General features: G+C 40.4%; 4 protein-coding genes across 4 annotated transcripts; all 4 read left to right on the plus strand.

Moving 5' to 3' along the window:
- Positions 1 to 24,454: 24,454 nt before the first annotated feature.
- NOTCH2 (notch receptor 2) lies at positions 24,455 to 178,875 on the plus strand. Its single transcript, XM_015249422.2, has 34 exons — positions 24,455 to 24,800; positions 70,744 to 70,825; positions 97,003 to 97,262; positions 100,659 to 100,994; positions 110,531 to 110,653; positions 127,793 to 128,026; positions 129,360 to 129,515; positions 130,009 to 130,197; positions 131,152 to 131,265; positions 132,028 to 132,141; positions 133,896 to 134,129; positions 137,824 to 137,934; positions 143,981 to 144,173; positions 145,475 to 145,620; positions 146,651 to 146,764; positions 150,121 to 150,240; positions 150,657 to 150,809; positions 155,547 to 155,775; positions 156,559 to 156,760; positions 158,186 to 158,339; positions 158,729 to 158,913; positions 160,530 to 160,662; positions 161,143 to 161,379; positions 163,647 to 163,759; positions 164,684 to 165,189; positions 166,514 to 166,861; positions 167,726 to 167,868; positions 168,067 to 168,277; positions 168,992 to 169,088; positions 170,529 to 170,697; positions 171,315 to 171,616; positions 172,434 to 172,581; positions 173,248 to 173,345; positions 174,266 to 178,875. The coding sequence occupies exons 1-34, from the start codon at positions 24,728 to 24,730 to the stop codon at positions 175,652 to 175,654; spliced, it is 7,416 nt and encodes a 2,471-aa protein (XP_015104908.2). The 5' UTR covers positions 24,455 to 24,727; the 3' UTR covers positions 175,655 to 178,875.
- An 11,605-nt stretch (positions 178,876 to 190,480) lies between these two features.
- Positions 190,481 to 193,058, plus strand: ADAM30 (ADAM metallopeptidase domain 30). Its single transcript, XM_031680504.2, has one exon. The coding sequence runs from the start codon at positions 190,671 to 190,673 to the stop codon at positions 192,822 to 192,824; it is 2,154 nt and encodes a 717-aa protein (XP_031536364.2). The 5' UTR covers positions 190,481 to 190,670; the 3' UTR covers positions 192,825 to 193,058.
- Positions 193,059 to 209,081: 16,023 nt separating this feature from the next.
- Positions 209,082 to 211,661, plus strand: LOC140698234 (disintegrin and metalloproteinase domain-containing protein 30-like). Its single transcript, XM_072967892.1, has one exon. The coding sequence runs from the start codon at positions 209,274 to 209,276 to the stop codon at positions 211,425 to 211,427; it is 2,154 nt and encodes a 717-aa protein (XP_072823993.1). The 5' UTR covers positions 209,082 to 209,273; the 3' UTR covers positions 211,428 to 211,661.
- Positions 211,662 to 231,653: 19,992 nt separating this feature from the next.
- Positions 231,654 to 245,512, plus strand: REG4 (regenerating family member 4). The gene is made up of 6 exons (XM_072968841.1): positions 231,654 to 231,720; positions 233,028 to 233,032; positions 236,577 to 236,669; positions 239,178 to 239,315; positions 241,124 to 241,229; positions 244,947 to 245,512. The coding sequence occupies exons 1-6, from the start codon at positions 231,654 to 231,656 to the stop codon at positions 245,012 to 245,014; spliced, it is 477 nt and encodes a 158-aa protein (XP_072824942.1). The 3' UTR covers positions 245,015 to 245,512.
- The last annotated feature ends 18,480 nt before the right edge of the window (positions 245,513 to 263,992 follow it).

The raw sequence follows: 263,992 nt of genomic DNA on the forward strand, positions 1-263,992 counted from the left end.
TGTTAACTTTGTCTCTAAAAGCAACAAGCTTTGTTTTTAAAATCATCTTTCTCTGCCCTCTTTTCCAAGAGGTAGTTGTTTGGCTAGTAACCTTTTAAGAAACAAAATAAACGTAGAGTTTTGTGAGGATAAATGGTGGAAGGCCATTCTTACATGAGCTGGGCCAGCATTCCAGACCCTGGTTTTTGTTGTTTATTTTTATTGAAGTATAGTTGATTCACAATATCATATTAGTTTCAGGTGTGCAATATAGTGATTCATTTTTTTATAGATTAATAGTTATTATAAAATATTGGCTGTATTCCCTGTGCTGTAAAATGTAGCCTTGTAGCTTATTTGTTTTATTTTACACATAGTAATTTATAGTTCTTAATCCCCTATCCTTATCTTGCCCCATCCCTGCTTTCCTTCTCCTGGTTGGGAAACACTAGTTTTTCTCTATGACCAGAACCTTGAAACCTTGAAAGCTTTTTAACAGGTTTCAATTGCTAGCATGTGAAGGCAACCTGCATACTAATGAAAAAGATCATAAAGTTGTTTATTTATATGCATTAACGCCTTTCTATATAACAAAAGGTACCTTTCACTTTTGTTATCTGCTGTTTTTCTTGTCAGTATACAATTCCCTCTCATTTCTCCCAGGTTTGATAACTGATGCTATTTTAGCATTTCAGTAAATCTCATCACACTATTTTCTCTAGGTTCTGCTAGGACTATGATGGGGACGAGAAACTCATCTGGAGTGACAACATTTCTCTTTCCCACTGTTATTTCTTTTCTTTTTTACATTTTTTAAATTGAGTTATAGTCATTTTACAATGTTATGTCAATTTCCAGTGTAGAGCACAATTTTTCAGTTATACATGAACATACATATATTCATTGGCACTTTTTTTTTTTTTGCTGTGAGCTACCATAAGTCCCACTGCTACTTCTTATATAGGATATTTTAAAAACTATTTTAAAAAATCTCACTTTGGCGATAAGGAAAGGAACAGCAAGTACAGCCTGTATGTAGGGAGTTTTCCTAGAGAACATTATTTTGACTTTCTTCATGAGATAAAACAGAAGCTAAAGCCATACTCTGTTTAAGTTTCAGACAGTGCATTTTTGTTCAAAATATGCTGTGCATTTTAGAACTTCCTACTGTATCTTGACGACCCAGCCAGGAGACTTTTTTGGTTCCTCAAGATTATGAATCTTATACCCCCAAATGTATTTCATACGCAGTTCAACAAATGAAAATTAGATGCTCTAAATGGGTTTAGGGATAAATAAGCCAATGGAAATAAGCTTCTTGTTAAATGACAGGCTCGGGAGATGGACCAGTCAGGGACAGTCCTGCTTCTTCCCACGTACAGTAAGGCTGAGGGGTAGAGTGCTGTAAGAGAGGGTTCTTAGAGAACAAGTGAACAGGGTGGATTTGAGTTTCTAAGAACAAACCAAACAACTGAAAACAGGGTCCACGCTCAGCTAGGTCAAAGCCCAAGGGGTTACTAGCGTCACAGGCTACACTTGCCCACCTGGAGCATGAGAGTGGCTGTGAGAGAATAAGGGAAGGGTGGTGTCACCACTATTTTCTCTTTGTGTCCCCCAAACTAATAAACAAGGCTCCTTTCCTCATCTAAAGGCTTGCTATACAGGAAGCTCAGTTCAGCTGAAGCATCTTCAAATTACTGTGACTGGTTTATAAGCCACCTGTAAAATTATGCCCTGGCACAAATTTATCAGCTGTTTTACAGGAAAAAGAAACCCAAGGACATTGCCTATTATGAGGATGTGGTCAAAGTGAGAATTTTCTTTTGTTTTATGAATAGATAATATATTAAGATATTAGATAACTTATCTATTTGAGCTCAGTACTAGACAGTGAATTATTTCTTAGGGAAAGGCTAATAAGACAATAAACTTTAAAATTTGAGAACAAAATCTCTAATCAATTATTTAAATAACTGTATTCCAATATCAGTGGAGAAAGACCATAGCAGAGAAGTACACTAGGGAAGCTTGTTTTAAAGAAAGAGAAAGAAAGAAAGAAAGAAAGAAAGAAAGAAAGAAAGAAAGAAAGAAAGAAAGAAAGAAAGGAAGGAAGGAAGGAAGGAAGGAAGGAAGGAAGGAAGGAAGGAAGGAAGGAAGGAAGAGGGAAAGAAAGAGGGAAAGAAAGAAAAATCTCCAGGTAAAATATAGTAAAATCATATTGTCAGCAAAAAAAGAGAGCCGAAGAGAATTGAAAGCTATAATTTCATCAAGAGCAAGATCAAATAGTATGAAGGCTTAGAAAAGCCTTTGGTTTTTGTTTCTTTGTTTATTTGTTTTGTCAATAGAAATTGGCTTTGTTGCTAGAGATCATGAATTTTAAATTCTGGTAATCAGGCCAGTATTATACTGATGCAGCAGCCATGTCAGAGCACATTCTACTAAGTCAAGGATATTAAAAAATTATGGAAGGAACAAGGGGAACCTGATAGAGTTCTGAGTATTCTGCTGAGCTAATAAATAGAGAACAAACTAATTTAAGATGGATAAAACTGTTGAGTCTCTTTCAAGTTTCTAATGTTTTCAAAATATATTTGTCTTATCACTCAAAGGCTTAGAGCAACAATAATATAAGTTCTGTTTATTTTCCTTAAACAAAGAATGAACATTTGAGGAGACAATTCTGTACCTCTTCAGCAGGAAGAACCCATCATTTTACCGTGTGAATAATTTAACCAGAATCACTGCTCACTATTCAGAGAATGGTTTATATAACCTTTGGGTCAACATGTGCTTCATGGTGCACTAAGCTCTTGACACTCACCTCTATAAACTGGAGACAGATTTGTTGTTTGTTTTATCAAATATTGACTGCAAACTTTAAAAAAAGGAACCTCCCTTATAGAATTACAGAATGTTAGAGCAAAATAGAACCGAAAGATGATCTTGAATAAGCCACCATTTTATACATGAAGAAACTGAAGCAGAGAGCGACTTGCTGGAGTTTCACTAAGCTGGGGAACAGCTGGCTCAGATCTTGGTTCCCCTGACCCTTAGGCCCACACCCCAGCACCAACATCATGCAGTCTCTTTCTTACAGCTCGGTGAATGGGTGTGTTAGGCACTGGGAAGACAGAAGTGAAAGAGACATGGTACTTGACATCAAGGAACTCAAAATCTAATAAGGAAAATAGATATATTGACAGCTTCCCCCAAACCCCCCCCAAAAGCTTTATGTTATACTTTATATACTACTGCTAGAATTATCTCTCTAAAGATACAAGTTGGAACATTAGATCTGGTCCTGCTTAAAACCCTGCAGTGGTTCCTCATTGTCTTTAAGGTAAATCCTCCTCCTTGTCCTCTGACCCCTTGTCCCACTGCCTCTCTACTGACGCCCCAGATTAGCAGTAGAGGACCAGTTGCTTTGCCCTAAACCTGACATGCTGTTTCATCCTGCCGGGACTTTGCTTATGTTCTCCTCTGCCTGGGGTGCCCTCTTCTCATCATCCATCATTATCTCCTTTATAACATGCTTCCTTAGGTTTATCTCCTCCAATCTCCAGTTTCACAGATAGAATTGGCCACTCCCTCCTTTGTGTATTGTCCACTGTGTCCTGCCCGTACTTCTGTAGCACTTGTAGTACTTTGTAATGTTGATTTTTAAAACCTTGATGGCAGGATCGTCTTCTTTTACCTTTAGAATATAATTCAGCACCTTGCTCATAAAAATTCCGTCAAATGAACTGCCCTTACAAGGTGCTATGGCAACATAATGGAAGGAGCAGTGACCAGTGCCTGGAGAAGATGCCCCAGAGGACAAAGCATATGTACCAAGTTTTAGATGATCAGTAACCCATCAAGGTAGAGGGCAGGGGTTGGTTCATCCCTGGCAGCAAAAATAGAATGCAAAAAGCTGCAGAGGTCTGAGAAATGGCTGATTTTTTGTTGTTGTTAAACTAGAAGGGTCTACAAAAGTCAGTCAGGGCTTGTGTGTGACAATCCTGGTAATCCATTAAAAGAAAAGAATTTTGATTATATTATAATGAGCTAGAGAAAGAAAGCTGTGAAGGTCAGTATTCAAAAGTATGAACGAATGAATGGATTTGCCTGTCAAGAGAAAGGGCAATGCAGCAACTGAGTGGAGGCTGCTCTAGAGATGGGTGGGACTGGTAGCTCTGAGTTCTGGTATGACAGTGCTGATCTGAGGGTTCAGAGAACTGAGAATGGTCCTGGTGAGAAGAGATGGGAGCCTGAAGCGAGGCAGTAGAGAAAAAGAGAATAATTAGAGAAACACAGCAATGGGGGCATGATGAGTGGTGACTGACTGAAGAGGAGGAATGAGGAAAAGGGAGGAGTCATGAATGATTCCAAGCATATGTCTTGAATGTTTAAGTGGATCCCAGTGTCCTGAAATGGAATGCAGGAAGAAGAGGCTTTTGAGAAGTAACAGTTAAGTTGAGTTTGTGATGCATGTAAGATACTTCCATGAAGAGGTTGAGAAAGCAGTTGGAATTATGTGTCTCATATTCAGGAAAGAGTTTAGGTCATGAGTATATCTAGCTGATAACTGAGTCCATAGGAGCAGATGAGAGCATCTGGAGACTGAGAACATCATGGGAGAGAGAGGAAAGAATGTCTAGGGCGAGGCTCTTGGGAGAGGAGGAGAGAGCGGACAATGAGACAACAAAGTCTAAGTTGGAGGAAACAAAGAACTAGGAACAAATCCAGTGAGAGTCATGGAGGCCATAGAAAAAGAGAGTTTATTCATAGAAGAGAAAGAATCAATTGTGTCAAAAGCAAAGAAAGGAAAATTATGATGAGGATTGAAAACAGGTCTGGAAGGACTGTAATATAAGGCTGCAAATGTACTCACTGGGGGCTGGAGGAAGTCCAGCATAAGCCAGCCCCAGCACCGAGCTAATGAATCAGAGACAAAAGGCTCCTTCTACTTCCTAGTCCAGTCCATAAGCCAGGATTGACTTAAACTACAATGTATGCTAAGCAGCTTCAACTATTTAGGGGTAGTGAATTTGAGGTGGTTGGAAACTATCTCTGGCAAAGGCTTGATGAAGAATTGAGGGACTCACATATTAACTCTTCGTTTATGTAAGGTGGGATTGGGTTAAGGAGGTAGCTGACTAAAGAAGTAAGCAACAACAACAAAACTCCCACCAAATCATGAAAAGGAGGGAGAAATTAAGAAGCATTTACTCTTTAAAAAGGTGGCACGCCAAACAGGAGTCCCAGAGCTCTTCATTCCGCTGCTTCCACGTGGTCTAGGGTCTATTTATAGGAAACTATAAGGAAGCGTGGCCACTACAGGCTTCAGTGGGCCAGCAAAAATGCAATCACTGTATAATTTGTTTCAAACTCCTCAAAGCTGTTTCAGTATGGGACTTCGTTAAGTGTGAGGACTCAGCGCGTGTTCTATGGACAGTGCTGAAACTGAAAGTACAGAAATGGAGAGGAAGCACTCAGAAACATTCAGAGCAAGTCAAGAACGCTGTGACGTACAAGCAGGTCATCCGTGGACTCGTGTTGGTGAGCAGGGTACGGAGGAGTCTAGGTGGATTCACACAATGAGTCACAGAGGGCATGGTCTGTGCACTAGTCATGTGCAGGAAGACCAGGTAGCCAACCACAATACTTTGGAAAAAATTTTTTAACTAAAAGAAACCCCACAAACAAACAAACAAACAAAACCCCTCACAGAGATTTTGAGAAGCACAGCTTCAAATCACAACCCATTTACAAGTTAAGATTTCAAATAGCTCATTTGGGACAAGCTAGTTGATAGAGAGCTTGAGCACACACCAAAAATTTTAGCTGTAAAGTGAGAGGAAACTGGATGTCAGTGTAGATGTGAATTGGTAATGGAAATGTCCAAAATTACCTTCTAAAGAGACCTTCTAGATTAAATGTATGCTAACTTATTTTTAAAGTTGTTTTGTTCATTACAATATCCCCAGGGTCTCTAATGGTATCTGGCACATGGTAGGCACTAAAACAAGTATGTGTTAAATATTGAATTAGCTGTTCTAACTACAATGTTGGGAGTAGACTGAGGAAGGGAAAGGCTAGCATTAGAAAAGTGGTCAGAAGAACCTAAAGACAGCCTAAACGTAGGGCGATGGGACTAATTAGCCTAATGGACACAGAAGTAAAGAAAACATGAATCTAAGAACTGTTGGGAGGAACCTCCAGTGTTTCCCGTATCAGTGGGTAGCATGGCCAGCCACTAAGGTCCAGTTCAGAAATCTGGAGTCAGTCTTGACTCTTCCATTTGTTTTTGCCCCCAGTATTCTGTCAGTCTCTGCGTCCTAACTGTCTCTTTATTCTGACTTCTCCTCTTACGCACACTGCTGTAGTTCCAGCTGCGACGCCTCTCCCCAGGACTTTTGCAATAGTCTCCCTGCCCAGGCTCTTCCCCATTTAATCTTCCTTTCAGACAGAAAATCTGTATTTTCACTTTTTTGTTTAAAATCATTAAATCCCCCTGATTTACTTTCCAAGCTTAAACTACACCCGGGCTCCATGGTTGGACAGGCCTTACAAGGCCTTCTACCATCTGGCACTTACTTGCCTCACACGCCAGCCTTTTCTCCTGCTCCTTACCTGGTGATCCCTGAACCTCAGAGACACTACACTGCTTGTAAGCCCTGCCTCAGGGTGTGCCATGCTAGCCTGTGCTTCTGTGCCTTTGCCGACGCTCTTCTTTATGTCTGGAAGGCTCTTCACCCCCACATCCTGCCTCCTGCTCCATCTGTATCAGTTTTCTTTTGCTGTTGTAATAAATTACCACCAGCTTAGTGACTTCAAAATGACACAAGTTTATTATATTGCTTTTTTGGAAATCAAAAGTCTGTAGTGAGTCTTCTGGGGCTAAAACCAAGGTTTTATGCAGAGCTGCATATCTTCTGGAGGCTCTAGGAGAACATCTGTTCTTTGTCTTTTCCAGCATCTAGAGGCTGCCCGTGCTTTTGGCTGATGGCCACACCATTGCAACCTCTGTTTCCATTGTCCCATCTCCTTCTCTGGCTCTGACACTCCCGTTTCCCTTTTATAGAAGGACCCTTGTCAGGGAGGGCATGGTCTGTGCGCTAGTCATGTGCAGGAGGACCTGGATAACTGGTCCCACCTGGATAATCTATACGCTTTCCATCTTCCCTGAATTTAATCACACTTTCAGAGTTCCCACTGCTGTGATACTTAACATACTCAAAGGTTTAGGACATGGACATCTTTGGGGAGCCATTATTCTTCCTACCATACCATCCAACTCCAGTTGCTCAGCTCACATGTCACTTTTTCTCTGAAGCATTCTCTGCTAATCTTTTACTCAGAGTCAATTACTTTCTATTTTGTGTCATGTACATGCTACCATCACTGCAATAGATAAGCTTGCATTGCACGTGTTAATTTTTTAAACATGTCTATTTCTCTACTAGGATCTCCCGAGGGGACAGTTTATCTTTGTATTGTCAGCACCTAGCACCATGAATGACATAGTAAGTGTGAGCTAAATTGTTTTTTTAAAAATGAATGTGCCAGGCATCGTGATGACCCATTTGTATATTACCTAGAAACACAGACTTAAATGGTGACTGAAGTGTGTCCTGGACTCTCCAGGGTCATCTCCTATCACTCCCCCCAACCCTGCCCATATTCACACCTACTTCCCCTCAGTCACATGGACTTTGTACCCCTTCTTGATCATGCCATAACTTTCCCATCCTCACCTTTCTATCTGTAATGCTCTTCCTACAGCTTTTCTATTTTATGAATCCCTATTCATTTTTCAAGGCACAAATCAAAATTTTCCCTTCTGTGATGCCTTTCACGGTCTCTTTAAGACAGAATTCATCACTTCCTCATTCGGGTTGCTAAGATATTTTGTATACATCTGTATTATGTATCTCACGTTGTGTTTTGCTTGGTTATACACCTATCTGTTTCCTGACAAGAGTGTGCAGGGACCATATCTTGTTTATACCGGTGCTAGGTATATAGCAAGTGCTCAATGATATTTACTATATTAAGTTGAACATATGAACAGATCAGCATGGAGGAGATGAGCATGGAGGGTAATGGGAAGAAACCGAAGATAAAGGATTCCTTTCAGAAAAGGTAAAGAGGAAGGAGGAGACTGAGAAGACGAGTGTTCAGAGGAATTAAGAGTGTGATGAAGACCCCTATTAGAGTGACTGACTTCTAATTAAAGAGGAGAGTGAGCAGCAGTACCAAGTGCCACTGAGAAACTGGCCTGGGAAATCAGTGAGAAAGGCTGTTGCGTTTAACCTTTAAGAGATCCTAATGGCCTTAGGAAGCATAGCTTTGGGAGTGCTCAGTCAGGGCCCTGGGTCCATTCCTGTTTTTAGGTCAGGAGAGGAAGGATCTCCAGAAGATAACTGACTTGAGGAAAAGGAAATCCAGAATTCTTATCTGATCTACCTGTTCGAATGCCTGAGGACATGAACACCACAGCGAAGCTCCAAGTCAGGTTGGAAGGCTTGGTTCTTTCATCTGATACAGAGGCTTCAAAGTACTGGGAGATGTGGTTCTCAGGCAGTGCAGGGACCAACTTGACGTGTTCCTCTGTAACAACCAGAGATTTTCATCAGTGGGGCACAGTCAGCCTGATAGTCCAGGCTCCTTAGGATCAAAGGCAAAATGTATGATCTGGCTTCAGAACTGAGAACAATTTCTCTGCCATGGAGCTTTTCTGGATATTGGGGTTTCTCTATATGGGGCACTTTCTGACCCAGTGGACCAGTATCCTCTATGCCTCTGCCTGCCTTGAACCTTGCTCTTCTGTCTTCCACCAAAACTGCCTTCAGCTGCATTCTCCAACTTATGTCCTACTTGGCTAACCTTTATGGCCAGGTGCCTGTCTTGACCCATACTAGGTCTGATTTAGACAAACTCCTATGCCTGTCACCTGCCTGGATTTTTCCCCCATTGATTTCATCTGTGATCTGACTCTGTTATCTCCTACATCAGTCTACTCTGGCCTGATAAGTCATGCAATCTCAGTGGAGTCCAAATGGTTCCTGGGGGATAAAAACCAACTTAATTTCTAAATGTACCTAGTACAGATATAAAACAGAACTTAAACTGATGTAACAGTTATCTGTGATATTAAAATACTGTGGGGGGAGCTATTAGAAATGTCTAAAGAGGCTCCTTAGGCGGGTAATAACGGGGCAGGGGGAAAGGTTGAGAAATACTGTGATGGGTGATGAAGCTGAAATTCAAGCTCTGAGAGGAGTACAAGAAGACTGGGTGGTGGGGAAGTGGAGGTAGCCATGGCTGGGTCCTTGAGTGAGAAGTAGGATATAGAGAAGATTCCAATCTAGCAAACACATTTTGAGCATTTAGTATTACATGCCACGAGCTGTGTGAAACACTTTCACATTTGTTAGCAAAAAGCCTCCCTTTATATTACCCTCAACATACTTGTGGGAACAGCAGCAACACTTTCCATTGAGACAGTAGCCCACCTCCCTCCTTTCTGCTTCAGCAGCTCCTATGCTAATTAAACATCTGGAGGTAACTCCTCACTTACATCTTGCAACATAAGAACATGAAAACAAAAACATAAACAAAAACACAGCCCAGCTTGTGTTTGTAGAAACTCCTTTCACAGCAGCCTTTCAATGGGTTGGGCAATTTAAAAGATGCAGTTGTAATCATGACTAACTCATTAAGATGCTTGAGGGAAACCTGAACATCGTTAACCTACTTCTGAAAAGAGAGGCAAGGAAAATACAGGAGTGGAAATAATCCAAGGAAAACAATGTCAAGGCTTTGAACAATAGACAGACTCTGGAACCTCCTGAGCTGGGCTCAAGGAGGCTCGGACAAGAAAACAGAATGTTGCTTAAAGAAAGCCCAGCAATTCTTGGTGTCTGCTGGCTCTTCTAGAGTATGACCTTTGTTTGTTTGTTTGTTTGTTTTAACTTTTAAAGTGCTCGTCTTTGTTCTCTCACGGCATTCATTAAGAATTTACCACTGAGTCTTTGCCTTTTATCCCAGTCAGATTATCTCTGCTGTGTATTCGTCTCATGTACTTGACTCCTGAGCTCTCCTCTCCTGCTTTCCTGCTTTTGTTGTGAGGGCTGAAGCAGGGATGATGGTGGTGGTGGAAGGCTGAAGGGGGAAGATGAATGAGCCACAGTGTCCGCTGAGAACCCATAGCCAACTCTTGGCAGCCTGTCCAGGGTAAATCTTGTCTTCAGCTTCTTGTTGACTTTATCACCCACTCCGTGTGCTTAACTCTCTGATGGATGTTATCCTCAGTTCTGTTTATTCACAATGCCAAATGCACCAGTTGAACAGGGAAATATTCAGGAAAACATACCCCTTAAGTGTCAAGCTGACCAGAAAAGAAGAAACATCGTTGTTTCACTGAATTAGGCATTGTTGTAGAAATAAACATTTATATTTTGTCAGGCTACTGGTGCTTGTAGTCACAGTCTTATTCCTCCATCCTGGCCATATTTGCATTTCGGAGGATGGAGAAGATGAGAAGGGAAGATTTTTAAAGCACTGCTTTTAGTGGGGTGAATGAACCACAGAAAAATGATGACTTTAGGGGATAGGTAAGCACCTCTGCTTGGGTGCATCCGACTGAGAGGGCCATTGACTGCAGGAGAGTGAGACAAAGGACACTGGTGAATAATTAGACAGCTTTTCCCATTATGGGTCATTTTTACATTGTAGCCTCAATATATTTTTTAAGTTTTGTAAGTTCTTGGAACGTCAAATATATCCATTCAAACACTTCTTTCAATACAGTGGATATTTGCAGGCTAACTTGGAAATCAGGACACCTTGAATTTAACCCCTGCTGTGACATTGGCTGACTCTGTAACTTTCAGCCTTTTGGTTCTCCACGATGGTATGAATAATGGAAAACACACACAAGCTTTGGAATTATTACAACATGCCTTCAATTTCTACCCCTACCACTTATTAGCCTGTTGACTCTGGATAAGTTTAACTTCTTTGAGCCTCAGTATCTTTATTCATTAAATGGAGATAAAGATACTCTGCCTTGCAGGAATGTTGTGAGGATATAATGAAATCCTCTAGTACTTAGGAGTCTCTAAGTAAATGGCTGCTCTCATAGGAATATCTGCACAGAGATGGAAAAAGGCTAGGGGGCAAAAGGCATGGGTGTTCTGAGCTCATTAGGTGCTAGATGGTTTCTTAGCCTTATGGTAGGTATCATTAGGGAGTGAGGAGAATGCAGCCTGGCCCCATAGAAATCCAGGCCTGTTTTATTTCTGCAGGATCTGATCACCCCACAATCAGAATTTGCAGGAGTAAGGCAGGGGGTAAGAGGGAGAGGGAGGGGGAGAGAGAGAGAAAGGGAGAGAGAGAGAAACATGAGGGCATCTGTACTCCACAAACGCAGAGAATCACCAGCATCCCTTCAGCAGTGGGATGGGAATGAAAGGCACATGGCTCCCTGCAGGTGCTGTGCTCACCAAGACAAACAACCAGAGTGTTTTCTGCTCAGTCTCCACAGATGTTGTTCCTTAGTCTGGATAAGCCCCCTGGAGAGTATTTAGCTGAAAGCAAGAAAGGCAGCTGAGTAACTGCCTAGTCTATGGAGCTGACAAACCAGTGTGTCATCAAAGAAAGAGAGCGTTATGGGAAATAAAAGCCTGTGGGTCCACCTCTCGCCAGGGAGTCAGGTGGCTGTGAGGTGGCACCTTTGACTCTTGCTCGTTAACAAAGTCTCTCTTTATGTCCTCCTCCTCCTGTTTGTCTGCCTGTGCACTGCTGGATTCCACTGAGTAGGCGGTGAGTGTCCATCCAAATCACTGGGTACATCTATGATGTACCCAACATTTATTCACCCAACCCAACGCACGTACATTGAATGTCTTCTATGAGAATAACAGTAATAATAAGACAGACTCAGACTATGCACTCAAGTAGGTCCTGATATACTAGTCATATGTTCAACTAATTGTTAGTGTATATATATTATATCTCTATCTCTATATCTATCTATATATAATATGCAGAAACCAACTGTAGAGGGGCTCAGGAAAAGGTGCCACAAAGCTGAGGAAGGCTTCACAGAGGAGATGACCTTTGAGCTAGGATTCCAAGGGCAAGGGGAAGATGGGGTTGAGAAGAGGAGGGAGTAAGGGCATATCAGGCAAAGGAAAGTGCAGACGCAGAGCTGAGAGAGCTGAGGAGTCCCTGGGCCCAGAACGTGTCCAGGAACTGGTTGGTAGGTTGATGTGCCTGGAAGACAGGCTGTGCCAGATGAGGTAGTAGCAGGAGAGGAGGTAAATGTGGCCAAAACATGAGGGATTTTCTGTACCAGCCTGTGGAGTTTGGGCTCTAACCACAGGGAATGGGGGAGCCACTGGTGGGTTTTAAGAACAGAGCAATAGGATTTTACTTGTGTTTTGGAAAGTCCTGTGGGCTTCCGTGCAGTGGATGGACTGAAAGAGTGTGAGACTGGAAGCTGGGAGACCAGTTTAGAAATCAACTGTGTCAAGCGCTGCAAAATGGTGAAGGAGAATGAGGACTGAGAAGGAGTCTATTGGATTTGGCAGTTGAAGGTCTTTAGTAACATCTAAAAGTCACTTTGCTAGAACAATTCAAGCAGAAGCCAGGTTATGAAGCCAATGGTTCTCAAAGTGTGGTCACCAGACCAACAACATCAGTATCACTTGGGAACTTGCTAGAAGTGCAAATTGCCCAGCCTCACCCAGACTCTCACCCCAAAACGCTGGGACTGGAGTCCAGAAATTTGTTTTCATATGTGCTCCAGGTGATTCTGAACACACTAAAGCTTGAGAACCAGTGACCTAAACAATTTTTTCTCCCTCTCTTCTCTAAACAGTCCTTACTAGGAACCCAACTCTTCCAATAACTGAGATGTCCAGTATTCCCTAAATAATTGTTAAACTTATGGTTTCTCAGCCTTCTGCATAAGTTATTTCCCTCTGTCAGTCACATGCTCTCCCTGATACAATATACATACATGTATAGTCTCTACCTGGCCGCATTGAATTCATTGTGCAAGGCCTAACTCAAGTGTCACCTCCCTAGGAGTCTTTCCAGTTTTCCTCGGGCAGCCTTTCTATGGATAATTCTGCACATATTTCTATTATAAGTCTTGCTTTATTGCCCTGTGCTCTTTTGGTTTACTCTCTGTCTCCCTCATTAGATGGAAGCTTCTCAGAAGTAGGGACTGCCTTGTCCATCTGTTTCCTCACTGTGTTCACATAGTAGATGCTCGATAACTGCAGGGAGGGAAAGCTGTAGTGGGTTGGAGAAGCAAGAACAAAAGGGACAAACTACTCTTCTAAGAGGTTTGGGAGTGAAAAGAAAGAGATGTGTCTGAGCCTACAATAGAAAGTACTTGTGCAAGTGTGAGTTAAAGCCGGAGGAAAATTGTTGGTTGAGGGGATTAAGACAGCAGAGAGGGAGAGATGAATGAGAGTGATGCAGATGGATAATGAATGGTAACAGGGTCTTGGAAAAGGGAGAAGCGGGTGAAACCAATGGCCAATGCAGAAGGATTAGCATTGGAATGAAGGAAAGACTTTTCTCTGAGATGCAAGGAAAGAAAGTAAAGGTGGATGCATAAGAGATGAGTTGTGAGGTTGAAAGGAGAGAGGCTGGGAGATTTTAGATGGCCTGCCGGTATAGAAATGGGGAGGGCTAGGGAAGGCTACAGGGGAGGTGATATTTGAGCTAGGCGATGTCTTTAGTGAAGTGGGAAGTAAGGCCTTTGGCTGGGAAGGAAACAGGGAACAGAAAGAGCCTAGAGGAGAGCGGTAAAAGCTTACAGAAGCCATGGAGGTGTGGTGCAGGGGCTGGGGGTGTACTGAGGTCAGAGAGCAGCAGCAGGGGATTCTTCTGGGCTGATCCATTTCAGCTGCTGGAGGGCCCACCCCTTCACCCCACCAGCTTTGGCAACGGAAGCTGTATGGGTGGATTCTCTGCAGAGGCTGTTCCAGCAGTAAGATGGACAACTCTGGCTACAGATCCAACACAAACGTAGAAAGCATTCTAGCTCTATAAGTCATCAATGCTGGAATATAATGCAGATATTAACAATGTTACATATGACAATGATTTAGCAAAATAGGAAAAGACATAAATTAGCTGAGAAAGCAGGATAAAAATTACATTATGTCTTGACTATAACTATTTGAAATGTACACAGGGAGGAACAACTGAATACAGTACACCAAAGTGCTATCAGTGGTGGTATTATAAGTAATTTTCCTTTAATTTTAAAATATGTATCATTTATAATTTAAACAAAGATATGGCAATAAATGGAATTAGTTCTTTCTTTACTGGCTTTATCTTCAATACATTGAAGGCAGTATTTAAAAATAAAAAGTTGTAGTGTGAAAGTAACCTGCAGAATTGTCTGACCTTCTCTCATCTAGGGGGGCTAGAAGCAGGGGAATGAAGCCCTTGAGTTGCCCCAGGTTTGGAGGCTAAGCAAGAGACTGGGTGTCATCCAGTAGGGGAGCATGAAGGAGGTGTGTGATCAAGCCCTGTCTCACAATAAGCTTGGGAGACCCGGCTTACAATAAATGATAAGAGGACGACCTGTTCAGTGCCCAAGTGGGTGGTCTGAACAATGGATGGGCCGGGATCTCCAAGGCAGAGACCTGTGGGCAGGCATGCACACCATGCACAGGTCAACTGTGTGCCACTGGAGTGGTCAGAAAGACCTGGGCTGTGCCACTGCTTAGCAGCTCTGTGATCTTGGACAACTTCTCAGGCTTCACGTTCTCTGTCCAAGAAATGGGATTAATAATAACCTACTCGTAAGCTGGCTGGAGCATTATAAACAATAAAGCAGGTAACGTGCTTAATACAATGCCTAACAGCACAGTAAATCTCCATAAATGTTTACTGCCATTATCACTATTAATGTGATTGTTATTACTATTATCCACAAATATTTATGACGGAGGGAGCTGATTTCGAGTAGGGGCACTCTGAATTACTCGCAGGGAGTTCAGAAGGTGTCCTGAGTGCAGTTCTCTCTCACCTCTAGAACAATGTCGTGGGTTCACCCCAGGCCTTCCGGAGGGAAGAGGGAGCTGTGCAAGGAGGAACTCCACAGTGGTTCTTCTTTTGCTAATTTTCGTGCTAGTTCCCCACTTTTGAACAGGTGCATATTACTCCAGAGCACCCTTTCACCTTCCTCTCCCATTCTTCCGTTCTGCTTTTCTTCTCTTCAGCTCTTCTTACTTCCCTTTTCCTCTCAAAACCCCAAGCGGTGGATAAGCAAGGAACTAGACTATGTTTTGCATGTTCCAAGTTTGCCTCTTTGAAGACAACTTGAAGATTGTCTCCTAATGCCAGCACTTGGAGTTTACCTAAGTCAGTCTGCAGTCTGTGTTCACCCTATCCACTCCTTCACTTACAAATACATCTATACCTCCAACCATTGTCTTCAGTAAATAGCCTTAAATTATAGCCATCAGTAGATAGGCAAGCATTCCAGACCATAAGAGTTCAATTAAGGAAGGCTCTTTTGAAGTAACTATATCTTGCAAAAGAAATCAATACAGGTGTGAACTGTCCACAGGGCTCTTGCCAGCAATGAGGTGTACTTTCCTGGACTCAGATGTAGATCTTACTGTGGGAAACATTCTCATGTTGCTAGCATCTGTTCTTTTCTTGCTTAGATTTTCAGTAAGTGTCATAAGAGGGACGGAGTCAATGGTTTGAAAGAAAAATGATTAGGCCAGTGGTCTGAGCAAGAGAACAGAGTAGTCATACTACACTTTTTTTTTTAACAGAAATTAGAATAATTAAAAACAAGTTGGTATCCGGATCAAGTACAACCATCACTCACCTGCTGAATTCCAAGTTCACATTCCATTCCACACTGGCGAATAATAATGATGTACTTTCAGCTTTGTTGGAAACCCTACCGGTATATTTACAAGGACATTATCTTCAGCAACAGATACCTACTCTGAGCCCAGCAATTACCACCTCTGTCTCTGCACACATTAGCACACACACACACACCACTGATTTGTACTTTCCTATAAAATTACTCTTTCCCTTTTTAATTAGAATGTTTTCAGAAGTAAACCCTGTCGTTAAGACCATGTACGCTTCCATCATAAATACCTGTTGCCAGCCATTAATTATCTCCTGATGAATTACTTTAGAAGTTTTTTTTTTAATGCTTACTTTTAAAAGTTGGGATTTCTTTTCCTTGTTTTTGATGCCCCCATCCTTATACTTCATTAACTATTCTGAATTCCACCTAAGTGGACTTACATGTGATCTGCACTCAGATAGTATCAAGATTTTTTCCAAACTTTAAGGTGGAAACTTTCTGTTGCCTGGACCTCACTGCTCAAGAATTTCTTGGCTAACTTGTGAGGGAAGAATATAAGAATGTTGGGTAGGAACAATTGAGTAGTTTCTGAGAACAAACACCTTAACATTTCACAAATATCCAGAGTTGCATAACCACTTTAGTGACCGAAACACTGCGACTCATCCAATAATATTGTGGGTTGTTAATTACACACTTGTGGATTTATGCTGTTCTTGGATTGGGGTGATGTCCTGGTTCTTACAGGTCATTTCTTTTTTACATCATTATATATAAAAAGTATATACCCAGTTAGGAATGGAAGTGTAATACCTCCCAACCTAAAATACTTAAAAGAAAAATTTAAGTCAGGCAGTACTAACGTGAGCATTCCTATGCTAATTTTCCTGCTTATCTCATGCATTGCAGAGAACTTTGAATTCCTAGTTAAGTTTTATAGGAGCCATTGTCATATAGTACATGTACATGAGGAAGATTTAATTATACAAGGAGAATCTTAAATTCTCCTCTGCTTGACATCAATTAAATTGAGATAATCACATTCCTAAAAGGGCAAAAATATATCGAGAAGCTCACATTACGATTTCTTATATTACTCATCTGGGTCTACACTCAGTTAAAGGGTCTGACTGGCTCCTGATTCTCAGCACTAGTTTGACTCTTGAGATTAATGCCTGCCTTCTGGAACTTGTCCCCTGTTTGGCTGAACTTGTGGACCTCTCTGATGTGAGTCTTTATTGGACACTTACTCCATGCAAGACATAGAACCAACTGCTGTGGGATTACAAATATGAGTAAGAAATGGTTCTTGTGTTCACACTGTATACAGTCTAGTTGTATAGGCCACCTCAGGTCATTTATACGTTGCTGGCTGGAGACAGGATGAAATGAAATTGGCCTTAGAATTAATCACAGTGCCCTCTACTTTCCCAGAGGCCTGTGCTTTATCACTGTTGTCGTTATGTTGTTTGTATGCTGGCCTCCCTCACTGCCCTGTGATCTCTAGAGAACAGGGGCCGGGTCTGATTGCTGTCTGTACTGCCGCAGAGTCAAGGACGTGCTTTGCTGAGGGTAGGCTCTCAAAAGATGCTTTTAAATAAAAGCACACATTCGCATTCGCTTGCTTAGGTTTCCTAGTTACAGTGGGTCAGCTTGCTCTGTATCAAAATGGAAGTGATAAGAAGCTGTGCCCAGACCTCTGCCCAGAGGTCCCCACACGAAATATCACTTTGGATGGGCTTCACAGTGTTGCAGGAAGGGACAGTGGGATGAAACTGAGTAAGAAATCAGAAACAGTGGGGTTTTGTCTCAGCTCTGTCACCAATTACTTGCTTAACCCTAGGCAAGACACTTATCCTCTATCTCAGTTTCTTCATCTGTGAAATGGGGATAATAATGACTGGCTTGGCTATTTCCCACGATTGCTTTGAGGATTAAATGAGATAATATACTTAAAAGTGTTTTGGAAAACCTACAGCACTGCACAAATGCAAGGCATTATTTTGCAAAGAAGTCTTCCCTTTAATTCCTGCTTCCACAAGCACTTCATTACACACCCCTGGGTTCCTGGGTTATGTGGTGAGATGTGTGGAGTAGCTTGATTTGCCAAGCTATGAAATAGCCTAACATATCACCCTATACTTGAATCTCTTCTTCAACATATATAGTGTTTAGCTGATTTAGCATTGGATTTTCCAAAAGACCTAGACTTTGCATTAATCTTGCACCTCTCTCTCAATTCGTATAGCTATATATACTCCTCAGTCAATATTTATTTCAAACATATATTTTTGAGCAGTATGTGTGATAACTACTGTGCTACGAACTGGGGCAAAATAGACAAATAACATAGGATTCTCATTGAGAATTTTTTTCAGCTTATTGGATCTGAAAGAACAGACACAATAACAAATAAGTGCCTAATTCTGCATTTGTTTTGAAAGGCGATTTTACACGTGCGTTATAATTAGTAAAGACTAATGTATATTTTTAGTTTTGACAAAACCCAAACTAATTGTGACTCTTATTCATGTTTATCTACTGCGAATTGTCCATAGATTTTAATTTAGTTTTGGAGACTGAGATTTTTTTTCCCAATGAACGTCTGTGGGATTTCATTTTTCTTTGTATCAGTCAAGCTATGGAAGTTTAAGGAATAGCAATAGCCATGTTGAGTTGTAGGATCACCTGAATGCTTTCCTGCCAATTTCTCCTATACAGTAGGATTTGCTTTCAGTCGAGCACTGTCCTTATGGAAGACCAGTCCCCAATCTAGTTGAGTAATTAAACTGTTGAGTACATTTGGTTGACATCACCAGGTAGATCCTGGTATTTTACGTCCTCAGATGCTACTCAAGTTTTGAGACACCACCACAAGACCCCTGGCTTCTCATAGGGATCAGGGAAACAGTCACCTAAGCGCACACAGTGGAATTTAGGCTTAGCTTTGAGGACAGACCTCAATAGTGGAAAGCATTTTTCAGAGCAATTCCATCCTGCTAGTCAGTCAGGTTCCTCCTAGCTCTCCTTAAAGCAGTCAACAGCTGTGGCTGCTACTCTTGAACACAGTTTCCCCACTTCTAGCTACATGGATCTTTTGCCTGCTTGTCTATTCCATCAAACCTCCTTTTCCTGCGTGTCCTCTATCCGGGAATAGCTCATCATGCTTCAAGATACTGAGGTCATTGCTGATTCTTGGTCTACCTTTCCTCTCACACCTAAGCAGTTCCCAGTTTTAGGAGCAAATGCCCATCTTTTCTGCATTCCCACAGCCCCTGCCTAAGGGACAATTTTGGGGGGACAATCTCTAGTCTCTATTGTTCACCCGCCTCTATACTCACTTCCTCTGCCTGAGACAGCTTAGACCTCTAACCAGGAGAACTCTCCTCTTCTTTACCTCATTAATCATCTGGTCCTCCAATTCTTAGTCCAGCTGTTGACACACAGTCCCTCAACTGTGAACCCACAACATTCTACTTGTTACACTGGATAAAACTGTTGGTTACTTGTCTCTCTGTATCTCTCAGCTCTTAATACAGGATTTGGCATCTAACATAGACGCCAAAATCCTCACCAAAATTTTAGCAAATAGAATCCAACAACACATAAAAAAGATTATACATCATGACCAAGTGGGGTTCATCCTAGGGACACAAGGCTGGTTCAACATACGCAAATCAATCAATGTAATACATCACATCAACAAGAGAAAGGACAAAAACCACATGATCATCTCAATTGATGCAGAAAAAGCATTTGATAAAATTCAACATCCATTTATGATAAAAACTCTCGCCAAAGTGGGTATAGAGGGAACATATCTCAACATAATAAAAGCTATATATGACAAACCTACAGCCAGCATAGTTCTCAACGGTGAAAAACTCAAAAGCTTCCCACTAAAATCTGGGACAAGACAAGGATGCCCACTATCACCACTCCTATTCAACATAGTCCTGGAAGTCCTAGCCACAGCAGTCAGGCAAGAGAAAGAAATAAAAGGGATCCAAATTGGAAAAGAAGAGGTAAAAGTGTCATTATATGCTGATGACATGTTACTATATATAGAAAACCCTAAAAGGTCCACACAAAAGCTACTAGAGCTGATTGAAGAATTCAGCAAGGTAGCAGGTTACAAAATTAATGTTCAAAAATCAGTTGCATTTCTTTACACTAACGATAAATCAACAGAAAAAGAAAGTAAAGAAACAATCCCCTTTAAAATAGCACCCAAAGTAATAAAATATCTGGGAATAAATCTAACCAAGGAGGTGAAAGAATTATACACAGAAAACTATAAACCATTGATGAAGGAAATTAAAGAAGACTTTAAAAAATGGAAAGAGATTCCATGCTCTTGGATTGGAAGAATCAATATTGTTAAAATGGTCACACTGCCCTAGGCAATCTACAGATTTAATGCAATCCCTATCCAATTACCCAGGACATATTTCACAGAACTAGAACAAATCATAATAAAATTTATATGGAACCATCAAAGACCTAGAATTGCTAAAGCATTACTGAAGAGAAAGAAAGAGGCTGGAGGAATAACTCTCCCAGACTTCAGACAATACTATAGAGCTACAGTCATCAAGACAGCATGGTATTGGTACCAAAACAGACATATGGACCAATGGAACAGAATAGAGAGCCCAGAAATGAACCCACAAACCTTTGGTCAACTCATCTTCGACAAAGGAGGCAAGAATATACAATGGAATAAAGAGTCTCTTCAGCAAATGGTGTTGGGAAAACTGGACAGCAGCATGTAAAACAATGAAGGTAGAACACACCCTTACACCATATACAAAAATCAACTCAAAATGGATTAAAGACTTAAACATAAGACAAGATACAATAAACCTCCTAGAGGAAAACATAGGCAAAACATTATCTGACATACATTTCAAAAATTTTCTCCTAGAAGAAATAAAAGCAAGAATAAACAAATGGGACCTAATGAAACTTACAAGCTTATGCACAGCAAAGGAAACCAGAAATAAAACAAGAAGAAAACCTACGGAATGGGAGAAAATTTTTGCAAGTGAAACCGACAAAGGCTTGATCTCCAAAATATATAAGTAGCTCATACGACTCAATAAGAAAAAAATAAACAACCCAATCCAAAAATGGGCAGAAGACCTAAACAAGCAATTCTCCAAGGAAGACATACAAATGATCAAAAAGCACATGAAAAAATGCTCAATATCACTAATTATCAGAGAAATGCAAATCAAAACTACAATGAGGTATCACCTTACACCAGTCAGAATGGCCATCATTCAAAAATCCAAAAATGACAAATGCTGGAGAGGCTGTGGAGAAAGGGGAACCCTCCTACACTGCTGGTGGGAATGCAGTTTGGTGCAGCCACTATGGAAAACAGTGTGGAGATTCCTCAAAAGACTAGGAATAGACTTACCATATGACCCAGGAATCCCACTCCTGGGCTTGTATCCAGAAGGAAATCTACTTCAGGATGACACCTGCACCCCAATGTTCATAGCAGCACTATTTACAATAGCCAAAACATGGAAACAGCCTAAATGTCCATCAATAGGTGACTGGATAAAGAAGAAGTGGTATATTTATACAATGGAATACTACTCAGCCATAAAAACCGACAACATAATGCCATTTGCAGCAACATGGATGCTCCTGGAGAATGTCATTCTAAGTGAAGTAAGCCAGAAAGAGAAAGAAAAATACCCTATGAGATCGCTCATATGTGGAATCTAAAGACTCATGGACAGAGAATACAGACTTGTGGTTACCAGGTGGGTAGAGGGTGGGAAGGGATAGACTGGGATTTCAAAACTGTAGAATAGATAAACAAGATTACACTGTATAGCACAAGGAAATATACACAAAATGTTATGATAAATCACAGAGAAAAAAATGTGACAATGAGTGTGTATATGTCCATGAATGACTGAAAAATTGTGCTGAACACTGGAATTTGACACAACATTGTAAAATGATTATAAATCAATAAAAAATGTTAAAAAAATACAGGATCTGGTATGTGGTAAATATTCACCAAAATGCCACTTAATGGGTTGAACTTACTTGCTCTCATCTCCCAGTCTTCACTGATTCCAGTTTCTTCCCTTGATTTTCAGTTCCCTTTTTGTACCCAATTTATATCCATAGCTTCCTTCAAAACATGTCTTTTCAAACACCTCTTCAGTCATAGCCTTTCCCTACTTTCATTCATAACATTTACTCTGTATTCCTCTAGGAATGTATGCAATAAGTTCAACATAGTAACAAAACCAACAAAAGTTATATGTGACCATAATAAATGCTTTCCTAGAAATAGTCACCTTGAGAAAATTGCACACCTATTTTAATAATGTTGTCATAGACTCAGTTGTTTCAGGAGCTGCTCTTTGGGGATGACTAACTTTACATTCTTCTGGATATTTTTTCATGGTGACAAATCTAATCTTTGTAGGTGATTTAAAAATTTTGTATACGGTCAAGTCACTATGAACTAACTATATTTAGTGAGTAAGAAGAATGATCAAGCTGGTTACTCCATAGGTCAACAACTAAAAAGTAATGTTATCATCTTTCTCTGAACATATTTGCACAAGGGAAATTCCAAAACTATTTTGACTGATTATGTTATTTTCGAAAAGAGTTTCCAGCACCCTAAGGTGACCACTTTCAATAGTAGTACATGCTTATCTATTATAAAGTGCTTATTAAAATTCAGCTTGGAACGTCATAGGCCTATGATCATACTGACTTGCACTTGTTTAATGTTGTTTTATTTATATTCTAGTAACATCTCTTAGGTGATAGAGATTGGGAATGAGTAAGGTTATGGTCCTTGCCCATAGAGACCTCCTAATCTGATTGAGAAGCTAGAAATACAAACAGTCCTGTTTGAAAAATAGGTAACAGTGTAAGATAAAGAAGCAGTACAGCGGAGGGACTGTGAGGGGTAGAAATTCATTACAATGTCGACAGAGCCTTCTTAGGACTGAAGGATGAATGGTTAGAAGTTCACCAAGAGGAGGAGGGAAGGGGACTACAAGAATCATTCCCCCAAAAAAAGAAGAAAAAAAAAGTCATTCCAAACCAAGGGAGCAGAAGGTACAGAGACTGAAACAAGAAGATATGTTCAGGGGAATCTCAAGTCATTCAACATTGCTCTTGTGTAAAGTTCACAGTGGGGGCAGAGAAGATGAGATGTGGAGCCCAATGAAGTGAAGGCCATTTTTAGAAGTTTGGACTCTATCAGGCTCTGTGGGTAGGATTTCCCTTCCCAACAGGATCATAAACTCCCACATCCAATTAGTCACACAGGTTTGCCCCCCTGCCCCCATTCTTTTCTTCAAGATTGTCTGAGATCCATTCTTTCCTTTCCATTCTGACATTTACCTCATTACTTCAGGCCTTCATCACCCCATGCCTGGACTGTTTCACAGACTCCTGACTGGTCCTTGGACTCTAGTTCACCTTTTGCTCCTGACAATCAATTTTTCACGGGATTATCGGAGCAACTTTCCTTTCCATCAAGTCTCACTCTTGTTCAAAAACTTTCAATGGTTTTTTTTTTAATGATCTGAGATATAACTGTACCCCTCATCCCCTCCCTGCTTGTCGTTCAAGGTCCTGCATAATCTGGTCCCAAACTCCTTTCCCTCCTTGACTCCCGTCATTGCTAATAGTGCCAGACCTCATCTACAGTTTCCCTTATCTTATTTGCTTTTATGATGTCTCTCCCCTGGAATGCCATGCTCACACAAACTTTTTGTTTATTTCAGCTCTTTTCTTATAAATAGCAAGCCCACTTGTACCCATTCCTGATCACATCCCCGACTCTCCCGCCCTAGAAGTAACCATTATTCTGGTTATATTCTTTTACTATATACTGTGTGATATGCATCCATTACTAACCTTTCAAGATTCTACTCTGATCCCAGCTCCTGCCTGAAAGCCTTCTCTGAATCCCGCAGCCCGCAGCAACAAAGTCTCGGTTCTCAAAACTAGCTTGTGCATCATGTGTCTTTAGCATCACTTCAGTGTGCTGGGCACGCTGCTACGCGAAGTAAGGCGCTTAAGAAACATTTGCTAGATTGATTGACTGACTGACTGACTGACTGACTGACTGACTGACTGACTGACTGAAGGGTTTTGCACAACCCAGCTGATGGCTCTGTTCATTTTAAACGGACTTTGGAGCCTTGGCCCCATTACCTTCTTTGACAGCACTGGTCCTTCTCTAAGGGACTCGTCTGGCTAGCCCGGGGGTGTGTGGGTGTGTGGGTGTATGGGGGCGATACCTATCTCACTGGATGAGGTCCATCTGTCCCTTCAAGTTCAGGATCTTGGCGGCCCTAGCGTTTGAAGTTCAGAGTCTTAACACCCACCCCCTGGGGCAGAGGCCAGGCCCAGCGAGGCTCCAGCGTCGATTGAGTTAAGGCGCGTCGGGACCCGAAGCGGGTTGGAGAGGCAGGAGGGGGTGTCTAAGGGCTCGTAGTAGATCCCTCCGCGCGCAGCTCGGGCCGGCGCTTCTTCCTGCGGGAAACCCCTGGGTGCCGAAGGCGGCGGGGCCTGGCCTCGGCGACAGCGGGGCGGGGTTTGCGGTGGGAGGAGGCGGCCGAGGCGGAAGGACACACGAGGCTGCTTCGCCTGCACACCCGAGAAAGTTTCAGCCAAACTTCGGGCGGCGGCTGAGGCGGCGGCCCAGGATTGGCAGACTTGGGGTGCAGGGAGTGGAGGCACTGAAGCCTGAGCTTCGGGGCGTAGCGCGAGGCTGTGAGCGGCAGAAGCAGGAGGAGAAAAGGAGAAAGTGGGGGCTCCTCTGTCGGGACCCCCTCCCCATGTGGATCTGCCCAGGCGGCGGCGGCGGCGGAGGAGGCGACCGAGAAGATGCCCGCCCTGCGCTCTGCTCCGCTGTGGGCGCTGTTGGCGCTCTGGCTCTGCCGCGCGGCCCCCGCGCGTGGTGAGTATCCGGCGGAGGGGTGCTGTCTCCTGCGCCCCGGTCCGCGCCCCTCCGGCCCGGCCCGGCCAGCCGGCCACCTGGAGCGACAGTTCCCACCCTTCTGTCCTCCACTCTGCGAGAAGGCCGGGCTCGGCCGCCGGCGCGGGGCAAGGCCACTTGGTTCCCAAAGTTTGGACATCATTGGACCCCCTCCCTAGGCGCGCCCCCTCCGCCGCGCTCCCCACCGCCTATTGCGCCCCAGGGCCGGTGGCCCCACACACGCCTCCTCGGCCGGAGGGAGGCCGGGCAGCAAGTCTCAGAAACTCCCTTTCTGGGGCACTTGAGTTCGGGGAGTTGGGCAGTTTTTGCCCGCTTGGTTCCGCGTTTTCTGGGGTCGAGGGAGAACCAAGGGCGGGCTGCCGGAGAGGAACCGTGGCCGGCCGCAAAGCGCAGATGGGCTGAGCGAAGGAATGCCAGATTCTGGCGTGGAGGGAGCGGGGGCAGGGCCTCCAAGCCCAACGACTTGCACCTTCACGGCCAGACTGAGCTTTGCTAGAGGGAGGCCCACAAGTCTGAGTGGGTGGGTTTGGTTTGGATGGGACTGGGTTTTGCTGCGCGCCCAAGTTCTGACACTCTGAATCCACGGTCCCTTTGAATCCGATGTAAAGTTTTCAGTCTTTGAAAGGTGGAGGCAGGAGCAGTAGGAAAACTGGTGTGGCTGCATGCTGAGCCACATGATTTAAAAATCTCAACTGCTGTTATTCTTTCTGAGGCGCGGAGCTCGGGCACTGTTTCAGAGTCTGTGTCCAGCCCCAGGAATGTGGTGTGACGATCATCAACTCCTCCAACCTGGCAGCAGCTTTTGCTGTTCTTTTGGCACAGATGGGGGTGGGGCATGGGCGGGTGAGGAAAAGTGGATACGTTAATTCAAAGTGGTGCCTTAGAAAGCTTCTTTATGGTTGGATATTTGCAACAGGGTTGGATCCAGGAAAGGAAATCAGATCATACCCATCCCACCCACACCCTTAGATTCCAAATTTCTTCAGACTGTTTAGTGGAAAGAGCTTGGGCTTTGGAGCCCCTGCTCTTTAATCCTGGGTTCAAATCCAGCTCTGTTGTATGAACTAACCAATAAAATGGGAATGAAATTACCCAGCTAATAGGATTAATTAAGAGAATGTATATTAAATCCATGGCAGTCAAAAGGTATTCAGAAAGTTCTTTCAGGGCAGAGCTGTGTTTTATTTTTTTCTGAACTATCTGCTTCCAGTGGGATGGGGTCCTGTGCATGTTTGTTGAACTGAAAAGGGTCTCTTCTTTTTCTAGCCTGATATGAAGGAAGATTTTACCTTTCCCAAACAAAACAAACTAGTACATTAGTTATGTCTCTTGGCAAAGAGAACTTCAGGAAGATGATGAGCTTCAGAAAGATTTGCTCTTTGTTCATTGTTAACCGGCAGTCGACATGCCAGTCACAGATGCTTAAAAGAGATCAGGTTATTTATCACAGTGCTGGGTTGTTCAGCACCAACCAGATCCTTCTTGGAAAGTTCACGTTCCTTGGGTCCCTAACAGTTTCAGAAGTGGATCAGGATGCTGTGTGGTGGTGACCCAAAACTGTTGTTTTAGAAACATTTAACAAAACACATATTTCATAGTATTTTTGCCTTTACTTTTTCTTCGAGTGAAAGCTTTAGTGTAAGTGTAAACTTAGGATAGAGAGGAGTATAAACAATGAGCTAGTTTGAGGGTTATAATCCTTGGTCTGTCATTAGCTTGTTTTAGTAAATAATTTAATCTTCATGATCTGTAGGCTTCTCACCTATGAAGCAGAACCAAAGGAATCACTTACTTCAGATAATTGGAGAGAATAATGATAAATGTTTGCATGGTGATTGGCAAAATTTAGTGTTCAATGATGAGACAAATGTCAGACACAGAATTGCTCTGACGCACAGAGCTCCTCTCATTCTGGGACCTGTACTTCTGCACTGATGGGATATTGCCATTACTAGCTAGCTTTTAGGTAGACAAGCCCAAGTACTACTAGCTAGCTTTTAGGTAGACAAGCCCAAGTACTACTAGCTAGCTTTTAGGTGGACAGGTGTTACAGTGTTAGCTCAAAGGACAAGATTTAGATACTCTGATTTTTAGACAGGTGTTCCTCAGTCGCTAAACTGTAACGAAATAGATTACAAAACCTGTTTCTTGGTACAAACCTTAAATCTTTTTAGTCTAGCAGTGAAAGTTCTTGAATCTTCTCAATCTAGTGTCATTGTGTTTTGCCAAGGTACCAATTATAACATGCCCTTCCAAACTTTTGAGTGTTCCTGTATTTGGCTAGTGGCCAATTGTTAATTTAAACATCACTTGGTTCCTAAGGCAAGGAACCATCAACACATCTGTCTGATTGTCTAAGCAGCCATCCAGGACCACCCCTTACTCCTTGTTTTCTTTTGCTTTGCGATGGGAAGTGACTCCCTGGTTTTGCTGCGGATTAGATGATTTCTCAGTTGAAGTCTTCTCTAGCCTTTAAAAAAATTATGGAATAATTGTTTTTTCTTTCAGATGGAGATAAAATTTACTCTAAAACTGTTTTCCTCTTCTTCTTGTCCTTTATCTACTATTATTATTTCTTTTTTGGGAGGGAGGATGAAGGAGAGTGATTATTTTAGTCTCACTTTTCTTTTTCCTGATGTTTTCATTTTAAAAAATATTTACCCACATCTCCTTGGTGTCTGTCTGTGCCATTCTCATTCTGCTGCCTCTTCTATAGCTTCTTATGGTGTAGAGGAATGACTTTTGGTTCATCTGAACTATAGTTGCTGACTTCAGGATCTTTAGAAAATGTTTAAATTCAGTGGGATATGCTTGGATGCTTCAGACCAGCCTTACAATACATTTTTAAAATATCACACCCGCAGAAATTCTATTTTGCCCACAAAATTTGCATTGATCTAGTTCCCATTCTCTGATGCCATTCCTAGTGGTCTTCCTCTTTATCGTGTCCACTGTGATAGAACAAAGCTCCACATCTTGGCTGCATCAAAATCAGTTGGGGTGATTCTTGGACTCAACACCCAGGGATTCTGGTACAGTAGGTCTGAGAATCTATATTTTTTAAGATTTACAGGCTATTCTGATACAGTAACTTGGTTGGAACCCAATGATATTTCATTATTCTGCCTTCAGATTTGTATATGGGGGGGTCTTTCCTTTTTAATTTTAATCATTTCCAGAATGAACCCAAACTTAATCAGCCATTTCAGTATTTAACCCTTCTGACTCCCAAAGACTTTTAAAATTGCTAACAAATATAGAAGCTGTATAGTGCTATTTCTTCTTGTTCATCTGGGCACAGTGGGTCCACACTGTCTTTTTAGAAGGACTTCATATAGTTGCATGATATTATTATAAACTACCCCTCCCCCTACATTTTCTTCTCTTTTGTCTCCTTTTTTCAAGCTTCATTCGTATATATCATTTTTGGACTCTTTGTCTATTTGTCTTTAATGATTTTAGAGTGAAAAATTCTAAGCTATGATTTGAATGAGAATATGATCAGAAATTTTACGTTATCCTTATACTGTGTACACACTCCTTATTTAAGTGCTTCCTTTTTTTGACATTTCTATCTGGATGCCACATTCATTTTCCTTCCATCCTTTTGTGATTCTCCTTCTCTTCTCTTCTTCCCTTTCTCTGCAAATGACTTGAAACCAAAAGGTTTCCTTTTCTTCTACTTTTCTCTCTTTATCAGTCTATCATATGTATTATATTTTAGAAGGATTACTGGACTAGGGGCCAGAAGACCAGAATTCTCCTCCAGGTCAGTTATTAATTAGTCTTGTGATCTTGTGGGAGCAGCACTGCTTTGGTCTTCTGTTTGCTCAGGCACTTTGTTGTCCATAGTCACTGAGCCAATTACAGAGTCGCGACTCGAATCTCTGTCTTCTGGTCCTCAGCCCAGTGCCTCGTCCACTCTCGGCACCACTTCCATCTCTTGTTCAAATGAGATTATGTACACAGAAACACTCAAAACATCCTCAAGTGCTTATTGTTAATGTGTGCTTCTTGAGGAAAAGAATTGTGTTTTTTCTTTTGTGTTTATTCTGATGTCCCCACCCCTACCCTTGTACCTAACATGGTGCCTTGGCATCTAATAGGCATTCAATAAATGTTTAATCAAACATTTACTTTTAGTCACTTTCTAATTCTGAACTACTACGATACTTCAAGACAGTTTTTTAAAATAATATTTGCGAGAGTTATTACTTACCTTACTTACATTTGGGGGAAAAACCAAATTTTTCCCTTCCCCAGATGTTTTATTTAAAGTTGCCGCTTTGAATTTCCCTCTCTCTCGCTGTGTGTGTGTGGTTTCTTCTCTCTCTCTCTCTCTTTTTGTGATCACTTCTGCAATTCATAAAGGTCACTTTGACTTTGGAATTTAACCTCAAAGGCGCTGGCATCCACCCCCTGCCTCTTACTTGAGTTGCTTCTGCTGCTTCCTGTATCACTGTTATTACTGCAGCAGCAATTTCTATCATTTTGTTCTGAGTTGCCATATGTTATTATAACTTGGACATTTTGGGAACTCTTGGAGTAGTATTTTTTAAATTAGAATTAACTAAACTTGTATTTGTTTAGATGATTTTTTTTGAGATTTTTCTCATCATGAGCTGAATATTGCACACTTGTGCTAGACTAAGGATGAGTATTTTTTTTCCCCACCAAGACAGTTCCCTTGGAAACAGCTACCACCCACAAAAACTCCAAAAGTGAGACGTGATAGATACATTTTGGGGAGAACCATGGGGTGTGAGCGATCTTTGAAATGAAAGTTGCTTCTTGAGGGCAGGGACCGTGTCACACACATCCCTTCTCTGGCCTGTGCCAAACATGCAGAGTCGGCTGGGCAGTGTGACTCGTGCTCTGTCCTCCTCAGCTTTGGTACGTTTTGAAAGAGAGGTGACAGTGAGTCAGAGGTGTGTCTTATGCTCGCTTCTCCTTTGAAGAGAAAAGATCAGTTGGAGGCTGACCCCATCTACAGACTTCTACCTCTTTTTATGAATTGATGTGTAGCTGAAATTTTCCTCTTTGTTGGCTTGCGTGTTTGCAGGAACTTTAAAATTCGTCTAGTCCTTCATTTGGTCCCATGCTGATTCTGATCCTCATACAACATCCTACTTAGGAGGTAACGTGCCTTTTTTTGTCCCGGAACACCTCTTGTGATGGACAGCTCCCTGCCTCCAGAGGCAGTGAGTCCAGCTTTGGACAGCTGTATTTCTTAGAAAGATCTTACATTTAGCTGTAATCTGCCTCCGTATGATTTGCACCTATTGACATCTTCTCAGGAATCTGTCTCAAAGATTCCTGATCCTTTTGTGGGTGACAGGGATCCAGAGGTACCCTTTACTGAACTGACACCCACCTCTCCATAAAAGGAGTCAAACCCTGTGAGGAGCATGAAGATGATCCCGTCTGGGGTGATTGCTTGGGTTAATCACCTTAACACTGTGTTTTATACCTCCCTGCCCAGATGGGCTCTGGTAGGAGGGGATCATCTGTCCAGCAGTGTTTCTCTAACCTCTCATAATAAGAATGCCTGGGGTCTTCTCCTGGAGATCCTGTTTCAGTGAGTCTGGAATGGTATCTGGGAATTTGTATACTTTAGAAAGAGCCAGGTAATTTTTACACTAGGATAGTTTTGGGATCACTGCAGAGTGAATCTCGGGGAAGCCAAGGGCTTTTTGTTTTGTTTTGTTTGTTTATTCTCTGATAGTGGTAGAGATGGGTTGCTTTGATTGGGTCTGATGATCATTTTTTTCCTCCTTGAAAGTGCCAACTTCATGCTGAATGCCTAGCTTACTGGGGAGAAAAAAGCTACTTTGGTACCCCCATAAGGTCAGTAAAGTTGTTTTGTCTTAAGCTTTTTTTTTTTTTTTGGCATTCTATCCAAAGTGGGACTGCTGTATATGTGTGTCATGTATGCCTTTGGTGGAAGCCTCCTTATCCTTCCATCAGGATATTACCTGAGATGCCAGAATACATAGAAGTTCCACAGTCTTTTTAAAGTCCCTTATGGAATTCTGTCCTCAGCCCTTGTGAATGATGCTGTCTTTGAGGTTGTCTGTTTTGTTAACCCATGAACACATATCTGGTGTTAGGGGTTTCCCTCAGATATATTAGTGCAAAAAAGATAAAGGTCACTCATTTCAGGGAGTCCTGCTTTTGGGGTGTCTGGGCTGCTGCAGAGAATGAAACAAGTAAGAGAATAAAGGAGGAATCAAGGCCCTCTTGAGCAGAACTGAGCAGTCTGCAAGAAGGGGCCCAGGAGTGCTCCTCTGACTAAGACACTTGATCTTGCCGTTCCTCATAGGAAGAAGGAAGTGGCTTCGGATCTGAAAGGATATGCTCATGGCCTCTGGGTGGGACGTACTGCAGTGCTCACTGGCCGTGGCAGGATGCTTGCAGTAGGTCTGTTCTTTCTCTCCTTCTCTCCTTTTTGAGGGGAATACCAGCTATGTGGCAGGAAATACATTGTGATCTTAAAAAGAACAGTAAAATCAAGAAGAGTGGATGATAAAAGTCATAGCTAGCAGTGAGCAAAGCAAAGCAATTATTGCATTAATTTATTTATATATGTAAATATGTAAATTTCTCTACAGTACTCTAGTAGGAGCCCTAGGTGTTGGCTCTAACGTTTACTATCTTTGTAGCTCTGCTGTCTTAGGTGTGTTAGGGAGGACCATGGTTTGTTGTCATCCATCATTTGTGTGTTTCCTTTCCCTTAGCATCATGTGGTAGAGAGTACAGGGTATTCCGTTCTTCTAGCTGTGTGAAAATCATTGACCGAGTGGAAGATAGGGTCTTGCCCCCAAGGAGCTGACATCATCGGGGAGACAGGACAGATGAGCGCATACAGTTAGGGATATGAAGTACAGTTAGTCAGTCACTTATCTGCACTCTCTGAGCGCAGTTTCCTGCAGTCAGGGTGACTAAGAGCTGTAGGGTCTGGGGGCGTAAACTCTGGGACCACCAGGGAATAGCGTCCCCCAGTTCACCCCTGCTGGGCTTATCTGCTGCTCTCCTTTTTCTCTGTTGGAATTCAGAAGTATCAAAACATGACTTGGGGAAAAGACAAAGACCCCTTTGTTTGGTAGGGGTGTAAATATAAAACTGGCACATGTTGTGGTGTCTATTATGTCTGTCTGTTAGTGGGTTTGTGGCAAGAGGGAGGTCTGTGTTCTCAGCCCTGGATGCCAAGCCTGATCTAGGACAAGTTAAGGTGGAAGTATCTCCTTTGGAAGATCTAGTCCTCAGTGGCAGGAGCTGAGGGAACGTCTTGTCACAGCCAGGCAATGACCGAGGTACAGTATGGACACACCCAGGGTTGCTGCCTCAGGTGGCATTGATTAATCATACTAACATCTCCCTCACCCTCTTGTGCTTGCCTTGGCAAAACCCTGTTCTACCAGCTCTTCAGAGTTTGGGCTTTACTAGATAATTGAACAGACTCTTGGGGAGTGGGGTCATTTTGCTGACTCTTTTCACTCTTGAACTTCAGGCCAGTAACCATGGTCAAGCTCTGGTGCCTTGGGTCTCCTGGCCAGGCAGTAAAGGGCCTGTGTCTCTCTTCCCATTGGACTGAAGCAGGAAGCAGGGAGCGGGGGGAGTAGCTCAGTGGTAGAGCATGTGCTTAGTATGCATGAGGTCCTGGGCTCAATCCTCAGTACCTCCATTAAAAAAAGAGAAAGAAAAGAAAAAACACCAAACAAGTGTTCATTGGACAGAAGCACCTTCCCCAGAGGCCTGCCTAGGGCAGCTTCTGGTCTTCAGGTCAGTTCCTTCTGCAGGATATTGGCAGTGACTCTGGTTCTTTGAATGCATCAGCTGAACATCATGCCAAGACGGATTCATCATCTTAAAAAGGCAGGTTGGATCTCTGGGCGTTGCAGAACCTGTTTCTGGGTTAAGAGTAGCTCTCCCACCCTCATATGTATTTTTTCATATGAGGAAAGAGTGTGTGTATTTTGTAAGGTAAGGAAAACATGATGATAATATTTTGATTGGAGTCAGATATTGTCTCCCTAATAATATGTTGTCTTTTAACAAATAGCATCCCTTTAAAATACAGTTTTGCTTGCTGACTAAAGTGCTGTACAAGAAGCTGTGGTTACATTCTAAGGTATACTACCTTGTTCAGAGGCAGGTGCATTTTTTAATTGTTGTTTGCTTCTTTTTCATCTCTTTTTACTCTCATCTCTCTTTTGGGAGGAGATTCTGGGAGGCTTTTAAGCCTCAAAGATTGAATAGCCTATTTTAGCTAGTCCCTAACAGGGCAGGGTTGCTATGTTGGCATGCTTATCCAACATTCAGATAATTGAGTACTATTAACTTGCTAATGTGTCCTGTTGAGTTTCTGAATATGAATAGTCAGAAAACTAGACAGTGCTAATTTATAACTTCTCTAAATGGTGACTGTGGTAAGCTGCAGAGAAACTTCTGTTTATTCTCTGCTTCTACATGCTTTTGTTTCTCCAGAAAGTGTTGAGACTCATTCAAGTTTAAGGACTTGTATATTTTGATTATTACTTTTTACTATGTTTTCTTCCCTGAAAACATGCCTTTATTTATTTGTTAGATCTTCTTTATTTGGAAACTTTAAGGACATTTACTTTATTACAGCATTTAAAGTACTTTCTAATCTTTATGAAGCTTATTAGAGAAAAAAAAGTCTGTAAATCATGCAAGCTTTGGGTATTATGTTACTATAAGCTGAAAGTAATAATATGTCATGGCTCCTGTGACATAAACTTTCTAAGAGATTTAAGGAAAATGGTTATAACTGAAAACAAACATTGCAACATTTTAAGGTAGGTTTACATAGCAACAAAATTATTCCTCATGTTTACATGTAATTAACTCACATTTATACTTTGTTGATTCTCTCTGACACCTTTACAAGATTTTGGGTGGGGGTTATTTAAAAAGTAATTACATTTAAAAATAGCTGAAGACCTTTAAAAGTCTAGAAAAGTGTAAGGAAAATCCACAGTTATATTTTGGTGTTTATTGTTTGGTCTTTTTATCTACTCTTAGTTTTAAAAATTGTAGGTTCATAATGTATGTATAATTTTCTGTTCTGCCTTTCTGTAGTGATTGCAAATATTTTTCGTATTTTCAAGCATTTTTCATAAATTGAATTTTAATGGTTATATAATATTCTTATTAATAGGTTTACTGTGTTTTGACCATTCTCCTTTGCTTTAGTTGCATATTTGGTTGGCTTCATCTTTTTTTATATATATAAATGATACTGATCTTCTTTATACAAAAATTTCCCTCTTTAGGATTTTTCCAGTAAGGTAGATTTCCAGAAGAGAAGTTACTATGACAAAGACAGTGATTTTTATGCTGGAGATTGTGTGGAGAAAAGGGAACCCCCCTACACTGTTGTTGGGAATGAAGTTTGGTGCAGCCATTGTGGAAAACAGTATGGAGATTCTTCAAAAGACTAAAAATAGACTTACCGTATGACCCAGCAATCCCACTCCTGGGCATATATCCAGAGGGAAGGGAACCTTAATTCGAAAAGACACCTGCACCCCAGTGTTCATAGCAGCACTACTTACGATAGCCAAGACACGGAAACAGCCTAAATGTCCATTGACAGATAACTGGATAAAGAAGTTGTGGTATAATTATACAATGGAATACTACTCAGCCATAAAAATGATAAAATAGTGCCATTTGAAGCAACATGGTTGGCCATGGAGAATGTCATTCTAGGTGGAGGAAGCCAGAAAAAGAAAGAAAAATACCATATGTTATCACTCATATGTGGAATCTAAAAAAAAAAAAAGACAAATGAACTTACATATAAAACAGAAATAGACATACAGATTTGTGGTTGCCAGGGAGGAGTGGGGTGGGAAGGAATAAACTGGGAGTTTGATATTTGCAGATACTGACTGGTATATATAAAATAGATGACCAAGTTTATACTGTATAGCACAGGGAAATATATTCAATATCTTGTAGTAGCTTACAGTGAAAAAGAATATGAAAATGAATATATGTATAATCATGTATGACTGAAACATTGTGCTGGACACCAGAAATTGACACAACATTGTAAACTGACTATACCTCAATTAAAAAAAAAAAGACAGTGATTTTTAAACATTGGGAAATAGGATTTCTTAAAACAGAAAAACATAAGAGAAAATTAAAATCTTCAATTATTCCACTACCTCCAGTCAAAGCTCACACTTAATATTTTGGTACATTTCAGACAGTTCTTTTCCTGTGTCTCTTACTGTAATTAGGATTTTTTGGGGGGGTGGCAGGTAATTAAGTTTATTTATTTATTTTTCGGAGAAGGTACTGGGGATTGAACCTAGGACCTTGTACATGCTAAACATGTGCTCTACCACTTGAGCTATATTTTCCCCCAGTATTTTAACATATTACAGTTTTATCACCTCCTTCTGCATCACTGAAAATATTGTGAACATTTTCCCACATAAAAATATTTTTTAAGAATGTGGTTTTTAAGGCTGCATACTGTTCTACCTGAAGATTCTGTCATACTTTATTTAAGCTGAAATCTAGTCTTAGTTTTCAGTTTTCATAATTATAAATAATGCTATGATGAACATTCTTATATGTAAATCTTGGTAGGAATATTCATTTTTTTTAACATAAACTCCAAGAAGTCAAATTATTGTATCAAAGAGTATGGACCTTTGTGTGGCTTTTGATACATACTGCTAAATTCCCTTCCATGTAGTTTGACCGAGTTAGACCTCTGTCAGCAGAATATGAGACTGTCAGTGTTTCCAACCATTGTCAATGTTAGTTTTTGTTTTTGCAACTCCTTACCAGTTTGATAAGTGGTAAATGCTACCTCATCTTAATTTGCCTCTCGATTACAGTGACATTGAATGTTTTTCATATGGTCGGTGGCCCATTGTATAGCCTTTTTATTCATTTATTTTGGTAAATTTTGTCTTTTATTCATCAAAGTGTTTCATTTTTGATTACTGATTTAAATATTTCTTTAGATATTTATTAATTATTAGCTCTTTGTCTTAAATGTGTTACAACATGTATGGACAGGTTAAACTGTATAAGATCAAATTGCTACCAATATTGATGTCAAAAATTATTTATTTGATAGTTTTTTAAAAAATCTTTTGATTTCTAATGAGCTTGTTCAGAGTTCTATGTATTTGTTAACTGGTATTTTCTGTAATTACTTTCAAATTCTATTTTGATTGTGTCGTAAATTGACAAGAAAATGTGTGTTTACTTTAATACCTTATAAAATGATACTGGAAAAAAAACAGTATATTATGGAACTAGGTATGTAATTTTGGGTGGCTAGAGTGTAATCTGCTTCTGACCTGTCTTCTTAGATATCCAAGATTTTGGAAGTGTGTAACATTCCTGAAAGACAGAACTAATATGCAGTACTAAATCTGACATTTTGACCTAATTGATAATTGTACAGTGGTCTGGCCAGTCAGTTTGATCAACCAGCAGGATGACTAAGATTCCCTCTGCTCTCCCGTCACCAAATTGATTAGTTGTGCGACAGAACTGACTGAATCAACCTGTTGTTTTGGCACCCCATGGACACCACCTGTTTCTCATATTTCTCCCTCCAGCCTCCCACTGCCCAAGTGCAGTGCTGTGTGCACAGTGGGTAGGAGATCAATGTTGTTGCTGAAGAATGTTGCAATAAAGAAGAGTAGATTGCTTTTTTTCCAAGCTTGTATGTTCTTAAGGTACCCTGCTGTTTTTGACATTAAGAGCTCCAGCTGAACTGCTTTATGCGACAGCCCTGCAGGTCTTAAGTGTTTGATTCAGAATCATTTCAGGCAATATGAATGCTTGCTTAAGTATCATTGGAATTTACTGGGCTGGTTGTTTGCCAGCTATTACCATATTTAGCATGAGGAGACCTGGTGAACTAGGACATTTCTGACCAACCAAAGAAGGAAACCTCTCTGAAGGACTGCAGTTTTTTTTTTTTTTAAGTGTGGTTAAGAGAATGCCAGTTGGAGTGTTACTCTGCCCCATCCACAAAATCAACTTATGGATAGAAAAAGAGTTTTGATAATGAAACTCCTTCTCACTCTGAAGTCTAATACTGTTTCTTGGAGAAAATTGGAGAATTCTTACCCCTAGACTGTGCACTGAGAGGCTTAATCAGCAGGTGAAGGTGCTGATTAAAAACATAGGTTGATGGGTGTTTATTCTCATCTTTTTTCTTGAAGACTTACTACTTTTCTGCTTTGTCATGGTCTGAATTTATTTTGGCCCAGTTCTTTTCTCCATCCTACTTTTGGAATTATCAGCCTTCCCTCTATGGCTCAAAATTTCTCTGCCTCAGCTTTTCCATTTCAAAGATGAAGGTAGTATTTGAAAGGACCACTCAATACAATTAACATAAAACAACCCTAACATTTACATAGCAATGCAAAGTTTACAGAACACTCTTACACAATCGCCTCCTTTAATCTTCACAAAACTTTGGTGGAAACTGAGCCTCAGAGGGGTTAGTTGGCGTGTATACCATTGTTTAGCCCTAGATAATAAGTGACAGAGCTGGAACTTATACTTGTGGTTTGACTTCAAACCTCAGCTTTTTTTTTTTTTAAAGATTTGTTGAATTCTTACTATGTATCAGTCATTCTAGGGGCTTTACATATATTTCCTTGTTTAATTCACATGGCCGTCCTTTGGGTAGACAGTAATTAGCTGTATTACAGATAAAGAAATAGGAGCTGAGACTCATAGCTTTGGGTGTTGGGGTGAGTCCTGTGGTTAGTGAGGGATGGAGCCAGGATTCAGGCCTCCAGCTCCAAGGCCTCTGTAGTCAGCCTTGGCACTTTACGTACATTCATACAATTACCCCCCATGACAACCCTACGAGATGGAGAGTAGGTAAATGGGGAAAAACTGACCTGCAGCATGCTCAGGATAATGCAGTTAGTAAGTGGCAAAGTTGAGATTTAAAGCTAGGTCTCTTTGTCCCTGTACCCCTTATTCATTCCAGTACACTGAGGATGCATGTTTTTATCTTATGTATGTTTTTAAGACTGTGAGTTCTTTGGATATAGGAGCCAGCTGTTAGGAATCATTTGTGTCTTCTGAATAAATAAGAAATGGATTGATTTTAGTTGACTAACGACCCTGGCCTTCTCTCAGTTGATTTCTGTGACCAGGACAAGCACAATGAATTTGGGTTGAGAGGAGGGGAGTTCTCATGAAGGATGAGTCTTTAAGCCAGAATGGGCCACAGTTATGTGCTCTTCAGAGCAATGGTCCAACTCCTGAGGGCTCTTCGTGGGGAGATTTCAGTCTGTGTTTCGAGAAACTTTTCTTTGAAAGAGAGTTGTCAGCTTATAGGGAGAGGGAGGGTGGATACCGATAAGTCTGTCTCTTAACTCACTAGCTCTGTGTCCTGTCCTTGGACAAGTTTCTTAAGCACTCTATGCCTCAATTTCATTATTTATAAAATGAAGATAATAGCAGCATGTAATTGTGAGGGTTGTTATGAGGATTAAATAAGTTACTAAGTGTTACATTCACAGTACAGTGCCTGGTCCATAGTAAGAGTGCAGTAAATAGTAGATATTGCTGGTGGTGTTATTTATTTTTCAGTATAGACTGCTTTTTGTTGCTTTCACTTTTCTTTAATCCAAAGTGGTTGAGTGATTCAGATCCTTGGTGTGAAATAGGAGCTTCACTTTTGCAGCACGTAGATTGTTCACTGGTTTCCCATGAACCTGTAAATACTTAAGGGTATTATATTTGAGACTGTTCCCTTAACGGGGAGTAACTCCAAGTTGGAGAATTTGTCCATTATACAAATTGTATTGATCAGTGTTAAATCATACCCCCCTTATTTATTAACCAGACATTTGTGGTTGGATTATGTCTAGTATAGAAACTATGATTTTTCTGAGGTGCAGCTTTGAGGACAATGTCAGGTCCAACACTCTTGTTCCCCAGTTTCCTATGATATGGTAAACATCATCATGTGCCATCCAGTGTCACCATGCATTTGATGTTTTAACTGACCTTACAGCACTTAAAATCTCTTTGAAATAATAAAAATATTTCACAGTCTGTTATTACACCCTCCTGGGCTCCTGGAGATTTTGGGATCTCGAGCTGGGAACCATCCATCGAATCCATCCTGGTTTTACAGATGAGGAAAGCAAAGCCCAAAGAAGTGAAATGATTGGCCAAAGGGCCCAGAGCTGGGTCAAAACGAGGGCCAGAATCCAAGCTCTTGTCTTCTAATCAAGTGATCTTTCCTCGACACTCTTTACTCAAATGATATATGGGTATGTGGACCCTCTGTTTTCTGAGATCTGAAAAGGGAACAGTGAAAGAATGGGAAGGGTGGGGGAGGGGAGGAGTCTGGCTATACTGAAAATGTCAGTGACAGCAGAGAAAATATTTGCCTGTGAGCCTCTGCTTGTCCCTTTGGACTTCTTTGTAGTGGTTAAGACAACCCAGCAGGGTTGGTGTTATTAGTGATTCAGAATTGGATTAGCCAGGACTGGTGGAGTTACTTTCTCAGAAAAGGGTTTCATATTTTAACATTTGTTTCCCATGACAGTTTGCTTATTCTCAAGTTTTGGCAGCCTTGAGCAAATGGTTGTCAGGTTTTTTTGTTTTGTTTGTTTTATGACAAAACTTCAAATTTTATTTTGCCGATTTAGTAAACTCTGTTCTACCTACCACTCCCTTTTGCTCTCTCTCTAATTATTTCCAAGACTTTGTTTTTCAGTTGTGGGAGTACGATGAAAGGTTTTCTTTTATAGTCTGAGATATTTATAATTATGTGTAAGCACACTGTTTACTGAAAATGTAAGTGGTGCATATGTTAATTCAAATACCCTTAAAACACTTAAAATATCTTCCAATAATTTAAAAAATCTTTGCCCCAAAGCAGCTGCAGCCACTTAACAGTAGAAGAGAGGATGTCTATACTAAGGGTAGCAGGACTTGAATGTAATTAATATAGGTAAGTGTGAATGTCACTTTGGAGGAACTGCGAAATTTGCATGAAAGCTGACCAAGTCATACCTTTTTATTAACAGAGTGAACAAAACAGACAAAAATCTCTGTCCTCACGAAACTTATAAGAAGTGGCAATAGCTTCCATATTACTGAGGGTTTATCATGTGACAGATGCTTTGGGAAAAAAGTGCTTTACCTGTTTGTTTTAGTCCTGACAGTAGATGTTATGATTCCTGTTTACTGAAAGGTTAAGACATGGTCATCGAGGTCACCCAGTCAGTCAGCGGTATAGACCTGGAGCTGGAACCCCTCTTGCCTGACTCCTAAACTCACATGCTCACCCACTATAGGTAATGCCGTTGTCCATTTGGTGAAATCCTGTAGTCTACCAAATAATGTAAGTTTGGATTTAATATTATTTTGTGTGTTAAATTGACTTAAGTTTTACTCTTCTTAACAGCTTAAGTCTGAATGAACATTTTCATAATGTGGAAATTATTAAAATGCCAGAATTCCATCTTGAGGAATTGCAATTCTTTCTAAATCTTTTTGAAAATGGAAAGAATGGATTTATGTTTGCTATAATCCAAGGAAAGTTGTTTAGCGTTTCTTTCCCTATTACTTCTTAATCTTAAAAGGAAATTCTTTAGTAGATTAAGACTAGGAATGAATGTGTAGCTTTTTTTAAAAAATTAAAAAAATTTGGAAGATTGAAAATGGTAACCCAGAATCATATTTGTGTGAGCCTTTTAAATTATAGACAGACTTTTCTTAACTGTGCACTTGTATTCTTATTGTATCTTTCTGAAAGGGATATAAAAGACCATGTAAAATGATTGGAATGCCTTAGCGCATGAACAGTGGACATAGCCAATTACTAAAACTGCCAGGACTAACCTGTCTTGGCCTGGGAGCTTTGAAATGTGTGCAGCCTTTCTACATGTAGAGTTACAGAAAAAGCACGAGGAAAACCTTGGTTTTTCTTCTTTGCTGTGAACTTTTCCCTTATTATCTCCTTTGTCACTGAAAATTGATGGTCATCTGTACTAATAGATGAGAGATGTATGTTTGACACCAGCAGATAACCCCAGATGATCCCTTCTGTTTTAAAATACAGTTCTAAACACACATGCTTAGACATGTGAGTCCTTTCAGACACACTAGACTTTATCCAGTTTACTCAGGTTTACTTGTGTTTAGTTGCCAGTTAAATGAAGGTGAAGGAGAGGATGCCCAGGGATATGAAGGATAATGAGAGATAAATGACAGTAAAGGCTGATTGTTTATGGCTTTTAGATACCCGTCCAGCTACATTTTGATGTTTACTTTAGCGTAGCTGGTGAGTTTTGGAACTAGCTAGACCTGGCTCTGATCCCTAGCTAAGAGTATTGGGCGAGCCACTTAACTTCTCTAAGTTTCAGTTCCCTGATTTATATAACAGGAATAATAGTAATACCTAATTTGAGGATTGTTTGTAAACATTGGAAACAGCATGTTTAATTGCATGGTTCTGGGCACAGAATAGGCGCTCAAGTGCCGGGGGCCTCAAAGTTTAAACTTCATTAGCCTCATGGCAGTTCCTCCTTTGGAAGATACAGTCTTGGAATGCTTGTCTCTGGACTTTCTTTTTTTTTTTTTATTTTTCTGAATATCTTTCATCTCAGATACATTCTTTTTTTTTTTAACATTTTTTATTGATTTATAATCATTTTACAATGTTGTGTCAAATGCCAGTGTTCAGCACAATTTTTCAGTCATTCACGGACATATACACACTCATTGTCACATTTTTTTCTCTGTGATTTATCATAACATTTTGTGTATATTTCCTTGTGCTATACAGTGTAGTCTTGTTTATCTATTCTACTATTTTGAAATCCCAGTCTATCCCTTCCCACCCTCTACCCACCTGGTAACCACAAGTCTGTATTCTCTGTCCATAAGTCTTTAGATTCCACATATGAGCGATCTCATAGGGTATTTTTCTTTCTCTTTCTGGCTTACTTCACTTAGAATGACATTCTCCAGGAGCATCCATGTTGCTGCAAATGGCGTTATGTTGTTGGTTTTTATGGCTGAATAGTATTCCATTGTATAAATATACCACTTCTTCTTTATCCAGTCATCTGTTGATGGACATTTAGGCTGTTTCCATGTTTTGGCTATTGTAAATAGTGCTGCTATGAACATTGGGGTGCAGGTGTCATCCTGAAGTAGGGTTCCTTCTGGATATAAGCCCAGGAGTGGGATTCCTGGGTCATATGGTAAGTCTATTCCTAGTCTTTTGAGGAATCTCCACACTGTTTTCCATAGTGGCTGTAGACTTTCTTGTTTCAATTTATTTTAATGATTCCCTTTAGATTCTGCTTCATTGCCAAGGCAAGATTATCGATCACCTGAAGAACAGACTAAAGCACTGTTGTCTGGTAACTTAAAGTTGCAGGATTAATTGTGTGTGAATTAAAAAGCCTTTTAACCCTTTCTTCTGTGCAGTTCGCAGCATCTTGCACCTCTCACCTCAGAAGCAATTGGTTCATATAAAAAAAATATTTCGTATTTCAGATCAAAGCTGGAGAACTCTTTGAGTAAGGAGGATCTACTCGGTTGGCTTATTTGTTTCTACCTTTTGCCCCTGAGCCTTCATGGAAATCAGGTTTGAAATGTTAGAAGCAGTTGGCTTTCAGCATTGGGAGAGCTTATCTAATCAGGCATGTGAAGTGGCCTATGTCAGATTTCTGTGCCACAGAAGGCCGAGGGAGGTTGAGGAGATTATCGCTCCTGCTTGTAATTCCTGAGCATTGTTGAGACACTAGGAGAGCAGTGGGGAAATATATAAAAAAAAAAATTGTTGAGGTTTGTTACACCCGCCCAACATACATATATATACCTCCCATCCCCATTTAGGCTGGTGTGTGTGATCTAATTTGAATGATGTAATAGTTTATCATTTTGGGGCTAGATTGTGAGAATTTTCTGTTTCACAGAATTTTGGATCAGGAATTGTACATAAAATAATATTAAATAGTGCTTTCTAGTTATAATCACTTTTATAAACATGATCTTATTTGAACCACAAAGACATCTGCTAAAGAGGCTATGTTAGTTTTACAGATGAGAAAAATAAGTCTCGAATAGCTTAAGGGAATTCCTCTAGGTCACATGGTAAGTATATGGCAAAGCCATGATTAGTACCCAGGTCTAATTTCTAGGGCAGTTCTTGTTTCATTATATCACATTGCTTGCTCCATAATGTCCCTAAATCTGAGTTCTGTTCCCCATCATATGAAAGGATCCTCTTCCTGTCTGTTTGATTAGTTGTGTCAGAACATGACAGCAATGAAGCAGAACTTGAGGATTCTTTCCCCAAATGGGTCAGTTAGCTTTTTAAAAAGCTATTCTGTGTCTGCAGTAACCAGTTGTCCCTGCTGCCTAGACAAGATGTTGATCCAAAGTACAGTAGGCCGGAGAGTGTGGCTGACTCAGCTGAACCATCACTGCCTCCATACTTCCTGCCAGTGGGTCCATAACGTCATATTCATTTACACGCATTTTATGTGCTCCGAGGTTTATTTCTTAGTATTTTTTTCTCAGCTGGTTTTAATGTCTCAAGTCTTAGTTCTTCTTGAGTGGCCTGAAGTGACTCTGCTGTTCATTAAAATTTCCCTAAGTTCTCTTAAGAGCGGATGGCACGGGCTCGTCTTTAATGTGATTTTATTTCACAGCTCTTGGCATTTCTCTCCTTGATCATTATAACCTTAAATTTTAACAGAGTATAAATTGTGTATACAGATAAGTGTGTCAGTATTGCACTGTCACTTATGTAAGTGCGCTTTAGCATTTCTTCTTTCCTTTTAGTCAAAATGAGGAAATAGAAAATGTTTTGTTATGGTAGTTTTACGCATACACCCACAAGGAAATGCATAGCTAGCTTCTGTGGGAACTGTAACTGATACATTTTAGGGAAGAAAATGCATGATGGCTAAAATTTTAACTCTGCCAAATGGTCATGGGGAAAGGAAGAAAGACGATGAAACACATATTGCACTTCAGTTTAGCTTACTAATTCTAAGGCTAAAACGTTATATGAGTCTGTGCCTTGTTTACATCTGTTTGTATGTGAAAGGATGCTTGCCTTTCCACAAGAGTGCATTTCACAAGTTGTGCTTTTCGTTCAAGGGAGTCATCTCAACAAATGTTCTTTCAGGTGTACAGTGTAGGAAGGCTTACGGTAAACAGAGGCCAACTAGTTGAAGGTTTGACACCTCAGTATCAACAGACTGCCAAATGGACCGTTTTGTCTCCAGCAATCCAGCTGGACATTTGGCCGTGCCCTGTGGTCGGCTGAGAGCTTCCTCGATAAAGGCCACTGTCATCTAGTCATTTTAGGGTGGGGCACCTCTCTCACTGGGGAGAATTTGGCAGCTGTTTATCGTGAGAGCTGGGATTCCCCCTTCTCCAGCATCCCGAGGGCATCCCGAGGCAAGCTTTGATAGCAGGATTGTTATTGTTCCTGAGGCACATAGATTATCCAAAATGATATCATTTGTTGAAAGAAAATTAGGAATTGATTTTATTTTTTATTCATGACAGGTTGAAATGAATGGACTTGTTATATTCAGTACAGTGAAGAAATATTTCTGGTTTTGGTAAAGTTATACATTTCAAATGTGATAATTTGGATTTTTAAATTAAACAAACCTCCCTACTTCAAGTGTGTGTATGTGTGTGTGTGTGTGTGTGTATTTGTTGGGAGTTGGAGGGATAAGCCTTGGAACTGTTTTTTTGTTTTTTAAAATTTTTATGACAGTACCTATTCTCAGTTTGCACCAGAGAATACTATCTAGAATGTTGTTCAGGTCTGGTGAAAAGATTTAGGGAAGTTGTAACTACTTTAATAACCATCTGTGGAGTGACAGGGACCGACACACCCAATTACACAAGACCTGAGTCTGAGAACTGTTGCTGTGCAGTCATCCCATCAGCATCTGCTCGTCATTATCAGCAACACTAATGGCTCAACTATTTCTCTGGGGCCACATGAAAAGACAGTGTACCCATGGCTAAGGGCAAGGCAGACCTGACAAAAACATAGTCCTCCCTAACTCCTTGTTCTCAAACTACCCTTTTGTGAGGTTTTGAAATAATTCACTTTGTTTCCTGTTTGTCATTAATTTTCCTTCTTAAATACCATGTCTTTCCAGCTCAAATTTTTTTGCCAGAACCAGGAAGGGCAAAGTACAATGGGTCATGTTTCTAATCTGTGTGTCATAGCTCTTCATGTCTGTGGCTTCATACTGCTTTTTGTGTATTTGAGTATTCAGTATGTTTTCTAGTTTACATTTTTGTTAACACCTGCTGTCAAATCACTTACAAGCATTTTCTAAAATAAATCATTCTGATCACTGTGAGTTGGAGGTGAGGAATCAGTTCACAGGTGGAAATCTGCATGTGGAGAAGGTAACATCTGACAGATTGCAAAGCCCTTTCATATGCGTTATGTCTTGTGTAAGACCATGTGTTCATTTGTGGAGACTGGGGCAGAGACCCTGTGAGACCAAATACAAAGTCACACTGTGGGACCAAGGACAGCTGGAGAGCCAAAGCCAGGTCTTTCTGTCTGTTCCTTGGTTTATGACTGGATCAGTATTATATTGGCAGAAATAGGTACCCTTTTGCCTTTGGAAGGTATGTTAGCAGTTCTTTCCAGAATGGAAAGAAAGTAGTTATATTTTTCCGCTTTTTGATAAAAATCATTGTGTTTAACTTTTTTTTTATTTTGTTTTGTTTCTAACTGCAGGGCTTCGGGTGCCTTTTGGAAAATTAAGTTTTTTCCATGACTTTCTGAACAAACAGACTCAATCTAGATTTAGCAACAGATTACAAACTTTAATTTTGGAGTTTTAGTATTTGATTGCTTTCTTTCTGGAGCATATATATCTGTGCACAAAACTGTTGGTTAGTAAGATCTCGTTAATTTTGCGAGTGGTCAAGTGCAAGATGAGTATTGGTAGAGCAGTGCTGTGTAACTGCAGTGCCAGGGTTGCTTTATGCAGACTGACTATGAGACCCAGCTCATCTTTTGCGAACTGATACAGAGTTTCAGGAAGCACCCTGAGCTGTAGTCCAGAAGTTCTGATATGGGGCAGTATAAGCCCAGGGAATGTGCTTAAGTAGGAGACCATTAGGAAATAGGTTTTGCATTTCTCCTAAGAGTGAGGCCTTGTGCTTCTTTGTCTAGGTTCCTATTGGTGAGCTGAGGAGAAGCACTTACTGGGAACTTCCTTGGATGTTATAGTTGACTTTTCTATAGAGTCTTCGTTGAACTAGCTGAGTAACTAGTTCCTAGGACAAAGGAACTTTGCAGGAGTTCCTTTGGTGGTACCTATAGCTCCCTGGGATTGCTGTCATCGCTGTTTGGAATAGTGATTGTCCAGCTTGAAAGTGCATCAAGTTTTGGAGGGTTTGTTAGAACGCAGATTGCTGGGCCCACCTCCCAAGTTTCTGATTCTGTAGGCTTGGCATGGGACCTGATAATTCACAGTTCTGACAAGCTCCCCGGGCGATGCTGCTGCTGTTTTGGGAACTACAGTTTAAGACCACTGGCTTAGAGCAACCTCATGTGTTTGAGTTTTGGGGCAGAGGGAGCTATGCAGACTTCGTTGGGATCTTTTCACAGCTCCCTCAGTGTGTAGAGGTGAGCTTCAACAAACAGGTGAGTGTTTTAGTTGTTAGGGGAGACTGTGAGGAAAGCACACAAAAATGCCTCCATTTGTGAAACTTCAGTGAACATAGGCCAGGATTAACTTGGTATCAGTCCTGCTGGTTATCAGTGCTTGCAGGTGAGCCTGTTTCTTTTCCTAGCTTCCTTCCACTTATTTTACTTTCTTTTGGACTCTTTGAATTTGGTACTAATGAAATTGATATTATTAATCATCACTATAACTGTTTATTGAGTGCTTGTTCTGTGTTAGACACTGTACAGCTAAGTGCTTTACACTCACTATCCCATTTAATCTTTAGAACAACCCTGGTGTTTTCATCTCAGTCTAAAAGATGAATTTTAAAAAGGTTGGTAACTTACCCAAGATTATGCAGCTAGTTAATGATAGAGCTAGGTCTGTTTTACTGCAAGGCCACACTGCTTACCACCATGCTTTTTAAACTACAGATTGTGACCACTGGTGGGTCATGAGACCAGTTTGGTAGGTCTCCAACAGCACTTTTTTGGGGGAAAAAATGAAATAGCATGGAAAAATCACAAGGTAGGATAAGCATTGTTTCTTGAAATTTTACTTTTGGCTGTACACATACACACACACACACACATATGAATATTGAGTTATGATTTAACATGTGTTTTTTACTGTAGGTCACAGTAAAAATGTTTGTAAGCTACTGTCTTGCTGGCTGTGGGACCATAAGTCATCTAATTTTTTTTTTAACAGATGAGAAAATTTAGATTATAGAAAAGTAATTTTCAAGAGCACCAAAAATAGTAGCAGTACAAAGACAAGATATCTGACTTTCCAGCCCTTGGTCCACTGCTTTATCCCTCACAACATTCTGCTTCCTTAAAAGTGCACTGTATTGCCTGAGAATTGAGTCTTATCTTTCCACGTGATGGGAAATATGCCATGGAACCTTTATAGATGTAGACAAAACTTGAAAAGGGAAGTTGAATTTTAGCCTGCTCTCGGTAGGTGAAAATTCTGCCATGGAGCTCCCAAAGTCTGCAGATAAAGATGTAACATTTCTCCTGTGGGTTCTGGTGTACTTGATGGAGTGAGGATAATAATATTAACTAACAGTGCGAGGCTGTAGGTGCATTTCATATATTAACTCATTTAAGTACTAATTATTTTGACAGCTGGTCATGGCTAGGACATGACCTCGGCTGTTTGAGTGAGACTGGGCATCCTACCAGCATGAGTTAACACTTCTCTATGCTGTCCCCAGTTCCTTATTTTGTTCCTGCCGAGTTCAGAGCTGTTTTCCTCATAGTCTGGCTTACCTGGGCATGATCTCAGGTTAATTTTCTTGTTTCGGACCCATCTACCTTCATTAGATGGGTAATTCAGGTTCCTGTTACTTTTCCCTTTAAATTAGTGCATTGTTGATTTGCATCAGGGGCAGGACTGTGAGTTGTCAGCACGAACAGGTGATGGTATACGTTGGTCCCCCATGCAGAATGCTGCCCCAACACTGAACATGAAAGGGCTTACTACAGTCTGTCCAGGAGTAGCGGGAGACACTTGGAAATAACTTGGGAACGCATAGAAACCCTTCCAGCAAGTGCCCTTTAGCATCATGCAAACAATCCATGGAAGCTAAGGGAATGCAAGGTCAAGGCCTCCTCTGGGAGGCAGGGAGGGGTAGAGATTAGTGGGGAAGGGAGGCTAACGTCTTACAGTTAGAAGAATGACATGGGGAAGCAAGTAAGGATAGGGTGAAAACCTTCACTTGTGAATCATAAAATTCGAGTGAGAAGGAACCTAAAAGGCCTGGAAGAGTGAGGTGATTGACCTTCGGTCAGGTGGCTTGTTGAGAGAGCCAGGCATGGGACCATCCTGACATGTTCACCTGAGTTGTCTTCTAAAACATCAGATTATGGAAAAAAATTACTCACACTCACTCTAGAGTGAATGAAATAGAGACCCCAGGAACATGTACCAGATTTATTCAGTTTCTTTGCTTTTTCCCCCAAATGCTGTGACCCCACCCCCACCCCCCACCCAGGGCTGTATGTCCTAGTTTATGAAATATCGGGGTAAGGCAGGAACCTCCAAACTTTAAAAAGGTATGCCCCAAGAAAAACTTTTTTTTTTTAGCATGGACTTTCTCCTCCAAGTACATAAATATTTATAAATTATATACCTGTACAACTCTTAAACCATACAGGCATATGTTAACTCTGAGTGAAGTTGAATTATATGTTTTTTTATTTACTTTTATTTTTATTTTTTTGAATTATATGTTTTTTTAGATTGTAAATAGGTAGACGTTCTAAAAGTTCTTCTGGCACCCCAGTGGATGGTCTTGCACCCCTCTACCTCTGGTAAATACACATCTGATTTTGCAGACCATTGACCCAGAGTGAAAATGGAAGAATCTAATGTGAAAGCTATTGTTTCTTTCATTAGATAAATTAGGTTTTTACTCCTAATGTTTTGAATGTCCCTCTACAAAATAGTTTTTGAGTTGAAGTTTTTAATTAAGAAGCTGCCTTCTGAGAGTGGAAGAGATAAGGATGGAGGATGTATGTGAATGAGGTTGAATTTCTCCTTAAGGAATAGTGCTGTTTGTGATCTAAGGAGAATCAACAACTTTCTCTTTTATGGTCTGTGTTGGTGTAAAACCCTTGTTTGATGTCTTTAAGCCTTTTCTCCCCACCACTTCATAATCCATTGTGATTCCTAATCCTGAATCAGCCTTAACTAGAGAGCAAATTAGAAATGACAGAGCAGTAGGATGGAGAATATACCACACTTTCCTATGGAATGCTGTTGAATGCTACTGGTAACATGCAAGGGTTATTGATTAGTTTTAGGCCTTCTGCACTATTGCCCAGAGTTGAGCAAGACTTGTAATCAGAAGTAAAGAAAATAAATTAGGGCATTTCATTTCAGAGTTTGGAAGGCCAGGACTATGAGGATTAGCTAAGGCAAAGATACACTGAGTAAATGCAGTGAAAATTAATTTTGGTAATAAGAAGTTCCATTCTTGTAATCAAATAAAAAGGAATACCCTGGTCATCGTTTGTGGAGGGACTCTGGAGAGCAAATTAGAGAAGGGGTAAAACTCACTGGCTACACAGCAGAGCCAGACAAACTTAGGGACATGTATTCTATATACGTAGGTATTTCCCAATATTTTTTTCAGTTGTGAGGATGCAAATCATTTCAATATTAGAGCAGCTCAGTTCATTACTGTTACTGGAAAAACGAGTTAAACCAAGTACATGTCCTACTGAGGGTGAGTCAACAGTGTCATTTTAACATAAGGAGGGACAGTATATTAAGTGAGTTATTCCAAGTCCTGTGGTTTTCCTCCAGCTGAGCAAAGAGCTGTTGTTTCAGAAGTGGGGCTTAGATGCAAAAAAGAACTTGCCCATTTCCTTTCTTTCTCAATTACAGCCGCTTAGTTTTCTTTTTGGCCTAAGCCTTTTCAAATATTCATTTTCTCTTTAGATTTCTGTCATTAGATTTCCTGAACTTTGATGGAATACTTATTTATAGAGATTATATTATTTTTTTAAAGACCTATTGTAGTTTAAAACTTTTTTTTGAATTTATCCACCAATTAATAGACCAAGGTTGGTGTATGGTGTCAGATAGCCTTTAGAAAATGTCCTAAGGGCAACAGAAAAGTGATCTATTTTGACATGTCATTATTTTCTACAGTTCTTTGGTGGTGTGGACTTGAAGTAAGGTGGTATTTTATGGAACAGTATGCCAAACTGTGGTGATGAAATTTATCCTTTTGACTTTGAAAGACAGGAGTCTGCTATTCTCAGCCTTGTGGAAAAACAGTGCTCTGAGCTGTCTGAGGTTTACTCAAGTGGGATCCAATATCGTTAAGGGTATGTGTCTGAATAGTTTATTTCTTGGTTTGGGAAGGTGAGTTTTTGTCTTTTTTTTACCCTCAGTGATTTCCTTTAATTAGGGAGAAGCCGACCAGATGAGGAAAGTATTCTATCTCTTACGGCATTCTTGGTTTACCACATTTGTTATTACCCGCCTTCTCTGAGTAGCTGGCCACACTTTTCCTGTTTAGTGGTTCGGTTTTCATTAACTTAACTACAGATGTGTTCTTTACAGGGATTTATTACTGATCAGTTGAATTATGGGTAGCTTGATCAAATGTTGATAGGTTGCCTACTTTTAACAGGGTCATCATTTGTAAGAGTAAATCTTGTCAAGATATAAGGTGTCATCATTTATATGATCTGATTCCATAATTTCCTTTTGCTTCTGTGATGATACTCTGTTATTGAGAAGAAATGGTATCTAGTTACAGTTTTACGAAGAAAGAACTCTGTACAGTTTCACCCATTCTTTGATCTCATAGAGCAGTTTGTTCTTGCCTTTTTCCTAAGAGATAGTCCATAGCAGTGTATTGAATCCTAGAGTTGGCAAAATTTCAAAAGTGAGGTTCTTTTGTTGTGGAGGTAAGAGAGATACTAATGAATGGATGTCAGTCCTTGTTAGGGCATGTGCATGAACAGTGGTTCTGAAATGCAGCATTGGTGGCCCCTCTTGTTCTGGGAACACAGTCTTGCTTTTGTTTTTGACAAGTGTGTGGTCATTAGCTGATCTTTGGCATAAATGTTTTTTATGTACGGAACTGGTATGTGAGTGCTTATATACATGGGAATGTTATGGTCACAAATGTATGTTATGGAGGTTTGTAGGTTTTGGTGGATATCAGGTTGTTCTGACTGCATCTCAGTGGGTGTAGTGACTGAAAGGATGCTGGACTTGTAGGTAAAATAATTGTGTTTTAGTCCTGGTTTGGCCGTCTTGACTTGCATGAGTTTGGGCAAGTTTCCTTATTTCTTTGACTTGTTTCCTCTTCTGTAAAATGTTACTAATACCAGTTTGCATGCCTTACAGGATTGTTGTAGAGATCAAATGAAATCATTTGTATGAAAATGTTTTATGAAGTGTGAAGGTACTTTTATTATAGCATTATTTTTCGCCAGTTGATCTGGGTATGCTCAGCCTTCTCTGGGCTGAGAAATTCAAGGTGTGAGCTGACTTTCGAATTTGTTTGGCCACCATGTTCACATTGGCCTTAAAATGCTTGTAGGTTTGGGTGAGAAAATAGGTAGGAATAAGCTGAAAATTCCTGCCCTTTAGAAGCTAGGATGTTAATCCTAAGTACTTTTTGCCAAGTCAACACCACCTCCATCTTGTAGGTAGAATAGGTGCTTCCTACTCTCATTTTACTGGAAGGACACTGACCAGACAACTAAATTAGGGTATGACTAGCCAGTTTCAGAAATTCATATCATTAGAGTTACCTTTGGGGGGTAAGTTATTGCATCTTTGGAAGGTTGCTGATTTGGGGTTATTTTCTGTGGCGGTGGAAGCTCACTGTGCTTACATTTATAAACTTGTTTTACTTAACAATTCTAAGGCCAGATTACATTGAGAGGGAGGGTGCTTGATTCCCTTGATGTTTTTCATATAAAACTTAGAGTATTTGAGACTTTCTGTGGTAACTTACATTTAGGCTCATAGCCAAAGTGATTACAATGCCTTGGTTTTAATATTGTTGATGAGGTAATGTGTGCTTTGGTTGGGAGGAGGAGAGATGTTATTTAATCACCAGCAAACACTAATACACTAATAACCACATTCACTAAATCCATTGTCCCTTTGCTTGAACTGAGGGTTACTTGCTTTAATACATGGTTTTCCAAAGGACTTAATCCTGTTGATGTGATGAGGTGATGGTGGGAAGGACATTCCCACTGGGCCTGGAGTGGCATAACTGGTAAAACTTCCTTTGTAAATCCCTCTTGTTCTACAGGAGTGTCACTCCCATGTCCCCAAAGTGGAATGAATTTTTATTGAGGAGAGTATTTTAAGAGCGATAAACAAAAGGGATTAAAATATCTCCCCTGTCAGGTCATTGTAGCCTTGGAAAGCTAGAATAAGCTATCATTTTGCAGATTTTATTTTTGTCTTTTGTGGGAAATTAAGGACTTGTTTATGTTCTTTTTGAGGGAGATAGAAAACGACTGGCCTGCTCCTTCAACAGTTTGGCTTGGCAAACATTTTCCAGACATTTTCTGGGTGTCTGGCATCATAGCTGGGTTGACGCTAGGTAGGGCAGACATGGTGTAGGTGTTGCCCAGTCCAGAATCTGTCTTTTGCTGAAACTCCCTTGGGGCTGTCAGGCAGGAGGAGTGGCAACAAAGCAGATGAAATGAGTAGTAGGCCAGGGCATCTACCTTAAAAAAAAAGTCTTCTAGGAATTTATGACTCATTTATATGAGAGTGGGGAAACACTGGGCTCCAGAAAGTCAACACCCCTTACTGGATTTACTCCCCAAATTATGATTTAATATATTGGAGTTTAGGTCATTTCTTTTGCTTTTTCTGAGAACTTTGGGCTGAACCTGAAACAAGGGAAGTCTTTTGGCCTCTCTAGAACCTCTCTAGAACCAAGAAAACCTTTGTCAAAGGCAATGTAACTTTGCCAAATCAGGTGTTTGCCATATCAGGTGTTTGCCAAATCAGGTGTTGCTGCACATAGAGAAACCTAGATTTCCTTCCTTTGAGTGAAGACACAAACATGGGAAGTTTAAGTTTCCTTATGATCACTTATTGATGTACAGGTATACCTTGGGGATATTGCTGGTTCAATTCCACACCACCAGAATAAAGTGAATATTGCAATAAAATGAGTTACATGAATTTTTTGGTGTCCCAGGGCATATAAAAGTTTGTACACTATATTGTAGTCTATTAAGTGTGTAATAGCATTATGTCTAAAAAATGTATATACCTTAATTTAAAAATACTTTGTTGCTGAAAAATACTGACCATCGTCTGAGCCTTCATCGAATTATAATCTTTTTGTTAGTGGGGGGTCTTGCCTGGATGTTGGTGGTTGCCCACTGATCAGCGTGGTGGTTGCTGAAGGCTGGGGTGGTTGTGGCAATTTCTCAGAATAAGATAATAACGAAGTTTGCTGCATCAGTTGATTCTCCCCTTCAAGAATGATTTCTCTGTAGCATGCAATGCTGTTTGATAGCATTCTACCCACAGTAGAGCTTTTTTCAAAATTGGAGTCATCTTAAACTGTGCCCCTGCCTTATCAATTAAGTTTATATAATATCCTAAATCCTATGTTGTCATTTCTAGTCTTCACAGCATCTTCACCAGAAGTAGATTCTATCTCAAGAAACCACTTTCTTTGCTCATCCATAGAAAGCATCTCCTTATCTGTTAAAGTTTTATCATGAGATTGAGCAATTCAGTCACATCTTCAGACACCACTTCTAATTAAAGTCTTCTTGCTATTTGCACCACATCTGCAGTTACTTTGTCCATTGAGGTCTTTTTTAAAATTGAAATACAGTTGAGGGTAAAGTATTATGTTACTTTAAGGTATACTACATAGAGATTTGACATTTGCATACATTATGAAATGATCACCTCTGTCCCATACAAAGTTATTACAGTATTATTGATCATATTCCTTATGTATCTTTGTGGCTTATTTATTTTATAACTGGAGATTTGTAATTTGTACCTCTTAATCCCCTTCACCTATTTTGCTCCACCCCACTCTTTCCCCTCTGGCAACCACACATTTGTTCTCTGTATCTATGAGTCCATTTTCATTTTGCTTTCTTTGTTTTGTGCTTTAGATTCCACATATAAGTGAGATCATACAGTATTTGTCTTTCTCTGTCTGACTAATTTCACTTAGCATAATACTCTCTAGATTCATCCATGTTGTAGCAAATGGCAAGATTTCTTTTTTCTGTAATGGCTGAATAGTATTCTGTTATATATTTGTATATATCACAGCTTCTTTATCTGTTCATCTATCAGTGGACATTTAGGTTGCTTCTATATGTTGGCTCTTGTAAATAATGCTGCAGTGAACATTGGTGTGGAGGTATCTTTTTGAATTTGTTTTTGTCTTCTTTGGGTAAATACTCAGAAGTGGAATTACTGCATCATATAGCAGTTCTATTTTTAGTTTTTGAGGAGCCACCATGACTATTTTCCATAGGGGCTGCACCAATTTATAATCCCATCAACAGTGCATGAGGGTTCCCTTTTCTACACATGCTCACCAATGCTTGTTATTTGTTGTCTTTTTGATGATTGCAATTCTGACAGGTGTGAGCTGATAATCTTGTGGTGGTTTTGGTTTGCATTTCCCTAATAATTAGTGATGTTTAGCATCTTTACATGTGTCTGTTGGACAATGTGTGTCTTCTTTGGACTGTGTCTATTCAGGTTCTCTGCCCATTTTTTGATAGGGTTGGTAATTTTTTTGATGTTGATTTGTAAGAGTTCTTTGTATATTTTGGATATTAACCCCATAACGATTTATCATTTGCAATATCTTCTCTTATTCAGTTTGCTGCTTTTTTTGTTTTGTTGTTAGTTTCCTTTGTTGTACAAAAGCTCTTTAGTTTGATGTAGTCCCATTTGTTTATTTTTGCTTTTATTTCTCTTTCCTGAAGAGACAAATCCAAAAAAAATATTGCTAAGTTTGGTGTCAAAGATTTATACTGCCTTCTAGAAATTTTATGGTTTCAGGTCTTAAATTTAAGTCTTTAATCCATTTAAAATTTATTTTTATATGGTATAAGAAAGTAGTCTAGTTTGATTCTTTTGCATGCAGCTATTTAGTTTCCCCAGTACAATTTATTGAAGAGGCTGTCTTTCCCCTATTGTATATTCTTGCCTCCTATGTTGTAGATTAGTTGATCATATAAACCTGAGTTTACTTCTGGGCTCTCTATTCTGTTCTGTTGATCTGTGTGTGTGTGTGTGTGTGTGTGGGTGGGTGCGTGAGCGCGCGTGCCTGTGTCATACTGTTTTGACTACTATAGCTTTGTAGTACAATTTCAGTCTGGGAGCATGATACCTTCAGCCTTGTTCTTCTTTCCCAAGATTGCTTTGGCTATTGAGGGTCTTTTTGTGGTTCCATCCAAATTTTAGGATTATTTGTTCTATTTCTGTGAAAAATGTCACTGGTATTTTGATAGGGATTGTGTTGAATCTGTAGATTGCTTTCTGTTAGGACAGTTAAACAATATTGATTCTTCAATCCATGAGCATGGTATATCTTTTCATTTGTTTGTTTCACCTTCAGTTCCTTTCATCAGTATTTTATAGTTTTCTCAGTACAAGTTGTTTACCTCTTAGATTTATTCCTAGGTGTTTTATTCTTTTTGATACAATTGTAAATGGAATTATTTTCTTAATTTCTCTTTTTGTTTATTTTTAGTATACAGAAATACAGTAGTTCTCTGAGTATTAATTTTGCATCTTGCACTTTGCTGAATTAATTTCTTAGTTCTAATAGTTCTTTTTTGATAGAATCTTTAGATTTTCTGTATATAGTATTATGTCATCTGCAAACAGTGACAGTTTTACTTTTTCCTTTCCAATTTGAATTTATTTCTTTTTCTTGTCTGATTGCTGTGGCTAGTACTGCCAGTGCTACACTTGAATAAAAGTAGCATGAATAGGCATCCTTGTCTTGTTCCTAATCTTAGAGGGAATGCTTTCAGCTTTTCACTGTGAAGTATGATGTAAGCTGTGGATTTGTCATATATGGCCTTTACTATGTGGAGGTATGTTCCTTCTATACTCACTTTATTGAGTTTTTTTTTTAAATCAAAATTGATGTTGAGTTTTGTCAAAAGCCTTTTCTGCATCTATTGAGATGATCATATGATTTTTATTCTTCAATTTTGTTTGTTGGGAGTTTTTAAATTACTGACTCCATTTAAATACTGCTAATCAGCCTGTTCATATTTTCTATTTCTTCTTGATTCAATCTTGGGAAATTGTACATTTCTAGAATTTATCCATTTTTTTCTAGGTTGTCCATTTTATTGACAAATAATTGTGTGTAGGAATCTCACCTTTTGTATTCGTGTGATATTTGTCGTAACTTCTCCTGCTTCATTTCTGATTTTATTGATTTGAGTACTCTTTCTCTTTTTCTTGATGAGTGTGGCTAAAGTTTTATCAATTTTGTTTATAATTTCAAAGAACCAGCTCTTAGTGTCATTGATCTTTTCTGTTGTTTTTTAGTCTCTATTTCATTTATTTCCACTGATCTTTATTATTTCTTTCCTTCTACTAACTTTGGGTTTTGTTTGTTCTTCTTTTTCTAGTTCCCTTAAGTGTAAGGTTAGATTATTTGAGATTTTTCTTGGTTTCTGAGGTAGTTTTGTATTGCTATAAAATTCCCTTTTAGAACTGCTTTGGCTGCATCCTGTAGATTTTAGTCATTATGTTTCCATTTTTATTTGTCTCTAGGTGTTTTTTTATTTTTCTCTTTTATTTCTTCAGTGACCAATTGGTTGTGTAGTAGCATGCTGCTACCATGTGTTTGTGGGGGATTTGCAGGGTTTTTTTTTTCCTTATAGTTGATTTCTAGTGGTTTAAAAGATGCTTGATATGATTTCAGTCTTCTTAAATGTATTGAGCCTTGTTTTGTGATCTAACATGTGATCTGTCCTGGAGAATGTTCCAGGTGTACTTAAAAAGAATATGTATATTGCTGTTTCTGGATGAAATATTCTGTATATATCTATTCATTCTATATGATCTAATATGTCATTTAAGTCCAGTGTTTCCTTATTGATTTTCTGTTTGGATGATCTGTGTATCGATGTAAGTGGGATGTTAAAAGTCCCCTACTATTATTGTGTTACTGTCAATTTCTCCCTTTATGTCTGTTAATATTTGCTTTATGTATTTAGATGCTCCTATGCTGGATGCACATAGATTTACAATTGTTACATCTTCTTGTTGAATTGATCCCTTTATTACCATGTAATGTTCTTCTTTGTCTCTTGTTACAGTCTTTGTTTTAGAGTCTATTTTGTCTGATAGAAGTATTGCTACCCCAGCTTTCTTTTCATTAACATTTGCATGGAATATCTTTTTTCATTCTCTCATTTTCAGTCTCTGTGTGTGTTTAGATCTGAAGTGAATCTCTTATAGGCAGCATATATATGGATCTTGTTTTTGTATTCATTTAGCCACTCTGTGTCTTTTGGTTGGAGCATTTAGTCTATTTACATTTAAAGTAATTATTGATAGGTATGTACTTATTGCCATTTTGTTCATCATTTTCTATTTTTTTCTATTTCTTTTTTGTTCCTTTATTCTTCTTTTGCTGTCTTCCCTTGGGATTCAATGGCTATCTTTTGTGTTGTGTTTAGATTCCTCTCTCTTTTGTTTGTGTTTCTATTATAGCTCTTTGGTTTGTGGTTACCCTGAGGTTCAACAACAATATATCTGTATATTTCACTACTGTTGTCTTTTAATCTTCCTACTAGTTTTGTAAATGGTTGATCTACTGCCTTTGCCAGTGAAATTTTTCATTCATAATTTTCATATTTCTAGTTGTGACCTTTTCTTTTCTGCTTAGACAAGTCCCTGTAACATTTCTTGTAAAGCCAGTTTAGTGGTACTGAACTCTTTTGGCTTTTACTAGTCTGTAAAACTCTATCTCACCTTCAAATCTGAATGATAACCTTTTTGGGTAGCATATTCTTTGTTGTAGGTTTTTTTCCTTTTATCATTTTGAATATATTGTACCACTCCCTTCTGGCCTGCAAAATTTATGCTGAAAAGTCAGCTGATAATCTTATGGGGGATTTCCTTGTACTTAACTAGTCGCTTTTTTCTTCCTGCTTTTAAGAGTCTGTCTTTATGTTTGCCATGTTAATTATAATGTGTCTTGGTGTGGAGTTCTTTGGGTTCATTTTGTTTGGGACAGAGGTGCTTCCTGGACTTGGATGTCTGTTTCCATCCCCAGGTTAGGGAATTTTCCAGCTATTAATCTTCAAATAGTTCTCTGCCTCCTTTTCTCTCTCTTCTCTCTCTGGGACCCCTATAATGTGAATATCAGTATGCTTGATGTTGTCCCAAAAATCTCTTAAACTATTCGCATTTTTAAAAATTGTTTTTTCTTTTTCTTTCAGTGATTTCTGCTACTTTGTCCTCCAGATTGCTGATCTGTTTCTCTTTATCATCTAATCCACTATTGATTCCTTTTGGTATATTTTTATTTCAGTTATTATATTCTTTAACTCTGTTTAGTTCTTTTTTTATATTTTATAACTCTTCTTGAAGTTCTCATTGTGTTCATCCGTTCTTCTCGTGAGTTCAGTGAGCATAATTATGATAATTACCTTGAGCTCTTTATTGGGTCGTTTGCTTATCTCCACTTTGTTTAACTCTTTTTCTGAGGTTTTGTCTTGATCCATCATTTGGAACATATGGAGACATAGCCTCTGTCTCCTCATTTTTCCCAATTCTCTGTGTTTATTTCTATGTGTTAGGTAGGTTGGTTACATTTCTCAAACTTGGAGAAGTGACCTTATGTAGGATGTTTGCCATGGGGCCCACCAGCACACTACCCTCTAGTCTCCAGAGCTGTATATTCTCGGGCCCTACTGTTGTGGCAGGGATAACTCCTATGGGCATGCTGGTAGGTGGGGCTAGCCCTTGGCCTGGTTTGCTGAGAGGCCATGCCTCCTCAGTGGCTGTGGTCCAGTTGGAGGGTGGAATATGCTTCCCATGCAATTGACTGCATGTCCTAGGGGGCTGTGATGCTAGTACCTCCACTGAAGTCTTGAATCTCTCAAAGTCATCAAAGAAGGTTCACATCAATTTATTCCAAATTCCTGTTAATTTTCATATTTTGACCTCATACTATAGGTCACAAATATTCTTAATAGCATCTAGAATGGTGAATCCTTCCAGGAGCTTTTCAATTTCCTTGCCCAGATCCATCAGAGGAATCTCTATCTATAACAGCTATAACCTTACAAAATGATTTCTTAAATAAGAATTGAAAGTCAAAATTACTTCTTGATTCGTGGGCTGCAGAATGTATGCTGTGTCAATAGACACAAAAACATTAATCTCATAGTACAACTCCATCTGAGCTCTTGGGTGACCAGGTACATTGTCAATGAGCAGTAATATTTTGAAAGCACTCTTTTTTTCCTGAGCAGTAGGTCTCAACAGTGGGCTTAAAATATTCCATAAGCCATGTTGTAAACAAATGTGCTCTTATCTAGGCTTTGATTTTCCATTTAGAATGCAGGCAGAGTAGATTTAGCATAATTCTTAAGGGTCCTAGGATTTTTGGAATAGCAAATGAGCATTGGCTTCAACCTAAAGTTACTGGCTGCACTAGCCCCTAACAAGAGAGTCAGCCTGTTTTTTTTAAGCTTTGAAGCCGGCATTGACTTCTCTCTAGCTATGGAAGTCTTAGATGGCATCTTCTTCCAATGTAAGGTTGTTTCATCTACACTGAAAATCTGTTGCTTAGTGTAGCCACCCTCATTAATGCTCTTAGCTTGATCTTCTGGATAACTTGCAGCTCCATCATCAGCACCTGCTGCTTCATCTTGCACTTTTATGTTAAGAAGATGACTTCTTTCCTTATACCTTGTAAACTAACCTCTGCTAGCTTCAAACTTTTCTTCTGCAGCTTCCTCACCTCTCTCAAACTTCATAGAACTGAATGGAGTTAGGGTCTTGTAATGGATTAGGCTTTGGCTTAAGGAAATGTTGTGGCTGATTTGATCGTATATTCAGGTCACTAAAACATTCTCCATATTAGCAATAAGGCTGTTCTACTTTCTTATCATTTGTATGTTCACCATAGAAGTACTTTAAATTTCCTTCAAGAACTTTTCATTTTTCATTCTTTGCATTCATACCTTGGCTGACTGGCACAGGAGGCCCAGCTTTCAGCCTATCTCAGCTTTTGACATGCCTTCCTCACTAAACTTAATCATTTCTTGCTTTTGATATAAAGTGAAAGATGTATGACTCTTCCTTTCACTTGAACACTTAGAGGCCATTGTAGGGTTATTAACTGGCCTAATTTCAATATTGTTGTGTCTCAGAGAACAAAGAAGCCTGAGGAGAGGGAGAGAGACAGGAGAATGGCTGGTTGGTGGTGCAATCAGAACCACACATTTATCTATTAAGTTTACTGCGTTACATGGGCACAGTTCATGGTGCTCTAAGACAATAAAAATATTAACATCAGTGATTACTGATCACAGATCATCATAACAAATATAATAATGAAAAATCTGAAATATTGCAGAGATCACCAAAATGTGATGCAGAGACATGACGTGAGCAATAGCTGTTGGAAAAATGGCACGATAGACTTGCTTGATGCAGGGTTGCCACAGACTTTCAATTTATAAAAATGCTATAAAGTGCAGTAAAGCAAAATACAATAAAATGAGCTATGCCTGTATACAAAAATTTTTTCTGTGTTTACTGCCTTTTTTTGGCCCATCCAGAGGTGATTGGATAAACAAGAATGGACACGAGCATTTGCAAGCCAGATTGTGACTATCAGTATGCTGGGCTGTTTTTGTTAAAAAGACTGTTGTGACTCCACAGAAAGCTAAATCTTGGAGATAAATTCTTGCTTACAGACACAGTAAAGAAAGAATGTGAGTACGTTAAAGTTTTATGGAGTTGGAGGACTGGGGTTTTTCAGAGGAATTGATTGAACATTAAAATTATCAGCTCTTCATCAAGTATCTTTAAGCATGCATTATTTTTTTTTTCCTTTCTGGCCATGTGGCCCAAGTTTTGTTTGTGTGAGTTGGCGTATATTTGTGTTTGACGTAACAAATTAAAAGAAGGGAGCAATTGAAAACAAAACTAAATAAAAATGGAACTTTGGGATTGTGTTTCATGTTTTCTTTTCCCCTTGACATTTAATAAAGATTTGTTAGTTTCCTCCTGTTACCTTCCTCTGTTCCAAGGTTGTTGCCCCAAGCATATTCTCTGGAAATGGGAACGATACTACGCATTTACCACCTCCAGATTTAGATACTTTGCTCACAGTGCTGGTTTCTGTGCTTATCTGGAATACTCTGCGTATGAGCCTAAGGTTTTTGACCTTTTGAGCTTTTGGGTTTAGACAGTTGTCAGGGATGTATGAAGGAATTTTGAGTTGAATAGGGTTTATTTTTGGCAGAAGCTATAGAACCTCTGTGACCCAGATCATAAAGGAAAAATAACCCAAATGTTAGGAACTTAGCTTCTGCATACCTTGGCTCCAGAACAGGTGGTGGGAGTTTATGTAAGATTCAGACCTCTTATCATCCATTAGCACAATACATTGATAATGATGTTCCAGTGACTCGGTTCTTGGGAATAACCTTTATTGCTTCCAACCAAGAGTTTCTTAAAAAGGCTGTGGGGAAGAATGCCCGTGGGGAAATCTGAAACTGTTCTCTGGGTTTTCCCCATTTGGTTTTGGGAAGTCTCCATTATTTTATATAATAACATATAATAATTTAGGTTTTTCTATTTTCATTTTAAACATAATTTTGTCTCTTACTCTTTCTTTTTAGAGGCTACCTCTAAATTAACAAACAATAGAAATTGTCTACTCCATTTGAAAGGCATTCTGAACAATTTAAGCTAAAAGAACACTTTGTTTGGTTTGAGTGGGTAGCAAGAAGATTATATATATTTATAAAATTCTTTTCCAGCAAGGGTACTTAAAAGCAAGCATTTAAAATTAAGGGCTTTTTGAAAAATGAAGCTGTACTTAACAAAATGGTCTTTAAAAAACTTAGAAAGGGAGTATTTACTAACAGCACAGGAAATTGGTGACAGGCAGAATTTGTCTCTGATAATAGAGCAGATATAGAGCATAGAACAGAACAGATAATAGAAGATATAAGCTAACATAATGGAATAGCACATCAGATTGGCCTTTTTTTTTAACCACTAAGCAATGCACAAATATATAGTCCTTTGTGAAGAGAATAATTTAATTTACAGATATAACTTCTTGCCCTCTGTTGGGTTTTATTTATACCGAGGTCCTGAAGCTTTTAGACATGCAAACCTTGTAACTATTTTGGTCAATGTCCTTTCACAAAGGGTTAGATACTTTTAGTGAAAAAATACATTGGAACTACTTTGAACCATATTGGTGCTTATCATTTTATGGATGTGTGTAGGTGAACCTACCCATGGGGAGAATGGTACTGTAGAATAAAAACGTATTATCTTAGCTTAGCATTCACTTGGAATTTTTATTACTATGTTTTCTGCATTTGCCGTTTAGATGTAAATTATTTCGCTTCAGTTCAAGCCATTTAAATCAATTCTTACTGTAATACACATGGTTTAAGATTCACGGGAGAGGGTGTACCTTCATTCATGCAAATTTTAGGACAGGAACTTCCAAAAATGTTTTAGTTTTGTGAAGATTAAAAGGTTTGGTTCCACTTTCTCAACTTTTCATTACTGTTAAAGGCCAGGAAATTTGCACCATTTTTTCTTTCTCATTTTTCTTTTCTACTCCTTACACAAAATTAAATCAGAATTATTAGGTGCAGTCACATTTGACTGTCCCAATGCCTATTAAAATTGGAGCCTTAGAACATTTTAAACACATAAACTGATTGTTGAATTTGTTTAATAGGTTTTGTCTTTGTTACAAATACTTATTAGTTCATTGAATATCTTAAGAGTATTGTGTATACCCGGTACTGTTTGTTCTAGGTCTCAGTTATACAGAGATGAGCCAATCATGGTCACTGCCTTCAGGAAATTTGCACAGAGACAGAGGAGAGATTGGTGGGTCTGCACTTGTAATGCAGGAGGTATGGGGAGTACAGAGGAGGGAAATCTAAATCAGATTGGAAGATCTCTGAGGGCTGCTTAAGGTGATGCTTTATCTGTGATTTGAAACATAAGTAAGAATTAGCAAGATGGAGACGGAAAATAGAGAGGAGAATTATTTTCCAGGTGGATGAATGTACATTTATGTAGAGATGATTATTAACAAATTGGTTACATCTGATTTATAAGTGTCTGTGCATTTTTTATATCTTGCATTTCATGTGGAAGAGTAAGTCCACTTTCATTCCCCCAAACTGAGAAATTATAATTTGACTCATAAATAAATTAAAAATTTTCTGCAGTCTTTAAAAATACAGCAAAATAAAAAGTAAAAAAACACAGTGCATAGTATATGTCAATATAACACAGTAAGTGTTAATGAATTTTGTTTTTTGCAATAAATCTAATATTATAAATAGGGCATAATTGGAATTTTTAAATCAGAGATTGTTCTAGATTCATCAACTCACTGGGATGAATATTTTTATTAAAACAAAAATTCCATTAGTAATGTAAACAATATCCTTATGTTATTTATAAATTCAGTTTTTTGTTGGTTTTATTTTCTTAAATCAAGGCCATTTTTAAAAAGTAGTAATATTTTGCTATGAACACTATAGCTCAAGGCTTAATCTCTGTGGGTCTGGTATCAGCATCTCTTAAGTAGGAAACACATTTTCTGTTATGTGTTTCCTTGGAAATCCTCGGAATGCTATCAGGAAAATATAATTATTATCTTCCATGTTGCATTTATGTGCCTTTTGATCAAGGCGAATTTCAAGGAGGAAGACAGATGTTTCTCCACTTTGTTTTTATTTAAATGTAGTACTTGGGATTTGAAGCTTCTGCACTTCTTCTGTTTGTTTGTTTTTTTTTTCATGGCTTGATCCCAAAACATGGAATAACAAAATTTGGTGAAAGCTTTGTTCTTGAAATTGCAGGGTGCTACAAGACTTATTGCAAATCCCCAATGTCTCCCTGTCTGCCCTCAGTTCTCCTATTTTTGGTAATAATGCAAGCAGTCATTTTTAGAAAACTTTGCTTTGTTCATTTTACTGAGCCTCTTCCAGACACCAAGTGCCTGAAGCAACAGCAGCCAGCTGCAGCCAGGTCCTAGGGGCGTAAACTCAGACTTCATCTTTCTCAAGTGCTGCTGCTTGAAATTTGCATAAACGTTGAAAAGAAAATTAAAAGGGCCCTCTGTACCTCCTTTTCACATATTTTAGGAACCTCAGACATTCAAGGCATTAAAGTGTCTTTTGAGTCATCAGTGGATATAAAAGCACAAACAGATAACATACCACAGACAGAGGGAGCAGGGTATGAAAAAATCATGTGAGATAGACAACAGAGGCTTATTTGAAGAGGCTACAAAGCAACAAGTAATGCCAGTTTAAACTGATTACATGTTAATGCAACAAGTGAAGCACATTTGAAGGCCAGATTATACCCGCTGGATTGCAGACTTAATTACTCATGTTAGAGATTCCTAAAACGAAGGGAGGCTTTTAACCCAGTTATATTTCTATTGTTTATAGTATTTATATACAAACAAGGCTGATAAACTTTGAATAAATACTAGAACCTTGTCTGGACTGAGTTACACTAAGAGCTAAACAACAAAGGTTCATGCTGATTTTCTTGAAGGTTCTTCCGGGAGTAATTCTGTGATTGATATTGAGAGGGTCCGCTAAAGGTATATAATAAAGGTAATTTTTCTTTTGTTCCTATATATCTTAGAGGCATCAGAGTAGGTCATACTCCTTCTGTCCCTACTCCTAACTTCCCTAGATTGTGTGGACCATAGGATAGGAATTGTTTTATTCTTATTTGATTTTCATGCAATACCTAGTAGAGAGAGGGCCATGCTCACAGTAGTTATTCAACAAATATTAAAAGCACTATATTAAAACTGAATGAAATAATATTCAATATCTTGTAATAACCTTTAATGAAAAAGAATATGGAAACGAATATATGTATATATACGCAAGTGTAAGGGCTTAGACTGTACATCAGAAACTGACACATTGTAACTGATTATACTTCAATTAAAAAAAATGAAACATCTGAATGACATTTTTGCTCATGCATAGTGTTATTTCTGCCTTTAGTGAATCAGTTCTTATACCTGCAGTGCTATACCTTATTTTCTTTCTCAGCGGTGACACTGGATTCTTTTTTTTTAGTATAGTAGTTCAGTATATCTTTTATTAAGCGTTTATTGATGGCAACTGGGAAGAATTTATTGCATTTATTGATATTACATCCTAGATTGCCTAGGGCTCTTCTATTTTTCCAGATTTTTCAGTTTGTTGAAACTAAAACCAAGTTCATCTACAAGAATCATTTATCATGCAATCACTTACCAAGAATTTAAGTACCTACTATGCGAGCAAGCCTTTTTTGGGCTCTTATTATGTGTCAGGCATTGTTCTCGGCTCTTTCAATGTATTAATTCAGTTAATTCTTACCAGGGCTCTGAGAGATTATTTCATACATGAAGAAACGAAAGCACAAAGAGGATACAGAGATAAATAGTAAATGTTGGAGCTAGAATTGCAACCGAGATCCTGATTTCAGCATCTATGCTTTCAGTCACTGAACTATATTGCCTCAAATATGCAGAAAAGAAGAAATGTTTTCTATCCTCTAGGAACTTAAAAGTACAAAAGCCGAGAAAGTCAGAAGACAGTATAGAATTAAATGCTAATGTGTGTTATGAGTATTACAAGAGTAGGGGGTTGGCCTGTGAGGACAGAACTGTCCAGGGGAAGGTTTGTGGGCCAGGCAGGAGGTGAGCTGGGCCTTGGAGGAAGGAGTGGAGTTCAGATAGTAAAGGGGAAGTAGCAACCAGAGGAAGCTGAGATACTAGTGGAGGCAAGCAACTGAGTTCATGGTGAGCTGTTCAAGCCAGAGACTGCTTTCTAAGTGGTGGGAGGTAACGCTGGGCACATAATATAGCCTTGGGATCTTGAACGCATGATGTAGACTGTGATCGTGAAGGCAAGTGTAAGGGCTTAGACTGAAAGAAGTAAGAAATGACTTGTCCCTAGAAGAAAAAGTGCCAAGCTTGGCACTGTATCTACCGAAAGAACTACATCGACCTCTCAGCTGATTCTTCTGAAGTCAAACTGAGAATAAGTTCTGAGAACTGAGTAAGAACTGAAAGCCATTGTAGATTAGCAAGTGGTGGAGTGACACGTTGCAAGGGGTGCTTCTGGGAGATTAGATGCTATTAGAATAAAATCCTTACTATTTTAGGGGAGCTGAGAAAATGGATGGCTTCAGCCTAGTCTTAAAAGGGGTGACATATAAGAAAGGAAAAAAGCCTTCACTCACTGGAACGTTCAAGAGTCTTGACTTTTTTTTCAAACACAAGTCTGATTGTGGCGTTTTCCTTGCTCAGAGCAGCCCAGTAGTTTGCCCTCATCCTTAGAGGAGCAGCTGTAGTCTAACCCCTGCCTGCCTTCCTTGCCTGTCTCCTATTACCTCCTCCTTGTCTGATAATCTCTAGCCATACAATCCTGGAATGCCAGTCTCAGTCCATCTCCAGGCCTTAACACTTGCTGTTTCCTCTGCCTGGGACACTCTTTCCTCGTGTCATCATGATTCTTGTTCATTTAAATCTTAGCTCAAAGGAAACTGCCCCAGAGGGGCCTTTCTTAGTCACCCTATCTAAAGTAGGTCCCTATACCTCTGGCCTTCCTGATTACGGTGTATCCTGTAACTGAGTTCTGTTTTCAACCATTGTCTTAGACAGTTTTATTTATTTATTCATTTATTATCTGTTTTTCCCCAATAGAAATAAAGTTCATGAGGACAGAGACTTTATTCTGTTACCCATGGTATCCCTGACACCAGGGCCTGCATCTCACATAGCAGATGCTCTGTATGTTTCTGGATATTGGAAGAATAGTCCCCAAACACACAGTACAGAAAATGTGTGAAAACTGGACACTGGCTTCTAGATTTTGTGCCACATTGCCAAGTGATGGAGTGATAAAATTGGAATCCACTGCTTCTCTGTTTTTGCCCCCTTTTGGGGGAGGGGATGCACACAGACAGATATACACACATAGTAAATGAGATTGATTTTTGTCAGCCAGTATTTATTGAGTGACCTCTGTTTGTAGCTTGAGATGAAATTTGGCTAAAAAGTCGCTCCTTTTGTGAATGACTAGTTTCTCTGAGTCTATGAAAACATCAGTGTAAGCGTCTGTTCTCTAATCGTGGTATGATTGCACATTCATTTTTTAATGTACAAATATAAAGCTACTTTTATTTTATTGTTTCTTTATTTTATTGATAGTTTATTTTTAAATTTTATTATTATTTTATTGTTAAATTTAATTTTATTGTTAAATGTAAGGGTTTTACATTGAGGGGAAAAAAGTAAATTGAGTTTTGAAATGAGGTCTTTCCCAGTCTCACTGTCTGGGTTTTGAGTTATCAAAGTTTTACCCTCTCTTTTTATGATAAGTAATTACAGTATTCATTTAGAAGTAACTCCTGAGCAAAGTCATGAGTCTCAAATTTTACTTTTTAAAAAATTTTTTGGTTTATTCAGGCAGTGTATTGTTGTCTAGATCATCCAAGACCTCTACTGGATTGTCTAGTCTTAGCAGATTCCTTAAGTAGACCCTCATGCCTTCATACAGCTGTCCTCTAAGTGTGGCTCCTCAGATTAGCAGCGGCAGCGTCACCTGGGAACTTGATAGGAATGCAAATTCCCAGACCCCCTTTAGAACGACCTAAGCAGAAACTGGTGGGGAGGAGTGAAGTCTGGCAATCTGTGTTTCAGCAAGCCCTCTAGATGATTCTGATGCACACTAAAGTCTGAGAACTGTGGCTTAGTCAATGTTAAAGGTTCAAGGTAGTATGATCCTACAGACCAGCCAAATGGCATTAATTATTAACCCTGTAAGCCCACCTCCTTTTTGGTCACTGAATTTGATTGGTTCACTGAGGCTAGGCTGTAAAGTTATTTTCTAGATTGATTGCCACATATTGACTTTGGGTTGTTTGTATTTCTCTGAGCCTGTCACTGTAATGATTTGCCAGGACACTTAATTGGAACAGACTGTGATTTTTTTTTTTGCACACCCAGTGGCTTTCTGAGTCATGGGTGGCTGGCTCCTTACGTCCTTCTGGATAGCTTTCTCCAGGTACCAGGCATGCCATTTGTATACTTTTTATGAGGGAGGTGTCACTGGTGGATTACAGGGAAGCCTTCAGGAGCATTTAGTTCACTCCAGTTTGATTTGCAGGTTGGGAAACTGAGCCCCCATGAGGTTGTGCTTTTCTTTCAGTAGCACAGCTAGTTTGTGGTAGCCGCAAGGTTTCGGGTCTCCCTCCACTGCACCAGGATTCCTGCAGGGGGAGGACAGAGCTGCAGCTTGCTCTGTGCCTGCGGGACATTCCTTTCCTACTGCGAGGTTTTCTCTCTTTCTTTCTTTTTTTATATTTAGAGCAAAAAGCAAATAGAAAAAAAGTTAGGAGGTCCTCACTGAAACTAATAAAAGTGTCTAAAGAGAATAAAAAAATCAGTTTGAGAACTTTGGTATGGAGGAAATAACCTGACATTAACTGTTTTAATTATAGTTGTTGCATTGGGCTTATCAGTGTGGGAAGAGGGAGCATTTGAGCCCTACAGGGAAGTGGGATATGGACAAGATGACCCTCTTCCTGAATATGCATGTTCGGGCTGCAGCCTAGTGACTGCTTGTGTGATTCCAACAGCTGTCATGGAGACGGGGCTGGACTCAGTAAGAGACCTGGGTCCCAGGCCCAGCGCTGCCACAGCTAGTGGTGGGATGCCCCATGAGGAGGTCGCTTAACCTCCTTGGCCTTCACTTTCTGATACGTAGGTATAATAATGCCTATTCGGCCCATCTTGAAGAGAGAAATATCAGGTGGTGGGAAGCAGTGTATCAAGAGCACAGACTCTCTCGTGGGATCCAGCCTCCCTAGGTTTAACTCATTGGTATGACAGTCAGGCAGGTCACTTATCCTTTCTGTGGAATGGATTCTTCATAAGGGTTGTTGGGAAGATGGAATTAGTCTATGTAAAGTGCTTAGAACAATACCTGGTATTTAGTAAGGGCTACGTGTTAGCTGCTATTGTTACTATTTTTTTTTTAATTATTATCTTAAGAGATGAGATTTCTGTAAACATGTTCTCAGAGGATTTCATCACTTGATAACAGGACTGCAAGTAGAAGGTTCTTATGCACTAATTGTTAACGAAGGAGTTGTTCTAATATCCAGCTTGGGCCTGGGCCCTGCTGTGAAAGGAAGCTGGCATTGACGCCCTGGAAAGGCAGACCTAGAGCCTCTGATAATGCAGATTATTCACAAACTGGTATGGCTAGAGAAAACTCAGAGGTGGAGACTTCTTGACTTTGCTTTCAGGTATTAATACATGAACCATCCTAGGGAGATGAACATCGTAGTAATCTTCCAGAGAAAGTTTATGGATTTCAATTTTAATTTCTATTGTTTGACAAGGTTTCTTTCTATCTTGCCTTTCCAGTTGTTATTAGGATTCTTGATAAACCTGTTTGGTGATGAAAATTCCAACTCTAAAAGCTGAACAATATCAAGGTATTATAATTTTTCAGCAAATAAGTGGTGGACTTTGGGTAGCCTTCCTCCTCTTCTGGCTGAAATCAATGAAAGTTTCTACCACTGCTACTTATTTATGAGTAGTCTGTTTTGGGGATGGATTAGGATGGTGAAGTACCTTTTTGTTAAAAAAGACTGGGTTTCAAGAATTTGAGAATCATTGTTTTATTTATATGTATGAAATTAACTTTTTATTTTCTTTACTTTGATCTCCCCTCCTCTACAATCTCTATTCATGGTCTACTCCCCATCTTTGTGTGAGCCCCTTGAAGTTGGAGATTATGTTTTATTCATTTCTCTTCATATTCCATTTCCCCCTTTTCTTTTGGATCCAAATACAGTGCCTGGTACATACTAGGCTCTCAACTACAGTTTGTTGAATGAATATTGTTGGTGTTTCTGATTATTTCTTGAAGTGTCCTGTTCTGAAACTTCATCTGAAGGTGTAAGTAATTTTATGGTGAACTAGTATCTACGCAGATCTTCCTAAATATTCATCGATGAATCCTTCCATTGCTCAATTGAAGCATTTAGATTCCAAGATGCTCATGGGGATGCTGTAACTTTAATTTTTTTAATATCATTGGAAAATAGGGATGGAACAGCTGGGGAGATAGAGGCACAGAGAATTAAGAGAATCATTCAAGACCACAGAACAGTTCTTGTGGGAAGACAATCTTGGGACAAGCTTCTGTACTTCTAGGACCCCAGAAGCCAGAAGACAAAAAAAATAAATAACCCAATTAAAACTCTAAAGGAAAGCCTAAATCAAGTTGGATATGGAAATCAGTGTTGACCTGGATTGAATAACATTTCTCTGATGTCTGAGGGTTGTGATGAGTGATTTATTTCTAATGTGCATTTGTTTTTATTTTTAGCATTGCAGTGTCGGGACGGCTATGAGCCTTGTGTAAATGAAGGAATATGTGTCACCTACCACAATGGCACCGGATACTGCAAGTAAGCTTTTCTCTCTCTCTCTTTTTTTCTTCTTTATATATTTTATTTTTCCTCAAGAAAACCCTGGACAAGATCTGTTTCTACTATTCTATTTTTAATATTTCTATGAAACGTGACTGGTTATCGAACTTTTCAGATGTATTTTTTGTGGGGGATAAGGATGGAAGGGTGTGGATGTGAGATAAATGGTTAATAAGAACTTGTCATTATCTTTTTCATCATGAAAGAGACTTTCAGTGAGTAGCTTATTACATATATTGTACATTCTTTTACATTTTTCAGTTTAAGGCAGAACCTTAAAATCATTTCTCAACAGGTTAGCTGTGATCTCATTTTTAAGTCAGACCAAATAGATGTTGACTTTAATTCTGCCAACTGTAAGTAAATATTACAGGCATGTGGAAACATTTTTTTTTCTAGTAAAAATTCCAATTATGGAAGAGAGAATATGAGAGGAGATGTACACATGCCTGTAGGGATGATGTAGGGAACAGGGGCTGTGGGTGTCATTATATGCGTTTAAAAGAATGAGGATGAGGAGTAGGACTAGGGAGTGTAGGCAGGTTCTCAAGAGCATTTCTTTCCAATCATCTAGTCCAGCCATCCTTTTTGTTTGTATGAGGAAGTCTGTGAGGTGATCTCATAAACAGCTTCTCTAGGTTTCCTAGGGACAATTTTATTTTCCCTTCTACCTCAATTGAAATTTTTTGATAGGAACGTGTATCCATTTCTATTTCTGTCATGGAAAATAAGATTTGATAACATGAAACTTACCTTCTTTAACACTTTTATGGGGTGTATTTGTTCTTTGCTTTGGTAGAGGTATTTGCTTGATAAGCATGTTAAATGATTTTATCCAGCATGTTTTTGTTTCTTTTCTGGATATTTAATTGAATACCATAAATATAATGATGACATTTTTTTCCAATCAAGTCTATTCTGACACCAGAATCTAAGTTCTTTAACATTGTAAAGAAGGATTTTTCCAAGTCAGAAAAAGTTTTCTTCACCAAAGTGAAAATATTTTAAGCTGTGATGACAGTAAAGCTTAACAATAGGTTGTTTGGACTGGAATAAAGATAACACTGGAAATGAAATTTTTTATGTAACTGGTTGTGGGCTGCTCACTTAGTTTTTCTAGCTGGGATAAAATCCAACCAAAAACATGTGATGTAGTCTCCTCTAAGAATGGAAACACAACTGGAGATAATAACGAAAGGAACTTAATACCTTAGAATTGGCCACTAAAATCTTGTTTAGTCTCTTTTTGGCATCTGGTGTCCTAGTTACTTGCTTTGTTCTGTTATTTAGCCCTCTTGTAGTAGTTAACCCATTATACTATGATCATTTGTTGATGTGCTTGTTTCTCCCATGAGAGTGTGAGGTCCTGATCTTATTATGCGTTTTTGTAAGTGAATGCCTAGTGTAGTGCCTGGTATGTCGCTACCGCTCAACAATGTGTTTCTTGAACCAAAGGGTGCTCAACAGATATCATCATTCACGTTTTAAAATCTATTTGTCTTAAATAAGTAGAAACTGGTCCTCTCCTCTGAAAATTTTATTTGCTTCATGTAGCATTAAGGATGGAAGTACCACACAGAGAGGCAATTTCAGAGGGAGAATTTCAAATACGTGCTAAGTGTTGGTCTACATGTTTGTGGTCTGACGTGGGGAGAAAGGATTTTAGAGAAAACAATCAGTGAGCACTTAACAGGAAAGAACACTAAGAGTCACTTTTGGGAGAAAAGAGATTTGTGAGCTGCTAGTCTCAAACTCTCTATCCACAGTGAGAGAGACGAAGTGGCCCCTAGGTTTTGTGTTTTTTGTAGTTTTTTCTTGTTGTTGATTTCTAATCTCATAGTACTGTAGTCAGAAAAGATGCTTGTTATGATTTCAGTTTTCTTTAGTTACCAAGGCTTGCTTTGTGGTCCAGCGAAGCATCTGTCTTAGAGAATATTCCATGTGCACTTGAGAAGAATGTATTCTGCTGCTTTTCGATGGAAAGCTCTATAGATATCAGTTGAGTCCTTCTGGTCTAATGTGTAATTTAAGGCCTGTATTTCCTTATTGATTTTCTGTTTGGATGATCTGTCTGCTGATGAAAGTAGGGTGTTAAGGTCCCCCACTATTACTGTGTTACTGTCGATTTCTCCTTTTATGTCTGTTAACAGTTGCCTTATATATTGAGGTGCTCCTTTGTTGAGTGCATGTATATTTGCAATTGTTAGATCTTCTTCTTGGATTGATCCCTTGATCATTATGTAGTGTCCTTCTTTGTCTCTTGCAATAGTCTTTGTTTTAAAATCCATTTTGTCTGATAGAAGTTTTACCACTACAGCTTTCTTTTGATTTCCATTTACATGGACTACCTTTTTCCATCCCCTCACTTTCAGTCTGTATGTCTCTAGGTCTGAAGTGGGTCTCTTGTAGATGGCGTATATACAGGTTTTATATTGGCCCCTAGTTTTCAGAAGAAGTATTGCAAGAGAGGAGGGAACTCACTTTGTGATTAACAAAAAATGCAGCTGCCTGAATTCTGTCCCTGGATTCTTGTTAATTATGGATGGGATGGGTTGCTTATGCATATAGTTCTGGGTGGGTCCCTCGGATGTCCTCAACCCCTATTATGAGGGAAACAAGTTCCAGAAGAAAGGGAGAGTAAGGGTGAAAATGGGCAAGGCCATTCTTTTGAGAGAGCAATATGAACAACAAAACTTGTAAAAAGAGAACGTTTCTCTACCTCAGTAAAAGTAATATTAGCGTCTTCAAGAGTAGCAGTGTCAACATAAGTGGACATAGAAAAAGCAAGACCAGTATCAGGGAAGCCAAGTCAATCATCCTACAATACCGTGCTAACCTCCACAGAGAGTTAAGCAAAATTTAAGCAAAAATAACATTTATTTAGCAGACCTTTTGGTATATCTTCACCAACTTCGTTTTTTTTCCCTAGGGAAAGAAGGTAATCCAGCTTGTTCAGTAAATATTATTTTCACAAGATGGTAAATGAATATTAGAACACTTAGAAGGTTTACAGAATTACATCAGACATGCAGGACATATGATTATCTTTTTATTCATGAGATTGCTTAGTGGATTAAGAAAAGAAAATTGAAGCCAAATTTCTTTTAATGGGGTGGTTGGGTGGGAGTTAATGGAAAATGTTTTAAAGTAGAAAGTATCTGACTATCTGTTTAAAGAGCATAATGTTACTGATTCAGCTAAAATATAATGGTTGTTTATAGAAATTATAGAAATCCTTGATAAGAGCACATTGACAGATGAGGATAACTACTTTTGAAGGTTAGTTCTGTACACAGCTCAACTGTTTTTTCTCACTGTTAGGAACCTAAGTACTCTATCAGTCTGTGATTAGATTGGGATGCCAGACAAGAATCTGTGTAATCTTGCATAAAACTCAATTATTGTTCCTAAATAATTGTTGTCAGATCTTAATAAAGCCCTCTCGCTACAGAGAGATAAGACGTTTCATTCTCTCCCTGTCCTACTGGGAGGTGTAAATATATAATTAAATTTGGCTGCCATTAATCACTTCCAAATTGTCTCAGGCTTTCAAATATAAACCATTCCAAATCCCACTTTGATTAAAAATCATGGGCAACTCAAGTTCACTAGAATGTTGGGGGGTGGGTGAAGTTATGATCTGTAAAATTCACAAAATGTGCATTTTTAAGAACACATTTTTCATAAGTTATATAAAGCCCTTGACCACTCATTCTTAACATTTGGATGTGTTTACATCAACAACTCTTTCTCTTGACTATGGGTATAATTTACTTCATGTTTATGGTAGTTTCTGTTATTTACTAGACATTGTGGATGATGCATTTTAAAGTTTATCTTCTGCTAAAGGATGTTAATGGAAGATCACCTTGGTGCTGTGGAGGTTTGGATTTAGGCTCTGCTATCGTGGGTCTGTTTTGCTTTTAGTGTGATGGTATGTTTTAGTCTAGGGATATGGTCCTTACCCCCAAGGTACGACCCCAGCAGTGGGTTCAGTGGAAAGCGTGGGGTGTTTATCATGTACTGGAATATATCCCAAGCCCCTGTAATTTGGTAGGACTTGTATTCAAACCTCTGACTCCCCAGAAGCATGCTTAGCTTTTCAGCCTTCCAGCTCCTGCTTTCCCTTGTGTTCCTAAAGATCATCTTGTTGTGAAGTTGTATAACATATTTTAGGTCTACCCTCTCTGTGATTCTGTCCTTTCCAGGATTTCTCCTCCTCAAATTCCAGTGGCTTTGACAGTTCCAGATACCTTTGACTCCTTAGCTTAGTAAGACTTCCATTCTCTGCTTGCATTCTACTCCTTTTGTGCTTCATGAACTGGGGAATACCTTCAGGGAAAAAGGTGTATAAAAGTAGGTTTCTTGTATTTTTTTTTTCAGTTTGAGGCTTGTATCCTTTCTAGTTTCTGTCTGCTTTGATTGTTCTCTGGTACTTTTAATATTTCATCTGGCGTTTTTAATAATTATAAGCAAGAGAGCTGGTCTGATAAAAGTTACTCTGCTATTATTTTTAATAGTAAGAACTATAATTTTAAAGGAGTCTTTCAAAGTTTTCTGCATACCACTTAGGAGATAACTAGCACAGTGTTTGTTATATAGTGGAAGCTCACCATGCGTTACGTAGGCTCCTGTGGATGGGTGATTGCATTTGAGAATCTCTACTTTTTGCCGAAGTGTGTAACTTGAAATCTTACTCGAAACTACATTTTAAAGTAAATTATTATAAATAGAAAGTGTTATAAAATATAACTTTGTGTCATATTTTACCTAAAATTTACCTTTTAGCTGTAAGAAAGATTAAACATTAACAGGCAACAATTTTCCTTGCCAGGATTAGGGAGTGATGCTCGTCGTCCAGGCCCCCTAAAGCCATCCAAGAAGACTGGAGCCATTGCCTTTTCTGTCCTCTTGATAAGTTTCTGAATAGTCACAAGAGAATAGAGATACTCAGAATCTTCCAGAGCCTGGCTGGTTTATAGTAGAGGATGCCTTAGCAATGTTTGTGTATGGTGGTACTGCCCTAGAAAGGCATTTTCAGAAGTCATGGCTGACTCAGCGTTTTCCCCTTTCACTCATCTTGTTAGTGCATTCAGTGCTGTTCAGGGGCAGTGTCAGATCAAAGAAATGCACTGGGGAAAATATCAACTGTTACATCGCTTTCTGTTTCTTCTCTGCTGAAACTTGTTCTGCCAGCAAGTTTCCTTCAAGATAAAGAATATTTTTAAGGCAATAGTTCAATCAAAATTAATGCAAAAACTCTGATAAAAAATCCAAATTTTTAAAATAAGAGGTCAGTACTGTTGATTTCTTTCTTTTGCCCCAGGCTCTTGTATGGTTCAGTCTGGCACTGGAGGGTGGATTAAGGCATCTGGAAGAGCCCTGCCTGGTGACATGGAGAGGACAGGTTTTTATACCAGATAGGTTTGAATTTGAGCCCTAATTCCTGTCAGTAATTGGATCTTTGGCCAGTTAAAGAATACTATACTAGTTAACATTTATTGAGCACTTATTACATAATAGAATCTATGCTCAGTTAAGTTCTTTATATGCATTATTTTAGTCCTCGTGTAAGATAAATAGTCTTAATATCCCTGTTTTACCAGTGAGCATATGGAAAACTCAAAGAGGGTAAATAATTTGCCCAGGATCACATAACTTTTAAGTAGCTGACCTGAGATATGCTCTTTGTGATTGCTCTGAGTTTCAGTTTGCCTATCAGTAAAATGGGACAAAATGACTTATTTTAAAGTGGTGGTTCAAACGGACCTTCTGAAAAGGAAATGTGGAACATTTGAAAGTGTACCAAAGGTGGCTTTGCAGATCAGGATTGTGATTAAAACTCTACTTTATATAGTTTCTGACTTTAAAGTAGAGACATAGGTAGGCCTAGGCAGCTGACATAATACTGGAATATTGAACTTGCTTGTAGCTACATGAGTGTACATGGGCCAGGCCTGGCTAATGTGCTGCATTTCTGAGAACTGGCCTTGGACTGGAAATCTCAGTACAACTCATGCAGGTGAAATATTAGAAGAGGGCAGTGAAGGTGGGGATAGAGGATACTGTGTACTAAAATGCTCTTTAGTAGAGAAAACCAAACTTCAAAACTTGAAACTTTGTCCCTCTTTTTGCTAATGGAAGATGAGCAAGTCCAGACAAGCTTTATGCAGCTGTGATGCAGGGACAGGTCCAATTCTCCAACTTCTGATGAATGATGCTGCCAGCACAGAAGTCACAGGTTGTTAAGTATAGTGCCTTGTACTTGCATAGTGAGTTTTAGATGTATGTCTGTGAGGCTTTCCTTTTTTAGGACTGGAGATCTCGACCCTTTAACAGTACCATTCTTAAGCTATTCTTATTAACATTTATGTCCTTGAAAAATCCTTTAACAAATATGTCAAGTGTCCCTGAGGAATTTTTTCATAAAGGATGTCTTGATTACCAGCTTCTTATCAATATATAACAACAGAGTTCCTATATTCTTTTTAACTAATCTTTATTCTTTAGGTTGGAAATTTTATAAACTTCAGTGTGAGATACAGAAGCAGGAGAAGGTGGTTCTTAAGCTTTGCCTGTATCCTTTTGCCTGTCTTGAATAACCGCCAGTAAGTTAAATCAACTAATTTTGGCTTGTAAACCTGGCACGAATAGATAGAAGTTTAGCTAGGCCTCTTTCAACACAGTCCCCAGGTTAACCATAATCCTAAGTAGAGTTTCTTTCTTACTGTTCCATTGTGGCATGTCAGCACTATTAATTTCATGTAGTAATTCTCTTATCCCCTTTCTTCTTGTGAATAAGCAGGATGAGAAATATTTCTTTTTTCAGGACTTGGAGTAACTTAATTAAATCCTTCATTTAAAATTTTGGCTATCCATCCTTCATCAAGGCTAGCAAGATTGAGTACAAAGCGGTTGAGGGCATTGGAATGTGATAAAAAAAAGTAATTATCTAGAAATTTCCAAGCACTTTTTTTTTGTTAAGCTAGCATGAATGTGTGGGCGTGGTGGGGGTTTTTGTTAGGCCCTCTTCACAGCATCTTGTAGCTAGGAATTTTGTAGCTAGGAATAAAGTTTAATGTTTCCTCTGCCCCCGCCCTCCTGTGTGTGTGGTGTGTCTGTCTGTCTGTGGTGTGTATGTGTATTATGTGAGTGTTTCATATTTGTCTTAGTTGAGGTTGACTTTACATCTTGATGTAAGGTAAATTACAGTTTCTCTGCTTCTTCCCAAAGTTCTCTATATCCTATTAATCCGTCATCAATAATCTTCACTAGCACTTCCTCCTCTGTGTTCAAATGTATTACCAACTCTTATAATGATGCCTTCAGCCTTCCCTTATTAATGCAGTTACCTTCTGTTTAAAATGTTCTTCTCCTGAAAAGGGAACTCTCCTATACTGTTGGTGGGAATGTTGTTTGGTGCAGCTGTTTTGGAAAACAGTATGGAGATTCCTCAAAAGACTAAAAATAGACTTACCGTATGATCCAGCAATCCCACTCGTGGGCATATATCCAGAGAGAACCTTAATTCAAAACGATACATGCACCCCAATGATCATAGCAACACTGTTTACAATAGCCAAGACATGGAAACAACCTAAATGTCCATCAACAGATGACTGGATAAAGAAGTTGTGGTGTATATATATATATATATAAAGGAATATATATATAAAGGAATACTACTCAACCATAAAAAAGATTAAAACAATGCCATTTGCAGTGACCATGGATGGACCTGGAGAATGTCATTCTAAGTGAAGTAAGCCAGAAAGAGAAAGAAAAATACCATATGATATCACTTATATGTGGAATCTATAAAATGCCACAAATGAACTTATTTACAAAATGGAAAGAGACTCACAGAAACAGAAAACAAACTTATGGTTACCAGGGAGGAAGGGAGTGGGAAAGGATAAACTGGGAGTTTGAATTTACAGATATTAACTAGTATATATAAAATAGATAAACAACAAGTTCATACTGTATAGCACAGGGAACTATAGTCAATATCTTATAGTAACTTATGGTGAAAAAGAATATGAATGTGAAAAGAAAGATTATGAAAGAACATATTTGTATGTTCATGTGTGACTGAAGCATTAAGATGTACATGAGAAATTGACATGACATTGTAAACTGACTGACTATACTTCAATTAAAAAAATATATATATATACACAAAAAGAAATAAATAAAATGTTCCTCTCCCAAATGAACTCCTACTTGGATTTTTATGAAAAGAGAGTGAAAACAAAGACCAATAAAGGCATCATTAAGTGACAGGTGGTATTACTCAGTAAACACATCCAACTGGAACAGTATATCCAGTTTTTTTCTTTACGGAAGTTTGAGGACAAGGTAGGTGATGATGAGAAAAGAACCTGATTATGCCTTATGTCAAATGGCAGCATGCAGGGTACTGAGTCTGTGTAGATTCAGGCCACTTTCCTGCAGTTTCTATATCTGTACTGTATCCTGAACACTACTTGAAAGTCAGATAGACTCTGAGGCACTTTAGGACTCTCTTTCTTAGTCAGCTCAGGCTGCTATAAGAAACTACCAAGGGCCAGGTGGCTTAACCAATACACATTTATTTCACACAGTTCTGGAGGCTGAAGTCCAAGATCAAGGTGCTGGCTGGCTCAGTTCCCTGTGAGGACCTTCTTCCTGATTTGCAGGTGGCCGCCCTCTCACTATGTCCTCACATGGTGGGGAGAGAAAGCTCTAGTCTCCTTTTAAGGACACTAATCCCATCGTGAGGACCCTACCCTCATGACTTCATCTACCTAATTATCTCCCAGAGGTCCCCCTTCCAAATAACATCACATTGGTTATTAGGGTTTCAACATAAGAATTTTGAGGGGACACAAACACTCAGTCCATAGCACTCTTCAAAGAAAAGTTTAATTTTCATCTTACTGGTATTTATTGAGCTGGTTACTCTGATTAAGCACTGGGCTGGATGTTGTGAATAGACATAGAGGCCCAAGAGGCCTGTGCTGTCTGACTTTCTTATTCACAAGTATCTATACCTCAGGATGGTCTGCTAATGAATGTTGCTTCTCCTGCATGAGATGTGGTGGCAGTCCTCTGATGTCTTGCTATCTTTTTTTTTTTTAATTAAATTAATTTTTTTTGTTGTTTTTTGGGGGGAAGGTAATTAGGTCTATTTATTTGTTTTTAGAGGAGGTGCTGGGGATTGAACCCAGGACCTTGTGCATGCTAAGCATGTGCTCTACCACTTGAGCTGTACCCTCCCCCTGTCTTGCCATCTTGTTGGGGAGATGAAGCATGCATGTGTGTGTAAAATAAGAGAGCCTGCAGGTGCCCAGAGTAGCGGCACAGGTGATGACAACTATGCAGATTCAGACAAGGAAATGACTGCTATGGGACACAAGACTAAAACCAGAGGGTTTTTCTGTGGACCACTTATAATCTGAGAATAAATTTAGAATATTGACTGTGTGCCTTAGCAGATGAATAGGTAGAAGGATGGAAGTAGAGAGACTGAGGGGGCTAGAAGGGCTATTATTATTACCTGGAATAATCATTACCAATATCTTTATCATTTTTTTCTTAATGCCACCATTTAAAAACTTTTCTACATCTGGGTTGCTCTCTTCTTTCTGTACTTCAGTTTGTGTGAGGTTTTAGTAAACCAGTAGGTATATTAATCTGGTTTTACAATGACAGATAACTGATTTAAAAAATCATTCCTTTAGCACATGTTGGCCTGATGCTTGAAGATAGACTGTCTTGTGGGGTGAAGGGGGTAGGAAGAGAGGGCAGCTGGGAGCAGTCATCTCTCCCCCACTCCAGACATTTTCAGCCTTGACTGTTGAGTCTTGTGCTGCTCCCAGAGCAGAGTGGCCAGGTAGGCTTGTGGATACCATTTACAGGGGAAACTCAGAATTCAAGAATCTCTGAGGCAAGAAAAAGAGTGGGTTGGGATAGGAGGAGAGATGAAAAAACAGACACTACAGACGGCATCAGTTTTCATAGACGGCATCACACGTTCTCTTAGCTGAGAATTCAGGTATCCCGACCTCAGATCCCTTCTGTCCAGCATATCATTGGCCTGATCCAGTTCATTTTAGAGTCCAGAGTAAGCAAGCATCTGTTAGGCAGATCTCTGGTTACCCCAAATTAGCTCATGTCCTCTACTACTTGTTTTCTCTGATTATATAGTACATATCCAAACCCTCAATTATCTAGCGTAAACCAGGGATGCCTATTCTGTGTGGAAAACATTTGACAGTGGTTGTGATCCTTTTGCTGAGATCATGGTAGCGCCTTAGCCCTTTAACCTCCTGTCTCTTTAAGATTTTGAAATGCTGGTTCTTATTGTGTAAGCCAGAGACATCTCCATGAAGAATTATTTTACTGGGCAGCTTGCCCCTTCTGAAACCTCACTCATCCTGAAAAGTACCTCAGGAACCTCTCTGACTTTAATTTTTCTGTCTTAGTTCTACTTGTATATAATATTTGTGGTGTCTGGTTCTCTGTCTCACATTGTTAAAACTCATGGCCTTGAATTTCTGGGTCACTCCTAAAACATGGACAGAACTTGATTACTAATGAAAGTTGACTCATTTCCTTCCAGGCAAAGGCTGACCTTGACAATCAGAGTTCATAATTAATCTTCAGAGATGCAAACTCTCTAATTATGGGACATCACCTATTCTTTCCTAAATTTTATAAGAATTAATGAGAACATTCTGAGCTGGGGAAGATAGACACACTGTTGAGAGGGTATGTAAAAATTGTATCTGGAAAAAGGTCCTACCTACATGAACTTAATTAAGTGGTTGACTTCCTGCAAGTTTAAATTTGGTACATCTCTTCCCAGACCACAGTTTTACATACACGAGGGTCATTTTTGGTCTTGTGTAACTTATCAGCAGATCAGATTCCATAAAGGGACTGCAGTGTCTACCACCATTCTGTGCTGAAGAAAACAGGCTCTCATGTTGGCCAGATGTCTTGGGGAAGATGGTAAGGCCTTTTTTTCCCCTTTTAGGCTCAGAGTTCCTCTTTATTTTCCATATCTTGTTTAAAAATATTGCTCTTTCTCTTTTGCTTATTCTTTGCTTTCTTATGCTTCCTGTGAAGGGTTAGCTGAAAGTGTGAGTTATGCAACAGTTCATCTACACAAGCGTGTGTTGAACTGTCTGTGCACTTAGAAGGATGACAGGGAGCCCCTACTTGGAGTGGGTCGATGGTCAAGAAAGATACAACCACTGACCCCAAGCATTACTGTCAGCAAGCATCATTACATTCTTGAGCAGTATTGCTGAGGGACTTCAAAAGTCGGAATTGTCATCATACTTAGGAGGTTGAAGGGATTTTGACGAGCACCTTTCCCAGTCATCTTGTTTGGTATGTGAGGAGCCCAAGGCTTAATATGGCCAAGTGACTTAGCCTGCATTACATAACTGATTAGAAAGTAGACTGGGACTAAAAGCTGTTTCTCACACCCCGTTAGGTGATCTAAAGATTCACACTGTTTCTTTTCATTCTTGGTGCTAACTTTCAAGGAACTGATGTTCAGGGTGAATATACAGAGAGAAGAGGAGAAAAAAGAGGAAGAGAGAAAAGCATAATGAAAACCCCCCAACAATTTAGGGCTTTTATGAAGCAGTTTGAAAGACCAAGAATTTTAACTCCAGCTATACATTTTTATTTTTTAACATTCCATGAGACAAAACAATGTGGGAATTCATTTGAGTTCCTCCTGTGGGGGTCTTTAATCCTCTTTAAGGATATTAAAATCCAAGGGGCAGTGGAACATACCTAATTCAGTCATACAATTTTAGAGTTAAGGGGAATATTAGAGATTATTTGGCCTAGCATCTTAATACATGAGGAATCTGAGGCTCAGAGAGGTAAAGTGGCTTGTTCAGGATTAATATCCAGTGGCAGAGCCAGGGCTGATCTAGAGGAAGGGTCTGCGGGGAGCCACTGTATCAAAAAGATCTGGGAACAAGCTAAAGTCTTGGGTTAGATTTTTGTAAAACAATATACTAATTATATTTTTATTCTTATTCATATAAAAAACAAACTCATAACTACATATCTGTCTGTCTGTCTGTCATTCTGTCTGTCTATCTATCTTTCTATCTGGAAGTATGGCCAAAGTACATCTCACCTATCACTCACTGGACATGGGTTTTTTAAGCAGAATGATGCAGGAGGATGTAGCCACATCAGGTGTGGCTTTGCCCTGATTTTGTTTAGTGAGTGGAATGCTTCTCAGGATGCATTGATTTTCACTTTGTGTGAACTTGAGTGCATTACTTTCAAGATTCTTGTCTGATACTCAGTTTCTCTGATTTGGAAGGCCACAAATCATGGTAATATCTAAGTTTCTTTTTAACCCTTTGGGCCATGGTCCTATATTTTAAGGGAAGTAGTGGTTTTTGTCTTGAGTCATCACATTAGGGTCATACACCATAATTTTTTTCCATGATGTCCATTATTTTTATTATCTTTGGTTCTAATTATGCAGTGGTATGGCAATTAACAATGATGATCCTTTGACCACTGGATTGACTTTCTGAAATTAAAAATAGTTTATCTGTAACAAGTGCTGCTAAAGTGGCCTGACATCTAGAAAACAAAAGAAGTTACCTAAATCGTAAGCACATATTTTGAAAGTGTTTTTAGCCTACATATACTATAATGTTGTCCTGATCATAGAGCAGAGATCAGCAAAATTTTTCTTAAAGTGCCAGATGCTAAATGTTTTTGGCTTTGCTGGTCAAGAAGCATACTGAGGATATGATGTAGGTACTTACATGCTCCTTTAAAATGTAACCATTTGAAAAAGGTTAAAGCCAGTTTTAGCTCCTGGGCTGGAGGTACAAAAACACGTGGCCTGTGGATTTTGCCCAGAGCAATATTTGCTGACCTTTACCTTAGAGCATAATAGCCACTTGAAACGCTTCATGTCCTTCCAGGGTACATGATGTAGACTGGAAGAACCATTTTCTGTGGCAAGATTTTTTTTTTTAATATACAGAACAAATTCTCGAAGCAGATGTTGCTGAAGTAAGAACAAAGAATTTTATCTGATCTTCTTGTATCCATTTTTGGTTGATGCCACTTTTCTAGTTGAGATGATCTATACTGGAGATCTGCACCAAAGCCGAGATCCTGTTAAATTAATGAGCGTCATCAATAATATAAATAAAAATATTATATTGTTTTCTTTCACAATAGCTGTTCTCGTATTGCCATGAAAGTAATAAATGTTGTGAGATATCATTGACTTTGTGAAAGTTATCCTTTGTGTGGAAAAGTTTTTTGGGTGATTATTGTGATGGTGATGATTTTAATAATTGTTTGTTCTCAAAAGCTTATAATCTAGAGGACAACAGATAAACAAACCAAATCCAGTCCCAGTTGTGTCACTGATGATAAAGCATGCTTCTAAGTACAGGCACCAGTAGGCTAAGACTCTTCACATGCATTGTAGGCATCGTCCACATGATGGGGGTTTGTGGGTTTTGCTGTTTTTGTTAAAAGAAGGCAAGAGTGCATAAAATGATGATAGCCTTGGGGACTTTCAAAAGAAGTAATCTGTATGGTATCTGGATGTATGTTAGATAAATTTTCTCATTAGATCACCATTTAGCTTTGTAGGATTTTCACTTTGTCCCTATAGAAATATAGACTTTGATTTCATACAGTAGATCAGGTGTAGGTGAAGGAATTTCCAAAGCTGAGTTGAGTTTGAATGTATACTAACACAGGCAGCATTTATAGGAAGCTTTTCTATTTAATTCAACCAACATTTATGAGTGTCATGAGTGCCAAATACTAGGCTAAAAATTACTTTATTTGTATATGCTATCTTGGTGTTTCTCAAAATTTTTTTTATCACTATCACCTCTTGCCCAAAAGGAGCCGTTTTAGAGTTTTTTCACTAAACCCATGCAATTATAATACTATAGGTATATTGTGTATCTGTTTAGCTGCTGTGGCCCTTTGGAAGGCCACAAACCATTGTAATATCTAAGTTTTTTTTTACCCCCCAAGAACCAGTGTTTTACCCCTTGGTCCTGTCTCTTATGGGAAGTAGTGGTTTTCGTCTTGAAATAGCATTCAAGACACTGTTATTTATTTCCCATAAAGTCCACTCTTAATTATCTGTGATTCTAATTAAGGCCATATAAGCAGGATTTTGTACTGTTTCAGTGAATTTTGAAATCATATTTTTCAATTATTGATTCAATGGTTTTGCATATGTGTACATTTGATTATTAGTTTTTTTGGAGAATAGTTTATTCACAATCTACAAAGAAAGATTTTTTACCCTCTTAAAGTTTGAAGAAATTCAGACTTTTCTTCAGCCTACTCTCACATTCAGGTTCGGTTTTATATGATTTGGGTATGATTATTTTTGAACTAGGAATCCTTTCTGATCAAACCATAAGCTTTTGGTACTTTCTGGTTTCAGATATTTCTTGGACTTCAGAACTTTACAGGTGGTTATCTCCTTATGTTGGAGAACAGAAAGCTAGCACCCGCACACAATTTTTTTCTCTGAAATTTTGTTACTTTTTACTGCTCAGTGTCTAAAGAATTTAGCAGTTCATGCCACTGAAGCCCTTTGTAGGAAGTTCTGTCATTCAGGATCCTGGTGGTTCATGTAATGAATGTTTTATCAAAAATTAGTAAAAGATTAATAGACGTATAAAAGAAAATGCAGTCTGTGTATCTGTGTGTGTATGTGTGTGTATATATGTGTGTATGTAAGTTCATACTTTGGGGGGAAATATGATTTCAAAAATCTACTCCATATAGCTTGGCTGGCCCACTTTGATTCAGGGGAAAGTGAAGGTTAAGAAATCTTCTATATATCAGGAATCTTAATTAGTGTTGCTAATCCTTTGGGTAAATAGCTCAACCTAGTGGTTCCCAAACTTTGAGTATATTTAAAGAGTCTTTAGGGTGTGAAGATTCCATGCACGCTTGCATTTTGCCCTTTGGCTTCTGTTAAGAATATGAGCACTGAATAGTCGCATGCCATCTATATGCCAGTTATTGTCTTAGGCACTGGGAGTATGGTGAGGAACAATTCTTAGTCTGTTGGGGAAGACAAATAATCATAATAATGGGATAATGAATGATATATATTAGGGTTGCAGAAATATACAGCTGGGTGTCGCGCTTATTTCTTAAAGGAAATAATATTTGAGCTGAAGCTTAAAGGAATTTTAGGACTTAACTATGAGAAAAGAGTGGGGAAAAGTGTGTTGCGCCGAGTGAACAGCATGTACAAAGGTCTGGAGGCACAGGAGCCAAAAGAAGTTGAGCCTAGTGAGAGTGTAAGGTGTAAGGGGGAGACGATCTTGAGATGAAAGCATTTCTCAGTCTCTTGTTTGAATACAAGGCATAATGTCAAAATCTACTAAGAATGCAATAACTTTTATAAACCTTTATGTTTTAATAATTATAACAGCATTTACAGTCCATTTAAATATAGATAGGACATTAGTTAGTAGTCTAGAGAGTGTTTAATTAGCATTTGCAGACTCCATGCAGTAACTGTATAGTGCATAGCTTGGGAACAACTGGCTTAACTCATTCATTTTTCCTATTATTGTGAAGAATGCTCTTTGTAAACTCATGTGTGTTTAGAATATGCGTGCCATGTTTTAATCACAAGTAGACATTTTCTCAGGGTCCAGTGCAGTGAAATATGGTAAGGTACCGATTGTGTGCTCCAAGACAGAGAAAAGGCCACCTTCTGTTATAGGAGCAACACAAGCCTTTCAACGCTGTTTGTGTGCCCTTGCCCAATCTTTCAAGTGATGATTGAAGAGGCGAGGCTCTCAGTTCAGCTTTTGAGTTCTGATAAATGAGCCCAGACTATAAACTGGAAGATAAGGGTGTTTGCAAATTCTTGTGTAAATAAAGCATGGGTTCCCTTTGCAGTGGTTACTGATTTCATAGTCTCAGATGAAGATGAACAATGCTGTGAATTAACAGCTTTAAAGCTGCAGCTTCTTTTTGGTTAGTATTTATTAAAATCAGTGTGTGTTTACTGCTTTATTCAGATGAGGGGGGTGGTGAAAAACCTGAACACATGGAAACCAAGTGAGGTGGCATTTCAGCAGATAATTCCCAGCCTCACAATTCCCCGTGAAATTCTTTTCCTGTGGGAAACTTTTAATTTGGAAGCATTCAGTCTAATGTGGGAACCAAGATTAACATTTTCTGAAATACTTCTACAAGAAAAGCAGAAATGTTCTGTTCAGGAAGCTGAATTTACATAGTAGAAAAATGGGCTGTCCTGCAGTATTTGGTAGTCTTTGTTTATTAGTTGTGGTAAAAAAAGGAAAAAGTTGTGTGTGTGTGTGTGAGTGAGAGAGAGAGAGAAATTGTATATTTGTCTTTGTTTCCTTTACATCAAACCAGCAAAGCCCTAGAAAGTGTGTTTTACCACAAACAGCCCAGCACTGGGCCCTAACACTATACGTGAATACTTTTTTTCAGTTCTTTTTGTTTTTAATTCTTGCTGACTAAGCCATAATGTTTCCTTTTTTTTTTTTTTCCTTTCTTTTTTGGGGGAGGGGAGGTGACAGTGGGAATGGGAATGGCAAGAAGTCAACATGACAGAGCTCTTCCCTTTTCGTCTCCACTTTACCAGGAAGTTAACAAGAAGTATTCCTGTACTTTTTTTAAAAAACAAATTCAGTAATTAGCATAACCCAGTTAGTTACCTTTACACAGAGTTACAGAATTAAAAAGTTGACAGTGATGAGATATCAGATTGGGGGTACCAGGAGGAGGGGGACGATGAGGTCGGACAAGTAGGTTGCACCTCTTGAAGGCCAACTGAAGAGTTTGGACTTGATTCTGTAGGCTCTGGGGCATTAGAAGTTTGTAAGCCAGAGCCTTGGGAATTACATGTTACATAGGAACTTTAACTGGTTACAGTTAGCCTTGGCTGTTAGCAATTATTTTTATCTACTTTAACAGGGGCCTGGGGGAGGGGGCAGGAAACTAAGCTGGCATTATGGTCACAGGAAAGAACAGACTGATTTGGGACCTTTTCAAACTGCAGACCTTTGTTACTGACCAATGCTTAATTTGGTTTCTGGGTTTTGTTTTTTTTTTTCCTTCTGCCCTTACCTCATTTACCTTAACGACAGCTCCCCCGCTTCAGAGCTCAACTAGGGCAGGCTGCCACTGCGGATTGGGGGGCCGAGAGGCCCAGAGCAAGAAGAAAGTGGGTTGAAAGCAGAGTTCTGTTTAAAGAATTTTCTGCTGGAAACCAGCCCAGAGGGAGTAAAGAGGAGCTTTAATGAGGAGCAGCTGCAGGGCCGACGCAACCCACATGAGACATTTTTTTCCCCTCCGTTCCACATTCTGTATAGTTTTTAAAAAATCATGATTTTGAAATAGATGTTTTGTAAAGCACGCCTCTCTTTTTCTACTTCTTGTATGTGGTGGAGTTTTGCTTTGTGGTTTTATTTTTTTAATGACCAAATCCTTACGGAAAAAAAACCCCCAAAAACAAAAAACTAAAGGCAGAGCTGCAGCAAAGCCCTGGATGCCATTTGGGCTCACCCTGCTGATACAGAACATTCGGTGGAGAAAACAAGGGAGGGAGAACACTGGCTTTTATTTGGAAAAGGGGCTTATTTCCTGCTCAGACTTCAGTCATCTTGGAGCTGACACAAGCTGCTACAGTGTTTTAAGCTTTTCTCTAGACGAGTGGCTATTCACTTAGGAAACTTGAAAGAACAAATTTTTCTGTCCTGTATTACTAGGGAGACGGACCCCGAACTGCAGCCATTGCCAGATAGATTGGAATTGCTGTTCACATCCCCGCTCTGTTGAAATCTGTACAGTGGCTACATGTAAACGAATTCAGGCTGCTGGTGACATGTGAGAGTTGGGGTCTGGTTTTCATCTGCTTTATTGAGGGGGGACTGTATGGGCAACCTTTCAGTTGGAATGTGTTCCAGTTCCATTAGGAGGGATCCCTTGTTTCTCCCTCTTTTCTTCCCTCCTTCCCACCCCTTCACCCCACTCCCTGTGTGTGTGTGTGTGTGTGTGTGTGTGTGTGCAGGAACAATGAGAGGGGACCTCTTCATGTCAGAAATGGCGGACTTTTTCAGAAAAAGGCATGAATATATCTGTGATGGAGCTGATAAGTATTCAGGTTAGTTTATGAAACTAGTTTACAGGGAAGAAGCCCCCCCCCGCCCTCCCCAGTTTCCCTGTACTCGCAGCCTTCTTTGTGAACTCTGTTCTCTCAGAGATCCGCAGCCAGAGAAGGGGAGAGACTAGGAGGAAGTCACTGAGAGAACTGCTTAGATGAGTGATAAATTCCGTCCAGGGAGGAGGGCATTTATATAGTTGGGGAGCAAAAGACCAAGTGTTAGATTTATTCGGTTATTTTTTAGAAATTTTTTTACATAAACCTTCAGTTCAAGATGTGGGCTATTTTCTAAAAATTGTTCTGAGGTGACATTATAGATCTGTAGATTTGTAAGGGAACTTGGATGATAAAATCAACTCAAGCCATCTCAAGAAGAGACCTATTTAAGCTCTTGTTTTCAGCAGAGTCTTAATTCCTACTCAGACTCACAGGGTGTACGGTATACTAGTATTACAGCTGAACAGAGATTTGCAAAGTTGAAAGGTCTCCTGCCTTAGGAAACAGGGGTCCTTTACTTTTGGCTGCCTCACTTCCCCGTCTCTCCCTTTTCTTCCCATGTCCATAATTCTGCTTAGCCTCTGGGATGTGAGGGATAATCTTGTACCTCAGGATGTTTCTTATGGTGACCTTGGCCTTTGTTCTACCAGGCAGAGCACAGTGTGGGGTTGGTAAGGTATTTTGTAACAGGTTTGGTTTGGGAGACTGACTTTATCCATCATGTGAAATTTAACCTGGTTTGGAATGAAGTACTTAGTGGTACACAGGAGTTCAAGGTATTCAAGGCACCTGCACCAGGGTCTCTAGACACGCCCTTACCCACCCACCCACACACACAAAATCAACTGGGAGTTTGAGAGAGGCACAGGAAGGACATAACAGTGGCTTAAATGAAGAAGAGTCATATTGATAGAAATAATGTAATGTATAACATAGAATGTAACTACTGTTAGATCAGAGATGGGTGAGATGGTTTGGAGAAAGCTTTGAGCAGATCTTTGAAGCCAGGATAGAAAAAGGAAAAATAACTCAGAGACGTATCAGATGGGAAAGTGTGATATTTCTTACTGGAAATTAGAAAGAAGATTTTTACATAGGAAACAGTAAAGAGTGTGGAAATAATCTTGAGTGTTTAAGTTATGGGTTACTAGGGAGTAAGACAGTTGGTAGGAGTGGGGCAGACAGATTCTAAGGAACTTGGATTTGAAGGGCTGAGCACTAAAGCTAGTTTCCAAGCAGAGAAGTGACATGACTAAAATTATTCTTGAGGAGGATTATTCTTTAAGTGGTGTGCTTAGTTTCAGTGAGCAATTTTCTGGCTATCCTTATGGAAAGGTGTGGATAGGATGCTGGTGTAATTAAGATGATAGAGCTGACTGAATAGGTGCCAGTCTTGGGGAAAGACTTTGTAGAATATTTTCAGCTAAGTGCTATTATATGTTTTCATGAAGAATCTAGAGATACATTTGTAGATGACGCAAAACTGGGGAAATTTCTAGATTTACAGACAACAAACTTGGGGCAGATCCGTTAGCTTTGGTGTCCTTATCAGTGTAATAGGGTTCAGACCAGCTGGCTTCTGAGGTTTGGTACAGGGATGAAATTATGTGATTAGATGAATAAAGTGTAAAAGTTGTCTCAATCAAGGAAACTAGGGGTAAAGATTCAGCATGAAAGAAAGAAATGACAGTTCCAATTACTGGGTTCGGTGAGCACATACAAATATAGGATGGGAGAAATAGGGCATAAAAGTAATTCATGTAGGGGGGAAATGGGCTTTTCAACGACTGTGTGTTCGGTAGTACATAGGAGTATTTTGTGACTTCTAGAAAAGTAAATGTAGGTTTGGGCTGCAGCAGTAGAAACAACAGTGTCTGGCACACAGGAGGTGATGGTCCAGCTCAGTACTGTGCTGGTAAGAACATATATGCTACGTGTTTTTTTTTTTTTCTTCCATTTTGGGCCCTACCTTTTAAAAGAGGTTTTGGATGAACTAGGAGCACCTTGTTGAAGGTAGGCAAGATAGTCCAGTTTTGAAGTACATGGACTCTGGAGTTAAACCTAGATTTGTGTCCTACCTTTGACGTCTGCTAGCTGTGAAATCATCTTTCTAAGCTTCAAGGTCCTCATATTCAGAATTGAGATCATAGGGTAACATACTGTTACAGGGAATAATAAAAGAGATAATGGCTGTAAAATGCTTAGCAAATACGTAACACACAGTAAATGCTTCGAAAATGTTGGTCACTGTCATTATTATTACCGTTGTTATCTTAAGCGTGGGAGAGCCACTGAAATGGTGAGGAAGTCTTTCCAAAGCATTGAACCCTGGAAAAAAAGAAAACAGAGTCAACATAGCTATCTTCAAATTTTTGAAGGGTCACATGTGAGAGAAGCAGAAGGCTTGTTCCTTTTTGTTCTAGAAGACAGGCATAGCCAGCAGGTGGAAATTGTAGAGAGGCAGAATTATTTTTTTTAAATAAGATATGATTCACATACTATTAAATTCACTCTTTTAAGGTGTACAATTCAGTGGTTTTTTTCAGACCTGAAAAACAATTTCTAAAAGATCGACTTTTCCAGAAAATTGTAGCATTGCTCTTAGGACATAGTTTCCAGGTATATTCAGAGTTAAGTATAACCATCAACATTTTCTAATTTTAAAACATTTTCGTTACCTTTCAAAGAAACTCTCTACTCCTTAGTAGTCACTCTCCAGTTCCCCTCTTCCCAGCCCCTGACAACACTAACCTACTTTCTGTCTCTATAGATTTGCCTGTTCTTGACATTTCACAAAAACAAAATTATACAATATGTGGCCTTTTGTCTCTAGCTGCTTTCACTGAACATGACGTTTTCAAGGTTCATCCATGTCATAGCATGTGTCAGATCTTCATTCCTTCTTTCATGGCAAATAATATTTCATTGTATGAATACACCACATTATCCATTCATCAGCTTATGGGCATTTGGGTTGCTTCCACTTTTTGTTATTGTGAATAATACTGCTACAAGTATTCTTTACAAATTTTTGTGTGGACTTAGGTTTTCAGCCATCTTGGGTATATACCTAGGAGGGAAGGCAGAATTTTAGAAAAAAAGAGTTTGTGACAATGGGATCCACCTACACTGAAGACAGTTCTGTTGCAAAAGTAGTGAGCCAGTACCTTTGTTTTACTGAACAAGTGATGGCTTTTGCTGTGTTTACTAGATACTGTTCTAAGTGCTTTACAGTTATTTAAAGCCCTACAAGGTAGACATTGTTATTAAATCTATTTTGCAACAAGGAGGTTTAGTAACTTGCTCAAGATCACTCGTAGAGTAAATGAGATTGAAATCCAGGTGATCTGGTTCTAGTGTCTGTACCCTTAGTACAGGAACAATAAAGACTTCAAGTATTTATTGAATTCTGTTTCTCAGACACCATGCTTAACTGCTTTTATTCAAGTAGAGACTGGTGATTAACTTTTAGGGATATTTTAGAAAGAATTATTTTTTGGGTAGAAGTTACCTTAGGGTGCCTTGAATCCCAGGTTTCCAAGGATGGATAGAAGTGGGGGAAAAGCCAGTAACAAGATGTCTGGCCTGAGGCTTTTAAGATGATTAGACTTTTTCTCAGAAAGGAAACAGTGAGTATCAATGATAAGTACTGCGGGAACTCGGTTAGCAAGACTTGTCAGAATATGTTAATAAGTTATAGATAATGTAAAAAGATTAACCAAAAGTGACTTTTGAGATTGTGAATGGAAGCCTTAGAAAAATGGATGAATTAAAGTTTCATGGAAAAGTGATCCTACTTTAAAAATATTTAGTTTCAAGTATTGGCAGGATATATTAGGGTAAGGAGATGACTTTTAGTAAACCGAATGTATGGAACTGGAGCTGAAGGTGGTTGTTTAGAATGAAATCAACAGCAACAAAAATAACATGCATAAGAGAGAAAAGAGCAGTGCAGCCTAGACTTCCCTTTAAGGTGGCTGTAGTTGATGGGAAAGAAGAAGTAGAGGAATCAGTAATCTAGACTAAGAATTTCTAGAGCTTTGAGATAGACAGAGGGAGTCATAGAAGCCAAATGTAAAATGATGAAAGTGATGGAAGGCGTGGCCAGCAATACCTTCCGTAAAGAGAATTTCCTTGTGATAAAATCTCAGATGAGATCACTGAACTTGATAAGGGGTAAGTCGTTGCTCTTAGGACATAGATTCTGGGCAATAATTAGAACAAAAGTTTTGTTGCAAAGGGACAAGTAAGAAGATGGAACAGAAAGGAAAAGTATCTGAAATTAGGCTACCGTTATAGAAGTTTGGTTGTGAAGGAAGAAGAATTTGACAAGGGAAATGGGGCTTAGTGAAAAATGTAGGTTAAAAGAGACTTGTATATGTTTTAAGGTAAAGGAATAAACAGGCTATAATGCTAGAACATTTTAAATAAGAAATTAAGACTTTATTATTATACCAACAATGGGTCTAGTTTCATGTAAGACTAGGATATGGTTCTGTACGTGGGCTTCAGAAGAATAAATCAGTTGTACGTCATATCTAAGTATTATCTCACTTAGAGTAAAACCCTGAATCCTTTACAGTGGCCTAAAGGCCCTTCATGATCTGCCTCCCGGTTACATCTCTCATCTGTTTCCTGGCACTCTTTTTCTTAATCCCTTAGGTAGAGCTACAGAGTTTTCCTTGCTATTCCTCAAACATGCCAGGACTGTTCCCAATTTAAGGGCCTTTGGATTTGCTGTTCTTCCTGTCTTGAACATGCTTTCCCTAGCTACCTGCATGGGTCCCTCACCTCATTCAGGACTTGACTCAAACATGCCTCCTCAGCGAGGCCTTCTCTGATTTTCCTGTTTATAACTGAAATACCTCACTTATCCAACCCGGTATTACCAATGCATTCTCTTCCTATGGCCCTTACCTGTTTCATTGTTACTCATAGCACTTAACTCTGCCTAACAAATTTATTATATATTTTACCTATTAGTTTTGTTTTTTGTCTTCTTCTACTAGAATTTAAACTCCGTGAGTTCAAGGATTTCCCTAGCACTAGAACCATGCCTGGCACTTAATAGGTACTTGGTAAATGTTGCATGAATGAATGAGTGTAATGTTCTTTGTGGAAACTGGTAAGAGAGCATTCTTCTTCGTCATCAACAGCATCATTGATAAGCATGTTGGATACTATTTATAGAATTAGGCTTCATATATTGTCTTACTCAGGAGTTGGCAAACTTTTTTGGTAAAGCACCAGATAGAAAATACTTTTGCGAGCCATGTGGTTGCCTTACAACTACTCAACTCTGTTATTGTAGTACAAGAGTAGCCATAGACAATCCCTGCGTGGATGAGTATGGTTGTGTTCCAACAAGACTTTATGTATGGAGATTGAAATTTGCATTTTACATAATTTTCAAATGTTTCAAATGAAATATTATTGTTCTTTTGATTTTTCTCCCAACCATTTAAAAATGTAAAAACCATTCTTAGCTCTCAGGCCATACAAAAACAGGCAGTGGGCCAGAGTAGACCCACAAGATGTAGTTTGCCAACCTCTACTTGTACTGGTTTCTTAGTATCTTAGTTGAAACTTACTCTTATATACTTGGTAGTGAGCAACAATGTAGATTAAACCCTGCTAACAGATAATTCAGTAATACTTTTGCTTGGCTCCAGAATCTTCCATATTGTTTCATTTTTGTTTTCCTGGGAACCTTATGTTTTCATTACATGTTTATGATGCTGGTATTTAAGTGAGTTTGCATTCTCTGAGCAGATGTCACGTGATAGTGTTGGGGAGGTGGTCATGGTAGCAAAGCTGGGCGAAGCCCACCCAGGTTTAAAAGTTTGCCATTATTTACAAGGTAAATAGTTCCCATATGGGAGAATCAAGAGTTGTCAGGCAGGCTTAATGCCCAGAGGACTGTCCCTGTGAATGAGAATTGTATTTCAGTTTTTAACATCATCCATAACAGATTTCTTGAATAAGCTATAAATGCTTTTAATAATATAGCTTGGGGTTCATTTTAGCTATGCTACATGCAATTTTTGCTCCTTTACTTAAAAAATAATTAGAAAATGTCCTATTCTATTATCAAATCAAGCTGTGATTTGAATAAAGCATCATATTTTCCCTCAGTAAGTACAAAGAGAAAAAATTTTTTCATTTGCAAAACTTTTAAGTATTTATAAGGTTTCACATACTTGATTTTGTTCAGTTCTTACAACAGCCTCATGATGTAGGTAGCTTTATTAACTATTTTTAAAGTAAGAGAACTGATAGTGATGTTAAGTAACTTGTCCAAAGTCATAGCACCAGGACTCCACACGGACCTTCTGACCGTATGAGGTACAGACTCCTCACTGGAAACTTCAGTCAGTCTTTGGTCTCATTGCTGTGCCCTCTCCTCACTGCCTTTCATTCTGTAGCTTCATGTGCTCATCAAGATGCTCAGAGATCTAGCTGTTCCTGGCTCTGCCTTGCTTACTGTGCACAGCTCTGGGAAAGTACAAGGCTGTGTGGGGTTCCATCCATTACCAGCCAGAGCCCCTTCCAGCTCTGTTTCCTCCTCCAGCCATTTTAGCTACTGTGTAATTCTTCTGGGCATGTTCTTAGTTCCCGAAGATCTAGTCCTCCTTCTTTTCTCAAAATTATGACCTCCAAAGATTTCACCTGGTCAACTGATGGCTAACAAAACACCTTGGATATGATTGGCCAAGACGGGAAGGAGTGAAACAGGACCCCAGTGCTTCAAGTCTGGGTGATTGGGAGAGTCAGGACACAGTGATTGGGTATAGGAATACATGATAGGACTTGGTTTTGAGGGAGATGATTTAGAGTTTGGTTTAAATGTGTTATCTTTGAGGTGATGGTGAAACAGCCTTGTAGATTCAGTTTTCTATCCTCCAAAAAGTGAAATGGAGAAATAGGTTGAACCAAATATATGGGGCGACAGCCAAATGGCAAAATTTATAGTTAGAATCAAAGACTTTGTGTTCCTTTTAAATGCTTCTTAAAGGTCCTATTTAAACAACCTCTTCATTATGAAAATGGAGACTTTCCATGCCTTTTTATGCTGTTTAGAGAAAATTGTCATGAATATTACACACAGTTTGGGATGATTATATATCTTACGCATCAATAGGTAGCATATAAAAAGATTCCTCAACACACACGTGGAAAATGTTATAGAATATTATTCTTGAATTGCTTTCCTTTCTTGCTTTGGTGCTTGTATGGCACCTTAGATATTTTTTATGTTATTTTAATTATATTCTTTGCTTTTCTTTTTGTTTAGAAAAGCTTCCTGCTACTACTATCTTAACAGATTTCAGTTTCTGAGAAGCTCCTTTGATCCCTTCCCTATTCCTATATCTCGGTTTTCTTTATTACAGTTTCAGCCCCTTGAACATAACCCAGAAATTTAGATATAGGCCAACTGATGTCTCAGTGGAAACAAGAAAAGAAGAACTTATTATTTCTCAGTGGTTAATTGAGAGAAAACACATGATATTTTATATATTTTAAAATTGGAGAGGATAACAGGGTCAGTCCATGCATTATGATGTAAAAATCTTAATTCTATCAAATGGCTTAGTCAAAATGAGAAAGATAATGATTTAAAGACAAGGATCAACAATGGTGTGCAAAAAGGTGCTGTTACACCAGATCAGCCTGTACATACATGAAAAAGGCTATGGTTGTATTTTGCCTCTGAATCAAGGTCATGCTGACTGGCCATAGCAGACCTTGCTGGATCACCCACCTGTATTCTGTCACCTGGCAAGATGCAAGAAGGCATAGGACTGTGTAGTTAAGTTCTCTCAGCACCTCTTTTCCTAAAGTGAGGCAGTTTTACAGGTTATACCTCCAGGTTTCTCAATTCACAATCTAGTTTTCTTGAATAGGCTGCTCTATCCTGTAAGTTTTTGGACTTATGAGAAGTCAGATGTTTTCATGGACTCCTCTCTTTTCCGCACAGATGTCCAGAGGGCTTCTTGGGAGAATATTGTCAACATCGAGACCCTTGTGAGAAGAACCGCTGCCAGAATGGTGGGACATGTGTGGCCCAGGCTATGCTGGGGAAAGCCACATGCCGGTGTGCCCCAGGGTTCACAGGCGAGGACTGCCAATACTCGACCACTCACCCCTGCTTTGTGTCTCAACCCTGCCTGAATGGAGGCACCTGTTACGTGCTTAGCCGGGATGCCTATGAGTGCTCCTGCCAAGTCGGCTTTACAGGTAACAAAGTGGGACTCAGACCCCTCCTTTCCTATTCCGAGCAGGTGCTTCTGTTTAGCATCTTCTAGATACTGTCATCTGGCTCTTTAGGGTCCCCCAACTCTGGTACATGTTTAACATTATGGTAAGGGACTGGAATGTTCCAGGCAAGTATCCTTAACTTCCTTTTGAAAGAGGAGAAAGAGAAAAAAAAAAGAGTCAAATACTCAGAAGTGGTTGACTGTCTAAAGTCTGTGTATTCGGATCAGGAATCAGAATTACTTCACTGTCTCCAGAAGAAGAGTTGTTATTGATAACTTATTCCTTGAAATCTTCTCTCCCCAGACATTCAGGGCACTCGCTTTTCTGGTTTTATAAACTGATTGTGCCTTTTGCTTCTGCATCACCTTGACCTTGTCCTCATTCATTTAATTTTTGTGTTCTTTGGAACTCTGTTTTGAGCCTTCTTTCGAGCCATATCACTGCTTTCCCCAGGGACTCTCACAATCTCCAGTTGCTTCAGCTTTCATCTGTATCCTTTGATAATGACTCTCATAGTCCATCCCCACCCTGCCATTCAGGCTCATATTCCCAACTATCCATTGCATCTCATCCTTGGACATTCAGCAGTTTCCTCAAACTCAACATATTGATATAAATAGTGGTGCCAATGTCCACTCCAAACACTTCACACTAGAAATTCCCTCTCACTTACTGGTACCCTACTTAGACTCAGTCACCTACTCTAACCTCTGAATTGCCTCTCACCTGCCTACTCCTCTTCATTTCCTCTCCTGCTCTGTAGCTGAGGTCCGTGTCATCTCTCACCTAGACTCCTGCAATTGTTTTCTGACTGGGGTCCTTGCCTTTATCCCCATCTGGTTTACCTGTCACATTACCTTTAATGCTAAGTGCAGATCTGCTCACAAACTCGCCTGCTTACAATGCCTAATGACTTTTCATCATCTGCAGAATAAACTTCAAACTGTTTTACTTGGCTTCTGTAGCCCTTCACAATCTAGGAATTGAATTTCTTTACAGCTTCACCTCCCCGCAAGCGTCTAGCTGTAGTGACGCCAGCATTCTCATCATTTCCTGAAAACGTCATACTTCCTCTTGCCTCCATGCTGTTGCACACCCTTTTGCCTGGAATGCCCCTTTCTATAATTGGTGATTGCCCAATGTTGTTGTAAACTCTTAGTGACCCTTTCATGATTCCTTTATGCAGTTAGTCTCTATGTTCTATTATTTTATCTGTCACATTTTGCTGTAATTAATTTTTACATGTCTCTCATCTGACTCTATTATGGGTTCTTCAAGTGTGGATCTGAGCTTTATTCAGAATGAAGCATAAGTGTTTATTAAGTTACATAAGAAAAGAACTATTCATCATTTTGTCCCCTCACCACTACCAGCAATTCTATAGATAAAACAAAAAATGGAAAACATACTCAGAAGACTAGACTGGATCACTTAGTCTGGAATATTCTACTGGTTTTTTCATTAAAAGGTGTTGGCACAGGTAGAAGATAGTTAGGATGATCCATTATCTCCATCGTGACTATGACAGCATTGATGCTGTGAGTCATTGAGGAGATCTGGTGGTTAAGAGAATAACTTTTTCCTGATTGTCAGTTTTGAGTTGTTTTGTTCCACAAGCAAAGGGCGGGCTTATCCATTTAAAACATTTTAATCCCAACTAGTGGGAATGGCAGTAATGCTTTCTTCATAATTAAAATGTTACTCTGAAATAAATCCTTAAATTAAAGCATATTCCGTTGCCGTTAAAAGGATCTCTTCTTGGTGTTCTTTGGGCTTCTGATTATCTTTATACAGCTGCCACTTTTGTCTGCCACTTTAGGGATCCCTGCAGGTCAAGCTCACCCGTTCGGTTTTGTGACAGCCCAGTAGCCCACCTAGTCAGACGTTATGAGCTCCTCTCCACTCACAGATGAACAAACAGAGGCAGGAAGTTAGTTCCTGCACAAAACATATATGGGAAACCAAGGTCAGAGACCTTTTTGTTTCAGTGGTAGGCAAACACTGATATAGACTCTTGTCAGCAGTAACCATTTTTATCTGTTCTCCACTGTAGGTAAGTACTTCTTGGTGGAATGAAGAAAAAATAGAAAGGAAAATTTTGGTTCCTTCATTTCCTCTCTGCTTAGCACCCTGAGATATATGTGCTGTGCCCAGATTTTTATTGCTCTTTCCCCTTTGATTTGATATTTCTTGACAGATAGAGAGCACTTCTGTGTGTTCATGTGCCACCTCTCTCTCCCTTTTAAGAAGCTGTCATGACTCTCATTTGATTTTCTATGGGGGTCAAAGATTTGGATATTTACCTAGACAACCGATTGGAATATTAACAATTCAGGCAGTTCTCATACTTTTATTTTTTAAAAAAGCTTAAACTAATGAAAACAAAAAGCCACGTGAATACCAAATTTAGTGGTAGCGTGGGAGTATTTTTTTTTTTCCTCTTTCTACCTCGGAGAATCTGCTTTGATTCCTTTGAGTCATACTTTGATTCCAGCACTTTTTTTCCCTTCTTTCTGGTACTTTGCTGCCTAAGTGAGTCCGTGATCATTACCTTTCTAGATCTTTATTCTCATGACAGCTTCTAGTTATTTTCATATATGAGGAGCCAGAGATTCTTCATTCTCTTCAAACACATCCAGCAGCATTTTTGTCAAGACCACAATTAAAATGTTTCCCAGAATACATGTGCATGTGTGTTGTATTTAAGGGAGACAGAAGAAGTAGTATTGACTTCTTTCTGTCATTTAAGCGGTGTGTTTAGTCATTGTGTATTGTGGAAAATACCAATGCACTTTATTCATTTAAAAGACATGATTTGAGAGCCTACTACAGGGATCTGACCCTTGCTAGTGAGACAGGTGATATAGTAAAAGAAAACAGCAAACTTGGGGTATGTGTTTACATGTGCAGGGGTGTGTGTATGAGAGAGAGAGGGGACAGGGATTTGGGGAGCTGAGGGGGCATTAAGGATGACTTCACAGCAGTGGTGACTTATTAGTAGAGTTGTCAAGACAAGTGTGAGCCCACTAGGTAAACAAAAAGGAAGATGGCCTTCCAAACAGAGGAACAGCTTATGCAAATGCAAGGAGGTGTGAGGCAGTAGATGGATCCAGACTCTTCTATGTTGCCTACAGTCCTTCCCCCACCCATGTGCTCCACTAAATCTTTGTGTCTCAACTGAGAGCCCTGGAGAGTGCCCCTGTTGGATGATCTTGAAGAGACTCTGATATGGGCTTCCTGCAAAATCCAAGAGTTTAGGGATTCTCCATGCAGTGACTCCCTTTATCAACTGTTGGGTGGGAGCTGTGGGGTGTTGAGGATGGGGCTGACTCCCACTTCTGTAGGCAGTACTGAGTTCTGTTACCCTTCCTCTAGGTAAACTGTGCCAATGGACCGATGCCTGCCTGTCTCATCCCTGTGCAAATGGAAGTACCTGTACCACTGTGGCCAACCAGTTTTCCTGCACATGCCTCGCAGGCTTCACAGGGCAGAAGTGTGAGACTGATGTCAATGAGTGTGACATTCCAGGACAGTGCCAGCATGGTGGCACCTGCCTCAACCTCCCGGGTTCCTATCAGTGCCAGTGCCCCCAGGGCTTCACAGGCCAGCACTGTGACAGCCCCTATGTGCCCTGTGCGCCCTCCCCCTGTGTCAATGGAGGCACGTGCCGGCAGACTGGTGACTTCACATTTGAGTGCAACTGCCTTCCAGGTAAGGAGTCCCCCTAGTGTCCTGGGTTGAGGGATGCACATCCAGCACGGAAGGAAATGGGTGGGTGTGGCTCAATTGCTCCTTTAGGAAGTACCCTTCCCAGCAGGGAAAAGAGGAAGTGAGAATTTTGTGTGGGGTGGTTTACTGGTGAGAGAGGAGTTTTATGGGCCCAGTGTGATCCATAAACTGAGCAGGGGGTAATTTAACATGTCAAGGTTTATGATGATGAGTGGCTTGGAAATTGTTTATTGTCCTTTTTTGAGGAACAGTGAGAAATAAGAGAAACAGAGCTCTGGGAAAAGGGTAGATAAGCCTATGGAATGGAAAAGAACGCAGTGAGAATTCAACACTGAAAAATATGTATGTGTAATTAGTAGAATGCTTTAAACTGAACTGAGAATAACAGGAGATGATCAACTTTTCCCATATGCTTTTACCTCTGATGGAATAATAGATTATTTTGTTATCTACCTGATTGCATCCATCTACCCTTTTGTGATTTTCCCTGGGCTTCTGGTCTTCAGAACCCTCTCTGTGTAGCCTCTCTGACTTTGAGGTAACCCTCCCCAGACTTGAAGCTGGAGAATTTTAGAACTGGGGTGGAGGGTGGTGCTCTGTTAATCAGTGGACACTTTTTGATGAGCCCTGACAGATTATGTACAGCACAACCACACATAACCCCAAGATAGAAGCAAAAAAGACGAGCAGTGTATAGGGGCTTGGGGCCTGGTGTTCTGTAGGATGGAAAAAGAAACAAGCCTGGCCGGTTCGCTAAACTCCTTATAAAAATGATGGGGCGGCCGAAAACCAAGAACTTTGACTGGGAACAGAACACAAGCAGCTGGAGCAGATGAATTACTAAGCAACAAAGATTCTGTTTTTATACAAATATCCCTGGTACAAAAACAAAAGAAGGAAAACTGTGGGGCGGGGGGTGTGGGGTGGGTGGAATAATGTGCCAAGTCAGCAGAATTACCTCAAAAAGAAGTTGTTCTCGCTACTCTTTTAGAGTGGGAATCTTAGATTCTGGTGTTGTGGCTATGGTTCACATAAAATGGGATTGTGTGTTTTATCTTTTGGGGATTAAAGGTCATATGTTGGTCCTCAGATATAATTTATTCATTTCATTCAGTTAAAATTTATTGACTGCCAGCATGTCCTAGGTATCATGCTGTGTGCTTGGGATACAGCAAGACAAGACACTGTCACATAATAGAAAACTATACCATTTAACTGTAAGCCATGAGAACAAGCTACCTGGTTGTATTGCTTTCAGTTTCTCTTTCAATGAAGAATAGATAATGCTCTCATTTTAGACACTAAATACATTTTTCTTTACTTAATATTACTGTCATGCACGTTATCTGTAGAAGGAATAACTAAAAGATGTCTTTCTTCACTCCCATATTTATTTGCATTTTAAGAGTTGAAAGAAGGAAACGGAAATGTAAACAGTTTAACTTTGCAGATATTCTAACAGTCTAATATTCTAATAGCCTAAGTGGCTAGTAATTGAGGTTAGTGCAATTTACTGTTGAGGGCTAAATGTGTTTCTTAGTTTCAAGAACATTGCTTTTAATAGTCACCTAGAACAGGAGGCTGATTTGGCAGCACAATGCTAACGGGAAGTTAGAGGAGTCAATAAAGGAAGTTTTTAGCCGGGAGAGAGTGATTATTCACTCCCATAGTCTCTGCATTGTTATCCACTAGCCACGATAAGAACCTTAGGGAATTCTGAGAGTGTGTCCAGGAAAGGATCTGTCCAAACCAGAATAGTATCTCCTCCTTGAGAAAGGAAATAACCAGGGATTCCACAGCTGAGAGGCTGCCAGGGCTAGTGGGACAGAGTCAGGAGATCTTGGCTGTCTCTTACACTCTGCTTACAGTTTAAAGCAAGACATTTATTTACATACTGATGAAGTAAGTGTGTGTGTGTGTGGTGTTTGGGATTGGGATGGGGGTGCAGAGCAGGCGGGGGCAGAGATTTGGCAAATAGGAAACTGACATTTATTTAATGCCTTTTATGAATCAGGCCCTGTGCCAGGTACTTCTGCATCCATTAGCTCTATTACACAAAAACCTTGGGGATAGGTATTATTTTTCAAGCTTTCCCACGTGAAGCAACTCAAGTTTGGCGATGTTAAGTGATTTACCCAAAGTTGCACAGCTGACATGTGGTTGGGCTGAGTCCTGAAACCTAGGCAGGTTATTTCCAAAGCCTGTGCTTTGTACATCTTGTTGCATCACACTGTACTGCTTGTCTTCCCCTGAAAGTGCTTTGAAAATGTGCAGAACTTTTTGTTAAATGCTTAGAGGTGTTTGGGTTAAAAAAATGTAGGTTCATGTTGTAAGGAAAAGGAGATACTTCTAATTAAGATCAAACAATATTTGTTACATACCAGCCTGTATATGGCATCATGCAGACTTTTAAAAATAGTAAAGTAGACAAGTTCTTGCCTTTTGGGGTCTCGTGATCTGATACAGAAGACATCAGCTTGGACAGTGTATAGAAGGAAATTAAAAAAGCATTCAAAACAACAGCTGATGCAGTAACACAGTGAATAAATCTGTATTTACACAGTGTGTCAGAATTTATGCTCATTGTTTTTATGTCCTAGGTGAAATTTGGAAAGTATTAACTTTATTTCCACACAGGGAGATAGTGCCTGGAGATGATTTTCTTTTCATAGTGCAGTACCATTTTCCTTGCCTCTCCCCTGTTGCCCGCCACACTATTCGATAGACTGAAACGCTGCTTAAAATAATAATCAGTATCTCAATGTAAACAACACCCTTATTTGAAGAGAATCATTATTTCAGCTCTAAACATGGGGAATCCAAGTCAGCAGGAGGCAAAGTAGCTTTTGTCCAGGTGTTCTGCAATTCCCAAGGCGCTGCTGCTTCCCACCTCACTTCAAGTACTTTTTCCACTTCTAACAGAGGCCTCCCTGGATCACCCTATTTCAAATTGTAACCTTTCCCTTCCACCCATTACTGGCCCTGGTCTACCTTTTCTTTTCTTTTTCTGTAACACTTATCATCTTCTTACTGTATAATTTGCACTATATAATTTACTTCATTATGCCTATTGTTTATTGTCTGTCTTTTCCAAATTCTGCCGCCTCCTCCCCTCTCCAGAGAGAAAGCTAGGATCTCTGTTTTTGTTTGGTGATGTACCCCAAGCACCTAGAAACCATGCCAGGTATATAATAGGTACACGCGTACTCAGTATCATAGTGTTGAGAATATAGCTTTGGTCTTCTCATTTTCTTCCTGGTATTGTGCATCCTGGACTTAGTTTGGCTTCTCGTCTGTACTTGGTTACACTGATACTGACTGAAAAGAATTGTAGTCCTTTCCAACTGTGAAAGTCAGTGAACCCCACATAAGTTAGTGATTATATTTGAATGGTTAAGATATAGTTCTTTTCCTGTGAAGGGCCCTGTAGTTACTGTGAGTTGATTTTAGTATTATTTTAAGACTGATGGAAAGGGAATTAAAGCTGCAAAAATGACTCATCTTGTGTGACAAAGAAAGAAGTGTTTCTCCAAAGAGGGAAGAAGGAAAGAATATATTCAAGAAGGAACTGATATAATCAAACCAAGGAACTGTATTTCGTCGTCTCCTTAGATCAACAGCTGTTAATAATCCAGATCCTTCACGAACTACCGTTAAGGCAAATTTTAGCAGAAGGTCTGAGGAGGGGCACTCAGCCAGAATAATTTTAACAGAAGAGCAAAACAGAAAATAAACTATTGAGTCATTGATTCCCAGTATTTTTGAATGAGGGTCAGCTACTGGGGAGAGAATAAGTTAAACTGGGTTTGTATTTGTGGATATTCTAAAATGTAGCACAGATAATCAGAAACCAGTGGGTTGTCTGAATCTCGTGGCTGTGCCTTGCCAGTTGGATTGGATAGTCCTTGATGGACTTTCCCTTTTTCTTTCTTTCCTGTACCTCCTTATTCCTTTATGATTTTTAAAAACTTCATAAAAAGCTGTCTGATCTGTTCTCTTGAAACAATGAAGGTTTTTTCTTTATAAGCCACCTCTGTACTTTACAGGCTGATTATACGTAATATCCCTGTATCATTAAAATAAAGCTTAAGCACATTTTGTGGCTTTTGTGTCTACTGTGCTGTTTTTGAGCTTAACAACGCTTAGAAATAATTCCCTCCTGCATTCTCATATGCACAGGCATGTGATGGTCTCTTGGGTGTTATGCTAATCATATGCTGGCAGGTTTCCTCTGGAACAGATGCAGAAATTATCATGCCATTTTGCAGGGCACATTATTTTAGCTCCTTTAACTTGGGCCCTAAATGCAGTTTTACTTGATGTTCCTGAATGTCTTTCCTGTTCTCCCATGCTTGGTGGTTTTGCCCATGCTAACTCCTCAGCTTTCTATCACTTTCCTCCCCCACCCACCCTGCCTTTTTATATAGAACTTACGCCTTATGATGTGTCAAAGGCACCTGTTTCACTGAAATGCCTTCTGTATTCCCTACCCCTTTGGGGATTAGAGACCCTCAGAGTCTTTCAGCAACCTGTATACTTCTAGCACAGCACTTACCAAACTGAGAGTTCATCCTTCCCAGAAGACACTTTCATTTTAACTTTTCCCCCAGTATCCAACTTAGTGCTTGGCACAAAATTGAGATGCAGTGAATATTTGATGAATGGATGAATTAAATGTGATAGACAATTCCCATATTCTATCATTTTTAATGTTCTGAATTTTTTTCTTTTGAAACCCTTTATGCATTTCTCTAGTTTCTAGAAAGGAAAGTAGAAATCATTTGGGAGATATCAAGGGAGGGAGGGAGGTAGGAGCAGCAGCCTGGGTGGGTGGTGGGGCAGGCATACATGGGCCATTCATGGGGTCAGTGAGCTCACTGGGGCCCGTTCAGAGGATGGATGAAGTATGCCAAGGAAACCAGTGGGACCGAGGTGGGACCAGTTTGCTCTTGTGACAGGCTTCTTCCCATAGGGCGGAGGGAGAAGGTAGCCGGTAGGTGTTTACCTTTGTGCCTTTGTTCAGTTCCTGGCATCCCTGATTTTTTCTCACTCTTTCATCCCTGTGGATGGAAGCTCTTCTTGACGAACTTTCAGCCTGGTCTGGGAGAATCCTGGTTATATCATCTCATCTTCCTCTTTCTGCTCTGCTCTTTGTGCTTCTCCATCTAGCCTTTCCACCATCACACCTCCCAGGGTCTGAAAATGGAAAGATATGGAAGTTCTCTTGAGAGATGCTGTTCTGTGTGTGGGATGACAAGTTCAGAAGACACTTTTCTGTTCCCCACCCTCTGTCATCATTTATCAGTTACGTGGCCCATGGTTTTATAACAGCACAGTCTTGAAATGTTCCTTCTGAGTTTAATTTCTTTCTTTTTGGCCTTTTAAGGATGTGAATTGGCATCAAGCAGTAGAATCCTTTTAGTACAGTCATGTGAGCCTCTCTGTAAGTCTGCTACACCCATCCCACCCACAGGTCTGGAGACTTGTCTGTTTCCCTTTCCCTTAAAACCTTAAAATATTTTTAAGAAGTGATTGCACTTAAACTTACTCACTTAAACCTTTTCCTTCCTCCCCACACCCTCCTTGGGTAGACTTTCTTACAAGAATTTGCTAGCTATTTCCCAAAAGAGTACCGTATCTCTATTTTTAAAGCATAAATCCTGTCTTAACTTCGGAGGAGAACTGATTTGGCTTCAGTTTTCTCAGACAAGGGGACTTTTGAACCAAGGTCAGTTTTTCAGATTATTGAAAGGGAACTCTGGGGTCCCAGAGAGCAAACTGATTAAAACTGGGTTAAGTTTCTGGTTCAGTATTGACTCCTATCTACTAGCCATGTAAAAGTGGATAAGTCAGCCATGTGGCCCTCCACTGCTTCATTTGTAACATAAAGGGATTAGAGGAGACAATCTCTAAGGGATGCTTTGATCCCACTGATATATAGAATCAGCAAATGTGTGTGGAACACTTACATCAGACATTGTTTTAAGTGCTTTTCCTCCTAATATAGCAGATTTATTGAGGTATAACTTATATATCATGTAATTTGCTCTTTTTAAAGTGTACAGTTCAGTGGTTTTTAGTATATTTACAGATATGTGTAACTATTGACACAATAAATTCCCGCTCATTTTTATCACTCCAAGAGAAGCCCTGTACCCTTTAGCAGTCACTCCCTATCCTCCCCTTAATTTCCTCCTAGCACCAGGCAAATCTGCTTTCTTTCTCTAGAGTTGCCTATTGTGGACATTTCATATAAATGGAAGCACATACTATGTGGTCATTCATGATGGGCTTCTTGCACTTAATGTTTTCAAAGTTCATTTATGTTGCAGGAGGTATCAGTACTTCATACCTTTTCATGGCTGATTCATATTCCATTGTATGGATTTACTGCTTTATATTTATCCATTCATCAGTTAATTGACATTTGGGCTCTTCCACTCTTTTTGGCTATTCTGAAAACTGCCACTGTGAACATTCTTGAACAAGTTTTTGAGTGGACGTATGTTTTCATTTCTTTCAGGTATGTACTTATGAGAGGAATTACTGGGTGATGTGGTAACTCTATTTAACCTTTGCAGGAACTGCCAGATTGTATTCCAAAGTGGCTCCACTATTTTATATCCCCACTGGCAGTAAATGAGGATTCCCAATTTCTCCATAGCCTCACCAACATTTGTTGTTATCTGTCTTTTTAATTACAGCCATCCTAGTGGGTGTGAAGTGATGTCTTATTATGGTTTTGATTTGCATTTCCCTGATGGCTAATGTTGAGCATCTTTTCATGTACTTATTGACCATTTGTATATCTTCTTTGGAGATATACAAATCTTTGGAAATGTCTATTTAGATTCTTTACCCATTTTATAATTGGGTTATTTGTCTCAGTATTATTATATTATGTATATTGTATTTTTACTTTTGTTGTAAGAATTTTTTATATATCCCAGATACAAGTCTCTTAACAGATATATGATTTGCAAATATTTTCTCCCATTCTGTGGACTGTCTTTTTACCTTCTTGGTGGTATCCTCTGAAACACACTGTTTTTAATTTTGATGAAGTCCAAACTATCTATTTTTTTCTTTTGTTGCTTGTGCTTTTGGTCATATTTAAGAAATCTTTGCCTAGCCCAAGTCACATAGATTTACTCCTATGTTATCTTCAAAGAGTCTTATAATTTTAACTCTTACATTTTGAGTTAATTTTTGTGTATGGGATGAGGAATGCCTACAACTTATTCTTTTGCATCTAGATATTTAGTTGTTCCAGTACCACTTACTGAATTAAGTGCTTTTTATTTCTAATTCATTTAATCTTTAAAACAACCTTTTGGGTAGGCCTTGTTAATTACCCCCAGAGAGGAAAGGAAGTTTAACTATCTTGCCCAGCTTCACTCAGCTGCCACATGGCAAGGGTGAGGATTGAATCGAGGCACTTTGGCCCCAGAAGCCATGCTTCAATCATGAATTAACTTTTTCACCTACTTGCCTTCTTACCTACCTGCCTACCTACCTACCTACCCAATGACAGGAAAGAACTACCTCAAAAATAGTTATAAAAAGAAAGCATTTTATTTCTTATCTATTGTGGTTATGTTGAAATGCTTCTGCTTTCTCAGCCTGACTGTGGTTGGTGGTTGGTGCATTCAGTTAGTTGCAGCCTTGGCTAATAAAAGTTCAGGGTCAAAGTTTCAATTCCTTATAGTTTGGGTGCAAAGGTTTCATCACCTCCTTGATACCCTAGTCAACCAAATTTAGTCTTAGTCACCAGGAAGATCAAGTTAGGTGGAGGATAACCAATACCAGTTCTAGGACACCACCAAACCACAAATTCTAACAGTGGTGGGCCAGGACCCCTTATTTCCCTCCCACACTCTAAAGCTATCTTTAATTTTTCTAAAGAATATTTCCATTAAGAGTACTAGACTAGGAATACAGACCTCAGTTGTTCAGGGACTATACTTGATAGATCTGTGGGCTTAAATAATTCAACATTTTTCTGACTCATTAGTCCATTTGTAAGACTTTCATGTGATTAAACAGATATATGAGTAATATGATTAATTTTTAAAAATTCCAAGTGTATGAAATTTTTCATAGTCTTTCTTGAGCTTACTTAATGATTCATCTACTTGAATGGATGGAGTAACAAATACCTGGAGAAATAGAATTTTCTTCAGTCAGGCTTTCAGTTATCCTCATCTTCTACAAAGTGATTTCCTTTGGTCTCTGGGTTTTTGGTTTTGGGTTTTTGGTGACTTGGTTCATATGCATTTACATGAATGCTACTGTATTCAGAGAAACCAGCTATGTTCCAGTGTAACGGAGCAGATGTTGAATGCCACCATAGCTTGTGGTAAGGAATGAATAAAGCAAGGTGTAACTGATGTTTGTCCCACTCAGCAGACTATAAACGCCCCCAAAGCAGGGACTCTTTCTTTCCCTCACTTATATCGTAGTCTGGTATAATGCCAATAAGTGTTTTGAGTGAGAGAGGAAACTTAAGGGACATTTTGAAGAGGCCAAATAGTTCATCATACTGTATTTCAAATAAAAGAATGTTTACTCAGTGAACACTTTTCTCTTGTTTTAAAGCTAGTAGTCTTCTATTTTAATAGCTAAGGGATTTGGTAGCAAGGAGAGAGAAAGAAAAAAGCTTAACATGTATAAATTACAGAGGAACATACAATAGACAGGGTGAAGTTTGGTGTACTAGTTTCATTTTTCAGAAAAGGGAAAAATCAAGAGGAAGGAAGCAATGATATAAATATGGAGAGGAGGATGAAGGAATTGAAGGGTTGGTAAGTTTAATTAGTAATAATGCCACTCCATATTCAGATAGCTTTTTATATTTATATTGTACTTTACTCATGAAGTGGCACTTACAACAACCTAGGAAGGCAGGCTGGGCAGATGAAATCAGACTCATTTTACTGATGAGGAAGCTGCTTCAGCGTTTGTAACTTACCATGCATTAAACAGCTTATAAGCAGTGAGGTTGGAACTTGACCCATATTTCAGACTTCAAGTTTAGTATTTTTCTTATGCCCCACCCCCACCCCATGTGATTTTCCCAAGCAGTCATCCTAAGGAAAAAAAAAGGAATTTAAATTTAATTAGGTAATCTTTTATCTGTTCTTCCCATTAATCTAGCATGGAGCTGGGGAAAATCTAATAACTTTTTTTTTTTAGAACCAGTAAATAGCTGTCCTGAGTAGACGTTTATCTTCACTGGGATTTTATTTCATGAAAACACTTTGAAATACTTGTGAGGTAACTATGAAGGCATGTCATTGACCTCATGAGTCATTTTAACTGTCTAACTATGCTTGAGGCAAGAGAAGACAAAATATTGGGGGATTTTTTATATGGTGAGGCTTGGGTTGACCAGATGCTAGCTATTGAACTTGACTAATGAAGTCAGTCTGTTCTGCTGACTATGTCTTGTGAAGAAGAGCAGATCACATCACCTGTATGAGAATTTACCATTTTCTCTTATTCTTCTCTTTTCCTAGGTTTTGAAGGGGTCACCTGTGAGCGGAATATTGATGACTGCCCTAACCACAAGTGTCAGAATGGAGGGGTTTGTGTGGATGGGGTCAATACTTACAACTGCCGCTGCCCCCCTCAGTGGACAGGTATGTACAGTGTGATGAGTCAGGCAGAACGGGACGTAGACTGGTAACCAGAGGCAGGCTGTTGTTGAAGTTATTTTACAAGGATCTCTGTGCTACACCATTAGGTATAGTGCTAACCCTGTGTGCTACCTCACGCTCACTTAAAGAAAGAAATGTTTGCACAGGAATTCATGGGCAGCTACTCTGAACTCAGCAATATGCTAAGTGCTGTGGCAGATGTGAGAGAAGAGCGCTGTTGACACACTCTGAGGCTATTAGCTGGCAAAAACAGTACATTGCCTGGAACATAGTAGGTATTTGTTATGTACTTGAGAGGAAAAGAACATACTTAAATGCAAAAATATAAATGTTCTTACCACATACACACAAGAAATGGTAACTGTGAAGTAATGGATGTGTTAACTAATCTTTTTACGGTAATAATTTCACAATGTATGTATATCAAATCATCACATTGTACTCCTTAAACTTACACAATGTTACATACCAAGTGTACCTCAATAAAACCGGAAAGGAGAAAGAAACTACAACTTGTCAAGTTTTGGTGGAGTATCAAAATATATTCATAATTATATGAAAAGGCTATTAAAATACCCTTTCTCTCCCAACTAAAAAAAGGGGAGAAAGTAAGTTATGCTGACTGCAAGAGTTCAAAGCTTATTGTTTATTCAAAGACAGAAATATGATCTTATTGTGGCCTATAATTATACAAAGGATTGGGCAGTTCCTCTTGATGAAATTATTTTTGTGACACCCATCTGCCTTTTTTTTTCCTTTTTTGTATCCCTTTTTGCACATAAACTTTTCTGTCTCTGACACCAGAAGAGTAGTCCTGCTTAAATTTACAACCTCTTGGAAGTTCCTGATGTTGCCTTAGGCAAATTTTTCCTCGTATTTTTGAAATTAAGTGATTTCATGCAGACATTTGGTTCCAATTTCTGTTTGTATCTGTTTATCTCACTGAAAGTGGAGACAGGTAAGAACTGATTAAGTGATTAAGAACTGAGCCTTTCTGAGAGAAAGTGATTGATTTAATGTGGAAACCCAAGAATAAGTTAATGTTATAAGGAAGAAACTACGGTGGCGGTGGCAGTACCAGTGAGGGATTGTGCCCAGCAAAGAAGTCTTGATCTTGGATTGCTGTTGTTACTACCTGGTATTCTTTAGAGTCTCTGGATTGCCTTCCCTCATCTGTAGCAGCTAATTATTTAGAGTACTCTTTAGAGCTGTAGACTATGAACAGAAAAAGATTAAAGGGGCTAAAAACTTCAATAACATGATTTCCTGGAAGGGCACAGATTTCTGCTTTTAATCCCTAAACTGTCTTTTTTAATACACTCCCACCGGGTTTCCCTAAAATTGGACTTCCCCTAGAATTTCTTCTTGGTGTCTTGATCCTAAGACTTCACTCCCAACCCTCTGTTTTTTTCTGTCATATTCTATCTTCTCCTTAGCTTTTGCCATTTCTCTGGTGATTTTTCATAGGTCTTTTTTTTTTCAGCATAAGAAGATTACTGTAAAGTTAATTATGCGACAAATAGTTAATTGGAAAGATTTGAATTTTTCTCTTTTTAATGATCCTCACAGTGGTATTGGGCAGGGTGAGATACCTGTTAGGAACTTGACCTCATTCTAATCTCTTCCTTGCCCCGTGGGAGGGAGAGAGTGGCTCTGTGTGGTACCAAGGCTCCTGATGCCACTGAAGATTAAATGATAACTGCCACTGAAGATTTCATTGCTGATTTTTCTTTGATACTACACTCAGTTTCTTGGTTTGATATTAATTAGGAAGGCTTGATCTTGGGGGAAACTTTCCCAGTGAAACGATATTTTACCAAAATTTCCAAAATTTCTTGCCCCAAGATGTTTAATAAATACCTTTTTTTCTATGAAAGTCCTTATGTTTCTTTCTCCATGTGTTTTTATACTTCTTTTAGAAAGGGTGGCAGAAATGATAGGTAAATTCAGTGTGTCAGGTTTATTTCTTTCAATCTGCTGTCATTTAAAGTACCCTCAGTCTTTGGTTTCCCACCACAGGTTTCCTTCCCCCTTTTCAACTCATGCCAATTCTTTGATTTCCAATGACAGCCTTGTTTTTTGCTGTCCCCATCACCAACAGGCTAGAGTCCTAAGTTCTTCCTGTAATGAAGTCCTCCCTGGCGTCAGCTCCATCTGCTTCTTCGGGCTTCTCAAGCATCCAGCAGCACTTCATTTCCAGCAATAAGAACTGCTTTCAGTTCTCCTGGATCTGCCACGTCCTGTGTTTTCATTCACACCATTTCTTTTCCGTAAATTTTTCTTCTCCACTCCTCCCCCTATAGTCCTCACCATTTTTGCCTGCCTGGCTCAGATCAAGTGGTTACCTCCTTCAGGAAGCCCTCCGTGACCTCCCTCTGGGCTAAGTGTTACCCTCGGGGCTCCCTTACTACCCCATACACTCCTCTGTGATAACGCTCACCACATTAATATTAGTGTTGTTATATGCTTGAGGGGAGGGAATGGGGTCGTTGAACTGTTGGTGACACGGGTAGCTAGAGCTCTTTACAGACCTTTGTTCTCAGTAACATATGGCTGAGTTGTTCATGAGCCCAGCCCCACTTCATTCTGAGAAGAGTAGAAAGAAAACTTTGGGTTGTAGGGTTCCTATTTCTATTGATATTAGAGCTATAAATAAATTCAGGTTAGCATTTTCTGCCTTACACAAACTAAAGAAGTGAATGGGATTGGGGACTGAGAGTTAACTAATGTTTATTGGTACCCAATAATGTGCCAATTACACAGTTTTATTTTGTGTAATCCTCTCAATAACTGTATGAAGGGTAGAGTTTTTAAAATATTCTTTTTACAGACGATGGTGGTTAAACAATTTACTCAAGACACGTAGTGGTTGGGTCAGTGTTTGAATCTAGGCTTGTTGAACTCCAAATTGGTGCTCAAATCTGTGATCTTTAAAAAAGAAATGCAAATTGCCTCTGGGTTGTCTTTAACATTTTTTTTATTTATTAGGGACTTAAATTGTTATGAAGCGTTTTAAGATGTTTTGAATATGTTGTTACATAAAATATAATGTTAAAGTTAATTTCACCAGTTTCTTTTTCCTTTTCCCAGAAAACTCAGAACGGCATCTGTATTGCCTATGAAAGTTCTATTGCACAACACTGCTTCAGGTGCAAAGATGCACTATGTAGAATCATCCTCTCTGATCTTGGGTGTTGTAGGGATGGACATGGCGCTATCCTGGAGGGGACCTTGTGTTGGCCTCACTAGAAGAAAGCATGGTGGCCATATTTTGGTGTGTTTTACACATCAGGTGTGGACAAAACTGTGTTCTAGCCCAGTGCAGAGCACTTTTACCTGACATGGTTATCTAGAATAGTATTAATTTGTGCCTTCAGAGGCTACCACTCTTTCAGACAAACTAAAGCCAAGGTGTAAGAAAGGAATTGCTGCTGGGGGTTGGGCAAATGGCTTACTTTTTTAATAGGAATCTTGTTATAGACATGTCAGTAGTTGAATATTCCTTTAGGAAATGGAAGTATACCTAAGGATTTGATAAAGCCTGAGCACAAATGTCTTGACTATTACTGTGTTTGGCTCCAAGCCATCTTATGAGAGTTCTGTTCTGGCAGATATCCACTTAAGAAAAAAAAAAGGTTATAAAAGTTCCCCAAATTAATTGAAATAGTGTAGATTAATGTTTTGTCTACATAGGTTGTTATTTGAATTTTTCTTTTAAAGGTTCATTTCCTTCAGAATTAAAGTCGACTCTAAACTCAGCTCACGAATTCCTCTCTGGCAGCTTTTGGTTTTGGGTTCACTCCTAGGGCAGACGTGATTTATTTTCCTGTGCTTGTTATTAACCCAGAAATGTAATTTCAGCTTGGGCTTAGAATAGTGCTTTGGGACACTAAGCAGAAGTGAACAATGGAAGTTAGGTGGATATAAGTCAAATAAAACCAACCACATTTTCTCTCAGCTCTCCTTTATAGCATGATGAGCCTAAAGCGTTGGTTAAGATTCCCTTTGCTGTCAGTTGCTCCAACTTCAGTAAAAATTTTTGGCATGAATCAACAAGTACATACTGCCAGAGGTGGTGTCTGGAAATGGAGTCTTTTCATGGTGGTATTTTGATTTGGAACTCAATGCTGCTGTTTCAGTTCTGACTCTAGTGGGTGCAAACTATTCTCCAGAATGAGGCTTTTGTCACGACCACTTTTCTGTTTTTTTCATACCATACGAATGGAGCTTTTTGGTTGAGGGTGGAAATTAAGTGTATCTGGGACTGCAAAAATTTTTTCATTTGTATTCTGCATGGGAGAATGGGAAAATGCGTTTCCCATTTCAGTTTCTTTGCTGTCAGCTCAAATGTGAAGACATGAAAATAAGCCTGTTTTCTGGAATTCTGCTTCCTCTCCCACTTCAGTTTGCTATCATTTGGGCAGACTGCCAGAGTGCTAACCTGAAGGACCCTCATCCCAGAGGTCTCAGAGCTGATAGTGGTCACGTTGGTGGGAACAGGGTGAGTGATTACAGTGACCCAATACAAAATGCGGGAGATGAGACTGAGGGATATTTTTTGTCCTCATGGCCCATGACTCCATGTCTGACTTTTGCTACATCCCAGGAAAGATCCAGTTTCATTCATGATTTTTCAAGCCCTCACAGAAGGGTTGTAAGATATCTTCAATAGCAGATATTTATTGAATAACTAAGTTATATCCAATACACTATGATGGATGCTCTCAGAGACACAAAGAAGAAATATATCATTTCCTATCTTTTAGAATGATCATATTCACTAGAAAAAATAAGGAAGTCTACACATAACCACAATAGGAGTTAAAAAGTAGGAATAATTGTGAGTTTGAAAGCAACATGGATAGGAATTGAGGACCATCTAAGTACTTGGGGTGAGAGGGAAAATTGAGAAAAGTTAATTTCTGTTTTAAATAAGAGTAGTGGGAGAATATGGGGAATATTGACAGAGATAAAGAAATAGGCTAGAGATGGCAGCAAGTTTGAGGTGAATTTTCCAAATGAAAACATTTAGCAGTAAGACTTAGAAGGAAAAATGGAGGTAGAGGCTAGATACTCAGATTTTGAGTCTTGCTTTTAGTTACCTTGGAAATGTATTAAGTCAATAAGGAAAGTGTGTGGACTGAGAAGGTCAGAGGGTTTGGATCTGAATTGCGAAATATGTCTACATTTAAGAAAATAGATGAGGAAATGGGTCCAAAGACTGAAGGTGAAAGAAGGGGATGCGTGAGGGTTGGGAAGCTCTGCCATTATAGCATCACTGAGTCAGGAGGTGCATTTTAAAATTGTGCCTTCGACTCAACTCTGCATGTTTCTGTTATATGCCCTGTATTATTTTGCTGCTCACACTGGTTTATATGCTTACTTTGCCTAATACACTCAGTGTCTGGAGAATCAGGAACTGGTCTTACTTATTTTCCATTCCCAGGACTAATTTTAACAATTGGTGGCTACTGAATGAATGACAACCAGGAGACTCAAATAAGAATGATAATTGCAAAGAGTTAGAATTTCTGAGGTCACTGGAAATCTCCTAAAATGGAATTTCAATATGAAGGAGAGAAGAAAGCCAGATTGCAAGAAGTTAAAGAGAAAGATGGACGTTGAGGAAGGAATAAAGGGACGAGTGGGTATAGATCACATATTCAAGACTTTGTACAGCTAAAAAAAAAAAAAGAGAGGGAGGGAGAGATACAGGGCAGCAGCTATGGGAGACAGAAACTTCATTCACGTGACCAACCATAGAATCTTGACTGGACTAAGAGTTAAAGCAGCTGGAAGGGGATTGGTTAGTGAATTGGGTTATTTAGGAGTGGTTTACTCTTACAATGTTTACTGGGGAATAAATTATGTGAAATAGTTGTTGGGAATGGGAAAGAAGGGAGATTGGAAGTTATAGTCAGAGAGTAGAAATACCAAGTTTGAGATTTTGGAGTTGGAAAATTGAGTGTCTTATAATGAGATCCAGAATGTGAGTCTGTTTGTGATAAATGAGTGGATGTGGAGGTCTGTTGAGTTGAGAAAAATAAAAACTCTTGGCTTAGATGATCTTATAGGTCCTCAACCCAGATGTTGATTTCATGGGAGATGGGAGAGCAGAGAATGAGAAGAACGTAAGTCATTCAAGAAAGTGGAAATTGGTCCATGAGGACAGTAGACAGAGGTGAAATGATTTAAAGTATAGTGTTTAGTGTTTTTTTTTAAATTTTAATGGTATACATGTTTAGAATAATTTGGATTTGAATCCATCTCTCTACTTCTTTTCTGTTGAAACTATATACTAATTGCCTTTTCTGTAACATGAGGAATGAGCATACTTTTACTTATATCTTCTATTCACTGTCCAAATTTTGTTTATATGATGTGGGATTTTAAAATTCATATTATAGTATTATTATTATTACTGAATTTAAAAATCTTATACATGTTCTTTTAAAATTATTGATATTTATGCTGTTTTATAATCTAATTTATAATACTTGAGACTTAGTTCTGTGTTTAGTCTGTGTTGTGTTAACTGCCAGTACGTTTATATCACAACCTTCACATTGCCGAGTTTTTATTTTCATTTATTTTTTCAGTCAAATGAGTGCATCTCTGAGTAATTTTTTTTCCAGAAAAGTTATATGTTAACGTATCTCTAGAGCTCTTGGATATTTGAAAAAATATCTTTTGATTTAGTTGCCTTCATACACAAATGGCACTTTGTATATATATTGAATTCTTGGGTCAGAAATTATATTCCTATGAAGTCCTTAACGTAGTTCCTTTGCTGCTTGTAGTGAGTAGCACAGGGAAGTCCTGTGCTTATGAGTCAGTTTTGCTCTCCCTCTCCTTCTTCCTGCCTCTCTCCCTCCCAGTCTCCTCTCCTCTTGCCCTCTCCTTTCTCCTCTCTCCTCTCTTTAAAATCAGATCTTTAACCAACATTGGTATAGGTATATTTCCTATTGTTTTTTCCTAGTTCTTTTAGGACCTCTGTATCTGCAGGCTTAGAATTTCTCACCTGAGGAAAGATGGTGTTTTCATTGGTTTTTTTGTGTCTTCAGCTTTATACTAGATCTTCATTCTTCCCCGTAGTTAAAACCTTTTCCCTCAATATTTTAATCTGCTTGTCTTTTCCTTTGCATTTCATGAGCGCTTTTTAAGCTTTTCCTTCATAACTGATTTATTTTTCTTCACTGGCAGTTCTGTCCTTTATAGTTTACAGTTCTGATTTGTATTTGAACTGCATTTTTGTATTTTCATGATATTTACTCATTGCATCTAGGTCCTCTCGATTTCTGCCTTTCCCTCAGCCTGCCCCCATTTCAGCAGAGTATGATGGCCTCTATTGTTTTTCATTTCATTTTAAAACCTACATAAATCTAAATTTCTTGAGAATACAGAACCAGTTCTTGCTAACGTGTATTAGTTGCTAGAAGTGCACATTTTTCACAAGTATGCTCTTCATCTTTATCTTAAGTGGTATATATTTGTCTTACATTGCAAAATGTCCATAGGTCTCAGGTTGTTTTTTGTTTGTTTGTTTTACTCATTCTGCTCATAGTGACAGCTTCCCAATGAAAAGAGTAGGTTCATTCTCTTTGGAACCCCTGTACAGTTAGTTCTTTCTCCCAGTGAGATGAAGGGCTCTTTATGTAAACTATTTAACAGCCCAGCAGCCCAAGGAGGTGGGGAGAGAGTCAGAGTGTGGGCTTGCTAGCAGAGAGACAGAAGCTTCACACCATTTTGTCCTCTTTGTGGAGAAGCCTCTGTGCCATGGGTCAGCTTTCTGAACATCAAGCACTGGCAGAGCATCCACTGCTCCCATACAGTGGCTGAGCCTGGGTGATCTTTCGTGCTGTTGCATCTGGAATTTGCCCCGGAATCACTGCAGACTTTCTTGTTGCCATAGTGGCCACAGGAGCCCCAGGACTCCCCAGTGCTTTAATTTGCATTTGACCTGCAAGGGTGGGGTGGGGTTCAGTCCATTTTCCAGTCAGCAGCCAAGTGGGCTTTCTGAAACACAAATTGGATCATGTTGTTTCTTTGCCTAAAATGATTCAGTGGGTCCTCCTTGTCTTTGGATAGAGTTCCAAGGTTCTGTCTATAACTACCTCTCCAGCCATATCTCCACTGATACGTGCCTTGTAATTGAACCACAGTGGTTTTCTTTTTTTTTCATTGCCTCGAATAAGCCATGTTTTGCCTTCTATTCAAATCTGTAAACACATACGTCCTTCTGCCTGAAGTGCTCCCCACCCCATCCCCTTTCTACACATGCTCTCACACATACACATTCTTATACAACCTGGTTAGCATATGAAGTCTGTCACTCTCACTCTCTTAACAGTAATTTACAGTTTATTCAGCTGTAATGCAGCTATTCTGACTTTAAGGTAGCATCACATGGCATACTTCTGAATCTATACCCAAGAAATTCTGTTGTGCTTATCTCCGTCTGTTTTACACATTTGTGCAGTCTCTGGCACTAGAGGGTCATCTGGGTTTGGAACACACAGAAGTGAACAAATGGAAAAAAGAACTTAAGAAATAGAGCAGGAGACCACTATGATTTAGAATATTGACATATGCTACCATTAGTTAATGTTTGTGTGATAAACTCTTGCTGTAAATGCAACCTTGGTGGCTTAAAGGGGTAGTCTGTAGGAATACGAATTGTCAAGGAAAAAACCACAATGCCTTGATGTGGGCTGCCATTAGGCCATAATTGTGGCTTGCCAATGGGAGATCTCATCTACCACTGGACGTGCAGAACATAGTTCTCAATTCTTCTTCTCTGTGCTCCCAAGGCAACATGTATCTATTAGAGCACTTATCACCCTCTATTATAATTGGTTGTTTGGTTGTAAAACCCTTATTTGTCTGTGTGTTCTGCAGGGTAGAATCCCCAGCTGTTTTGTTTACCATTTTAATCTCAGTGTATTTAGGTCAGGGCCTGGCACATAGTATATACATATTTGTTGAATAAATGAGTGAATGAATGAATGAATGGAGCATTAAACTTTACAGGTGTTCCTGGTCCAAACTCATGCCTCTAAATTCAGGACTGTTATTGGGTCCTGTCAGGGTCTCTTCTCCTTACTTCCCTGAGATATTTTTGTATCTTTCTTCAATGGACCAGGTCTGTACCATGTCTGTAAGTCTGGACTAATTTTGTTTAAGAGGATTCCATTTGACAATCAATGTAAGCATTCATCACAGTGTCTAGTACCAAAAAATAGCTTAATAAATGTGTTTTTTACTGTTTGAAGTCAATAGCAGCATTGGGAAACAAAGAAAAGATGATTCTTTGCCTATTCACCTTGATGCAGACGGTGAGTGGAAGAGGAGGACCTCTTCTGAGGAGGGCTGACTGCTAACTGGGATATAGTCTTTAGGGAAATCTTGGGCTTCAGTTGGAGAAGGAAGGTACCCACCACAGTGTAGAGTTACCTTTGAGACGTGGTTGAAGGATTAAGGTCAAAAGGTAAGATGAATTTGGTGAGGTGTCAGTGAGATGGGGTTCAGCAGCTGAGGAAGAGAGTGGAATGAGAGGTGTGTGCACTGATGGGTGGACGTGGATAAGGGGAGGATGGTCTTTGGGACATGAGTAGAATAGAGTCACCCTAAAGGTGTGTGGGAGATGGGTTGAAAGATGATGATTATTTTGAGATTAGAATGACTTAAGTGAGAGGAGGCAAGAGCACATAAAATTTGTTTAACGAATGTTTTTGATTACTTCTCAAGAAGTATTATTAGCTGGGCACTGTGCTAAGTGCTGAGGATTCACTGATGAAGTAAACAGCTGCCATCCATTTCTCCATGGAACTTACAGTCTAGGGAGAAGCACAGACACCAATCATAAGTATCTGTGAGATTGTGAACTGTAGTAAATGCCTAGGAGGCAAAGTAGAGGTTTTAGGAGAGCATATTAATAGGCAGAACTCACTGAGTTTGGGGCAGGCATGTAATATCTCTTTGAGACGGCATCATTTCAGCTGTGGACAGTGGGTGTGAATTATTAGGGGAAAGGTGAGCATATGACTGCTCCAGGTACAAGGAACAGGTTTGCAAAGGCCCCAAGGAGGGAACGATTGTTATCATGTTGAGAAATGATAAAAGCCAGAGTAGCTGGAACTAGTGGTGCTTCAAGGGGTAGCCAGAAAATGCAAACAGGATTTGGAACTGTATCCTAATATATGGAGATCATCAGAGGGCTTGAACAGGCAAATGGCACAATCACTATACATGTTGAGATCATGCTGGTAACTAACTCTTTATAAAATATACTGATCAAGATGCAGGGAAACCAGGCTTTTGAGGAGTCCTGAAAAAGATGATGGTGTCTAGGATTAGCGGGAACATTCACTGAAATTCTTAGGTTTATCTGCATGTGTATCCCCCACACTTAGAGGATCCCCTTAGCCACTTGTAACCCCAGCCTCATCTACACACTTGTGTCCTTGTGTATTAGTGCACACACACAACCTCTCATTAGGCAGACTTGGTAGACTCCAGTGTTTATACAGATTGTTTCAACCAGCTTTAGTCCCAGGAGACTGTAGAACATTCCAGCCTGTTCTCTGCCCTTTCACTTCAGGAGCAAAACGGAAAAAATCTCCCATGTATACGGAGAAGGTTTGCAGGACAGAGATTATCAGAATGCCCTGCAAACTCAGGAGCCAGGGTGACTACTGGCTGGAAAGGTATTTTGGAGACTGAATTCTCCTGATTTAACCATAGAAGAGGAGGTAGCAGGGTCAGTGCAAGGGCCAGCCACGCTCAATTTTCATATGTTCTTCGTGTGGTGATTGTTGTTGCCAAGAGAGTTGACCCTTAACAGGGCTACTGATGTGATAAAAGTCCCGCCCCCCACTTTACAGTTGAGAGGTGACTCGGAAGGGTGAGAACTTCTTCCCGAAGTGCTAAGGCTCAGTGATCATTTCTTTTCTTACCCTTTTCATCCTTCCTTCTCTCATTTCCCATTCACTTGTAACTTCTAGTCAGTTGGATGGTTTGTTTGTGGTATCTTGAGAGAACCATGAGGAGCTGTTCGTATCCTGGTATGTTGCAGCTCATCAGATGGTGTCTGTTTAGTGGTCCACAGCTCACATGGCCAGAACTTGATGCAAGTGAGGCCCAGGTCATGGTCTCTGTGTCAGTACAATCCTGTTGGGTTCACTCTGTTACATTTACTGCCATAGGCTGGGCTGTAATCTTACTTATACATCCTTTGCTTTCAACACCATACTATGGTGAATAAGGAAATGTCATGAACCCTACTACTACAAAACCAACATGGCATACTTATTCTTCTAATGGTGAGTTAGCGGTATTTTCTTCTTTTGTGGTATGACTTAGATATCTTGCTCTTCCCCTGTGTTTCTCAATCCTGCCCATTCCCTCAACAGTCATTTTGAAGACTAATTTGAAATGTTGTGATCTCACATCTCATTGACCTTTTCAGCATTTAATTTCCATTTTTAAATTTTGCCTATTTCTAAATCTTCCAACTAGCTGTACAAAGGAGACAAGTCACTGTACCTCTCTGTTTCTAGTTTCATCTGTAAAATGAGCACATTAGAGTGAATCTGAGGTCTGAGGTCTATTTCACCACTGACACCAAGTACAGTGGTACAGTGGTGCAGTGCCTGACATGTAAACTGAGGTGAATGGCCAACAGAGTCCCTGCTGTCATGGAACTTATAGTCTATTAGACAGAGACTGTAACATGTAAATAAATATAAAATTATACCATTTGATAAATGTCAAGATAGACTGAATAGAGTAAATGCAATGAAGGAGAAAAATGGAGAAATGTGAATTTGAAAATCTACTCAAATTATAAGACAGGTCAAGGTGTGAGATGTAACTAGCCATAAAATAAGAGAGGGAAGAATATTTGAGATGGAGAGAACAGGATATGTAGAGGCTCTGAGGTAGGAAGGAACTTAATATTTAAGGAACCAGCAGTAAGTCATTGTGACTAGAGTAAAATATATGAAGAAAAGAGAGATATTTGAGATACATTTTTAAATTTTTTTATCAATATATTTAAAAAAATTTTTTACATCAGGTAATTTCTACAAATCAATCATCAAGTTAACTAATTCTATTTTAAATTTTATTTTAAGTAATTTAGTAATTTTTTCATATCAACTATTAAAATTTCCACTAGCTTATTTTTTATAATTTATATTTCCCTATATGATATCTTACTTATGGAGCTGCCGACATTATATCTTCCTTGAATTCTTTTTTTAATTGAAATATAGTTGGTGTACAGTATTATATAAATTCAGGTATACACTATAGTGATTCACAGTTTTAAAGGTTATATTCCATTTATAGTTATTATAGAATATTGGCTATATTCCCTGTGTTACAAGGACACTATGTAATGATAAAGGGATCAATCCAAGAAGATGATATAACAATTGTAAATATATATATATGCAACATCAGAGCGCCTAAATATGTAAATCAAACATTAATAGACATAAGGGGGGAATCAATAGTAGTACAGTAATAGTAGGGGACTTTAACACCCCACTTACATCAATGGACAGATCATGCAGACAGAAAATCAATAAGGAAACAGTTCCCTTTAATGGCACATTAAACAGATGGACTTAATTGATGTATACAGAACACTCCATATGAAAGCAGCAGAGTATATATTGCACATGGAATACTCTCGAGGATAGACCTTATGCTAGGGCATCAAAGAATCTTCAGTAAAAAAAAAAACCCTTGAAATCGTATCAAGCATCTTTTCCAACCACAAAGCTATGAGACTATAAATCAACTATATGAGATACATTTATGAGGCAAAAACTATTACCTGGAGAATTATCAGTATCTACAGGTTGTTCTAGGTATTTAAGTTGTCATCCAAGGTTTTGGTAGTGTAGCATTTCCTACCAAGTTAGTCCAGACTCATAGTGTCAATAGAGAAAGTAGTCTCTAAAAAGAAGTTATTTCCTTTCTAACAGGAGATGGAAAGGATCTAATAGTCTACTGCCTTAGTCCTAGTGTCACATGGCAGTAGCCTGCAATAATTGGCAGGTGGAATTACTAAGAGGGATAATTGATGCCTTGAAAAACTTGTCTAACTGAGCTTTGTGCAATATATTTTGGGAGTTCACCAGCACAGTTTGTGTGCTGACACAGATGATGATACATGCTCAGACTTGTTGGGATTGAAGAGGTAGTAGGTGGGTAGGGCATGGAGACAACACAGCTCTCCCTTTTCACCAGAGGCTTTACCTGAGTTTTCTCTCCTCCTCTCCCTTCTAACAGAAAGTCATTTGCTTTTAGTCCCTCCTATATTCTACTGGCAGACCAATGTTCTCTTGCAATTTTGATCATATCTTTCCTCACCTGTGAGCCTACAATAACTCCCCTTTGCTTGCTGTATCAAGTTCAGAATTTATATTAAAATTCAAAGCCTCAAATGATGTCCAGCTTTATCTCATTTTAAACCCCACCTGAGAGTACACCCCAGTTATTTTGGTATCTTCAAGCCCTTATCCTACCACCGTGAGTGCGCAGGCTGATGCTTTGTTGCCATGTTGTGGTGGGAAAAGCTGAATGACCTTGAACAATGCAACCAACTCCTTTAGAAGATCACCAAGAAACTTTCCTATTTCTGTATTTCATGACTTTTTGTCTTTATTCATTTCTACCAAGGTTGTTCTTTCATTGTCTCATGCTTCCATGCATTCTCATTGTTATTTAAGACCCTAGGATTAGGGACTTAGTCTGTAGATCTTCTTGATCAAACCCAGGGTTGGATAGTTAACTGTGCTGCAGTAGAAAGAACAGTAGTTGTAGAGTCAAACTGATTTGGGTTTGAATGACAGTGCTCCGACTACTTTATGACACTGGGTAAGGGATTGGATGGGTGGTGTTAAATAACCTTTCTGAGCTTCATGTTTCTTATTTTTCAGCTTCTGTGTTGGTTTCTTCCTCTGCCAAGAGGGTGGTGACATAAAGGAAGTGCAGTATCTTAGTAGACTTTCTACTGGGAATTTTGGAACAAGCAATTTAGTGGCACCCTGGTTACTGTTTTTATAGTCTGAATATAATAACTAGTTGCTAGAATTGGAATGAGGAAAAAAAATTGGCAGAAATATGCCTGGCAGGGTTTTTGTTCTGGAGAAATGTGCCTGAACGTTAGAGAGAAAGACCTATTCTATAAAATATTACTTAAAAACTCATATTTTCTTGGCTCTCTAGATTTGATTTCTCTGACAGTATCTAACAGATGTATAGTCCTAAACTGTTTAGTGAAGGTATCTAACCTTCAAAAATCAATCTCATTAGACAGATAGTCAACTGTACTCAAAAATCCATTTGATTTTTGGATAGTAATTTGGAGTTACAAATTTTTCAAGTAATTCAATCATGTGAATCATGATTTTAATTCTTACCTACCCCATCCTCTCTCCTTCCCCATGGGTTTGTGTGCCTGGGAAAACTGACTCTTGGAGATTGTTTCAATATGGTGAGAGTCACACCTCAAGAGTTTGAGTCAGCAGCTTTAGTTCAAATCCCAGCTCTCCTACACTCCCTGCCTCACATTTGGCAAGTTATTTTACCTCTCTGAGCCTGTTTCCTCAACTGTAAATGAGATCATTTTTGTGATAGCTCAGGCACAATGCCTGGTTCATAGTAAGCAATCAGTGAGTCTTGTTTTCCTCTCCTAAAAGTGCCAAATTTTCATTCCAAGCATTTTTTCATTAACCTACAATGTTTATTTGTTTGGGTATTTTAATGCATGTGAAATATATTTGAGATATTTTAAAAATGCACACTGTCCTATTCTCAGAATTATCACAGAGCCAGTGAGAAAGGAAAATAACACCCAAATTTCTCACATTTCAGCATATCAGTTCAGTTTGAGGGTAGCATAGCTATTTGAGTTAGCATTAGTGTAAAAGACAAGACTGTCACCAATTTCCAGGTTATACAGAAACTCTTCACCTACTTCTTGGTTATATTTTCATTTCTAAATCCCACCTCCATCTTAATTAGACACCTGTCTTTACTCTGCGATAACATTTCTGCCAGTAAAGTAGGAGCAAAGCTTTCTGTACTAAAAGATATCATCTATCCTGGGAGGGATGATTGCTCCTGCACTCATCACTCAGTCACTCACTGCGTATTAGTTAATACTATGCTTTGCAATTGACAGAGCTCCATCTGAAATTAGGGAGATCTATTGGAAAGGACATCTCTCTGAATGGCTATCCCCTGAATGGGCTTAGGAACAGTCAGTCTTTGGGAACAACTGAAACTAATAACTTGAATGCCACTGGATTCTGTTTTTCTCTTCTGTGTACTTCTGCTTTACTGTTACCATTTTGTCTGTAGACTGGCCACTCCATCCTTTTGTCCAAGGGGCAGAGGGTCCCTAGTCCAAAAGTTTGAAAAAAAGACACAATGATACAGCTTATATCAGATGCCCATCCTGGATCAGTCAGCTGTGACCGGGAAGGTGGGATCATATAAAGACATGGTGGCTTCTTCAAGAATCATATGGATGAAGTAGGGTGAGGAGAACAGCACAGAAGCAGGGTGCTGAGCAGATTTCCAGAGATGCCCACACACCCATCCTGCCGTCTCAGGTAGTGGGATCCTAGCTGGAAATACAAAAAAAAATTCCTGAACTGAGGTTGTTTGCAGCCAAGTGATGGGAGCTTGATGTACAATCAAATAAGTGCAACAGAATGATGTTAGTTCTGTAATAATGGTTGTATAGTTTAGATAGGAGTAAAGAGTAGGTGATCAGTGAGGTTGATCAGACACAACTAGCTTCTGTTAGCAGTGAGGGATACACAATTGGACACTTTGCAGATTTTCTGAAAATATTTGAGCCAATTGAGTTATTGTCTAGGGACTGAGTATAGTCTTGGCATTTTCTTAGTATAAACATACTGTGCTTTTTCATTGAGCCCTCTTCAGAGTGCCTTTTTGAATTATTCGTTGAGCTTTTTACAAAGAGAATTAAGGACACCTTGAGGATTTTTAAGTTTTACCCACTTGTCATGTTCTGTTTTAGAGAATTCATATAATCCAAATATTTGTTCCCTTTGATAGCTCCCTAAGCTGGTAGTAAAAGACCTCTAATAGGACTGATTCATCACTTTGTTTTACAACTCAGGTGGCCTGACGCTAAACTGCTTGTTAATCACAAATTCCTTTTTTACAAGTTGAAGTTATATTCTTGTTCCTTGTCATGGGGCCTGAGAGCCTTTGCCATAGTCCTCCATCCTTTGCTATCATAGTGACCTGTAGTATTTCCATAAGTGGTTTCATGTTTATCAGCCTTCAGTTTGCTCCTTTTCAGGCAAAACAAACTAATCCTTTTCCATCTTCTGTTACGTTGGGTTGACTTTTCTGTGTCTTATTCCACTTTAATCCACCAGTTGCTCCAGTCTCATCTTCTTGGCTTTGCCTTTCACATCTGTATTTTACCAAGGCTTTTATTGTCCTTAATTTCTTCCTCTATCCTTGCTTGCCCTTACTTTTTAAAAAAGTAAACCTTTTATTTTAAGATAATTGTAGTTTCACACACAGTTACAAGAATTAACAGACATTGTGTACCCTTAACCAAGTCTCCCCTAATGGTAACATCATCTTGCAAAACTACTGTCCACCATCATAACCAGGACATTGACACTGAAACAGTCTAGATATAGAACAGTTGCCCTAATATTTTTATTTTTAGGTTCCTTCTCTTTATTCCTATTCTTGCTCATCTCTTAGACTCTTCTCTTCTCTCTTTTCTCACTTATATATTCATTGTCCCAGGGATTTAACCAAGTCAGACTTAAGAATCTTACAAGACTCAATTTTCTCTTTGATAAGCTGGCTAGATCTCATGGTGTCAGCGTTTGTAGGGCTGGAAACTTGCACTGTCTAAATTATTTGCCTGGAATAAATATTTGGATGTCTCAAGGTGACTTTGAAATTTATGTGAGGACCTGGTCTGCTGTGAGTTAAGTTTGTCTTCATTTCAGACAGGTCACAAGAGGGTGAAGAATTGTGGAGGCTGGTATGGTATTAATTGTCTGAGACTTAAGAGCCCTAATCAAAGGCATTTTCCCCCCAAAGGACAGTTCTGCACAGAGGATGTGGATGAGTGCCTGCTGCAACCCAATGCCTGTCAGAATGGGGGCACCTGTACCAACCGCAATGGGGGCTATGGCTGTGTGTGTGTCAACGGCTGGAGTGGAGATGACTGCAGTGAGAACATTGATGACTGTGCCTTCGCCTCCTGCACTCCGGGCTCCACCTGCATTGACCGCGTGGCCTCCTTCTCTTGCATGTGCCCAGAAGGAAAGGCAGGTAAGGCCAGCAGAAGGACAGAGCTGGAGATCAGGGAAAGGGCTGGTGTTCATTGGGAATTTCCGCCCTCTTCTCTTTCATCCCAATAGGTGTGTCCTTTCAATCACCATTTGTAGGAACATGTTACTCAAGACTTTTCTTCTGGAAATGTAGTTGCTAGCCAAAGTGCTGTGACGTGAGTCTCCATCCTTAGGAATTTTGGCTCTCAACTCTTTGTACCTCAGTTTTCCATTTCCCTAAAATGAAAGTTAGAGACTATTGCCTTGGGAACATCTATAGACCTTCTTAATATTTGAAGCTAAAAGCCAACTCAGAAAAATAATTTCTCAGAAATTAAGACAAAAGTACCAATAAATGGATGTAGACACTTCATTTTAAGAAGAAATAATCCATTTACTCAGAAGAAGTTGGCAAGAGAGAAATACTTAAGTGCATTTCAGCTTTTAATGTCTATGTAAATATTCCTCTAAGGGAAGCTTTCTATCAACTGCAGAGTTAACGATGCTCTAGCCTCTCAACTTAACAGCTTCTGGTTCTAGAAATAGAGCAATGAAGGGAGGAATGTGATGGAATTCAATTGCTTAGTTGAGAGAACTTTGTGCCCAGCAGTTTTGAAATGTTCTTATATCTATGCCTTTCCAAAAGCCCCACCTCCAGCTTTGTAGAAGCTTTAGTCACCTCTTCTTAAGCTAATTGCAGACTGGAAAACCCAGTTCCCGTGTGAAGTATGTAGAACATGGGGCCTAGTAATATATTCAGAGTCCTGGGGGCACGTGAGTCAGAAATGTTGACACAGTTAAAAAGCTGCCCAGGTGTAGCTTAATGATGTTCTGATGCTAGTGAAATGCAGGTGGCCCCATGATCATCAGGTAGCATGATTTTGGGAAAGTAGGTTGCCAAATAAAACACAGGATGCATGTAATATTTAAGACGTGCAGTAAAAAAATTATGTGTTGTTTATCTGAAATTCAAATTGAACGGGGCATTCTCTATTTTTATTTGTTAAACATGGCAGCACAGTGGGAAGGGTATCTCCATTGTCCTGTGTCCATCATTTAACCACTTCACTTTGTGGCCTCACTTTATCTTTCCTTGAGGAGAGATCTATCTGAGGGCTCAGGGTCAGAGCACCAGAGTTGTCTGCAGAAGCTCCTTGCTTTGCTGCTGGCTGCAGCATGTCCCTAAGATTGGATCAAGCAAAGGGGGAGTTGCCTCTAAATCTTCATATTGGATTTTGATGAGTCCATCCTAAGGTTTCCCCTCCTCCATGAAAGAAAAAACTGTTCCCCAAGTAAGGGACATTTTCTCTTTGTTCTCCTTGTTCCTGTGACAGGTCTCTTATGTCATCTGGATGATGCATGCATCAGCAATCCCTGCCACAAGGGGGCCCTGTGTGATACTAACCCTCTGAATGGACAGTACATTTGCACCTGCCCCCAAGGCTACAAAGGAGCCGACTGTACAGAAGATGTGGATGAGTGTGCCATGGGTAAGCACACAGAACCTTTCCTGTTCCTCATGGTGTCTGTTGAGCTCAGCAAGCATTTAAGCTGAAGCACAAGTTACTCTATGAGTATATTTCACCCAAACCTCAGATCTCACCTGTTACATGCCCACTGTTTATAACTAACCTTTCAGTGTAACCATATAGTCTGTTCTAGGAATTGAAATGTGTGGGAGGTCTGTACTTGATTCCTAATGTAGATCCCTACCTTAGTGACAGTTTGGGTATAAGAACAGCAGAGAGCCTCTAGAGTTGAGATTGCCCTAGTGTGTCTTTCCTTCCTTCCTTCCTTCCTTGTTTATTTATGTACTTACTTACTTTCTTATTGATTGGTTGACTGGAAGAAAACAGGAAATTGAGGATCAGATTATTAAAGGCCTGGCCCTAATGCTAGCAATCTGACCAGCTTCTGTAGTCCACATATGTGGAAACTCCATCAAGTGCTTTGATCCTGGTAATAGATGCTTGTGTTTTTCAGCCAATAGCAATCCTTGTGAGCATGCAGGAAAATGTGTGAACACAGATGGTGCCTTCCATTGTGAGTGTCTGAAGGGCTACGCAGGGCCTCGTTGTGAGATGGACATTAATGAGTGCCATTCAGACCCCTGCCAGAACGACGCCACCTGTTTGGATAAGATTGGAGGCTTCACGTGTCTGTGCATGCCAGGTACACGGGCCGTGAGTGTGTGGGGCGTAGACAGGAGGCACAGCACTGTGCTTCTCTTAGGTGGGGCCCTCAGTAGAATGTGGCAATTCCATGAGCTCTGTCAGCATTTAATCTCCAATAACGACAGCGTTCCCAGCCAAGGAGACCCTTAAGGAGTGAGGCCATGTTAGAATTCTTAGAGCTGTGGAGACCAATTCCATTATGTCAAAACCTAGATTCATGTGAGAGAAAAATTCAGAAATAATTTTTAAAATGCCAGTAGTCTTTGATTTAATAAAGGATTTATCATAAAAATTCTTTAAATAACAAGCTTTCCTTATCCCCTGATGTATTGCAAATAGCATACCATTCCATTTATAGAAAGTAATTTTACCCAGAATTGTATAGGAACTTGCCGTTTATGCATAGAGAGATACACACGCTTTGTTGTATTCTGGAGCTCTTCTGCAGAGACCACTGCCTGAGTCTTCAGCACAGTTAAACCCAGCTTACAATGACGGCTGACTTTGGCTGCTTTGCCTGATTAGGGATGCTAGCCGCTCTAGCCTTGGGAGGCCCTCCTGACCTTGACTTGCACCCTGACAGCAGCAGCATCTCTGATTCAGCTGGTCTTTAGGAACTTGAAGTGAGGACCCTATGGACCTGGCAGTGTCTTGGAAGCAAGGCCTGGACTGGTCAGAGAATGTGGTTCAGTCTTTGTTGACTTGCTAGGTCTTAGCAAGGTCTTTGGAGGTAACCTCTTCTGCCTCTCCACAGTGACATAGATACCCAGAGTGTTCCCCTGTCTGGCCGATGCTTACAGTGACAATTTCCCATCATGGCAGAGTCCCCTTTACCCTCTACAGAAATGTTCATGCTTACACAGGGTGTAGTCATCTTTGCAAATTTCTGCTTTCTCAGCTAGAATACGCCTTTTCCTTTTCCTAAGCTACTTGTGTGGTCCATTTTGTTCAGGTTTCAAAGGTGTGCATTGTGAATTGGAGATAAATGAATGTCAGAGCAACCCTTGTGTGAACAATGGACAGTGTGTGGATAAAGTCAATCGCTTCCAGTGTCTGTGTCCGCCTGGTAAGTGCCCACCACCTGCCCCTGTTTTCTTTGAAAGCACAAAGCTGACTGACCACAGGGAAGGGAGGAGGGAGAGAATGTGTGTGGGCTGTACATGAGGAAGTCATTAAAGTGAGCGCTTCGGGATAGGAGTGTGTGTGTACAGAAATGGGGGATGTGTTTCAGCTAGTCTATCTTCCAAATCCTTTGTGGCCAGAAGTCCAAGTCTATTCTGAATGGCCCATGACCTCTCCGTCTGTGTGTATATTTCAGAAGGTTCATACCTCACGGAAGCCTTAATTCTTAGGCTATTTGGGATTTAATTTTTTTTCCATGGGTAATATTCTTGAAACCCTTCTGTGAGAGTGTTATTTTTAGACATTTCACCCATGGGTACAGAAACAGACAGCACAAGTCAATTCTTCCCAAAGAATGCTGTGTCTCCTGCTCCCTAGAGCTGTGGCTTAAGACTCGCTAAACTTCCCGCCATGGTCTTTGTAGCCTCTCTCATTGTTTCTTCAGAGAGAAGGTCCCAGTTCCTCTGAAGCTACACTCACTAGGTAGGGGCTCTGCCTGTTACCACTCAGTCCCTACTTTAACTAGAAGTGAATTCTGTGCTGGGAAGAAGAGCTTCACCCAGCTGCTGTTAATAGTAGTTCCACAATGGCTGACCACTAGTGTAAGCCCTGCCAACAGCAGCCCAGCGCTCCTTGGGCAGCGTTCTCATCGTAGGGAAGACACGGGGTGATCGTGTGACCTGTGTCATCACTGTACTCTCTTAAGGTTTCACTGGGCCGGTTTGCCAGATCGATATTGACGACTGTTCCAGCACGCCGTGTCTCAATGGGGCGAAGTGCATCGACCATCCGAATGGCTATGAGTGCCAGTGCGCCACCGGTAAGATCCTTCTCACTTCTTATTCCATCCGTCTGAACAGAACGGGAGGCCGTCCACTTCTAGCTGCCCTGCCAGGCCAGGTGACTAACATGGGCTGCTCTGTGTTTAGAAAGCGCTTCTTCCAGCCTGTTTCTTGCTGCTCTCACTGTTTACTTCTACAACACCTGCTTCCTTCACCACAGTGGTGCCCTGGCCTGGACATTTCCATGTGGTGTCCCTGTCTTTCTGGGTCAGATTTTGGCAGTGGTGAGTTTCCAGCTGGCTTGACTTACACTCCTTTGGAAAAGGGAAGAAATCTAGTTGAAAGCTTTTTTTCACTGGGGCTTCTCCATGGGAGGCCTGTCTCTGTGTTTCTTGAGGCAAGTGATTGAACAAAGGCCCAGAAATCTGAGCACAACGGTGTGCAAGGGCAGAAGTTTTCTGCATAAACGATGACTCGTGCTTTATGAGTCAGGTGTGTATTTCAACAGGGGAGAGGGCTGTGTCTGGGAAAGTTTGGGTCCTTTTTCCTGACTTCTGCTACTAGAGTCAAAAAGAATTATTTACAAATAGTCTATATTTCTGATCCATGGCCACATTTCTAATTTGGGAGTGAATTTGAATAAGCCAAACACCCCTTAATTACATGTTTGCTTCTGCAAAGACCAAATATTGTGTAGAGAAGAACTAGAAATTATTAGAAAGGTGACTTCCCAGTTTTTTAAATCTATTTAAGAAAGAAAGAAGTTATGAATATAATTCAAGACATTTTTCTTACTTTAGAAAATGGATTTTTAAAGGATTTTAAGCATCATGTGCATGATTTTTTTCTGATCACAGAAAAACACACTGAGTAATAAAAATAAACATAGAGAATTACTATTTTGGTAGTCCTGGAACATTACCACTTATTAGGCCTACCCAGAGTAGGCCCTGTCAGATGAACCCCTTAGCTTCCTTCTCTTTTCGCAAACTCCTGTCTTTGGTTGGAGAAGTTTCAGGTTTTATCTTCCTCTGGCCAGATTATGCTCATGGAGAATGACTTTCACTGGAGAGAGTTTATAAACTCATGTTTAAAAGGGAGAGTCTTTTAAAAGGATTTAATGTTGAATAAAGGAACTTTTATTTGTCCTTTTTCTTTTAAATGTCATAACTATTCATTTTATCTAACAAGTATTTATTAAAAACTTACTCATTTGGTGGAGCTCATGCTGAGCATGCACAAGGTACTTTGGTTCGATTCCCAGTACCTCCATTTGAAAAACAAAGAAAGAAAAAAACCAAAATGAAAAACTTACTATATATGCATAGACCCCTGGGAGGATGAGAGGAAAAAAGAAAAGTTCTCCTTCCTCTCAGGTTAGAATTTAGAAGATAAGGTACATGAAACCATTACTGTAGTACCTGTATATACAGTTGGGCTTGGGAGGAAAGGAATATAGAAGTTAATATATAAAGGAAAAGTATTGTGAGCTATTCCTCACTGAAGCCTGATGTGAAATGAAGATACAGTGAAAGCGACTCTGCAATGAAATTATTGATTTAGGAAAAGCTATTTGAATTCTACAAATGTGACTTGAAAAGCTTTATTTTCAGCGAGACTCTAAGCTTGCCTTATAAATCAATGCAAATAGTCAGTTTTGACTGCTCCTTGCCTGCAGTATGAATTATATAAGACGTGGGATGTGTAGGACAAGTGGATGCAGCTTCGTTTATGTTCCGGTGTGGAGTGTCTGCCTTGCTTCTTAAGCCTCTTTGGTAAAATTCCTTCCAAGGATTCACCGGTGTGTTGTGTGAGGAGAACATCGACAACTGTGACCCTGATCCTTGCCACCACGGCCAGTGTCAGGACGGGATTGATTCCTACACCTGCATCTGCAATCCGGGGTACATGGGCGCCATCTGCAGTGACCAGATCGATGAGTGTTACAGCAGCCCTTGCTTGAATGAGGGTCGCTGTATCGACCTGGTAAATGGCTATCAGTGCAACTGCCAGCCAGGCACGTCAGGTGAGGCCACTCTGTCTGTGTTTCCTTCGAAGTCTCCACTGTTTCTCAGAAACAACTTCCACAGATGTCTCAGACCTTCCTGGCATATGCTTAGATACCTAAAAAACAGTCTTGATTCTGAGAAGCATAGCCAAAGCCGCAGCCAGAAACGTCTCAGAAGCAGATGCTTTAGCCAGTAGAGGGATTAGAGACAAGAGCTTTACAGAGCTGACTGTCTTGTGTATGTGTTCTTCATTAAAAGGAGGAGCTTCACTTCAAAAAAAAATTGAAGTTATTATTTAAAGTTGAAGACTCTCTTGCTCTGGGGGCTCGATTTGAGTGTCTTCTTGTTTTTTTTCTTTAACCTCGACCTCACTCAGGTTAATGAAATTGGTCCTTTTTCCCTCCCTCCCTCCTGTTCTTCCAATAGTTTTTCCTCTCTTTCAGAGTCAAGTCTTATCTTTAATATGACACTTTTCTTCTGCCATTTGTCTCTGGTAGGCCTTGGGCATTTGAAGGATTCTGAGGGAGAGGAGAGACTGCAATACGTCCCAGTCACCATAAATTTGAATGCAGAGCTGCCTTTTCTCATCTTAAATTCACTGCTGTTTCCTGCCTCCAGTTGAATGACTGTGTGTTAGTCGTGAGGGCATGCTGCTCCTTGCTGGGGAAGTGTTGAGTGGTTTTCTCAGGCAGCAGCATTTCACAGCTTTCAGTGAATTCTGTTTTACTTACTTGAGGAATAATTATGGTCACAACTGTGGACAGAGAAGTTCTGTGTCTCAGATCAAAGGAAAATGTATTAGTGGAAGATTAACTAGTGTGTGCCTCTGTTAGAAGGGACCCTGCCAATACAAGGAGTGATTTATTGAAAACTCAGTCTCTGTTTAAGGAAAATGGCCTATGTAGGGGGCAAAGGTGGGGGAGGTGGTTAGCTGCCCTCATTTTATTTTGTTATTTCCAAATCCATTTCTTCAAACTTGTCAAAGGCCCTGGTCTCCATCCAGGACCTCGTACATGCCAAGTTTGAAAACAAAGTCCTTTTTGAGTTGCTCAAGCATACGAAAAACATCCCATGCCTTCCCGATTGAAAATGCCTTCCCCCTCCCCACGTTTAGATAACTCAGTAAAAGGGCTGAATAGATCTTTGTGAAACCTTCCAAAAGCAATTTGCTTCCGGGCTGGTCCCCAGACATGAGAAATTGCAGTACGAAAAGAAATTTGAGAGATTTACAAGCAATTGAATGGATGCCTTTAGAATGGTGGGGCTGTTTTAGGCTCTGCTATCGTTTCCATTACAACAGAAGTACTGGAAGACTGGGTGAGTGGTGGGCTGGCAAGCACCTTGTTTTCTCTAGGATTATATCATTGTGCCAGGCTGGATCAGGTGTGTTCCCTGGGGAGGACGGAGAAGGCCAGGTGTAAGTAGCTGTCGGTGAGAAAGGCAAGCAGGAAATATCAGCAGTGTGCAGGCAGCGTAGAGGGAGGGTCCAGGTTCTCTAAGAAAACGGCCAGATCCATTCCTGTAGCGGTTGGAGAATTAAAGCAAAGAGATGTAGGCAGCACAAAGAAATCTTGGTCTGTAATAGGTGGAGAAAGACCTGGTTTGTACTAGGAGCCTGGGTGAAAGGATTCATTCAGTTAATCATTATGAATAGACCTTGAGTTCTAGTGTAAGAATCCACAGCCCATTCATAGTATGGTCTGAGTTGTTAGGCGAGGGTTTGGATGAGTGTGTGGACAGAAGGGATGCTTTACAATGTGCTGGTTATAATTGTGGTTTCTCACTCACCGAGTACTTAACGTGAGATGTACTACCCAGGGTCACTTCTGATGCCTTCTTTCACCTGTGGTTTTATGATAGGAAAGTAAGCTTTTGGGGGTTTCAAGTCACAGAAACCAACTTGAATAGCTAAAGGAATCATCAACAAACAAGCAAACAACAGTTACAAAACAGGCAAGCAGAAAGAATTTTGCAAAAGTACACAGAAGCATCTTACAGATTCCCAGTGAGAACTGGACAGTGAGGCTTTGGGGGAGATTAGCAGGGCCACACAAAGACCATAGGTCACCCAGTTCATGTTCTAGCGTTCCAGTGAGACAATCTCATTGGCCCAGCTTGAGCTGGGTGTCTTTTCCTGCTAGGATAAAATGTGGGTTTGGGGGGCAGAGTCACGTTGGACTGCCATGATTTCCTGGGGCCTGCCTTGGTCCACTGTGAGTAAATGGAGGATGTCAGTCGAGGGCAGACACACCTCCTAAAGGTATCCCCTCATAATCAAGGAATGTAGAAGCCCTTGCCTCTTTTGTGGCTGGTGAGGCCATATAGCCTTATTAATCACAGAATGCCAGTGTAGTGTGGTAGAGAGTACAGAGTCCAGAAAGCTGGTTTCCCATCCCAGCTGTGCTGATGTAATTGTGCAAGTCCATGATAAAATGGGTGTAGCACAGCTTGATTTGACAGGGGAGTGGAAAGAATAAAATTACATAAAATGGGAGACAAGAGTGCTTTTCTCATTAATGGCTCAATAAAATTTTAACAGAATAATAATTATTAAAAATATTAATGTAAAGTGTGAGTGAATAAAAATTATGGCATTTTGTCGTGGAAGTTTTGTTTGTTTATATCCTAATGACCAGGCTTTATTTTTAGGCTTTTTAAACTACCAAGGTATTCTTCTGTGGTACCAAAAATGTATCACTAAATGTTAAATAGTGAGATATCCTGGTATGTTCAGAATGGTAACAGTTGTGATTGGTGTATTCCTACTATTTAGTTTACCCATATCTACAATTGAACCTTCCTTACCATAGCCAAACTCTACCGTTCATCTGGGGAATAGACCAGGAGGAAGGCTGCATTCCCCGAGAGGAAGTTATCCGACTGTTTAAGATTATCCTGAACTTTAACCCATAATAGTGATAATATCAAGCTTATAGTGGTGGGTGCAAGTTCCAAAATTCTAATTTTCATATGAAAGCTTAGATTTTATCTTTGAAACACAATACTGTCATAGTTGTTTCCCTTGAAGTGGCAGGTTTATTTCTTTCACTTAGTATTTGATAAATATTTAGGTCTGAATAGCCCTGGTTTGTCTGTCAGCTGTTCTTTCAATTAAAATGGAATTCTATGAGAAAAGCAACTGTTTCAGTTTAAAACTCAATCACACAGCTTTTCCTGGAGACAACTCTGTACTTTGGCGTGCCAAGGAATTGCTTTATGTGTCTTTCCCATTGCATCATGCAGAATGGTAGAGGTATACTCAAGGGTCAAGGCACAATCAAATTATAAAGTTAATAATTTTGACGACTTCTCCAAAGTCATTCTTAAGTGAAGCTATCTTTTTGTTAAGTATTGTTTTAACTATGAGTGCATAGAGGTAAAAAACAAAAAGACCACTAGTACAATTAAGAGCCACTGACTTAATTCCTGCTAAGATGACAGCAGTTTTGTCCCTGTTGCTTTTGCACCATTAGTGCAAATGCCAACACAGTGAAAAGAAGGAGAAGTGGCTTAATATGATTAATATAATCATTTTGACCCCCTGATCCCACGGACAGAGTCTGGAGGACTGCACTTTGAGAACTGCTACTTTCCTGTACTCAGGGTTGGCTGGATACTCTTTAGATTTCTTAACACCTAGCATCACAAGCAGAGATCACTGCTATTTCTGTGCTGATATTGCATGGTTTCTCTTTGCATTCATCTTTGCAGGTGTTAACTGTGAAATCAACTTTGATGACTGTGCAAGTAACCCCTGTGTGCATGGAGTCTGTATGGACGGCATTAATCGTTATAGTTGCGTCTGCTCACCAGGATTCACAGGTAATGCTCCTTTTGTTGGGTGGCTCCTCCTTGAGCCCCATCAAAATTTTAGGAAAAAGGTGTCTAAAAGGGAATTACTTTTCAAATATTTCATATTTCTTTGTCTCTTGGAAAGTCAGAAATTTGTTTCTGTGCTTCTCTGGCCCAGTTTTCTACTTACAAGCCTTCCCTAAACTGTAACATGAAGCTTTTCACTAGTTAGGATTTTTAGACCATGTGTTCATAGGTACCTGAAAAGAGTTTCTATTCAGACCATGAATTTCTGTTGCTGTGCTTGAGCTATACGGCTTCCAAAGCCCCCTTTATTTTTCTACACTTAGTAGTGAATGCCTTCTGTAAAGCCATAGCCTAGGAAAATTCTGTGAAAACACCAAATGCTTTTTTCTGAGTACTTTCTCCATGGAACATTATTGAGTGAGGCCAAAACTTGGGAGGACCAACCTAATTTGTCTAGCACAAGTGAGACTTTTTTTCCTTTGCTGGAGGAAGAAAGTAAGTAGCTAAAATAAAATTGGTTATAATTCTTCTTAAAGTATAAGCTGCTAGAACATTTACACACTGCAAACATGTGCATACACAAACTCACACACATCTTCTCTCTTATCTCTTTTGTTGCTACGAAGATTGCCTTTATCTCTTATCCTCCTCATCAAAAAGGGCTAGAGTCTACTGAGGAAATCTGAAGCCTCTTACTGACACACCTGCTTGTTAATGGCACCGTCAGAAAGCATATGTGTGCCTGTCCCATTCTTTCAGTGCCACATACTAGTGGGCACTTACATAATGACGCTACCATTTTAAACCATGCAATCAATGCGATAAAATTCCCACAGAATTTTTTAAATTATGATGTCAAAAGGCCATTAGAGACAAGTGAAGAGAATGTGTGCCTCTTGCTGGCCGGTAACTTACCTTCCTCTGTATTTCACAATCCTTTCAACTGCTTGGTGTGAATTTGGACACCAGAGAGGACTGTTTGTGGCCCACAGGGACCACAGTAATCTCTGTTCAAGGGAAGATCACTCAGAAGTTGGGTATGATGAAAGCTCTTATGTCAAGTGCCCAGCACTGCTGGTGGTAGCCAGGCGTACTTTTGTCCTCAGACTTGTTACTCCAAGCTTACGTGACAGCCGACTGAATACACAAAACTTCCGGCTGGATAGGATGATGTAAATTCATTTCTATTAAACAGATAATAAGAAGAGAATGGCTACCATTTACTAAGGCCTCATTTTGAGCTGGGCATTAAAGTGCCAAATCTCATTTAAGTGTCACTGCTATTATCATTCCCACGGTATTGATGAGAAACCCAGAGCTTAGAGAGGGTAAGTACAGTACCAGTGCACTATGGCCAGGATTCCACCCCAGGCGGTCCTGTTCTGGGGTCCACACTCCCACCTCACTGAGCAGCCTAAGTGGGTGCCTGTTGTCGTTTCTTTTTAGATACATAAGCCTTAGACTGGACTTATGTTTTTTGGAAATGTCAGTGAATCATATGCTCTCTCTTTTTAACATTTAGCAAATCAGGAAGGTCAAAGAGGGAGGACATAGGCTAAAAATATTCTAAAATAAACTTCAGGTGTAGCACGAAACTACATAACCAAGAAATGGAATGTTTTGGTTACTGGGTGGTACCCTGTTCTTGGAACTGTTTTCCATGTTTTTTCTTCTTGTTTGTTTGAATCAGTTGCTGAAAATACCAGCTGTGGTATATACTCATGAGCTGCAAATATGAGGTGTTTTAGTCTTGCCTTTGTTTTATTTTAATACTTTTTTTTACAATTTTAATAACAGCTTTAAGAGAGTTTTTTTTTTTAAGACTAAATTCTCTGTTCTCGGCAGACCGCTTTATACCTACTGATTGAGTGGGAAAAGTAAGAAACCATGTGTTTTACAAACTACTTTTCAGTTTCACCTTCATGTCCATTATTTTGCTGACTTCTCATACTAGTCCATAGAAGGTGATAGGTTGGATATGAAACCAAAAACACAGGTAGCCAAAACTAAAGTAAACCAGTGGGACTACATTAAACTTCTGCACAGCAGAGGAAACAATAAGTTGAAAAGACAACCTGCAGAGTGGGAGAAAATATTTGCAAACAATATATCTGATAAGGAGTTAATATACAAAATATATAAAGAACACATACAACTCAATAGCAAAGAAGCAAATAACCAAATTAAAAATTGGACAAAAGACAAGAAAAAATTTTATAACTATATATGGTGATGGGTGTTAACTAGACTTACTGTGGTGATCATTTTTCAATATATGCAAATACCAAACCATTATGTTGCACACCTGAAACTAATAAGTTATATGTCAGTTATACCTCAATGAAAAATGGAAACACATTTAAGCAATAGTAGCTAAACTCAATTTTAGAAAATATTATTGGAAAATTCCCGGTAATTTCCAGGTAGAGGATACAAGAAGTGTTTAATTCTCAGAGCTTCATGACTTAACTACAGACTGATTGTATTTTTAAGTTGTAAATCATTACATGTATTTCAAAATCTAGTATCATCTGAAACACATGAAGTTTTGAAAGCTTTATTGATTCTCAAATAGCATTGGAAAGGCTAATCATGAGTGGCTACCAATATAGCTAGGCCTCATCAAAATGTCATTACACAACTGTATCAAATTACAAAAATACAATAAAAATAGTTAAGAGTTTTAAAATCTCATCTCTCTCTAAATCTCTTACAATATTTTCTAATCAGGAGTAAGGTATATAAATGTTTATAAGTTATAAATTTATACATGTTGAGCACACAATTGCTTTTGGTCTTCATCAAGCCAATAATGGCACATCCTGAACAGGCACACTGCTAAGCGCAAGGAGGAGTGAGGAGCATTGCATTGTGGCAAAGGCGGTAGAAAATCAGTCTATGCCTTTAGAAAGATTTAAAGTATGATCAGGAACTCAGACTGCATGCATAAGAAAATGACTAAAGACTAGGAAAGAAAGTTTTAAACAAGGTACATACAGTCAAAAAATGCATAAATGACAAAGGACAAATAAATGTTTAGAATCAGGAGAAAAAAATGAGCAAAGGACTGCTTTTTACCAAAGAAGACGTACAGATGTCCAACAGGTACATGAAAAGATGCTCAATATCACTAATCATCAGGGAAATGAAAATCAAAACCACAATGCGATACCCCCTCTCACCTGATAGAATGGCTATTATCAAAGAGATAGGTGATAACAAGTGTTGGCAAGGATATGGAGAAAGTGGAACTCTTATACACAGTTGATGGGAATGTACATTGGTACAGTTGTTATGGAAAAACAGTATGGCAGTTCCCCCAGAATTAAAAGTTGAACTACCATATGATCCAAGAATCCCACTCTCGAGTATGTATCTGAAGGAACTGAAATCAGTATTTTAGAAGATATATCTGCACACCCATGTTCACCTCAGCATTATTTACAATAGTCAAGATGTGGAAACAACCTAAGTGTCCATCAACAGATGAATGGATGTGTATATTACATATATATGTGTTGTATATATACAATGGGATATTATTCAGTTGTGAGAAAGAAGGAAATCTTGCCATTTGTGACAACATGGATGAAACTTGGACATTATATTAAGTGAGATAAGTCAGACAGAGGAAGACAAATACTATATATCATTTATATGCAGAATATAAAAAGCTGAACTCATAAAAACAGAAAGTAGAATGGTGTTTAGCAGGAGCTGGGCTAGGGGATGTGGGGGGGATTGGAGAGATATTGTTTAAGAGTATGAATTTGCAACTGATAGATAAATAAGTTCTGGAAATATAATGAATAGCATAGTGACTATATTCAACAATACTGTACTGTAAACTTCAAAATTGTTAAGAGAGTGGACCACCACAAAAAGAAATGATAATTATGTGACGTGATAGAGGTATTAGCTAACTCTGTGCTGGTAATTGTATTGCAATATATAAAATATATCAAACCAGCGTGTTACCTTAAACTTATGCAATGTGTATGTCAATTATGTCTCAGTTTAAAAATTAACAAAAGAGAAAATTAGATAGGGACGTTGTCTTATCCTTATTTAACAAATAAGGCAACTGAAAGATCGAGCTTGATGTGTCTGTGATCTTAGCTAGTGAGCAGCACCACAAGGCCCATGAGTTCCCAGGAGGCAGGGACCTCCCTAATGATCTTTTTAGCCAGCATCTGAAACAGTCTAGCACAGAGGAAACCTCAGTAAATGTTGCTAAATGAGTGACCAGAGCTCACTTAGGGAACTCCTGACATCCAACACTAGACTCTTGAGTCTAAACTGTATCATGCTTTCATTCATAAATACTAATTTGTTGAGCGCCTACCTACAGGATAAGAAACATTGGTTAACTTCTCATTCAGTCGTTACTAAGCCCAGCGAGGTGCATAGTCTTGTGCTGGGTGTTTCAGATGCTGAGTGGAAACCCCTTGGGGCAGGACCTTGCTAGCGAAGCAGCTGCCAGTCCACCAGGTAGACTGCACAAAGGTGGCTTCAAAGTTGACTCTGCAAAGAGCCTTAATGGCAAGTGAAGAAAATGTGAGAGGAGTGGCTTCTGAGAAGTTTCTTCCCAAAAAAAGACAGAAAAAGAAGGCCTTTCCCTCTCATTCTCCACTGGATTGCAGGCTGAGGAGGGCTCTGCAGTTGAAGAGTTCTGGCTCCTATCTCAGTGCCAGGGGCAAGCATCTAAAAAAAACCAGAGGTTGAGGCCAAAGAAACAGTATTTTAAAATAAGTTATTAATAAAAAACTCAAGAAGAAAACAGCAGCTACTACTAGATTATGGGTTTTTACCACAAGAACCACCAATAATGGTTTAGAGAGCAGTGGAGGGTGAAAAAAATGTTAATACCCATACTTTAAAGGGGTGTGTATCTATTTCATTTGGAATTTCCTGTTCTAAATGCAGGGTTACTCTTTCTTAAATAAAAATACATGTTTTTATCTGAATCAGAAAATTGTATTCTTTGAAATTTGTAAATTCCTTCATAGTAATTGCTTGTTGCCACTTGTTTACAGAATTATGGGTTATTTTAAAATTTTGTATCATTGGAATATATAGCTAAATCTCATTTATTCAGAATTTAACAAAGCAAAACTCTTATGAAACTGCACACTTTATTCCACATTAAGCAATAAAGGTGAAGGTTATAGCAGACATCTTTTCAAAGTGCAGTCTTGGGTATGTGTTAGAGGAGGGACGTGGTCACTTCAGTTTCATATATTCTGAACACTTATATTATTACGTTATGATAAACTACTAATAAATGTCTAATCAGAGTTTCTTAAAATGTATTTGAATCACCTACATTATTTAAAATGTAGTTTTGGGGGCCTAAGGATCTCTGTTTAAAACAAGTACTATAAGTGACTCTTTTTTTTGCCTATTATAGTTTGAGAACCACTGGTCCAGATTGAGAGACCCTGAATTGTTTTCTCACTGATCAGAGAACAATAAAATTATGCTTTAGAATACTTCTTCCTGAGTCAGAAAACGGGTTAATACAGCTCTAAAAAATGAAAGCAAAATGGCTTTTCTTTTTAACCAATTTCATCATTAAATTAATAGTGCTGCCACTAGGCATTCCAGTTAACGGAGATTTACCACGTGTAAATATAAGAGGCTGAGAAAATGAATGCAGTAAACCGGATGAAAGTGGTGGTAAGAAGAGCTTCTCTGAGGGTGCTGAGAACAGCTTGGAGAGGAGTGGCCAACTTTGGAAACATGTGATGTTCCCTTTTTGAATCCTTATAAAGCTTCTCCCTTTCTAAGTGGAGTGAGGAAGAAATGCATGTCAGAACCCTACAACCTGTTCCACTGTTTTGTCAACTTTGTTTCATTATCAAAAGACAATAATACCCTTTGCTCCTTCCTTGCATCAGTGCTACTGGATGTCTTATTCCTTAACTCTTGACATTTGATGCCCAAGGCATCTTATAGTCTATGCAGATGAAGGTATCAACACACTAGATCTCGTAGTTCTGTGTCTATTCATTTTGGATTCAACAAAAACTGTCCGCCTTCCCCACAGGGCAGAGATGTAACATTGACATTGATGAGTGTGCCTCCAATCCCTGTCGCAAGGGTGCAACGTGCATCAATGATGTGAATGGTTTCCGCTGTCTTTGCCCCGAGGGGCCCCATCATCCCAGCTGCTACTCACAAGTGAACGAGTGCCTGAGCAATCCCTGCGTCCACGGAAACTGTACTGGGGGCCTCAGTGGGTGAGTAGCTGTCATGTATTAACAATTTCTTACTGGCCTTTGTTAAGCCCCTTGGGTTTTTTAGCTCAGGACCTGAGCTGAGGCTTTGAAGATTTTGATAGTCTGCATCCTAGTCTTCCAAATTCACTTCTTCCCCACCTTCCATGAAAACAAGGAGGAATGTCTCATTCCTCATGTGGGTAGTCAGCACATGAGAGGTGAACAGGGTTATTTTTTGAGTCTTTGGCAACTTTGCTTTTAGTACTTATCGCAAGATTGAGTTCTAAGGGATGTTCTATTTGTTTCCCCCTACCCTGCTTATAAAAAACCCAGCTCTGTTCTATCATAGTACCAGTGGGTGTCACTGAAGTAGAGCTGGTCTCTGCTAACCTTAGACGTGGCCCTGATTAAATATGTTCACAGTTTGCAAGCCCCTGAGAGTTGTGTGTTGTGTTGGTAAGTAATTTTCTAGAATCACAGAGTGTGATGTTAGGTCCTCTGAAATAGTCCTGTACTCTTGATATGCTTGGACAGTGCATTTGCCACACTTATAACAAGTGAAAGAATGAAGAGTGTATTTAGAGACAAATAGGAAATCAAGTTATTTCTAAGATGAATTACCTCAGTGTTCCTGTGTCAGAGTATAGCAGCCTTCAAAGCATCCCAACCCACTTACTTTCTTTTAAAGGATCTCCAGACAAGGAGGCTCTTCTCTCTTGATATCGCATTCTAAGCACTAATGGTGTTCAGATTGTGAATAACGTATGCGTACCTCAAATACCTTCATTTCTGTTCCTTTTCCTGCCCAGTACCCCAGGCGCTGTCTAGGGCAGGGTTTCAGGTCAGAACAAAGTGTGTCTTGGAAGTTAGACATCCCAGGAGCTCTTCAGAGTGGCTTAGAGTCTCTGATACTAACTTACTTCCTGGGTGTCTGTTTTGCAGCAGAAGCAGATGATCCTAAAGCTTGCTTTACTTTTATTTTATATAGAAGAGAAGAAGTTGAGGACTTACCCATGTTAACATGTCTCTCAGATCATCCTGATATGTTGTACCGACCACTGTTTACATATGAAATTTCACTATACTCAGTTAATTTCTCTAGCATCTTTGTAGGCCAGGAAGGTGTGTTTACTGAATACTCCAGATGGGCCCACATGATTCACATGGTGACCCAAGGCTAGGTCCATAGAGAAGCAGAAACGAGATTACATTAGCTTACCCAAGAGGTCCTCTGTCCCTCATTTCTTCACCAAGTCCCATATTTCAACCAGGACTCAACAGTACATTCATTCCCTGCAGTAAAGAATTCTATCTTCTTTCAGGTACAAGTGCCTCTGCGATGCAGGCTGGGTTGGCATCAACTGTGAAGTGGACAAAAATGAATGCCTTTCTAATCCGTGCCAGAACGGAGGAACTTGTGACAATCTGGTCAACGGATACAAGTGCACTTGCAAGAAGGGCTTTAAAGGTGAAAGCAAAGTGCTTGTGTTTCTCTCCCTTCTCTGCCTTTTTGTTGGTGCATATGGCTCAACTCACTTCTTTCTTTCTCTTTTTTTCCTGCTCATTCATATAGCAAATGTCACTTGAGCACTTAATATTTAGAAGGCACTTGGGAACTAAAAACATGAATAGATTTAGACATAGATTCTACTTTCAGACTAGCAGAGAGGTGAGCTATTGAAACAGGACTATTCAAGGTGAGCAGCTAGGGCGCCACTTAACACAGCTTTGGACAGGTGTTTGAATTGTAAGCTTCTTGGTGTAGGTTTGATTCTATCGTAATACAAGAGAGAGATTGGGAGCAGGATGAAAATATTGTTTACTATAATTGTAGCAATGATATTGTGGAAGAATCCATGTGTTCAAAGCCCTTCCAACAAATTCTCTTACACACTGAGATGTTCTTAGATACACAGCCACCTGTGGCCTTCTGGAAAAGTGCATAATAGTGGGTATTGTGTAAAATCCTTTTTTGAGTTGCCACTGTTGTATTTCTCCCATCATTTTTTTTCTTAGAAGCTCAAGAGAGAGAAATCTGTGGGTAAACCATTTATATTTGTACTCCTCTGTCTACTTAGTCACTGATTCCCCCACTCAAAAATTGTGCCAGACCACTGTGATACATGAATATGATTGCAAGTCATTTTATTTGATTACTTGAAAGTTTTCTGAGACTGTACTTTAGTTATTAATTTTCTGATATTCAGATATATGACATCTGCAAAGAAACTTACAGATTTAAAAGCACTTTATTTCCTTGTCTCATTGAGACTTGCTGCTCAGTGAACAAAATCAAAATCAAAATGTAAAATCCAAAGTTGTATGGCTGTTGAGTAGCAGGGTGTGGTTTGCACCCAGACCTCAGTGCTCTCAGACCACCACTTTCTTTCTTGTAGGACGACAGCTCCTCAATTTTAAGGCTGTCTGCCAGACCCTTTTGAAGATGTAGCTAACAGGAAGTTTCGCTGTTTTTGTTTTTTCTTCTTTTCTGTCTACAGGCTTTAACTGTCAAGTGAATATTGATGAATGTGCCTCAAATCCATGTCTGAACCAAGGGACCTGCTTTGATGACATAAGTGGTTATACTTGCCACTGTGTGCTGCCGTACACAGGTGAGTCCTGCAGGTGCAGGGACTAGAGGGGATGCTCGGTCCTACCTTGTCATTCCAAACCTCGGAGTCTCAGAGACGGGCTCCATGGGGCAGTGACGCTGCTCTGAGGAGTCACTCCCTGGTCACCCTTCTTGCCCTCACTGACCGAGTCTTGAGAAGACACTCGGGCCTCTCTAGAGGCAAGTGGTGAAGAAATTCTTTTGCCTCCCTACTTACTCTTTAGGGTTTGAAATTTTTGAAAAATCATATGTGGCTGGAATTGATGCAGAGCCGATGGTTTAGTCCATTATTTGAGTAGACCCAGTGTTTCCGAGGCCTGTGCTCTTAGTCTTAGTTTCACTAGCACAACAACTGCCACTTACTGGTAATTTACTGTGTGCCAGACTCTTTGGATTATTTTAACCTAGTGCTCTCAGTAATTTGACAAAGTAGACACTTCTAGCACCATTTTACACACCAGGAAGCTGAGGCTAGGAGAGGTTACTTGCTGAAGGTAAGTGGTAAGTGGTAGGTAAATGGTAGAGCTAGGATTTGCCCCAAAGCTTGTCCTCTTAACTGTCATCCTGCTCCTCACATTCACTGCCACTACGTCTCATTCAGAGAGGTGCTGCCCCTTGGATGGCGATCATACACACAGGACGTGGGTGTGACTTCATCTCACATCAGGTGTTCGTTTCAGGTGGTATTGTAGGAGTGTGCTTGGACACTTCTGTGTATTCTCCTGCCTCACTACTGCCACCTTGTGATTGGTTGTATTTGTGTGGCTTGTTAACCTCCTCGGCATCCATTGTCTTTATCTGTGGGGAACAAAACAGAAACGTGGACAATGACTTTGCATGTTTCTCCAGTGCACAGCGTGCGGGCAGGAGCATGGCTCCCCTGGAGTCTTGGGCTGTCTATAGTAGCTGTGGCTGGTAACTCTAGGCTGTTTAGAGTAGCAGAGTGGCCAGAAGCATGACTCTGTTACCTGAAAGGCTTGATACTACGTTGTTACCTTTGCTACCTCTTTAAAAGTAATGTTCATGAAGGGAAACTGCATTTAGCCAGCCTGGTTGATAAAATCAAAGTTATTGCAGATCCCTAGCTATGCCCAGACGGACAGTCTAAATAATGTCATTCCATAATGTTAGTGCTGGTCACATTTGTTGGTACTGAGAAGATCGGCTCACAACCATAGGGCCTGGGAATTGATGGCTGCAGGGAGATGTAAGCAGGTGTCACTATGCTCTGGCCCATCATAGGCTCTCCTGAGTGTGACTGCGGAGCACAGCTCATCTTGAAAATGTTTTTCTTCTTGCTTTTCAGACACTGTTAAGAATATTTGACTAGAGGTTGGCTCTTGGTTTTTCTTCATTATAGGATCTTAATAAAAGAATTTACTGCATGTGAATTTTGAGAAATTATACTAGACCAAAAACCTATGCAGATTAAAATTTCAATGCTGAGTGTAGCTAAGGGTTCGAAGTGTCATTGAGTTTGGCCAGCATGAAGGGAACTAAGCAACTTTGCTTTCCCTTGTGAGCCGCTGTTCTGACCAGGCACATTAAAAACTGGTTGGGAGGGGGAGGATATAGCTCAAGTGGTAGAGTGCATGCTTAGCATACATGAGATCCTGGGTTCAATCCCCAGTACCTCCTTTAAGAGTAAATAAATAAATAAGCCTAATTACCTTCTCCTACCAAAAAACTGGTTGGGGATATTGGTGAAAATTTGTGGTAATATTTTTTTCTTTATGAATACAAAATTTTAGGATAAAACTTTAAGTTGAGCTAGTTGTAACTTGACTTTATTTTTATTAAAGTATAGTCGATTTAGAACATGACATTAGTTTTAGGTGTGCAATATAGTGATACAATATATTTATAGATTAGACCCTATTTAAAGTTATTAGAAAATAATGGCTATAGTCCTTGTGCTGTACATTATATCCTTGTAGCTTAGGTATTTTATACATAGTGGTTTGTATCTCTTAATCCCATACCCTGTCTTGCCCTCTCCTTCCCTCTCCCTACTGGTAACCACTAGTTTGTTCCTTGTATCTGTGAGTCTGTTTCTCTTTTGTTATATTCATTTGTTTGTCTTGTTTTTTAGATTCCACATAGATGTGATAACATACAGTATTTGTCTTTTTTCTGTCTGACTTATTTCACTAAGCATAATACCCCCTAAGTCCACCCATGTTGTTGCAAATGGCAGAATTTCATTCTTTTTTATGACTAATATTCCTGTGTGTGTGTGTGTGTGTGTGTGTGTGTGTGTGTGTACACCACATCTTCTTTATCCATTCATTTGTTGATGGACACTTAGGTTGCTTCCGTGTCTTGGCTAGTGTAAATAATGCTGCTTTGAACATTGAGATGCATGTGTCTTATCAAATCAGGGTTTTCATTTTCTTTGGCTATATACCCAGGAGTGGAATTTCTGGATTATATGGTAGTTCTATTTTTAGTTTTTTGAGGAACCTCTAGACTGTTTTCCATAGTGGCTGCACCAATTTACATTTCTGCCAATAAGGTTTTCTTTTCTCCCCATCTTCGTCAGCATTTGTTTTTTGTGTTCTTTTTGATGGTATCCATTCTGACAAGTTACAGTCTTATAAGTTGACTTTAAAAACAACTTTATCTCCCTTTTAGTAAAGGCATTCTTAATTTTTTTTGCTGGAATCTTATATTCAGTATACTAAGGTAGGAAATGTTGGTGGGCAACAATCAATGTCATGTTGTTGATGTTTATATAAGGAGAGATGTTACTAGACAGTCAGAATTACTTCACTGTTTTCCACCTCTGATGGCCTTCTGATCAACTGCATTGCCGCAACAGGTAGCAGAGATTTTAAGGAGTAGGAGGCTGTGTTGTTGCTTCTTCCCTGCTCATGTGAAGTGGGATCTGTGTGGCTGAGCTTCTGAGTAGCTGAATCAATCTTATGAAGATGCAGAAACTATCACTCCTAATTGATGCAGGTGTCCAAATCCATGTAACCACTGGTGATAGTAACATGAAGATGATAGCAGTCCAACAGTTGTTGGGTATTTATTTTATGTGCCCAGCTTTATGCTAATAAGGACCTCATAAGCATTTTTTCATTTAATCCACAAAAGCCTCTATCAAGCCATATCATCCTAATTCCCATATTATTTATATGGAAGGCTCAAAGAAAATAAATAACTTGCCTAAGATCACACTGTTAGTAATCACATCAGAAACAATGCACAAAGGACCATAGGTCTCTCATATTCCAAAGCTCTTGCCCATTACATTAGACCTGAATTCAGGGAGCATTTTTTGGTATAGAATTTGGGGAAATTTCAATTTCCTTGAATAATTCTTTGTGATAAACCCTGTCATTTGGTTTACAGGCAAGAACTGTCAGACTGTATTGGCTCCGTGTTCCCCAAACCCTTGTGAGAACGCTGCTGTTTGCAAAGAGGCACCAAATTTTGAGAGTTACACCTGCCAGTGTGCTCCTGGCTGGAAAGGTAACAGCATGAGAATGGAGAAACCAAGAACGTCAAACAAAATGGTCAGGTTATCAGATGACAAGGAGGGCCTGGTATTTTGAGGTTTGCCCTTCTTTGTCAAGAACACAGGTCTTGCAGAGAATTTGCTAACTGGAAAGTCTTAGAAAGCTTTTCTATTTTACATGTCTTTGGGGCCCCCTAGTGGCTGGAAGACTCCAATCTGAGTCTGAAACTCTGATGTTCTACAGGGAATTGTAGTACCTGGGCAGCCACTTGCCGGGGCACAGAAGCCTTACAGGGCTTCCCAAAGCAGGAGAACCACAAGAATATCCTTGGCGTAGCCTCATCCACCCCAGCTGAAGCTCAGGCCTCAGGTACATTGCTGTGGGACTCAACTTCCAAGACTAGACCATTCATTGCCCCTGTGTTTCCAGGTCAGCGGTGTACAATTGACATTGATGAGTGTGTCTCCAGGCCCTGCATGAACCACGGTCTCTGCCATAACACCCAGGGCAGCTACATGTGCGAGTGTCCTCCAGGCTTCAGTGGTATGGACTGTGAGGAGGACATCGATGACTGCCTTGCCAGTGAGTATGCCAGCCAGCTCCTAAGCCCCTGAGGGAGAGGAAAGCTTGCAGGGAGCAGAGAAGAAGTCAGCAGAGGCACCTGCCTCTCAGTACTGAGACTGGCCATCCAATAGTTTATCGCATGTCTTTAATATTCATATTTTTTAAAATCTTCATTTTGAAGCTAGTAGCTTTAGGATTTGAGGCAATAGAATCACTTTTAAACATTCACTTACTGATTTTTGTACATTGACGCAGTGGGGACAATGGTTTGAACACCTTTGAAAAAAAAAAAAGCAGATCCATTAAGGTATAGTTACCATACAGTACGCTGCCAGTATTTAAATGTGTAATTCAGTAAGTTTTGATATATGACAGCTGAAAACAATACTCAAGATACTGAACATATCCATCCCCCTGAAAGCATTCTCATCTCCTTTGTCATTTAACTCTCCTTTCCACTTCCCTATTCCCACGCAACCAGGGATCTCTACCTGTGTTACTATAGGTTTGTTTGAAAATGTTTATTTACAGTTTTATATAAATAGAATCATATAATGGAAACTCTTTTGAAAAGAGGGAATATGACTTCTCTCAGTCAGCATATTATTTGAGACTCATCCATGTTGTGTGTATTAATAGTTCATTCTGTTTTATTGCTGAGTTGTGTTCCATTGTTTGGATTTACTACAATTCACTAGTAGGACAGTTGGCTTTTTAACAGTTTTAGGGTATTACAGATAATGCTGCTACGAATGAGTCTGTGTGGACATGCAATTTCATTTCTCTTAAGTAAAATACCTAGGAGTGGAATAGATGAATTATGTGGTTGGCGTATGTTTAACTTTTCACAGAGTTGCCAAAGTGTTTTCCAAGGTGGTTGTATCATTTTCATTCCCACAAGCAGTAGAACCACATCCTCAGGGACACTTGATATGATTACTCATGTTAATTCTAGCTATTCTAGTGGATATGTATGGTATTTCATGGTGGTTTTAACTTGCATTTCCCTATTTATTAATGATGTTGGACATCTTTTCATGTGCTTGTTGGCCAGTGGTATATCTTAGTGTAGTGTATATTCAAATTCTTTGCCTGTTCAGAAAATTGGATTGTCTTATTATTGAGTTGAAAGAGTTCATTTTATTCTAGATATAAATTATTTGTCAGATATTTGCTTTAAAACTGTTTTCTCCCTATTTATAATTTTATTTTAATTTGTTTTAAATTGTTTTAAATTTGTTTTAATTTTATTTTAAAGAGGAATAATTTAATTTTGATTAAATTCAATATACTATAATTTCCATTCATAGTTCATGCTTCTTGTATCTTTAACAAACATTGTTTAACTCACAGTTACTGAGGTTTATCTCCTTTGATTTCTTCTAGAAGTTTTATGCTTCTATCACTGACCTTAAGGTCCACGATCTATTTTGAGTTAATTTTTATGTATAGTGTGAGTTTTAAAGGTTTTAAACAGTAATTTTGTTTTGTAATCTTGCTAAACTCATTTATTATTAAATCTAGATTAGTGTAGCTTCTAGTTTAGTTTAGATTCCTAGAATTTTTTAGAGATAATAAATTACGTTATCTCTAAATAAATATAACTGCTATGCCTTTTATTTCTTTTCTGTATTCTCTTATTTCTAAATCTGTATACATTTTATTTATTTTTCTTGCATTATTGCACTGGCTTCAGTAAATGCGGAGGAGTGGTGAGAGACACCAAACTTGCCATGTTCTTGATTCTAAGGGAAAAGCATGTAGTCTTTTGCCACTAAGTGTGATGTTACCTGTAGGTCTTTGGGTAGATGCCTTCTGTCAAATTGAGGAATTCACCACATACTCCTGACTTGCTGAGAATTTTCTTCTTTTTAAATAATGAATGTTATTTCTGAAAATGAATATTATTTTTGAAAATGATTTTTCTGTGCTAATACCATTTTTTAAGATCCTTTAAGCAAATTATGTTAACTGATTTTTAAGTGTTGAATTAACCTTAAATCCCTGGAATAAATTCTACTTGGGTTATAATGTGTTATTTCTCTTTGGGATATTATTTCCCAAAATTTTGCTAAGAATTTTTGTATCTATGTTCAGAGGCATGTTATTCTCCAATTTCCTTATATTCGTATGGTTTTTATAAGGGGGCAATGCTAGTCTCATAGAACAATTTGGGAAGTGTTTCCTTTTTGTTTTCTGAAAGGATTTGAGTAGAATTAGTGTTATTTCTACTAAGCATCTGAGCCTGGAATTTTCTTTCTGGGAAGGTTTTTAACTGTAAATTTAATTCCTTCCTTTAGTAGATGTTCAGGGTGTACATTTCTATTTTACTGCGTTTTGGTAATTTGCGTCTTTCAATGAATGAGTTTTATTTGCTTTACCTAAGTTGTCAGAATTGTTGGTATTGAGTCATTCGTAATATTCCTTTATTGTACTTTTAACGCGCATTAAAGCTGTGGTGATTTCCCTTGTCTTATTTCAGATATTGGTAATTTATGTCTTCTCTCTTTTTTTCCTGACTGCTCTTGGAAGAGGGTTATTGATCTTAGTAATCTTTTTAGTGAATCTGTTTTTAGTTTCTTGGTTTTTCTCAGTTGTTTTACTGTTTCCTATTTCATTGATTTCTGCTCTTTATTCTTTTCATTACTTTGGGTTTAGTTTGCCCTTCTTTTTCTAGTTTTTTAAGATAGAAGTTCAGATTTTAGTTCTTTCTCCTACTTCTAACATAAGCATTTAATGCTATTTTTCCTTAAAGTATTGCTTTAGCTGTATTTCACAGATTTTGATATGTCATGTTATTTTCATTCAGCTCAAAACACTTTCTAGTTTCCATTTGGATTTGTTCTTTGACTCGTTAAGTTATTTAGAAGTGTGTTCTTTGGTTTCCAAGTATCTTTCATTGCTGATTCCTTCCAGGTAGTTTTTGTTAACTAATTCCTAGCTTACGTCCATTGTGATCATTGAACATGCTTCGCATGATTTGAATTACTTTAAATTTACTAAAATGTGTCTTATGGCCTAGTGTATGGTCTGTTTTGGTCAATGTTCTGTGTGCATTTGAAAAGATTATCTGTTTTTTGATGGAGTGTTTTATAAATGTTACTAATTCAAATTGGTTGACAGGAATTTTAGATCCTCTATATCCTCCCTGATTTTCTGTTTACTAATTCTGTCAATTATTGACAGAGGAGTATTGAAATCTCCCCCATCATTGTAGATTTGACTATTTCTCCTTGCAGTTCTATCAGTTTTTGCTTAATATATTTTGAAGATTTCATATTAAGTACATAAGCTTGAAGGATTGTTATGTTCTCTTGAAGAATTAAGTCCTTTGTCATGAAATGACCTTCTTTAACCCTTGTAACATCCTTTGCTCTGAAGACTGCTTTGCCTGATATTAATACCCTAGCTTTCTTTCGTTTATTGTTAAGGTGAATTTATCTCCCACCCTTTAACTTTTGGCCTACCTGTGTCTTTAAAGTAGATTTCTCTTAATTCACAGTGTATACAATTTCAGATTATCATATGGATGACACCAAGTTTGATCCTCACATTGCCAAAATAAATAAAACCCAGTCCTTGCATTTATGAAACTCATAGTCTCTTAGGAAATAAAGACACGTAGACAAGTGATTTCAACATTGTGTGACTAATGGTGAAAAAAATATGTCCAAGCAACGTGATGGAGAAATTTAAAGGAGTGGAATCAAACTATTTTGATTCCTTTCTTACATTAATTAGTATATCAGTCAAATTTGCAGTATTTAAAATTTTTTCCTATTTGAAGTGGGACTAGCAATATTTACAATTAGCTTAAAATAATTTAGTAAATTCTTGTGAACTTCTTGAAAGGTGCTATGGAAATTGAAGTAGCTGGGTACTGTGTACTGTGGATAAGAAAGCTTAATAGGACTTTTTATAATTGATCCTTTAGAGATTGCGAATTAGCCTTAGGATGAAATTAGCATCATGGATGAATAAGGTATAAATATCCCTCTTATAAAATAAGGGCTACATTACCCACCTGGTGTTTAGTTTTATTTTTATGTTTATGACTTGTCTTTGCAATTACATTTTAAGGTCCTTAATACCAGGAGCTACATTTTTTGTATTTCTTGTTCTGATTTGTGTGCATCTGTATTGCAGAGGACAGTGCCATGATAGTAGCTCAAAATTTCTTGATTAATTGCTATGACTCTAAGGTGTTCTAAGATCAAACTATCTGATATTTAAAATTTCTTTTTAAAAATCTTGTTTCCTAATTCTATTTAAGTCTAAGAAAACAACAAACAAAAACAAGAAAGGAAGGGAAGAAAGAAGGGAGGGAGGGAAGAGAAAGGGAAAAAAATCAACACGGAGGTTGATTAATATGTATTCTCTTCTACCCCACCCACTTCACCACCACATACACCTTTTTGAAAATCTTTATTGTTATTTCTGAGATTCTCTGTGTTGGGGCATATATTTGATTTGCAAATGTATATGGGCCCAGTACAAGTTTTATGACTTAATTTGGCAAAATTATTAGTGATGTATGTACAGTTTGTTCCAATTATCAAACAGGTTAAGAATTTCAGGCAAGTGTTACTGCATTCATTTTCATAAACGGAGGAGTCAGGGCAAAATCGACATAAAGAGAAAAGTCAGAATCGTTACTGTTCTTAATGTGACTCAGTTCAGGGTACTCACCATCATGATCTAAGATTAAATTGATGCTGCTGTTCAGAGTTCTAATTCTTCTGTGCAATGACTTAGATCCTTGCCAGAATGGAGGTTCCTGTGTCGATGGAGTGAATACTTTCTCCTGCTTATGCCTTCCGGGCTTCATTGGGGATAAGTGTCAGACAGACATGAATGAGTGTCTGAGTGAACCCTGTAAGAACGGCGGGACCTGCTCCGACTATGTCAATAGTTATACCTGCAAGTGCCAGGCGGGATTCGATGGAGTCCACTGTGAGAACAACATTGACGAGTGCACTGAGAGGTGAGCAGCCCATGTTCCAGGCACCAGTGTCTTAGGGAAAAAGGCAGAAAGGGGAGGAAACTACAGAGCGCAATACTGGGATCATGGGGCAGGGATAAGGCATCCACTTGGATCCCACCCCACAGTCATCTCCTGTTGTCCAGTTCCTAATTCCTTGTAGACATGTGGGACAAACTCAAAGATCAGAGATTGAAAAGCTTAGTGGGATGGATCATCATTTATTTCTTGCTTAGGGAATAGAAAGAGCTATAATTCTATTCCATTCTCCTTTTGGTCTCATTCATTTCAGTTGATAATTAAAAATTCCTGTTTCTTTGCAGATTTGTCATCCCTCTTTAAGTAATTTCTGGGCAGTTTGTTTCTTTTTTTTTAATCAACAAATTTGTTCTGTTTCTTTTTCACACAAAAAAAATCAAGAGTCAGGAGCTATTTATTTAACACTTTCCTTATAAATTAAATTGATTCAGGGATGAAATGAAATATGATACATGGAAAGCTACAGAAGGACTGGGTAAAACCTGGAAACCTTCACTTTCTTTAGAAATCTATAATGAGCTCAGTCTTTTAAATACTTCTCTAAGCTTCATGGTTGTGGAAAGGAAGCTGGGACTCAGGCTAATTGGCATCCCTTCTAGTTTGGAAAAAGGTAAAGCTTACTGGGTTTAGTGGTTCGGGAGTATTTGCCCATGTACTATCTTAGATTCCAGGAACCTTCATTTTTCAAGAGCAGATCAGAGGAACCAGATCACAAAGCTGATGACATTTTCCCTGTTTGCTCCTTAGCTCCTGTTTCAATGGTGGCACGTGTGTCGATGGAATTAACTCCTTCTCTTGCTTGTGCCCCGTGGGCTTCACTGGCCCTTTCTGCCTACATGAGATCAATGAGTGCAACTCTCATCCATGCTTGAATGAAGGAACGTGTGTTGATGGCCTGGGTACCTACCGCTGCACCTGCCCATTGGGCTACACTGGGAAAAACTGCCAGGTAATTAGATTCCATCACATTCACTCGGCTCCATCAAAGTAGTTGAGTATTACACCTGTTCCTTTTCTAGGCAGAAGCCCCACCTAGAAGAGAAAATTCTCTGTCTCAGGGATAAAGAGAAAATTCTGCATCTCAGGGATGTCCCCAAGATAAACCTGGACAACTTAATAGCTGAAAGATTCCAGAATGGTGACACTGACAAGATTATGTCGATTAATAGACATAAGACTGTTTTAACAGGCTAACCAAGAACTGCAGGAAATACATGTGGGAAATGAGCACATAGATATCACTTAGGGAATACAAAAAGGGAAATAAAGAACAATCAAAATACAGTTTTTAAAGGTCAGATTTAACACCTAAGGGGATAATGATAATTATCATGTCTTGCAACAGTGTAACATTCTCAAATCCAAAATATTCACATATCTTTTAAATCCAAATATTTAAATATACGTTTTCATAGACTCTTAGGATGAAAGGATCCCTTCGAGCCAACTAGTCTAGCCTGTCATTTCATGGAAGAAGAGACTGGGAAGAGTCCCCGGGGGGCAAAATAACTTTTCCAGAGTTGCATACCAAACAGCATTTGTGTTTAATTTTATGCAATTTTACCTCTTAAACAGTGGTAAAATGATAAAATACCAGAAGTCCAAGAATTGGGAACAAAGCCTTACAGGGTACACTTCAGTCAGGCTTTGGCTGGATTGGCCGTGCAGATAAGCACGTCTGCATGTGAAAGAGCTGTGGCTGATTCTGCGGATGGGGTGGAATTCTTCGTGGGGCTCATGCTGTTGTCCCCGTGTATCTCCAGGTGCTGGTGGAGCACACCGCCTCCCCTCAGCCGTTCTTTCACAAGCATTCTGTGAGATGCCCTTCCAATCCCGGGGGCCAGGCCACCACCTGTGAGTTAGGGGAAGGTGCTAGTCCACTGGCACTCTGTGCCTCAGGCCTGAGTTTCTCCCATCAAACTAAGCCCTTTGACAGTTTTTAGGTTTATTAACAGGCTTTAAGGCCTTTTATTCATATTCAACACAGCCAGATTTGATCAACCCCAAGTGGACTGCTCACAAAGGAGAAGATGTAGGTGCTGTCTGACAGTTTTAACTCTTTCTTTCTAGCCCTGCAGGATGGTCGTGCTTCTAGACACAAGCATGTTATAGGGAATAACTTAACCTATTGGGCTTCCTCAAATTCTTAAACTTCTGTGGGAAGAATTTTTAAATAGCAGAGGTAAAAGGAATTAGACTGTATAAATGATTAGATTATCTGGGAACAGTGGATCTAGTTTAAAGCTTGGGTGAGGGCTCCTTTTTTAAAAAAATTAGTTAGTGTGCTTTCCTTAGGTTTCTTAAAATGCAGTGTAACTTATTTTCTTCGTTTCTGGTGTTTGAATGTTGACGTATGTGTATGCCTCTGTTTCAGACCCTGGTGAACCTCTGTAGTCGGTCTCCATGTAAAAACAAAGGTACTTGCGTTCAGGAAAAAGCAGAGTCCCGGTGCCTGTGTCCGTCTGGATGGGCTGGCGCGTACTGTGACGTGCCCAGCGTCTCCTGCGAGGTGGCGGCCTCCCACAGAGGTGAGCTCTGCCTGCGCGGACTCCAGGGTCAGTCCACCAAGTGTTGACTGACCAGCAACATTTTAGGGCAAGTATTGTCGTGGGAGGAGAGGGAAGGGCAGAGAGTCATGGATGGGCCAGACTCTGGAGAAAGGGACTGAAACAGAAGGTGACAGGCAGAGGAACAGGTTCAGAGGTTCCAAAGAGAACTGTATTAGAAATGACACAAAGGAACAGTCCACTTTCAGGGCTTGTTTATTTTTAATATAAAACTGGTGCTGAGGGTCTGAACTGAACAAAAATAAAATTTGATGTGTCAACAGGCTTAGATTAGTTTTCCCATTAGTTGGGCTGAACTTGACATGTTTTGTGCTCTTTGGTGATGTTTCTTCCCCCACTGGGTTTCCCAGGGGTGCCCGTTGACCGCTTGTGCCAGCACTCAGGCGTCTGCATCAATGCTGGCAACTCGCATCACTGCCAGTGCCCCCTGGGCTACACCGGCAGCTACTGCGAGGACCAGCTTGATGAGTGCTCGTCCAATCCCTGCCAGCATGGAGCCACCTGCAGAGACTTCATCGGTGGATACAGATGTGAGGTGAGTAAGATAAGCAGGCAGCGGTCAGAGACCTCCCAGAAGATGGCACAACTGTTACGAACACTAATATACTGAGTTTAGCTCCTTATGTCTTACTTTCACAATTTATAGTTTTGTTTTGTTTTGTTTTGTTTTAACTAACCACCATTACAGTGTTTGCTAATCACTGTTTCTTTCAGTCCCCCTGTGCCATGAGTTAACACAGCTCTGGTAAGGTTATTTTTACAGAAGTCTGGATCCATCTCACTCCCACAGGGTTGCTTCCAGAATTCAGAGCCAATATTCACTACCAGAGTGCCTTTCACAGGCCCACCCAGCTCAGCAGCCCCTGGTACTTCTGTGAATAGCAGTTGAGATAGAAGAAGCCACTTTGAGTAGTGTCCCTTTGACCCATGTCATCTTTGTATGCAGTCATTGATCAGTCAACTAATAATGCTCTCAAAACAATGATGCTCAGCCTGTTCTGTGTAGCATCACACATGTGTATATTTGAGGAAGTATGTGTCTTTTAAGGGACATGTCGTTGTCTTCTTAATGTCTGGGCCGACAATGGTTAGATCAAGATGTTAACGAAATACCAGAGACATGAATTTGATACCAGTTTAGGCCACCAACTAACACTGAGAAAAGCTTTGCTTCTCTGTTTCTCATAAATGAGCCTCTGTATATTGGCTTCTAAGTTATTTCTTCACAGCAGGCTGGGAACTGTTAGCTGAAAAGCCACTGGCACCAAACTCAAATTTGCACACATTGAGCTGTTTTAAACATAGCCCTAATAGGTAGAATTTGGCCACGGACAGCCTGCCTGTTTTGTATATTCTGTAAAACAGCAGCCGATACCTGCTAGCTGGAGGTAAGATAAGCCCCAGGACAAGCCACTGCTGCCCTTCAGAGCTCTCTGACCCAGAGACTCTGGCTGGCTGCTGAGTGGTATCACCAACACGTCAGCCCCCTCTCTGTTACCCCTTCCCTCCGAGTTCATCTGCCCTCCTGTCCTTACCTTCCTCCTCCCTCCAGACGAGAGCATGCTGGGAGGGACTTCCCCGTGTGCAGGCCTGTCAAAGATAGAGCCACTTTGTGGTCAGTGTCTTTTTCCTTGCTCAGCCCTCAAAGCCCTAGAACCCCTCCGTCTAGCCCGGCTAGCTAGCCCACTCTCTGTGCCCTCACCCCTGTATCGGCCAGTGTCTCACACAGACATGTGGTTTCCTGAACCTGGAGATTGATTCATGCCGTATCTTTACTACCATCCACATAGACCACTTAGTGAGTCATAGGGTCCTGATCACATACACAGGACTGCATATTTTAAAGATGGGAAAACCTGCACACAGGAGGGACAAAAGTTTTGCACAAGGGACACATCTGAAATACCCCTCAGAATATTCAGTCCTTGTCTTCCCTTTCAAGTGGCTTTTTCAGCAGGAAGAGGTAAATACCAGTCAGCTACAAGTTGACCCTACACAGGGCGATTAGTAGTGAGTGTGATGACGCCAGAGGAGCATACAGAGCTGGGAGAAGTCTGTGGGGAGAGGGCCACAGTAACTTACCAGATACTCTCATGGTCTTTCCAGCAAGGGTCTCTAATATTTCTTGTTCTTTCTGTTTGCTCTTGGCAGTGTGTCCCTGGATATCAGGGTGTCAATTGCGAATATGAGGTGGATGAGTGCCAGAATCAGCCGTGCCAGAATGGAGGCACCTGCATCGACCTTGTGAACCATTTCAAGTGCTCCTGCCCACCAGGCACTCGGGGTATGAAGTTGGCCTTACCTGTCCTCCATCCAGGGCATTCTCTAAGTTGTAAATCCATTTTTAGTGTTGAGGGGGTTTTAAAAAATCAAACATTATTCTGAATCCTGGCAATTCAAGCCATTTCATTCATCTCCTGCTTAACTCTGATGCTCTGACTCCTGTTCTCAGTTCTGTCTGGTTATTGTTGAAAAAAGTGATACTAACTGCTCCGTAAGGGACTGCTTCATTGGGGTGTGTAGGAGAGAACATTTGAAGCCCTCAGCGTACTCCTCCCTGTGCTCTTTCTGGTGACCAGGAGGATGGCAGTTCTCATGAGTCAGAAGTGTGATTTTCCCTGCCCAATCTAAGAGGTCCCACCACAGATGGAGGAGTGTAACCTGATGAACCGTGTGAAAGTGTCGACCGAGGTGGTTCTCTCTTGCTGGAAGGCGGTGGTCTGAGGATTGTCATGTTTTTCTCTCTCTCCCCTCTTTCCTCCAGGCCTGCTTTGTGAAGAGAACATTGATGACTGTGCCAGGGGTCCCCACTGCCTCAACGGCGGTCAGTGTGTGGATCGGATCGGGGGCTACAGTTGTCGCTGCTTGCCTGGCTTTGCCGGAGAGCGGTGTGAGGGGGACATCAACGAGTGCCTGTCCAACCCCTGCAGCTCTGAGGGCAGCCTGGACTGCATACAGCTTACCAACGACTACCTGTGTGTCTGCCGCAGCGCCTTTACCGGTGAGCGTCTCCCAGCCTCCCCGCCACTGTGCCAGGGAGAGGGGTTTCGGTGATGGTGTTAGGCCCTGTACGATCCAGCTTAGTTCAAGGGCCCAGTTTTTTCTTAGGTCTGAGCTCCATGGATGTTGCAGACACTCTACCTTTTGCTTTTCCTGAGAGATGCTTTCTCTTTTGTTATATATTGATTGTGTCATGTTGTAGCAGAAATATAAAAAAAGAAATAGAATTTTGGGAGTAGTTGAGCAAAATAACTTTTTTTTTAATTGAGGTAAAATATACGCAGCATAAAATTGATCATCTTAACCATCGTTAAATGTACAGTTCAGTGGTATTAAGTCAATTCACCTTGCTTTGCTACGATCACCACCATCCATCTCTGGAACTCTTTTCATCTGAGCAAAATCACTTCTTCTTTTCAGGAATCTCACATCTAACTCTAGTTTTACCACCAGGCCTCATCTGGCATGTAGTGGCTTGAGTTACTGGGTAGTCACTGCCACCGTGACTTTCTTTCCTCCTCTGGGATCCAGAGAGGCTTAAGAGCTTCTAGGACACTTAAGGAGAGTAGGTTCGAACTGGGATGTGTTTAACCAAAAACAGGTTATGAATGTATGAACAGGAAAGCTTCAGTGGCCACACGTATGACCTGCACAGCTGAGACTTGGCTGTGCTCCCAGTCTTTTCTCAAGGTTTTGTTTTTTTTTTCATCCCAGATCATAAAGATGACCAAGTTCTGCCTCAGAATAGGGACTGTATCATAGGCACCTACTGATTACTTGTGCAGAAGGCCAGTTTGGTGACTTTGAGGAACTAAAGTTGTTGTTTATATATATACTGAATGTGGCAGTATCATCAGATGCTCAGAAATCTGTCTTGCACCTCTGGGCCATTCCAAATCTTATGCCGTGGAAGTATTCATTAGGGGTCAGATAAGAGTCTGCAGTCGTCTGCTTTGGCAAGTTGGACTCTGCTGTGTTCTGAACCTATGATATCCAGACATCCTTCCTTCGGTTTTAAAGATATGTTGCCTTTTAAAACTTTGGAATTTTATTTAAAAATGGGGCAGATTTTGAGATTTGGGAGATGCCTAGGTGTGTAGTATCAAAAGAGAAACAGTCCAAAACCTGGACAGAAAGGGTATGAACAGTCTGTCTGCAGTCTCATATTTGTCACAGTGTGCTTCGGAAGCCAGAGAAGTGGTTCCTTTCATTGCCTCTGAGGCTCCCTTTATCTGGAAACAAACACAAACAAAGAAGGAAGCAGATGAAGGAAGGAATGGACCACACCTTGAATTGGAGTCCCACAGCCAGGAAGTGGTGTTTCTGCATTTTCCACTCTTGTGAATAAAAAATTCTTGACTCATTGATTGCAATTATTGTGGGATGCGAATACTGAGATGACCACCAGTCCCTGAGCCCCGTGCCCACGTGATGGCTGCTCCTGGTTATTGTCTGCTGCAGTGATGTGAAGACACGAACATTTGTAACCCCTGCCTCCTAATTCTGGTTGGCCAGAATTATTGCTGTTTTTCCCTTTTAAGTGCCTGAAGGCCAGATGGGGCCTGAAGCCTGCTATTTGCCAAGAGGCCCCAGCATTGCCCTACGTCTCCCCCGTGATTTCATTTGCTTAGTTCAATTTGTCATGGAGCAGTGGGCTCAAGGTGCCTTCTGTTTTAGAGCTGTGCCTGGAGATCACTAACTCTGGGATTATTAAGCTGTGTTTTAAAGCAGTGCCAATCAGGTTACAGAAAGGCTAGAAAAGACTGGAAAGCAATGCGAGAGATGAAAATTCGCTACAAACCACAAATCACCATTTGGACGTATTGGCCTGGGGTGGCCTTTCCTATGAAGTAGATGATGTTAACAAAATGCAGTGAACACTTTTGCTAAATGTTTCTTTTGACTCATGACAGCTAAAGTGCCTTCAAAAAAATGTTCAGGTGTCATTTTCCTTTTTTTTTTTTTTTTTTGGAGAGCTTAGAGTCATTTTTGGTACCCATCTTGTTCTGTGAGTCGATCCGGGCATGGTGCCATTGTGCTTAGACAAGACAGACGAGGGAACTGGCCTGAGCCAGTGGTGGGCCAGGCGTGTTGAGAGCCAGTGAATGTCTCCATCCTCTCATGTTCCCTTTGGCTTAGAACTGAATTCTCACGCCTCTTGCTCCTTCTCTAGTCCTCTGACTAGCTCACATCCTAGTAGTGTTCTGTTTACCAACTTGCAATTACCACTTCTCCCTTTTAAAACCCCCTTTTATTTTCTACCCTGAGGTCGTCATTGTGAAACTTTTGTCGACGTGTGTCCCCAGATGCCTTGTCTGAATGGAGGGACTTGTGCTGTGGCCAGCAACATGCCTGATGGTTTCATTTGTCGTTGTCCTCCGGTGAGTGCCATGCTGCCTATTGAAGGAGCGCGCTCTCATCCGTCCCTAAAGCCTGTGACAAAGCTGAGAGAGTAAACCTGATGTTTCTGGGCTCTGCAGAGAACGTTCTTGGTGGGGACATTTCCTAAGTTTAGCCTCTGTAGAAGAAAGTGCTTCCATTTTCCATTTAGAACTAAGAAATTCCCAGAACCGGCGAGCTCCCTCAGCTATGAGTGTCAGTCTTCAGAAGCACCAAGGAGGATGGAATGTTCGCTTGAAAATGGGGCTAGTGTCTCTGGCTTCTGGGTCCTGTGCCGAAGGGTAGTCTTGCTGCCCAGTTTGGGGCAGAGTTGGTTGGAAATGCCACTTTGCTCACGTTCCTTGGCTGGGCCTATTTGGGAGCAGGCTGCTGCTTCAACTCGAAGGAAGCCTAACGTTAGCCATTTGCTGTGCAAACGCTTTGCCAGAGGCTAAAACTTCCCTAAAACCGATCACTACACATGGAGCGATACCAAAAGGAAACCTGTCCAGTAACCCTGGCCTGGACTAAGCATTTAAGAACAAAATGACATGGGAAAGTCTCCTAGGCACCCAGTCCTCTGAAGTGAGTTTCTTCCCCCTGTAAGGTCATTATAAGAGTGATCTCACGGCGGCTAGGAAAGGCACTCATATGTCACCTGACTCCGGTCCTGCATGAACTGTGGACTTCATTTCTAGAAGTGATCTCTTAGAGTGAGAAACTTCTGTCTGCCTCCTATGGGACTGCCAGCCCTGACCTCCGGTTAACTTGAAGAGGTCTCTCCCTAGAACCTAGTCCAGGAGGCTACACAGAGGGATCTCAGCCAGGTGTCTCATCTTTGCCTCCCGAGAGGGGGTTGGGAGGGAAAATGGGGCATGCCCTCAAGAGTCGGCCTGCCACCCTCATTTGTTCACTGATTTCCACAGGGATTCTCCGGGGCAAGATGCCAGAGCAGCTGTGGACAAGTGAAGTGTAGGAGAGGGGAGCAGTGTGTGCACACGGCCTCAGGACCCCGCTGCTTCTGCCCCAACCCCAAGGACTGCGAGTCGGGCTGTGCCAGTAGCCCCTGCCAGCATGGGGGTAGCTGCTACCCTCAGCGCCAGCCTCCTTATTACTCTTGCCAGTGTCCTCCACCATTCTGGGGCAGCCACTGTGAGCTCTACACGGCCCCCACCAGCACTCCTCCTGCCACCTGTCTGAGCCAGTATTGTGCTGACAAAGCTCGGGATGGTGTCTGCGATGAGGTCTGCAACAGCCACGCCTGCCAGTGGGATGGGGGTGACTGTTCCCTCACCATGGAGAACCCCTGGGCCAACTGCTCCTCCCCACTCCCCTGCTGGGATTACATCAACAACCAGTGTGATGAGCTGTGCAACACGGCCGAGTGCCTGTTTGACAACTTTGAATGCCAGGGGAATAGCAAGACATGCAAGTAAGAGTCCAGGGTCCCCAGGACTGAGGGACACTGTCACTAACACACCTCGGTTTCTTGTTCCTGCTCCTAACTGCTCCAGAGCTTCAGCCCCGGTTGCCTCTGCTTTCAGGCTGTCAGTCTTGTCCCACTGCACACTACCCTGTGCTCTCCCTTGCTGACAGAGGCACAGGAACGCTCACTGCACAACCACCCTCTCTCTGCCTCTCTCTTCTTCCTCGCCTGCTGCTCTCACAACCTCCTGGGGGAAATCACTTTTGGAAGTGGTGTTACCTGCTCTCAGGCAGCCTCTCACGTTACTTGCCTGCAGGATGGACGGAAGGTCTGTACCTCTCTCTGTTTGCCCCATTTCTTTCCCTAAGACGGGGTTTCCCCATCTGGTTTTATCAGGAAGCGTAAACTAGATTAAGCAACTTAAACCTCCTGGTCTTCATTGTTGCAGTTACAGGGAGCTTTGTGGTTTACGTAATAACTTTCCATTTAGTCATCCCATTCAATGTAACTTCATTAATTCTCAACAACCTTGTGAGGCATAGGTAAAGTTAATGGCCTTTCACAGGCGAGGGAACTGAGAAATAGGAGGTTCAAGAACTTACCAAAGTGCGTACAGCTACTCCCGGCTCCTGATCGCCTCTTTGAGCTAGAGTGGCAAGTTGTACTAGATGGTGTAACTATAAGGGAGGGGAGTGAGGGAGGAGAGGAAATTGAAAATGAAATGACTTTTGCATCAATAGGTTTTGGGATCCAATTTTCTTTTCCCAATCTTTGAAAGATGCTGTACCAGTTAGATCTGGTATCCTGTGTGGGAGACACTGCTCCCCGCCTACCTTCTGTAGTTGGGATTCAATCTTGTTTGGAAAAGAAATGGGCCACATCAACATGGTTGTCTGTGTAGCATCTCTTGATGGTACAGGGCTACTGTCCAGTTTCCAGAAGCACCCTCTAGAGTCACATTTTACTCCTGAAAGCTCAAGGACAATGTATACAAAAATAGCAGAAGCATGAACCGGTTGATTTTTGTTTCAGATTTGCTTGCAAATCTGATTTAACACTATTATAAGCTGCCTGGGTGTCTGTAAGCATAGTGAGCCCAGTGCTTTTTCTCATTCGGGGGCACTCACTGATGCTAAAGGGCATAGACTATCTATAGTCTAAGAAGTCAGGACTAGGAGATTCACAGAAGCCTTCATTTGGGATCTAATCTGAGCCATAGAAGATGGGTAGGAAAACCCACATTAGTTCCAAGCAGAAAAATCACATAGAGCTCCAGTCTGGCCTGAGCCCCTTACCTCGTTCTCTTCCTCCTCTGCCTCCCTCTGCCTAGATACGACAAATACTGTGCAGACCACTTCAAAGACAACCACTGTGACCAGGGATGCAACAGTGAGGAGTGTGGCTGGGATGGGCTGGACTGTGCTGCTGACCGGCCAGAAATCCTGGCCGAGGGTACCCTGGTTATTGTGGTGCTGATGCCGCCGGAACAGCTGCTCCAGGATGCTCGCAGCTTCTTGCGGGCACTGGGCACCCTGCTCCACACCAACCTGCGCATTAAACGGGACTCCCAGGGGGGCCTCATGGTCTACCCCTACTACGGCGAGAAGTCGGCTGCCATGAAGAAGCAGAGACTGACGCGCAGGTCCCTTCCTGGCGATCAAGAACGGGAAGTGGCTGGGTAGGTTTTTAATTTCTTCACTCCTTGAAGCTTAATTTTATAAGGCTGAGCACTTTGACACACAGAAGAAGTCATAACTGAACCTGTAGAAGAAAGGTCAGAGGATGGAACAGCCAACCAACTCACACAAACCCATCATCCCAGTATTTACGTTTAATGCCAAAGGTGTGCCTTCATCCTGGGACCCTGAAAAGTGGGCTGGAGCAAGTGGGAGGCAGGGTGTCAGGACAGCCTCCTTGAGTGCTAGACTCTCTTAACCATTGGCCAGAGCTGCCTCACACCCTCTAGCAGTGACTCCTCTTTGTATTAATCCTGGCCTTCTTTTCAGGCCTTTCATTTATGTCTCTTTGACAAGGGTGATATTCTGCAATTGATCTGTCACTTGCGTCCCACTGTTTGTTAGTATATCTCAGAGTTCACCTCTACAGCTCACTGAGGTGTGGATGCAGACACAGAGGAGAGAGAGGAATAAAAAAAGGGGGCAGGGGTGCATTTTCAGAGTCGCTCTGTGTGCCGTTGAGTACATGGCAAGGGGAAAAAGAAGCCCACCAAAGTGGGGAGAGCTCCGAAGACCAGCTTCACCCCATTGTCTCACTTAGTCTTGTGTTGCCTAAATCAGAATGCTTGGACTCAGCCAGACCAAGGAAGGTGACACATGCCCTAAGTGGGAATTAGTGTTCAGGGTCTAAGACAACATCTTAATTTCTGAGATCTGTCTGAAGGCAGCGTCCCAGGGGTGGACAGCCTGCAGCTGAGGGTGAGGAATAAGGCTCATGTAACCCTCTCTAACTCAGATTCCCGAACGGGCAGCCGTCTGTTTTCTCACCGTTTCCCTTTGCCCTCTTTCCCCTCGGCAACCCACAGCTCTCAGGTATTTCTGGAAATTGACAACCGCCAGTGTGTTCAAGACTCAGACCAGTGCTTCAAGAACACGGATGCAGCAGCAGCTCTCCTGGCTTCGCACGCCATCCAGGGGACCCTGTCCTACCCTCTTGTGTCTGTTGTCAGTGAGTAGCCCTGGAATTAGGGATAAGTGTGGGGAGAAAGGGGTCACTCGGGGGCAGAGAGGAAAGGGCACATTTTCAATGTGCAGCTCTCTATTTCTCAGGGCTGGTGAGGGCAAAGCTGCTCCCTAGAGGAATTCAGTGGTCGTACTGAGAGGCTGAAGTTTTATTCATCGCTTTCCCGTCCCTCTGCACTTGCAGGTGAATCCCTGACCCCCAAACGCACTCAGCTCCTCTACCTCCTTGCCGTTGCTGTTGTCATTATCCTCTTTATTATCCTGCTGGGGGTCATCATGGCAAAACGAAAGCGGAAACACGGCTCCCTCTGGCTGCCTGAAGGTTTCACCCTTCGCCGTGACTCCAGCAATCACAAACGCCGTGAGCCCGTGGGACAGGATGCCGTGGGACTGAAGTAAGAGAGTTTGCCAACAAGCTAGTAATCTCAGTAGCAGTAAGTACGGTTAAGGGGAAAAGCAGATCTTGCTGAACCATGAGTTTAAATTCTGAGCTCTGGCCGAGCCACATTGTCACACTTGACCATGATCCTGAGTGCTACGATAGTCAAGAGTCTGGATGCTCCGCTTCTGTGTGTATCATCCCAGTGGTGCTCCGCTTCTGTGACAAGGCATACTTGCATGTAAGCTCTTGATTAGTGGGGAAGGAAAGGATATTTACTCAGGTAATGGAATGTAGTATTACCCATTTTTCCTGAGCCAAGGCCCCTGACAGTCTGAGTACAGCCATAAGACTGTATGACGGTAAAAAAAAAATTATTGAAAAGTCTATTTTAAGACTCACAGACAGAGAATACAGACTTGTGGTTACCAGGGGGGTGGAGGGTGGGAAGGGATAGACTGGGATTTTAAAATTGTAGAATAGATAAACAAGATTACACTGTATAGCACAGGGAAATATACACAAAATGTTATGATAACTCACAGAGAAAAAAATGTGACAATGAGTGTGTATATGTCCATGAATGACTGAAAAATTGTACTGAACACTGGAATTTGACGCAACATTGTAAAATGATTATAAATCAATAAAAAATGTTAAAAAAAGTCTATTTTAGATTATGATATAACCTCTGCTCTTGTTTTACACCTTCCTCATTCCCTCATATCAGAAATCTCTCAGTGCAAGTCTCAGAGGCTAACCTAATCGGTTCTGGAACAAGTGAACATTGGGTCGATGATGAAGGGCCCCAGCCCAAGAAAGCCAAGGTAAGCTGGCTGTGTCAGACTTTATCTGCTCACATTTCTTATTTCTGCCCTTTGGTATCTAGAGTGTCATGAATGGGAGAAAAGGGTGATAGTCTTTACACGCTGACCATCAGTGGCTATCCTAGGTTGTCTTCAGGTTATGGGTGGCTTTGGGTTACCTAAGTAAGTTTTTCAAAAAGAGCTCTTTAAAAATAATAGAAGAAACATGCTTCCTTCCTCAAGGGTCTTGCTGATGGTACTTGACTTAGGACTGCTGTGTGCAAATAGCAGTTTCCTTCATGGCTAGGTCTCTCTTTTATCCTCTCTGGGCACTTCTCTTTCTGGAAGGGAAGGTGGAATTAAACAGTGGAAGAAAGCCAGTGACCATTGAGTTTGGAGGCTTCTCATCTTGAGCCCTGGACACTAAAGCCACAGAGAAGTAAGAGGTAGAGTGAGCAGTGTCTGACATGGCAAAGAAGGCCATTCACCCACAGCGACACGTGACTGGGACACGCGTGTATCCCGTGGATAATCTAAATCAGCTTGAGGAAACGAAAGCTGGAGGAATACAGGCACGTAGTGCCTTATGATGGTTAAGAACATTGCCTCAGTTACAGTCAGAACTGTATTCGAGTCCAAAACTCTGCCACTTTGTAGCTGGCATGTTACTTAACCTCTTGGTAGTTAAATTATTTTTATCTGTAAGATAGGGATAATAACAATAATTCTTTCTTCTGTGAGTTGTGAGGATTAAATACAGCAATTCGTGTTAATTGCCTTACGCATTTTCTATCACATACTAAGTATTCAGTAAAGGGCAGCTGCTTTTAAAATTGTAATAATAATAATTGTTCAACAAATATTTCCTGAGAGCTTGCTCTCAGGCTTGAATACAGGGTACAAGGAGGCAACCTTGGACAGGGTTTGTCCCTGTTCTGAGGAATCTTGCAGGTAGCAGTAGAGACTACCATGTCGTGCCATGTAAGTTCTTAACACGTGGTCGGTTAAGTAGAGTGAGCAGTGTGCTCTTTGGGACCCGCAAGAGGAATTAAAGTCTACTTTCTATTTGAAGGATAGCTAGGAAGTTAGTCAGACAAAGAACTGGGAGGGGCCGTGGCAGGCGGAGGGAACAACGTAGTCAGAAGCCCAGAAGCAGAAAAACGGTCCTGCGGGGAGTCTGTAGACGGCACGTTAGATAGGTAATACAGGTGACATATTAAGGCTGTCTGCTGCCTAGAGGATGGGATGGGGAGGCTGGGAGAGTTGTACAGATGATGCAGGAGAGATAAACAGGAACCACGTACCCCGAGCAGTGTGGATAATAATCTGGAGAGTTAGATAGGAGGAGAGAGAAAACTGGCGGGAGGTTAGGAGAAGCGGTGTGAGAGTCTGGACTAGCTCCTTGGCTGCACTTCCCAGGGGTGGGCCAGGTTGACGGGGAGACTCGTCCCCCCCTTTCAGGCTGAAGATGAGGCTTTACTCTCAGAAGAAGATGACCCCATCGACCGACGTCCATGGACACAGCAGCACCTTGAGGCCGCAGATATCCGCAGGACTCCATCGCTGGCTCTCACTCCTCCACAGGCAGAGCAGGAGGTGGACGTGCTGGATGTGAACGTCCGTGGCCCAGGTCAGCACCTGCAAGCCTTCCCTTTTTCACGCACCATGCCTCCCTGCCCTTAGTTCCGCCTTGTTGTCCCTGTGTTTGCCCCTCTTGGTGATCTGCTCCCTTCTGATGTCATAGACTCAAAATCAGCTTGAGGAAATGAATGCTTAAGGAGCACAGGCTTGCAGAAATTATGAATTCATATGAGAATAAAGGGAAGTATTTCACATTGCTTCCCGTACAGCATGCTCGACCACAGACAGGCTCATTGTATGGGATAGGTTTTAGTGGGATGGAAAAATAACATCCCAAAGCAGAGGTATAGAGAATTAGTTTAGTTTATATCTTAGCGCATATAGTTTATTAATAGCGTATATTTTAAAATATCCAATAGGACTCAGAAACTTTAACAGAAAAGCTTATTTAACTTAGAGAATAGCTCCTCTTTACAGAAAGGACATTATCAAGGAAAAGTCAGTGGCAAATGGAAAACTAATTGCCAATTACCACAAGAAGCACAGTTTATTTTTTTCCCCAAAAGAATAATTTTACTCAAATTGAACTATTCCAACAATAGAAGTAATTGAACATTAATGTCCTTCTCCTCCTTAAATGCCTTTTGAAATTTTCCTTTCTTCTAGATGGGTGCACCCCACTGATGCTGGCTTCTCTCCGAGGAGGCAGCTCAGATATGAGTGATGAAGATGAAGATGCAGAAGACTCCTCTGCCAACATCATCACAGACTTGGTCTACCAGGGTGCCAGCCTCCAAGCCCAGACAGACCGGACTGGTGAGATGGCCCTGCACCTTGCAGCCCGCTACTCGAGGGCTGATGCTGCCAAGCGTCTCCTGGATGCAGGTGCAGATGCCAACGCCCAGGACAACATGGGCCGCTGCCCTCTCCATGCGGCAGTGGCAGCTGATGCCCAAGGTGTCTTCCAGGTAAAGAACGTGAGAAGAGTTGGTTCCTTACAGATCAATAATATTTTACCTTTTTAAAAGCACTTAAGATCCCATTACATTTGTTCAGTAATTCTTTGAGAGAATAAGGCAGATGATAGAGTCATGCTTGATGGACGGGAAAGCAGGAAAAGGGAGGCAGGCAACCAGACCTGACTATATACAGCCAGATGGTCGCAGAGCCAACAGCAGATAACACTAGTCTTCTGATCGTTAATCACCATTGTGTTTTGTTTTGCTTTGTTTTGGGTGTGGCAAAATACCTCCGAGATGAACAGATCAGATAGGAGTGATTTCTGTTATGAAGCCTTTGACTACTGTCAGCTTCTCCCTCTAGCCTTGTCTGACCATGTGGGATTCCAGCTGCTCGGTGGTGGTTTTCTTGACATGAGTTCACAGTTTACTCCTGATACCTTATTATTTTACTTTTATGAGGAAATTGGAAACATTCTGTGTCATCTTAAACTGTATACCATAAGTGAGGTTGTGGTATTTCCCCACATCCGTCTTCTTTGCTTTAGAAAGTAGAAGTACATTAGTTTACATAGCCATTGTCTCGAGCACTTACTTGTTTGCACGTTAACTCATTCCCTTTATTCCTTCCTTCCTCCATTCATTCAACAAGTATTTATTGATTGACCAGGGTAGAATCTTGGGCACAAAGATAGCAAGACATCCTCTGCCTTCCAGAAATTTACAGTGTAGCCTTAGCTCTGAAGCTCTTATTTCTTATCTTAGCACCATTATTACTATTTTTAAATCCAGGTGTCTCTCTTTTCTGTACTTTCTCTTATTCTAGATACTGATCCGCAACCGAGTAACTGATCTCGATGCCAGGATGAATGATGGCACTACACCCCTGATCCTGGCTGCCCGCCTGGCTGTGGAGGGAATGGTGGCAGAGCTGATCAACTGCCAAGCAGATGTGAACGCAGTGGATGACCATGGTAGGAATGAGAAGCAGGGATTCAGATTCCTACTGCAAAGCAAGCCTCTAGGGAGGGAGAATGGTTACCAGATCCTTAAAGAACGGTCTCATATCTGAATCCACTGAAGATTCCTTCACTCATTCGTTCTTCTTTTTCCCATGTTGAGTTCAGAGAACTGAGCCAGTGGGAGGTCCATATAGATGAAGCTGGGAAGGGATTTTTAGTGAGAGTTGTTGGATCTCAAAGCAAGTCCATGTAAGGTCTGCTTGTGTGGGTTCCCAAGCATCCCATTCTTGACATGAATATATGAGAGCTGACTTCATCATGGAGGGCGGGGCTGTGAGATATTCTAAGTAGACATTCCGGCTTGTAATAAATAGGTAGGTTATTGTCTTCAGTGTGGGACAGGGTAGATTCTGTTGTATGAAGGATGTGGCACCATAGATGATCCTTTTACCTAGAAGTTTTCTGAAGGCTAGACAGCCTGTACTGAAGTATTTCTATAACAGGGGGAAATGAAGATAATACTTGGGTTTTTCCTGTGGGCCCCCAAAGAGAACTGGCTTCCTGCTGCTGCCTGAGAAGTTCAAGGTTTCCTTGTGCAGGTCATGATGCTTCCTTATAGGAAGGAGTAAGACAGGTCCTTCCACTGTGTCTGCTTATAAAAATGTTTTTTTCCTTCAGGAAAATCTGCTCTTCACTGGGCAGCCGCTGTGAATAATGTGGAAGCCACCCTTTTGCTGTTGAAAAATGGGGCCAACCGAGACATGCAGGACAACAAGGTACAGTCTGGGCTCTGAGCTGGAGGGCAGGCAGAGCAGTGCCTCAGATGATAAGGCCTTCCCTTTCCTCCCTTAGCTCCTCTTGTGATAAAGATAGAAAAGATGGAAGCAGGTTGGACAGGAACTTGGTCCAGCGAGCTTGAGGGCTCATATTGGGCTTCTCCAGGGGAGAGTCAGGGTTGAGCCCCCTGCCTCCTCAGTCTGCACCAGGCTGTCCTGTCAACAAGTCTGGTGCAGCCTTCTCTCCTCTCTCTCCTTTGATATTTCCCTTTCTCCTGCCTTCGTTCTCTTCACACTCATTTCCTTTTCCCTGGTTCGTTTTCATTTGTTTTCCTGCTGCCTTTTTGTTTGTTTGTTTCCTGTTCTTAGACACCACGATGTTCTCCTGTTTGCTTTTCTCCCTCTGGCTTTTATGTCATGCTTCCCCTCTCTTACTCATCTCTTTCTCTCTCATTCATTTCCTCCTTCCCCTTATTTTAGTTCTTTCTCTCGCATGTCTTGCATCTTTTTTCTTTTCCTTGCCCTTGTTTTTCCCATTTCTGCACATCCTGTAGGTTCTTTCTCATCTCTAACTGGTGTTCCTCTGAGAACCCTATTTTGATAAGCTCAGTGCTGTTTCAAGTCAGTCTCTGGCTCGGGGACATGCTTTATGTCACACATTCCCCCACAAAAGAGATATAGCCCTCAGTGGGTCGAAATTGGTTCTTGGGGATGAGCAGAATAATCTTGCTCTCTTTATGTACAGAGCACTGGTATCCATTCAGCATGCAGGTAGATATACATTTAATCTGTAGTATTAACATTTCATGTGGGGAGACACTAGGAAAAACATGTCTAAAGGGGTGATAGTAACAAAGATTGAGAAACACTGCTTTATTTTCAAGAGTTATTAAAATGTGCTCTGTGGGCCTTTTCTGTAGGAAGAGACGCCTCTGTTTCTTGCTGCCCGGGAAGGGAGCTATGAAGCAGCCAAGATCCTATTGGACCATTTTGCCAATCGGGACATCACAGACCACATGGACCGTCTTCCCCGGGACGTGGCTCGGGACCGCATGCACCATGACATCGTGCGCCTCCTGGATGAGTACAATGTGACACCGAGCCCTCCAGGCACTGTGCTGACCTCTGCTCTCTCACCTGTCATCTGTGGGCCCAACAGATCTTTTCTCAGTCTGAAGCACACCCCAGTGGGCAAGAAGTCTAGACGGCCCAATGCCAAGAGTGCCGTGCCTACTAGCCTCCCTAACCTTGCCAAGGAGGCCAAGGATACCAAGGGAAGTAGGAGGAAGAAGTCTCTGAGTGACAAGGGCCAGCTGTCTGAGAGCTCAGTGACTCTGTCCCCCGTTGATTCCCTAGAATCTCCTCACACATATGTTTCTGATACCACGTCCTCTCCAATGATTACATCCCCCGGAATCTTACAGGCCTCACCCAACCCTATGTTGGCCCCCGCTGCCCCCGCTGCCCCAGTCCATGCACAGCATGCACTGTCTTTCTCTAACCTTCCTGAGATGCAGCCATTGGCTCATGGGGCCAGCACTGTGCTTCCCTCAGTGAGCCAGCTGCTGTCCCACCACCACGTTGCTCCCCCAGGCGGCAGCAGTGCGGGGAGCTTGGGTAGGCTGCATTCAGTCCCTGTCCCAGCAGACTGGATGAACCGCGTGGAGATGAATGAGACCCAGTACAACGAGATGTTTAGTATGGTCCTGGCTCCAGCGGAGGGCGCCCACTCTGGCATAACTCCCCAGAGCAGGCCACCTGAAGGGAAGCATTTAACCACCCCTCGGGAGTCCTTGCCCCCCATTGTGACTTTCCAGCTAATCCCCAAAGGCAGCATGGCCCAACCAGCTGGGGCTGCCCAGGCTCCATCCAACTGCCCTCCAGCTGTTGCAGGCACCCTGCCCACCATGTATCAGATTCCAGAAATGGCTCGTTTGCCCGGTATGGCTTTTTCCACTGCCATGATGCCTCAGCAGGATGGCCAGGTTGCTCAGACCATTCTCCCAGCCTATCACCCCTTTCCAGCCTCTGTGGGCAAGTATCCCACACCCCCGTCACAGCATAGCTATGCGTCCTCCAACGCTGCTGAGAGAACGCCCAGCCACAGTGGTCACCTCCAGGGTGAGCATCCCTACCTGACACCATCCCCAGAGTCTCCTGACCAGTGGTCAAGTTCATCACCCCACTCTGCTTCTGACTGGTCAGATGTGACCACCAGCCCTACTCCTGGGGGTGCCGGAGGAGGTCAGCGGGGACCTGGGACACACATGTCGGAGCCACCACGCAGCAACATGCAGGTTTACGCGTGAAAGAGTCTGCCTCCAGTGTAGGGACAGAACTCCTACTGTAAATGCTGCTGAGGAACAAATGAAGGTCACCCGGGAGAGAAATGAAGAAATCTCTGGAACCAGCTTCTGGAGGCAGGAAAGAGGAGATGTTCTTATCTTGTAGAAAATGCAAAAGAAGCAACTTTATTAGCTTCACCGTGTGTCTGCAGAGTTCTGGAGGGGGAGAGACAAGACTCCTTGTAATCTCTTGCCCATCAAGCCCAAGTTCATGGAACTTCAGGATGAATACACGACTTGAGACTATGTTTTCTCTCTTCAGTGTGAAGATCAAGACGGATGCCTCTTGTAGCTCAGACATTCTTGCAGCCTGGACTATATTTTCAGCCATGGGGGCTTCTGCCATATCCACGAGAAGATTCTACAGTAGACTCCTACTGGGAATTGTGCCTTGAAATTCTCATCTTCTCATCCTTGGAAAGTCTTTGACTTCACTTGGTGCTTTAGTTGTTGCATCTCTCTGTGGCTGAAGCCCCACCTGCATGTTAGAGGCCAAGGCCTTTGTGCTTTTAATCATTCCTCCTCTGGAAAGCCTCCTTTTCCTCTCCTGTTTTCCCAGTGTCCCTAGGAGAGCCACAGGTTTACTTTTAGGGTCCTCAGCAGAAACCTTTCAAGTACGTTTCTTTAGAAAATGGACACAGTGTATTCTCCTGCATAACCATTCCTAATAGAAAAAGGAGAGCAAAATATTTTTCTCAGAACGTGTTCTGGGGACCAGAGCCCCCTTCAAGAGGCTTGCAGCTTAATTCTCTTGCCCGCACTCAGGCTTCCTTCAGATCTTACCAGGAAGAAGAAGGTGTTGTTTTTCCATTTCTGGACCTAGTCAGTGTGAAGGTTTATCCTTGCCCGTGTAGGTAATATGACCCCTTTTAAAAACAACCCAAACAGACAAAGGTTTGGAATGTTGGAATGACCAAGAGATAAGCTAACCCACGGGAGAAGTGGTTCCCCGCTGAGAGGTCCCCGCCAAGCCTTCCGTTGACTGCCACTGTGAAACACACTTGTGCCCAGGGGTTAGAGCCCTCGCCTACTCCACTCACGCATCAGCTCATGGAGACTGTCTTAGCTGTTGAGCTTTCCCCTGCACACATCTCCACAGAAGGAAATATTTCGAACAATATGCCCTTGCCATTTAGAACTGAAATTTCCTCAGCCCAGGGGCCCCCGTGACAGTCGTAGTCCCTTCGCCGGGTGTTCCGTCTCTATTTCCTGACGTGCCTTCTGACCTCGGGCCCCTTCACCTACCTTCCCTCCACACCGTGTGGTCTGATTACTGATGCACCCAGTGGGTCCTCACCGCACACCTGGGTTTTCTGTGTTCAGCTGTGGAAACTGGAATGTTGACCTGGTTTTCTAGGGCCTAAGCCAGCCTTATAAGACAATTGGAAAGGGAGGAACTGTGAGGTAGCCTCCCCTAGTTTTTGCTCTCACTCCTTTTCCTTTCAAGCAGTCATGAGATTCCCTTTTAGGAAACTGAAATAGACCCTTACCAGGGACATTTTCCGTTCATAGAGTCAGTCTCCTGGATGATAATGGACAATTAGAGACTCACTGCCTTGCCATCCTCACGTTCAGATTGTGATTGCATCTCATCCGAGTCAGCTTCCTTTATTTGTGTCTGGGCAGACTCCTTGATCCTCTGTCGAGGACAGAAGCAGTCTAGCCAACACTGGAATTAGGAGGAAAATAGTTCTCTTCCTCTTCTCCCTCAGTCAGCTAACAGTTGGTCCTGTCTCCACACTGTCACTTCTGCCTGGTGCTATAATATCATGACACATGAAAAATTAAATTAGTTCTCCCAGGACATTTTGTCGGTAATACCAGGGGGACTGCCCACGCGGGGTGTGCTGCGATGGTAGTCTTCATTCCTGCCTTGGCTGGGAGTGTTCATCAGGCCTTCCCATTTACCTGATTCATCTGCCTGTGGCCTCATATGGAAACTTTGTGTGTCTGTTAGCATGGAGTCTACAAAGGGTTTCTTCAGTCCTGCCCAAGGTCATTGAACCAACAAAAATATAATTAGTTCTGCCCTGATATAAGCAGAGTGCTTGTTCATTCTGCATTTCATTCTTTCATGTTGCACCTCTACCAGCCCCTTTCATAGAGTATAGCATTTTATCATTCTAAATGGTGACTCTCTATCCTTGGATCCATTTGTTGATTCACAGATGGGGAGAATCTACCTACATGGACCACTGTGGACCCCACCATTCTCTGTCATACTGCTCCAGCCCCACTTCCTGAAAGTGTCAGCTTCTGATCCAGAAGTTCCATCTTTAATAGCCTCTGCCTTCCCCATGCACACTGTAGGCCTAACGTTCTTGTTCCTCCTCCTTGGGATCATTTGGGTTCTGGGGAAATAAATGTGAAGGCTGCCATTACAGACAATAGGCTTCAGTGATGAGGAGAGACACTGCCTTTCAAGCATTTATCAATCTCTTAGTAAGAACCCTTGTGTTGTATCGTAACTAATAGAGAGAAAGTAAGATGGACAATCACTTTCTCCAGTTTCTGAATTAGAGACTAAGTTTGTATGGAATATGTGTTTTATGCCAGGTATAGGTCACCTTCCGTGCCCTGCACATTTTTGTTTTATCTTTATAAATTCTTCCTTTGATTCCTCTTCTGACTACCTTTGGGGATATGTTGTTTGTTGATTTGTTTGTTTCCTCTGTTGTGTGTTAAGCATCCTTTTCTGACTTACATGGTGTTGAGGGAGGGAGAGGTCTGAGGGAAGGAGAGACTGTGAGTTAGAGATTTCATGTAAGCAATCAGCTATAATGCACTAGTCCCTTATATTATTATTAAATTTGCTAGCTCATCATTCTTGCATAGAAAAGAACCAAAGGTGTAATGTTTCGTTGGCAGGTGGTTTGGGGGTTTCAGTCTTAACCCGCACACTGAATGTATGACGCCTGTTGGAGAGGATGAGTTTATATGCCCTGAGGCTCCCACCTGTGCTGTGGTACTGTGGCTTCTCCCTTGTGTCGTGCCCCTTAAAAGTGATGTGATCTCTGTTTGTATGAGAAAGCCAATAACCAGTAAAATGACTGCATATTCCTAACTATACATGGTAAGGAAAATGCACAGTTTGTTTTTACTTTTCAAAGGTTCATTCTAAAAGTAGTTAAGGTGAAATTTATATGAAAGCATTTTTATCACAAAATAAAACGGTTACATGTCAAGCTCCATAGCGTGGTGGTTTTTCTTTTCCTTTCTTCCATCCCTGGTCTTGCAGTGATTCCCCTCATGATGTCAGAATTTGCTGAGAGAGAAATAATTTTCTTTTCATCCTGAACACCGCATTCATTCTGAATCCCACATAGCCTAGCGCTAGTCCTGTTTTTTCTGTCTCCAGGCAGAGAATAAATAAATGCTTCTGAGGAAAAAGCTTCTGTCCAATAGGAAGCATCACAAAACTGAGTTACTTTTCTGTGCACTAAATGGTGACAAATGGACAATTGCTCAGGACAACGTGCCTTCCAGTGGAAATGGAGGTTGTTTGCTAAAGACAGCATTGAGACTTGAGATATAACTAATAAAACAGATGTTAACTAAACCATAAGTTTCCAATATTATTCCTCATTAAATTTTGTATAAAATTGACGTATACAGCTATAAAATATTATTTTGGGCATATATTTATATATTCGTTTCTAAGTACTTGTAAGTCAATCAGTGATCTGTTTGAGCACAAATACTTGACATTGATTCTAAATATGGCATTTTCAACACAGCTGGTAGCATATATTGGTCATCCTGAGAGTGTTATAATTTTATATAAAACACATTTGAGTCTGCATGTTGGTTTTTGAAATGGTGGAAAAAGAAAATGAATTTCAGAGCTGAGGAATGTCCATCCAAGTCTGGTTCTCTGCAGGCTGGCTCCTCAGAGCCTTTCAGACTTGGTGGCAATGAAAACTTGCTCCATGGAAACCTCCTTCAGTGGATCTGGCTGCCCATCACATCCTACCCTGCAACTGCAGGCATAGAGACCTAGCCCTTGACCAGGGACTATGTGGGGCTCTCCCACGCATGAAATGCAAGAAGGGAGAGCAGGGCTGCACACTGTCCATGATGTGATGGGCAATGGCGACTGTGAGCCTGTTACTGCCTCGGCCTCCGAGGACACCCAATAAACCCTGACTCAGGCTTGCTGAGCGGTGTTGGGTCATTCACCTCATTTGGTGACAGTACTTATAAAATGAAATATGAATCAGGGTCTTGCAAAATCCTGAAGAGAGAGGCAGTGCCATGTGAACTGTGTGTGTGTGTGTTTAGTTGTGGTGTGTGTGTGTAGGTGGGTGAATGTGGGTGAATCAGAGAGTGAATACAATTTTTCCTTCTTTCAAAACAGACCTTAACAAAACACATTTAAAATATTTGCACCAGTCAAGTCCTGACTACAAACTCAAATTAGGGCAATTCAAGAACAGCTTATTTACCAAAACTAACTGTGAAGGGTGTGGGAGGTGTAGGGAGACCCTAAGGGGTGGTGCAGAAAGTCCTGGCTAGCATTAGCAGAGCTATCACCACTCCTTGATCCGAAGGGATGAAGGCTGGGTGAGGTTACTGGAACCTGGAAGGAGGGAGTCCAGTAGAGCAAGTTAACTGAAGAAGAGCTGTGACTTCTGCCTGAGGCACAGTGAGCCTCATGCCCCCTCACAACAGGGAAGCCACCTCACTCTCCACCACATCTCACTCTCCACCGCACTATCTCCCCCACCCCAGACTTTCTATTTGTCGAATCCAAGTGGAAGTCTCAAAATACAGGAGCCTGTTGGACTTGATCCATTGATACAAGTCTGCTTCCTGGGGCGGAGATCTTGGTGGAGAAAGGAAGAGGGTGGACCTGAAAGGTGCCAATACATCATTATCCCAAACATTTTCCTCCAAGGGTAACATTTCTAAAAAACTTCTGACAGCCTACCATTCATGTGTGAGGGCAGGAAACACAAAGTAAATGAATTTTGCATTGATAATCCTGACAACTTTTCCTGACTGACTAGTGTGTTTCTTTACCACTTTGTCTTTGAGCAACCACACCGAAGACAACCATCAGCAGTAGGATGGATCAGTTATGGTGCCACCATTGTGTGAGTACTACACGGAAATGAGAAAGAACAACATGGAACAATATGAAGTGGTGTCATTGACACAATGTTGAGGAGAATAAGCCGGACAACACCAAATACATTGTTTGATTCCATGATACAAATTCAGGAAACACAAATCAATGGTAAATAGGGATCTGAATGGTGGGTAGTTTTGTGCGAGAGGGACCTTGACTGAGAGAGGGCAGGAAAAATCTTCCTGGAGACTGAAAATATATTCACCTGGGTGGTGATTACATGAATGCACTCATACTCAAAATTCCATGTAAAATTTACTTAAGATCTTTCAATTTTACTGATGTAAGTTATACTTCAATAAAATGTATCTATAATACTGACAGATGTATAAACACCTAGTAGTATAAAAATAATGTATAGACATAAAATTTTATATTAGAAAATTATAAAACAATGTTTTATAATATTGCAGGTGCTCAAAAATGAGGTAATATAGGTAAGGCTCCTATATCCCCTCTCTCCATTCCCTTCCCTTCCTTCCTCCCTCCTTCCTTTTCCAGTTACTTGTTTCCATAAATTGAATTTGTGGAGATTATTTTATGCTTATAAACTTTGTTATTTTCAATAGGTGATCCATGAAGCAAACACATTTTCAAATTCAGTGGTATAAAATGTGGGACTGCAGAAATGCAAAATTAATTAGTTAAGTGAGCAAGGCAAGCTAGCTGTTGCCTAGCTGGGTAGGAGCTCTGGAGTCCACCTGTAGGGTCCTGGCTGCTCTTTGGCACCACCTGGTGGCACTTGGCTGCCTCAGCATAAATATGTTCGGGTTGAGTCTGGGTTCTAACATCAGACTGGGATTTGCAAGCTCTTCACTGGAAATCATCACCAGCTTCAACATGCCTATTTCAGATGAGAGAGACCAGCAAACACTGGGATGTAAGGACCCAGCTCCTGCCTCTGTTATGGAACTGGCTCATGTTCTCCATCTCTCTTTCCTTTCTCTCCACCATGACCCCTTTCATTCACTCCCAGAAAAGGTTTAAGAACAGTAATTTTCAGAGGCTGCACACCAACCAGTAATCGTGTTGTATGAGAATCTAGTTACTGTGGTTATTGCAGGGTTTTACATTTAAAAACCGGAAATGAGGAAGAGAAGATGTGTTCATCTGAGGGTAACAAGCCTACACACGTGGACAACTCAAGAAAACTTGCTAAAAAGACTACCCTAAATCATTAGAAATTTAGTAAACAAAAGAATGGAAAATTTATCAACAAAATCCAATTTGGGGATGTAATTGAGGAGAAAAGCACATTTACATAGCAAAGATACACCCCCCCCAAAAGATAACACATGGGTAATCCAAAGAAACAACCTTTAAAATAATTACTAAGTGCAAATGTTACCAAATATCCCCCACTTCTGACTTGTCATTGCTGCTTCTTTATCAAAAAGCTTTAGTTCTGCTCTACTCTTCCCACCTAGTAAAAATCATGAATATCTGACCATGCCTGTAACTTTGATAAAATTCATTAAGATACTCAATTTTTTAACCTGCCTCAACATCATCAAACACAAGTACAAGTCCCATAATAAGCCCTCCCTAACACTCACTTACTGAGACACCACATCTCCCCTTAGTGTGCAACGTTCCCTGCAGCAAAAAGCATCAATAAATCCATCTTTGTTTGACTTGCCAGGGTGCTCCTGGTGGTTTGACTGAGGGACGTCAACAGAGCCTGTGCTGACACTCGGAGAGAGGAAGGATCCCCCGTAACACCTGTCATACACGCGGCCTGACTGTCACAATGACAGTTAATGAACTTTTCAAGAATACCTGGAACGTTCATAAAGATGGTACATATATGAAGCCATCATAAATCTTAGTGTAGCTTCCAGAATCAGTATCATATAGAGAGTTATCTCTGTACAGAGGACTATCAAATTAGAAACAAAAGTCAAAATCTAACCAACATCCCTGCACATTTGAAAAAAAATTTTAATGTATACATAAATCAGTTATTAATAAGAAAGAAGACATTTAGTAACCATGCAAAATTTTGTCAAATAGTACCACTGTTTTTGAAATACAAATTATTTGAACTGGGAAAGCAACTAAAGTTTTTAAGTAGAGAAACTCTCATCTAAATACTTACATCACAGCAGAAAGACTGAGTCAATAGCCCAAGCATTTTATTCAAGAAATTAGACCAAAAAACCACAAACTACATCCAAAGAAATAAAACATAAGCATAATCAAGACAAGCAGAAATGAATGAACTAACTGAAAGAAGGTAATAAAGACAGTTAAATTAAATAAAATTATAAAGAAGGCAAATGAACAAGTATTGGGGAAGTAAAAGTAGAATGTTTTGGCAGATACAATAGACAAAGGTCATGAACATAAAACAAATTTATTCTAATATGTTCGGAAACTTTGAAAGAACAGATAGCGTCTTTCATAAACCTTCCAGAGAATCAACAAGAGAGAAAACACTCTCCAACTCAACACATACATCTAATATAACTTGGACAAAAAAACCCCCTAGGATAATACAAGTTAGGAAAATTATGGATCTACCTACTAGCAGAGAGACAAAAATTGTAAACCAATGACTACCTAACTAAAACTAGCAATGAATTCATAATGATAAATGTAAACCCATCATGACTAATGATTTTTTTTTCTTCAGGAAAGAAAGAACGGTTAACACTAGTAAATCAATTACTAGATGTCACCACCTTAAAAAGACCCATACAATCATTTCAATAGACTCAACAAAATATTTGGTAAAATTAAATCTTCATGATAAAAATTATGAAATATAACAGCAAATTAGAAATAGAGAGAAAATTCCTAAAATTAAAAAAGGGTATCTACCACAATCTATAGCGAACATCATACTTAATGATAAACAAGTAATTTGTATCCTTTACTTTTTAAAATTTCCATATATATTATTTATTTTTGTATCATTAAATCTTTGAGTGATCTAAACAAGACCCCCTGAATCTGAAAAGTAAAATTAGTCAAAATCTAATTTCCTACTGATAGGTCAGGTTCTACCTCCAGTGACAGGTTCTTGACACTGTCCACCTGTCTTTCACCTTAGCCAAGACTTCTTATTATTTACCTTGTCCCAGCTTATCATTCTGGAGTTATTCTTTCCTCCATAGGTGTTGTATAAAAGCCTTGAATCTGTTAATTTTATACTATCAATTCATATGAACTTGCCTGTTACTTTGCCTTAAACCTTGACTTCGTGTTATGTATCTCACTCTTTCTTTCCACTTGTGCAGGTTTCTTGGTCATTTTTTACTGGACTCTGGAGAAGAATGAGTGTGGCAATGCTCTTCTTTGTAAATAGTATTGTTTTAAAATAGGTGTTTATTGATTGACTGATTTATAATTTTTTATATTGAAGTATAGTCGATTTACAATGTTACATTAATTTCTGGTGTGCAGCATAGTGATTCGGTTATATATATATACACACATATACATATATATATATATATATATACACACACACATATACATATATATATATTCCTTTTCATATTCTTTTTCATTACAGGCTATTACAAGGTATTGAATATAGTTCCCTGTGCTATACAGAGAAACTTGTTTTTTATCTATGCTATGTATTGTACTTAGTATCTGCAAATCTCGAACTCCCACTTTATCCCTCCACCCCGCCCTTTTCCCTCTGGTAACAATAAGTTTGTCTTCTATGTCTGTGCATCTCTTTCTGTTTTGTAAATATGTTCATTTGTGTCATTTTTTTAGATTCCACATATAAGTGATATCCTATGGCATTTTTCTTTCTCTTCCAGATCTCATATGTTCTATTCAACTTGATCTAGAAGTCCTAGTTCTAGCAAGAAAAGAAAAAAAAGTCATTGCTTCTAGACCCACTGATTATATACATAAAACGTCCAAGAGATCATATAAACTAATATATTCTGTTGCCATTCAAGAGGACGAGAGAACATTTTAAAGGAATCAGAACTTCTCCTGTTGATGATTAACTGAATTCAAACAAATTATGAAGGAGATTACACGTATTCTGGCTATAGGGTTCAGGAGTCTATTTACCCAAGTCAGATGAGAAAAATGGAATAATTGAGGGTATGGATTTGAAGACCTCTGTTGACCAAATGGAGAACACTCGTGGGGAAAAAAAGTCATTCAAATAGCTGTTCCATCAGGTGCTCCAGGAAGAATCATCCTTGAGGCGTGCCATCCACACACCTTGTCCCGGCCTCAAACAACTGGATGAGAGCAAATAGAGCTCTCACTAGAATTCTGTAATCTTGCCTGCCCTGACTGGCAAACCGAGAAAGTAGACTTTCTAGATTATCCATTTATTGCCAATTAGCTCCAGAATCATTCTTTCTGCCTGCTCTGTGCAAGTGGATCTGGGCCCTTTAAATATCTCAGCTTTGTTGGCTGGCACCATGCTAGGCTGTATCAGTAGAGGGTGCTGGAGAGAAATCTTAGGTGCAGGAGGTTTTCCCTCCTGGTTCCAGTGACTCCCCTGACAGGCTCCTCCTGCAGTGTAAGTAGTTTCCCAAGTGTTAGTCCTGCAATGCAGGCAGCCAGAGGCGCCCAGAGGCCAGCAGCAATCTCAGCCACTTACTTTTCCCAGGTGGTTGTACAGTAGAATGTATTAGAGTGCCTCAGTGCTGCCTCAGTTGTCTCAGTGTTGCCCCTGAGCAACCTTCTCCAGTGCGCTAGAGTGCCTCGGAGAGACACCTTCTTGGAAACCTGTACCTCAGAGGTTGGATTTCTGGCAACATCCAACTGCGTGTACCTCAGTGATTTCTCTGCCATTCAGGGAGCCAAGGCTGTTCCCTCCAACAAGATGTGGATCTCAGCCCTAAGACGAGGTTCACTCTTCCTCCCATGCATGTTCTATTTCACCCCAAAAGTGGTGGCCATGTTACATGTCATAACATATCCCATCACACTTCATCCTATTTTATCATATCACTTATCATGTCATATATCATATCATATCTGCTTTATTATGTATTAAAGCCACTGTTCCAATAGTCTTTAAGTTCTCTTAACATTTTAATAGCCCATCTCTAGTTATTCCATTCTCTTGTTACAGTTAATAATTTTTTACATTACATTTTCCCTTTTCAATTACTGTAGGATTTCTTTCTACTGATGGAACCCAGACTGACAGATTCAGAAGTTAATGTTTGTAGAGAAATGTTACTTTTTGTTGTGCTTAGTTTTATCCTACTATGAATAATTCAGAGGCATTTTAGAATCCATAAAATAACCTTTTCATTAATTCACTAGCAAAAGGGATATAATGAATCATGAGGGCCATCTCAAAAATTTGAAGCTTTTTTTTAACTTTTAGGAAAAACATAGAAAGGAACACAATACACTTGTGATATAAATATTTTTCATTGTGAGTAAAAAAATCTAGCCATATGTAATCTACTCACACTATCCCTTCAACAATATCTTTATGACTCCATGCTAATCTGTCAACCTAAAGATTAATGGTAATAAAGCATATTTAATTGTCTAATTTCAGAAACAGGTAAAAATTATGATATTAAAATTTTTTCATAATGAAATGTAATATGTACAGAAATGAGCTTAAAAGTCTTAGGAATGGTTTAACAAATATGTACAGCAAACAATAGTTCTGAGGAAATATATTACCAACACCAGAGCCATCTGGAAGCTAAAGGAACTATACCCTGCCCCTCCCCCATCCATTCCTGATTATAGCCCCTTCCCTTCACCCTAGAAGTAACTACTTTCCTGACACTTCTGGTCATTATATCCTTGATTTACTTTTACCAACTGTGCATGTACTCCTAAAAATAAAGTTGTTTTGCCTGATTTTGACTTATAAATTCATTTGTATTTTGTCTTTAATATTTACCCATGTGGTTGCATATGATTCTGATTCATTATCTCCATTGCAGTAGTCATCACAGTTGGAAATTAGGATTATTCCCAGTTTGGGGAGTAATACTACACCCGTGTATCCTGGTGTACATTTGTACACATTTCCGTAGGGTAGGAATGGAATTTCTGATCATAGAGCATATTTTCAACTATATGAGATAATGCCAAGCAGGTATCTAAAGTGGTCTTATTGATTTATATTGCCCCTGAAGTGTAAGAGATCTCCTATCATTCTACACCCTCACCAAAGCTTCACGTTATTACTCTTGAGTCATTGCTAACACGATGGGTGTAGCATCAGTCAGCAGCTTTAATTTGCAGTAGTCTGTCTGATAATGTGGCCAGGAACCTTTCCATTTGTTTTTTGGGTTTTTTTTTTTTTGGCTACCTGAATTTTCTGTTATGTGATGTGCTTGTATTTTATCCATTCCCACCCCCTTTCCCCTCTGGTAACCATAAGTTTACTTTCTATATCTGTGAGTCTGTCACTGTTTTGTAAATAAGTTCATTTGCGTCCTTTGAAAAAAAAGATTCCACATATAAGTGATATCATGTGGTATCTTTCTTTCTCTTTCTGGCTTACTTCACTTAGTATGATGATCACCAGGTCTATAGACCCCGAATAGCCAAAACAATCTTGAGAAACAAGAATGGAGCTGGAGGAATCATACTTCCTGATATCAGGCTACACTACAGTAATCAAAACAATCCAGTACTGGCACAGAAACAGACACGCAGCTCAGTGGAACAGAACAGAGAGCTCAGAAATAAACCCATGAACTTCCGGTCAATTAATCTATGACAAAGGAGGCAAGAATATACAACGGAGAAAAGACAGTCTCTTCAATAAGTGGTGCTGGGAAAACTGGACTGTTACCTGTAGAAGAATGAAATCAGAACATTCTCTAACACCATATACAAAAATTAACTCAAAGTGGATTAAATACCTAAATGTAAGACAGATACTATACAACTCTCAGAGGAAAACATACGCAGAACACTCTTTAACATAAACTGAAGCAGTATTTGTTGGTCTGTCTCCTAAAGTAAAGAAAATAAATAAAAAATAAACAAATGGGACCCAATTAAATTTAAAAGCTTTTGCACAGCAAAGAAAACAATCTACAAAACAAAAAGGCAACCTACTGAATGGGAGAAAATATTTGCAAATGATTTGACCAATAAGGGGTTAATATCCAACATATATAAATAGCTCTTACAACTTAACATCAATAAAAGCAAACAGCCTGATTAAAAAATGGGTAGAAGAACTGGATAGACATTTTTCAAAAGAGGAAATGCATAAGACCAACAGGTACATGAAAAAATGCTCGGCATCACTAATCATCCTGGAAATGCAGAATAAAACCACAGTGAGATCTCAACTTCACACTGGTCAGAATAGCTATCATCACAAAGAACATAAAAAACAAATGTTGGTGAGGATATGGAGAAAAGGGAATCCTTGTACAATGTTGATGGGAATGTAAATTGGTGCATCCACTATTGAAGAGAGTATGGAGGTTTCCAAGAAACTAAAAATAGAATTATCATATGGCTCAGCAATTTCACTCCTGGGTATACATGCAAAAAAAAAATGCTAATTTGAAAAGATACATGCACTCTAATGTTCAAAACAGCATTATTTACAATTGCCAAGGTATGGAAGCAACCAAAGTGTTGATCAAAAGGTAAATGGATGTAGAAGATGTGATATAATATATATGTATAGTATATACGTGCAAACACACATTGTATATATACACACACCCACACAATGGAATACTACTCAGTCACAAAAAAGAATAAAAATTTGCCATTTGCAGCAACATGGATGGACTTTTTTTGAATTTGGCAAAAGGAGGTTGTGGTCACTTCAGTGTGAACTTTTCTAGGAAATGCATAGGAGACACATGCCAGAGGGCTGTGACATGAATGGCAGATGAGGAAGAAAGATCACAGATCTAGACCACATCTTCAAGAAGTTGGGTGTGAAACAGAGAAAAGAAACAGGAAAGTCGCTGGAGGGTTCTATGTGGTAGAAAGAGGGTTTGTTAGAATGAAAGGGTCCTGGCCATTCTCAAGTGCTGTTAGGAAAACTCCCAGCAGATATCCCTGCTCAGCCTCCAAGAGAGGATAGGGGATCCCTTCAAAGGGATCCTCCTCAAGGATCAGCAAAGGAGGAGGCCTGTGCACTGTGGAGATGACCCGGTTGGCAGGCAGGGGAAGCTGTGAGTGTAGTGAGTAGACAGTCAGGGAGGGCAGGTCTGAAGTCTCAGTTTTCCTGTAAAGTCAGGGGCTGAGGTGAGGGCGTGGAAAGAGTGAGAGAGATGAAGGGGAGAACTCAGGAGAGAGCTGACTAGGGACAAATGGAAGCATCACCAAGTGTGCTGAGCTCCTAGTTCAGGTTGGAAACCAGAAATGACAGTTTCCCCCAGTCTGTAAATCTGGTAGATTTTCTCAAGCACCCAGCAGCCTAAACTGGGGAGGGTAGTTGGAATCTATCTTTTGTATCCATTTGATTTTATCGTTTTCAAATCTATACCATTTTCTTTAGGCCACTGGAGGATTTCTTGATGAAAAACTCCTAATTCATCATCTAATTCATCAACTCCTATTGCTACAGTATTGTCTGCGGGCTAAACTCTGTAGCATCTGTTTGATAACACAAAGCCTTGTGGAAATAGCCTGCTTTGACATAGTTCTTCTTATTTACAAAAATGATATTGTAAAAGGTGGGAATAACTCTTAGTTCCATAGAGTAGAAGATGCAAGCTTCCTTATCCTCAACCTGCATATGTCTCCAGTAAACTCCTCCCAACCCCCAGACAGAACTCTCAATGTTTCTCCACCTGTTGATACGCCATTAAAATACAGAAAGTATGTTGTATTTTAAAATAGCATATACTATTCATGTATTTTTGACACTGCTATTTTCACAATATATTTACTGCTAATTTTACACAACATATTGTAAATTATTTTCTAAGTCATTGTTTTTTTAACGACTTTTGTTTTGTTGTTGTTGTTGTTGTTGTTGTTGTTGTTGTTGTTGTTTTGGTCTCCTATGGGTTTTCCTACCAGCAATTGAGAATGGCCAGGACCCTTCCATTCTAACAAACCCTTTTTCTACCACACAGAACCCTTTAGCGACTTTCCTGTTTCTTCCCTCTCTTTCACACCCAGCTTCTTGAAGATGCGATCTAGATCTGTGATCTTCCTTCCTCATCCACCATTCACATCACAACCTTCTGGCATGTGTCTCTTCAGCATTTCCCGGAACAGTTCAACCTAAAGGGACCACGACTGCCTTTTGCTGAATTCAGCGTTTCTCCACTTTGCTCACCAGTTCATCCGTTGACCACGGGCGCTGCCCTGGGAGGCTGGGGAGGCAGAGCCTCCTCTGATTTTCTCACACTCATGCTCCTCCTTCCTTCCACTGTAAGCCAGCCCACCAGGAAACTGGGGATGGCTGGATGACGTGGGCTCAGAGTGCTATTAAGCATCCGAGTCAACCGATGCAAACATCATGTGTGCCCGAGGGCCGCTAGAAAGAGAGTAAAAGGCACACGATACACTGAGCTTTTTATTTTTTTTTAAACAAGTTCTCTTTTGTTCCTCCCCTTCTTTATTCCGTCTGTTTTGCTCACGCCACTCTCTGCCCTTCTCCTTCCCTCCTGCAAAGAGCCTCGTTCTGCAAAGAGCTTTTCATTCTCTTCTCGCTCCTTCCCTGGATCCTTCCACGTGCGCCTAACGGCCCCTCTCGGAAGAACTACATGCGTTGGACACGGGGGCGCGCACCTGTCGTTCGCCTGTTGTGAAAATCGGCTGCGCTGAGCCGGACCCAGCTCAGGCCAAGGCGGGCGCCCCCACACCCCGCGCTCGGGGAGCCCGGCGTCCCTGCAAGTCCGACCCGCAAGGCCACCGTTGCAGGGGCTGACTCGCCAGCGAACAGGCGATGCCATGAGGTCAGGGAGGCCCTTCCTCTCCCACGGCCGTTCGCTCCCGGTGCTGCTCCTGGCGCTGCTGCTGGCTGACTGTGTTGGCAAGGATCCAGTTTTCCACCCGGAGTGGGGCTTTGATTCCTATGAAGTCACCATCCCCAAGAAGCTGAGCTTCCGACGAGAGCAGCAGGGTGTGGCCAAGCACGTGTCCTACCTCCTGCAGGTAAAAGGCAAGAACCGCGTCCTCCACCTGTGGCCCAAGAGGTTTCTGTTAGCCCGAACTCTGCAGGTTTTCTCCTTCACGGAGCAGGGGCAGCTCTGGGAGGATCACCCTTATGTACCCAGCGACTGCAACTACATGGGCTTGGTTGAAGGAAATCAGGATTCCGAGGCTACTTTAAGCACATGCACGGGGGCGCTCCGAGGCATATTGCAAATCGATGCCAGGCATTATCAAATCGAGCCCCTCAGGGCTTCTTCCACGTTTGAACATGTGGTGTATCTCCTGAAGAAAGAGCAGGAATTTCCTAGTCACATCTGTGGCTTAAGTCATGACGACACAGTAAAGCAGATGGCCCAGCAGGAGAACGTGGCTAGGATAAGCGACCTCACTGAGTCTTACATGCACCAGAAGTACTTGGAATTAGCCCTGGTCTTCGATCACAGTAGGTATTTGTACCTGAACTCCAATCTTACTCTAGTCGTGAATGACGCCATTCTTCTGACTGCGATCGCAGACTCTTACTTTCAAGATGTCCGTATGAGAATACATCTATTTGGTGTGGAAGTATGGACAGATGAAAACAAAATAAAAGTGACTTTTTCAAAGTTAGACCAAGTTTTAGGCCAATTTATGGTATACAGAACAAGTGTACTAAATGCTCGATTTCCGGTAGATTGGGTACATCTATACATTAAACAAACTTACACAGATTTTCTTGCACAATCCTGGGGAACTGTGTGTAGTACGTTTTATGCTGGATCTGCAAGTGTTTTTCTAGATATGAATGTCCTCACACCTGCCACTTGGACTGCTCATGTATTGGGCCATAGTGTGGGAATGAACCATGATGCAGAATATTGCCAGTGTAAGGGTAGGCACAATTGCATCATGGGCACTGGACGAACTGGGTTTAGTAATTGTAGTTATGCTGAGTTTTTTGCACACGTCTATTCAGGAGCAAAGTGTCTAACTAATATCCCAGGACTAGGCTTTGTGGTTAAGAGATGTGGGAACAAAATTGTGGAAGAGGATGAGGAATGTGACTGCGGTTCAGGAGAGGACTGTAAAACAGACCAGTGTTGTCAACCAGATTGTAAATTCAAACAAGGTGCCAATTGTAGCACTGGACTTTGCTGTCATAACTGTCACTTTCGTCCATCTGGGTACATGTGTCGGAAGGAGGAAAATGAATGTGACCTCGCAGAGTACTGCAGTGGGACCTCAGGACTCTGCCCAAGTGACACTTACAAGCAGGATGGAACCCCTTGCAAGTACGAAGCCCGTTGTGTCAAAAAGGGCTGCCAGGCCAGATATATGCAGTGCCAAAGCATTTTTGGACCTGATGCCAGGGAGGCTCCTCTTCAGTGCTATGATGTCCTTAATGTAATAGGTGACCAGTATGGGAACTGTGGTGCTTCAGGAGTCCGTGAATATCGGAAGTGTACCAGGAAAAATATATTATGTGGCAGGATACAGTGTATAAATGTCAACACCATCCCTGATATGCCAGATCATACTCTTCTAATTTCCACTCATCTGCAGGAGGAAAACCTCATGTGCTGGGGCATAGGCTACCATTTGTCCATGGTAGCTATGGGGATACCTGACCTGGGAGTGGTAAATGATGGGACCTCCTGTGGTACGGACAAGATATGTTTTAATAGAAATTGCGTGAATAGCTCAGTCCTGAAGTTTGACTGTTTGCCTGACAAGTGCAACCACCGAGGCGTTTGCAACAATAAGAAAAACTGCCACTGCATGTATGGCTGGGCCCCTCCCTTCTGTGAGGAGGTAGGGTATGGAGGAAGCATTGACAGTGGGCCACCGGGACCTCTAAAACAGGGGGTGCCCACCTCAATTCAGGTCGTGTCCCTTTCGTTAGTACGCCTTATTTTGTTAATTATCTCAGTGATTGTTGTGTTTTTCAGGAAAATCTTAGGAAACGTATAAACCCAGAGAAAGAAACACCACAAATTAACACTGGAGTAGAATAATTCAAGGCAAAAAATGTCAAGAAACCAAAAAATAATCAGGCAATGCACAGTCACTCTGTAACCCAGGGTCATAAACTGAACGAGGTTCTCATTTATCCTAACAGCTCTTCCTTCTTCCCTCAATTCTTTAATTGAATTTTCTTTGAGGTTTTGATCAGCAAATAAAAAGTATTCTTGGTTTGGAAACAAATTGTTGCATTTTTGTTTCCTACTTCACTTGCCCCCTAGTTTGTGATCAAGTTCTGGATATCCTTAAAAAAAAATGCCCCGATGGCTTTCTGAACCCTAAAGTTGTGAGTGTCACAGAAGTACAGTGGATTTCAGAGAAGAGTCCTGCCTGTCAGTTCCCAGCAAACAAAGCCATAGTCTGCCTTTGCCTCTGCCTCCCTCAGCATCATCAGTGAAGTCACCTGTGCCATTGCCCCATGCTGAGCCATAAATGGTGACTACCACATTTTACATTCAGAAAGCGGTAGTTGACAAGGGTGTCCCCAGTTAAGGACATCCCCCTGTTATAGTCACTGCATGTTTCACTGTAGCTCCGTATACGTGTGGTCTCTGACTCAGTGTTTGGGGTGACCTCAGTTGGGTTAAGGACTCTAGTCTACCATAACTTGTGCACTACACCACAGTCTACCATTGATGACAAGACCTGGCAGTGTCCTGGGGTCCAGGCTCTTAACAGAATACCATGCTTTGGGTTTCTGCTTGCTAAAACAATCTTCTATGAACATGTGCTGGGGGACATCTGGCCCTTGGTTTGCCACACCCCTAACTAAAGCAGAGGAGAGTGAGGAACGCCTTTCTTCCCAGGTACACCCATGTCTGCCCCCAAATATTCTCCCCTCTTTGCCCGGTGCTTTGGCTGGGAGGAGAGGAGGACTGAGTGCCCCCTTCAGAGGAGCATGTGCCCACGTCTTTACCAATGAGGGTCTCATCATCCCAGACTTGTGTCAGCCCCCAGCGTTTTCAGGTTTATTCTGGCCTGAGCCCTCCTGCAGTTCCCTCGCCTTCCCCAGGGCTGCTCCTTCCGCAGGCAGCACTGCAGGACCACTGTACCCCACCGCACTCTCCACTTTTCTTAGCCACACAGTCTTCTAACTGAAGAGGTGGTGGGAGGCTCATGATAAAGAGTGGTGCCCTTAGACTGTTCGGGGACAGTTCTTACTATAGATGCAATACTGATAATGGTGGCTACCATTTACTGAACAGTCACTGTGTGCTGGGCAAGGTTCTAAGTGCTTCACATGTTTTAACGTGCATACCCCTGAGAATAACTCTGTGAGGTAGGTGTTATCATTTTCCTGTTTTCCGAAAAAGAAATTGAGGACAATGAGGTTAAATAACCTGCTCAAGATTACATAATTTATGATTAATGACATTATTCAGTGTAGCTTTCTGTGCATATTAGGAAATTAAATTTGGGGAGGAGGATTTATTTTAAAAATTAAGGGTACTTACAGATTATAAATATTTTTAAAATTTTAATTGTGATTAAATATTCTAATATAATTTTATATATTTAAAATGTACAGCTTGATAATTTGACAGACATACATTGTGGAATGACGACCAAAAACAATTAACACATCCATCACCTCACATAGTTAAATTTTTCAGGAGGTGAGGATGCTTAGAAGAAATCCTCAGCAAAATTTCAGGTATACAATACTGTATTGTTAACTACATTTACCATGCTTTACATTAGATCTTCAAAACGTATTTAATTATAATGGAAAGTTTGTACCCTTTGACTTACATCTACTCATTTTCCCCTCACCACAGCCCTTCACAACCACCATTCTATTCTCTGTTTCTATGAATTTGTCCCTTTAATAGAACCTTCACATGTAAGCGATGCCATGTATTATTTGTGTATCCCTGTGTGACTTTTTCCTTAGCATAATGCCCTCTGGATTCAAGCTTGTTTTTTCAAATGGCAGGATTTTTTATGGCTAAATTGTATTCCAGTGTGTGTGTGTGTATTTTATTCATTCATACTTTAAATGACATCTAGGCAGTTTCCAAGTCTTGGTAATTGTAGATAATGCTGCAATAAATGTGAGAGTGCAGATATCTTGGAGGTAATAACTTAACTTTCTTTGGATGTATAACCAAGAGCGGGATTGCTAGATCATAAGGTAGGCCTATTTTTAATTTTTTGAGGAAACACCATAGCATTTTCCATAGTGGCTGTACCCTTTGCATTCCCATCAGCAGTGTTAAAGTGTTCCTTTTTTTTTTTTTTACTACTTAGCAATGTTTGTTTTCTCTTATTTTTTTGATATAGCATTTCTGTCAGATATGAGGTGATATCACATTGTGGTTTTGGTCTGCATTTCCCTGATGATTAGTGGTAATGAATGCCTTTTCATACAATTAGTGGCCGTTTGAATGTCCTCTTTAGGAAAATACCTGTTCAGGTCATTTACCCAGTTTTAATTGGATTATTTGCTTCTTTGCTGTTGACTTGTAAAAATAGTTCATATATTTTGGATATTAACCCCTTATCAGATACATTGTTTGCAAACATTTTCTCCTACTGTGTAAGTTGCCCTTTCAATTTATTGTTTCCTTTGCTGTGCAGATTTTTAGTTTTGTGCAATCCCACCTCTTTATTTTAGCTTTTGTTGCCTGTGCTTCTGGTCGGCCTTATCCAAGAAATCATTGCCAAGGCCAGTGTCAAGGATCTTTTCCCTGTGTTTTCTTTTAGGAGTTTTACACTTCCAGGATTTATATTTTTAAGAATATAGTATAGTAGTGTTAGACACATTCACATTGTTATGAAACCAATCTCTGGAACTCTTTACATCTTGCAAAACTGAACCACTATTCCCATTAAATAGAAACTCAACCCTTTTCCCTGTGGCTGTGAAACCACTATTCTACTTTAAGTCTCTATGACTATATGTCTCTGTTTAAGTACCTCATCTAAGTGGAATCCTATAGTAATTGTTTGTGACTGGCTTATTTCACTTCGCATAAAGTCTTCATGATTCATCCATGTTGTAGCATGTCAGAATTTCCCTCCACTTTAAGGCTGAATTATATTTTATTGTATGTATATACCACATTTTATTGATCTATTCATTCCTTGGTGGACCCTTGAGTTGCTTCTATCTTTTTCCTATTGTGAGTAATGTTTGTTGTGAATATGGGTGTACAAAAAAATCTGGTTGTTTCCCGGCTCATATCCCTTAGGGTAAATACTCAGATTTGCAATTTCTAGGTCATATGGTAATTCTATTTTTAATTTTTTGAAGCCACCATTTTGTTTGCCATAGCAATTGCCTCCTTTCACATTCATACAAGCAGCTCCCAAAGATTCCAATTTCTCTATATTCTTGCCAACACTTGTTATTTTCTGGTCTTGGATAATAGCCATCTTAATGGATGGAAGATGCTATCCATTGGTGTATTGATTTGCATTCCCCTAGTGATTGCTGGTGTTGAGCATATTCTCATGGGCCAGTTGGTCATTTGCATATTTCCTTTGGAAAACTTTCTGTTCAAGTCCATTGCCCATTTTTAAATCCAGTTGTTTTTGGTTTTGTTTTTGTTGGTGTTGAGCTGTAGGTGTTCTTTCTTTATTACCATTCTTTACCTCGTATCAGATACATGATTTGCAAACATTTTTCCCTACTCTGTAGGTTGCCTTTTTCCTCTGCTGACTGTGTTCTTGGTTTCATTTTGTTTGTTTAAAATTAAACTTGTATATATTTAAAGCGTACAATATGATGCTTTGATATACATGTAATAGTGAAGTGATTACTACAAACGAGCTAATGAAGAACTGTCTCCTCACATACTTACCTTTTCTCTGTGTTCTGAGAGCACTGATATGTAGTCTCTTACAAATTTCCAGTACACAGTCCAGTATTATTTATAGTCATCATGCTGTACATTAGATCTCTAGGTCTTATTCAACCTATGTAACTGCAACTTTGTACCCTTGGACCAAAATCTCCCTGTCTCTCCCCCCGCCCCCCAGACTGGTAATCACTGTACTACTCTCTTCTTCTATGAATTCTACTTTTTGAGATTCCATATACAAGTGAGATGATGCAGTGTTTTTTCTTTCTGTGTTTGGCTTATTTCACTTAGCATAATGTCTTCACAGGGTCACAGATGGCAGGGTCTTCCTTTTAAGGCTGAATATTTCATCGTATATGTGGATCAGTTTCTTTATCCCTTCATCTCTTAATGGATATTTAGGTCGTTGCCTTATCTTGGGTATTAAAAATGCTGCAGTGAACTCGGGAGTGCATGTGTCTCATCAAGACACTGATTTAATTTCCTTTGCAATAAGTACCCAGGAGTGGGATTGCTAAGTCAAACAGTAGATGTATTTTTAACTTTTTGAGAAACCTCCACACTGTATCCAAAATGTCTGTATCAATTTACATTCCCAGCAGTGTGCACGAATTCCCTTTTCTTGCCAGTATTTTGCCAGTACACGTTATCTTTTATCTTTCGTACAATGGTCATCTTATCCATTGTGTGAGGTGCTATCTCGTTGTGGATTTTATTTTTATTTCTCTGATGATTAGTGATGCTGAACACCTTTTCGTATGCCTGTTGGCCATTTGTAAGTCTTCTCTGAAGAAATGTCTACTCACATCCTTACCCATTTTTAAATAGGGTCACTTGTCTGGGGTTTTTTGCTGCTGAGTTGTATATTACGTATTTTAGATATTAACACCTTATCAGAGGTGAAGTTAGAAAATATTTCCTACCAGCTTGTAGATTGCTTTTTTATTTTGTTCATCATTTCCTTTGCTTTGCAGAAGATTTTTAGCTTGATGTAGTTTCATGTGTTTATTTTTGCTTCTGTTGCCTGAGCTCTTGTTGCCATATCCAAAAAAATCACTGCCAAAACCAATAGTAAGGATCTTTTCTCCTATATTTTCTACCAAGAGTGTTATGGTTTCAATTCCACGATATAAGTTCAGGAAACACAAATCAATGGTAAACAGGGATCTGAATGGTGAGTAGTTTTGTGCGAGAGGGACCTTGACTGAGAAGAGGGCAAGAAAAATCTTTCTGGAGACTGAAAATATCTTCACCTGGGTGGTGATTTCATGAATGTATTCATACTCAAAATTCCATGTAAAATTTACTTAAGATCTTCCAATTTTACTAACATAAGTTATATTTCAATAAAATGTATCTATAATACTGACAGATGTATAAAAACCTAATAGTATAAAATTAAAATATACAGTTATACATAATTTTATGTTACAGAATTTAAAACATTAGTGTTTTATTATATTTGTTTCAGATAATTTGAAGATAATGCAGTAAGACTCTTTAACCATCTCTATTCCATTCCCCTCCCTTTCCTTCCTCCCTTTTTCCTTTTCCAGTTACTTGTTTCCATAAATTGAATCTGTGGAGATTATTTTATGCTTAAAAACTTTGTTATTTGCAATAGGTGATCCATGAAGCAAACACATTTTCAAATTCAGTGGTATGAAATGTGGGACTGCAGAAATGCAAAGTTAATTAAGTGAGCAAGGCGAAGCAGCTGTTGCCTAGCTGGGTAGGAGCTCTGGAGTCCAGTTGGAAAACCCGTACCTGTGGGGTCCTGGCTGCTCTTTGGCACCACCTGGTGGCACCTGGCTGCCTCAGCATAAATATGTTGGGGTTGAGTCTGGGTTCTGTCATCAGACTGGGATTTGCAAGCTCTTCACTGGAAATCATCACCAGCTTCAACATGCCTATTTCAGATGAGAGAGACCAGCAAACACTGGGATGTAAGGACCCAGCTCCTGCCTCTCCGTTATGGAACTGGCTCATGTTCTCCATCTCTCTTTCCTTTCTCTCCACCATGACCCCTTTCATTCACTCCCAGAAAAGGTTTAAGAACAGTAATTTTCAGAGGATGCACACCAACCAGTAATCATGTTATATCAGAATCTAGTTACTGTGGTTATTGCAGGGTTTTACATTTGAGAACCGGAAATGAGGAAGAGAAGGTGTGTTCATCTGAGGGTAACAAGACTACACACCTGGACAACCCAAGAAAACTTGCTAAAAAGACTACCCTAAATCATTAGAAATTTAGTAAACAAAAGAATGGAAAATTTATCAACAAAATCCAATTTGGGGATGTAATTGAGGAGAAAAGCACATTTACATAGCAAAGATACACCCCCCCAAAAGATACACATGGGTAATCCAAAGAAACAACCTTTAAAATAATTACTAAGTGCAAATGTTACCAAATATCCCCCACTCCTGACTTGCCATTGCTACTTCTTTATCAAAAAGCTTTAGTTCTGCTCTACTCTTCCCACCTAGTAAAAATCATGAATATCTGACCATGCCTGTAACTTTGATAAAATTCATTAAGATACTCAATTTTTTAACCTGCCTCAACATCATCAAACACAAGTACAAGTCCCATAATAAGCCCTCCCTAACACTCACTTACTGAGACACCACATCTCCCCTTAGTGTGCAACGTTCCTTGCAGCAAACAGCATTGATAAATCCATCTTTGTTTGACTTACTGGGGTGCTCCTGGTGGTTTGACTGAGGGATGTCAACAGAGCCTGTGCTGACACTCGGAGAGAGGAAGGATCCCCCTGTAACACCTGTCATACACGCGGCCTGACTGTCACAATGACAGTCAATGAACTTTTCATAAAGATGGTACATATATGAAGCCATCATAAATCTTAGTGTAGCTTCCAGAATCATTATCATACAGAGAGTTATCTCTGTACAGAGGACTATGAAATTAGAAACAAAAGTCAAAATCTAGCCAACACCACCGTACATGTGAAAAAAATTTGATCCAATGATAAGGCAGAATAATACCACACTTGGAAGACAGCATTGCATTCCATACAAAAAACCAGAGATGTACTAGAAGAAAATTTTAACATGCACGTTATATAGATATTTTTTATGAGATAAGCAAGAAGAATGACACAAAAACCAGGAGCTAGAAGAGTTTAAAATGTCCTGTACAATAAGGACACTGTAAAAGTGAAGTGACAAATAACAGATTGGCAGAATTGATTTGCAATATACAAGCAGCTCCATTAAGTTGAAAAACAAAGCAAAGTAATAGAAGAATGGGCAAAGGATATGAACAGGTGAATATAAACACATTTAATAATGTGTATCAGAAAGTTGCTAACAGAGTAAATCCTAAAATTTCTCATCACAAGGCAAAAAACATAATTATGGGTGGTGATAGCTATTAACTGTACTTATTATGGTGATTATTTTGCAGCATACACATAATTAAACTATCAAGATGAGCACTTAACTAATACAATGTTATATATCAGTTTTATCTGAATTTTAAAAATAATTTTAAAAAGTAGATTGGCTGAGTTACTATATATGTTCAACCTCACTAATAATCAGAGAATGCAGTTTACAATCTTGAGCTATGTTCTTTTTCTAATGTAAGTCTAGATATAGGAGCTGGATATTAAACACTGCTGGAAAGTCTATAGAAATACAGGCTTTCTATACTGTGCTGTCTAACATGGCAGCTAGTAACCAATAGTTAGTGGCTATTTAAGTTTAAATTATCCTAAAGTTAAATTAATTTGAAATTCAGTTGTTCACCACAATAGCCACGTTTCAAGTGTTCAGTAACTTCAGGTCATTAGTGTCTACAGTATTGGACTTTATTAGCATATCTATTATTACAAAAAGTTCTACTGAACAGACTAAAGACATAGGTGACATGGCAGATCAGAAAGCCCCAACACTCCTTCTCCCGCTATAGATGAACCTCTGGGAGGACTCTGGAAATCAGTTAAAGGACTTCTGCACCGCAGGTGAGCATGAAACAGACTGCATGGAAGTTGGATATGGAATCCGCATCACTATTCACTTTGTCTCCTCAGAGGTCTACTCCCCACAAAACTCTCACCTCCACCACCACACATACACATATGATGCATCGTATTTGGAAGAAAACCCTCGACCTCCAACTTTTCTTGGGGTAGGAGGGAAAGGAGTTGAATGAAAGTCCAAATGAAATTAAAGGGCTGGTCTGAGGGACTATATCTATCTTGACTGTGTTTCAGTACTGACAGGAATGAGAATGACAGGTTTAAAGTCTCTGATGAAAAAGAGAAAAGCCATGCAACAGGGTGTGCAGCACCACAGGCAAAAACTACAATGGAGCCCCAGGATGGAGCCCCAGCATTGCAGACAGGCTGCAATACTGACAACAGTCACCAGTGGGAGCTCCTGAGTAGAGATTGGCAAATCTCTTCAAATAGCTTATACACACAAGCCCAGAAAGGATCCACACTGGGCACACCCACATGCAGAAAGGACTTCAGAGGACTCCAGAATCTAGCCTGGCTGTGCAGAGAAAATCAACCCTGTATGGAACCAGATAGCAATCTGGGAGAGTTAGCTGTTCAAAATCCAAAACAGAACAACAGAAGCAACATACACAAATGTACAGGCAACCCTGACATGTTTAAAGGAAGCAATTACATCTCTAAAGTGAATATAAAGAAATGGAGACATAGGAATTGCCAGACAAACAACCCAAAATTACTGTTAAGAAGATATTCAATGAATTAACTGAGAACACAGACAGCCAGCTAAATAAAATCAGGAAAATGATGCATAAACAAATGAGAATATCAAAAAAGAGAGAAACTATGAAGAAGAACCAAAAGGCAATTCTGGAAATAAAGAATACAATACCTGAATTGAAAATTTCCCTGGAGGGACTTAATATCAGACTTAACCAGGAAGAAAGAAGAATCAATAAACTCAAAAACGAGAGAAATTTCATAATTAGTGAAACAGGAAGAAAAGGAATGAAAAAAAATGAAGAGAACCTAAGGGACTTACAGGATACCATAAATAAAACAATGAAAATCACAGAAGGAGAAAGCAGAGAGAATGGGGCAGAAGAGTTATTTGAAGAAATAATGGCCAAAATTTCCCCAAATCTGAGGAAAGAAATGGACATAAATATTCAAGAAGCTCAAAAACTATGATTAGGGATAAATCCAAAGAGACCTACAGTCAGGCCATTTTAGACATCATCATAATCAAATAGTCAAAACTCAGAAATAAAAAGATAATCTTGAAAGCAGTAAGAAAAGTAAATTTACATACAAGGGAGGTCCTATTAGATTGTCAGTAGATTTCTCAGTAATAATCTTGCAGGCTAGAAGAGAATGTGATGACCGATTCAAATTACTAAAAGAAAAAACTGCCAGCCAAGAATGCTATGTTCAGAAAAACTACCCTTCCAAAATAAGGAGAAGTCAAGAGTTTCCCACGTAAGCAAAGGATGAGGGATTTCCTCAACACTAGACCTATCCTACAAGAAGTGCTGAAAGGAGTACTCAAGTTGAAGTGAAAGGCTGATAAACAGCAACCAAAAAAACTCTATAAAATGTATAATTCTCTAATAAAAGTAAAATATTTAGACAAATAAAGACTCCCATAGTATTGTCTTATAGATGAGTTACTAACTTATAAATCAAGTATAGATCTTTTTAGAAAGCTTAAAAACAATTATAAATCTATGTTAATGAATAAGCAATATTAAAAAAGGTAATTTGTGTCAATGACAACATAGTGGGAAGGGGATAGAGATGTAAAAGAGCAGGGCTTTTATATGTGATTGGAATTCTTATCAGCATAAAATAAATTGTTATAACTTTAAGTTGTCTTAGTAATTGCAATCATAACCACAAAGAAAGCTTCTATAGAATACATACAAAGGGAAATGAGCAGGGAGTCGAAACACGTCACCACAAAAATCAATGAAACAGAGAAGGAGACAGCAAGATATAAAAAGAGGGACAAAAAGGCTAGAGGACACACAGAAAACTATTTTTAAAATGGCAACAGTAAGTTCTTCCTGGTTAGTAATTTCTTTAAATGTAAAGAGAGGAAGCACACCAATTAAAAGACATATACCAGATGAATAGAAGAAAAACCAAACAAGATTCAACTATATTTTGTCTATAAAAGACTCACTATGGATTTAAGAAGACACATAAACTAAAAATTAAAGGGTGGAAACATATTTCCTGCTATGGGAACCTACAGAGAGAGAGTGGCGCAGTTATATCACACAAAATAGACTTTAAGGCAAAAACTGTCACAAGAGACAAGAAAGAACACTATTAATGATAAAAGAGTCAATTTACCAAGAAAATGTAACAATTTAAAATATTTGTGCACCTAACATTAAAGCACCCAAATATATGACGCAAACATTGACAGGACTGAAGGCAGAAATAAGACAGCAACACAATAAAAGTAGGAGACTTCGACACCTCAGTCTCAGTTATATATATGCTAACAAATTGGATAACCAAAAAATGGATGAATTCCTAGAAACATACAACCTGTCAAGGATGAATCATGAAGAAATAAGAGATTAAGCAGGCCTACAACTAGTGGGGAAATTGAAGCAGTGATCAAAAGCCTGCCAACAATGGAAAGACCATTTCACTGGAGAATTCTGCCAAACATTTAAAGAATAATTGAAAACAATCCATCTCCAACTCTTCCAAGGAACTGAAGAGGAAAGGACTCTCCCAAACTCATTCTCTGAGGCCAGCATTACCCTGATACCAAAACCAAAACCCAGTAAAGAAAGAAAACTACAGATCGATCTCCCTGATGAATATTGATACAGAAATCTTAAACAAAACACTAGCAAGCTGAATTCAACAGCACATTAAAGGGGTCATAGTTCATGACCAAATGGGATTTATACCTGTAAGCAAGCACGGTTTGACATAATGAAAATCAATCAATGTAATATATCTCATTAACAAAATGAAGGACAAAACACATATGATTCTCTCAATGGATGCAGAAAAAGCATTTGACAAAATTCAGTACCATTTCATGATTTTAAAAAAAAACCCTCACAGACTAGGAAGGGAAGGAAACTATCTCAGCATAATGAAAGTCATATATAAAAAGTTCGTAGTGAACATCATATTCAAAGGGAAAGCTTTTCTTTTAGTATCAGGAGCAAGTGGGCAAGAACATTCACTCTCACTACCACTGTTCAGCATAGTGCTAGAAGTTATAGCCAGTGCAATCAGACATGGAAAAGAAAAAAAAGGCATGTAAGCTGGAATAGAAGTATTGAAATAATCTGTTTGTACATGATATGGTCTCACATACAGAGAAACCTAAGGATTCCACCAAAAAAAAAACCCACAAAAAACTTGTCAATTCAAGAAAGTTACAGACTACAGAATCAACAGTGAAAAATCAGAGTTGCTTCTATATATTAATAATAAACAATCTAAAATGGAAATTAAGAAAACGATCTCATTTACCGTAGCATCAAAAAAGATAACCAAGGACGTAAAAGACTTACACACTGAAAACTACAAAACATTGCTGAAAGAAACCAAAGATGCTTCAAATTAATGGAAAGGCTACCCATGATCATGGATTGGAAGACTTCATATTGTTAAAATGTAATAATTAGTAGTCATTATGACAGTTTAGAATTAGCGTAAAGATAAATATATTGATCAATGGAGTAGAATTGAGAACCCAGAGATAAACCCTTTCATATATGGCCAAATAATGTTCAACAAGAGTGTCAAGACTACACAATAAAGAACAAACAGTCTGTTTAACAAATGGCATAGGAAAAATTGGATATCCACATGCAAAAAAATAAATAAAGCTGGATCCTTACCATACACTTTACATGAAAATAACTTAAAATGGACTAAAAACATATGTATAAGAACAAAACATATTATCTCCTAGAATAAAACACAGAGAAAATCTTCAGGACACTGAATTTACAGTATTTCCTGAATATGACACCAAAAGCACAGGTGTCAAAATAAAAATTATGTGAATGGGACTACACCAAACTTTAAATCTTCTGTGCACCAAAAGAAACGATCAACAGCGCAACAGCGTGAAAAGGCAACCTACAGAATGGGAGAAAATAATTGCAAGTCATGTATCTGATAGAGGTTAATTTTCAGAATATATAAGAAAATTCTTCAACAACTAAGAACCAAATAATTCCGTTCAAAAACTGGCAAAGGACTTGGACACAGGCATATCTTATTTTATTGCATTTTGCTTTGCTGCACTTTGCAATTATTGCATTCTTTACAAATTGCATGTTTGTGGCAACACTAGGTCAAGCAAGTCTCTCTGTGCCATTTTTCCAACAATATTTGTTTACTTTGTGTCTTTGGGTCAGATTTTGGTAACTCTCACAATATCTCAAACTTTCTATTATTATTATATTTGTTATTGTGATCTATGATATGTGGTCTTTGATGTTACTATTGCAAAAAATTCCTATTTCCTTAAGGTTCAGAAGATAGTTGGGATTCTTTAGCAATAAAGTATTTTTAAATGCATACATGTTCACTGGTTTTTTTAGACATAATGTTATTTCCCACTTAATAGACTACAATATCGTGTGAATATAATTTTTATATAAAAAATGTGTGACTTACTTTAATGCAAATTCACTATATTGGAGTGAAACCAAAAATTTTGTGTGATATACTTTATTGCAATACTCACCATATTGCAGTGGTCTGAAATCGAACCCGTAATATCGTCAAGTTATGCCTGTAGATATTTTCCAAAGGAGATATAGAAAAAATGGATCAACACATGAAATGATGATCAATACCATCATTAGAGAAATGCAAATCAAAACCACAAAGAAATACCTCTTTACACTAATCAGAATGGTCTTATCAAAAGAACAGCAAATAATAAGTGTTGGTAAGAATGTGGAGAAGTTGGAATCCTGTGATATGTTGGTGGGAAAGTCAAATGACAGAGTCATTATGGAAAACAGTATGGAGGGTCCTCAGAAAGTTAAAAATAGAATTACATATGATCCAGCAATCCCACTTCAGGATATATACCCTAAAGAACTCAAGGTAGGATCTCGAAGAGATAATTGCACATCCATTTTCATTGCAGCGTTATTCACTGTAGTCAAGAGGTGGAAGTAACCTAGATGTTCATCAGCAGATGAATGACCAAAGCAAGTGTGGTATAGACATACATGGATCAGTATGTGTGCTTAAAAAGAAGGAAACCCTGTCAGAAGCTATAACAAAAATGAACCTTGAAGACATGCTAAGTGAAACAAGGTCGTCACAGAGAGGAAGTAGAAATGTAGTTTCTTCAAAGAGCAGGGGAGAAGGGGTAAAATTATTGTCTAATATGTATAGAACTTCGGTGCTGCAAGATGAAAAAGTTCTATACAGATCTGTTACACAAAAATGTTAGCGTGCTTACACTATGGAAATGTACGCTTTAAAATGGTTAATGTGATAAATTTAATGTTATTTACTTTTTACCAAAAGTTTTTAAAAGTTCTATTGGACAAGCAGCTTTGTACATAGTTTGCAAATCAATACAAGATTTTAAGAAATTTATTTGACTTTTCATTGATTTCCACTTGGAGGAGGTACTGGAGACTGAACCCCGACTTCTTGGGTGCTGAACATGCACTCTACCACATGAGCTATACCCTCCCTACAGAGTTTATGGTGATTTTTAAAGAGCTCAGTCAATCTGAGTACTTGCTTTCTCTTTGGCCTAACAATTTCAATTCTAGGAACCCATCAGAAGAGGCAAAAAATATGTGTGTGTATACATGTATATACACGAATGTGTACACGTGTATATTTACATATAAATACATAAGTTCTTTAATACATATATATGTATATGTATTGCCATAATACAAAATACTTGTCAAAAAGAAAAATGTAGAAATTTGAAGCAATACTATTGTATCGTCATCCATCCATAAAGGAAATAGTTAAATAAATGATTATGTGAATACTATAATCTGAATATAGTATCTGTTATGGGCAATAATCTACATCTGATATTAACAACGACCTAGAAAATTATTTACAATGTATTATGTACTGAAAAGTAGCAGTGTCAAAAGTATATGAACAGGATGTACTATTTTAAAATATGGCATACTTTCCATATTTTAATGGCATATGAACAGGTGGAGAAACATACATAAGAGCTCTTTCTGGGGGTTGGGAGGAGCTTACTGGAGACATATGCAGGTTAAGGATAAAGGAAGCTTGCATCTTCTACTCTATGGAACTAAGAGTTATTTCCATTTTTTATAATATATATTCACCTTTTACAATATCATTTTTGTAAATAAGAAGAACTATGTCAAAGCAGGCTATTTCCACAAGGCTTTGCGTTATCAAACAGATGCTACAGAGTTTAGCCCACAGACAATACTGTAGCAACAAGAGTTGATGAATTAGATGATGAATTAGGAGTTTTTCATCAAGAAATTCTCCAGTGGCCTAAAGAAAATGGTATAAATTTGAAAACGATGATAAAATCAAATGGATACAAAAGATAGATTCCAACTACCCTCCCCAGTTTAGGCTGCTGGGTGCTTGAGAAAATCTACCAGATTTACAGACTGGGGGAAACTGTCATTTCTGGTTTCCAACCTGAACTAGGAGCTCAGCACACTTGGTGATGCTTCCATTTGTCCCTAGTCAGCTCTCTCCTGAGTTCTCCTCTTCATCTCCCTCACCCTTACCACGCCCTCACCTCAGCCCCTGACTTTACAGGAAAACTGAGACTTCAGACCTGCCCTCCCTGACTGTCTACTCACTACACTCACAGCTTCCCCTGCCTGCCAACCGGGTCATCTCCACAGTGCACAGGCCTCCTGGTCTGCTTATCCCTGAGGGGGGCCCCTTTGAGGGGATCCTCTGTCCTCTCCCGGAGGCTGGGCAGGGCTGTCTGCTGGGGCTTTCCCACCAGTACATGAGACAGACACCTTAAAATTTCCACCTCCTGGGAAGAACTTCTCATATTTCTTCCCTTCACGAGAGTCAACTTCTTTTGCTATTTTCTCCTTCCCCGTGTGACTGGACCATGATACAGAAGCCAAAAACGTGAATATTCTTTTTGATTCTTACTTCTCTCCTGCTGGAAGAATCCATTCAATCGTTAAGTCCAGCAGAGTCTGCTTTATTCATATTTTTTGAAGATGTCCACTTGTGTCCTTCCCCAGAGGGTAACAGAGGTGACTGGTAAGGAGGCTCCAGGAGGGAAGTGCCTAAATGTGTGTGGCAATGGTGTCACCTAGCATCACCATCGAGTGCAAATACAGTTTCAGTCTCCTTGTGTGTGAACTATGGAAGATAATCATAGAGTTACCATCCTCTGCAAAATAGGGTTCTTGCGAAGACTTAATGGGCTGATTCACGCAGAGAGCCTGGAAGAGTGGCTGGCACACAGTAAGCCTTCCATAAACACTGAATTTTATGAGCTCCAATGCCATTATTTCTGGCCCACTGACAACATCGCTTGACTGGATTGTTACATGAAGTTAACTGGTCTCCCTGATTCAGGCCTGGTCCTTTTTAAACCTTTCCCTGTAATGCAGACGTAATTAATTCCCTAAGAACATAATTGAAAATGTTCCTTTTGAGTCAAAAGTTCTCAACAAAATCATAAGACCCTGTAATTTATGGATTCCACAGACAACTAGTTCTTTTATATTCTGAGCAGGGATCTTGGATGGAGCTTTGCAGTCTCCTCTCTCAGCCATCACTCATACTAGAAACATATATAAACTCTTCACCTTGCTCTGAAAGCTCCTGGGTTTTGCTCTTTTCACGGATATTTTACTCTTTCTAGATTCTTCCACCACTGCACACCCACACCAGAAAATCACGCTGATCCCTGGCAACCCAAGGACACAGAGCAGAAAGAACCACCTGACCAGATGAAACTTTCCCTTGCCTGAAGCCAGGCGCTGCCCGGGGGGCGGGTGGGGATATGAGTCTGCACTGATTTTCAGTTCCGGCGCTACCCGTGCCGGCTCCTGTGCGCCTTCCCTTTGCTGCAAGCACCGCAGCTGAAAACGGAATGGTGGAATGGAAAGGTGGGCACAGTGGCCTATGAATCACCTGATTCAATCAATGAAAAACCATCAGGTGTGCCCGAGGGCCTCTAGAAACAGACTAAAGGGCACAAAATACAGCGAGTTTTTTTTTTTAAAACAAGTTCTCTTTTGTTCCTCCCCTTCTTTATTCCGTCTGTTTTGCTCACGCCACTCTCTGCCCTTCTCCTTCCCTCCTGCAAAGAGCCTCGTTCTGCAAAGAGCTTTTCATTCTCTTCTCGCTCCTTCCCTGGATCCTTCCACGTGCGCCTAACGGCCCCTCTCGGAAGAACTACATGCGTTGGACACGGGGGCGCGCACCTGTCGTTCGCCTGTTGTGAAAATCGGCTGCGCTGAGCCGGACCCAGCTCAGGCCAAGGCGGGCGCCCCCACACCCCGCGCTCGGGGAGCCCGGCGTCCCTGCAAGTCCGACCCGCAAGGCCACCGTTGCAGGGGCTGACTCGCCAGCGAACAGGCGATGCCATGAGGTCAGGGAGGCCCTTCCTCTCCCACGGCCGTTCGCTCCCGGTGCTGCTCCTGGCGCTGCTGCTGGCTGACTGTGTTGGCAAGGATCCAGTTTTCCACCCGGAGTGGGGCTTTGATTCCTATGAAGTCACCATCCCCAAGAAGCTGAGCTTCCGACGAGAGCAGCAGGGTGTGGCCAAGCACGTGTCCTACCTCCTGCAGGTAAAAGGCAAGAACCGCGTCCTCCACCTGTGGCCCAAGAGGTTTCTGTTAGCCCGAACTCTGCAGGTTTTCTCCTTCACGGAGCAGGGGCAGCTCTGGGAGGATCACCCTTATGTACCCAGCGACTGCAACTACATGGGCTTGGTTGAAGGAAATCAGGATTCCGAGGCTACTTTAAGCACATGCACGGGGGCGCTCCGAGGCATATTGCAAATCGATGCCAGGCATTATCAAATCGAGCCCCTCAGGGCTTCTTCCACGTTTGAACATGTGGTGTATCTCCTGAAGAAAGAGCAGGAATTTCCTAGTCACATCTGTGGCTTAAGTCATGACGACACAGTAAAGCAGATGGCCCAGCAGGAGAACGTGGCTAGGATAAGCGACCTCACTGAGTCTTACATGCACCAGAAGTACTTGGAATTAGCCCTGGTCTTCGATCACAGTAGGTATTTGTACCTGAACTCCAATCTGACTCTAGTCGTGAATGACGCCATTCTTCTGACTGCGATCGCAGACTCTTACTTTCAAGATGTCCGTATGAGAATACATCTCTTAGCCATTGAAGTGTGGACAGATGGAAACAAAATAAAAACTGATTATGAAGAATTAACTAGTGTTTTAGGCCAATTTGTATCTTACAGAAGAACTGTACTAGATCCTCGGATTCCATCAGATTGGACACATCTCTACCTTCGAAAGACGTATAAGGATGCTCTTGCATGGTCCTGGGGAAGAGTGTGTGCTATTGGGAATTTTGGATCTGCAAGTGTTTTTTCAGATATGAATGTCCTCACACCTGCCACTTGGACTGCTCATGAACTGGGCCATAGTGTGGGAATGAACCATGATGCAGAATATTGCCAGTGTAAGGGTAGGCACAATTGCATCATGGGCACTGGACGAACTGGGTTTAGTAATTGTAGTTATGCTGAGTTTTTTGCACACGTCCATTCAGGAGCAAAGTGTCTAACTAATATCCCAGGACTAGGCTTTGTGGTTAAGAGATGTGGGAACAAAATTGTGGAAGAGGATGAGGAATGTGACTGCGGTTCAGGAGAGGACTGTAAAACAGACCAGTGTTGTCAACCAGATTGTAAATTCAAACAAGGTGCCAATTGTAGCACTGGACTTTGCTGTCATAACTGTCACTTTCGTCCATCTGGGTACATGTGTCGGAAGGAGGAAAATGAATGTGACCTCGCAGAGTACTGCAGTGGGACCTCAGGACTCTGCCCAAGTGACACTTACAAGCAGGATGGAACCCCTTGCAAGTACAAAGCCCGTTGTGTCAAAAAAGGCTGCCGGGACAGATTTGTACAGTGCCGAAGCATTTTTGGATCTGATTCCCTGGGGGGTCCTTTTAAGTGCTATGATGCAGTTAATGTAATAGGTGACCAATTTGGGAACTGTGGTATTTTAGGAGCTCATCAGTATGAGACATGTACTGGAGAAAATGTATTATGTGGCAGGATACAGTGTATAAATGTCAACACCATCCCTGATATGCCAGATCATACTCTTCTAATTTCCACTCATCTGCAGGAGGAAAATCTCATGTGCTGGGGCATAGGCTACCATTTGTCCATGGTAGCTATGGGGATACCTGACCTGGGAGTGGTAAATGATGGGACCTCCTGTGGTAGGGACCGAATATGTTTTAATAGAAATTGCGTGAATAGCTCAGTCCTGAAGTTTGACTGTTTGCCTGACAAGTGCAACCACCGAGGCGTTTGCAACAATAAGAAAAACTGCCACTGCGTGTATGGCTGGGCCCCTCCCTTCTGTGAGGAGGTAGGGTATGGAGGAAGCATTGACAGTGGGCCACCGGGACCTCTAAAACAGGGGGTACCCACCTCAATTCAGGTCGTGTCCTTTATGTCAATACGCCTTATTTTCTTAGTTATCTCAGTGATTGTTGTATTTTTCAGAAAAATCTTAGGAAACTTATAAACCCAGAGAAAGAAACACCACAAATTAACACTGGAGTAGAATAATTCAAGGCAAAAAATGTCAAGAAACCAAAAAATAATCAGGCAATGCACAGTCACTCTGTAACTCAGGGTCATAAACTGAACGAGGTTCTCATTTATCCTAACAGCTCTTCCTTCTTCCCTCAATTCTTTAATCGAATTTTCTTTGAGGTTTTGATCAGCAAATAAAAAGTATTCTTGGTTTGGAAACAAATCGTTGCATTTTTGTTTCCTATTTCACTTGCCCCCTAGTTTGTGATCAAGTTCTGGATATCCTTAAAAAAATGCCCCGATGGCTTTCTGAACCCTAAAGTTGTGAGTGTCACAGAAGTACAGTGGATTTCAGAGAAGAGTCCTGCCTGTCAGTTCCCAGCAAACAAAGCCATAGTCTGCCTTTGCCTCTGCCTCCCTCAGCGTCGTCACCTGTGCCATTGCCCCATGCTGAGCCATAAATGGTGACTACCACATTTTACATACAGAAAGTGGTAGTTGACAAGGACGTCCCCAGTTAAGGACATCCTCCTGTTATAGTCACTGCATGTTTCACTGTAGCTCCGTATATGTGTGGTCTCTGACTCACTGTTTGGGGTGACTTCAGTTGGGTTAAGGACTCTAGTCTACCTTAACTTGTGCACTACACCACAGTCTACCATTGATGACAAGACAACTCTCGAGTGGTAGTCCTATTTTCAGGCCTTATATTTTTAAGTGTACAATTTAGTAGTGTTAGAAACATCCACATTTACTTGTTGGGCATTTGTATATCTCCTTTGGAAAAATGTCTATTCATGTCCTTGCTCATTTTTAAATAGGGATATTTGTGGGTGTGGGGTTTGCTGCCAAGGTGTATGAGTCCCTTATATATTTCGGGGCATTAAGCCCTTATCAGATACATGGTTGGCAAATATTTTCTCCCAACTTGGAAGTTACCCTTTTGTTTTGTTAATTTTCCTTTTTTTTTCTTTTTCATTATTACTACAAGTTATTGAATATAGTTCCCTGTGCTATACAGTAGAAACTCATTGTCTATCTCATTTATATAAAGTAGTTAGTATCTGCACATCTCAAACTCTCAGTTTATCCCTTCACACTCTCTTTCTGTCCTGGTAACCATAAGTTTGTTTTTTCTGTCTGTGAGTCTGTTTTGTAAATGTTTCGTGTAATATTTTTTTAGAATCCACATATAAGAGATCATCATATTAAGTGAAGTAAGCCAGAAAGAGAAAGAAAAATACCAAATATGTTTTTACACTATAGATACCAAATGTAGCAGCATCTCTTTTTGTAACAAAGAGAACCTTTGGAGTTTATGAAGACTGGTAACCATCTTCTCTTTTAGTGCCTGCCCTCTGCATCGCTAGGCACTGCTTTGGTGTTATTTTTGAAAACCAGAGCTGAGATTTTATCTAGCATTCTGGGTCTCAGAGATTTTCACTTGAGCTTATTGGTACATTGTTCCGAAAAATCTGGTAGGATAAACTAGCCAGTGGAGACCATGGCAGTCTTACCCAATTCTTTTACTAACATATGGAAAACAGTATTTTCAACCCGAGCATGAATATTTTGGGGAAAATAATGGACCCATATCAAGTGTTTAAGCAAGCACATTAGCTTGCTTTTTCTGGTGGTTGCTTGTGAGAGCCCCACCGCCTGGCACCTTTTTATCACCTAACCGAGGATCAGTCTGTGGTGCAGCAACAATGAAATACTTGTTTGAAGACCAGTCAGGGTCTTTATGTGCCTTGCAATATATGTTGTTAACAGTACATGCCTGTGTTCAGTTAGTCCATACAGTATTGGGAAAACAGTAACGTACACAGACAGTAACAATAAAGTGTACTATTGGTGATTTCTCAGGTATTGGCTCTTGCTGAAAAAGAAAACCAGTAGATCTCTGAAACTAAATTTGGCTAGTTCAGATTTCCCTTTAACACGGTTTCAGAATGCTTTTTAGACTGTGAAAATTGCCTTTGGGCTGATGCAGTTTTCCTACACAATAATTTCTTTGTTTACATCTCCCAGGCCACTTTCCAATTTTAGTTGACATAATCTGGATCTTTTGTAAGGGATTGTTAATAACATACTCTGCTTCATGACTTCTCTATTTTGTTAATCTCTTTTAAAATTTAATCAAATTTCCAATTATATCATTGTGAACTAGTTTTACAATGGAATAGGATCTTACTCATTGCTTTTCTTTTCCCCTTATATGTACCACTCTTGTGGACTTATATTTTCTTTCCCCTGAGTAGAATACACTCTTTTTTATTTAGAGAACACTTTAAAATTCTGAATTTTCATCAGGATGTGCCTAGGGGTGAGGTGTGTGTGTACACGTGTGTGTTAAGTTTTTCTTTAAGGTTTTGGTAGATCTTTTGTGTCTGAGGACAAACCAGGGAAATTTGCTTATGTTTATGCTATTTCATATGTTATGTTACCCATATTCCTTCAGTGTGTTCAATCCTTCCTTCTAGAACTCGTATTAGTCTTCATTTACTTCCTTCTATGCCTTTTTTTCTTTTTTCCTTGTAATAGGAGCCGTTATCTGTTCTGTGCTTGGACAAAGATCTCAGCTTGATCTCTAAGCTCACTTATTTACTGTTCAGTCATGGCCACTTTGCCATTCAGTTCTTGCTAGTTGATAGTTGATATTGGGAAATTAGTTAAACTTTCCATGCATAATTTTGTCACCTGTGAAATAAAGGTAGTAATAGCACCTTTCTCAAAAGTTTGTTGTGAAGCATAAATGAATTAATACACATCAGGCACTGAGAACAGAACAGAGCAAGCCTCAATAAACGTTTTGATTTTTAGTGCTATGTCTATCCTGTGCTTCTGCTGAACTTTAAGTTTGGGCTATTTTAATGTTTGGTATCTGAGTGCTTTTTTTCATAGCAGCCCGTTCTTGTGGGATTAGTGTAATTGCTTCTCAGGTATCTCTGAGGATATATCTATTTTTATATAACCTTCTCTTTTCTTCATTAAATATAAAAGCTAAAACTATAAACGTCTAGAAGAAAAGTAAGGAGAAAATCTGTGTCACTTTGAATTAAGCAATGATTTCTTATATTAGAAACAAAATGGGCATACCATTAAGGTAAAAAAAATTACAAACTGGACATCATCAGAATTTAAAACTCATGATATGTGTATATGTCCATGTATGACTGAAAAATTGTACTGAACACTGGAATTTGACACAACACTGTAAAATGATTATGAATCAATAAAAATGTTAAAAAAAAACTCATGATATTTGAAAGATTCCATCAAGAAAACAAAAAGTTAAGCCATAGGTAATATCCACTATATATCTCTGAAAAAATAACTTGTATCGTAATCATATAAAATCTTCTAACAACTAAGTAAAATTAAGACAACTCAAAGATGGGTCAGATATGTCAACAGGTATACACAAAAGAAGATATATAAAAATAATGAGCACGTGGAAAGATGCTGAAAGCCATTAGCCATCAGGAAAATGAAAACCACAATAAGACATCCCTCCACATCAGCTAGAATGGCTAAAATTAAAACTATTGATAACATCAAGTGTTGAGACGGGAGTATGTAGAACAACTGGAGCTCCGTGCATTGTTGATGAAAGTGTAAAACGTTACAATCACTTTGGAAAAAAGTTTGGTCACTGCTAATAAAGATGGGCACATGCTTATCATGTGACCCATCAATGAGACTCAAGAAAATATAAAAACATAATTCTACAAAAAGACATGTACACAAATGTTCAGAGCTTCTTTGCTCACAGTAAGACCCAAATAGAAACAATCAAAATATCCATTAACAAGTGAATATTAAAACAAATTGTTGTATAGTTGTATAATGGGCATCACTCAGCAATCAAAGGAACAAACTACTGATAACAGCAATAACATGGAAGAATTCTTAAACCTGTTAAACTGAGCAAAAGAAGCCGGATAGCAAAGGATGTATAGCATGTGAATCCATTTGTATGAATGTTAGAACAGACAAAGCTAATCTGTAGTGACAAAAATGAAATCAGTATTTGCTTGGGTGAAGAATTGTCTGCCAACAGGGATAAAGGAACTTTGTGGATGATGGAAATGTCCAGATTTTGACTGAGGTGGTGGTTACACCAGTGTATACATTTGTCAAAATTTGTTAAATCTTCGTACACTTTAAAGGTGCATTTTTTATGCTTAAATTGTATGTCATGAAGGTGATTAAGAGCAATAGTATGGTGAATTGTGTTAGGAAAACTGGAGAGCTACATGCTAAAGAATCAAACTGGACTACTTTGTCACACCGCATGCAAAAATACACTCAAAGTGGATTAAAGACTTAAATATAAGACCTGAAACCATAAAACTCCCAGGAGAAAATATAGGCAGTATGATCTTTGACATAAGTTTTAGTAGTTTTTTTTTTTTATCTATCTCCTCAGGCAAGGGAAACAAAAGCAAAAATAAATAAATGGGACTACTTCAAACTAAAAAGCTTTTGCACAGTGAAGGGAACTACCAACAAAATGAAAAGGCAGCCTATTAAGTTGGAGAAGATATTTGCAAATGACAGATCCGATAAGGAATTAATATTCAAAATATGCAAAGAACTTATACAAATCAACATCAAAAACAAACAAACAATGCAATTGAAAAACAGGCAGAGGACCCAAGTAGACATTTTTCTGAAGAAGACATACGATAGCCAATGGACACATGAGAAGATGCTCAACATCCCTAATCATCAGGGAAATGCAAATCAAAACCACAATGAGATATCACCTCAAACCTATCAGAATGGCTCCATCAAAATGACAACAAATAACAAATGTTGGTGATGATGTGGCGAAAAGGGAATCCTTATGAACTGTTGGTGGGATTGTAAATTGGTTCAGCTATTATGGAAAACAGTATAGAAGTTACTCAAAAAAATTAAAAATTAAACTGCCTGATAATTCAGCAATTAAATTCTGGGTATATACCCAAAGAAGACAAAAACACTAATTTGAAAAGACACATGCACTCCAATGTTCATTACAGCATTATTTATAGTAGCCAGATATGGAAGAAACCTGTGCCCATCAATAGATGAATGGATAAAGAAGACATGGTATATATGTATATGAATATATGAATATTACTTTCGCCATTTGCGACAACATGGATGGATATAGACGGTATTATGCTAAATGAAATAAGTCAGACAGAGAAAGACAAATACCACACGATCTCACTTATATGTGGAATCTAAACAACAAAACAAACACGAAGACACCCAGCCTCCCTGAACAGTTAGCACAATTCTTGGATATGCCTAGAGAACCAAGAATAGATGGAGAGATTAGAACAATTCTAAGACTTAGATTCAGGACTTGGAAAACGTATTATTTGTAGTGTTACTTGAAATAAGTTGATGTCCTGTATGCCTTGGTGAACAAATGCTAAGATTTTTAGTAAAAAAGCAAACAAAATAAAACAGACACATACCTATAGAAACAGAGAACAAATGGGTGGTTGCCAGAAGGGAGATGGGATAAGTGGTGGACAAAATAGGTGAAAGGGATTAAGAGGTACAAACCTCCAGTTATACAGTAAATAAGTCACGAGGGTGCAATATACAGCATAAGAAATATGGTTGGTCATATTTTAATAATTGTGTATGGGACAGATGGTTACTAGACTTATCATGATGACCTTTCATAATGTGTGCAAATGTCAAGTCATTGTACAGTGCACCTGAAACTGACATAATATTGTACGTGAGCTATGTTTCAGGTTAAAAAAGGAACAATAGTATGGTATTAGCATATAGATAGACAAGTGGAAATGTATAGACAGCTCAGAAGTAGATCACAGCCCATAAAAATTGATATCTCAAATAAGTAGGAAAATGATTTTTTAAAAAAGAATCAGTGCTGGCACAATTAGGTGTCTGTTCATCTGGAGGGAAATAATGTTGGACCTCTGCCTCTTTATATGCAAAAAAGTAATTTCTAAATGGATTTATACCTTAAATATAAAATTTCAGTTTAAACATTTTAAACTTTGAAGAAAATGTAAGAAAACATATGTATAATATTGACTTGGGGACAAATTTTTCAACTAACACTGGTAACTCAAGGGATGTAAAGAAAAAAATGGTGTATTTGATAACATTAAAGCCTTCCAATTTTTCAACATGTTACATCTCTTCATTTGTGGAGAATTTTTATTTTTTGTACATTGACTTTGAATCCCCTTATCTTGATAAACTCTAAAATTAATACTAGTAATTTTAAGATTTCTTAGGATATTCTACATACATATTTTCTGCAGAGACAATTTTATTTCTTCATTTCCACACTTTATTTCTTTTTTATTTCTGTTTCTTTCCTTATTAAATTGGCGAAAATCTCCAGAATAATATTGAATAGATGTGATGAGAGCAGACATCCTTACCTTGTTCCTATATTCAGTGGAAAGCATTCAGAATTCCATCATTAATTAGTATTAGCTGTACATTCTTCATAGATGCATTTTGTCAGATTAAAGAAAGTTCATCTTATTCCTAGTTTGCCAAGAGTTTGTTTATTTTTTAAAGTATGAATGAGTTTCGATTTTGTTGAATACTTTTTCTGCATCTATTGAAATGATCTGTGTAATTTTCTCTTCATTCTATTAATAGAGTGCATTATATTAATTGTTTTTCAAATGTTGGACAAACTTTGCATTTATGGATAATCCAGACCTGGTCAGGATGTGTTATATCTTTTGAGTATGTCTGGATTTGATTTGCTAGTATTTGTAAAGTATTTCTTGCATCTATGTTTATGAGAAATATTGAGTATAATTTTTTTCTAATAAAATCTTATCTTGTTTTGCTATTTGAATCTCTCTTTTATTTTTTTTAACTTTTTTATTGATTTATAATCATTTCACAATGTTGTGTCAAATTCCAGTGTAGAGCACAATTTTTCAATTATACATGAACATGTATATATTCATTGTCACATTCCTTTCTCTGTGAGCTACCATAAGATCTTGTATATATTTCCCTGTGCTATACAGTATAATCTCTTATAAAATCTTTGTCAGCTTTTGGCATTAGGGTTATATTCGCCTCAAAATGAGTTGGGAAGTTTCTTCCTCTTCTAGTCCCTGAAATAATTTACATGATATTTGTATCATTTCTTCCTTCAATAAATGAAAGAGTTTGATAGGAAATCATCTGGATTTGGATTTTGCATTGTTTTAGGTTTTTTCTTTAATTATAATGAATGCAATTTATTTCACGTATAGAGGGAAATTATTGTTATCTATTTTCAGTTTTGGTGAATTGTATTTTTCAAGAGATTTTGTCCATTTTATCTAAGTTGTTGCATTCATGGGCATAAAGTTGTTCATTATAAATTTTTATCATTTTAACATATATAGAATCTATTACTTCTTTTTTTTTTTCTTTTTTCAATAAACCCACTTGAATTTGATCTGGCTAGAGAGTATTTCTCCTTCATCAGAAACAAAACTGAACTGTAACAATTTCCAATAAGTGCGGAAGTCACGCCTATCTCTTCTTTGGTTCCACTATCTCCCTTGTAAAACGAGAAGGAGGTAAAAATGACCTGTAAATTCTCCTCTGGTTCTAACATTATCAATTCTGGTTCCTTTTGAACCACCGTGCTTCTGGAAGCATATATCCTGAAGCAGCCAGTTGAATGCCTTCTGTCTAGCGCATCCAGGCCTTCCTAGGGCTGTTTCAGATAAGAGGCTTGCAGGCTGCTGTGCTTATAAACATTGAACCAACCTTATGACCATCTGTGCCATGGTCAAATGTTTGTTCTTTTGATGTGTGCATAAAGGGAGGAGACAGACTGCAAAGGTGCATATTATAAATTCTGTCATCTAAAAAGAAGGCAAGGGCAAGACATTGCAATAAAACCATAGATTTATTCATTTGAAGGCCGAACCCCATGAAGTATGGCCATAAAATTCTTATCTAAAAAAATGTTTGGGGAATTGTTGAACAGAGGACATCATTCAAAGAGGTTTGAAGAAATTTTCTCAGCTAAGCATATGGGCTAATTAGACATAAAAATCAACAAAGAATCTATGTTTTTCTCTGGAAAAACAACTTACAGCCTTTTCCAAAAAGATTCCTTGTTTGACTCTGCACCTTGACCTGGAGACATAAATTTGATGCCCACTGGCTGCTGCTTGGCATTAACCCAGCATTCCTCTCTTTCAAATCTTCCCAAGACCTGAATTTCCCCAGATATTATATTATTTTGTTTGACTATCTTTATCTTCAAAGATTACCAAGAAGAAACAAAAATTTTATTTACCTGCCCAGGCACCGGTATAATGAGACATTTCCCTTCCAGTGATCCCAGGGCCTCTTATGCCCTGATCCTGGTCCTAGAATACCTCACACAATTGCCTACTCCTTGATGTCCAGGATGATGGTGGTGGTGAAAGTAAGCTTGTGTCCCATACTCATGCTTCTGAAGTCACCAGCCATGTCTTCAGATAGAAAAATGTGCGCACGTAGAAGTAGCAAAAGCTTTCTCCCTTCTCATGCATTATTGGTGGGAATGTAAAATGATTTAGCCTCTTTTGGAAGAAGTTTAGCAGATTCTTGTAAAACTAAACAATTACCTGTTCTATAACTCAGTAATTCCTAGGTATTTATCCAAGAAAATTAAAACATACTCCCACAAAATGACTTTAGTGAGACTCTTCTTAGCAGCTTTATTACTATAACAAACACTGAAAACATTCAGATATCTATCAATAGAATATTGACAGATATGACATGTTCCTTCTATACAATACTAAAAGGGAACAATAAAAAGGAATAAATCACTGATATGCAAAACAGCATGGCTGAATCTCAAAAACATTTTATCGAATGAAAGAATCCATGCACCGAAGAATATATACTCTTTAACTCCATTGATAGAAATTCTGGAATTTAAAATTAATCTTTGATGGAAAAAATTCAAAACAGTACTTGCCTATGGATGGGGTAGGAACTGATTGGTAAGGGACCTGGGGAACTTTCTGGGGTGATGGAAAAGTTCTGTATCTTCACAGGGGTTTGATTTACACATTTATATGCACTTGTCGAAACTCAACAAAAGTCTACTAGAGGTCTGTGCATTTCATTTCATGTGAATTTTACCTCAAAAATTTTTTTAAAAGTTAATAAATATTAAACTTTAGTAAGTCACATGTATGTTGACGTATTTAGAGGAAGTGTGCTGATGTCTGCAAACTACTTTAAAATGAATCAACGCCCCCCAGAAACCCCAACATGGGCTGATGGGTAAGTTAGGAGACATGTAATTGACAAATGTATAGATATATAATAAATCAAGAGTAGAAAAATGTTAAGGATAGAATTTAAGTGATGAGCATGCGGGTAGAAGTATACCACATTTGTCAAAGTCTCACTTTGTTTTATGTTTGACATTTTTTGTGATGGTGAAGTATTTCAATTGTTTAGATATCCCACAAAGAGGGAAACTGCCATCCACACTCATTGCAAACACACTAAGGACTGACCTTGTCCATTAAAACACCACCTTCTCACCCAGAATACATTTTAGAAGGTGTTCATTTTCTAAAAATCTAGTATTTGTTAAGGTCTGGCTATATACCAAGCACTGTGCAGACATTCCCTTAAGCCAAAGCCTAATCCAGAGCAAGACCCTAACTCTCTTTGATTCTACAAAGGCTGAGAGAGGTGAGGAAGCTGCAGAAGAAAAGTCTGAAGCCAGCAGATGTGGGTTCATGAGGTGTAAGGGAAGAAACTATTTGTATAATGTAAAAGTACAAAGTGAAGCAGCAGGTGCTGACATAGAAGCTGCAGCAAGTTATCCAGAAAATCTAGCTCAGATCACTGTTAAAGGTGTCTCCACTGAACAAGAGATTTACAAAGTAGACAAAATAGCCTTATATTGAAGAACGATGCCACCTAGAACTTTTATAGCTAGAGAGGAGAAGTCAATGCCTGCCTTAAAATCTTCAAAGGATAGATTGACTCTCTTGTTAAGGGCTAATGCAGCTGATGATTTTAAATTGAAGCTACTGCTCATTTATCATTCCAAAAATCTTAGGGCCCTTAAGAATCATATTAAATCTATCCTTCCTCTCCTCTATAAGTGAAACAACAAAGCCTGGATGACAGCACATCTGGTTTACAACATGGTTTGCTGAATATTTTGAGGCAACTGTTGAGAACTACTGCTCAGAAAAAAGATTCCTTTCAAAATATTACTGTTCATTGACAATACACCTGGTCACCCAAGGAGATGCACAATGAGATAAACGATGTTTTCACACTGGCTAACACAAATCCATTCTGTAGCCCATGGATCAAAGAGTAATTTCAACATTCAAGTCTTATTACTTAAGAAATATATTTTATAAGGCTATTGCTGCCACAGATAGTGATTCCTCTAATGAGTCTGGGCAAAGTCAATTGAAAACCTTCTGGAAAGGATTCACCATTCCAGATGAACATTCCTTATCTGTGGGAAGAGGTCAAAATATCAACATTAACAGAAGTTTGAAAGAAGTTGATTCATGGATGACTTCGAGGGGTTCAAGACTTCAGTGAAGGAAGGAACTGCAGATGTGGTGGAAGTAGCAAGAGAACTAGAACTGGAAGTGGAGCTCGAAGATGTGACTAAGTTGCTGCAATTTTATGACAAAAATTGAATGGATGAGGGGTTCCTTCTTACGGATGAACAAAGAAATTGGTTTCTTGAGATGGAAACTACTGCTGGGAAAGATGCTACGAAGATTGTTGAAATGACAACAAGAGTTTCAGAATATTACATAAACTTAGCTGATAAGACTGTGGCAGAGTTTAAGATGATTGGTCCAATTTCAAAAGAGATTTTGCTGTGGGTAAAATGCTATCAAACAGCGCTGCCTGCTACAGAGAAATGATTGGTGAAAGAGTCAATCAATGTGGCAAACTCCATTCTTTCTTATTTTAAGAAATTGCCACAGTGACCCCAACCTTCAGCAACCACTATTCTGATCAATCAATATTGAGACAAGATCCTCAACCAACAAAAAAGATTATGACTCGCTGAACACTCGGATGATGGTTAGCATTTTTTAGCAATGAAGTATTTTTAATTAAGGTATGCACATTGGTTTTTAGACATAATGCTATTGCACACTTAGACTACAGTATAGTATAAACATAACTTTAATATACACTGGGAAACAAAAAATTCACATGAATTGCTTTACTGTTGTTATTTGCTTTACTGTGATGGTCTGGGACTGAACCTACAGTATCTCTGAGGTATACCTGTGTATGTGTTACATTTCCACCCTGCTAATCAATGTTCTTAGAGTCTTACTTTCCACCCCAATTTGTTTATCAAAGTACTGTCTTTGAAGACAACCCCCTCAAAAAAAATTATAGTGCCCATTATTATTACGTTCTTTTCACTCCTCGGCATATGCATCTGTTGAATGTGTATAGTAGGCTCAATCACAGTAGTGAGAAACTTCAGAAGAAATACAGAAAATGGAAGCTAATGTGTATTGTGTATCTTCTGTATGTCAAGCACTGTCCCGGCCATTTCAATATATTGAGTCTGGTGCCGCAAACATATATGAGCACCACCCCAGTGACAGACATGCAGCTAGAGGTGACATCACATCCCTGTTCTTAACTTCTGTTGAGCAAATCAACTAATGCTTTCTAAATGGCAGAGCTTTTCACAAATATACATAACAGATTGCCCAGCAAATGTGGAGAAGGAGAGATTGCTCTATACCACCTGTCCCCTACCCTGGAGCTGAGTGAGTGGCCATAAATCCATTGTTCTCAAGACAAGAGTTTCTCCAGACTGGCTGTAAAAGTTAATGAACACCTCTTCAGTGACTCATTTCCCCTCCTCCGCTGATAGGGTTTATTCCAGTATCACAGGATGCGACAGAACTTGCTTGCAGCAATACTCATGGTCAATCTCTCCATCAAATATGATAAGACGAAGCCCAAGACTGTAAAACTTTACTCCCTAGCGGAGTAAGGAAACCCTTCCACGTTTTTTGTTTGTTTGTTTTTTTAAATAATGAGTGGTTTATGCTGTTTTCTTAGGATCTAGTATTGGAAAACATTTCAAGACATCGTCTCATTATACTGTCACTTCAGATTTATTTTTCCAAATCCCTCTAGCAGATTTTATTTTTCACATTCTCCCAAAGCACCTTTTCTGATCCCCTTTTCACACTGACCATTCCATTAGGTGCTCCCCACCCCGCTGCCCCTGCCTGGCTGAGGGTCTTCTCTCATGCCAATCTAATAGCACTGAAATGTTTAGCAGTCAAAAAATAATCGACCGTTTCAAAAAAACCTCCAAAAGGCACCAAGAGTAAAGTATGAAACTGTTCGTAAGTTAAAATGGGTACTTGGTAGTTGCTGTCATGCCAAAGCTGGAGACAATTAATGCTTGACCTCAAATGACAAAGCAGTGAAAAGCTCTACTATTTGACTCAAAATGGAGTTCATTGGTCATTTGAAGAGGAAGGCAAAGGATCACTGCCATCCAAGCTTCCATCAGGGAATCTGGGGTCAGAACACATCGTGCAGAGATGATAAAGATTTTTTACTGAAGTGCAGCCTCGGGGTCAGCATGGTGATCTAAATAAGCTGACTCACATCCAAGTTCTACAGCTTTCCGCTGAACTCCTCACAATTTCGTCAAGTTCTCAGGACTTAGAAAGTCTGTTTCTGAGCTTCCTTACAGATAGGAACAAATTCTCTTTGTTTCATATCAACCTATTCCTACAAGAAATCCGCTTCCATCTTCTTGGTCTTTTCTGTCCAGAATAGTAACCACTAACCACATGCAGCTGTTTCAATTGAAATTTAATTGTAAAAAAAAATTAAGTAAAACTTAAAATTCAACTTCTCATTCTCACTAGCCATATTTCAAATACTCAGTGGCCATTTGTGGTTAGTGGCTACCACACTGATGGCATAGATTAGAATACGTCCATTATCACAGACAATCTGATTAGGCAGTGGTACAAGTGTGTCACGAATTGATGAGGGCTTACGGAATATTTGTGGATACATGTCAAGAGCTCATATTCTTATTTTCCATCAGAAAATTCACTTTAAGCATTTTTAACAACTCTCCTCTTTTCAGAAACATATCACTCATCTTTAGAGTTATATCACTGTATATTTCCAGTCAGAGGAGTGTTTTAGGGAGCTGAGTAGAATCATCATATAGATGACAGGAAGATATTCAAAAGGGGGAGAGCATGAATTCATCCAAGAAAGGAAATAAAATATTTCTCCCTGAGAAAGAATTTAATGTCTTCTCAAACAAACGAACAAAAAACAATGAGAAAAGTTAAGTGAAATTTTGTCTGGGAAAAAGGGAAATAGGAGTTAGCTTGCATGTTCTGTAGAAGGAAACACCTAAGAAGAAACGGGGCCGGTTTGGAAGCAACTACTCTTTGTTAGGTCGCTGGTCAGATTAGCACAAAAACTTCCTGAGTATGAGGTTATAGAGATGAGGCAGGCATGATCCCAGGCCTGAAGTAGTTAAGAGATTTAGTAGGAAGACAGGTAGAAAACAGAATTCAAATGCGAGCAAGCATGTGGTATGTGAGCACAGGAGAAATATCTGTGCTGTCAAAGAGTAGAATGGAGAAAAGCTTCCAAGAAGAAGTTGGGGACCAAACCAAGCTGTGTGGTTATTGAAAGCAACCACGCGATGGGGACCAGATTGATCCTCTTTAACTTTTCTTACCTCTTGTTCTCCTCCCCACTGCACCCAAACACACACACAGATACACACACACAAATCCTTGCACTTATTAGGATTCAACATTTATTGAATTAATGAAAAGATGATTAAACATGGCCAAACAAAGAAAGAGAAGAAGAGCGTTGCACAAATAGAAATGACGTGAGAAAAGGCATGGAAGCATGACCTTGTACTGTGTAGTCCAGGAAATACCAGCACGTGGTGTTGGTGGAGCACAAATTTGAGTGGATAGAGTGTGAGTGCAGGAGCTTAGAGTAACAGAAGGGGACCGAGAGTGGGAAGGGTTTTCCTGATATGCTAAAAGCTTGAATGGAGGTGGAGCTCAATTTTAATATTTCACCATAAATGTAATATTATGTTTGCTTTATACAAATAGTACTCTGAAAATGTATGCACTCATATTAAAATTTTCTAATAATGTCTAAATTTAATCAGCATTAGATCCTAGAACATTTTAACTTCATTCCAAACTCTCTTTAGCTCCAGTTAGTTCTAGTTTGTATTTTTAAAAACTGAAGTTATTATTAGCCACATTGTAAACATTATTATAGTTATGATTTACAGTCAATACATATTTCTTTGTCCTACTGGGTAATTATTTTATTTTTTTGCCAAAGGACATGCTTGAGGAGTAATCTCAATAAGAGTCTATGAACATCATCTTTCTAAATTCTTACAATTTTCACGTATCTTTTTTCCAAGTTCCCCTTTAATGATTGAGTGGCTAGGTTAAAAATTCCAGGTTAAAAGTGATTTCCTTTCACAATTTAAAGAGAATGTTGCCTCTCTTCCATTTCTCTCTCTCCAGGATGGTGCTATTGTCATTCTGATCCTGGTTGTTTTGCGGGTAATTGTTGCTGATTTGTGGTTTTAGGGTTCTCTCTTTCTAAATTTCACGTATGGTGTGTCTACATGTTGAAAGTTTTCATATAATTCTATTCACTACTTAGTGGATCTTTTCAGTTCAGATATTTCTCTACCTCTATGTGTTTACATCCCCCCAAATTTTATGTAGGATCTATCAGTATCCACCTGTAGGGCTAACTAATGGGGGGCTTCAGTGAAAGGCCTCTTACAGTCCTATGAGTGTATGATTCTCTTGTCTGATCTCATTCTCTTTCCTCTCTCATCTCAAGACTTAAGATCTTTATAAAGTGGCATGGAGACAGCAGAGCGAGGATTAGAAGAAGGTGGGCTCTACCTAAGCACACATTTTGTCAACTTTTTTTCTCTTACGTTTGGACCAGTGCTTTTGAACTTGAAAGTCTTGGAGCTAATATCTTTGTTCTTTGTTGTGCCGTGGAACAATGATGATTCCCATCCAGCTGCCTAAAAGGAAAGGGGCTGGTGTTTAACAGGTAGAGTGAAAAATAAAAGTCATCTGGTAATATCCTACCACATACAGTTAGGAAACTGAGGTTCAAAGAGTTCCAGGAGCATGCCCAGAGTTACACAGTGAGTGGGTAACAGATTTAGGACCTGAACCAAGATCCTGTGGAAACCAAACCTTGTGCTCTTTCCCCAGAGCATCATCAGAATGGTAGAGGTTCTCAAAAACAGGCTTGGTAAACCATGGAAATATTACTCTCTCCTGTCCTACCATAGGTTTATACACAGGCTGGGAAAACCTAATGGCAGAGGCTGAGTAGCATCATGAAAAGACCCCTGGGCTGGGAGTAAGGAAGCCTGGTTTCTGAAATCAGCGGCATTAACTAGTTGTGGGTTGAACCACTCCTAGTGCTTCTCTGGGCTCCAGGTTCCTCATCAGTAGAGCAAAAGGGTAAGACTTGAGAAACCTTGTTATCCTTTTTAGCCTTAAAGATACGTCTATTGAGGTTCTAGTCTAGTTGAGGTTGAATAATCTCTGACACCTACCACACAGTTTCATCCTTTGCTATCTACATTAGAGGAGGAAATCTTGTGCCCTTTTCCAAATAGGCTAGTTTTTAGTAAGACTTTGACTCAACACACAGAGAGCTGGCTTAGGAGTCAGAAGGCTTAGGGTCCACATCCAGCTCTACCACTGATCTGGGCAGGCTTCCTAATCTCTCCTAACACTGGGTGTCTTGGGTGTGAAATGGGGTGCAGATCCTACATCGCTCCCAGGGATTCTGTTGGCATCTCTTTTGATGACTTAGGTGAAAACACTTTATTTTAAAATATTGTCTCAATGCAAGCTATTTTGACATAACTTCTCTGTGTTAGAATAAGATTTCTGTGCCTTGTTCCTCAGGGACAAAGAGGAAGAGCTCAAGTAGATATCTGAGGAACCAGGTGCATGTTGAGGGTGATGGGGTTGGTGCTTTAGAGAGTAAAGTGCTTCTCAAGCACACTGAGAGGGTGCATAACCTACGTCCAGCCCTGATGGCAAATCCTTTCTGAAAGGATAAAAACATCGTGATTCTCCAGAGTTGAAGCAAGACACATTCATTGAAAGCAAGGAGAAATAAAGGAAATCAACAATGCAAAGAGATAAAAAGAGAGACAAAGGAAAAGTAAATAAAGGGAGAGGAAGATGGGCTTATAACAATCTATAAAAGGAATAGAAGAGAGTTTTATCTGAGCCAAATTGAGGGCCAAAGCCCAGGAGACACAGATTCAGGAAGCACTTGAACTGTGTTCTGCCCGACTGCAAAGTGGGGAAGGCTTATAAAGGCAGAAACTGCAAAATTGTATAAGTTGTTTGTTAAGAATTATAATTGGAGCTTGTAAGAAGTAAGGGTGTTCATTAAGCACTCTTTACAACACACTTACTTCTTACGTAAGGATTGGTTGGGATCCTAAGTGGTTGCATACTCACGAGGGGAGACTTTGAGGCCATAGGTTGCAGCTGGCAGCTGCTAGCAGGTATTGTTTTGAGAGGCTGATTCTGATATAGTTCAGAAAATTCAAGTACTCAGGGATGCGGGGAGCCACCCAGCTCCATTTTGGATGCCTGAACCACAGTTACTCCATTTGGATGTTTAAATGCATTCTTTTCTTGAATGGTTAAAGCAGACGTACAAGGCATGTTTAATCAGCCACAAGCAGGGTGTTCTAGTTAACGTAAAGTTTAAGTTAAATCATGGCTAAGCCAGAATGACTTTTCCATTCCTCAATATGTGAACATTTCTTCCGTCACAAATTACAGGATATTGTTAATGCTCATAACATGGGTTGTAAAGAAAAGATTCTATTTGCAAATAGGGAGAGGTTCTTTTGGCTAATTAAAATACAGCTTAGATACGACCTCAATTTATCTCTCATACAGTTCACTTTGATGGTAGATAAGACTTTTTATGGGTGATAATTATTTGTAAACAACATTATTATGGTATGATTAAAACAAATATCATATAATTCCTGAGGCAAGAAGATATAAGGACTTCAGAAACTGCCTGAGATCTCTAAGGACACTGAAGAAGGCAGGGGGTCTTCAGAGCCTTGAATGCCGACCAGGTAATCCTCCACGCAGTTGAGGGCAGAGGTCTTTCTTTGAACATCTGTTTTCCTTTGCCAGCTATTAACTGGGCTAGAGAAGAGAAGTTATAGCTCAAATGATGTTAATCATGCTTGGGTTGCTGTTTCGTTTCATGCGAATTACTTATTTTCTTTTTTCCCTTATAAAGAACATTAGCTTTCGTGTCAAATGGTGTTGGGTTGAGCGGTGGCTCTGTAATCTGGCAACTGTGAAACCGTAGGATGTGCATTTAATCTCCATGAACTTGAGGTTCTCCGTGTGTAAAATAAGCTAACCATGCCTGCAAAGCAGCCTAGTTCTGAGGATTCAATTAGATGACATGGGAGCATTCAATGAACGTCAGTTCTTTAAAATTCATTTACAGATTACAGTAATCCCCGCTCCTTTATCCTCAGTGACTCTCCAAAGTTTGTTGCTCTCAGCCAGTTGACGTCAGAAAATATTAAATGGAAAACTTCAAAAATTAAGGAAAAAAAAAACTCATAAGTTATAAATTGTGCAGTGCTCTGTACTGAGTAGCATGGTGAAATTTAGGAGGATCCTGCTCCTTCCCACCCAGAAGGTAAATCATCCCCTCATCAGGTGCACCGCCTCCCCACCCAACCCCTACTAGTCTAGGGGAAAACATAATATAAGTATATGCAGGGTTCTGTACTATCTGCTTCAGGGCGTCCACTGGGGGCTTGGACCTTACGCCCTGCAGATTAGAGGGGACTACAGTATTAAAAAAGATGTTTTACTTTCCCTTCCCTCAGACAGTTGGCTTGACAGAGAAGATTTTACTCTTTGTGTTTTAAGAGGGGTGCAAATACCTCTCTCACTTTTGGAAAGGAGGCTTCTCAGAGGAGTTAATTGCAGGGTTAACGTAGTATTAAAAAAAAAAGGAGAGAGGGGTCACCACAGCCCCACATGTTGTACCCTTTTGTTTCCCTCTTTATTAACAATGTGTCAAAGTGTCCTTATGGACCTTAATATGGATCTAATCTTTAGATTTTCCAGGAGTTTCCACTTCAAATATTTTGTTCCATCATTTCCCTCAAACTATCTATTATTTGAGAGGCAGAACATGTAAAGGGATCACAATGCATGCTCAATTAAGAATTCAATGAATTACTCATCTTAGTAATTTTTTGGGAAAAAATTTGGACCCAATCTCATGCTTACACTGAAGTAATTGCCTGATGGATGAAAATAGAAGAGAAAACAGGTAGATATTTTAATCTTATGTGGATGGCAATGGCCAGTTTTTCAAAAATAAATGCCAAAAGTTATGAAGGAGACGAGAATAGGACAGTTTTGGAAATTTTCAGTATAGCAAAAAAATATATTATAAGCAAGAGAAAACACAGACTGGGAAATACTTTGAGTAATATACCTGAGCAATAAATATACAAAGAAAGCCCTCCAAGTTTCTGAGAAAAAAGATAAACAATCAAACAGAAAACTGTACAAACCTGTGAATTTTTCAGCAAAAATTCACAAAAGAAATGTAAAAAAACTGATTTTATAAAAAGGCATTCAACTTCATTAGTATTTTTTAAATGAAGTTTTTTCTTTAATATATCAAAATTAGCAAGAAAAAAAACGTGACAAGTCGTGAAGGGTTGGGGAAAGGTGCGTTCCTGTGCACTAGCAGTGGAATGAACAGCCCAATAGGGGAGCATTATGGCCAAGAGTATCAATGTGACAACATGCATTTTCCATGAAATTGCAACCCTGTATATGTGGATTCACTAAAATGAATCAAAACAATAAAAGTTATGCGAGGGGAAGATGGTTCATTAAAATCAATCCATTTCTGAGAGACAAAACCAGGTTACAGAACTATATGACTCTTTTGTATAAAATTATGTACATACACGCAGAAATGTGCATAGAAAAATGTCCATAAGCTCTTCACTAAATTGTTACTCTGGGAGATGGGATTTACTTCTTATTTTCTAGATTTTTAATTGACCTTTTAATAATTCATGTACCATTTGGTGATAGGAACAGATAACAAAGTTATTTTCTTTTTTTAAAAAAATACGGTATCACCTAGGTGTAAAGGAAAGAGAGTTGAACTTAAGTCAGGAAATCTCACTATAGCTGTGTGACAATGAGCAAATGGCTTCATACCCATCGATCTCAGGTTTTATTACCTGTAAAATGTGGGTATTGGACCATATACCCACTTTAAAAAAAATGAAGTACAGATACAATGTGTCGATTTCTGGTGTACGGCACAATGTCCCAGTCATGCATACGTACACATATATTCGTTTTCATCTTCTTTTTCATTAAAGGTTATTACAAGATATTGAATATAGTTCCCTGTGCTATACAGAAGAAATTTGTTTTTATCTATTGTTAGATGCAGTGGTTAACATTTGCAAATCTCAAACTCCCAGATTTATCCCTTCCCACTACATTTCCCCCAGTAGCCATAAGATTGTTTACTATGTCTGGGAGTCTATTCATGTTTTGTAGATGAGTTCACTTGCCCACTTTTAATTCTAACATTAAAAAATTCATTGTTGCGACTGACTCGCCTTGATTGACTTGGCTATAGAGAGCCCGTTAACTGCCTCATCTAAGGGAAAGCTTGCCTTGGACCCCCTCTGCTGGCTCTCCTAAGTATAGCAAGGGCAGGCTCTCCACCATAGACCAAATGCCTCCATTCAAACTTTGAACTATTCAGCCCAGGATCCTTAGCGCTCTGGCACTGGCTCAGAGGCTTTCCATAAGATAAATTTTCCTAATCTCTACACCCAGCTTGCAATTCCCTTTATTGCATAATCTGGCTATAGTCAGAAAAACATTTTTCCCCCATTGATGATTTGGCATCTGAGTTCCTGGATCTACCTCACTAGTGCCAATGTGTTCAGATTGCAGATCTAGGTGAATCCAGGAGCATCAAGGAAAAACTGACAAGGACTTTGAAGTCCTTGCATTAAACGTTCCTGAAGCACTTCTGTCTGTGCGGGAAGAGGAAGATGGCTTCGAAAGGGCTGTGGCTGCTTCTACTGCTGAACTGTGCAGCCAGCACTGAAGTCCTGGGTGGTGAGTATCAGTCACTCAGCTGGAACCAAGCCCACAGCCAAAGTGCATGCAACTCACATGACATAGCCATCCATTTGACAAAAAAAAAAAAGAAGAAGAAGAAGAAGAAATTAGGCACTGCAGGAAATAGGTGTTAAAGACAAGACTGAAAGACAATGTAATGTGGTTAAAAGTGCAAGGAAATCAGAACCAAATTCCAACCTCATATGGTTGTGAACCATAGTTAACCATCATCAATCAAATGTAGACTATAATCACTATTTTGCAAGTTTATTGTGAAGGGTAGAGATATGGATTTAAAGCACCTGACTCCTAGCGGTCAACAAATGATAGCTACCATTAGAACTAGCCATTGTTCTGTGCACTGTTTTCCTATCTGAGCACAGTGGAGAATTCCAGTTTGCAAGCGACTCACTGCCCAGTTGGAGAGATGGCTCCTACCCACGTACAGGCCCAGCACCAAGTGTAAAGTGACACGTCCACAAAGTGGGAAGCAGTACCCCAGAATCCACCAGTGGAGAGAGCAGAGGAAGCAAACTGCATAAATGAGCTAAGGATAAGTGTCCTGGCTGCTTTCACGGTCCCCAGTGGCCCTGCTGGCATGGTAGGTGGTAGAGTGAGTACATAAACCTGGCCTGAACAGCACTTCTTCTGAGGAGAGGACCCTTGAGGAGGTCCAGGGTTATATCTGACCCATCACTTCTCCCACTGCCAGCAGGAGGATAGACTGGGAGGAAATACAGAGAGAAGAGGGTTCTTCAGGCATCGTGTTGGTACCCGCAGCTGAAGTCTGTGGTCCAGCTACCAGTTCCCTCAACCACCTCTGTACTTTCAGGACCTGGGGAATCCGACCACTTTCTCTGAATCCTGCTAGAGTGTGAATGACTATGAGCGGCTGCCCTCAAGCTCCCCTCCCATGGGCACCTTCCATGGCCATTTCTGACCAACTGCCCAGATAGTTAGTTCCCTGTTGTGTTTCTGGCTTCCCCGAGGGGGCCTGAAACTTTCCAAAGCTATATCTTGGGGCGTGAGAAACCAGCCGCCCCGCTCTGGGATGTCACCAAACCTCTCTGGTTTCTCTGCCTGGGAGGAGGTAGAGCCAGGACACTCACCACTGGTCCTTCCATTGTTCTCACAGGTCCCCCTCCCAGCTGTAGAAAGACTTTCCACTCACTCCTCCTATCTTGGAAGAATCTCTCTTATGACACATCTTATGCATTCTAGGCACAAAGGCTTATGGGAAAAGTCTAATCTTGTCTGGAAGGCAGGTACGGGGAACTTAGAAATGAGTTTTCTGTTTCAGCAAGACCTGGTGGGTGGTCAAGATTATTACCCTCCTTGCCTCAACAGTGAATTGTTTGCCCTGGCCTGCAGCTGGGCTCCACCTAAAGCAATGCATGACATTGATTCAGCGCATAAGGAGACCAAAAAAATAGGATTTATGGATAATAAAAAACCCAATTTCAATTTTCAAAAAATATTATACTCACTATAATGATAACGTGGCTACTTTGATCACTACAGTTTATTCTGTGGCTACTATTTATTGAACAGTTACTGTTTACTGACTCTGTGTTAATCACAGTACATGCATTATCCCATTTAATCCTCCCAACAATCTTGATTCCGTGTGTAAACAAGAAAACTGAAACTAAAAGAGGTTGAATAATGTTCCCCAGGCCACACCTCTAGTAAGTGGTGGAGTGGAAAGACTATTAGAAGTCCAGGCAGGATGCTGGGAGCCGAGTCCTCTCGACACTGGCGTGTAGGGATGAGGCGCTCTGGGACCACAGGAGGTAGGATCCAGGTCCTAGGGCTTCTCGGGAACACTGGCTCTTCTCCCAGGTGCCACCTCATTCCCCATCTGTGTGACCTCATTTGGTCACATCACCTCTCTGAGGTTTTCTCATCTCTACAGTGAGGATCTATGTCCCAGTCAGTCAGGAAATTCTGGTAATTAAACAAGGCAATCTGACTGAACGTGTTTGACCCATTTGCTTGAAAACAAATAATTTGAGCCTAATGACGTACAATGACTGAGAGCTTCCACTTGGAGTCAGACCATCCGGGATCAAATCCTGACTCTATCACTTATTTGCTGTGGGAGCCCAGACATGACAACTCTTTGCCTTTGGAACAGGGGACAATGACAGTGCCTACTTCCCAGGGTCATAATGGGGATGAGTAGAATATATGTAAACTGCCTAGACCAGTTCCTGGCACACAGTAACTGCTCCATAAAAGGTGAGGTGGTGGAAGGCAGGGCAGTGGAGATGGAGATGCGTTTCCAGGTGGAGCAGGGAGCATGCATAGCTGTGACCCCGCGGGTTGAGGAGCAGGGAGGGGACAGGAGAGAGAGGGAGGTGAGGGAGGAGGAGGGGGAGGAGAGAATGGAGCAGAGAGATGGACGGACAGCCACAGACACAGAGAGACTCAAAAAGGCACATAGCCCAACAGAAAGAGAAAATTAGGAAGAGACAGAGACACCACGGGGAGCAGAAAGACAGTGAGAGAGAAATAGAGAAATAGAGAAACACATGGAAAGAGTCAGAAAGACACAGAGATGCACAGAGAGAGTTGAACAGGGAGATGCAGGCAGAGACAGAGAAAGATACTCAAAAAAAGACAGAGACACGGAGACAAGGGGGAGAGAGCGAGCACTGACTGTCTGGCCTCAAGTACGCTTGGGTTTTCTTGGCCCCGCCCACTCATCCTCCCGTGTGTCCCTGGGAGCTCTGCTCTCATTACCTGGATTCAGCAAAAACAAAGACCCTGGTGCTGGAGAATCTGTCCTAACATGTTTGCCCACAGCATGCCAAGCAGAATCACTTCAGAGGTCACAGAAGAAATGAGAGAGAACTGAACTAGGAGCATCTGCTGTGATGCAAGGGGTCTTTATCCTCAGACTAAGTTCAGAGATTTGGGCTCCTGTCTCTCACCTCTTTTAGGATCTGCTTGGAAAGCGGGCTTCCAGATGTCCCTCAGCCTGTCCGTTATTAAAATTCAGTTCATTTCACTTAGAATGGTAATCACTCATCAGACTTTTCCTTAAGAAGATCAATTTTTAAGAGTGAAGGGTCTCCTTTCCTTTTTTTTTTCCTCCTGATAAAATAACCCAGGCATCCCCACCCTCTCATGGTTTCTGATGCTAGATTTCCAATGTCTTGTTTTTCTGTGTTTATAAAATCCAAGGTTGAGAGGGTTGGTGGCAGAAACACAGATTTGTAAGTCACAGGACTAATCTGAAAAGCAGCTTTCCCACCTCACTGTGTGGCCTTGGGCAGGTGACCCCCTTAGCCGGCTTCCTCACCTCCCTAAATATGCAGTGTGGACAAACCACTTAGCATAGCGCCAGGCAGCAAGGAAGCACTTTATACACGGAAGCTGGAGAGAGCGGTGGCAGACGGGGCAATCGTGGCAGAGGGGTGCTCCTTTTATGTAACATCAAATGATGTTTGTGTCCCTAAAGGTAGTCGAAGGTGAGGCATTTAAGTCGTGAGTTTCAATGCTGCTTTCCCCAGAAACCTTTTCTGCTGTGCCTCAGCTGGGTGACCCACTGTCAACCAGCCGCAGGTACAAAGTGCAGCAGAAGCAAAGGATCTCTGTCCACAGTAGCACCGTGTTCCACGATGGAGCCGGGGCAGCTGCACAGGAAGATGCTCCCAGATGGGGCTGTAAGACCAGACTGTGGGCTCCCTTAAGCACCCAGATGAGCGGAAAGCTTAGTGGAAAGCAGCAGGAAGCCCCTGGAGCTTTGTAGACAAGAAATGAGACAGAACCGAAGAGTGGGGCACACCAGGGAACACAGTGTCTTCTGAGTGGGGAAAGAGGAGATGCTATGTGTCAACAACAGTTTGTGGACATTTACGGGGGGGAAGACCCCTGCCGCCCATCTGCAGCATCCGTGGAGTGCCACACTGTCACAAAGCCCAGACTCGCTAGCTCGGCATTGCCTTCCTCATCGGAGCCCTGTGCATTTCCAGCCGTCTCCCCCTCTTCATAAACCTCAGTTTCAGTGACTGGCCCATCCACCCATCCACCAGCTGGAAGAGCTTTTGCCTCTCTGAGTCACGATTCCCTTGGGTTCTAGCCCCTGACTCTCTCCTCTTTTCTACGGTTCTTGCCTGACTGACGCCCTCCACTGGAGGCAAATTTAAGTGCTTGCTCTTTCTCTGCACATCTTGCTCATTCTAACCACAGTCCATCTGCTCACCCACCCCCTTTGCCTAAAACGCCCCCCTCTCTTTGCTACTGACTTTCAGTCCCCCGCCATTCTCAAGTTGCAGCCAAGTTGCCATCTAACCTGTCCTGTATCTTCCTAGCCAAAAAAGGTCTAAAACTACCCATTTATGCCCCACATCCACTCTTGCGATGCCTCCAATTATAGCTGTTTGATCTTGCTACCAGTTGCTGAGTTATGTCTTTTCCAATCCCACAACTGGGGAGATCACTGCCGGATGGTTTGGGAACCCACTGAGTCCACTATGAAATAGTCCTGAGTTAAACGCTGCCGATCACCTGACCCCCACAAGCCCCCGCTCTGACTGGAAGACGCCGGTGGTGCTTGGGGTCTCCTGGGATTAGTGTCAGTTCAGGGCCAGTGCCCAGCAGTCCTCAAAGAGCTGATTATTTCCTTTTCCCCAAGGCACAGTTACTCTGGTAGAAGGCCATAGTTCCCCTTGGAGAAGGCTGGGAGAAAGAATGGCCAAAGTTTTGGCCGCCTAGAAGGATCCTTCCTCAAGGGCACACAGCCTCCCCGCCACCCGAGGGCTTCCAGGTCTGGAAACCGGCTCAAGTGTGGGAACTGACGGTTTCTGCCGTCATCACTTGTAACCGCCTCGTGTTTGTGTGCAGAGATCGTGAGGCCCAGCTGTGCTCCTGGGTGGTTTCACCACAGGTCCAATTGCTACGGATACTTCCGGAAGCTGAGGACCTGGTCTGACGCTGAGGTAAGAGACGTGGCCCGTGCTTGGGGAGGGTTCTCTAAAGCCAGGGGCCGCCCAGAGCTCCAGGTCTCATTTGACTCAGAATCCAGGGTCCTTCCTTGGCATTCTGAGACATCACCTGGCCAGTGAAATGGAGAGAAGAGGGCCAGGAACTCAACTAAGTAAATTCTGTAAGCACGGATGGCGCCTGTGCTGTGTACCCAGACCCCAGATGGGCTGCCAAGACAGGAGAATGAGCAAGAAACAGCCCCACCCCCGAGGAGTTCACTGTCCTTGAGAAAGACAAATGCATGAATCCAAAGAGGCCAAGATGAGGAACTTACAGAAAGAATAATTGAACGGGGGAGGGTGTAGCTCAGTGGTAGAGTGCGTGCCTAGCATGCATGAGGTCCTGGGTTCAATCCCCAGTACCTTCATTAAAAAAATTTAAAAATTAAATAAATAAACCTAATTACCTTCCCCCACAAAAAAGAAGGCGAAGAAGAAGAATTTAATTGCTATATAAGATTTACTAGCAAGAGAGAAGCGTGTAGACAGGCCTGGAGCACAGGCCTCAGAGCCACCTGACAGAAGGTGAAGCTTTAAGCCAAGCCCATGGAAGGCCTTATGGTCTGCAGAGCCCAACAAACACATTGGTTTTATTTCACTGAGGCTTTTCTGAGAGGTCCCCAAATAGCCACCCAGAACAAGTGACCTCAGAGAAGTGTGGGGAGGCAGTGCTGCTGTCTCTCTGCATCGCGGTTGTTTCACTGAAGTGACTGACAGGGGGTGGGGCACCTGGGGAAACGTGGAGTGACCTGGGCCCGGAGCTACCTCAGCGTCCCTGTAATGAACAGCTCAGCAATGAGGGCGCACCTCCCACGTGATAGCTACTGAGGAGACCGAAGTCCTTCTTTTCTGGACTTAAAAAGTGCAGAAGTGATGCAAGATTATGACATTTCAACAGAAAATGGCAATGCCATCGGAACCTAAGTGACTTTCCCAAGATGACACCGAGAGGAGCCAGCGGAGCAAGCCCAGGGAAGCTGACCCTAAGGCAACGCTTTCTTGATGTGAATGATAGTTTTTAGAAAAAAAAAAAGTTCGTGGGGAGCAATGGGCTTCTCCTTAGTTCTTGGGAAGCAACTTGGAGAAATTCTCGATGGATGTTTATATGGCCTGTCCCTGGAGCACCCAACATTAATTCTGCCAAACAAAGAGGAAGTTACCTGTGGGAATTTGGAATAATATAGATTGAGTTTAAATCACAATCATGGTCTGCCGTGCGTTAGTTTCAGCTATACCTCGCTTTGCTGGTTCTCTGCAGAAAAATGGGGATAAAACACTTTTATCCTATGGGGTGGTTGGGAGGATTCATTAAAAGAACTTGCAAAAAGCCCGTAGCACACAGTGGATGCTCATTTCAGATTTTCAAGGCAAAAATGGTCCACAGGCTTGATACCAAGCCTTAGCACTGAACCGGAGCGCAGAGGTGCCAGGAAGGACCGGACAAACCGACACCATGGCCATTGTGCTTACAGACTCCTAGCCGGTATTGACGGCCAGTCCTAGTTCACAAGACTCCTTGGCTCACAAGCCGATCGAGGGCACAGTGAAAATGTTGGTAGACCCCATCTTGGGCTGAAGAGACAGAGCTCCGAGTTCTAGCCATGTGACCTTACCGGGAAAATATCACTTCACCATTCCAAGCCTGTTTCTCTCTTCCGTCCCAGGAATCTTTTGTGACTGGTACACTCACTAACCCTTGACTGGTAATCCGGTTTCCATGCCTCACAAAGCTGAAGTCAAATGAAATTACGGGCATAAAAGCATTTTGGTATCGTAAAGTGGTTGGCAAGTGTGAGAACTAACGTCATTAAACAGTAATTACCTCTGATCCTGAGCAATCCTAAAGGCAAGCTCTGGAGTGGCAACCACGGCCAAAACCATGTTTTCATTCAATTAATGGAAGCTTTATCATGTAGGCAGACCCTGTAACACAACCCCAAAAGCGCATGAAATAAAGTACATGTGTCTGTCTATCTCAGCAGAATGTGTGTCTGTAAAATGATTTATTTAATTGGGCAATAAGTCTCTGGATAGAGAATGGCACACTTTACAATCAGTGGGTTCTTAGATGTGTTGAATGCAATATTATAATACATCATTATAACCATTCTATCCTTGCAATAATTCCCTTGTGTTGCAGTAACTACTTCCTCCTTTTTACAGATAAGGACAGCCTTAGAGAGGTGAAGTGACTTGTCAAGGTCACATACACTAGTGAGAGACAAGACTAGGATGCCAGCCGCTGGCACTGACCCTGAAGCTCGTGCCCTTGCCTAGAGCTGCCTCTTCCTCTGAGGCCTGACACCTGTGACAGTTGTGTTTTCTCCCACAGTGACAGGAAGTCTTCTGCGGGGCTTAGATCCCAAGAGGAGGTGGGGGCTGGCTGAGTCATGCTGCTTGGTGCTCTGGGGTTCTGAGGTGGGGGCTGTGCTTCTAAACCTCACGTCTTCTCCTGGCCCACAGCTCGAGTGTCAGTTGCATGGAAACAGATCCCATCTGGCCTCTATCCTGAATTTTAAGGAAGCCCACACCATAGCAAAGTACATACTTGGCTATCAAAGAGGCAAGCCCGTGTGGATTGGCCTGCATGACCCGCAGAAGGTAACCTCGGGAATGGACCACAGATGGCCGTTGGGGAGGGGAGATAGATAGCCCCTCTCTAGCAAATGGTCCCCTGGCCCCTGATAAGGGGCACACACAATAGGCCTTCTTCAGTTTCATGCCTCCAATTGATAGAGGCCACAGCTTCAAAGTTAGGGAGGAAACAGTTTCCTCTACTTATAGACCTCCTATTTAATTGAAGTCCTCCCAACTCTTAGAAAACAAAATTACCAGCTTTTCAGAGCCTTCCAAAGAGAAAGTTGGTGTACGTATATATATATATGTATACATGTACACACACACACGTACGCACAGACCTGTTATATGACACAGCTTAACTAAATCCCCATCATATCTTGAGTTAAAGTTGGAAATCTTTAGCTATGCTTTTTGCTAGATGCTATCATGTTTTTAAAGTTATCCTTACCTTTCTTCACTGGACCCTCGTTTTGCTGTCCATCAATATCTCATTGTGAGGAACAGCATGTGAGGTCTTCGGGTGAGTCGCTGAGGTCTCATCGTGGGATCTTCAGTTTACTGATTCTTTGTGGGGCTTCTGTATTAACCTAAAAACACAAGGAAAACAAGGAGAAAAGCCCCAGACTTTCTGTTTCTTGATAAACATTATCACAGATGTTACAAATATTTTTTACAATTAATTTTACATTTTTATGTACGCATACTGCTAGCAATCAGAACTTACGTTCAGAGACAGGATAAATATTTACATCTTTTCTACCAGATTTTTTTTTGTAATTTAATTCTTTTACATTCATGATTGAGGAAAGTTAGTGGCTCATTAGTTTCTAAAAATGTTGCAATGTCTCTACCTATCAAAGAAGTGCAAATTCAAATAACAATATAATTTGACTTATCAGATTGTTAGACTTTTGCTTTGTCTTAATGAATACTATTGTTAAGGATATGGAGAAATTTCCCAGTAAATGAGGGTGTAAATTCCTACAGCTGAACTATTTTTGGAAAGCAGTTTGGCAATGCACATGAATAGCCTCAAAATATTCAAGCCCTTTTACCATTAATTCTAGTCCTGGGATTCTATCTTCAGAAAACAGTTTTAAGTACAGAAACAGCTTTATGAACACAGTTGTTCATAGCAGTATTCTTTGTAATAATTGCACATTGGAAACAACATAAACATCAATCAAGAGAATTAATAAGGTAAATTATGGTACAGTCTTACCACTGAAAAGATGTTTGGAAAGCAAGATACAAAGCTGAATATATACTTCAAAGGTCATCACATTTTTCAGTAGATAAAAAATATTGTGATAGGTAAAAATAATTACACCAAAAGTAACTATACTAAATTATTAGTAAGGTTTTCCTCTTGGAGGTTAAACAGAATGACTTTCTTTTTTTCCCTTTTTACACATTTCCATGCTTTCCTAATTCTTACAATGAAAACTGTGTATTTTTTTTAATGACGTATAGTCAGTTTACAATGTCGTGTTAGTCTCCGGTGTACAGCACAGTGGTTCAGTTAAACATACACACATACACACATATGTATTCCTTTTCGTATTCTTTCTCATTACAGGCTATTGTAAGATATTGAATACAGTTCCCTGTGCTATACAGTTTATCTGTTTTATGTATAGTACTTTATGTCTGCAAATTCCAAACTCCCAATTTATCCCTTCCCACCCCTTTTCTACCCTAGTAACCATAAGTTTATTTTCTATGTTTGAGTCAAGAACTGTATTTTAAAGGGGCCCGAAGGGACACCTCGGCTGTGAGCAGGTGTGCAGACTGATCTGTACACGACTCCCATCTCCTGTCTCTTGCAGACACAGCAGTGGCAGTGGATGGACGGGGCCACGTATGCTTACAGAACCTGGTCTGGCAAGTCAGTGGGCAGGAACGAGTCCTGTGCTGAGATGAATGCCAAGAACAGTAAGTCTTCCTGCCTCTCTTTCCAAATCGCAGCTCCTTCCCGCTACCCACTAAGAGTCAAAAAGAACACTCACTTCTCTTTGCCCCGTTTCACACCAGCAACTTTTTCCCTACAGGACAATGGCCTCATCACAGACATTATTTACCAACCTTCAGTCATCTGTGACCATTTTACAGTCTGCCATATCAGGGTACCAGCTGTTTAGTTACTTATCTAATATTTTCTTTCAATCCATTCACTTTTTTCTTAAATACGTTTATTTCCAAATTCTAGTATATGTCATGAGGGAGAACTATGTCACATTTGGGGAAACCCAGACTACAGGGAGCAAAAATCTGTGACTCCCTTCTGGCTTCTTGAGGGTGAGGGTCCCTCATAGGCCCTGGAAACACTGGCTTGGCCTGGGTGCTTCCCGCTGGTTTGTTTCCCTGCGTTTCATCTCCAAAACGCAGAGCCCAGAAGCACAGCTGCAGGCTGCACACAATCCACGCAGGCTCCTCGTTTCTCTCGCCGGCTTCCATTTTTTGCTTTTTATCTAGTAAGTTACGGTCTTGTGGCCTTGGTACTGATGACGTTTGGGGGCAGGTAATTCTTTGCTGTGGGGGCCGTCCTGCACACTGTACGCTCAGCTGCCAGGAGCATCCCCGCCGTCAACACACACACACAGGTTGTTCCAACCAAAAATGTCCATTTAGCAAAATGACTTTGCTAAACGTCCCCTAGGGGGCAAAATTACTCCTATTTGAGAACCACAGCTAATAAGTGATTTGAACAGAAAACAGAATGTCAAAGATGAAAAGGACACTTGATGCCAAAGAGGACAACCCACTGGATTTTAAGGGCAATTGTGTTACCAGGACTCCCCTCCTAGCCATGGAGCGAGCCTGGCACAGGGTCTGACTGAGGACTCAGGTGGAAAGGGTTTCCTATTGTCTGGGGAACAAAGCACCAAAAAGAGAGAGAGGAAAACTCCCCAACAGCACAGGGTGAGTGATGGACATGAGGAGACAGACTCTGCAGCAAGGTCTAGGAAAACTCTCAGGGACAGGAGGGTCTTATCACAGACAGACGAAGACTGTTCACAGTCTCGCAGAGATGACAGCTGCTGCTGTTAAAGGAGTAAGTCACCTCAGGTGGAAGGAACACACCAATACCAATTGGTAGAAGCTACCAAAAGGTGGATTTCTATCCAAACTAAGGAAAAATATTTTTGAACAATCAGCACTGTCCAAAAACATGATGGACTATCCCAGGAAGTAGTGAGAGACCCATCGCTAGAGTTAACCAAGCAAAAGTGGGCATGGTGGTTGTTACTGTACTTGCAGCATTGAAAGTGTTAAAAGACAGGCTCAATGACACATGAGGGTCAACTGGGCAACATTTTAGAAGAATGAGTTCTGGGGATCGCTTCAGACCTACTAGACCAGCAGGATCCGTAGGGCTGGATGCTGGACCAAACTTCGGGGAAGCGGACCAGAGGACCAGAGGCTTCCCGATGTCCCTCCCGTGGATTCTAAGATTTCGATTGGGCAGGGTTTTCAAACAAAAATCTTTCCCCCTTGGTCTGTGTTCACATCAGCAGAATCCCCGACAAGGAAGGTGCCTGTGTGGGACCAGAAACCAGACATCCTCCTGAGAATGGCAGGCCTTTGGGCTCTTCCTTTCCCGTTCACTCAGCCCAGCCCTTGGTTCTCAGAACACAGGCTCTCAAGGCAGAAAAGCACACGGAATGAAGCAAGGATCAGAACCTGGTGAAGGTAGAATTTAAAAGGACACTCCCCTCAGCCCTGCAATGTCACTTTATATTTGTGTAACAGATTTAGCTCGCCAAATCCAGTGGCTGATTTTTTTAAAGACTCACAAGGTATCATATTCGTGTCCCTGTGTGCATGCACGTCTGTGACTGGACGTGTTCTTGTTTTATATCCACTTAGACCCTGAAAAGGCATATTCTTCTGTTCCTCTTTCTCTCTCCCTTTCTGACTCCCCACTGTAACTCTTCTGTGACTCTGGAAAACTATTTCACAGCGCTTCCTGCTTGTTTACTGGGTCACTTTGAGACATGGAATAATGATCACCAGGGTTCTACAATTTTAAAATAAATTTCAAATTCAAAATAGTTTAGGCCAAGGCCATGGGCTTTGCATTCTGAATGCCCGGGGTCGGATTCCAGCTGCTTCTCTTAGCTGTGTGACCTTGACCAGATTCCTCACTTCTCTGTGCCTCAGATGCCACTCTATAAAGGGGGAAAAAGAGTAATACTGATCATCTGACGAAGTGTAAAGTGCTTATCATGGCGCAGGCTTGGCTCACGGCTCTCGTGGCCCGGATGGGAGAAGGGTCTGGTCTCTCACACACAACCTTCCCTGCACTTGCCCCTCTGGTGTTAGCAATGGAGGAGGGGGTGGACACCGACTCCCTCCCTATCTTAGTGCTCAGGGGTGAGCTTGCCATGATCTCCCTGGTTGTTTAAACCTCGTGCCATATTCTCTCTGCCCAACCCCGTAACCATGCCCAGACAGCTTGTAGTCTCCACCTCATTTACACTCCGTGGCCCCAGCTCTGGGCCCCATGGCTGCGGGAGTGGGCAGGACCCATCCTCCCTACCTCTTGAGAACTAGGAATGGGAGAGGATGTGCGTACCTCTCCCCGCTTTGCTGGGCTGCGCCACCAGGCCCTCTCTCCCAGGGCTCTCCTCCCGTTGACCCAAGACACACTGGTACTGGTGCCAGGGACAGATCTGCAACTCAGAGCCAGGCAGACATCCAAGTGGAGGCAACTCGTCACCCTACAGCAGATGCCCTGGAATGACAAGTGATCCTGCGGAACTCGAATGCTGGAAGGCGATAATTGGACTTCTCAAAAATACTTCATTCTTTCCAAAGACCACCTCTTCCCCCCTCTCAGTCCTTCTTTGTACAAGTGGCTTTTCTGGGGATGTGGCTGGCTTCAGCCACTTTCAATTCTTTGAACTTCAGACTGGAGCCTCATGGGGCCTCAGTTGTGGACATTAGGAAAAATCACTCTCTGTTCCTTACAGCATCCTGTTTTCCAACACAAGAGAATCCCTTGTTTTCAGTGAATGTATGTCAAGCCCTTCCTTCCCCCAGAAAAGTTCTGCTATGGAGCTCCTGAAGTTGCCTGTGACCTTTAAGTTATTTTTCTTTCTGTTAGCAAAGTGAGTGCTTGTATTAGTCAGCGTTCTCCAGAGAAACAGAAGTAACAGAATGGAGAGAGAGAGGGAGAGAGAGAGAGAGAGAGAGAGATGGATTTGTTTTAAGGAATTGGTTCATGCAGTTGTCAGGGCTGGCAAATCTGAGACCCACAGGGCAGGTCAGCAGGCTGGGCGTTCCTGCAAGAGTTGACATTGCAGTCTTGAGTCTGAAGGTAGTCTGAAGGTAGAATTCCTTCCTCTTCCAGGAAACTCAGTCTCTTAAGGCCTTCACTGATTACCACATTTTGGAGGGTAACCTGCTTTACTCAAAGTCTGCTGATTTGAATGCCAGTCACATCCAAAACCAACAAACAAATAAAACAACAACAACATGTAGACTGGTGTTTGAACAAACAACTGGGTACCATATCCTATCCAAGTTAACACATAAGATTAACCATCACGGTACCTTTCCCGATGGTTCCAAGCAAAAGATCCAGATAACACTGGTGAACTCAACACTGAACCAGAAAGATTTAAATGAATGTTTCTTTTCTTACAGAGTTTTTGACTTGGAACAGCGAAGAATGCAGCAAGCGCCATCACTTCCTGTGCAAGTACCAACCGTAGAGCCAGAATCAGGATCCTGCCAGCCTTGCACAAGCCCCTTCCCTCTCCCTCCACTGTCACGCAGGCTGCATGTGATCACTGCCTCAGAGAGTAAACACAGCAGCTACGGCTGACAAGGCTGTTATTGTGCTGTTTTCAGGCTCAGAGGCAGGGGCCGCAACATTAGAATGGCAGTGTCTTCCTAGCTCTAAATATTCACCCCACCATCCCTTTCCACAGTCCTCTTCTTTCCCCGTCCCCACCTCCAGCTAGCTTAAGCAGACTAGGAGGACGCATCCCCCACTGATGAAAAAGCCAGGTCCTTGGCCATCAGGGATAAAGGTTTGAAAGACAAGAGGAAGAGACCCAGGAATGAGCTTCTAGCCCTCTTCAGCTCCTGCATCCCTCTGCCCCCTCTCTACTGCCCGCCTCCTCCTCAGCCACCTGCTCAGTTTTCCATTTACCATCGGGGAACATCTACCATGGAGTCTCTGCCAGGCTGATGTGGACCATAAACCCCAGGGCCATTCTTTTAATAAAGATTTGTATGCCGAGAAGATTGCTCTGTCCAATTCAGCGGTGATGAGAGTGAAAAGGTGAAACAAGACTCAGGAAACACACCCAGTGTTTCTTCATCTCTGTCCTCCCGGTTTCGCTGCCTCCCACCTCTTCAGAACAGCTGTGCCCCACCCCCGCAGCAGCCCTGGTTGGAGAGAAGAGAGATGGAGGTGACATGCTCAGGCAGCCTCTAAGCAGGGGTGAGTGGGTGGGAGGCACTTTCATTGTCAGCACCGCAGCTGATGAAGGAGGATGCCAGTCACGGCAGGTGTGGTGGAGCTCACTGGCCTTGGCTGCTCTTCTCTCTCCAGCCGCTAACAACCCCGGTGGCCTTGCTCCAGTCTCTTGGCCTTGTGAGGTTGGAGATTCCTTATGAGGTGGTGGCTCCAATACCGAGGAGGTCATTTTTTCTCCCAGAGATTCATGGCTCCCTAGGTCAGGAATCTACTTGAAAATTTAAGAGGAAATAAGACAGACTTGACAATTGGAGAAAATGTGGCTTTGGTGTGATCGCATTCCCATTTGTTAGAGGGAACACCACCAGAGAGGAGAGGACAGTGGCTCGGCCCTGCAGTCCAGGCTCTGCCAAGGACCACTGGCTTCACCCACAGCACATTGCCGACCGGTAAACACAGTCTTTCACCCCAACCTGAGGATGCCCTCTGATCACCTAAGCGGGCTAAGACCAGGTACCAGATGCTGGCTAAAAGAAGAGAGGGGAAGTGAAACAGAGTTCTACCCTCTACCCTCTTCTCCTCCCCTTCCTTCTTCTTCCTTCCTCTCATCAAAATCCTGTCACTGTTTTGGTTATCAAAGACGAAAACATCAGACATAACATATTGCTCCTCCCAAGCATTAAAAACCTTGCTAACCCAAAGGATAAATCTTTTAATAGTGAGAGTTCAGACAAGAGGATGAGCAGATAGAGAAGAGTCATTCTTACCAATCGTTTAGTTAGCATCAGCAAAAATCGACCACCAACTCCCAAGGGAGAATCAAACAAAGTATCAGATTCCATGATGGAGATGGCAAATAAACCAGGAGTGCCAGACTCATAGGAGCCATATAAGAGCCTTATTAGACTAAGTGCCAGATTCTGTGCTATTGCCTGTAAGAACTAAAAGAAGGTAAAGGAAACGTGGATGAGAGAATATCCCCAAAAGGTAGAGGTGCTCAGTTTTTTCTATGGCATAGATGAGAGACAAGAGATGCCGTGGCCCACCTCCCTCCCTTACTTTATCTGTACTCTCCAGAGGAAAAAAAAATACCTCACGATAGCAAAGAAGTAGAGATGGGCAAAACAAAAATCCAAAAAGTAACAAACAGCAGATATACCAACACAAAAGAAAGTGAAACCTGTCATTCTGATACTATATGAAAAATATATTTAGAAAGAACGGCAATTGAAAAGCTCCACCAACTTAAAGCAATCTAGGTGATGTAACAGTAACTAAGCCCCCTGCCTGCAATGGCTGAGATACCAACAATCTGCACGTACATGTGCATAGTGTGAGCTTCAAAGCCTTCCCAGACATGGACCAGCAGTCACATGTCTTATTTTGAGGCTGGGATGGTCCTTGGTCAACTCCCGGCCTGTGCTGATTGTCATTTATGCATATGGAATTTTAGTAATCCTTAATAATTCACTGAAGAGGTAGAGCGTCCTACAAAATTGTATTGAATGTGTGCTATGCGCTAAGAACTTATTTCAGGAGCTGGGAATCCATCGGTGAACAAAGCAGGTGAAATTCTTTGCCATTTAGAACATACATTTCAGCAGGGATGAGGAGCGGAGGTAGGAAGACAATTAACTAAATAAGTAAATAATGTAGTATGAGAAAGTGACAGGTACTATGGTGAAAATATAAATGCAAGAAGAGGTTTAGGAAGCAGGCATGGGAGGGGGTATGTGTGGAATAGTCTGTGTGCGTTTGGTCACAACTGACATTGGCCTAAACTGTCTCAAGCAAAAAAAGAGTTTATTGGTGTATGTTAATCCATAGTCTGTAAGTAGATGGGGCTTCTGGCATAACTTGATCAAGGGCTCAACAATGTCACCAAGATAGGGTTCTCTCTCTCTGCAATTTTTTGACCTTTTCTGGGAATTAAGTCATTATCAAACGCCATCTAGGTGCAAGATGGCTGCAGCAGCTCCAGCTCTCACCTTATCAGGAAAGAAATCCACAGCCCTCAAGCAGAAGCCTCCAAATTAAGCCTCATCAGCCGAGAATCTCCTGACATGAGTTATGTTCTCATTCTTCAGTCAATCACCATGGCCAGGAGGATAGAAAGTGATCATTAGTTAAGCTAAGTTCTGTCACATGTAACTTCTCTAGAGCCCAGGGGCTTAGTCAGCTTCACCTAAAGGACAGCCCCAATGCTAGCAGATATGGTACCTTTGTAGGAATTTAAAAAAGGATGATGCCCCTCTGGGAAGTCACAGCCCCAGGGACCCACAGGACCAAAGCAGGCTGGATACTTAACCCCTACTTACCCCCTAGTCATGCACTTTTGCGCAGTGCACAAACTACACAGCCCTCCTCTGGGGCCCTGCTGACACCTGCAGCTGAGAGTGGGGCAAGGTGGTTCTCCACCTGGGGGCTAAGGGCCGTCCTTTGGGAAACTGTCCTAAGGCTCCACTGTAGGATTTCAGAATTAGGTGTCTGACCTGAGACTGGAGAAGCGTCTGATGTAAGAAAGAGAAAAACCAGGTAGATGTTGTTGCCTGGGGTGTGCTCACTTATATGAGACTCCAGCCAGACTGTGGCAGTTTATTATGGTGGGGAGAGCAAAGGGTTTGGAATTAAGCCACTCTGGGTCTGGCTGACTGCCTCAAACTGGCTATACGAGATGGAGCCTGGAGCGTCTGAGCCTTCGTTTTCTTTCTGAGGGATCTGAGGATTAAATCAGCTAAAATATGTAAAGAGTTTGGGATGGAGCCTGGTATAGGGACTTTCCCCCAAAATCAGATGTGAGACAAGAATTCCTGCTTTCACTACCACTATTCAACATTGTTCTGGAAGTTCTAGTGGAAACAGACAAGAAAAAGAAATACAGAGCGTCCAAATTGGAAAGGAAGAAGTAAAACTATCTGTATTCATGGTCCTATATATGGAAAGTTATTAGGGAGTTATCAGAGCTAAAAACAAATTTAGAAAAGCTTCAGGGTACAAAATCAACATGCAAAAGTCAGTTGTTTTCATATACCAGCAATGAAAATATAAAAGGGAGATTAAGAAAGCAATTCTATTTGAAATAACATTCAAAAGAATAAAATACTTGGGAATATGTTTAACTAAGGAGGTGAAGAGTATGTACATTGAAAACTGAAAATCATTGCTAAAAGAAGTAAAAAAGACCTAAATAAATGGAAAGGCATCTTATGTTCATGGATGGAAAGATTTAATATTAAGATGTAACTACTACCCAAAGCTATCTATAGATTCAATGCAGTTCCTGTCAAAATTCCAACAGTTTTCTGCAGAAATAGAAAAGAAAATTCTCCAATTCATATGGAAGTGGAAGGGGCCTTGAATAGCCAAAACAATCTTGAAAAAGAAGAACAAAGTTGGAGGATTCACACTTTGCAATTGCAGAACTTCTGCAGAGCTACAGTAATCAAAACAGCATTATACTGGCATAGAGACAGACATACAGATCAATGGAATAGTATTGACAGTCCAGAGATAAACCCATGCACCTATCACCAACTAATTTTAACAAGGGTGCCACGGGCATTCAATAGAGAAAAGATAGTATCTTCAGTAGATGGTGTTGGGACCAGTGGATTTGCACAAGCAAAAGAATTAAATTGGATCTCTACCTCACACCACAAACAAAAATCAACTCAAAACATGTGAATGACCTAAATACAAAAGCTAAGCCACAAAACTCTTAGAAGAAAACACGGGGTAAATCCTTATGACCAAATCCATCGGATTTGACAATGTATTCTTAGATATGACACCTAAAGCACAAGGAACAAAAGAAAAATGATTAATTAGTCTTCATCAAAATTAAGAATATTTGTGCATTGAAGAATATTTTCAAGAAAATGAAAAAAAAACTTACAAACTGTGAGAAAATATTTACAAATCGTAAATTTGTTAAGGGTTTAATATCCAGAAGATACAAAGAACTCCTGCAGCTCAGCAACAAGAAGACAAACAACCCAACTGAAAAATGGACAAAGGACTCAAAAAGACATTTCTCCAACATGATACACAAATGGCCAGTAAGCACATGAGAAGAATTCAATACCGTTAATCATCAGGGAAATGCAAATCAAAACACAAGATGCTACTGCACATCTACTAAATTGGCTATAATTTAAAAAAACACAGAACAGTGTTGGTGAGGATATGGAAAATTGCACATTACTGGTCAGAATGTAAAATCGTGCAATTCCTGTGGAAAACACTTTGGCAATTCCTCAAAAAGCTAAATATGGAATTACCAAATGATCCAGCAATCCAGTTGTGTACAACACTGTAAAGACAATAATGCCATTGAATTGCACATTTCAAAATGGCCAACTTTATGCTGCATATATTTTGCCAAAAATTTTCAAAATTAGTAATGTAATCTGCCTAAGCCACTGAATTGCATACTTTAAATGGATGGGTTGTATTTATGTGAATTATGTCTCAAGAAAGCTGTTTTTAAAAATCCAAAACCACAACAACAAAACCAAGTGGGGTATCACTGCACACCTGCTAGAATGGTTAAAATTAAAAAGTCTGATAATACCAAGTGCTGGTGAGGACACACAGCAACCAGAACTGTCAAATATTGTTGTGGGAATGCAAAATGGTGCTGCCACTTTGGAAAATAGTTTGGCAGTTTTGTTTTTTTTTAACAAAGTTAATCATTCCATACGATCCTTTCCTGGCTATTTACTTAAGAGTGAGAAGAACGTACAAAAGAACTGTACACCAACTTTTACCAGAAATTTTATTTGTGATAATTTAACTCATAATGGCACAAAATCGGGGGGAAAAAAGCCAATCTACTGGTGCATAGATAAACAAATTGTGGCATATCCATACAATAAAATAGTGCTCATTGATAAACGGAAATAAACTACTGATACACACCACATGGACAAATCTCAAAATCATTATGCTCCATGGAAGAAGCCAAACACAAGACCATGTACTGCAAGAATCCTCTTATCTGAAACTGTAGGAAAAGCAAAAACGATAGTGACAGAAAACAGAGCAGTGCTTGTCAGCAGCTGCATGTTGGGAAAGGGAACCGACTGCAAAGGAAGATGGGGGGATGGATGGATGCTGTGGGGCCATGGAAATGTTCTACATCCCAGTTGTTGTGGTGGTTACACAAACGTGTACATTTGTCACCCCATCACACTGTACACTTAAAAAGGATGCATTTTGTAATATGTAAATTATACCTCAATAAAACTAACTTACATTTGTGAAAAAGCTTTCCCAAAAAGGGAGGAACAGATTCAGCCAGAAAGTATCTTCAGCTGAGTTAGCCTCCACAAAATCTCACCCTTTGGTCAATGAAAAGATTTTAAATCTAACTCTGTTTCCTTACAAAAACCCATCATGTTCATGTTCCTCACTTCAATCTCCTCCCTCAGCCTCATCCCTTGTCAGAATTATTTACTTTCCATCCCTCCTCTGCACTCCTCCACCCATTCTCTTTATAACCACAACTACCTTCTTCATCAAAATACCAAGCCACTGAACTCTATCTTTTAACACTTCAGAGACCCCCATAAAGTGAGAGACCAGTAGGATTATTCCCTCTCCCTCCCTTCAAACATGTCAGGACCTCTGTGGGTAATAGCCTGGAACCCCTTCACCTGCTGACTAATGTCTGCCCATGCTTCCGATCAGGGGCCCCCACCTCTTCCAAGAACCTTCCCTGGTTTAGCTAAGACTCTTTTAGAAGTATTTAAAGCACATGGCCTCTCCTTCAATTTCATTACCATTCTAAATCTTTGTCATCTTGGGCACGTGTCTCTTCCAAACCTCAGTTTCTTTATCTATAAAATGAGGGTCTTAGATTAAACTCAAATACTTACAGGGTCTAATTAGATATAAATAAGAGACATGGCCTGATGTAAAGCAATTAGACCTTGGAAACTGAAAGTCAAATCAATTTCTTTCAACCGTGTGTGAGCCAAACAAAGCAGATCCATTGATCTTTGCCCATGGGGGCCAGGTGGCCATTTATTGATCTTTGCCCTTGGGAGCCATTTGGCAACCCTGGAATGAATAATCCCTTCCACTGCAACATTCAGTTGTTCTATTTGTATCCAGATCATGTGATTCCCTGAGTCAAGGGTCAGTCTCTAAAGTCATTTGGAACTTTTACAAAAGTATCAGTGGACATGAAATACAAGAACACGCACAGTGATAATGGATCAGATATGTGTCCTACCTGAGAATGGTCGTTCCAGGCTCTGTTGTGGTGAAGAAACAAATTGTGTAGACAGAAAAACAGGTCTTAAAAGTGGAAGCAAGTTTGTGACCAACATTAAAGCCCTGCCCTACAGCCTTAGGGCCCCATCAAGGTAACTGGAAAGAGATTTTCAAAGACAAAGCTGGGACAAATCTGTAAATGACAGCCTGGACTGTAGAAAATTACCTAGATGTCAAGCCTTTTTAAGGTTCTAGTACTATGTTGTAACCGAGCAGGACCCTAGGGGGCCTTCCAGGATCAGACCCCACCCCCATATCCCCTGCTGCAGCTTCTCTCTGAAGCACCCACATAATATCTCATGTATATTTCCTGAGTTTTTCAGATGCTTAAAACCACCACCAAAGGGAAGAAATGAACTACTTGACGATTAAGAATGCATTGCCCCAGACTTTCTGGCGCCTAGGGGTTGATGGTGTTGACCGTCCTGTTACTTCCACATCAGCCAATCAGAGGATTGTGCACGAGCTGATCACGTACCCTGCAACTCCTTCTCCCTTACCTGGCCTTTAAATATGCTTTGCTGAGCTTAGAGTTCGGGGTTTTCTTAGGCATGAGCCAACTCGTCCTCCTTGCTCGGCCCTGCAATAAACCTTTCTCTGCTCCAAACTTCAATGTTTCAGTTTGTTTGGCCTCTGTGGTGCCGCAGGCACATGAATTTGCCTTTGGTAACAGTATCATAGTACATAGTAAATAATAAATACCTGATTGGTCACACTTAATTTAAAACTATTGTTGCTTTAAAAAAATTTCCTAAGGATGTCATTTAAACCGTGAAGTTTTCCTATGGGAATTTCTCAGAAAAGATGGGTGTGCAAACCCTGGGCTTTGCCTCCTCCTGAGAAAGGTTACCTTAGGTGACTTCCTATACACAACCCACCATTATTGGACACATGCCAAATGCCAAACATAGTGTTGCTTTCCATACAGTTCATTTAATCCTCAAAACAAAAGCATACCATGCTGCAGAAACAGTCTCTGAGGTGACAAGCAATCTACCGTTGATAATAAGTGGTAGAGCCAGAATTCAGACACAGGAGTGTTTGACTCCAAAGTCCATGCTTTCAAACACTATGCTGCAGATTAAACATAGTTACTCCCCCTTCCTCTGACGCAGCCCTAGGGACACAGTCAGGTCCGCAGAGGCTGATCAGCAAGCTGAGAAGCACAGCACTGAAGGTACAGCACTGTTTGCTCCTGGCAGCACTTTTGCTGGAGGAGAGCTGCACGTGTGGTCCAGACGGGAGTGACAGCAGAACTGGTCGGCATAGCTTCCCGAATGACAGTCACAAACAGGGATCGAGATGTCATAAGCGGGCATGTCTGGCTGAGTTCTTTTCAGCAAGCAGAAATCAGAGTGACACCTGAGGCAGAATATGGGACCCAAGTCGGGACAGCATCAGGGACAATGCCCATGAGAGACTGATGCTTGAACAGGACAGTCTAAAACACTGCTGGTCTTTCCTCTGAGTCATTTCAATTCTTCCTCGGCCATCCTCAGCTGCAAATTTTCCTTGAAGAGAATGAGTAGTTTATGCTACTTCCTTGTCTGATCCACCCAAAAGATCAAAATAATTTTTGTAAAAAAAATGGGTGAACATCAGCCTTACAGAGAAAAAACTTCAGATGTAACATAAAATATTATTGACGTGAATATGCCAAGCAGATGGTAAGAATATACCAAGCGATATATTAGTATAGAACATAGTGATATCAAGTAAAAGATTCAGCAAGTCTAGAGTAGGTCCTAAGCATATGCATATTAATAAACTCTGTAGGGAACTGATGTCAATCTCCAATAACTGAAATTACAGCTCATAATGTTACAGAAATGACAAGCCAGCCAAGAAACAAGCACCACTCGGAGGGTTGGAGTACTCAGATTTATTATGCCGGTGGGCTCAGAGGGGCTTCTGCTCCTAAGCCCTGAGCACCTCCTAGACGTGCACATGAGATTTTATAGGGTTAAGTACAAGCTTGGGGTATTCGGCCAATAGGCATGCAATAGCTTTAGCAACATCATTATCACAAAAGTAGAGGCAGTGAGGCAGCAAACCAACATTTCAAGGCCAGCTATGTCTCTTTGAAAATCCAGCTGGCTAGCAAAAACATGAACAGGGAATCAGCAAACCGACACTTATTAATTTAGATTTACGAGTTCGCCTAGCAGAACTCAGATCAGTAACCTGACACTTGTTACACTTAGATCTGTGACTTAGCTTGTTAGCCCAGCTGGGCTTTTCCTTCACAATAACACTATGCCAGTGTCTGATCTCAGGCAAAGCAGCACCAGGACTGATAAATAGCAATTGATCGTGGACAGCGAGGGCACTGAAAAAATCTCTAGCCCACAGAGTACACGATTTCTGAAATACTTACACTAATAACATTTTACTCATACAAATGTAACCTGGGGAAGGCTAAGCACCTCTTCTGATTTGACAACCCTGCTTATGCAACTCATCTATAGTAATATATGAAAGAAATCTAATTATTTCTAGCAGCTGTCTTTTTATAAGGTGAAAGAGCAAATCCTTGTGATTTACCAGGGGCTCTCTGAGAAAGCGGGGAAAGTTGTTTAAGATGCAAAAGATATCTCAAAAAGTATCATTTTAAAAGTTTATTTTGAATTTAAAATTTGATTTGAGGAAGGCAGAGATTAAGTTATCAGGAGATTCAAACACCTGAAATAGGGAAAAGGTCATGGTCCCTGAGTTACAATATTTGGCTGGTCATTTCAAAATGACAATAAAACATTGCAAGAGAGTGACATGATTATAAACAGCCTTAGTTCTTTCTTAAGTGACAAAACTTAATTTTCTTAAATTATAAGGGACATAATAAAGTCAACACAAACCATAGAAGGTTATTCTAGCAGACAGTAGACACACTGAAGAAAAGAGTGACCTTTTATATTTGTAGCTGAAGGAAATAGACAGTAGATCAGAAAATAAACAGATTGTAGTTAAATCCATCTTATAAGATTTTAAATATTTCATAATTTTCCAACTTGAGTAGTTTAAACCAAAACAAATAGAAATTCATTTCGAATTTGTGTTTTTCATCCTGCTCTTTCCTATTCTGGAACAAGTAAAGCTGATATTTTACTTTAGGAGCATCTTCTCAAGAGAGAAGCATCTCATCACGTACAAAAATCCTTAATAAGATTATCAGCAGTGTTTCATCAGAAACTTTAGAGTCCGGAAGGCAATAGGCAGACATATCCAAAATGCTAAAAGGATAAAATCTATTAGTTAAGGAGCCTGGATCCAGCAAAACGGTCCTTCAAAAGTAAGGAAGAAATTAAGACATTCTCAAATAAACAAAAGCTAAGAGGGTTTGTTACCACACGACCTGTCCTGAAAGAAATGCTAAGAGAAGTCCTGCAGGCTGAAATGAAAGGATACTGGACAGTAGCTTGAGGCCATTTGAAGAATTAAAGCTCTCAGTAAAAATAAACACATCAGCAATTATAAAAGTTATAAAAAAATTATACTACCATAACCTTTGCAATTTCACATTTTGATTTCAACATTATTAAGCAACTAATGCACTAAAATGTATTAGTTTGTGTTTTGGGACACACAACATATAAAGATGTGATTTTGTGCCATCAACGTCTAAAAGGGTGGGGATGGAGCTGTTAAAGGAGCAGGATTTGTGTATGTTATTGAAGTTAAGCTAATACAAATTCAAATTAAAGTGTTAGAATGTCAAATGTAATTTCCATGGTAATCACAAAGGAAACAGCTAAAGAATATACACAAAAACAATGAAGGTATTATCCTTTTATAAAAAAAATATTACTTTCAAATTTGAATAATGTATATATTTTTTAACAAGGAAAAATACTTGTAGATCCCCAGTTATAAGAAAATTATCTTCTTATATTTAATATATGCAAACATTAAAATAAGTATATATGCTTTATATTTAGCTTTTATAAAACCAAAAAAATGACCTATTAAATAGTAAGAAAACCATATAGCTAATCAACTTCAAATTCACATTGATTTGGTTTAACAGAGAATGTCAGTTTGCTGCAAGTCAAGTAGGCTTATAAAAGGAGCTGGTACGTTTTGCTGTGGTTCAGATTCTTTTGAAGTTCAGGAGTTACTTTATGGCTCAAATATCACGTTGCTTTTCTCCATCCAAACTACAACAAGGCCTTTGTTCTTTGAAAGCCCTGCAGCCACACTTGGCCTCTACTCCACACTGTGTCATAGGAAGTCAGCCTGTGCTCTCTCCCATTTACTCACAATGAAAGTAGTTCTACTTGGTACCAGCGAATTTTATCATAAATGCATATGCAGCATGACAATCTCAAGGCACTACTCAGAAAGTTATTAAACATATTATACAGAAAATTATCTTTTTTCCTCCATTTTATCAGCAAAATGAAAAGACACTTTTAGAAGTTTTTTCAGAGAGCCAGCAAACTCCCTAAACTATCCTTACAGAGTGTGAGGGGTGCATGGTTCCAGCTTGAGAAGCACTTCTCAGTGTTTAGTTTCATAAAGCAAGTCTTTATAGTCCCACCTCAACCCAGGAGTTCTCTTTCTTCATGTCAGAAGGCAAGAACAAAGCATTTACTTTGTTGTCAAGCACACTTGGATTCTAATCCCAGGTATGTCAATTAGAGCTGTGTGACCTTGAATAGCTCACTTAACCTCTGTAAAATGGGAGGAAATAAAAGACTTTTGTTTTTAGGATCATTGAGTAGATGTAATGAAATTGTTCATCAAGGAAGGTATTAAATTGGGGGCACAGTGACATGTGTCTCTATACTCCTGTAGCAAATCTTCTCATTAAAGAAATAATGCAATTGAATGGCTACTCTCCGTGTATTGTAACTGTATATTGCCTTGGACAGGCCTTGTCTTCTTCTTCTTCTTTTTTTTTCTTTTTAGTGTGACCAGGTGAGGTTTATTCCAAGTATTCGAGTCTCAGCACTTGAAAAATCATTCAACCATTCAACTTAATTCATGAAATTAACAAACCAGAAAAAAAGAAAAGAAAAAATAGAATTCAACATTTAGTAATAATAAAAATTTTCTGTATCTAAGGAATTGAAGAAAGTTTCCTCAACTTGATAATGAACATCTACAGCTAACATTATACTTAATGTTTACAGACTTATGCCCTTTAAAGAGTAATGCTTTTTTTTCTGTAAGAATTTAACAGAAAGTTTTGATGCTTGATCAAAGTTCCCGAGATTCATGGTAAGCAAAATTGCCACAGGGAAAGAGGCGGATCATTTGCATATGCAGTTCCAGAGCAGGGGCGGCATGCAGCACCTGGACCGGAAGTGCCTTTCCTGTGGCAGTGAACAGACACACCAACTGAACGTGCCTGACCCCTCTCTGATAATCAGAACACTAGAAAGACCAAGAGCAATAGAGGAAGACCAGCATTTGAGAGAGCAGTCTGCTCCTGGGGAGCACCCAGGTACAGGGGTGGCCTGGATGCTCAGAATCACTGCTGATTTGGGCAACGGCAGTGGACCGTGATGAGAGTGAGATTGAAAGGATCCTGCTTGAAGATTATTTTTAATGGGAGAACAAATCCAAAGTAGCTTGCAACGCTATTCACAGGAGAAGAGAGAGTAAATACAGCTTTATTAGAATATTACTTTTTCTGATTTCCAGTGTGATGATAGAGCAGGGAAATGCCTTAAAAGTGATTTTATTTTTTCAAGATTCTGCCTGCGTCTCTAAATTTCTGAAAAGACTGATCCTCTTCTTGGGACACAAGTGGACACAATAGAGCCTGGGTTACAAGAGCATGCCTGCTGCCTATGCTGGGGCCACCCACAGAGATGAGGGCTGACACATGGAGCCGTCAGTGGAACGCTCCATTCGGCCAGATTGAAACGCGAGATGCTGGAGGAATCTTCCCCATCACGCCCACTTGGACCCCATATTCAGGGAAGAAATATTTAAATGTTGACGAGAGGCAGTACTGGCATGCTAGATAAAGCAGATGTCAGAAAGCAAGAACAAGAGGAGGTTAAGTTGGTTCAACTCCGTAGCTGGAGGAAAGTTCTTGGAAGCCTGAAAAACAGGATTTGAAAATATAGAGAGCTGAGGATAATGATAAATTTTTTGTAACTTCTCAGAGAACAGAGGAGAGAGCTTCAGCCTTATAGCGCGTCAGAGGATTGCCCTAATTCATTAGTTATGTTGCTGCATACACAGGAAGAAGAAAAGAACTTCACATATCTCGTTACAACCCAACAGGCTTTTGAAATTAGCCACGGAACAGAGTCCTGCGATTCTGGACCTGGTCCTGATCTTGGAAAGACTAGGCTCTACTGGATTAAGTTCTCCAGAAGGAATTTAAAGAGAAGCATTAGTGAAGAAGCCTGTATTCACCAGAGAACTGGTGGGCCATCCAAATAGTCACCTACTGTGAAAACAACTCAGGAGGAACAAGAAAAGCTGACAGTATTGGCTGTTCTCACATAACAAATCAAAGAACAAAGTTGGACCTGGAAGCCTTTGAAGTCAGATCCCTGGCAGCAAGTCCTAAGGAATGGGAGAGAGCGGTCCCAGCCTCAGGTCAGAAATTTCCACAGAGAATGCAGCAGTTTTCCATTGTTTCACAGTTTACCACAAACTTAGTGTCTTAAAACAATACTCATATGTTATCTCAGAATTTCCATGGGTCAAGGGTCTCTGCATAGTTTAGCTGGGTCTTCTTGCTTGTCCAGAGGCAAGACCCAGATAGCAGTGGACACCCCCAGTTCTCTGCCATGTGACCCCCGCAGACAGCTCAAACATGGTGGTCTGCTTCTTCAAAACCAACTGGTGTAATATAAGCACAGAAGTGACTATTCCACCACTATTCACCCTGTTCGGTTGGCTAGAAGCAAGTTGCAGTTTCCATCTACACTTAAGGGGAAGGGATTACACAAGGGGTGTGACTCATCAAAGGTCACCTTAGCATGTACTGCTGTACACTAATACGGTTTATTGTGTGTATGTTGGCATACATGTGCAGTGGGTATGTGTGTATGTTTATGGGAAAGGTCTGGGTCCGCCCAGATTCAGACACTGAGACAAGGGTTCACATGGAATTGGGAGGTGATCCTAGGAAACCTGCAGGGGAATGAGGAACTGAGATAGGGAAAGGAGGCAGCTAATAAAGGGTGTGTGAATGAAACAAACTGTGGGCCACTTGAGCTTTAATCCCTCTAAGGAACTCTGGAAGCCCACCTGGTATGCAGGCCTCAGAGTTATCACATGGAGGAATAATATACACAGAAAGAAGGAAAGACCTTTACATATAGGCCAGGGAGTTGAGGTATTTATACACCAATAGCAGGCACTGAAAATGGTGAGGACTGAGAGGGTACAGGCAGAGCTAGACACCAACATAACAATCCCAAAGTCACAAGTGTGATCACTAGACTCCCATACTCCCATACTACTTAGCATCTAATTACCCTAAGAAAAGAAAAAAAAACAGAGAGGAGAAGAAGATAAAGAAATATGTTTGAACTGTTAAGTTAGTAGAATACACAGTCTCTTCTCCTAATCTATCCTTTGGGGAGAGAGTTTGTGAATCCAAAATTGTAAATATTTGCGAGTGCTTTTCTTAGGTGAAAAAAAAAATGGAACAAGAACATTTTATTTGCGATTCACAAGAACTTCTGGAAGAGCTATTGAAGGCCAGAAGGCCAAGTAGGATTGTTCTCTGAAAGAGCAGCATATAGAACAACAACAACAATAACAATGACGACAAAAACTGTACCTTCCAGAGAGCTACGCAAAACAGGGTAGGACGCTTATTTGGAGCAGAAGCAGAAAATATTCATGAGCAGGAGGGATACAGCAAGGCTAAGAGCTGAGAGAGGACCCCTTGTTGGCCAGGCAGCCAAGCAGAGCCTTTGGGAAGAGCAGGAATGTCTAACAAGATTTCTTTAACTTTTTTGAGGTATATAATATACACAAAAAAGTCTGCATATCAAAAATGCACACCTCAATGAGTTTTCGCAAACAGGACACACCCATGGAACCAACACCCAGATCGAGAAACAAAGCATGGCCAATACCCTAGAAGCCGCCCTTGCATTCCCTTCCAGTCATGACCCCTCCCCCCAGGGTAACCACCAGCCTGACTGTGAACAACATGTTGAGCCTTGCCTGCTTGGTGCTTTAAATGGGATCATGCAGTCTGTGGCCATTTTTGTCCGGCTCCTTTCTCTCGGCATTGTGTATGTGAGGTCATTCATGCTGTTGCATAATTGTAGACCACTCATCCTCATGCTATGTAGGAGCCCATTCTGCAAATATACCACATTTTATGTATCCATTCTACTTATGAAGGGCACTAGGGTAGTTTTTTAAAAGTTCATTTTTTCTTGTAGTGTACCATACAACCTTCTTTGTCTCAACACAAAATCTTTAATCAATGAACTCTGATATGAGGGGAGTCTCTGAAATGAATGCAAAGAACTGTGTCAGGGATGTGTGTAGGGTGGAACAGAAGCCACTTTCAAATCAGCCACATTAGGTGGTTTGGTTTCGTTTTGTTTTGTTTTTTGGATATCTTAAGTTACTCATTTAGAATTCATTCAACAAACGTTCATTCAAGTCACCTAGTCAGGCTGACTGGGACCAGGTAGATCTAGAGAGAGGTCTCTAATGGAAATCTGTTGTATTTTTTTCTTCTTTCTTCCCTTCATGAGACATTTCATGTAGTTTGGATCTGCTGACTATAAAATTGCACTTATCAAGGGAGTGAACATGTGACCCAGTATAAACCATTTAAAGCTTCTTTCTCTGGAATTTGAATCTTGAGAATTGACATTTGTTTGGAATCGAGTTGCCTAATGTACACCCTAACAGAAGGGTTGTGAATTCATGCTACTGCGATTTCCAAAGGGAATCACTCCTCCTTTTCTCAAGAGCATAAACAGCCCTTCTTTCTAGTCTTCTTAGGGTTCTTCTTGTTTGCCACCAAAGAACCTAAACTGTCAAAGCTCCTCTAACCAAACATCTCTCCCCTGTATGCCTGAATTTTTTTTTAATTTTCATGTTATTGATTTTTTGAGGGACATACAGTGAAAACAGACACAATACTACAGCTGTTGTATGAAAGTATTGCAGAGGGAGTCTCTGTTAAGCTAAAATTAATTACTGGAACATGAGTTGTCATAGATTTATCAGCTCTCATTTAACTCCATGAAGGAATCGAATCTAGAATGGATGGTTTTGGATTAGAATGACGCACGTGACACCCCTCCAGGTCAAAATCTCTGGGCACCTGGGACAAAGGTGTATGCAGTTGTTGGCTGAGTGAAAGGAAGGAAGGTGCTGGACGCAACTACTGATGGTCCTCCATACCCACAGATGGCACATTCATGAATTCTACCAAACCTGGACCAAAAACATTCAGGAAGAAAATTCCAGAAAGTTCCAAAAAGCAAAATTTTAATTTCCCACATTCTGGTAAATGTATACATAGCATTTACAGCTATTTACATAGCACTTACATTTTATTGGGCATTATAAATAATCTACAGATGATTTAAAGTATATGAGAGGATTGCACAAGTTATATATAAATACTATGCTGCTTTATATAAGGGACTTGAGCATTTGCAGATTTTGGTGTCTGTAGGGGTTCCTGGAATCAATCTGGTAAGGAGATTGAGGGACCACTGCATCATCAACATCATTGGTTAGGCCAGTTTAACTTACTGTAGGCAGTCTGAAGCATGGCCTCCTATCCAGAACAAATGGCCCAGAAAGAATGTTTTCTGATTTTGTTTTTGTTTTATATCCCCCCGTGATTCTCTTGTGCAGTGGGTTTGGGAACCATGGAGGTAATCAACTTCTTATAAAAAACTTTGCGTTAGATTTTCCCCCAATATTTTTTTGTTGTTTATTTTCACGTGACATTAGTTTTCCTGAACTTTTAGAAGGCAGAGTGGCGCGAGGTAGGTTTTCTAACTTTACAGAACTCTGCCCTCTTTTGTTTTTGTACAGTGTTCAGAAACACAGCAGCTTGCGCTCTGAGATTTCCTGCCTCTGTTCCACCCCCCAGTGTTTACCTCGACCTCCTGTTTCCTTCCTTGCTGTTGTCCTCGTCCTGCTCAGTTTTGACTCCACTCCCAGCAGTTTCTATTCAGCCTCCCTCTAGTCCTGGAAAAGAGCCCTGATTCTTCCCAGAGTTCACATCTGACTCTCACTTTGCAAGAATCAGTTGTGCACATTTCTCCCCAACTTTGTATTCATGTTGGTAGCTTGCCGTCAGCCCTGACAGGAATGTTTACAGCATGGAAATCAGCAAACACCACAGACTGGACTGTTAAACAGGTGCCAACACACCGCTGGCTATGCTGCTCCAGCTCCCGAAACCCTCCTGGGGAGCTGGGAATTGGAGTTTGCCTCACTGGCTCTGGGGTGGGCAAAACGACTTCCATTCTGAGCCAGTGCTCCCGAATTGGTCTACCTGCCCTCCAGCGGTTTCTCCTTGGCTGCTGAAGGGTTCTCTCAATCTCAGATTCCTCAGATACAGCATTGCTACCCACCGCTCTCTCCCTCACAGAGGCCACCGAAGGTTTTAGGACTGGTGGTTTAACCGCATCCATTTGTATCTTGGGGGTCACAGGGATACACTGTCACTTAATTTTATTGCAAATGTTCGTGAGCTTTTGGTTTTCCTCGACCTGTTTCTATGTGGGGATTCAGAGCTTCAAAGAGAATGCCACCACGATCTTCCCAGTGTCTACAAGCTGGATGACTTGCAAGGTTTAAATTCTAGTTTTAAAATTGTCTGGGTTCAAATCACTGAAAATCCTTTTGTGAAATAGTAAATTGGATCTAGACTAGTCACTGGCCTCCCATGAGACCCCCAAAGTCCTCCTGGGGGCAGGGCTGGAGGGCTGTTGATCAGTCTCAGAAAGAGTTGTTATAGAAGATCCTTCCTCTGGCCACTGGGCTCTGGGGCCCAGAGCTTCCCCTTTGAGCCTGATGGCGTTTGGCCTACTTCACACAGACTCTGTCTGAAGTTCCCCTGGCCCCCTGGTCACTGTTCACCTCAGCAGTTGCCAAAGTGAGCAGATAAAACAAAACTAAGTTTTCATCTCCTCATGGGCAGCTACTTTTCTGGAACTGCCGCCTCCAGAAAAGACAATCCCGGCCAAGAAATATCTTCTTGGATTTGACTTCAGTTCCTCACTTTGCAAATAATATAATTTTCCACAGGACTAGACTGGACAGAGGAGTGAAAATATCTTCAATATTAACTTTTAAATAATGATGTTACTTACTCTGTTAGAGTTGTTCAGAAAAAGAGAACCAAATATACATATATTTATATATGTGTGTATATATATATACACATACACACATATAAATATAAATACGAAAATATACAAATATATATATGTACCTCTTATTTGGGGGAGGGTCAGCCCTTTTGTTCTATGCAAGCCTTCAACTGATTGAATAAGCCCCATCCACACTAAGGCGAGCAATCTGCTTTACTCAGGCTATTGATGTACCTGTTAAACTCATTCAAAAATATCCTCACAGAAGTACCTGGAATAACATTTGGCTAAATATCTGGGCATCCTGTGGGCCAGTCAAGTTGTCATATGAAATTAACTGTCACAATTACTAACATTCATTGATATGTTCCAAGTGTCAATTTCTTACAAATTATCTCATTTAATCCTCACAACAAGCCTTAAAATTCTCAGAATTTATTATTCCAATTTTACAGGTGATGAGATTAAAGGCTGGGATGTTGAATATATTGACTAAGGCCTCATAGAGGAGTAAATCGCACAAGAGGATCCAAATCCAAGATTTTGTACCCTCCTTTCCATTTTCCTTTCTCCCTTCTTTTCTCTGTTCTCTTTATTCCGTCCATCACAAAATATTGCTGCAAAAATTTAGCAGATCTTGGGGAGGGTATAGCTCAGTGGTAGAGTGTGTACTTAGCATGTACAAAGGCCTGGGTTCAACCCCCAGT

This window comes from Vicugna pacos, chromosome 9 (assembly GCF_048564905.1).
Source record: "Vicugna pacos chromosome 9, VicPac4, whole genome shotgun sequence".
NCBI classification, from domain to species: Eukaryota; Metazoa; Chordata; class Mammalia; order Artiodactyla; family Camelidae; genus Vicugna; species Vicugna pacos.

What these genes read in the sequence shown, in the direction of transcription:
- ADAM30 (XM_031680504.2), top strand. Translation starts at nt 190,671, where the DNA reads ATGAGGTCAGGGAGGCCCTTCCTCTCCCACGGCCGTTCGCTCCCGGTG.
- NOTCH2 (XM_015249422.2), top strand. Translation starts at nt 24,728, where the DNA reads ATGCCCGCCCTGCGCTCTGCTCCGCTGTGGGCGCTGTTGGCGCTCTGG. An exon ending in TGTGGATGAGTGTGCCATGG is followed by an intron (nt 129,516 to 130,008) that starts GTAAGCACACAG and finishes TGTGTTTTTCAG; the next exon opens with CCAATAGCAATCCTTGTGAG. An exon ending in CTGCCAGCCAGGCACGTCAG is followed by an intron (nt 134,130 to 137,823) that starts GTGAGGCCACTC and finishes TCATCTTTGCAG; the next exon opens with GTGTTAACTGTGAAATCAAC.
- LOC140698234 (XM_072967892.1), top strand. Translation starts at nt 209,274, where the DNA reads ATGAGGTCAGGGAGGCCCTTCCTCTCCCACGGCCGTTCGCTCCCGGTG.
- REG4 (XM_072968841.1), top strand. Translation starts at nt 231,654, where the DNA reads ATGGCTTCGAAAGGGCTGTGGCTGCTTCTACTGCTGAACTGTGCAGCC. An exon ending in GGACCTGGTCTGACGCTGAG is followed by an intron (nt 236,670 to 239,177) that starts GTAAGAGACGTG and finishes CCTGGCCCACAG; the next exon opens with CTCGAGTGTCAGTTGCATGG. An exon ending in GCCTGCATGACCCGCAGAAG is followed by an intron (nt 239,316 to 241,123) that starts GTAACCTCGGGA and finishes TGTCTCTTGCAG; the next exon opens with ACACAGCAGTGGCAGTGGAT.